General features: G+C 42.5%; 4 protein-coding genes across 38 annotated transcripts in view; 2 read left to right on the top strand and 2 right to left on the bottom strand.

Moving 5' to 3' along the window:
* Window positions 1-5581: 5581 nt before the first annotated feature.
* On the top strand, window positions 5582-100007 carry LOC110531782 (nuclear factor 1 B-type). Of its 29 annotated transcripts, none has more exons than XM_036987633.2 (12): window positions 5582-5846; window positions 19538-20069; window positions 65405-65455; window positions 67132-67200; window positions 68671-68791; window positions 69127-69245; window positions 71846-71977; window positions 72275-72453; window positions 75838-75967; window positions 76144-76226; window positions 81928-82016; window positions 93965-100007. In XM_036987633.2, exons 1-12 carry the CDS (start codon window positions 5754-5756, stop codon window positions 94098-94100), a joined length of 1734 nt encoding a protein of 577 aa, XP_036843528.1. In that variant the 5' UTR covers window positions 5582-5753; the 3' UTR covers window positions 94101-100007. The 29 variants fall into 29 exon arrangements, with proteins under 29 accessions (XP_036843528.1, XP_036843527.1, XP_036843533.1 ...); XM_036987632.2 differs by having other exon boundaries at window positions 75838-75979; XM_090183872.1 differs by lacking the exon at window positions 5582-5846 and adding an exon at window positions 14207-14541.
* A 7076-nt stretch (window positions 100008-107083) lies between these two features.
* LOC110531781 (NXPE family member 3-like) lies at window positions 107084-134560 on the bottom strand. Of its 2 annotated transcripts, XM_021615197.3 has the most exons (9): window positions 134283-134560; window positions 127803-127914; window positions 126926-127689; window positions 126697-126767; window positions 126385-126606; window positions 109138-109203; window positions 108941-109015; window positions 108659-108841; window positions 107084-107761 (listed from the first exon to the last, which is right to left on the bottom strand). In XM_021615197.3, the coding sequence occupies exons 2-9, from the start codon at window positions 127893-127895 to the stop codon at window positions 107424-107426; spliced, it is 1812 nt and encodes a 603-aa protein (XP_021470872.3). In that variant the 5' UTR covers window positions 127896-127914; window positions 134283-134560; the 3' UTR covers window positions 107084-107423. The 2 variants fall into 2 exon arrangements, with proteins under 2 accessions (XP_021470872.3, XP_021470873.3); XM_021615198.3 differs by lacking the exons at window positions 107084-107761; window positions 108659-108841; window positions 108941-109015; window positions 109138-109203 and adding an exon at window positions 120436-121333.
* A 55451-nt stretch (window positions 134561-190011) lies between these two features.
* Window positions 190012-222731, bottom strand: LOC110531780 (B cell scaffold protein with ankyrin repeats 1). 3 transcript variants are annotated; one of them, XM_021615194.3, is made up of 15 exons: window positions 222529-222731; window positions 221381-221776; window positions 212026-212189; window positions 211607-211745; window positions 209850-209992; window positions 207110-207224; window positions 204333-204529; window positions 197307-197370; window positions 196744-196968; window positions 194299-194361; window positions 193891-194072; window positions 193138-193201; window positions 191993-192022; window positions 191355-191434; window positions 190012-190231 (listed from the first exon to the last, which is right to left on the bottom strand). In XM_021615194.3, the coding sequence occupies exons 1-15, from the start codon at window positions 222536-222538 to the stop codon at window positions 190202-190204; spliced, it is 1902 nt and encodes a 633-aa protein (XP_021470869.2). In that variant the 5' UTR covers window positions 222539-222731; the 3' UTR covers window positions 190012-190201. The 3 variants fall into 3 exon arrangements, with proteins under 3 accessions (XP_021470869.2, XP_090039995.1, XP_021470871.2); XM_090183869.1 differs by lacking the exon at window positions 196744-196968; XM_021615196.3 differs by lacking the exon at window positions 221381-221776 and having other exon boundaries at window positions 222529-222635.
* A 2782-nt stretch (window positions 222732-225513) lies between these two features.
* LOC110531778 (protein phosphatase 3 catalytic subunit alpha) overlaps window positions 225514-246116 on the top strand; it is a 99436-nt gene continuing 78833 nt past the window's right edge. For all 4 annotated transcript variants that reach the window (XM_021615192.3, XM_021615190.3, XM_021615191.3 and 1 more), the window contains exon 1: window positions 225514-225922. In XM_021615192.3, the coding sequence (XP_021470867.1) occupies window positions 225856-225922 (67 nt within the window). In that variant the 5' untranslated portion in view covers window positions 225514-225855. The remainder of the gene's footprint in view (window positions 225923-246116) is intronic.

Here is a 246116-nt window from a genome sequence, read left to right as displayed (position 1 = left end):
ATCTAATCCAGTGACATTCCAATTTACCTTAAATAAGACAAATATGCTTTGTGTTACAGTGAATTCTATAACAATGCATTGTATGCATGTTATAAGTACACATGCCATGAAATAAACATGTTGCACAACACGCTCCTAGTCAGGGACTGAGCTAAGACAGATCACTTTGTCCATACTGTGATAGTCGGTAGTTTTGTGTGCAGATTAGACAATGGCAATGGATTTTTTAATTAACCAATTAAACTTGATTCAACTTAAACATGAAACATTTCCTATATGCCCATGCTCAGACATGTCCACTTACTTCATGTATGTTTGAGTGAGTTTACAAAATCAGTGATGAAGATAAAATAGGCCTAACTCTTACACATCAAGGGTGGTCATCACCAATAACATATTTCTTTCATGTCTTTAAGTAATTTGATGATAGGAAAATGTTCTACCAAGAGTCCATGTTAATGTATTTCCTTAATCTCAGGTCCTGCTTCATCAAGTGGACTAATTAAACAAGTGGCCACCTGTTACCAGCACAGGAGTGGACATCTGGCAAAACAAAGGAAACAATTAGGGACTTGACGTAAACATAATATCTAAAGCGTGGAGGAGTGTCTTTTAAGATGCAAGCCGTGTCTATATAAGGTTTTATTAGCAGTATGATGGGAGGTATTACTGTCCCAATGTGCTCTGCTCCATTTCACCAAGCCTAGACTGGGATTAAGTATGCAGTAGACATGTCAAACATTGTTGGATTTTTAATTAGTAATTAATCGCAGACAATCTTTTTTTAATTTCAGGTTTGTTTCCATATGGGTCATGTTTAATCCATGGCATATGATTGTAGCATAGAAAAGGCTGGTGATATTTGCATACAAAATGTATTCATTCTAACACAATTATTTTCAAACAAAATAAGTCATATTTGACTTATTTAAGGTTTCGCCAAAACAACCAACATGTAAACATCTCTCAAAAAAAAAAGTAGTATATTGTGCCTTCTCACATTAGAGTAACCACAAAGAACTTCCCAAGAACTTGAAATATGGCGCTGATAGAGATGGCAGCTTCGCTTCAAGTCCTTAGGAAACTGTGCAGTATTTATTTATTTATTTTAATTTTACCCCCTATTTCGTGGTATCCAATTGTTGGTAGTTACTATCTTGTCTCATCGCTACAACTCCCGTACGGGCTCGGGAGAGACGAAGGTCGAAAGCCATGCGTCCTCTGAAACACAACCCAACCAAGCCGCACTGCTTCTTAACACAGCGCGCATCCAACCTGGAAGCCAGCCGCACCAATATGTCGGAGGAAACACTGTGCACCCGGCGACCTGGTTAGCGTACACTGCGCCCGGCCCACCACAGGAGTCACTAGTGCGCGATGAGACAAGGATATCCCTACCGGCAAAGCCCTCCCTAACCTGGACAACACTAGGCCAATTGTGCGTCGCCCCATGGACCTCCCGGGTCGCGGCCGGCTGGGTTCGAGCCCAGGCTCTGGTGGCGCAGCTCTCACTGCGCCCCCTGTATTTAGTTTTTTTATGTATTATTTCTTACATTGTTAGCCCAGAAAACCTTAAGTGTTATTACATACAGCCGGGAAGAACTATTGAATATCAGAGAGAAGTCAAGTACCAGCATAACCAGCACTACAACCAGGATACCTACAACACCCGATGTCACAGGAAGGCAAAAAATATAATCAAGAACAATAACCACCCGAGCCACTATCTGTTCACGCCGCTTCCATCCAGAAGGCGAGGTCAGTACAGGTGCATCGGAAGCTGTTTTTCAATCTCTGTCCCAGCTTTATCTCAAGGCCATCAGATTGTTAAACAGCCACCAGTAGCACAGAGAGGCGGCTGCCGACCTACAGACTTGATATCGTTGGCCACTTTAATAAATGGAACACTAGTCACTTTAATAATGCCACTTTAAGAATGTTTACATATCTCGCATTACTCATCTCATATGTTTATACTTTATCCTTCACTATCTATTCTTTACTATCTATTGCATCTTAGCCGCTCGGTCACTGCTCATCCATATATAATATACTTATATATTCTCATCCCATGCCTTTACTAGATTGTGTGTATTAGGTTTTGTTGTGGAATTGTTAGATATTACCTGTTAGATACGGCTGCACTGTTGGCTCTAGAAGCATAAGCCTTTCGCTACACTCCCAATAACATCTGCTAACCATGTGTATGTGACCAATTTGATTTGAAGAGCAGCATGAATCAGAGTTTGAGGTGTATCTACACACCTGCGATCTTTAAAAGGACACGTTCCCTTGGGATTTAATCAATGGAAGAATATGTGTTTTTCATGAAGTAGACGACCGTGTGCATGTACTTGATACCAGTTGCATTGACTCACATTCATTTGAAGCGCAGTAAAAGGTTGTGTGGTTCAAAAAGGTTTTTTTTGTCCCCAATACTGTCTCTCCAGTAGCAGATGTTGGGAATATGCCTCCCCTTCTATCTCTAGCAGCTTCAGCAGAGCAACTTTCGGCACTGGTCACTGGAGGTATTGATTTGGCCTATTGATTTTCACATGAGAAGTCATTGTCGTTGAAAAAGAAGAAAGTAGAAATCCAACTAAAGCTGGATCTCCGAACAGTTAAGCCTAATCCAATCAAGACTACGAAATGTATCGATTTTTCTTTCCAAATCAATAAAGTGCGCGGTGCGCGCCGACTGTCGACCTTTCAGTGTATGTGAGTGTGGCCCTTAACTTTCTCTTCTGTATGCCTGAACACGAACAAGCCGAGGCATCTAGGCTATGCTTTTTCAATAAACTTTTAGAACTGCTGAACAGTTCATCAGTAATAAAGGGGTAATAAAAGGATACCATTTGTAGACTGGTGCCTAAATGATCTGCTGTGATTTACTCAAATGGCTACCTGGACTATTTACATTGACCCTCATTTTGTTTTGAGTTTTTTTGCACTGACCCTCTTGCACTGGCTCCATGCACACATACTGTACTACACTGACCCTCTTGCACTGGCTCCATTGACACATACTGTACTACACTGACCCTCTTGCACTGGCCCCATGCACACAAACGGTACTACACTGACCCTCTTGCACTGGCCCCATGCACACATGCTGTACTACACTGACCCTCTTGCACTGGCTCCATGCACACAAACGGTACTACACTGACCCTCTTGCACTGGCTCCATGCACACATACTGTACTACACTGACCCTCTTGCACTGGCTCCATGCACACAAACGGTACTACACTGACCCTCTTTCACTGGCTCCATGCACACATACTGTACTACACTGACCCTCTTGCACTGGCTCCATGCACACATACTGTACTACACTGACACTCCAACACACACACCAGTAGAGGCTGGCTCATAATAATGGCTGGAATGGATTTGATGGAATGGTATCAAACCGGTTTCCATGTGGTTGATAACATTCCATTCTCCATTCCAGCCATTTTGAGCCATCCTCCCCTCAGTAGCCTCCACTGACTCGCACGTTCACATGTGCTGATGCTACTCTGTTTATCTATCCTGATTGCCGAGTCACTTTTACCCCTACCTACATGTACATTGTTACGTTTCCCAGCAAGAAAACCAAATATTGTCGCTCAAACAGAAGGGGGAACTAACAAAGAGTCACTGACAACAACCAGAGAGGGGGGGGGGGGGGGATTCTGAAAGACACTCATGGGGTGTCCACAAACAGAACCAAGAAGACACCTACCATGAGCACACACTAAATTTGGCCAAGAGGCAAACAACAGAAAAACCCACGCCAAACTTAATAATAGGAAAAAGACTCAAATGTGGCTCAGTTTAGAAAGCTAAATAGGGGTCGCCAACTACAGGTGCTAACCCTTCACATTTATCAAGATAACTGGAGCACTGGACCAGCGACTCTTATTAAAGAGGCTGGGCCAACAAAGGTGAAACACCTTTCCACTAACGAGATGGCAATCAGCACAGGTGTAACACGTACTGACTAACGAGGTGACACCAATCGGTGCGCCTTATGTGCTAACGAGCTATACGTGCTAAAGTCCAATCTCAAAACATAAATGGAAAAACTAAAGCCTGTAACAACATATTACCTCAATTACCTCGTACACCTGCACATTGACTCGGTACCGGTACTCCTTATATATACCCTCGTTGTTTTATATTATTTTTTGATTTATATTTTCTTTTTAACTCTGCATTGTTGGGAAAGGGCTCCTAAGTAAGAATTTCACAAGTCTACAGCTGTTGTATTCAGCGCATGTGACAAATAAAATGTGTTTCAAGGTTTCATGTACAGTATGTCTCATGTTATTGCTGCTTGTGTAAGTGCCTCTTGTGCAACACATAAAGTTAAGAGAATCAGACCTCCAAGTATAAACGGGTATAATACCTTTGATTCTGATGAGAGGTTACAGTACTATTCAGAACAATAACAGTAATAAAAGGATACCATTTGTAGACTGGTGCCTAAATGATCTACTGTGATTTACTCAGGGCTGATTTCCCAGACACAGATTAAGCCTAGTCCAGGACTAAAAAGCATGGTTAATGGAGAATCTCATGTTTTTTTGTCCAGGACTAAACTTAAGCTGCCCCTTATTGTATTGCCATTTAATTGGTCAGATAGCTAACTTTAGGGGCATACAGTAAGTGATTCACAAGTCAAATAGTCCACAACCCCCAACTACCTTCCCTGGCATTTGGGTAAATTCATGCAAGAGGCTTTGCACAGCACTCAATGTTTTTTTTTCTGTCTAAATGCCAACGGTTCAGAACCACTGCCATTCATGTTTTACTGCTCAGTCCACCCACGGTTCACGTGGGGTAAACCAGCTGCCTGGGAGAGGACAATGTGATGAGTTGGTGGCTTGGAATGTGTCAGGAGTGAAAAAGGTCTTCTCCACTGCCCCTTTAAATAATGTTGGAATCAATCAACGTCTTTAGTTGACCAACTAAGTGAGCAGGTATTATTTAAGGTATTATTTAAGCATGTTTGAGCGTTTTGTGTTAATCTCCAGAAGCAAACCATATGAATTGTGTTGTTTTATAAAAGGGTTGAGGCATTGTAATCAGGAGGGGTAAACAGAACTGCATACAAGAGACAAAACAAGGACACTTCAGCCAGCAATGCGTCACAACTAAGCAGCTAGACACCCACTGAATGACCCTTGAGTCTTTACAAAAGAATGATGCTCCTGTTTTCAACTCTGCTTCTTCAAGATTAATCCAGACTGAAGGGGTGTGTGTGTGTGTGTGTGTGTGTGTGTGTGTGTGTGTGTGTGTGTGTGTGTGTGTGTGTGTGTGTGTGTGTGTGTGTGTGTGTGTGTGTGTGTGTGTGTGTGTGTGTTTGTGTGTGTGTGTGTGTGTGTGTGTGTGTGTGTGTGTGTGTGTGTGTGTGTGTGTGTGTGTGTGTGTGTGTGTGTGTGTGTGTGTGTGTGTGTGTGTGTGTGTGTTGTGTGTGTGTGTGTGTGTGTGTTGTGTGTGTGTACTGTACGTATGTACATGCGTGTGTGCGTGTGTATGTGAGAGAGAGACACACACACAGAGTAAGAGAAAGGCGGGGTCTATGAGAGAGCGGGGACACGGATCATGGTCCTTGTAATCATAGTGGTTTAAGACACTGGTCGTGTTGTAGCTTCCTCCCATAATGCAGTCTGTCACATAGGTTGGCCTACATGTAGCACAGCATGCCACTTGTGACTGATCTCTCCTTGATTAGGTATCTCATCCTCCATTGAGCTGTGTCCGATGAAGTTAGCAAACACAACCATGGCTGGAAATAAAGGAACAGACATTAAATGGCAGCTGTGTTACGATATGTCAGCCCGGACCTGGTGGATGGTAAGATCTGTTTAATTTCACTGTCTGTCATTCTCCCTCTTTTTTAAATCCTGTCTTATCCAGGCTCAACGTTCTTGCTGTGAGTTGTGTATTTGTTCAAAAGTTCAGCTGCGAGTATGATCTAATTTAAAGGGCACTTATGTTAGGTATGCTGCTCTTCAAATCAAATGTTGGTGTTTGACAACAATTGATGTTAGACAACTGAGTTTTGTTGTTGCTGACTTCTCAAAGGTTACTTAGCTACCTGTCATTATGTTTAAAGCCCACTCTCTTTAACCAAACATCATTTGGGTGAAGGTCTCAGTATCTCTGTTAACTGTTCCACTGTGTCTGTGAACAACCTGGTCTCAGAGCATTTTGTATTATTCTGTACGTAAATCCTATTCTGTAAGTAAATCCGAGACACTTAATTTAGTATGATATGTTACGTTTTTGTATGGTATGTATTAATCTGTGGATGTCCATAATCCATTTCGTATGATAAGCTACAAATTACAATTCAAATGTTATAAATTGGCTAAACGTACAATATGTTACGATTTCCAATTTGTTGTGGCTAACATTAGCTAGGTGGCTAACGCTAACGTTAGCTAGCTGAGTAATGTTAATTAGACTAGGGGTTAGGGTTAAAGTTAGGGTTAGTTAAGTTTAGGAGTTTGGTTAAAGGGTAAAGGTTAAGGTTAAGGGAAGCGTTAGCTAACATTCTAAGTAGTTGCAAAGTAGCAAAAATGGCTAATTAGCTAAAATGCTAAAGTTGTATGTGATGAGATTCAAGCACAGAACCTTTGGGTTGCTAGACATTCGCGAAAACACTTTTTCAGCTATGGAAATATATATTTCACAGCAGTTTAGATGATACAATGGTCCTTTACACTATACTTAAACTGATTTTGGTGAACTATTCGAAATTAAGCAACCAGGAAATGGCGGAGCAATTTCTGCATGGTGCATCTTTATGTAACCTGCCAAATACAACACATCACACTAATTCGGGTGTCCCGAATTTACAGTAATATGTTACGTCTAGTCTATGAGACCAGGCTGGAGTGACTGCCTCTCTACAGGTCAAGCCTGAGAAGCTTTTAGAAGGGCTATGTTTGCAATGGTTTGGCAATGGTTCTTTATTGTGACAGACAGGTTACAGCTACAGTTCTTCATAATCAGCATGCTCTTGTCAACCACCAGCATCTCACTTCTCTAAACGCTGTCCTTGTTTGGATGACTAAATCAAGCAATCACTGATGAAGTTACCGGAGCTTGACATTCTGAGTGGCTGCCAATGAGAACAGCTTATCTTCAACAGTGGTTGTATTTGTGTGAGTGTGTAGCCCTCTCTAGCACCTCAATGTTTTAAGTCTCTCTTTATGTAGTGTTGTGTTGTCTCTCTCTTGTCGTGATGTGTGTTTTGTCCTATATTTTTACTTAATTTATTATTATATCTATTTTTTTTTATCCCAGCCCGCAGGAGGCATTTTTCCTTTTGGTAGGCCGTCATTGTATATAAGAATTTGTTCTTATCTGACTTGCCTAGTCAAATAAAGGTTAAATAAAACATTAAAATAATAGTTTAAAAAATATATATATTTTTTTACAGTAATAAGCATCCCTGGGTTGGCTAGAATCCCTGCCAAGTCCTATCTCTCTTCCTAAACTTTGCTTCACAACTGCTAAGGTCTTTATTACTTAAATTTTATAGCCACAGGCTAGCTTTTCTTGCCTGACAACCCGTGTTTCTCCAGATGGATATAATTGTTGGATTTTCTCAGTGTGCTGGTTGCAATATACCAACGCCATATAAGGTTTTCATCCTTCCTGAAGAAGGGAGAGAAATAATAATAATAATACATAAATAAAAATTGACTGTGTATGTTAAATTAGGAGGCGACGGGAGAGATACATTTTTACAATTCATTTGATTTGGCTCTGATGACAAACGGAGGAGTTTATTTCTGTCATGAGAGCTTTCCGCTCGTTCACCTCTGCTGTGGTCATGTAGCGATCTGAGACAAAAGGCTGTTATACCCACGCGTTTCACATGGTGAAGAAATGACCGCTGGCTACCAGTCACTTATAAATATTAACTCAATTATTGCATTCCTAACTGTTTGACGTTGACACTTGAATTAGAATTCGACAGTCCTAAACCACTGTGGTGCCAAACTCAATGAATAGTTCTCACAATGAAGAACACTGGCGCCTCCTACTGGAATAGAAAATGAGATACGATCTAAATTATTTTAACCTCTCCTCAGCTCGATGCGATACTGTGTACCTTCTGCTACTACACTGTACCTACATGGGCAGTACCATGTTAGCACTATAGCATAAGGCGTATGCACTGTATACTGACTGACAAGCCGTATATCAATAATACGCAGGGGTTTTTCTACAATTTAGTGACGTCTTGAAATGGTTAGGGAAGGCTGTTAATGATATCATATCCACATTTGGTGTTTGAAGTATAACATCAATATAAAGGTAAAATGAGAGACTAAAAGAGGTACTGTTCTTTCAGGAACATCAACGAGAGATATTTTCTTGAATTTTGATTCGGTACTGTAGTAGACTGTTTTAGAATGTACAGTGCCTTGCGAAAGTATTCGGCCCCCTTGAACTTTGCGACCTTTTGCCACATTTCAGGCTTCAAACATAAAGATATAAAACTGTATTTTTTTGTGAAGAATCAACAACAAGTGGGACACAATCATGAAGTGGAACGACATTTATTGGATATTTCAAACCTTTTTAACAAATCAAAAACTGAAAAATTGGGCGTGCAAAATTATTCAGCCCCCTTAAGTTAATAGTTTGTAGCGCCACCTTTTGCTGCGATTACAGCTGTAAGTCGCTTGGGGTATGTCTCTATCAGTTTTGCACATCGAGAGACTGAAATTTTTTCCCATTCCTCCTTGCAAAACAGCTCGAGCTCAGTGAGGTTGGATGGGGAGCATTTGTGAACAGCAGTTTTCAGTTCTTTCCACAGATTCTCGATTGGATTCAGGTCTGGACTTTGACTTGGCCATTCTAACACCTGGATATGTTTATTTTTGAACCATTCCATTGTAGATTTTGCTTTATGTTTTGGATCATTGTCTTGTTGGAAGACAAATCTCCGTCCCAGTCTCAGGTCTTTTGCAGACTCCATCAGGTTTTCTTCCAGAATGGTCCTGTATTTGGCTCCATCCATCTTCCCATCAATTTTAACCATCTTCCCTGTCCCTGCTGAAGAAAAGCAGGCCCAAACCATGATGCTGCCACCACCATGTTTGACAGTGGGGATGGTGTGTTCAGCTGTGTTGCTTTTACGCCAAACATAAAGTTTTGCATTGTTGCCAAAAAGTTCAATTTTGGTTTCATCTGACCAGAGCACCTTCTTCCACATGTTTGGTGTGTCTCCCAGGTGGCTTTTGGCAAACTTTAAACAACACTTTTTATGGATATCTTTAAGAAATGGCTTTCTTCTTGCCACTCTTCCATAAAGGCCAGATTTGTGCAATATACGACTGATTGTTGTCCTATGGACAGAGTCTCCCACCTCAGCTGTAGATCTCTGCAGTTCATCCAGAGTGATCATGGGCCTCTTGGCTGCATCTCTGATCAGTCTTCTCCTTGTATGAGCTGAAAGTTTAGAGGGACGGCCAGGTCTTGGTAGATTTGCAGTGGTCTGATACTCCTTCCATTTCAATATTATCGCTTGCACAGTGCTCCTTGGGATGTTTAAAGCTTGGGAAATCTTTTTGTATCCAAATCCAGCTTTAAACTTCTTCACAACAGTATCTCGGACCTGCCTGGTGTGTTCCTTGTTCTTCATGATGCTCTCTGCGCTTTTAACGGACCTCTGAGACTATCACAGTGCAGGTGCATTTATACGGAGACTTGATTACACACAGGTGGATTGTATTTGTCATCATTAGTCATTTGGTCAACATTGGATCATTCAGAGATCCTCACTGAACTTCTGGAGAGAGTTTGCTGCACTGAAAGTAAAGGGGCTGAATAATTTTGCACGCCCAATTTTTCAGTTTTTGATTTGTTAAAAAAGTTTAAAATATCCAATAAATGTCGTTCCACTTCATGATTGTGTCCCACTTGTTGTTGATTCTTCACAAAAAAATACAGTTTTATATCTTTATGTTTGAAGCCTGAAATGTGGCAAAAGGTCGCAAAGTTCAAGGGGGCCGAATACTTTCGCAAGGCACTGTATATACACAATGCAATCCCACACAATACCACTGGGCGGCAATAGGCACAAAGCAGAAAGATTTCAGCAATCGCTTCCATGGCATAAAGATAAGGCAGATATTAGACAGGGTTGCAATCAATAACTTGTTTAACCACATCAAGCCAGTCAATCATCACTAAAATCATTGCTGAAAACAGTGGCCAATTGAATCATTTATTTAATCTAATGTTCACATAAGCATCAAAAAACGGGAGTAACATTATGGATCACTTTGTCAGATACACCCTATGACTCTTTCACAATGTTCATTCATTTGTGCTCCAAGTCAATATTGCTGCCTATCCCACTATTTGGCTCCTTGTTTAGTCTACACTTCAAGTTGGAGACCAGCAAGGCTCTCTCTCCTCTCTCGTCCAAAACAGGCAAAGTTCCCTGAATCTGATCCAAATCTCCCAGCAAGCATCAACCACAACTGCTGATCTCATTTACGCTATTGCTCTCTCTGTGCTAGGCCTACTTGCTATAGTACAAGTCTGTTTATTAATTAATTCATTCGGAAACTATTCAGATCCCTTGACATTTTCCACATTTTTGTTGTGCGACTCAATTGAGCTCAGGTGCATCCTGTTTCCACAATTTGATTAGAGTCCACCTGTGGTAAATTCAATTGGTTGGACATGATTTGGAAAGGCACACACCTGTCTCTATAAGGTCCCACAGTTGACAGTGCATGTCAGAGCAGAAACCAAGCCATTAGGTCGAAGGAATTGTCCTTAGAGCTCTGAGACAGGATTGTGTCGAGGCACAGATCTGGGTAAGGTTACCAAAACATTTCTGCAGCATTGAAGGTCCCCAAGAACAAAGTGGCCTCCATCATTCTTAAATGGAGGAGGTTTGGAACCACCAAGACTCTTACTAAACCTGGCTGCCCGGCCAAACTGAGCAATCTGGGGAGAAGGGCCACTTTGATGATCACTCTGACAGAGCTCCAGAGTTCCTCTGTGGAGAAAGGAGAACCTTCCAGAAGGACAACCATCTCTGCAGCACTCCACCAATCAGGCTTTATGGTAGAGGGGCCATACGGAAGCCACTCCTCAGTAAAAGGCACATGACAGCCCGCTTGGAGTTTGTCAAAAGGCACCTAAAGGACTCTCCGACAATGAGAAACAAGATTGTCTGGTCTGATGAAACCAAGATTGAACTCTTTGGCCTGAATGCCAAGCATCACGTCTGGAGGAAACCTGGCACCGTCCCTATGGTGAAGCATGGTGGGTGCAGCATCATGCTGCAGGGATGTTTTTCAACAGCAGGGACTGGGAAACTAGCTAGGATTGAGGGAGAGATGCACGGAGAAAAGTACAGAGAGATCCTTGATGAAAACCTGCTCCAGAGCGCTCAGGACCTCAGACTGGCACAAAGGTTCACCTTCCAACAGGACAACAACCCTAAGCACACAGCCAAGACAACGCAGGAGTGGTTTCGGGACAAGTCTCTGAATGTCCTTGAGTGGCCCAGCCAGAGCCCGGATTTGAACCCGGTTAAACATCTCTGGAGAGACTTGAAAATAGCTGTGCAGCAATGCTCCCCATCCAACCTGACAGAGCTTGAGAGGATCTGCAGGGAAGAATGGGAGAAACTCCCCAAATACAGGTGTACCAAGCCAGTAGCATCATACCCAAGAAGACTCTAGGCTGTAATCACTGCCAAATGTGCTTCAACAAAGTACTAAGTAAAGGGTCTGACTACTTATGTAAATGTGTTATTTCAGTTTTTAAAAATGAGGAATTAGCAAAAATTTCTAAAAACATGTTTTTACTTTGTCTTTATGGGGTATTGTGTAAAAACGATTTGATCAATTTTAGAATAAGGCTGTAAAAAGTCAAAGGGTCTGAATATTTTCCAAATTCACTGTATCCATATACACCACTGTCCTTCTGGTAACTATGAGGGGAAATGATTTCTGTGTCTGTTATACATTACAATTCAAAACACACAGTCTGGGTCTCAAGATGGGCAGCAATGTGTTAATGTATTGCTAGTGTAACACTGAGGGTGCTAAAATTAAGAAGGGAGAATTACAAGCTTTGGGAAGTCTTGTCTTCAAATGGACCTTTGGCTTGTTTTCTACTGCCAAATGAGTCACACACTAAGTATGAGTATGACAGTGTTTATCATAACATAATTTACAGAAAGTGTACAATACAAAGTCCCTGATAGAAGCTATCGTCTTGGATTTCAAATTGAACCATGGACATTCAGGATTTATGATTATTTTGTGAAATCGTAGTGAATAATACTTATCATAATTTGATTCAATGAAATTAAATGAATAAACTCAGCATCCAATTTTCTTATTAGGCAACATACATATCATGTCCATATTGCCAGTATATGTCCGACGGCCAATAGAACAAGGTTCAGTAACTTTGAGCACACTGAAATGTTCTTCTCGCTGTCCGCTGAAGCGTTTTGAAAAGTTGTGACCAAATAAGTGGAAAATGTATATATCATAATTTAAAATATTTGTGCAATTTGAATACAGAAAGAAGACAATGTACACAGTGCATTTCATGCAAAAATAACATTAAGTGTGGGCAGGTTGTGCGTAATGCGTGCGTAAAATGCGATCTGAAGAAGATTGCGGTTGTTTCGTCGAGGCATATAAGCATACTCGTTAGTTATTTCGTCTACGTCTAAATGTTTGTCACATCTTATTCATGCATCTATCAAAACACCTCAAAGGCAATATCGAAACGAAAATAATCACATTTTCTCTCTTGAAATAGCCTACGTTCTCAAATTTACTCTCAGCGCAGTCAGTCCACAAAATCTATCAGGCAGTCTTCGAAGTTTCGGTTGACCAACTTTTCCAACCTCTCTCCTTGGTGTCGATTTATACGCCACCTCCTTCCTTCGTAAAAAGGGAAGGACCGCTTAAAAAAAAAAAAAACTAAATTCCGAGTTTATGAGTTGAAATCAGATGAGGAGAAAGTTCTTAATTACCAGTAGCCAATTTATCGTAAAACGTGTTGGCCAGATAGGCATAAATTATGTGCACACATGCAATAACATATATCTCTTGTTTAGTTCATTTGACTGAGTTTTTGCAGAGTGCATTTTCCCCCTCCATGCACGTCAGGGACATATCTAGGACAATATCAATAAGTCACTTTATAAAGCATCCTCATTTGCTCTTATAACGGGATTTCTGAACAATCAATGTTATTTGGCAAATGGAATTTTGTTGCATTGATTGGAGGTCTGTGTCAAACGCTTAAAATTATATAGCCTATACGTGTTTTTTTCCCCGGAGTTAAACAAATGACAAAGAAGAAATAACTCACTTTCAAATCAGCTGTATTATATTAGGCTGTTAGGTTCAGTGACCTCTCTCGGCCATAATCACAATCTGCAGTTCTGTTGGACATTTGCATCCCCTGGAGCATTATTCACGTATCATTCATCAAACATGTTTAATCATAAAATATGTAACTACAATGGTAATGTATAGAACAAAATACAAAGTATTTGGACTGTATAAAACCCTGTCACTGTCCATTGTCAATTGGAGCCACCCAAGCCCGAACCTCCCTACTGTATTGGTTCAGAGAAATGTGATGCAATTGCCTCCTCATATAGAATACCAACGATTTCCATATTAATGAGGAAATAATTCACAGCGAATAGTTCATTAAACCTAATTAATTCAAATCAATAAAGGACAGTAGTCTTTACTGTTGGTAACCTATAGTACAATTTCATACTTTTTTTGGAAATTATAGTCTGTAAAAAACCCAAATTGTATACAGTTTTTGCCTATAATAATCATGATAATATGCTAATAATAATATTACTAGCAATTTCATAAGGATTAGTAGTAGTAGTATAGTAGTAGCCCAGTATAGCCTGTAATATAGGCCTGATGATAATAATAGTGTATTATGATTATATGCCTAAGTGACATAATGACTTTCTTTACATGAACTCGTATCTATAAACCCCGAATAACCACAATGTATGACAGTCCAGCAGTTTGCAGCCTATCATGTATTGACATGCAAGTAAAAGCCAAAAACACTGAGTAGCGAACGGAAGTGAAGGGCCCTACTGATGCCGCCGCCGCCCTGACCAATGAGAGGCGAGAATCCAAGTTCTAGGTGCGGAGCTCTCTTTGGCTGCGCAGAGCTGCACCGGAGGCGGGCGGCAGTCAGACAGGGAAAGTGAAGCCGTAGACCTGCCCAGTTACGAAAACTCAGCCTCTTCTGGATTGCGTTCAACAACTGAACAAACCAAAACCAATCCAAAAGTAAGACTTGAAGAGGAAGGAATAAAAAAAAGCTGAGCTGCTGGCTGACTTGATTTTACGCGCCTTTCTGCCAATAATTATTTTCCGGTGTTGATTTTTTTGCAAGCACTAGTTTACAAAGTTGAACGTGAAAAATGTGAAGGCAACCGCCTTGTTTCACCCAGGTTCCAGGATCCCCCTTTAAATCCATGCAATACAGTTCAATGGTACGTGAACGTGGATTATTATTGCTATGTGTCATTTTCAAATGTTACAACATTGTATTTTTCCCATTAATGACTTGCTCTTCACCACAACCCGGTCTGGTTGAGCGGGTATAGAATTATGACAAGTGGACAAGACTATGATCAGATGTACGATTGTTTATGTTTTTTTTTCTTTCGGTTGGCACACATCCTGCGTTACACTCCACGGCCCCTCTGTTGTCAATGAACTACATTTGGAATGTGTGGAACAATTCTATAGGAGGTTACACATGCAACGCTTTTGGCACAATATAGTTTTCTGCAACCGCATTTTGAGATAAAGAAGGTCACAACTATAGGGATAATTGTTCCCCTTTAGGCCACACCATATTTACACCACTGATACAGTCCAATAATGAGCGGTAACTTCCATGAAAAGGAAAATGTTAACATGAATTTATGAACACCATGTTCCTCTGCGCGCCTTGCATTGAAAAACAGGCATCCAGCCTACAGTAGTCCAGCCTACTTTTATGCCTCATGGTTTTTTAGTCTCTCAGTCCGGATTAAAATAAAACATTGTTTACTATTTGATTGACACGAAATTATAGTTTAGGCGAACTGAGGCATTACTGTGGAGTTGACGCGTAGCGTCAGTGCCGCTGTTCTTGTGAAATATAGGGTTGAACTCGTTGACAGGCCGCTGCTGTCCTCCGTTCCAGTAGTTCCTAAATGGTGGGTCTGGATCACTAGTCCAGACCTCATAGGTCGCAGCTATGTGTTGTCATGGTGAAAAACATTGTAGTCTCGTTTATGTGGTGGGTCATGCGTAAACTGCAATGACCTCAGGTGGGTCAAAGTTTTGGAAGCAGTCAACTGTTTAACCAACTCACATCAGAACCAGAACCATAACATACTGCACATTGAAAATGTCCTATACTGGTATAGTTTAGAAAAGTGCATATACTATATATTTGCCTTACATAGTTGACTTGGAATGTGTATTTAACATCGAAACTATAATGATCCACTGTTGCTAAAGGCTATCAGGCAATAAGAATGAGTGAGGTAACTTCAAATTCTGCACCATTTTCATTAAATGTGTGCCATCCAGGCAAATTTGCACTTTGATTTCACTTTCAAAATGTATTGTGAATAGAGGGAGACATCGTATATGTTGTGGAGTGTGAAATGCATTTTGGAAGTGTATTATAAGCCACGTCGGGCATTTCTATTAGATGTTCTGTTACATTATGCCTAGCCTATGCTGTATAGGGAAATTATCGACGCTATTAGGCTTGTTTGTAAAACAGAGAGTTCGAATAAGGCCTCTAGTCCATATCGTATCTGTAAGGGAATTTTCCATTCCATTCCTTTTCGAACCGGCACGCTGGTCCAAAGTCTTCTGTTCAAAAAAATCATAACTCAGAGAGCGAAGGGGGGGAGAGTTTAATGGTGTGTTTTCTGAGGGAGACGGGAAGGTGGGCTGGTGGCAATGGAATGCGTTTGTTGGAAGGGGAGGAGTATGACTATGTAATTAAGTGAGAAGAAAAATCTTGGCGACTGATTTGTTAGTATCGCTCAGACGGAGGGTGTACCGGTCGATATTCTAGGCTATCAAGTTTGAAGAGTGTGGGTTTCCAAAATTCTGCGCTTTCTATACTTTTCAAAATGCTTTTATGAATTGACTTCTCACGTTATAAAGCGAACGGTTCCAGAGTAGCGAGATTTATTTTCATTTGCGCCGGCTCGGATTGAAAGAGCCATATAGGCATTCAACGTGCTTATTTGTAAAAGCATAGCCTATCTGCCATATCGTCTCCATTTGAACTGAGACATGGAATTGTTTGGACTTCCACAATCTCACTGATGTTCTTGGATAAGACCTTTACACGGATAACTTCTCCACAATTTTGCATGGTGCTTTACCGGCAAGGAAGAATGGCGCGATAAAGTGATTTTCAGAGAAATCAATCGAAGTACCTATTTTGTGTACACTGTTGGCTGATGATGTACTCTCCAATTTGTCTTACTCAGGTATAGCCTAAGCAATGTTTTAAATTGATTTCTTCTTATTATCGATTATGTGCCATGCTTATTATTGCGGCGTGATTTATTTAGTAACTTTGTTATTATTATTATAAAATATTATAAAACTTTAGCTTATATAATGCATATATTTTGTAGCAGTATGAAACGTGTCTAAACCGATTTGGTTTTGTGTATATTTTGGTATTGATATGGTTTTCACCTGGTCTAATAATGTGTGTTGATTTAAAGCGCTTGAAATACTGTATATTGTATTATAGGATGACAAGTTCATTTTTGAGTAAGAAATAACGTGTTTTACCAGTGAGAGAGAAAATAAGCCAAAAGAGTCTGTGCAGTACCGCCATGTGTATTCTAAATAAGATAGCTCCAGCGTGTGCGTAAAAGTCCTCTCTTAAAATGCCGTGATCAAATGATATAGGTTATGAGATGATATTATAGAACATCTCAACGTCATTCCTTTTAACCTGTGTTTGATGTGTAAACTAAAACATATAATCGGACTACTTTTATTATTATAATATATTTTTTAGATGACCCCAAATCGGTTTTGGCCTGGTAATATTGGACAATACTTTTTTTCATAGTGCGTTTCAGGAGAAAGTTTCACTCTGTTCGAGTTGCATGGGAGCCACTTGCAGTGAATGAAGATGAAAACAATGATAAGTGGTTGGGCAGAGTATCAGGGCTTTTGGCTGACTCAATTTGACTGTTTATATTTTACTTGGCTAAAGTAAGTGATTGGCTGAGATGTGGTTTAGTTTGTGCTTAAAGAGGATTGTGCTTTTATGACCTCAACTATAGTGCACTGCACACAGGCCCTTGCCAACTCATTTGTCTTAAACCTTTTATCTTTTTAGTAATTTAGCAGACACTCCTATTCAAACAGCACCAAATGCAATCCCAAGGCTTACCTAGAAATGCAGCATAGCCAAACCTTAATTTGTAGTGCAAACTAGGCTTACTTTTTTATAGTAGAGAATAAGTTAGGAGTTTATGAGCTGGATTCGGTTGCTGTATAACTGCAATTCATTATAATGTAGCAAATAGGAAATGTAATGGCATTATGGTTATTTGTAAGTAAAGCTAATTTATATCCTATGTACCTTAACTGTTGCCGTATAAACTTTTATGGTGAGGTTATGGCGATATCATAAAAAAACTAAGTTCACTATTATTACAACTGATGTCTTGCTTAAAATGTCCTATCACTTTCACAGGTATTGACTGTTACTCAAAGCCTCAAAGAACATTGTTTTTATCTCAAAGAAACTCCCTTTCTAAAGAATAATAGCATCAGTTCATAGTTCATACTTTCCAAATTGGATGAGTTGTTATTGATGATAGATTTTGCCTTCAGTGTGTTTGTTCAGCGCCCAAAGTCAAGTTTTGTTGGCACATTACAGGGCGGATCAACAATGTGGCTTTCTCTGAACAACACCAGTGGGTAGTTTAAGAGCATAGAGATAACTGGGATTGAATCTCTGTGGTTTTCCCAGAGCCCGTCTGCTTGCTTACACAAAGAACAATATGTGATTTAACTCTTCCGAGGCCGTTTTCAAAACAACGGTCTTACAGTTATTGATTTTGACATAGTAATGACTTAAAAATTCTAATGTTCATGTTTCTCCTGTCTATTCAACACTAACAGCTACTAGAATATGAGATTATTTATGTTAAAATTGTAATAAAGCACTTTGGGTTGGCCATAGAGTTGACTAAACTTAAAATTATTTGCAATATTTAATTATAATTTGGACGTGTATTAATAAAGTCTGTTTCATAAATTAAAAGAAAAACGGTTTAATTTAAGTCATTATAACCTAATAGTTTGTCTTAGTCAAAATGACATGATCCTTGGCATTGCGCTATGCAGCCAAACAAGCTATCTACACATAGGTCTACATGTGAGAGGAAAAACAAATCTAACCTGCCTACCTAAAGTGGATTTAGAAAGGATTTAATTCCCGCTTAGCACAAGGCATTCCAATGCCGCCCTTATTAAAGGAGTAGTGAAGGTACATAGAATCTGCAGGTTGTGCCAAGATGCCATTTTTATTGTCAACCTTGGTTAGATTTTTTTGAATGACTCTGAGTAAGTGCCATGCATCTATGAAAACACATTAAGGGACTTGGCGTGGGACTGCAAACATAGATTGGGACTATGTCAATAATGGCTCTAGGTTGAGGAATACTAAATGTTATTTTCCCTACCTTCTACTCCTTGCCTTTGGAACATGGAAGGTGACTGTGTTGAAGGATAAGGGGGGGGGGTTGAGGTTTCTCCTTTCCGCCCCTTCAGTTATGCAAGCATTTTTTACTACACTCTAGTTCCCCCCCTTCCAGACTATCCTTTCTCCGTTTCCAGTGAAGGGCAAGTACATGTTGGAATGTGGACAGTTTGATAAGAGAAATGCAAGTGTGAGAGGCGCTTGCTTCTTGTGCCAACAACGCAGCAGTCCTAGTCGGAGCATGCTCGGGGGAAACAGGAACTGCATCTGACTACATTCTATTGTGGTGTTGGCGGTTGTAATAAACACGGTGGCATCCTCGTCTCTTCGTCAACCTAGATTGTTATTTCTCGGTTGTAATCCCAGCCATATTGAAGATGGTAAAACTGCTTTTTTTCTCTGAACAGATTTGTCCTATAAACTCTCAGGCCAGATAGACTTGACTGTCTTATAGGAGTCAATATGTCGTGAAATTGTGGTTTGTCTACAGTACATCATTGTTTAATTTAGTTTTTGTCATTTTACTGTATTGTAACCACAAAATGCCTCACGTCAACTTGTGTACATGAGGTATTCTGTCAGCCTTTTCCTGTAACAATGTGAATGTGTATATGGGCTATTTATCTTCTGTTCAGGAAGACTTCTGGCTCAACTTTTGCGAAAAAGGTCACTTGACATGACTGTGCCAACTAACTTCTCTGATTCTCTTTATTTTCCGTCTTCCCCTTGCCTTTCAGGATGAATTTCATCCCTTCATCGAGGCACTTCTCCCTCACGTCCGTGCCATCGCCTACACGTGGTTCAACCTCCAGGCGAGGAAACGCAAGTACTTCAAGAAGCATGAGAAACGGATGTCCAAGGACGAGGAGCGTGTGGTCAAGGACGAACTGCTCAGCGAGAAGCCCGAGATCAAGCAGAAGTGGGCCTCCAGGCTCCTCGCCAAGCTCCGCAAGGACATCCGTCAGGAGTACCGCGAGGACTTTGTGCTCAGCGTGACAGGCAAGAAGCACCCGTGCTGTGTCCTCTCCAACCCTGACCAGAAGGGCAAGATCCGGCGGATCGACTGTTTGCGGCAGGCCGACAAGGTGTGGCGCTTGGACCTGGTCATGGTCATCCTGTTCAAAGGCATCCCGTTGGAAAGTACAGACGGAGAGCGCCTCATCAAGTCGTCGCATTGCACCAACCCAACACTTTGCGTCCAGCCGCATCACATAACAGTGTCGGTCAAGGAACTGGACTTGTTTCTAGCATACTATGTCCAGGACCAAGGTAGGTTGACTTACTGTGTGAATCACTGGTTGGGTGGGTGGAGTTTAGGGTTGGCCAAGGTCAAGTGTCATATCCGCTGCCATTTTGGCAGCCTCATTGGCTGGTTGGAGTGTCTCCACTATGGTGTCTTTAGAAGGAAGCTGGCCTGTCGTCAATGTAGATGAACACTGGGCACTCTTGCAAACAGGCATGTACATAAAAAAAACAATACAATACAACCAGTCAAAGAAAACATGAAATGCACACATATTTTGCACACACAGACAATAGAAGATTGGTTTGATCGTTTTCCAAATACCGCTGCATATTTTGGATGTGCTGTGCATTCTGTATTGTTTCGGCACACACAAGTTCTCTTTACAGAGACTTAATACATTATAGTGCTGCCAATTTACAAGTATTGTCATTTAATAGTCTCTGAATAAAGAGAGAGGGTTTTGCTCATGGACACAGATACAGTATGTGCTCACAAAATGGATTGTACATTTTTGGATCAGAAAACATAATTCAAATTGAAACAAATCATTTAAGGTGACGGGTAGGAATTGATGGTTTAGAAAAAGGGATTTGGGCAAAAAGGGAAATTTGTACATTTTGATTGATGTACAGTATTTGCTATTTTTATCCTGACAAATGTTGAAGTCTTGATCTTTGATTGGATCTTTAATATAGTTGTTGTAACAAGGAGTTCCTGCACTAGATTTTCATTAATAAATGTGGTTTGTTAAATGAACAAATGTGTTCCCTAAAATTCTGCATATAGTCAATTAATCAAATTGGCAAAATTTCTAAAATAGCTCATAAATAGATAACAATGGCAAAATATTTACATTACATCATTACATGATTCTTTGAGTAAGAAATTGCAAATGTATAGGACATTTAAAATTGAATGAGAACTTGTAATACAGAAATTAATGTAATGCCTATAAACTCAAAAGTAGTCATAGTATTTCTAGATGTTACGATAGAAAGTGATCTTTATATTGTTGTAAGAAGAGGAAACTGACAAGAACCCTCATTTTCTCAGACCAATACCGCACTGCGGATATATATTCTGGCAAATAAGGTTGCTTTGTTATTCAACCTCTTATTTATTTGCCACTTAACTTTTCTTTACTCCATGAACAACTATTCCCTTAACCTTTTGTTACATGTTTTTTTTTTTACAAGTGGGAATTTTGAAGTTATTTCGAACTCCCTGGCCCACAATAAATGCTCCAACGATAATGCCAACACATGCAGTAAGGTACCCGTCCGTAATGCATTGGCTGTTGGAGAAAAAACGCAGACAGTCTAGCTAGCTCATTGTCATGAAAGGCAGAGCCTCCATTTTGTGTTTGATAAGTGCCAGGGAAAGCAGAAGGCACAGCAGAGAGACCATAATGGTTGCCACTGGCACCATGGTTGGCATCAGACCCTCTTTTGTGTCTTTTGTAGGGCGCCGCTCATTCTCATGTCTAGTTTGCATCTGCCGCAATTGAACTGTTGTTAACAAATGAACAGTATCAGACAGCACACCACAAAATGTCTCAAAAATGGTCCACTGATATCATGTAAGGAATACGAATTTACAAAGCACACTACAGGTTGTGTTAATATAATTGGTTGAACTACAATGTGTATACATGCAGTTACCAAGTTGGGGAATCCTAGTATTTGAAAATATGTTTTTCAGTTATGAATATTTGTCCCAAGTGATGAAAAAGAATCAGCTTTTCCCATATTGGCAGCTTACCATATTTATTTTTAGAGTAGCCTAGATCCCATATAGCGAGCCTTTATTTGCAATAGGACTGACATTCTGTTCGCCATTTCTTTTGAATGAGACTTTCAAAAAATATATATATATTTTTTTTATGCTGCCGAGTATAGAGCAAAGGGCAGTCTTTGGCATGCCGTTACCAATGCCCAGCTTTCTAGACAATGTAGCCACATTGTGGTAGCGTGCGGGGGCGGGCGCCATTTTGTTTGCGCTGTGCCAGGCAGGCAGGGAAAACGCCAGTAATGGTTGTTAGAGGTTCCGAGGTTGGCATCAAACCCTCTTTGTCTGCTTGCAGCGTGCCTTTGATTCGTTGGTTGGCATCCGCAATGCAGTGGGCACGCTGGAAAGTTTCTGACTGTGGCAGAATGGGGACCGCCATGCTTTTGTTCTTCTGCAACTGCATGAAACAAACAAACAAACACAAAGAAGAAACCGCCAAACTGCTGCCAAGCTTTGACAGAATATGGCATTTCCGTTAATCGTTAGGAAAATAATATGTCATATGTCCCATGGTTTCTTAGATTTTTCACCTTATTACATTTCAACTTTAGTATTCTTCCAGGTGAATTATACATTTTTGTAATATGTAGCTACATTCAAATCTGTTAAGAGTAACCCTCTTAAACTATTTGGTGCCAGCTGTTTCTTTATGGCTTCTTATGTAATGTTTATGTAATGTTGAGTTTGAGCTATACATATTTATTAACTTTGCAGGGTTGATGCCCAAGAAAGGTCGCTGGCTCGGGGAGTGAGTGGGTAATTTTAGAGAGGTTTCTCAACCCGTTGTTGTCAGGAATAGATGCGCTTAGCTGGGCAAAGTCTGCCCTAGCAGCACCCATGTGCATGCCCAGATGAATGCCAGCTGGAAGGGGGTTGGGGGTTGGGGGCAGGGTGTGGGGGTTGTGGGAGCCATTGTGCCAACCTGCCAGTCTTTTTCAATGGAAACCCACTGGCATGGGATAATACCCTTCGCCATGTGCTGGCGCTAGCTGCTGAAACTAGTAACCACCTTGTGTTCATCAAACATTTCTCGTTCGTATTGTAATTTAGATGATTTTTTTTGTTCCGTTGTGGGTGTTTCGCATATCAAATATTTCTTATAATACTATTCGATTTGCTCAAGTCAGGACACGGAGATAGGGCATCTGTTCATTCAGTTTCATCACCGTTTCACAAGCACAAGGTACCATTGTGCTTATCATATATGAACACTTGAGGATACTGTAGACTTATTTGTCCAAATATTAAAATAAGAACGCACACCATTTACTCAACCCAAAGCTCTTGATTTCCATGAGATTTCTGATAATTATCTGGGTCCCTATAGTAGCTAAACAGTGATTGTGATGACTAAGGGAACATTTTGAGGAAGGCTTTGAATTTTTTTTTATCCCAATGCCAGATCCCTCAGTGGATTTAGTAGATTCTGCAGTATTTATTTAGTATTTATCTGACTTGGAATACCCTTTTGTTACGCTTTGTGTTTGTTCTGATGTAGGCTAGGAGGAACGCTATTGTTGAAATATAATCAGAGCCTCAAAAGACCAGTTATTTAATATGAATGAAGGGCCTCTTATACATGAAGGGCCTGTCTGAGTGCTTCTCTTTTAGATAGCTGGCTGAGGTCCCCGCCGATGTTTTACCCCACTAATGAGTACTGTGAAAGAGAACTGATGTCTATAAAGCTTGTGTCCCAAAGTTGTTAATTTGTCTGATTTAGCTTTTAATTTAATTTAAGTTCGAATTTCATAATAATTGCATAATTTTTTTCCCATCCAAAATGAGTCTTGTAAAAAATTCATTCAACTTTTAAGGAGATCAGTGATCTCCGAGTTCATGTTAAAGAAGAAAACGACATAACTCGTAGCCAGTGAAAGAACAGGCTTGGTTGATCCACGGTAGGATCCCATGAGGTCAAGGGCCAAGTCCCTTCCCCATTATCCTAGTGCTGAAAGTTAACATGGTCGTAAAAACATAGTCATATTTTCACTTCTTTAAACCTTCCCCCATTTCATTCTTCAAACTTTTTTTGACAGTCCTGATAGGTCCTGGATCCGGATGGATTACCCTCTAATACGGTTTGCCATGTTAAAACAACGGCTCTGTTTTACGATAGCCAGACCATGGAATGGAACGCCTTGACCTTGGCTAAGAGATGTGGTGGGGTGTCCACTGAAGTTTTATTGCGCAAAACAGATCTGTGAAAACACATGGTTGGCCCCAAAGCGCGTGAGTGGCGTAGGGAGCTTTTGGCCTAAGGGGGTGATGGGGGACTACCTACAAAGCACCCCCCCCCCCCTTTGAACCCAACAATTGGGGTCAGCCGTCGTGCTTCCCAGACCACCAGCAGTCCCCTGACAACCATTTGTCAGTCTGCGCCCCTCCCCCTGTCCGCATGTCAGGTTTTCGAATCAGTGAGTGGGAGAGGCAGCAGAAGACGTGCTCCCTCCCAGGTTGGCAGGGTGTCAATGTTGGTTGGTTGTCTTCTCTGGTCATTGGCCGGCTGGTTGCTCTGCACTGCGTGGGGTAGCGCTTTGAGCTGTGTGCCCCTCGTTTTCCAGCTGGCTGCATTTGAGGCATGGTCAGGGGGAGTGAGTTTGACCTCTCGACCTCTGGGTCACAGCGGAGGTCTGTGGCTAAGCACTACATCCCCCCCCCTCTTTCCCTCCCTCCCTTCTTCCTCCTCCTTTCTCCTCCTCTGCCACCAAGAGTTGCGGCACACTGCCCAGCCCTCTCTGACTGACTCTCCGTCAAGTCACCCCCAGACTCCTGTGACAGCTGCTTCAGGCCCAGGGCTCATAGCCAGAGAAGGATGGCTGGGAGGATGCCAGTAGCGGGAAACTAAATCGTTGCAGGCACACAGTGTTAAGGACACCACCATTCCATGTTTAAAAAAAAAATTGTGGTTAGGATGACAAAGAGCTGTTTTGTTAGTACAGTACAGTAGTCCACTTATTGTTTGAGTTCCGTCAATAGAAGCATGGTTGACCTTTGGATGAGACTTGTTTTTATGTACAGTACAAATTCACTATATTGAACGTGTAGAGGGATGGTTTGTTCACATTTAAAATAGGTTTTTAAAGTGTAAATTATGCAACAAACAAATTCCTAGTTCCAATGTAACAGAGGAGTCTTTCGTCCTGAATTTAACTAAGACATTCTGTGAAGGCTTTGTTCAGTGTGAACCACACAAACCTGTGCTGCTCAGCTCTGGCTCGTCTCATCAGTATGCTGTTGGGCCTGCGGTGAATATCTTACTCGGAGCCATAACCTATCGAACACATTCTCCCAGTCTAATCCACTTAGAACAGGTTCCTCTCAGCGCTGCTGCCCACTTTATTGATTTCCTCTTCCTGCTAAACGTCCCTCCCCCTTCTCTCTGCTACTCTACTCTTCTACCCTGTTGCTGTGTAAATGATGTGGTCTTACTTTCAGCTACATTTAGTGTTGGTAAAGCTCTCTCTTTTTAATTCATTATTTTCTTTCTTTCTCCTCCTTTGTTTATGGTCTTTGCCCTGCACTCTCCGACGCCAACTCTGGTTCTCTGAAACCAGGTTTTTACCACGCAGTATCAGCCGCATGGCATTAGCACCAGAGTTTTGCTCTAGCAAATATCTCAAGGCTTTAAACAACCCATGTTACCTCCTTAGCCCTCTTTTGTGTGCACCGTGTACATAAATCTCCATGGAAACAAGACAACTCCATGTAGAGGTCACAGCCCTATGCGGATGCCTGCTTCTCAGCCAACTTCATCACTCATTTTCACTCTCCAAAAGGAATCCGAAAATGTGGCCCTGTAACTGATATGAGAAATGTGGAACTCCTTTAGCACCTCTAGGCTTTTTGTGGTGTTTTTGATCAATGTAACAGTGCAGGTGAAGACAGGAGTCTGATTGGAGAAAGAAGTTCAGAATTTCTTCTAGAAGTTGACACAGTTTGTAGGCTAAATCCTGATTTTTCTGTGGGTTCCAATAGTGGTCAGCTCATAGAAATAGAAATAGAACACAATTATATATATGTACTATATTATACACTGAGTGTACAAAACATTAAGAACACCTTCCTAATAACTGTTGAGCACCCCAGCAGTGTTGCAGTTCTTGACACAAACCGGTGCGCTTGACACCTATAACCATACCCCATTCAAAGGCACTTCAATCTTTTGTCTTGCCCATTCCATGTCTCAATTGTCCCATGGCTTAAAAATCCTTATTTAACCTGTCTCCTCCCCTTCATCTACACTAATTGAAGTGGCTTTAACATCAATAAGGCATCATATTCTGACCAGGATTCACATCATGGAAAGAGCAGGTGTTCATAATGATTTGTACACTCAGTGTATATAGTTTATCTTATGGTTAAGCTCCATCAGAGTTTCCCAGGCTTTGTGAGGTTAGCCGAATACATTTCAGCCCCCCCTGAGACCACTTGACAGGAGGGCTAGTGCCACCCCCTCCTCCTAGCTAGTCCCTGCCCCATCAACCAGCCCTCCCAAATGAAGACAAATGGGTACATTGACCCCCTGTCCCACACCGCAAATTGTACACTACCTCACTGTCCTGGCTTACAAAGACGCTGCTGCTGCCTCGACTATTACCATCCAACGGCTGCAGTCTGCTCTACTCTGTTCTGCTCTATTCTACTCTGTTCTACACTAATCTATTCTGCTCTACTCTACTCTATTCTACTCTACTCTGCTCTACGCTACTCTAATTTACTCTGCTCTACTCTATTCTACTCTACGCTAATCTATTCTACTCTGCTCTACGCTACTCTAATTTACTCTGCTCTACTCTATTCTACTCTACGCTAATCTATTCTACTCTGCTCTACGCTACTCTAATTTACTCTACTCTACTCTATTCTACTCTACTCTGCTCTACGCTACTCTAATTTACTCTGCTCTACTCTATTCTACTCTACGCTAATCTATTCTACTCTGCTCTACGCTACTCTAATTTACTCTGCTCTACTCTATTCTACTCTACGCTAATCTATTCTACTCTGCTCTACGCTACTCTAATTTACTCTACTCTACTCTATTCTACTCTACTCTGCTCTACGCTACTCTAATTTACTCTGCTCTACTCTATTCTACTCTACGCTAATCTATTCTACTCTGCTCTACTCTATTCTGCGCTACTCTATTCTACTCTGCTCTACTCTATTCTACTCTGCTCTAGTCTGCTCTATTCTACTCTACTCTACTGTATTCTGTGCTACTCTATTCTGCTCTGCTCTACTCTACTTTACTTTGCTCTATTCTATTCTATGCTACTTTACTCTACTTTACTCTGCTCTACTCTATTCTACTCTGCGCTACTCTATTCTGCGCTACTCTATTCTGCTCTACTCTATTCTACGCTACTTTACTCTACTCTTCTCTGCTCTGCTCTACTCTGCTCTACTCTACTCTATTCTACTCTACCTCCCTCTTCTACTCTTTCCTTCTCTCCTCTCTTCGACCTGACAGTCTGCCTGCCTACCAGGCCTTATCTGACAGCTGTGATTATGGATTTGAGCTAAAGAGAGAGCGAGAGCAATAGAGCAAAATATCAGAGGGGAAAGACGGAGGAGGATGAAAAGAGAGAAGGAGCTATGTAGACCAACATTTAGAACCAGAAAGTAAAAGTATATTATAGAATACTGGCCAGATATTCCGATACAGAGAGCGATAGAAGCATGGGAGAAGCATTCCTTCAATGTAAACTGTCTTTCAGATTGAGAGCGTGCAAAACCAATGTGCATCTTTCATCAAGCTAAAGAATAGGGGAAAAAATAAAGGGGTGAGGGTGGGGGGCAGGAAGGGCCAGACAATCGGGGGAGGTTTCCAGGGAGACGGTTACTTCCCCGTACCCCCTCCCGCTTTCCCCATCAGACTCTTTTCATTTGGGACAGGCCCGATCAGAGGTCTAGAGTGATGGTAGTCTTGTCTTTTGTCTGCATGTACAGTACCCCCGTCATTGTAGGAGTTGCCAGGTTTAGGACGGATAGAGAAAAGGGAACCCATTACAGTGTTTGTGTGTGAGTGTGTCTCTGCTTGTGAGCGAGCGTGTGCCTGGTTGTGCGTGTGTGTACACGCATGTATGCATGCATGTGTGTTTGTGTGTTGGGGCTAAGTGTATACTGCATGTTGTTTGTAGGGTGAATCCCCAGTGGAATGCTGGATAATGTCATCCCTTGGGTCAAAGAAAGGATATAGCTTCTGGGGCTTGGGAATGGGTGTTTGGTATCAGTTAGCGCCCCATTGAGTTGTCAAATTCTGTAGAGACCCTCTGCTCCTCCCTCACAGATGTCTGTGGCACTAAAACCAGTCTCCTGACATTTAAGATTGAACTAAAACCACCCTCCTGACATTAAGATTGAAATAAAACCAGTCTGATATTAGGATTTAAAAACAAATTCAACACAGCAGTGTAGCTAAGTATTTTGACTGGTGCGATTACCCAACATCCAAACGCTATTCACACCTTTAGAAGTCTAATTTAAAGCAGTAGGATCAGGCAAAACTGTTAACAAATCGTATCGTGTGTAATATGCGGCCATGACCTACGTACATTGCCACTTATTTTTCGTTGACCTTTTTCAAAATGAATCAGCAACAAATCGGGGGTAAAAAATGAATATGTTAAAGCCATGGTGATTTACTGAAGCTCAGTGCTTCTGCTGACATGACTAAAAAAGACTTGAATATTCATGATATTCAACACATTTGTTCTACATGATAGAAAAGATGAATACATAAAAATAAAAAATCTGATTTTCTATGATTGGGAAGCAGATTTCCCTGAAACGTGTTCTAGTTGCGTGTGGACATCCTGTAGGGTGGAACAAGCAGAAAATGAATCCCAAATCAGTGTAACTACAGATGTCAGAGTATGTCTGGACAGCTACTTTCCCCCTGTGATAATCATATCCTGTTTTCACACAGCGAGAGACACACATACAACCCCCCCCCCCCCTTCTACCACCCACACACACACACACACACACACACACAAGGAGAGACACAGATTTTCCAGTTGGAAGTTAAGCCTACAGGAAGAGAGAGATTGGTGCAGAGGAGGGAGATATTCAAATTTAACGAAAACGTCTATTTCAAGTATAACCAAGAATACGTACATGAAGTCAGGCATGAGAAGATATGTGAGGACCAACATTTGAGTCAAATAAACACAAGAAAAAAATAACATCTGATCTGGTCATTATCTAAATTCAGCATTAACATACACTTTTTCCTCCACCACATTAGCCAAGTATGTTTAATGCCATACTCGGCCTACTGCCATAATCAGTTTAATAATATGAAATTATTAGTGTTCATGTTGTCATGTTTCACCTTACTCTGATTATCTTAATCGTCGTAAGGTTATTATTAGAGTAAGCATACGTAAATTAAAACACCTGGATTTTTGAGCAATCTTTCAAATTAGTAGGACAAGTAAACGCCTTATTCGCCTTATTCAGTTCCAGCTGCATATTTGTTCTGCGCATGTGCTAGTGAATAGTGTCTTAATAATAAGGGAGTCTTTTTGCACCAGGTATGGTTGTTAAACATTTGCCAGATGTAAGTTTAAGCCTCCCTATTTTGCATGAGCGAAGTGAGTTTGGAGAAACTGAAAGTATGCATCATATAAATAGTTTTCACATACAAACTCTATATGTCCGAACTCAGAATAAAAAATAACATGGTCACTGTTTTTATTTTGATTGCCGATTTTCTGCATTTATCGAAGTCCCTGCTTTCAGATTTGTCCATGGAAACAGGATTATTAGGGAAATTGTTCTTCTTGCAAAGCATATAAACATTTCAATCAAACTATTATATGAATCTGAGTATTCACAAAAATTATAGTATTGTGTGCATGTAAACGTACACATTCTGTGACTGACTCTATATGCTAAATATTTGAAAGACCCTAAGAAACCACCATTATCATCACTGGTAGGTCTTGATAGATAACTGTTAGATGATAAAACGTGGTTCAACCGCTCTCTGTGTTTTGAGGAGCCAAGTGGAATGGCGTCAGGACGATGTGATTAAAGCAGCCGCTGCTATGCTAACAACTAACGGAGGTCGCTAATGAAACCCGGGATTTTACGAGGAAGAATGAGGTCTCGAAATGATACTTTGCATGGAAAGGATATACGTCCTGCCGCTGGATAACTCAAACGTTTCTCAAATGGAATTCCCTGCCTTGGCTGTCATTGGATTCCAGCAGTTTTTGGGTGAAGACTGCTGACCTGGAGAAATACCTCCACACATGCACAAAAGTGTATGCACGGAATTGTGTGTCTGGGGAAGTCTATTTAACCAATTGTGTTTGTTGAAGAGTCTGGAAACTTAATATTGCAGATAGATTGTAGCTTCCATCAATGTATTTGTCTGCATAATTTTTGTAAATATATACAGTACCAGTCAAAAGTTTGGACACCTACTCATTCCAAGGTTTTTCTTTATTTTTACTATTTTCTACATTGTAGAATATTAGTGAAGACATCAAAACTATGAAATAACACATATGGAATCATGTAGTAATCAAACAAGTGTTAAACAAATCAAAGTATATTTTATATTTGAGATTCTTCAAAGTTGCCACCCTTTGCCTTGATGACAGCTTTGCACACTCTTGGCATTCTCTCAACCAGCTTTGTGAGAAATGCTTTTCCAACAGTCTTGTTTTTAAGCTCTGGATTTATAACCCCTTGATATTATTGTTGGATCTGATTTTAACAGCTAACATTTCGATGGCAATAATAAATAGATATGCCGATAGTGGACAACCTTGTTTTACTCCTCTTGACAGTTTAAAACTTTGTGATAAGAAGCCATTATTTCCCATTTTACACCTAGGGTTACCATACAACTTTAATCCATTTTATAAGAGATTCTCAAAACTTGAAATATTCCAGGCATTTATATATAAACTCCAGTCATATTTTATAAAAACGCCTTTTCAAAGGCAGCTATGGATACCAGACCTGGTTTCCCAGATTTTTCATAGGAAAAACTATTCATTCCTCTATTGGATCAGGCATAAATAACCATGCAAAATACACTCAACTTAAATTGAAAGAGATGCTGTTTGGAAACACTGATGGAGGTCAAACAGTTAGGTTCTTATCAGGATAATTCAAGGTGCCGAACTGGCCAGTCTAATAGCATTCATAAACTCTTCAATGGCTGATAAATTATAGCGTCACAGACGAACATTGAGCTTCATGGAAGTGGATTTTCCCAATCTGATGGCTAAGTTTATCTACATCTCAAAACTGTCAGAGTGCAAATCAATCATTTTGCGATGTCATGGTAAACGGTTAGACATGGTTTGTGTTGGTATGACCTCAGGATCATATGGAAGGAGAGGGTGAGTCGAGGCAATTCCCTGCCATTTCTCCCAGGGACTATGCATGTGATGTAGCCCTCTGAACTAAAGCCTAGGCATCAACTCGGGGAACTAACGCAAGTCTTCACGTGTCAGGCACGTTTACTCATCCAACAAGTGTACAGTGCATTCGGAAAGTATTCAGAACCCTTGACTTTTTCCACATTTTGTTATGTTACAGCCTTATTCTAAAATTGATGAGGACATGTTTTTATTTAATAAATCTACACACAATATCCCATAATGACAAAGCGAAAACAGGTTTTTAGAAATGTTTGCAAATGTATTACAAATAAAAAACAGAGATAGCTTATTTACATAAGTATTCACACCCTTTGCTATGAGCCTTGAAATTTAGCTCAGGTGCATCCTGTTTCCATTGATCATCCTTGATGTTTCTACAACTTGACTGGAGTCCACCTGTGCTAAATTCTAGTGATTGGCCATAATTTGGAAAGGCACACACCTGTCTATATAAGGTCCGACAGTTGACAGTGCATGTCGGAGCAAAAACCAAGCCATGAGGTTCGAAGGAATTGTCCGTAGAGCTCCGAGACAGGATTGTGTCAAGGCACAGATCTGGGGAAGGTCACCAAAAAATGTCTGCAGCTTTGAAGGTCCCCAAGAATGCAGTGGTCTCCATCATTCTTAAATGGAAGATCTTTGTAACCACCAAGACTCTTTCTAGAGCTGGCCACCAGGCCAAACTGAGCAATCGGGGGAGAAGGGCCTTGGCCAGGGAGGTGACCAAGAACCCGATGGTCACTCTGACAGAGCTCCAGAGTTCCTCTGTGAAGATGGGAGAACCTTCCAGAAGGAAAACCATCTCTGCAGCACTCCACCAATCAGGCCTTTATGGTAGAGTGGCCAGATGGAAGCCGCTCCTCAGTAAAAGGAACAAGACAGCCTACCTGGAGTTTGCCAAAGGCACATAAAGACTCTTAGACCATGAGAAACAAGATTGTCTGGTCTGATGAAACCAAGATTGAACTCTTTGGCCTGAATGCCAAGCGTCACATTTGGAGGAAACCTGGCACCATCCATACGGTGAAGCATGGTGGTGGCAGTATCATTCTGTAGGGAGAATAGTCAGGATCGAGGGAAAGATGAACAGAGCAAAGTACAGAGATATCCTTAATGAAAACTTGCTCCAGAGTGCTCAGGACCTCAGACTGGGGTGAAGGTTCACCTTCCAACAGGACACGCCCCTAAGCACACAGCCAAGACAATGCAGGACAGGCTTCGAGACAAGCCTCCAAATGTCCTTGAGTGGCCCAGCCAGAGCCTGGACTTGAACCCGATTGAACATCTCTGGATAGACTTGAAAATAGCTGTGCAGCGGCGCTCTCCATTCAATCTGACAGAGCTTGAGAGGATCTGCAGAGAAGAATGGGAGAAACTCCCCAAATACAAATCAAAACAAATTTGATTTGTCACATGCGCTGAATACAACAGGTGTAGAGCTTACAGTGAAGTGCTTAGTTACAAGCCCTTAACCAATGATGCAGTTTTAAGAAAATAACAACAACAACAAAAATTAAGAAAAAAGTAAGAAATAAGAAAAACAAATAATTAAAGAGCAGCAGTGAATAACAATAGCGGGGCTATATACAAGGGGTACCGGTACAGAGTCAGTGTGTCAATGTGCGGGGGCACCGGTGTCGAGGTAATTGAGATAATTATGTACATGCAAGTCGTTGTTAAAGTGGCTATGCATAGATAATAACAGAGAGTAGTAGCAGCGTGGGGCGGTGGGGGGTGCAAATAATCTGGGTAGCTATTTGATTAGCTGTTCAGGAGACTTATGGCTTGGGGTAGAAGCTGTTTAGAAGCCTCTTGGACCTAGACTTGGCGCTCCGGTATCTTTTGTCGTGCGGTAGCAGAGAGAACAGTATGACAAGGGTGGCTAGAGTCTTTTACGATTTTTAGGGCCTTCCTCTGACAGCGCCTGGTATATAGGTCCTGGATGGCAGGAAGCTTGGCCCCGGTGATGTACTAGGCCGTATGCACTACCCTCTGTAGTGCCTTGCGGTCGGAGGCCGAGCAATTGCCATTCCAGGCAGTGATGCAACCCGTCAGGATGCTCTCGATGGTGCAGCTGTAAACTCTTGAGGATCTGAGGACCCATGCCAAATCTTTTCAGTGTCCTGAGGGGGTATAGGCTTTGTCGTGCCCTCTTCATGACTGTCTTGGTGTGCTTGGACCATGTTAGTTTGTTGTTGATGTGGACGCCAAGGAACTTGACGCTCTCAACCTGCTCCACTACAGACCCGTCAATGAGAATGGGGGCGTGCTCTGTCCTCTTTTTCCTGTAGTCCACAATTATCTCCTTTGTCTTGATCACATTGAGGGAGAGGTTGTTGTCCTTGCACCACATGGTCAGGTCTCTGACCTCCTCCCTATAGGCTATCTCATCGTTGTCAGTGATCAGGCCTACCACTGTTGATCAAGACACTGTTGATCATATAGGCAGCTACGAAAAAAACTGATGAAAACTCTCTGGGTAAATAGTGAGGTCTGCAGCTTATCATAAAATACTCCACCTCAGGCGAGCAAAACTTTGAGACTTCCTTAGATATCGTGCACCAACTGTTGTTTACATAAATGCATAGGCCCCTGTCCCGTGTCTTACCAGAGGCTGATGTTCTGTCTTGCCGATAGTGTATATTAATGTCGTCGTTCATCCACGACTTGGTGAAGCATAAAGTATTAGTTTTTAATGTCCAATTGGTAGGATATACGTGCTTTCAGTTCGTCCCATTTATTTTCTAGCGATTGAACGTTAGCTAGCAGAACGGGGGGCAAGGGCAGATTAGCCACTCGTCGCCTGGTCTTCACAAGGCACCCTGATCTTTGCCTCGGAATCGCTGTTTCCTTCTCCAGCGAATCAGGTGTGCCAAGCTTATAGTGTCATACCCAAGAAGACTCGAGGCTGTAATCGCTGCCAAAGGTACTTCAACAAAGTACTGAGGACAGGGTCTGAATACTTATGTAAATGTGATATTTAAACTGTTTTTGCTTTGTCATTATGGGATATTGTGTGTCGATTGGTGAGGGGAAATAAACAATTTAATCTATTTTAGAATAAGGCTGTAACGTAACGTAACAAAATGTGGAAAAGTCAAGGGGTCTGAATACTTTCCGAATGCACTGTATGTGCTCCACCAAACCAACTCTTACAATGGAATAATAAGGCAGATAAAGCCACAAAAAGGGCATTTATGACAAATGGCAGCAGCTGTTCAAACTAATCTCTCTGTAGCTTTCACAAATGGTGTCCAATTAACAATGAGCCACTGTGGGGTCCTAATCCACGCTGTAGCCATTCTGCACTGCAGCCAATCCGCACTGCAGTCTGCAGCCACCTTCTGGCCGGGGAAACTCTATGCTCCGCCTGTTGAGTTCCATGGATTGGACTGGAGGATGTGCGAGCCAACTCTGGCTTCAGAGTTGGGGGACTTTAGCCTGCTAAACTTAAGCCTAGGGATTAACGTGGGGAGCTAATGGAAGTTGGCTATGTTCTATTTCCGTGGATAGGAATGTGAATGAGTGCTCCCCTTACCGTTTTTTAGTTCTCGTGTCTTTGGGTCACATTTCCAGTAGTTCTACAGTGATAAACTGATGATTTCTCTGGAAACCTCCAACCCACTCCTGAAACTGTTAGACTATCACAATGTCCCTAGACAACACTGAGTGTTCACACACATCATGTTTCCAACAGGCTACTGGGAGTAATTGTTGTCGGAAAATATCTTGTTTGGATGGGAACTGTATTGGATTTACTCTTAACCTACAATAATAGCTCTTGTCATAACATGTATTGACCTTTCTTCATAAATATGAATCAGTCTGCATTGGTGTTGGTCAATCCTTGTTACCAGTCATACAGTTGGTGTTGGTCAATCCTTGTTACCAGTCATACAGTTGGTGTTGGTCAACCCTTGTTACCAGTCATACAGTTGGTGTTGGTCAATCCTTGTTACCAGTCATACAGTTGGTGTTGGTCAATCCTTGTTACCAGTCATACAGTTGGTGTTGGTCAATCCTTGTTACCAATCATACAGTTGGTTTTGGTCAATCCTTGTTACCAGTCATACAGATGGTGTTGGTCAATCCTTGTTACCAGTCATACAGTTGGTGTTGGTCAGTCCTTGTTACCAGTCATACAGTTGGTGTTGGTCAATCCTTGTTACCAATCATCAAGTTGGTTTTGGTCAATCCTTGTTACCAATCATACAGTTGGTTTTGGTCAATCCTTGTTACCAGTCATACAGTTGGTGTTGGTCAATCCTTGTTACCAGTCATACAGTTGGTGTTGGTCAATCCTTGTTACCAATCATACAGTTGGTTTTGGTCAATCCTTGTTACCAGTCATACAGTTGGTTTTGGTCAATCCTTGTTACCAGTCATACAGTTGCAACCTGTTTCTTTCCCAACTCAACTCCGCTTCCACCACGTTCTCCATTTATGATTCCACACCATTTTACTCTTAATTCCTACTAATCATCAGTCCATAGAATACAGAGCATCTATTTAATTATACACAGCTACGAACGCCTGCCTTGTCCCAGTTGGTGATCTCTTGGTCATCATCCAAGAGAAAGCCAACAAGCAGAAGCTTGAAAACCTGTCACTGTCGGAGGACTCGGGTAAGTGCAGACATGGCTCTCCTCCCTTCCAAATGACACAGAGTAACTGGTGGAATGTCAATGAAATGAAATGGAGAGAGCTGGAAAGAAATGAAATGAAAATGGGTTTTGGTAGTGAGGCCTGGCACTGGCAGAGGGCCTCAAGGGCAGTGCCAACTACTATGAATGGGGAAAACTACTAGAGAGAAAAAAATTGTTTGGGCTTTTTTCACTCCAAGAATAATTAACCGCGTCCATGCAGCCCTTCTGGTCATGGCGCTTAGCCCTGTTGGACAAAGCCACAAGTCACTGTAGCAGGCTAGCAGCAACAGCCCATTTCCACGTGGAGATCGATAAGGAGAGGGTGTAAAAGGAGGGGGGTGCAAGGCAGTTTCAGCTAGCTACTGAAATGATGAAAGTATGGAGGGGGGTTAGTGGCTGAATGTCATAAATCTCTGGAGATGGTATACTGTAGGTATCAAAGCATACCGGGACTGAGAGGTGTGAGATCGGGGGGAGGGGTTACATGATGGAGAGAGCACCCTGGCTGGTTAGATATATGTTTATATATAGGGAGGGACTCAACTCCGACTGAAAGTTCAGAGCAGGACACGAGAGACATACGTTTCATATCACATGCGCCCTGTCACGTACACCACACTGTAAACTCAGACACTGGTTCTTCATGCATTTTACTGTGATGCATTTCATTTTACTGTGCAACGTGGGCTTGAAAGTGCATGTCATGTCCATGGAAAGGGAACCGGTTTGATATACCTACTATCTGTATGTGTCCCGATCTGCTTTGAAGTTGCATTGATAACTCGTTGAACTTATTTGTTGAGGTGAATATAATCATAAAAAAATAAAAAAATAAAAGAGCACTTAATCTCATCTCCCTTTCATTGTCAGAACTGGCATAGGAGAAAATCCAGTAAACAATTATCATCGTAGTTGATCAGCAAATTCTCAGCCCTGAGACATGAAACAGAAGAAAGCCCCATTGACAGAGATTTGCTCACCAGTCTTTGCGCTGATCTTTAAGAAAAGACTTAGTGTTGCCGCCAGCCAATAAGCCCTCCCCCCCCCCCTCCTCTCCCTCACTTCTACCGTCTATATGTCTGTATTGTAGGGGTGCGACGGTGTGTGTGTGTGTGTGTGTATAATCGGAGGCTGCGACGGTGTATGTATCTGTGTGTGTGTATTGTCGGGGTGACTCTGTCCCATGCTCTTAGGCGGGCGGCGGGCCCTGCACGGGGCTGAAAAGAGGGAGCCGTCACCTGCCAGACAAGAGGAATGTTAATGCCGTGGCCCTGGTAATGGGATTTAGTACACACCGTCTATGAGGAGGCGATCAGGGACTCCCTCTTATTGTTCCCCATACCGGACTGGGACCTCTCAATAGAAGACGTGTCTGTGTTTATACAACCACTCACATCTCAATAAAGACTGTTTACAATGTGTGTGTTTGTGTGTGTGTGAGCGAGGGAGAGAGTGTTTGTGTTTGTGGGTGGGGGTGTCTTTGTGAATCTGTGCACATGTGTGTTTAAGACAGAGAAAGTGGGAGGGGGTGTGTGGGCTTGTCTTTATCTCTATGGGAAAAGGTCTTTATGTCAGGGTTTGATGGTAGCTAGTTAATCTCCTCTGGGTTATATACAGGTAACTGCCAAAATAAAGGAAACACTTGAGTAAATGAGGGATACAAAGTATATTGAAAGCAGGTGCTTCCACAAAGTGTGCTTCCTGAGTTAAACAATTAAAACCTCCCATCATGCTTAGGGACATGTATAAAAATGCCCAGTTGCCCATTGTTTTGGCTACCGTGTCTAGTAGAAGAGATCTCCTTGAAAAAGGGGTCTCAAAGGAGCATAGTAGGTTTATAGAGGTGTGTGTCCTAGTCACCAGATCTCAACCCAACACTTATGGGAGATCTGGAGTTTCTTGTGGAAGAATGGTGTCGCATCCCTCCAATAGAATTCCAGACACTTGTAGAACCTATGCTTATGGTGGCCCAATGGCCTATTAAGACATTATGTTGGTGTTTCCTTTATTTTGCCAGTTACCAGGTCTATTGTCTATCTAGGTCAGTGGGTTACTTTATATGTAGGTGTGTCATATTCCTTGCATGTAAGTCCCATACTCATTATTTTGCACCTAATTATGCTAATGCTAAGCTCTAGCTAAGTATTGCAATTAAGTTCAAATTGTGATTAGCTGCCTCCGGACACCAAAGAAAACTTTGTAGGCATCCAAAACGATACAGGGAATTTGTATGCTTTTTACTCAACCCTTTGAAAACTTTGTCAGAAAATTATTAGTAAAAAAACAACTCCCAGCTTAAGTTTCAGGGATTTAATGTTTGTTATAAAACATCCATGTCGTTTTGAAGGTCAGAAGTAAGATGGGGTACTGTTTTTAGGGCGGAACAAACAGTATGTTAACTGGTACCATTATGGGAGGTAATGGCTCTGTGTTTGTGTCTGGGGCAAGAAGTAGAATCAACCCTCGCCGCCCCAGACATACTTGTTCCCCTCGCTCCCCTTTTCTGGGCCTCTCTCGCTATTTCCACTAAGTGATGGCTTGAGCTGTTTAAATGTCTCTCCGCTAAAATGACCTAAATTCCTTCATATTCACCTCAGAAGACCCCTGCCTTAGCAACCAACCCTGCTGTTTCCCTCTTCCTATGTGAGCTTGGTTAGAAGCTAATGTATGGTTTGTCTGTGTGTAAAAGTTCCTTCCTGTACATGAGGAAACTAAGAAAACAACCCCACCCCCTCTCCCCTCCGACCGTTCCTCCGAACAGAGCGAGCTGCACAAACAATGACAGTCTTCTTTTTAAGGCTTTTGGCAGGGTGACTTGTTGTGGTTAGATAAATAGTTATTTAATCGTGTTTAATCTGTGTTAAAACTGAGGCGTTTGGAACAATTACCTCGTGCGGGTTTCCCCAACAGCTGTTCTGTAGCTTTTTAACACGTTTTCCCAAATAGAGAGCGCTTGTCCTTTTTAAGGGTTCTCTCTAGGTGAGTGGAAATAAAATAAAAGCCTTATGGAAACTGAAACTGCCCTTTTATCCTGATGAGGAAGTCAGTATTCACATTCCTTTTAGAACGCATGCCAGGATGACCTTTCTTCTAGTGATAGTATTCCTCATGTCTTTTTCAACCTGTTTGAACCCGTTTTCAAACTAGTATCGGCTCAAGTCAAAAATGAAAGTTAAACACCTCGCACCACTAGAGACCTTTTTTCAGCACACATCTCAAAGTTGCTGGCTTGATAATGGACACCGCCATAATTTCCCCTCTTTCCTTGCCTGCCAGCTGTGTGCTATTGCATAAACGACGGTCTGCATGGGCACCTTTGGGCTAGCAGAGCTGTCCGTGGGTTTGTACCTGCTCCAAGCAGATGTTGTTGGAACTGGCGCCCGGAGTCAAACATAGGAGCCAACCAGTGACTTCGACTTCAGGAAGAGTTCAGTAATTGGAGGAGAGCACTTTGTGAATGCTATTTTTTACCGTATAAGGGAACTCCGAAAATATATGCACGCACGTATACATAGGTTCCAGAATTCAGCACAAATACAGTCTGCGTCTGTGACAACTAGGCCAGACGTCTGCGAGTGGGGGTGTGTGTGTGTGTGTGTGCGCGTGTGTGTGTGCGCGTGTGTGTACGTATGTCCCTTTGGTTTAGTATTCATAATGAGGTGTTGCGTAACGTGGACTCTATCTCCTGCGCTCTTCTCACTTACCACCTGTGTAAACATGGGTGGCATTATGAAACGAGCGGTTCCAGGGAAAGACTCTTCCCATTCCGGGCCTGTTGTCAGAATGAGATCAGTAAATGCCTCGCTTTCGACTCTTTCTGGTTCTCTCTCTCTCTCTCCTTCCAGAGTTGAACAATGTGGCCACTTAATGAGGTCCCTATAGGAGGAGGTAGACCAACATCAGTAGTTGGTAACCTGAACCTTCTCTGTAGTTGGAGTGTACCAGTGTGTGTAGATTACACGTGTACCAGTGTGTGTAGATTACACGTGTACCAGTGTGTGTAGATTACACGTGTGTGTAGATTACACGTGTACCAGTGTGTGTAGATTACACGTGTACCAGTGTGTGTAGATTACACGTGTACCAGTGTGTGTAGATTACACGTGTGTGTAGATTACAAGTGGGGAATTGAGACGGATGCTTTCCTTTAGGTCAGGATGACTGCCAGAGTGTGACCTGTGCTAACATAATTGCAAAAGGGTTTTCTGATGATCAATTAGCCTTTTAAAATGATCAACTTGGATTAGCTAACACAACGTGCCGTTGCTGATAATGGGCCTCTGTACGCCTATGTAGATATTCCATAAAGAATCAGCCGTTTCCAGCTACAATTGTCATTTACAACATTAACAATGTCTACACTGTATTTTTGGTCATTTTGATGTTATTTTAATGGATAAAAAAAAGTATATTCTTTCAAAAACAAGGACATTTCTAAGTGACACCAAACTTTTGAACGGTGGTGTATGTGTTACTTTGTATATACTCAAAAGTGACCTGAAACAACAACCTGCCTGAATGCAAACAAAAAACGCTTTTGGCTTGAGAGGAAACAGGGTTGCTGGTCAGTAAATCACAAATACAGCGCTGAAAACACACACAAACTCAAAACAGATCAGGAGACGGAGAGAGGGAGAGGTCTGAGGGAGGAGAACACCAATGACAAGCTGCTGACATCATCCCCTACGGCTCACTACACTCCCGTCGGTGGCCCAGTAACACTGTCACTGACTGAACAGTACCACCTGAAGGACTTTCCACACTCACACACACACACACACACACACAGAGCCCAAACAGCTACCACCACCGCCGCTACTGCTGCTTTCAATTTCACCACCGTGGCCTTGGTTAATGGCTTCAGCGTTTTGCGGTCTGCCGACACATATGGTCCGTGTAGTCATGGTGTCCCCATCCCTTCAGTGAGGGAGCACGTGGGCGTGGGGGACACAGACAGCCTCCAGCCGGTGAGCCTCCATAATAGTGGCACAGTAACAGGGATGGGGAATGGCTTTCATTATGGACACTCTAAGGAACAGATTCTCGAGCCAGGCCCATCACCACCGCAGAGTGTGGAATAAATACACTCGTCCGTATCCACATCGACTTGGTTTAGAAAGACAATGTATTTTGTTTAAGTTCACTTTTCCTACCGTTCCTACGTACGAGTGACAATGGAGTAGCTGTAAATTGTAATTGAAATATTTATACAACCACTTCTACCCCATGCTTATTGAATCACAATAAGTATGGTCCTTTAATACTAGCCTCAACTGATATGACTACTCTAACAAGTTTATAATGGGTGTTACGCTCAACAAAGTTTCTCTTGAAACATTACCTGTTACCATCATCATTAATGCCATTATCACAAATGTAGTTATTTGTGATCATTTTTCTGTTACTACAGTTTCCTTCAGTCTGACCTAAAGTGAAGGTTATTTGGGGGAACTACAGTACAGCTTGTGGTTACTTAGGCTGGTCCTTGTTGGGTTCCCTTATCTGGCTTTGTCTGGGCACACATCTTGGGAGACAAAGCGGCCATTTTCTGCCTCCTCTCTGGAGATAGTGTTCCAGACACGACCCAAGCAACAGGGCCTCTGAGGTAGAGAGTGGGGCTGCGGAGCGGGGGCCGCCGCAGCGCGACAACTTATCCGCTTCCACCGTAACGATACATGTGCACTTTCCTTACTTCTCTGAGCACGCTCTGTCCCTGGGCCGGGGGTAAAACGATCGGCAAGGGCAGATGATGTCATGCCAGAAGAATTCAGATACATCAAGCCCGACGGTATAGAACGTGGTGTGAGGCAGGCCGGCCAGCGGGCCTGGACTCATAAAGCTCTCTGGTTCAACAATATTTCAGAGCTGTTTGTCGTTCCCCACAAACCATGTGTGAGCTGTACTGCAGAAATACATTCTGTCCTTTTACTAGAAAGGTGAGAGTAGCTGTGAATAGATTCAATAGTTACTCTCTTGTACAGTTAGAGACATGCTAGAGACTTGGGTAGTACTGTACTACCCAGCACTTTAAGAGTTATGTTTGATTCGCTGTTGTCCTGCCACAAACTTAATTTGAGAGAGTGACGGAGGGAGGGCTTGTTCAATACACCATTTGACCCCAACCCTACCAGAATGGGTCACTACACTCCCGTCAGTGGCCCAGTAACACTGTCACTGACTGAACAGTACCACTGTTGATGCCTCAAGTCCTCAACTGGCAGCTTCATTAAATAGTACCCGCAGAACACCAGTCTCAACGTCAACAGTGAAGAGGCGACTCCGGGAGGCTGGCCTTCTAGGCCAGAGTTTGTCTGTTCAGTGTCGGTGTTCTTTTGCCCATCTTAGGCTTTTTATTGGCCAGTCCGAGATATGGCTTTTTCTTTGCACCTCTGCCTAGAAGGCCAACATCCCGGAGTTGCCTCTTCTCTGTTGACGTTGAGACCGGTGTTTTGCGTGTAGTATTTAATGAAGCTGCCAGCTGAGGACTTGTGAGGCGTCTGTTTCTCAAACTAGACACTCTAATGTACTTGTCCTCTTGTTCAGTTGTGCACCGGGGCCTCCCACTCCTCTTTCTATTCTGGTTATAGCCAGTTTTCGCTGTTCTGTGAAGGTAGTAGTACACAGCGTTGTATGAGATCTTCAGTTTTTTGCCAATTTCTCGCATGGAATAGCCTTAATTTCTCAGAAGATGAATAAACTGACGAGTTTCCGAAGAAAGTTATTTATTTCTGGCCATTTTGAGCCTGTAATCGAACCCACAAATGCTGATGCTCCAGATACTCAACTAGTCCAAAGAAGGCCAGTGTTATTGCTTCTTTAATCAGAACAACAGTTTTCAGCTGTGCTAACATAATTGCAAAAGGGTTTCCTTTTAAAATGATAAACTTGGATTAGCTAACACAACATCCCATTGGAACACAGGAGTGATGGTTGCTGATAATGGGCCTCTTTACGCGTATGTAGATAATCCATAAAAAATCAGCAGTTTCCGGCTACAATAGTCATTTACAACATTAACAATGTCTACATTGTATTTCTAATCAATTTGATGTTATTTTAAATGGACAAATAATGCGCTTTTCTTTCAAAAACAAGGACATTTCTAAGTGACCCCAAACTTTTGAACGGTATTGTATATAAAGTGGAAATAAATACTTTCAATTGTATGAAGTTCTGGAAGCAGTAACTTGGCCTTGTTAACTACCAATTGCAACACTAAACTCCCTTTCAAAGAGCAATACTTCATTGTAATAGGTGATCTCTTACCAGTTTAGCCTCGTCCTTTTTCCAGACAATATTTGACTTGCATGTACACGTAATCAGGAAATGAGCCACCATACCAGGCCGAAAGTCACCTTCTGTTATCTTAGCTTCACCTCTCCCCTCACTGTACACAGTACATACGTGTAGTGTCAAGTTCTGCCATGGTTAACTTTTTCCTCTCATTCCTCAACCTCTGTGTGTTCGAGAGAAAGATTACATTTGATTAATACCAGCTCTGGGAATAACCAAATGACGTTATTCTTTACGGGGAACAAAGATCATGTTTAGCGCAGTTTTCTGTTTAGTCGCTCAAAGGAAAACAAGGTGTAGCTTATAAACATTGAGGGGAAAAACAAAATGGCCGTATCCTGTCAATCATTTTGATGTCATGGTTACAGCAGCAGATTTCTGGTTGTCTTTTGAGTTTGTTAAAGAGTATAGTATCTTATATTATCCATGTAGGCTGTTTTTTACTTCCTCCTTCAACTTTCCATCGAAGCCTCACTAGAATATAACCAGGGGAGAATCCCGCTGCATTGAATGTATTAGTTCAGGGTATTGTGTTACCTAAAGCATACTTCATGCATTGTGATTGTTGGCCATTTGCAGGAAGCACTCCGATGATTTGATTTAACACCAAAAACATACCAGCCGGTTCCTTTCCAAAGTCCTGGACATTTTGCTCTTGAAGAAATGCTTTGAATGCTATACTGTATTTGACGCATCTTTCTCTCAAAGCATGTTTGTCTCTATTATTTGCTAATTCCTCCAGCTGAATCAATCCAGGTGGCTTGCTGCTTACTCATCTAGCTCTATCAGGTGTTCTACTCCAAAGGAACATTTCCCGTACAACGGATAAGTTTCACTTCCTCGCCAATGACTTAGTAAATCATACACCCGCGGCAAAGCCAGATAGAGATCCTATACAGACCGAACTGTGTCTGTTACAGAAGGGAAAGCCCGGCTGTAAGGCTTATCTCTCCGGCTCCAGCGTCTATCATCTGCTGCCTACAGACAGAGTGCTCTTTCATTCACTCCCCTGAAAGAGGGCTCAGAGAGAGAGAGAGCGAGCGGGAGATTTAAGGGGCAGCATTGTTTGTGTTCTGTGATGCTTAATCACTTTTGATTGGACACCATATTAAAACTTTGGCCCTTGCTGGGAGAACTTAGTGACTGGTGGGCGAGCTCGAGCGCACGCACACACACACACACGACAGACAGCTTATGGCAGACTTGAGGGGGGAAATGGTTGGAGGTGGCTTCTGCTCCCACTGGCTTTGTGCAAGCAGGGAGGAAAGAGGGAGAGAAACAAAAGCTGAGCAGCAAAGGCTTCTGGTACAGAGTTTACTGGCTCCACTCAAAATGTAATTGTGTGTTTCTTAGTGTGTCACTATCGCTTGAAGGAGTCCTTATTGGGAGAAGCTATAGCATCAGGGAAAGTTTTCTGAAGACCTTTAAGAAATCTTTGCCTTTTGACTTTGGTGGGTCTACCTAGAATGCTTCAATGCATATTTTCATGGCTTATCAGTGAGAGAAAAGTCTTGCATTTCCATCCTCAAACTCTTGTCTTTTCCCACGAGCCAGAGGTATGACAGTCTTCCCCACCACTTTCCTTCCTTCCCACACAACCTTTCCCTCAATCTCCATTACACTGAAGGACTGATTACACATATGTTTACATATTCCATAGAGCCCTGAGAGAGGAGATAAACCACTTCTGATGCTTATCCCCGAGCCACAATGTGGAAACCGCTAACATAGAACATAAACCAAGGGTTGCAAGCAGCCCTTTCATGTCTTAAGTGGTGGGTGTTTGGCTTGTACCTCAATAGGCAGGCTTAGGGAAGGGGTGGCATGGCGTTGTTTGATATTGTAGGCTAACCTTAAGAACATGTCTGCTTAAAGCAGGGTGGCCACAAGGGTGCCCGCGCGGGCGATACTATTCAAAGGACTTTTGATTGTGAGTGTAAGGGTTGTGTCCATTGTAGAAATGCTTCATACAGTATATGTACTGTAACTAAGACATGGTCGGTGTTTTGGAATGAGCATATGCAACGGGAGAGGTTTTTGATATGAAAGTGAATTAACGACGCACAGAATGTCTCTCATAAAGCATGTGCTGGGCCTACTCAAAGGGGGACATGTATTTACTAGGGCTGTTCCTCTGGTTGGTACGGTCATGTTGTCACTTTCTGTAGCTCGGTGTGGTTTGCAGGCCATTAAGCAGTGAATGTGACCTGGCGAAATATCACCCGCCCTAAAAATACCCCCCTCACACGCGTACTTCTCATTCACATTTACCCACACCCTGTTTGGATCGGAGATTTTCTTCTTCTTAGGTCACTGCAGACCAGTTCTGCACAGCTGTGGAGGAGATTCAACTGCTAAAACCATCAAGACATCGAATGTCGAATACATTGTCTGGTCTCGAAACATCGCATCCAGGGAAAACTTGCAGTTTTGGGCGCGGCGTCAGAGTTTTTTTGTTGTTGCCGTTGTTCTTTTCTTTTTTTTACTGCATGTTTTCAACGCTTCCACGGCGATGCGATACATTCCCATACGTAGGCCTACAGCTAAGCCAGGTTTTAATTTCCCACATAGCTCGCACAGCGCACCACCCCACCCCTGCTTTAATGAAGTGCAGATTGTGAATACGTGTGACCTTCACCTAGAGCTCCGTACAAGTCGACCTGATCACGCCGCAGTTGACAAGATCAAATGAGGTAACATTGTTTATCGCGTCAACATTTCCCACCAAACTACGAGAGTTTCTAATTTAACAAACCTAATTTAACCCTGTGTGCTAAAGCTGTATTAAATTGCCATCAATGTTTGATATCAGTAGCCATTACCTCAAATTGACATATTTGGGGCTTCCTATTCAAATGTAATTTTCTTGTATCATCTCTCATTGTATACCTTCCCCAGAGCATAGGACATCTTGATGATATACAAAAATGACTTGTTTACCCTCTCTCTCCCTACACCATAGAACACCGGTCTGCTAGTGACGAGTTAGCCTAATAAATATAAACCTAATCCACTAAGTGTGTGAGCTCATCCCTCTTAATTTGTTTGCTGCTTCTTCCTCCAACGAGGATATCCTCAAGTGACGCTCTAAGCCATGGCGTCAACAACCCCAAGTGACTGTCTAATACTCTGTCAGATACTTCTCTAGCCTCTTGATGATTGTCTCTCGCCTTTCGTTGTGTTTGATGGGCTATATTTTCCTCATCTCGTTCTCCAAAGACTCCTGATAAGGCGGCCATTTTAAGTGTGCAGCAACATTAGCTGTCTGACTCGGGTTTAGTTGACTACTTATTTACCCACATGGGCAGAGCTGAGCCAAACTTTAATTATGAGTGACCCACTTCCAAATATGTTAATTTGTTAAAAAAAACTCAAATCATTTACTGTCTAGAGATGACGACAGCTGTCCTATAATGCTCCTAAGCATTTCATACTAGTTTGTGACTACTCAGCATTTAGGACGCATGCCTCTCTATACAAGTAATATGTCTATTTGCAGAACTGTGATGCCGAAGGGCTGCTTTGACTTGTCTGATGTTTGGAAACCTAATCTGTAATAAAGCATGAAAAGAGCTACTTTTATGAGGTGATAATGGACTGCTAATTCTTCTGGAAGTTAAGCAGAGTGACCAATTGTTCAGTCAACGCTTTTATGACCTATTTGACTTATGACCCTGTCCACACCAGGGTTAAACAGGGCAGCACCTTGTCTTTTCAAATTCACGTCTACTCTCTGTGGGTTTCTTGGAATGTGTGGTCTCACTTTTACGGAACAGCAAAGTACATGTTGGCTGTTTGTTTGCATTGTTTTTATCACCTGCAAAACACCAACTGAGAAATAAATCAGCTATCGTAATGTATTGTTATGCTCTAGACTGTGGTATTAAAATTATGAATAGGCGATATACTCAAACCAGATACCAAATCCTCTGTACCTAATAAATGGGTCTAATTTAGCGGTAAATAAGGTGTTTACGAGTTCTATTGGTGGCCCTTTGGCTTTGGTGACGCTCCCTTTTCCTCAAATGCATTCCAGAGGCTCTTGGCCTCGATATACTATTATACTATCTCACTACGCTTGGATCTGTTGCCTTTTCCTTCCTTCGCCGGCACACACCACAAACCGTATCGACTTCAATTACCTATTAGCCCTGTCGTCCTCTCCCTTGTTTCCAGGCCGAGGCATTTACTGGCAGTTGTTCTGTTTATGGTTTCCCCTGGCCAAAACGTGCATGAAGAGCATCGGCGGATGAAACGAGACATGATTTAGTGGCCTCATCACAATGCGGTGTGGCGGTGCTGCTCCGGCAGCCAGCTTCCTACCTTTGTGTGGACGAGGGCCCAGGGGTGCGGCTAGAGGATACATGGCCCGCGCTCCGGGCTCCCGAGGCGGGGAAGGAAGCTCGGTGTCAAAGGCGCTCGGCAGTCGCTCTCCCTATTATCTGGGCCAAAGACACTCACTCCTCCATAAGTCCAGCAACATTAGGGCTTTCCTTCGTATGGCGGAGGACTATGACCAATAGAAATGTAAAAGTTGATGCTTAAGTCATTTTATATAGTCAAGGTTTATGAAAACGTACATCTCGACAATACTTACAAAATTGAGTTTAAATTTGAACCGTGTCTTTCTGTCGAATCGTCAGGCCCTAAATGCTGGCTCCTCCTCCTACTGTTGCTTCTCCCTCCTCCTGTAACCTTGAGAGGAGAGAAGCCTGTGCAGGCCCCAAGTTCAACGAGTGCATAAGGCATATTTTCGCTTAGCGTGCCTGGGCCGCCCCCTTCCAAAGCCCCCCCCCCCCCTCCTCCCTCCCTCCTTCCATACTTTCCCCCCCTCCTAAAACCTTTCACAGTCTCCACAAAGGGAATATATTATGTGTAAAAAAAAATATATTCCATATGATCTGTGGAATTCTCTCTCAATTGATAATAAAGCCTGCCTTACCTGCACTGTTCAGTTTTCCGTGCTTAATCTATGACTTGCTGACTCGCTTGTATAGTTAAGCAATAAGGCCCGAGGCGAGAAGGTGTGGCATATGGCCAATATACCACAACTAAGGGCTGGTCTGGATACAGCCCTTAGCCGTGGTATATTGGCCAAATAACCCAAACCTCGAATGTGCCTTATTGCTATTATAAACTGGTTACCAACGTAATTAGAGCAGTACAAATACATGTTTTGTCGTACCCGTGGTATGCGGTCTGATATACCATGGCTGTCAGCCAATCAGCATTAGGGGCTCGAACCACCCAGTTTATAATAGCTTATATAACGACCTCCCCGGGAAGATTTTTTTTTCTGAACTCTGAGCTGCGCTGTCCTTTCTACTCAGCGTTGTTTGCTGTATTTGCTGTTGCTGTATGGCCTTCCGGAGTGGATTGGCTCACTGCTGGCATGTGTTTAGAGGAGTCCTGGTGTGTTCCAGGTGAGCCATGCCAAAGCTCAAGTGGCTTGGACCTGGCCCCAGCCCTGCAAATGGGAAGTGTTTCGACAGGGCTGCCGACTAGCCAGCCAGGGTGAGGATCAGGACTAGTGTACATGCCTGCCGTTGGTGTCAGTCGAGAGATGATGCTTTCACTTGCCTTTTTCAATCAACAAGAAAACATGTCCTCACTGCTTTCCAAGGGCTGATGTTTTCAGAGGGATGTTTTTGAGCTCAATAGATTTATGGTGTGGGAATCCCATTCATTTGGTCCTTGTTGACATAGTTTCCGCAAACGTATGTCCAATTCTGAATTGGAAAGTACATTCAATGCAAAGCCTACATATTTAATTCAAACGGAATGTAATGAGCATATCAGCAAACAGTATTGTTCCTACATGCCTTGACTGTTGTCATGGTGTATTATTTACATTATCTCCTATCTGTCTGTGTAGACATTTTGGTGTAGACATTTTGGTGTAGACATTTTGGTGTAGACATTTTGGTGTAGACATTTTGGTGTTGACATTTTGGTGTAGACATTTTGGTGTAGACATTTTGGTGTAGACATTTTGGTGTAGACATTTTGGTGTAGACATTTTGGTGTAGACATTTTGGTGTTGACATTTTGGTGTTGACATTTTGGTGTTGACATTTTGGTGTAGACATTTTGGTGTAGACATTTTGGTGTAGACATTTTGGTGTAGACATTTTGGTGTTGACATTTTGGTGTTGACATTTTGGTGTAGACATTTTGGTGTAGACATTTTTGGTATTTGACTGCTTTTTATTATTCATTTGGCTTTTTTCACTCTGGTTACTTTAACACAGTGCAGATATGATGGTAAAAATGATTATAACTCCAAATAAAATGGATAAACAATGAATTACCATAGATTAAATCAGCTCAGTACTACAGAGCCTACCTGCTAGTTTGTTGATAGCACAACATGTTGCCACTTTTGTTAAGCATTTGTACTTGCCGGGCGTCTGGTTTTGACATATAGTGTGGGGAGTGGGTGGGTGGGGGTTTCCCCCAAACGTTGGAATGTGTCCCGAGGCTGAAATAACAAATGCATTTGATGCTAGGTTGTTAAAAAAAGGGTTTAATGGCGCTCTGTTCTAGCCCTTTGCATTTGTCTGAAGGTGAGGAGAATGTTCTAGAATGGAAAAAATGTATGTTTGTGGTCCGAGGCACTCGCTTGTAACGTTTTCCGAGGCACACACTCGATTGCGACGGTGAGGGGTGATTAGGGTGGGAATCAGATCACACTCAGGAGAACACAGAACAACGCTAACAGTAACACACAGGGCAACTATTCCCCTTCTCTTCTCTTTTCTTCCCTTCCCTCTCTGCCCTGTTGCTTGGGACCCTGAGAGTGAAACATGTCCCCCTCGAAACAATACATGAAGGCCCCGCTTTGCCCCGCGGTGTAGACCTTCCTGAACAAACACACCCCCGCTACCCCTCCGCCCCTTCCCTACCTCATCCACCCCCACCCCCACCCCTACCCACTGAAGGTTTGGCTTCACAGATAAAGTGAAAACGACATGCTAGGATGACTGGAAAGCAGCAAGGCAGCTTTTGGAAGCTAGCTGTGAAGCCTGGTGTAAAGACCCCCATTGTCAGGCTGAGTGGACAATCCTAGCGAACTGGAGGAAGTGGAGGAAAGAGCACCGGGAGAAGGAGGGAGGGAAATGGGGGAGGAAAGAGCACCGGGGAAGGAGGGAGGGAAATGGGGGAGGAAAGAGCACCGGGGAAGGAGGGAGGGAAATGGGGGAGGAAAGAGCACCGGGGAAAGAGGGAGGGAAATGGGGGAGGAAAGGGGGAAAGTGGTGAAATTCCTGATTTTCCAAACGATGGAAAAAAATGTGGCAGTTGTGTGATATTTAGGCCTAGTTCTGCCGTTCCATGTTCCTGTAACATTGTGCCCTACTCCTGCTGTCATCCGTGTGAATATTTTAGAGAGATTATAAAGTCGGGAGCCTCGTGGGAAAGAGAGAAAAAGCTTTATGAGGACAAATCCAACCAAAAGTTAACTGTAAATCTCTCCCTCCCGCAATAGGACCTTAATAATGAACGCCTTTCAAGGCTCTGACAAAATAAAAACTTGCAGAATTAGGCCACACGACAGGTGTCTTTGTTCTTGGTACTGTATCATCCCTGTATTTTGGCAACATCCCCCAAAAATGGGCTGCAAAATAGAAGACTTTCACATTTTTAACATTCTGACTTGAGAGGGAGGAGGACTGGGCTTGCCATGCCATGCTGTCGTGATACCCACCCGGAGTACACCTCCTGTGTAATTTAGGCCTAATTTGCATACCCTTTAATTATTTCCTTTTAGATACATCAATTACGACACACCGATATCCCTGTGGCACTCATCCAGGCCCAGTTCTTAAACACTAGACTTTGTGAGGCATTGTTTACGGCTTTTCAAACAATTTAGCAGTTGGTTCCCTCTCCAACTGTTGCCCATATAAACTGGCGCTGTGCTGCAGCTCTGTACCCCAACCACGTGTTGTTACGGCTGCAGTGTGGCGCGAGGGGCTGCCCCGGAAGGAGCACCGAGACGGGAGCACTGAGACGATTTGCTTCCTATAGTCGTTGCCAAGAATGGGGAATGCCATACACTCATCAGGCACACTCTTCAGACACTGCAGCTCCACGCTGCCACACCTTGTGAGGAGGAACTTGTAGGTTGGACTTTGTGTGTTTGTAGGAATACAAGTGGGGCACTGCTAACCATATCTACAACGTGCAAGCTGGAGTTTTGGCTGTGGTAAATAAAAAAGTTATGATCGGCCCTGCATGGTGTCGAGGGAGTTGTTTTAGTTGTGTGTGGGCGCGTGAGTGTGCGCAACTTTGTGTGTTTGATTATTGATTTGGGAGATCCCCATGGCGATTGCTCCATCAGGGGTGGAGGAGTTCTTTACTGCCTCTGGAACCCTGCCAGATCTCTCTGACGTTGTGGTGGGCACACGGTTTTTGTTTCTCCTGAGTTTATGTGAGAGCATGTGCTCTTCCAACCACTCAGCTCTGCTCTGCTAAGACAGACTGCTCTGCTTGAGCCTCCGGCTAAAATGGATGAGCGAGCCCATCTCAAAATCTTGCAGTATCAGGACCACAGATTGCTTCTGTTACCCAGAAATGCCGCTGAACACCGCCGACCAACCTCATCCCAGGTGTGGGACCGTTACTTGGGCACCACCCTCCTCTATTTCCCCCGTGGCTGGCATTGATTTATCCCGGCCCTGGCATGGGTTTTAAAACGTCATTTAGCTAGCTCCGATGTTTGGGCTCATTAGCAAGAAAGGAAGGGTTTTACTGGCCATGCGGCATGCAGCCATTTTTATAACACCGACTCCATGGCCTCTCGTCCTCTTATAGCCAAGCCGGGTATTAGGAACCGTTAAGAGGTTTTAACAGTCTTTACCTGAGGACATTACAGGGTGAATGCTGGGGTGTGGAGGAGGGTGGAAACATTGGAAATCCAACTGTTGATACCTGCTAGTAGTCTGTTGCACCGCAAAGCTTCGTTCTGGACCTGTTTACATGTGTGGTGTTCAAGCACTAGAGCAGTACATGTGTGGTGTTCAAGCAATAGAGCGGTACATGTGTGGTGTTCAAGCACTAGAGCGGTACATGTGTGGTGTTCAAGCACTAGAGCGGTACATGTGTGGTGTTCAAGCACTAGAGCGGTACATGTGTGGTGTTCAAGCACTAGAGCGGTACATTTGGTTGCTTGATCACCATTGGATGCCCATCTCAGAGGAAATGTGTCATCATCAAAATATTCCTGCCTGTTAGCTTTCAGAACTCCATTGTTAGCCAATCCAATACTTCTCCATATCTCAATCACAGAAGAAGATGGAGCGTAGTTGCGTGAGGGGGGGGGGGGGGGGGGGGGGAAACGAATAAGAGAACATTCTGTCTTCATTTGCACCTGTTTTTATGTCTTCCCTATTGAAGTTACGTCATGGCAGAGAGAAAACAAGTGCTTGTCGACATCTGTTGGCAGTGTTGCTAGTCAGTTTTTATGTTTGTAAAAACACATTAAACACCACTCCGTTCCAAACATGGGTACTACTGCCAGCGAAGCTGTCTGAATGAGTGCACAGCTTTGTTCCATTGTCTGTCTTGGGCCAAGGCCTCTCCGCCTTGCCTTAGATGTGGAATTATATGATCCAATATGTCATCCAACGTCGTAATTAAGGTGTGGGAGGTCGTTGGCGTTGTGTGTCTGGGTATGTTTACTTCTGTGCCGTTGGCACAGGGTGAGGGGGGCAGAGATCCTTTGTGGCCTCCTGCCAGTGGGGATTCTGTTGGCTAAGTCAGCGGCCAAAGGCTTGCGGTTGTAAGCATTGGCTAGTGGGAGTCACTGGCATCCGTCATTGGCTGGAGTTCAGAGTTATAAAGATATGGAATCCTCCATTCACAATTAAGATTCTTCAAGTATTTTTTTCCCCCCTCATAAGCCATTTATCAGACTCTTTTTTCCAATTTACATGTATGCGTGGGTACATTTTACATATGGGTGAACCCGGGAAACAAACACACACTCCTTGCATGGCAAGGGCCATGCTCTACCAACTCAGCCATACACGACCTTGATCAGTCTCCATTGGTCAGTGTATAGACATTTGAATCAATACTAAATTGATTGCAGTTGTCACAATGTAACAGTTGATTTTTGTCTGATACTCATTCGGTTACGATGAGATTATTGGACAATTTTACCCCTGGATATTATAATAACTTTTTGTTGTTGTAAAACATGAACTTCCAGGAATATGTCATAATTCAACTTTCAAGGACCACCCCCTGGAGTTTTTCTAAAACATAGACTTCCCGGAATGTTATTGGAAGGAATGTTCACATAATACTGTTACAAAAGAGAGGTTAGAGAATGTTAGCCGGCTAACCCGCTGAAGATCTACCCGACTACCACCCGGCACTTTCCTAGAAAACACTTTACACCACCTCCTTCCCTCCCCCTTCTCTCTCTCTCTCTCCCCCCTCTCTTTACATCCACACATTTCTCTCTTTCTTCCTCTCCCTTTCCCAATCCAAACCACGTGTAGCAGGTTTGAACCCCCCTCTCCTTCCACTATTGCTCTCTCTCACTCTCTCCTTCCACCATCGCTCGCTCTCTCTCTCACCTTCCACTATCTTTCTCTCTCTCCCTCCATTTCTCTCTCTCTCCCTCCATTTCTCTCTTCTTTCTCTCTTTCGTTCTCACTCTCGCCCCCTCTCCTTCCCTCTTTCTCTTTTTCCATCCCTCCATTTCTCTCTCTTTCTTTTCTTTCCCCCTCTCTCCTTTTTCCCAGTCCAGACGGCGTGCAGCAGGTTTGAACCCGCCGCTGTGGGGCTCCCATGCCACTCATCAGCAGGGGACCCATGCATTTGTCTCATAATTATCAGGCAAGGGGTGTGGGAGGAAGGGATGATAGGATGAAAGAGCAGAATCACACAGCCCCTCCGTCAAAGGTCTGTCTGTCTGTCTGGGTGGGTTTTCTATGATGTGGCGTTGTGCTAATAGCAGCCCCTTCCCAAAACCCCAACCCCCCTGTCCCATGCAGTCCCACACTTGAGAGCTGCCTCTATTGAACCATTCCCGCCGTGAATTATCACGCATCATCACACACACACACACACACACACACACACGCACACGCACACGCACACACACACACACACACACGCATGCACACATCCCAACTCCCGCTGGTTCATTCACAAATACAAAACACCCCGGTAGCCTCTCTTTTCTCTCTCTCTCGCTCTCTCTCTCCCCTCTCCTCCTTCCTCCTCCTCTTCACTATTTGCTAAGAGTTAATGGACTGTTTTGGCTAGCCTCCAGGCGGTGAGTGTCACCTCATTAGCCCAAGCAGCCCCCAGACTGGTGAGAGAGAGGTGAGAGAGAAAGAGGGGGCTACGGCGGAATGTCATTGGTCCTCACCCCCACCCCCCTTTACCCCTCCCTTTCCCACCCCCACCACCATCATGAATGAGAAACACGCATGCATAATTAAATCTATAGTCTCACCCTTCCCTCCTTTCCCTCCTGCCTCCACCACATATAAAAGGGGAACCTTGGACATTTGCCACCGCCAAAGATGGCTCCTCCTGGTCCTGTGGACAGTGGCACCAACCTCCTCACCACGTAACCCATTATGTTACCCCAAGACTAGCAGCTTGGGCAGTGGGCAAATGCAAATGCCAGCTAGACAGTCAATTAAGCGACAACAAAGCAAATTGTGGGTCTGAGGCATACCAAAATCATTCTGTTGTTTTAACGCTCATGTGCTGATGGGTGCATTGTTTTGACATGATAGGTGTCTTAGCTAACAGCCTGGAACCAACATAGTGTAAGTGAAAACCTGATCTAGTTTAAAAATATTTATGACAGAACCTTAGTAGTGTGACTGGGACTTTGAAGTCATGTAAAGCACTCTGTCATGTCACGACCATGCTATATCTCGCATGGCTGTATGCTTTGTCGTGGAACAGGGTACAGCTGGGAGTGTGTGTGTGTGTGTGTGTGTGTGTGTGTGTGTGTGTGTGTGTGTGTGTGTGTGTGTGTGTGTGTGTGTGTGTGTGTGTGTGTGTGTGTGTGTGTGTGTGTGTGTGTGTGTGTGTGCGCGTTCGTTCATGCTTGTGTGTGTGGAAACAGTGACTGGGGCAGTGTGCAGTGAAGCCCTACCTGCATGCTTTTTTTCATAGGACAGTCAGATGAGCCTCTGTGTTGTCTGCATCCCAGGCCCTGACCACAGAGCATGTGTATGGCACGGCACAGCTCTCAACAGGAGAGTGTGTGTGTGTTAAGCTTGCAGCACTTCAGAGATCTCAATTCTCACAGACCTGAATCATTTGTGTGTTTATCTGTGTGTAATTTCAAAGTGTGTGTATGCATCTGTGTATTTGTGCATATCTCAGTCCACATGAACAGATGTCAGATCTTAGTGTGAGCCAGTTTGCTACAGCAGGAACATCTTGCAGCAGCAGGATATCTGAATTATTATGTGGATTATAATAAATGAACATTTTTGTAGGCGTTGATGCAATTTCAAAGTAGAAATTACAAACTTCAGAAGCCTTTTTTAAACCTCAAATACACTACACGTTTGAAATGTTGTGCATTGCAGGGAAGTTCTCCTGCAACAGGGGGATCAAATTAAGATCCTACATCTGCATGTGTGCGTAAATGTGAGCATGCACGTACATATGTGTATATGCCCACAGTCTCCTCTCTCTGCCCTCTCTCTCCTCTCTTCTCCTGTCTTTGTATTCCTGGCTACTTACCCTTTCCCTCTCTCTCTTTCCTGGTCTGGCCTGGCCTCATTAATGATGTGTCAGCCGATTCAGCCCTTGTTCCCGTTCCTCTCTGGAATGAATGTGGGCGATGCCACACTGTTTGTTGACCTGAATGAGAAGTCTGTTTTCTCGGGCTCGGTAAAAGCACTCGTCTTTTCACCCCCGTGAGAGTTTATGGACGAGACAGCATTGAGTCCCCTCAAAAAGTGTAAGAGAAAGGGGAACCAGTCTCCAGTATCATTAGTATGCACATCTCTTCTTCCCCAGAGGGCACACGCACACACACACGGGTTATTCTCACGAAACTGACATTTAACCAAAACATTCTCAAGTGTCATTTTTCATAAAATGTCCTCTTGGATCACCGAGATTAGGATCTGTACTTATCTATTTCATAATTATCATTATATTTTTGGTCAGATATGATGCATTTTAGCACAATTTCCACAACAACCAACACAAAACTTCTCATTACCGCAACAAGTCCAAAAAAGTCATAAACAAATGTCAAATATTATAGTTAAACACAACACTGAAAATTGAATTAACATTTATTTCATAATTTATTTCATTACCGTAACCCAACTTTTCAAAACTTTTTTTGTCATAATCATCATCACAAGTTCTTTTTTACATTTTATTTATGCACACCTATTTCGATAAAGAACAAAAATCACACTATCAGATGAATCTAAAATTACTAAAGTATATGTTTTATACTGCCTAATATTTCCTAAATATTGGTGCATTACAGTAATGATAAGCAGGTTTCAGGGATGAGACTGCATGTTTTGGTAATGAGTATAGCATAGTTTGCCAATGAAAAACTGTACTGATCTCTATCAGAGATTCAGTAAACCAAAATAATCATCAGTGTCATTTGTTAATCCCAAATAATACTAAAATCACTGCTCTTAATGCAATTTATTTCAGTGTAAGGATTGTAATTACATGCATTAATTTTCAAAAGTGGACTTAAATGTAACAAGGTGACTTAAAAAAAAAAGTTTGTTAATAGTTGTGTATTAGTACATGGATATTCGTGGTTGTAAAGTATTTTAGATGTATTTCTGGATTGGATGGGATCCTATGGGCAAACGACACAATACGCCTATATACAGTATAGGTAAGTGTAAAAGCAGGTACAAAATTGGGGATATCCTCCTCTAAGTGGTGGGGTTACTCTTCGTTGAAACACAAACTGCAGATTGGTTCTTAAAGAAAGGTAAATGGGGTTTATACACCCAATATTTCTTGACAAACCCTACTTAATCAAATAACTGTTGTTTTACAAAAAATCTGTACAATTGGTCCAAGTAAATAAAGAAAGTTTACCAGTACAGCACACCCATTGACTATACATTAGAATTAGCTTATTATCATTAATGAAATTAAGGTTCTCATTACTGAAACGGACCCAAAAGATTACGTGGTAATGAGAAATGTGTGTTTCGGTAATGAGAGGCCCTTAGCTCAATCTGCAAATAATAGGAGACAGCCGTTATGAGTCAGCAAACAATTGACCACATCACCAAAGCCCATTCATGCCTCCATGTTGGTAAGGTAATGGTTCTCTGACTTTTTCCCAATTTGAGCTTTTTAGCTGTTTCGGTAATGAGAAGGCAAAGTGGGGTTAAAGGGGTGTTTGAGAATAAGAACCTCATTCTGAAGGCATATAAGCAAATCATATAACTTAACTAGTGCTCATCGAAGGATTGCTCCTCTAAATGATGCATCATGGGAGTTTTTACAGGAACTTGAAAAGGTGTTACGGTAATGAGACATGTCCACAGACAGTGTTTTTACATAATAAATACTATAGTTTTATGTAAACTTCAACTAGTATACCATTTTTATGATTTATGGACAAACTACAGCAACATATTTAGTATTTTATTCGGATAAGTTAGATTTTTCTAAAGTAGAATTGTATAAAATGACCTGAGAATTTAATCCGGGTGCATTTTGATAATGAGAATGTGGGGTGAAAATGTACAAAATTCTGGTGAAAATGTACAATATTTTAAAAACAAGACACATTTTCAGAATTATAGTTGATTTTTGCAGCTGCATCATGATTGTGGAATTCAATTTGCTACAGACATGTTTAAAAGTGGTTTCATGAGAACCCCCCCCCCACACACACACACAGTTCCTGTAGCTGTCTGTGAATGCTTTTGCCCTGAAAGTCCTCCTCCACATCGCCCTCCTCTGTCTGACCCTGTCTGTCTGACACTTGATTCCTACGTCTCAAAACCTGACAGTCCCACTGTCTCACTGTCTCGTGGGTGTGTGCGTGTTCCATTCAAACAAATCTGTGGTGTCTCTCTGTCGAATAAAAAGAAGGCAAAATGTCATTGTTCCTTCAGTCTTTTCAACTTTACCCTCCTTGTCTCTCCCCACCTCCCCCCTAACACTCCCACAAGCCTTAAATGTGTTCCTAGACAGGCTTTTTGTATCATGTCTGCAGTCGATCTAAAGCAAATGTAGCTGAATCTAATTAACATGATAGAAGACTTTATTTTGTCGTTGATATGCTACTTAGCTTTTGAGTTGCTCAAAAGCCTTATGGGGAGGGGGGGGGGGGGCATTTCCTAGAAGAATGCTTTGCTGTCTTCATATCTGTCCATTCTGCACACACAGTAAGATTTATACGTTTCTTAACACATTTACTGCTGTCTTCTGGGTCTGCGTTTGTATGGGCTCGTTTTACCACACATGCTCTCTAGGTATTGGCAAAGGATGAGTTCTCAAAATGGCCGTCAAACTTAGCATGTCTTCCTCGTCTTCTCTCCTCGATATTGGTCTCTTGGCAGACAGGTGTCGGCCTTCAAAGAACGTTATGATACGTTAGTGCATTAGATGCCAGGGCATGAGACTGCCATTGTGCAGACTGGCACACACGCACAATGGCCTCCCTGGCATGATAAGATCCTCCCTCCTCTGGGTAGATGTCCTCGCCCTATCTTTTGTTTGGCTTGTTTGGGTTGCGGCTCTCTCCGATAAAGGCCACTTTGTTTAGTCAACAAAACGGGGGAGAGAAGGGCCGAAAAAAGAGAGGGAGAGAGAGCGACAGTAGAGGGAGAGAGAAACAGAGGGGCCACTAAGAAGAGAGAAAGAAGGGAAAGAAAGTGCGACAAAAAAAACGTGAAAATGATGGAGGATTGAGAGATACCAGGTTAGATGTAGAGGATGATTTAGATGTGGAGAGGAAAGCATATACTATACTATACTGTTCTGACTAGATAAGAAATTGATACAGCTGACACAGTTCCTGATACAGAAAGAGAGATAAATGTAGGCAGGCACAAGAGGAGACAAAAGATATGAGATACTGTTACAGACCCAGAGACGGAGATACACAAAAGTATGTGGATTTGCCTATTTCAGCTCACCAGTTGCTGACAGGTGTATAAAATGGAGCACACAGCCATGCAATCTCCTTAGACAAACATTGGCAGTAGAATGGCCTGTACTGAAGAGCTCAGTGACTTTCAACAAAATCGTGTTTAGCAGATGTTTTTGCGGATGTAGAGAAATGCTTGTGCAGTAATATCTGACAGTATAATCAAACATTTTCACAACAATATACACAAATCTAAAGTAAAGGAATGGAATGAAGAATGTATAAATATTTGGGCGAGCAATGTCAGACTAAGATATAGTAGAATAGAGTATTTCCATATGAGATGAGTAATGCAAAATATGTAAACATTATTCAAGTGACTAGTGTTCCATTAAGTGTCCAGCAATTCCAAGTCTATGTATATAGGGCACTGGCCTCTAATGTGCTAGTGATGGCTGTTTAACCGAATTTAACTTGGCACCGTCATAGGATGCCACCTTTCCAACAAGTCAAACTTCTGCCCTGCTAGTGCTGCCCGGTCAACTGTAAGTGCTGTTATTGTGAAGTGGAAATGTCTAGGAGCAACAACGGCTTAGTCGTGAAGTGGTATGCCACACAAACTCACAGAACGGGACCATAGAGTGCTGAAACGCATAACGTGTACAAATCGTCTGTCCTCGGTTGCAATACTCACTACCCAGTTCCAAACTGCCCCTCGAAGAAACTTCAGCACAACAAATGTTTGTCGGGAACTTAATGAAATGGGTTTCCACGGCTGAGCAGCCTCACACAAGCATAAAACCACATTGCTCAGTGCCAACTGTCGGCTGGAGTGGTGTAAAGCTCGCCGCCACTGGATTCTAGAGTAGTGGAAACGCTTTCTTTGGGGTGATTAATCACACTTCACCATCTGGGAGTCTGACGAAAATGAATCTGCACAAAACAAGGTCGAAACAGAAATGGTTTGTCAAGATCGGTGTGGAAGAACTTATCTGGCCTGCACAGAGTCCTAACATCAACCCCATCGCACAACTTTGGGATGAATTGGAATGCCGACTACGAGTCAGGCCTAATCGCCCGACCTCAGTAATGCTCGTGGCTGAATGGAAGCAAGTCCTTGCAGCAATATTCTGACATCTAATGGAAAGCCTTCCCAGAAGAGTGGAGGATGTTATATCAGCAAAGGGGAGGGACCAACTCCAGATAAAAGCCTATGATTTTGGAATGAGATGTTCAATGAGCAAGTGTCCATGTACTTTTGGCCATGTAGTGTAGCTGTAAAATGCAGTGATGGAGCAACATTTAAGAGAAAAATAGGATCTGGAACCAGGCCCACAATGATGAGGTCATCATGGCTAAGCCGTTAAGGATAAAAACCAGGAGCAGAGGAGGACACAGGACAAAGTCCGCACACACACACACACACACACACACACTCACACAAACTCACACACCATGACTATGTGCACCAGGATAGACCGACAGACAGATGGACAGCTTGCCTGCCCCTCTAACGGCTTGCTCCTCGGCCAAACTGGTGCAGAAGAGGGACAGAAAGTGTGGCCATATCAAATATTTACACTACACACAGCTGTATTGTTGAAACATTATGGGCCTAGCACTGCCGTAATTAGGCGATATTTCTACGTCTCTCTCTCGTTCTCTCTCTTCTCTCTATCTCTCTTCTCTCTCTTTCCCTCCCTCCCTCTCTTGGGCCGCTGAGATGCGTCTTGGCTCGGGACCCATGCTTCTGGCAGCCACAGCTATACATGTGCACAGACCCCGGGTGCAGCAGTCTAAAATGGCTGCCAGGCGGCTTCTCTCTTCCCTCCCTGAAATGTCGACGTTGGTATGCATCTGCGGCGGCGTGTGTGTATGTGAGAGTGTGTGTGTGCTGTGGGATGTGTGTGTTTGTGGGATCAGGTAGGTGTACTGCAACGAGTGAGTTTGTAAAAGTATGCGACTGGTTTAATATACACAGTGGGGTGGGGGTGGACTGAGAGTTTCTTCGGGGGAAGGTATGGGTATCATGCCAAACTAGATAAAGGAGAGTGCAAAAGACTGTTGGCGTGTTTATAATATCCAGGCAAGTGACACATTAGGGCTGAGAGAGAGAGAGAGAGAGAGAGAGAGAGAGAGAGAGAGAGAGAGAGAGAGAGAGAGGCCTTCACAATAGCAAAGAGTCCACATTGTGCCGTTATGCATAAGGTACGAAACAAACTCCGTCAATGTCGGTACTCAGTACTCCCCACAATCCCAACGTGTCACTCCTCAGTCCTCCTCACTCAAATCACAGCCAAGATCCTCAAATCCTCTGTTTTGCTTTTTTTTTTTCTCCTCCTCCTTCTTTGCGGGCCCAGTTTGTTTGTTTAAACAAGTGGCAGGGACGGAGAGGAGCCAAGAAACGTTGTTTTTGGAGTGTGGCTGTGTGTCTCTGGTATCTTGCGTTGTGATCCGGGCCTTGCCAAACTCCCAGGGCAGAGCCAGAGCTCTACCTCGCAGACCGAGACCACACTGTTTATTTACGGGTTGCTGGCGCCTGTTTGAAGACGATTGGATTGGTCTTGGATTGGTCTCCATTTGGAAGGTTTGATGCGTCTTTTGGATGGAGATTGGAGATATTTTCTGTAGAGGGAAGTCTTCACCCCTGTCAGACAGTTTATTTCTTTGTATGCAGACTTACATTTACACAGTATGCAATTGTACAACATATAGTGCCTTCAGAAAGTATTCGTACCCCGAGGCTTTTTCCACATTTTGTTGTGTTACAGCCTGAATTTAAAATCGATTAAATTGAGATACTTTTGTAAATGTAGTTAACTTATAATACATTTGCAAACATTTCTAAAAACATGTTTTCACTTCGTTGATATGGGGTATTGTGTATAGGAGGAGGAGGGAAAAACAAAATATTTAATCCATTTTGAATTCAGGTTGTAACACAACATAATGTGGAATATGTCAAGAGGTGTGAATACTTTCTGAAGGCACTGTAGGCACTTTCCATTTTTTCTAGTTAGAATAGCGGTTATTTGGAATGACTCCTTTTTTAAATGTGTTCATATGTTGATTTTATTATTCATTTAAAAAATATATCTAAGAATATTTTCAACCCTGGCCTGATCGACTGCTTCAATAACACTTGAACTGGAATTTGAACTTGAACCTGAACTTGAACTTAACTTCAAGCCCTCCATAACAACCTCCTACACCTCCCTAGCTACAGGTCAAGGGTGAAATGTATGTGAGATGTCAGGTGTTTTCCAGCTCTCAGATGTATGGTGCTCCCTCAAACCTCTGAGATGAGTTGACAGTAGATGCCATATGCCTGGATCCCACCTCAACTCTTCCAGGTGGCTCCTCTGTCGGCCTACAGTACTGTAGGGCAGCAAAGTGAAGATGCTGCTTCTGCTGCCTGGGTTCTTTAATTGCCACGACCATCTGGTCTTTTGTCAAGGCTGCCTTTTCACTCACAATGGTGTGTTCCATGTTAGACGAAACAGCTCTCCACCTGTTCTCTCACAATGGTCTGTTCCATGTTAGATGAACCAGCTCCCCACCTGTTCTCTCACAATGATCTGTTCCATGTTAGATGAACCAGCTCCCTACCTCCTCTTTCTCTCACAATGGTCTGTTCCATGTTAGATGAACCAGCTCCCTACCTCCTCTTTCTCTCACAATGGTCTGTTCCATGTTAGACGAAACATCTCCCCACCTCTCTCTCTCTCTCTGTTTCTCTGTCCCTCTTTCTCTCTCTCTGTAGCGCCCTCCCACTTTCTCTCCTCTCTCTCCCTCCTCCCCTGTCCCTCTGTCTGTCTCTCTCTTTCTTTCTCTCCTGGGAGAGGGCAATAGTTGACAGTTGTAACTAGACTGATGGATGAGTCTGAAAGTGGCATGAGGGTGGGAGGTGCCAGGGTGACTGGGTGGCAGGGGGCAAGAAAGGAGGAGAATCTCCCTGCAATCACTTACTGTATGGACGTGGTTCCACACAAACCGTTGGCACAAAAGCCCCCGACTGTGGCGTGTGAACATAGAATTCGATCTCGTTATACAGTATTTTTATGGCGTGTCAGTCGAAGAACAAATGTTCTTGCATCGATGTGCCCGAGAAGTCAATAGCGCCATACAGTTTTTCTTTTGCTGCAATAATGTGAATTTCCATCCAGCGAGTCCTTTCTTTTTCAGGTAAATGGTGGATTACAAGCTAACAAAAGAGACACGCTAACAAACTAGCCAGCTCAGTAAAACAAGTTGCACCCAAAAGAGCGCACGCTATCGACATCAGACTTCCCTAGTGTCCTCTGGATCCTGTAGAGACAACTCAACGTTGGGACTGTTCAGGGTTAACCATAAGGGCAGATATTTTTAGTTTAACGTATGGTGGTGTTGTTCCCTACCTATTTTGTCAGTGTTGAGCCGCAGCCAAGAACATTCTGTTTTTTGCAGTGCCGTTTAATGGTCATAAATCTTTTTTTTTTCTTAACTTATTTTTTTTTTCTCTCTCTCTCGCTCACTCTCTTTCGTTCTCTCTCTCTCTCTCTCTCTCTCTTCCTTTACATCTACAATTAAGCTTATGAGAGAGGGACGGCTCTCCAGCAGCAAAAGGGAGTGTTGTGTTGCAAGGCGAGGATATCTGAGTTCACTGTCTCCCGCCTCTTGTCCTCACTTCTCCGCGTTAAAGGCGTAGGGCACAGGAGGAACACGTGGAGGGCGGCTGTGGTGAATCATTATGGAACACAAGGCAAACACAGCCTGGCCATTCAGTGTTGTACTGTTGTACTTTCACCCCCTCGTGTGCTGCTTTTTCCCTGGATGGTTGGTTGAAGCGGGGAAGAGCGGGTGTGTAGTGTCGTGAGGAACTGGTGTTTATGTGAAATTTAAGCCAGCTCTTTGGAACTAATTTTCAACTGCAGACCTATGTTATATGATATGAACTAGTGTTTATGTTGTCGGTGTCCTCGCCCTCTGATATGCCTGGACTAGTTCCTCACTACTCTACACACCCGGTCTTCCATACAAAGCCTACTGTACTAGTTTTTAGGTGAAATGAAGTGAGCTCTTTGGAGCCACTTTCTATTGCTGACTGTATATGACATGGTTAAGTGTTTACGTTAAACGCCAGGCTCTTGTGGGCATCGTTTGAATATCTGTTAGTGTTGCGTGGCGGTTCGAGCCGAGAAAACGGACCTGGCGGTTGGCGGTGACTAACGAGCATGGTGGCGGCTGAGGAACGCCAGTTACCCCAGCTTATCCTCTTCCCAAAGGTGCTGTAAGGTAACATCATCAATCAGACGAAGCGCTTGGAGGCTAAGATAGGCTACCTTATGGGGAGAATTCCTGATGTGTTTCAGAGTGTATCCCCCTCCTGTTGCGTGTGCTATGTGCATGCCTCTCTCGGGCCGGGGCAGGGCAGGATGAGGCAGAGGCAGACCATGTTTTCCCTAACCCAGGCCCTGTAAAAAGTCCGACAGAATCAACCAGTCTGTATGTGAAGGTCAGGAGAACGCTTCTCCTCGTCTTTTTTAAAAATATTTATTTTACTTGTCTTATTGTTTCTTTCCACCCCTGTTGAGCACTTCTTTTGTTCTGACTAGCTTTTGACTGTAGCCCCCCCCCCCTCCCCCACGCCTCCCCCTTTTCTCTGCCTCCTCTTTTCTTCTTCTTTAAACAACAGCAAATACCATTGCACATCTGGCTTGGTCTGTCAGGACTGACACGTCTGCAGACAAATTACGATAAAAACCTCAGACACATTCTAAGGAAGCTGAGGAGTATTCATTATATAATCTGCATGACTCCAGCTGATATTATGTCTAGGTTGAAATGAAATCTGATGACCAACAGCACCTTGCTTCTTTGTTTTTGGCCACCTGTCACATTCAGGGTATTTTTGACGTGTCCTTATAGTAGTGGGTCATTGTATTGCTTTGGCAACACTGGGTGGTTACCATCCATGCCAAATAAAGCTCATTTGAATAACTTAAATTGATAGAAGAGTGCTGAACTTTGATGACCTTTGTGGTATTTAATGATCTAAGGTTCAATGAAATGACGTGGAACAGATCATGAATTGACGTTTGTGTCCAGTGGGATGGTTCTATAATACTAAGCATGGTTCTCTATCTGTGTTACAGACTCACAGCAGTCAGGAAGTCCCAGTAACAATGAGCCAGGCAAGAACCCAGGTATGTACCTGAACCTCACTGTCACGGTCCTCCAACCTCTGTCCTGTCAATCACAGCTCTATAGTTCCCAGTCCCCTCTCTGTACTTAATGTGATCTCGACCTGGTAGACGATTCCAGAATCTGTTTATGGTAGTTACTCTTTGTGTGTATGCTCTCACCTGGCATAATTATCTTTAAACAGGATGTGACCTTTCACAGTTATGCAGACCACAGCCATTGGTAAGGTTTCTATGGAATTACAGATGAATTTAATCACCCTGTTGCAGGACAACATTTTAAACTTGTCGTGTATCTGAGGTTTAAAAAGGCTTCTCAAGTTTGTGATTTCCACTTTGAAATTTGAGACTTTATTTTACAAAAAATGTATCAACCCACTACAAAAATGACCATTAATTATAATCCACATAATAATTCACAAATTAAGATCTTACATCTGTATAGACCAGTGGAGGCTGCTGAGGGGAGGACGGCTCATAATAATGGCTGGAATAGAGTGTAATGGAGTAAATGGAATGGTATTGTGTTTGATACCATTCCATTGACTCCATTCCGGACATTATTATGAGCCGTCCTCCCCTCAGCAGCCTCCACTGGTCTAGACACCAAAACAAAACCGTTGTCAATCTAAGAGACAAAAAAGTTTGGGAAACACGAAGGCTAGACAGTTATGTGCTCCTCTGTAGTTCACTAGTGGATGTCTGAGGCCATAGTTCTTGTCCTTGCCAATAAGGGTTGGATAGCTAAGCTACGTCTAGTAGCCAGTCTGCTAGCTAGCCAAACAAAATGGCCACTGTTCCAAATCATCTCCGGCAGCCTGTTGCTGCTCTCCTGGACTGACCTGGACTATGTCATCACGGGCCAGGAATGAAAATAGAGCAAGAACGAAATTAGCTCCGTACCTCAAGAGTAGGTTCTGCCTACCCTGCGTGTGCGTCTCGCTGCCAAGTCAAACACTACGTTGAGCCAACGTTGAGCCAATGACTCAGGCCCTGTGAGGGCCTCCCTAGCTGCTCCCACTACAGTGCCACAGTTCCCCTGTCATTCTCTGGGACGCCCGTTGGCTTGCATTGAGGAATTAGGAGGAAGAAAGCGCATTTAGCTGCCAATCGGAATCTAGACTCACGCCTCCCCCCTATGGTGTTGACACACCCAATGGTCCTGCTCAGAACATCAAAGGATGAAAAGTCATTTTGGGTGTCAGTGACATGTCTGTCTGAATGGCTGACAGACTGACATTAGCCTGGTCACAGTTATGTTTGTTCTGTATTGCTGACTCCTATTGTCATGACAAACATATAAACAGCACAAACTGATCTGGGACCAGGCTAGACTGATGGGTCACGATAGATATTTTTCTCACATTCTGGGCTCCATACATATTGTACTTCAAAGCCTCCATGTTTCAGTATTGTCAATATTGCCAATATTCAGACTGGAGCTGTGTTGGGTCATGTCGCTATGGTTGATGGGTAGATGATGGGATACTCTATTTTAGAAAACAATATTTGGGCAAGAATTTTTGCTCGTCCTGTGTCTCGTAAGCAGGGAGCGATTTATTACTTTAGCAACAGCTCGAATCGCTACGAATGTAACTTACTCTTAGTGACGAGAACACAAAGCATTGGGTTTAATGTTGCGTTGATATATTGTCTATCTGTGGTTTTTCTTTCTGCAGTTTACTTGGAAGACAGCTTCATCAAATCAGGAGTCTTCAGTGTTTCAGAGCTGGTGCGTGTGTCCAGAAGTAAGTATAGACTTTATCACCATCGCCCTCAATACCCCTTATCCTCATTGCCGATTCAAAACAGCAAGCTTCACAGTACAAAAACAGGAAATCCAGTCGAGCAAGTCTCCAGCATTAGAATACAACATGAGTGTGTGTACAGTGCACCGGTGTGTATGTGTGTGTGTGTGTGTGTGTGTGTGTGTGTGAGACTGTGTGACCGTGTGTGTTTGTATAGACTTGCCTGCCCTTTTTCAAAAACGATGACGGATGTTCTTTCAGGAATCGCTCTCCCCAGCTAGCTGAGGACAATGGTCCCCTCAGGCAGGATTTACCTGTATGGCTCAAGGGCTGTTGTGTTCTATCACATACCTATTGGGATGTTGTGTTCTGACCTCTAACATGCCTGGGGTACACTAAGAACTCACTGACACGGACATATAACTCGTGTTTTTACTTAATGTTTTTTTTTAACCCCTCTGTAATTTGTACTGCCATTTTGGATTTGTTGTTTTTCGGATTGCGGAGTAGACCTTTTAAGCCAATTGAAATTCAGTCAGTGCTGTGATTTTGCAGTTCTGAAAATGCACATTCAAATGAAAGCGTGAACAGGTGTTTTAGAATCATTGTTATTTTGTGCCTGGCATTGTTTGGATTCAGAAGTCAGGGTTGTGTTTTCCTTAACAGACGGGGTTAAATGACTTTGGCTGGGAGACAGAGCAAGTGGTGTCACACACAGTATGCTATGCCAAAACAAGAGATAGAGAGTGAAGGAAATAGAGAGAGAGAGAGAGGGAGAGTTTCGTTGGCAGTAAATTAAAACACAAATGCCCTTGGGTAGCCAATGCCAGGGCTGCCGTGGGTTGCCAGTTCCAAGACTGCAGTGCTGGGGTTGGAGCTCGTGCCAGTGGTAAACCTCAGACCACAACAGACCCCACCACACACTCCAGTCTCTCGTCGAGTCCAAACCAATCTACCCACCCACCCACCCACCGCCCTCACAGGGCTACACAGTGCCCTAGTTAACACTCAGCTGTCCTCCCTGAAACAATATCCCTCCCTCGCGGTTGTCAACCACAGGGTGAAAAAAAGTAGACTTTCACACAGTGGTGGACTGTGGTTTCTCAAAGCATATCACACATAAGAGTACCATGAAAGTGAACTTCAATGCACTTATTCATATGTGCTTGACCAATTACAATAGGTAATTGAGAATGATCCAGCTGAGCATAGGACCAATCAGAGAGCTGATGTGTGTGTGTGTGTGTGTGTGTTGCCTAGTTCATGAGTTTGCATTATGCTGGTGGAATGCAAAGGTTCAATGATTATCAGTCATGTGAGAGGGGATCATGTACACTGAGATCATTTCAGTGAAATTGTGGGCCATGCTCAAGGTCACATCATATCGAAATTCTAACAGAGCTTCAGCAGGCAACCAATCAGCAGGCCAGTGACCAGGAAGTAACCTCTTTTTCTCTCCCTACTCTTCAGCGCCCATTACCCAGGGGGCCGGGGTGAACTTCTCCATGGCCGACATGCCAAGTCAGCCGTACTACCATGACCTGAACTCCAGCGTGGGCCTCCATCGCTCCCTCTCCTCCCCGCCTGGCAGGTCAGTCTACTGCAGGACCCTGCCTTAACCCCACTCTCCTTCTCCCGCATCACACCTTGACCTCTGAGCTTTGAATGAGATGTAGGGGGGTGGATGCAAAACTGATTTCAGTTTTGTGTCAGAGGGGCAAATTGATAATCTTACTCCATCATGTACTTCCCATGTTTTGGCCATTTGTTCTAGTTCAACTTTATTACCGCCCACACATCGAGACAATACGTTAGCCGTAAATATATTACATTTTTACAACATCAAGGGGCAGTGACAGTAGAGAGACACAGGGATCAGAGATCACGTAGTGTTGTGACTCATCATTTCTCCGCCTTCTTCCCCAGTAAGCGGCCCAAGACCCTCAACATAGACGAGAGTATGGAGACCAGTCCCACTGGCCCTGACTTCTATTCCTCACCTAGCTCCCCAGCTAGCGGCAGCAGGACCTGGCACGAGAGAGAAGGTGAGGGGGAGGTGTGTGTGTGTGTGTGGGGGGGGGGGTCTACAATATTACTGTTGAATAAATATGATAAGATCAAACAGGCTGGGTGAGTAACAGAATTGTTGACAGGAAATATCGGGACTGAGAACATGCCCCTGTTGATAAGCTCGTTTGGAGGGATGTTGAGTTCTCTGGTAGTTTGGGAGCTTCCTCATTGCTTCCTGTTTTCTCGCCAATCTGAGGGAGTATTGGAGTGTTGAAGCAGTGTTAAAAGTTGCAATGTTGAAGCGATGTGAGTGGAATCTTCATTCTGGTAGCGATTTAATTGTGGAATGCAGGGTGGCACCAATGAAAGTGAGAAGGAAGACATGCTAGTGAGAGCTGTAGTAATTGTGGCTGTGAGCAGACTTAGCAGAGAACTTTATTAATTAACTTCTTGTGTTATTAGACTGCAAGATTGAAAAGGTCACGCTAGGGTTAACAGGTGTGTGTGTGTGTGTGCGTATCCAGGCACGTGTTTGCATGTGTGTGTGTGTGTGTCAGAGAGAGAGAGGGAGGTGGAGTGAGTGATGGGAAGGTGTGGCGGCCCTTGTTTGAAGCTAGCTAGGTCTCAGAGGAGCTGTCTGACTCAACAGGTGGCAGGCCCAGTTGGTGGGCCATCCCGTGCCTAGCCCTGCTAACGCCACTATACTGACAGGCAGCGAGAGAGAGAGAGAGAGAGAGAGAGGGTGTGTGTGTGTGTGTGTGTGTGTGTGTGTGAGAGAGTGATCCTCCAGGGAGGGGTGTATGTCTCATTACCTGGTCTCGTGGTGCAGGCCAGGGCCCGTAGCTTTTTTAATTAAGCCCTCACTGTCCCGTGTTTCCAGATTGTTCTCCTCCGACACACACACAAACACACTCCCCTTCTTCCCCCAGGGCTCAAGCCCTAGAGTGGAAGGGAGAGGGACACCTCTCATCTCACTACCCTACGACAGATAAAACACTTAGGGTACAGAATGTCCCAACATCTAACAGCATAAGGTGTTTTCCCCCCCCCCCCTCGCTTCTTTAAACGAAACTTCGATGGGATTTACTGTTTTTTCCCCCTTCCTTCTCCCGCTGTTTTGTGTTTTTACCTTTCAGTATCGGGGTGAACACATGCTGGAATGTAATGGCTATGGAGAAGAGGAGCGGAGAGATCAGGAAATTCATGGAAAAGGACTACTCTGTAAAGAGGGAATCAAATAAATAAGTGGATTGATATTAAACTGATATGAGGCTGTCCAAAGTGCCAAACGGACATTTATTTTACATGCCTAGTCCGACAAAACCCTTTTACGCATGGATCTGTTTTTTTGTCCTCAAAAGTCAGCTCACTGAAATGTCTTTCACTGTTACAGTACAGCTGACGCCATGTTGTGGAGTTATGTATATCTAGCCACTCCCCTTACATATTTTTGGGCACTGCTCTCAAATCCTCAGTCAGCAACTGGTTTGATAACGAACAGCTGTTTGCAATGAAGAAGAAGGTTTTTCATATCTATGCTCCGACGAAATGTGCAGTACTTAATCCTGGCTCGTCATATTAGCCCGGTGGTGCATTTCATAGCTGGATATCTGCTCGATAAGATTCATAGCCCTTTCGTCAGTCTGGGACACCCTGGCCTGAGCACACCCTGGTTTACTCGCTCATTTTTGGGGTGGAACGCGAAGTAACAGAGTTCATCAAGTTAAATCATTTTGACATACAGCAATGTGTTGTTATCTAGGGATTCTAAGTGAATTCTAGGATTTTACATTGATCAGTTCCCAGACCGGTGTGACTTTTTTGTTAGAGAAGTCTGTTGACGTAGACTTTTTTTTTCTTCCAATTCTAGGTCTCTCTCCATAATTGTCCATCGTGTAATTCTGTCATTTTAGGAATTGTCGAGAATATATTTGAGCGAATGTTACACCACATAAGAACAAGTAAAAAAACAACTGTCCCAGACATCAATTCAACGTCTGTTCCACGTGGGAAACGACGTTGATTCAACCATGTGTACAGTGGGGTGGTACCATAGTCTGAAACTGAAAGATCCATCCATTGTCTGAGGTATTGCTCATGTTGCTAAAAAAAAAAAAACTGAAACGACTTAAGCTACTTCCTTTTACAAAATTCTGAGTGGGGAATTCCCCTGGATTCCTGAGGTCTTTGTCCCTTTCCTGGTTTGGTATGAGTCACCTTTCCCTCTTCAGGTGGATTCTTCTCTATTGTGGGGAGGAAGAGAGGAAGAGAGAGAGGGAGGGAGAGAGAGAGGTAGGAAGGAAGGTCTTGTGACAGGCCGGGGACACTTGAGCTTGACCCACGGTCAGGGGAGAGCGGCTGCTGTCACAGAACATGAGGTCTCGGAGTCCATTCTTTTTCATGGTCAGTCCTATTGTCATACAGTACCTTGCATATAGGCATGAGAAAACATGTCAAAAGCGATCGCAAGCCTATACTATGACTGCCATCACGTCACAGCATGGGAGTATGTTTGAAAGATGTCGCAGCAAGAACAGCGATGCTACTTCTGTCAGCGTCTGTGCGCGTGGCTCTGTGGTTGCCAGGTAACCCCCCCCCCCCTTGACCAGGTGTGTATGTGTTTCCTCTCCCCCAGACATGTCGTCTCCCACCATGAAGAAGCCAGAGAAGCCCTTGTTCAGCCCCACCTCCCCGCAGGACTCCTCCTCCAGACTGAGTACTTTCCCCCAGCACCACCACCCCGGACTCCCAGGGGTCGGACACAGTGGTGAGTAGGCTAAGCACCTGCCCCACTACTAAGCCTAGACATGCTCATTCAGTGACCTACAGTGATTGAACTGAAAGTGTTTATTTGTCATGCATCCCCCTCAGCCTTCCCCCAAAAGTCCTTTGAATTAGTTGGGATTGTAATGTGTACATTTTTGTTCTCCATTAGTGTATTTTTCAATGGTTTGTTTTTCTCTCTCCCTCCCTCTCTAAATGTGTCTGTCTGTCTTGTCTGTCTGTCTCCCCCTGTTTCTCTCTGTTTCTTCCTCTGTCCGTTTCCCTCTTCCTATCCCCTTAGTTATATCGACGAGGAGCCCTCCACCCCACTCCCCCCTTCAGTTCTCGGCCATCTTGCCCCCTGCCCCGTCACCCTACTTCTCTCACCCCACCATCCGCTACCCGCCCCATCTCAACCCCCCTGACTCCCTGAAGAGCTACGTGCCCAGCTACGACCCGTCCAGCCCACAGAGCAGCCAGGTGAGTGTGAACTGCAGCACACTGGAGGGGAGTCGGGTTGGGCTACATTCCTGTTTTATTTAAGAGAACTTGACTGTGTACAGTCTCTCTCCTCAGTAGGCCTAACTGATTGACAGTGTTTGTGAACAGGGATATGATTGGATGTGAAGTTCGGGATTTTAGTGGAAAATGTGTTTTATGGCAAACGTTTGATGAAAAACAATGTATATTTAACACTACGAGTATTTAAAGGACACCGGACCAGCTTGGCTATACTGTAGTACACTTTTCAATGTGATGATTGAATCAAGTATCAGTTGAGTTTTCATTTAATTTCATAATGAATTCAATTGTTCTCTAATGAACCAACTATTAAATTGAATAATGAACTGTCTATGTCAAAAATGATACCTGCCCAATACAATTGTGCCTTGACATTTTTACAACAATTGAATGTTGATCAAATGCCACTTTCCTGTACATTATTTGAGCTCTTTCCAATTTAAGTGGCAATCTTAATAGTTATCCTTCACCTTGAGAATTATTTTGGGGGATTTGGGTGCTTTATAACATTTGACACATGAAAACGGGTGGACAATGTCTATAATCGTTAAGAAGACTAGTTCAATCATTGCACATAGTGTCTTCACAGCACTAGTCTTTCTGGGGCACATTTGTTTTGCACAGCATTGGATGGAGGGAGTTGACACAGCATTGGATGGAGGGAGTTGACACAGCATTGGATGGAGGGAGTTGACACAGCATTGGATGGAGGGAGTTGACACAGCATTGGATGGAGGGAGTTGACACAGGGTTGGATGGAGGGAGTTGACACAGGGTTGGATCGAGGGAGTTGACACAGCGTTGGATGGAGGGAGTTGACACAGGATTGGATGGAGGGAGTTGACACAGGATTGGATGGAGGGAGTTGACACAGGATTGGATGGAGGGAGTTGACACAGGATTGGATGGAGGGAGTTGACACAGGATTGGATGGAGGGAGTTGACACAGGATTGGATGGAGGGAGTTGACACAGGACTGGATGGAGGGAGTTGACACAGGATTGGATGGAGGGAGTTGACACAGGATTGGATGGAGGGAGTTGACACAGGACTGGATGGAGGGAGTTGACACAGGGTTGGATGGAGGGAGTTGACACAGGACTGGATGGAGGGAGTTGACACAGCATTGGATGGAGGGAGTTGACACAGCATTGGATGGAGGGAGTTGACACAGCATTGGATGGAGGGAGTTGACACAGCATTGGATGGAGGGAGTTGACACAGGGTTGGATGGAGGGAGTTGACACAGGGTTGGATGGAGGGAGTTGACACAGCGTTGGATGGAGGGAGTTGACACAGGATTGGATGGAGGGAGTTGACACAGGATTGGATGGAGGGAGTTGACACAGGATTGGATGGAGGGAGTTGACACAGGATTGGATGGAGGGAGTTGACACAGGATTGGATGGAGGGAGTTGACACAGGATTGGATGGAGGGAGTTGACACAGGACTGGATGGAGGGAGTTGACACAGGATTGGATGGAGGGAGTTGACACAGGATTGGATGGAGGGAGTTGACACAGGACTGGATGGAGGGAGTTGACACAGGGTTGGATGGAGGGAGTTGACACAGGACTGGATGGAGGGAGTTGACACAGGATTGGATGGAGGGAGTTGACACAGGACTGGATGGAGGGAGTTGACACAGGATTGGATGGAGGTAGTTGACACAGGATTGGATGGAGGGAGTTGACACAGGATTGGATGGAGGGAGTTGACACAGGACTGGATGGAGGGAGTTGACACAGGGTTGGATGGAGGGAGTTGACACATGGTTGGATGGAGGGAGTTGACACAGGGTTGGTTGGAGGGAGTTGACACAGGACTGGATGGAGGGAGTTGACACAGGGTTGGATGGAGGGAGTTGACACATGGTTGGATGGAGGGAGTTGACACAGGACTGGATGGAGGGAGTTGACACAGGGTTGGATGGAGGGAGTTGACACAGGGTTGAGGAATTGGCAGTGCCGGTGGACTCACCGGGTGACTTCTCAGCTAGGTTCTAGCTGAACTTTAACCCCCCTCCATTCAGAATATGCTGCTGTTGTGATCTAAACACTCTTGAAAGTGCAGAAAAATCCCTTCAAGCAATGACTGAATGCCGACCTAACTGAAATACTCTATAGGTCTATTTTGAAAAGAGCCTAAATGTAAAATATACACTGTAAAAACCACTAACTCAATATTCCAAAGAAAATCCAGGCCCTTTTTCACAAAACAAATATAATTACAGAGGGTCATAATACAGTTTTTTTTTTTTCATGAACCTCTAATAAACCTGACAGAAGACTTTATACATTAACTGGGTACACACTAAAGCCTTGTGTCACTGTGCTTGGAGTGTGTGTGTGTGTGTGTGGGGGGGGGGGGGGGGGGGCAGCCATAGAGAGATGAGAGAGCCGTGAGATATTTATGTGAGTTTTATATCCCCGCTGTTCTCACTGAAAACAATGGGCTCATAGACGAGGCTGGATCTATGCGGCCCGGGACTGTTACTTCAGACAAAACCACAGGGAACGATAAAGGCCGTAAATATTTGCCGTTGCCGGGGCCTCTGCTCTCTTTTGGCGGAATTACTGGCCCCTCTCCTCCACAGTGCTGGATGGGAGAAGGGGGAGTGTTTGTGTGTGTGTGTGTGGGTGTGCAGAGGAGGGCGTCTCGGCAAATAAAACAGCTCTTATAATCCCATGGACTGCAGCCAGAATGTTTTTATGCTTGCTTTAACTCAGATTATATTACACTCTAATTAAACATTCTATTCACATTTTTAAGGAACCCTGTGGACACAATTCTTTTTCATAAAGGCCTATTTGAGGTTTGAACTTGGGGCGCCGAAGAGCCCAATACACCACAGGCCGTCTCCCGCAGTCTGAAAGAGTAGCTCCCACTAGCTCCTTTTCTCTCTTAAAACACTAGAGATGATCTACACAGGCTATTTGGGCGGGGCTGTTCTCCCTTCCTCCATACTCCTTTCTCCTTGGACCCCCTCCCTTCATCATCCTCGCCCCTACTATCAGCCCCCTTTCTCTCTCTCTCTCTGTCTCTCTGTCTCTCTCTCTCTCTCTCTCTCTCTCTCTCTCTCTCTCTCTCTCTCTCTCTCTCTCTGTGTGTCAAGTGAGGGCGACATTTTCCCACACAAAACAGCACTAAACTGACTGTGCAAACAATACTGTAAAACACACTTTACTGTTGTTTCTTTTCTTTAACGATTCCAAGTAATTTCAATGAAATTGACGTCTGTGCCCAGTGGGATTTGTCAAGTGGCCACAGTTTAAATAGTAGAGGATTTGTCACTAACTGCCCCCTCTATTTTGTTTCCCTGTCTTTGCCCCCCCTCCCAGCCTAACAGCAGTGGCCAGGTGGGGAAGGTTCCAGGCCACTTCACCCCAGTCCTGGCCCCCTCTCCGCACCATGGCACAGTGCGACCCGTCTCTCTCTCCATGCCCGACACCAAGCCCATCACATCAGAAGGTGAGTACAACGGTGAGCTCCCTTTCCTTCTCTCTTCCTGGCACTGCAAAACCCTTCTGTGCCCCATTACTGTAGTAGTTTCCATTTTGCGCACTTTATAAAGAATCGATCAATGTAATATTTTCTCATTGTGTCTCTGTGTCTCTCTGTCTGTGTTTGTGTGTTTGCTCCTCCAGGATACTCAGCACCGGGCACCCCCACAGCCAATCGTTTTGTAGGACTGAGCCCTAGAGATCCGGCCTTCCTTCACCAGCAACAGGTGAGAAACATTACCACTACTCTTCTTTCACATCCTCTCCTCCCCTCTTCCTTCCCTTCCTTCCTCTCAGCCTCTCCAGAAGGGATCTGAGACCACGGAGATATTTCATTCTATCTGAGAGTGAGACCTTATTGTCGGTTCTCGCACAGATGCACGCGGAGTCTGAGAAGTGAAACGATCACAGAAATGAACTGTTTCTCAAAATGCTCGCTCCAGTAAGTGACAGTAAATGCACTGTAATGGTATAGTTGAAGACATTTACTCCCCTACGTATCTATTTGGACAGTGAAGCTAAAACTAATTTGGCACAATACTCCAGCGTTTTGGATTTGAGATCAATTGTTTCATATAAGGCGGTAGTACAGAATGTCACCTTTTATTTGAGGGTATTTTCATACATATCTGTTTTCCCTTATCTGATTTATTAGTGGCAACATACTTCGGAACAGCCAAAACAAACTACAAATGCATCCAACAGTCACAAACTTCATGTAGTCGTAGCGTGCAAGGAATATGGGACCAAATACAACATTTTTGACGACTTCAATAAAAATAAATGAATTTGTTCAAAAATACTTAGGGACATTCTGTACTGTCACCTCACATAAAACATTTGATCCCAAATGCAAATGCTGGAGTATCGAGACACATTGAAATGTTTTAGCTTCCCTGTCCTAATGGAGTGCTTTCAGAAAGCATTCACACCCCTGGACCTTTTCCACATGTTGTTGTGTTATAGCCTGCATTTAAAATGGATTCAACTGTGATGTTGTGTCCCTGTCCTACACACAATACCCTACAATGTCAATGGAATTATGTTCTTAGAAGTGTTTAGATATTAATAACAAATTAAAAGGTGAACTGTGAATAAGTATTCAACCCCTTTGTCGTGGCAAGCCTAAATAAGTCAAAATGTGCTTAATAAGTCACATAATAAGTTGCATGGACTCTGCGTGCAATAATAGTGTTTATCATGATTTGTGAATGACTACCACATCTCTGTACCCCCAAACATACAATTATCTGTTAGTTCCGACAGTGAATTTCAAACACAGATTCAACCACAAAGACCAGGAAGGTTTTCCAATGCCTCACAAAGAAGGGCACCTATTGGTAGGTGGGGGGCAGGTCTTGAATATCCCATTGAGCATGGTGAAGTTATTCATTTGGATTGTGTATCAATACACCCACTAGCTGGAGAGGCAGGAAACCCTTCAGGGATTTCACCAAGAGGCCAACAGAGACTTTAAAACAGTTTCAGAGTTTAATGGCTGTGATAGGAAACTGAACATGGATCAATATGTTTTATTTATTTAACTAGGCAGAACAAATTCTTCTTTTCAGTGATGGCCTAGGAACAGTGGGTTAACTGCCTTGTTCAGGGGCAGAACGACAGATTTTTACCTTGTCAGCCTGGGCAAGTTGTCAGCTCATGCATCATGTTTGCAATAAGGCACTAAAGTAAAACTGCAAAAAAGGTGACAAAGAAATTCACTTTATGTTCTGAATACAAAGCGTTATATTGGGGCAAATTCAACACAACACATCACTGATTACCACTGTTCATATTTTCAAGCATGGTGGTGGCTGCATCATGTTATGGGTATGCTTGTCATCAGCAAGGACGAGGGATTATTTTAGGATAAAAAGAAACAGAATAGAAAAGAAAAAGAAACTAATCTTAGAAAACCTTGTTCGGTCTGCCTTCCAACAGACACTGGGAGACAAGTTCACCTTTCAGCAGGAAAATAACCTAAAACACAAGGCCAAATATGCACTGGAGTTGCTTACCAAGACGACATTTGAATGTTCTTGAGTGGCCTACAGTAGTTATAGTTTGGGCTTAAATTGACTTGAAAATCTATAGCAAGACTTGAAAATGTCTATCTAGCAATGATCAACAACCGACTTGACAGAGGCTTTAAGAATTGTTAAAAGAATAATGTGCAAATATTGTACAATCCAGGTGTGCAAAATTCTTAGACTCACCTAGAAAGACAGCTGTAATTTCTGCCAGAGGGGATTCTAACGTGTATTGACTCAGGGGTGTGAATACTTACGTAAATAAGATATTTCTGTATTTCATTTTCAATAAATGTTCAAATATTTGTAAAAACATGTTTTCACTTTGTCAATACCGGGTATTGTGTGTAGACGAGTGAGCAGAAATGATCAAATGTAATTAATTTAGAATTCAGGCTGTAACACAACAAAATGTGGAATAAGTCAAGGGGTATGAATACTTTCTGAAGGCACTGTAAATACGTAGGGGAGTGTTTGGGCACCTTTTTTTTTAACCATTCCACATACTGTATATAATTCATATTTAGAAATATCTTTTTACCTAATTATTTTCGGTATGGGGCAGGAAGTAAATAGAAGTACAGTAATATGATGAGGGTGTAATGTGCTCTACAGTTTTCTACAAATATTTTGCTGTATGCCAATAAGGCATCACAGGCATAAATAAAAGAGACCAGCATTCCCTTAAATGCAATTTGTTTAGCTTCATTCCGTAGTCCATTGAAGAACAACATAACGGTTTCAAAAGCAAGTACAAAAGTAAGAATGTGCACACAAAGACAGACAAATATGTCAATTACTCCTCCGTCGTGGTTCAGTACCTATTCAAAAATGTGTGCTGTTCTGCTGTTCTGAAAGCCACAATATTCAGCCTGAGACACGTGAACAGACAGTGTACGATACAGGCCAGGGCCAGACTGTTTGGTGTTGTTGGCGTCGAGCGGTCGTCCCGGCGGCCAGACCAGGCAGATGTGGCCGCTGAATTGTGTGTGAGGTTAGGAGCATTGTGGTTGGCGAGGGTGGAAAAATGAGGCTTGGAGCGCTAGCCCCTCCTCATGAACCCCCCCCCCCCCCCCCCCCCACACACACACACACAGACACACACACTCACACACGCTGGTCTGAGGCCAAGTGTTTTCAACCATGCTTCATTTAATGCATCTGCACGCAGCTACATAATAATCAGTGGTTTTTCTTCTACTCTGTTCCTGTTGAGCGTAATGACAAAGCCCGGCCTGTATTTCCCTGCAGCTTGGTAGAGCAGGCAGAAAATGTGCTGTTTTGTTAACGATGCTATGCTTTTCTGTAGCTGGGAGGACTCTTTTGGACAGTGTGTGTGTCCATGCGTGTGTGGAGTTTATGTGCCACATTTTTTAGTAGCCTTGCTGCTTCTGTCAGTGAACTCACTAAACAGCAGCTGAACCCAATCCTGTCTCATCGGCCTCATCGGCCTAAATAAGACCCCTTTTTTTATTTGATAGATTTCTTTCATTTATTTAACATGTATTTAACCAGGTAGGTTAATTAAGAACAATAGTTTGTAATATTCTATTTTTAGTATAGTTTACATAGTATTCTTTACCCTAACACGGCCACTGAATACTGAATGAACAGAAATAGACCTGGAGGAAATACAATGCAATAGCCATTCATCATGCTAATCTTATATTAGTCAGGCTTTGTGTGTGTGTGTGTTCTGTGGTTCAGGATGATTTAAAACGACGAAGCTAGGTCTTTTAACCTGTGGTCTATGACACTGGGCCACTGTTCCCCGTGGAGTAAACAATGTCATAGATACTCTCCCTTTGTTGTTATTGTCAGTCACCCCGGCTCTGGGTAATTATTTGGTGGAGTTATGAGATGCATTGACACTTTTCTCCGGTGTGTTTTAAGGCAGACCTTTGTTCTGAGGCTGGTTGGGTGGAGAGAGGAGACGTACGAGGTGGATTAGTTTCACCGACTGAAGGTGTCGTGTTTCCGATGCGGTCACAGGCGATATTCCAGAGATAAAGTGTAGTCAGAAACCCCAATGTCCCCAGGGCCTATTCTACAACCCCCCCCAAAACACACACCTTCCACACCCCTCCTCCTTCCAAACAACAATTCCTTAGTGGAAAATCGGTGAGGAGAAAGAAGAAGAAGAAAAACCCTCTGATTCATGTCTTCTCCTTGGTTAACCCTTAAAGGGACTGTTCCTCCGCCATGGGCTCCAGAGGGAACGTTCGGTGATCAGATGACATTTGGTATTATCTAAGGCAGCCTGCTAATCCCCATTCTGCCTGCATCTGTTTTGCTAACGTTCCCCTAACGTTCCCCGGCGACGTCTTCCCTGTCCCTCTTACCCCTGCCGCTGTGATCTGGCAGTGCCGGCAGACAGATGGCGAGCCCCCCTAGAGGAGTGCTGGCAGGCCTGGCACAGAGCGTGTGGAGGAGGAGGAGTGGGTGGGGGTGGGGGGGGTTTGGTAGAGCGTCTGGACAGCCAGTGCGTTCTCTATGCTCAAAGCTTTGTCAGAGCAGAGCAGCAGACTGCTGGGTAGTGTAGAGGAAGTGTTGGTGTGCTGTGTGGTGTGTACAGCATCCTGGTCTCTGTTACTAGTAGAAGGATAAGGCTGGAGACTTAACCATTCACTGCTGGTAGTAGAGCCTTGGTGTTGGAAGAATTAGTCTATATGATTTTTAAGAGATTGAGTGACGGCCTCTGTTCATATCCTCCTTTGTGTGTGTGTGTGTGTGCGTACGTTTTTTTTTTTAGTTTGTTTTTACCATTGGCTAGTTAATTCGGCAGATGCTTCCACATTTTCGATACGCACAAGATAAACACAAGAACTAGAGGAAATCAGTCGTTCACCTCCAGATGTAGTGCAGCAGTGGAAAACCGTTCAGCGCGGCTGTGTGTACAGGTGGCTAATGTTATCGACCATCCCTAAGTGGGTTTTGAATATTCAGTGTGTGAGGATATACTGTATGATTAAACCATCTTAAGAGCTCTTCAGTTTGCCACAGCGGCGGGGAGATTGCTCACGAGGCACTTTTTCACAATGCATTACCAAACGGATGTGTTGATTGTGTTGACTAAAGGTGCAAGGTTAGCTGGGTATTGGCTGAGATGGCTCTCCACTGGATCGTGGATACGTGCGTGTGAATAATGCATGGGATAGGAGAATGTGGGATTCATGTGTGGTGGTTTTGTGTAAGTTTACATTAAGGTGTGTGTGTGTGTGTGTATTATTTTTGTAGAACAGTAGAGACAAGCCAGCAGCCCTTATCTTACCTTCTACAATCTCATCAACCTACCTGAGTTTCACCATAATACTGCTACTTCCATATGGCGATAGTTACACTAGAATATGTCTGCTATAAAAGACAGAATAGGCCTCAATGAGGCTTTATGCAGAGCAGCAATGGATAGCACATAGTAGCCAGTAACAACACGCATGCAACCTGTGGAATGCATGGCCCCATAGGCTAACCATAGGGCACTACTGCCTTACACAGTAGCTGAATGACTGCCATTTTGACATGACTCACATCCTGTAAACTAACCCCTTCTTTGCTTCCAGGTCAGATTAGAAACGTAGTACTTATTGTGACGGAATTCTCCCATGCTCTTTCCCTATATTCTAACTGTAGAACGATGATCTAATGTTACTGAATGATAATGACTGTCGTATCATATGTGTTTATGTTTAGGTACAACCAGATCTGTCATAGTTTGGGCGCAGGCCTATTTTGGGCGTAGGCCAGTTTGCTCTAAGTTCTCTGCTTTAGGCTTTGTTTGCATGCATGACTTTGTTTCCCTAGTCACATTGTATAGTAACTTTGTGTAAGTGATGTCAAAGTGAGTTGTGAGAGTTTGTGCTACTGGCTCCGTGTCTGACTGCCAGGTTTTAATTGACAGCTGAGGATATGTGACTGGACCATGAATCAAAACAGCAGGCATTATGGCCCCAGTGGCACTGAGGATACTTTGGGGATTGCTTGGCAAAGGTAACGTTTCCATTATTTCAAACAATCTCTCTATCACTTGTCTGCAAACTGTCTGATGAAGCACGCACGCACGCGCACATACACACACACACACACACACACACAATATATATATACCGTGTAAGTATTACCAAGTTCATTCATACCTTGATTAAAATCTACCCTTTCAGATGTTCAGACAAAGGGTTCAACCCTCACCTTTCTGCATTCCCTTCATTGCTGCCACCACAACATACCCATAAAGAATGTGCACAATCTGTTGAACATCACTCACTATCCCAGTCGGCTCTAACCCTCCGCTCATTTGTTGTAGATACAGTGTAGTCATTATGATCATTCATAGACTGCCAGAGGAATGTCAACCAAGCAATAACAGTGCCAAATAAGACCTTCAAGGTATTTGGAGTGTGTTAGGTCCTTGATACGGTAGGATTAACATGACCTGTTCACTTGTGTGTGTTACTGGACATTATCAAGGGGTATTCTGCTATCGTCTAGCATGCCTGTGTATACTACACTCTGTGACAGGGTGCTGCAGACTTTTTTTTTTATTTGTCTGACTGGGTCTTAGATTTATGGGAAATTATTTCTCCGTCCACAGAATAGCAGGTCACAAATGGTTAACCAGTGATCCCTGTCTTTCTTTCTTTCTTTCTTTCTGTCTTTATCTTTCTTTCTCTCTCTCCCCAACGCAACACATATTTATCTTTCATTTTTGCTCCGAGCCTTAGAAAGTCCTTGGGTTGGATGGGCTTGTGTGTCACGGAAAGTTAAGCACACATAAAACATCTGTTGGAGGCCTCGGCGGTGTGACAGCTCACATAAATAGTATATCTGCATCCTAAATGGCACCCTCTTCTCTATGTAGTGCACTACCTTTGACCAGGGCCCATAGCGGAGTAACTTATTTGTTTGGTTGTACTTGTGTCTCAAACTGCTTTTAGGAGACAGTTAGCCCTTCTCTTCCACCTCCACGTGTGTCCAGCTCTCCGGCTTTGTCCTCGATCCCCACTCCTCTTCCTACTTAAAGAGACACGTACCTCTCTCGTTTTCTCTCTCTCGTTTTCTCTCTCTCGTTCTCTCGTTCTATCGTTCTCTCTCTCTCTCCCCCTCTCTCTCGTTCTCTCTCCCCCTCTCTCTCCCCCCTCTCTCTCTTTCTCTCTCTCTCTCTCTCTCATTTTCTCTCTCTCCCCCTCTCTCTCGTTTTCTCAATCTCTCCCCCTCTCTCGCCCCCTCTCTCTCGTTCTCTCTCTCTCGTTCTCTCTCTCTCCCTCTCTCTCTCTCTCTCTCTCTCGATCTCGTTCTCTCTCTCTCTCTCCCCCTCTCTCTCGTTCTCTCTCTCTCCCCTCTCTCTCGTTCTCTCTCTCGCCCCCCTCTCGCTCTCTCTCCCTCCCGTTTTCTCTCTCTCTCTCCCTCTCCCTCTCATTTTCTCTCTCTCTCCCCCTCTCTATCTTTCTCTCTCTCTCTCCCCTCTCTCTCGTTCTCTCTCTCTCTCTCCCCCTCTCTCTCTCTCGTTTTCTCTCTCTCTCCCCCTCTCTCTCCCCCTCTCTATCGTTCTCTCTCTCTCTCCCCCTCTCTCTCGTTCTCTCTCTCGTTCTCTCTCTCTCTCCCCCTCTCTCTCCCCCCTCTCTCTCTCTCTCTCTCTCTCTCCTCTCTCTCTCTCTCTCTCTCTCTCTCTCTCTCTCTCGTTTTCTCTCTCTCTCCCCGTCTCTCTGTTTTCTCAATCTCTCCCCCTCTCTCGCCCCTCTCTCTCGTTCTCTCTCTCTCGTTCTCTCTCTCTCTCTCTCTCTCTCTCTCTCTCTCTCTCTCTCTCTCCCCCTCTCTCTCGTTCTCTCTCTCCCCTCTCTCTTCTCTCTCTCCCCCTCTCTCTCTCCCTCCGTTTTCTCTCTCTCTCTCTCTCCCTCTCCCTCTCATTTTCTCTCTCTCTCCCCCTCTATATTTCTCTCTCTCTCTCCCCTCTCTCTCGTTCTCTCTCTCTCTCTCCCCCTCTCTCTCTCTCGTTCTCTCCCTCTCTCCCCCTCTCTCTCTCTCTCCCCCCTCTCTCTCATTCTCTCTCTCTCTCCCCCTCCCTCTCTCCCCCTCTCTCCCTCCCGCTCTCTCTCTCCCCCTCTCTCTCTCTCGTTTTCTCTCTCACTACCCCTCTCTCTCCCCCTCTCTATCGTTCTCTCTATCTCTCCCCCTCTCTCTCCCCCCTCTCTCTCTTTCTCTCTCTCTCTCTCTCTCTCTCTCTCGTTTTCTCTCTCTCCCCCTCTCTCTCGTTTTCTCAATCTATCCCCCTCTCTCGCCCCCTCTCTCTCGTTCTCTCTCTCTCGTTCTCTCTCTCTCTCTCCCCCTCTCTCTCGTTCTCTCTCTCTCCCCCTCTCTCTCGTTCTCTCTCCCCCCTCTCTCTCTCTCCCTCCTGTTTTCTCTCTCTCTCTCTCTCCCTCTCACCCTCATTTTCTCTCTCTCTCCCCCTCTCTATCTTTCTCTCTCTCTCTCCCCTCTCTCTCTCTCTCTCATTCTCTCCCTCTCTCCCCCCTCTCTCTCTCTCCCCCTCTCTCTCTCTCTCTCCCTCCCCCTCCTTTTCCCTCTCTCTCTCTCTCTCTCTCTCTTCTCTCTCTCTCTCTCTCTCTCTCTCTCTCTCTCTCTCTCTCTAGTTCCCTCCCTCTCATTTTCTCTCCCCCTCCTTCCCTCCCTCCCTCCCTCCCTCCCTCACTCTCTCTCTCTCTCTCTCTCCCTCCCTCTAGTTCCCTCCCTCCCTCTCTTTTCTCTCACCCTCCCTCCCTCCCTCTCTCTCTCTCTCTCTCTCTCTCTCTCTCTCTCTCTCTCTCTCTCTCTCTCCTTGGAAAACGTGTTAACTTCAATTTAAACAGGGCTGTGTCTACCAGAGAATGTGTGCGTGTGTGCTCTTAAAGCCTCCTTCCGGCCTACTCTGCCCTCTGTGAGGTTACAGTTTTTTTTTGAGAGCCCCTTCTCTAGGCCTCCTAATAGACCAGTAAGAGGTAAGAGGAATATGTGCCCGAGCTGCATGGAGGCCTCTCTCTCTCTCTCTTTCTCTTGCTGCTCTCTCTCGCTGCTCAGACAAGACTAACAGAGGCTCGACTCCTGATCGTACAGTATATAGGTTCGATGAGAGCTGCAGGGAAAGAATGACAGATTTCTTGACATACATGATTGATTGATTCACGAGCACCGTCAGGATACCAGAATTCAGATTCATTGCCGTATACATTTGCAGTGAAGTGTGGTTCCAAAACGGTTCCATCATGTATGTAAGAGAGCTCATAAAATCATCAGTATTGCCTCTTGAAAGATAAAGACCGCAAGAGAGAATAGCTCAGGTTTATTGTCTTCTGTTGATTTTTCCAGAAACTAAAGCATAACGAGCTGGGTGAGCTTCAGTGTCTGTCCGACAGAAACAGAATTCAAATGTTCCCGAAGAGTGCCAGGATAGATTGCTAACTGGATCTGTAGAACACTTTAGTTGACAATAGGGCACTTGGCACTATATTGACCCTGACATGAAAGTTCATGTCACCTGCAACATTTACTTACACCTCAGACTGAGAGATGTCTTGGTCATCTGAATCTCGGGGGGTAGATGAGGTATTCCGTATTCTTCTCAGCAAAGTATTGACAGTCTAAATAATCTGGTGCACCCCCCCCCCCCCCCCCCCCCCCACCCCTCGTGGACAATTGAGACTTTGCATTGATTTTCTGTTTCTGTCTGTCTGAACCTAATGCATTCACTGCTCCTTCGCACTAGCAATCTCAGAGAAAGAGGACGTATGCCATAATTTCCCTAGCGAAGGTTTGTTCATTGGATTGAGAATCTGAATGCACTGTTTTTTTAAGTGGCATTGTATTCAGATTACATGTGTTTTGTATTGTCTTGCTCTCACTTCTGCGTCTTATATAGTCCCTCACGCTAGGACCCAAAATAAAACACTCCCACACTTGCATGATGCCGTTCGGGCAGGAAATGGGTCAGCAATCCATTAAGATGCCATTAGATAATCTAATTCCGATGGCTTAATCCTTAAATGAAGCCCACTGGACACTGGAGCTCCGCTTGTGTGGAGGAGAATTAGTGTGATTTGGGGCTGTGGAGCTCTTAAGATAGGGCTTAAGGAGTCCATGGGTAAAGGTAGGGGGCGACCATGAGGAAAGTTGTTTTTCTCATTAGTGATTGTGTGAAGCCACGTGCAGACCTGTGTTGGGGAAGGGAACTTGGGCTTAATGAATAACATCCCCCAACTCAAACATAGACGTCATCTTTTTAGTACAGAAAGAGTCATTTGGAGAAATAGAATAGTAATATGGGTTGACTAAAGAGATCCTGTGATTCTATATGTAATTGTATGGGATTGACAGTGTGATGGACTGTATAGTACCTTTTCATGTGTCTACTCTGTCTTCACCTGAGAAGGCCTTTAGAGTTGGACACGGAGGGGGAGAGAAAGAGAGGGGGTGTGTGTGTGTGCTAGGGAGAGAGGAGGGAAGAAGAGAATGCTGCAGGGAACTAGCCTGCTCTGAGCTTTCTTTGTTCAGCAAGGTAGGAAAAAACGTAATCTCTCATTTCCTGTCAGATGATTTTTTTGGCAGGAGAGAAAGAGAGTGAGGGGGAGAAAGAGAGAGTTAGAGGCAGAGAGAAAGAGTGAGTTAGAGACAGAGAGAGAGAGTGAGTTAGAGACAGAGAGAGAGAGTTAGAGACAGAGAGAGTGAGTTAGAGGCAGAGAGAGAGAGTGAGTTAGAGACAGAGAGAGAGGGTGAGTTAGAGACAGAGAGAGAGGGTGAGTTAGAGACAGAGAGAGAGTGAGTTAGAGACAGAGAGAGTGAGTTAGAGGCAGAGAGAGTGAGTTAGAGACAGAGAGAGTGAGTTAGAGGCAGAGAGTGAGTTAGAGGCATAGAGTGAGTCAGAGGCAGAGAGTGAGTCAGAGGCAGAGAGTGAGTCAGAGTGAGAGTGAGTTAGAGACAGAGAGAGAGGGTGAGTTAGAGACAGAGAGAGAGTGAGTTAGAGGCAGAGAGTGAGTTAGAGACAGAGAGTGAGTTAGAGGCAGAGAGTGAGTCAGAGGCAGAGAGTGAGTCAGAGGCAGAGAGTGAGTCAGAGGCAGAGAGTGAGTCAGAGGCAAAGAGAGAGAGAGTTAGAGGCAAAAAGAGAGCGAGAATGAGAGCGTTAGCGGCAAAGAGCGAGAGAGAGAGAGAGTTAGAGGCAAAGAGCGAGAGAGAGTGAGAGAGTTAGAGGCTAAGAGAGAGAGAGAGAGAGTTATATGCAAAGAGCGAGAGTTAGAGTTAGAGAGGGAGAGTTAGAGGCAAAGAGAGGGAGAGAGTGAGAGTTAGCGGCAAAAGAGGGAGCGAGTGAGAGAGTTAGAGGTGAAGAGAGAGAGAGAGTTGGAGGTGAAGAGAGAGAGGCAAAGAGAGAGAGGGAGTTAGAGGCAGAGAGTGAGGCAGAGGCAAAGAGAGAGAGTGGCAGAGAGAGACAGTGGCTGAGAGAGTGAGAGGCAGAGTGAGTGTTAGAGGCAAAGAGCGAGAGTTAGAGTTAGAGGCAAAGATCCAGAGAGAGTGAGAGAGTTAGAGGAGACGAGAGTTTGAGGCAAAGAGAGAGAGTTAGAGACAAAGGGAGAGAGAGAGTTAGAAGCGAAGAGAGAGAGGTGAGAGAGTTAGTGGCAAAGAGAGAGAGAGTTAGCTGCAAAGAGAGACAGTGAGAGAGTTAGAGGCGACCAGAGTTAGAGGCAAAGAGAGAGAGTTAGAGGCGAAGAGAGAGAGAGAGTTTGAGGCAAAGAGAGGGAGAGAGTGAGAGTTAGCAGCAAAGAGAGAGAGAGAATGAGAGAGTTAGAGGCAAAGATAGAGAGAGAGAGTTGGAGGCAAAGAGAGTGAGAGAGAGTTGGAGGCAAAGAGAGTGAGAGAGTTTGAGGCAGAGAGAGCGAGTTAGAGGCAAAGAGAGAGAGAGCGAGTTAGAGGCAAAGAGTGGGAGTTAGAGGCAAAGAGTGGGAGTTAGAGGCAAATAGTGGGAGTTAGAGGCAAAGAGTGGGAGTTAGAGGCAAAGAGTGGGAGTTAGAGGCAAAGAGTGGGAGTTAGAGGCAAAGAGAGAGAGAGAGTTGGAGACAAAGAGAGAGAGAGAGTTGGAGGCAAAGAGAGAGAGAGACAGTTGGAGGCAAAGAGAGAGAGAGCGAGTTAAAGGCAAAGAGAGAGAGAGTTAGAGGCAAAGAGAGAGATAGCGAGTTAGAGGTAAAGAGAGAGAATTAGAGGCAAAGCGATAGAGAGTTAGAGGCAAAGAGATGGAGAGAGAGTTGGAGGCAAAGAGATGGAGAGACAGAGAGAGGGAGTTAGAGGCAAAGAGATGGAGAGACAGAGAGAGAGAGTTAGAGGCAAAGAGATGGAGAGACAGAGAGAGGGAGTTAGAGGCAAAGAGATGGAGAGAGAGTTGGAGGCAAAGAGATGGAGAGACAGAGAGAGCGAGTTAGAGGCAAAGAGATGGAGAGACAGAGAGAGGGAGTTAGAGGCAAAGAGATGGAGAGAGAGTTGGAGGCAAAGAGATGGAGAGACAGAGAGAGGGAGTTAGAGGCAAAGAGATGGAGAGACACAGAGAGAGAGAGTTAGAGGCAAAGAGATGGAGAGACAGAGGGCGTTAGAGGCAAAGAGATGGGGAGACAGAGAGAGGGAGTTAGAGGCAAAGAGATGGAGAGACAGAGAGAGAGTTAGAGGCAAAGAGATGGAGAGACAGAGAGAGGGAGTTAGAGGCAAAGAGATGGAGAGAGAGTTGGAGGCAAAGAGATGGAGAGACAGAGAGAGGGAGTTAGAGGCAAAGAGATGGAGAGACAGAGAGAGAGAGTTAGAGGCAAAGAGATGGAGACAGAGAGAGGGAGTTAGAGGCAAAGAGATGGAGAGACAGAGAGAGAGAGTTAGAGGCAAAGAGATGGAGAGAGAGTTGGAGGCAAAGAGATGGAGAGACAGAGAGAGAGAGTTAGAGGCAAAGAGATGGAGAGACAGAGAGAGGGAGTTAGAGGCAAAGAGATGGAGAGAGAGTTGGAGGCAAAGAGATGGAGAGACAGAGAGAGGGAGTTAGAGGCAAAGAGATGGAGAGACAGAGAGAGAGAGTTAGAGGCAAAGAGATGGAGACAGAGAGAGGGAGTTAGAGGCAAAGAGATGGAGAGACAGAGAGAGAGAGTTAGAGGCAAAGAGATGGAGAGACAGAGAGTGGGAGTTAGAGGCAAAGAGATGGAGAGAGAGTTGGAGGCAAAGAGATGGAGAGACAGAGAGAGGGAGTTAGAGGCAAAGAGATGGAGACAGAGAGAGGGAGTTAGAGGCAAAGAGATGGAGACAGAGAGAGAGAGTTAGAGGCAAAGAGATGGAGAGAGAGTTGGAGGCAAAGAGATGGAGAGACAGAGAGAGAGAGTTAGAGGCAAAGAGATGGAGAGACAGAGAGAGGGAGTTAGAGGCAAAGAGATGGAGAGACAGAGAGAGAGAGTTAGAGGCAAAGAGATGGAGACAGAGAGAGGGAGTTAGAGGCAAAGAGATGGAGACAGAGAGAGAGAGTTAGAGGCAAAGAGATGGAGAGAGAGTTGGAGGCAAAGAGATGGAGAGACAGAGAGAGAGAGTTAGAGGCAAAGAGATGGAGAGACAGAGAGAGGGAGTTAGAGGCAAAGAGATGGAGAGAGAGTTGGAGGCAAAGAGATGGAGAGACAGAGAGAGGGAGTTAGAGGCAAAGAGATGGAGAGACAGAGAGAGAGAGTTAGAGGCAAAGAGATGGAGACAGAGAGAGGGAGTTAGAGGCAAAGAGATGGAGAGACAGAGAGAGAGAGTTAGAGGCAAAGAGATGGAGAGACAGAGAGTGGGAGTTAGAGGCAAAGAGATGGAGAGAGAGTTGGAGGCAAAGAGATGGAGAGACAGAGAGATGGAGTTAGAGGCAAAGAGATGGAGAGACACAGAGAGAGAGAGTTAGAGGCAAAGAGATGGAGAGACAGAGAGAGGGAGTTAGAGGCAAAGAGATGGAGAGACAGAGAGAGAGAGTTAGAGGCAAAGAGATGGAGAGACAGAGAGAGGGAGTTAGAGGCAAAGAGATGGAGAGAGAGTTGGAGGCAAAGAGATGGAGAGACAGAGAGAGGGAGTTAGAGGCAAAGAGATGGAGAGACAGAGAGAGAGAGTTAGAGGCAAAGAGATGGAGACAGAGAGAGGGAGTTAGAGGCAAAGAGATGGAGACAGAGAGAGAGAGTTAGAGGCAAAGAGATGGAGAGAGAGTTGGAGGCAAAGAGATGGAGAGACAGAGAGAGAGAGTTAGAGGCAAAGAGATGGAGAGACAGAGAGAGGGAGTTAGAGGCAAAGAGATGGAGAGAGAGTTGGAGGCAAAGAGATGGAGAGACAGAGAGAGGGAGTTAGAGGCAAAGAGATGGAGAGACAGAGAGAGAGAGTTAGAGGCAAAGAGATGGAGACAGAGAGAGGGAGTTAGAGGCAAAGAGATGGAGAGACAGAGAGAGAGAGTTAGAGGCAAAGAGATGGAGAGAGAGTTGGAGGCAAAGAGATGGAGAGATAGAGAGAGAGAGTTAGAGGCAAAGAGATGGAGAGACAGAGAGTGGGAGTTAGAGGCAAAGAGATGGAGAGAGAGTTGGAGGCAAAGAGATGGAGAGACAGAGAGAGGGAGTTAGAGGCAAAGAGATGGAGAGACAGAGAGAGAGAGTTAGAGGCAAAGAGATGGAGAGACAGAGAGTGGGAGTTAGAGGCAAAGAGATGGAGAGAGAGTTGGAGGCAAAGAGATGGAGAGACAGAGAGAGGGAGTTAGAGGCAAAGAGATGGAGAGACAGAGAGAGAGAGTTAGAGGCAAAGAGATGGAGACAGAGAGAGGGAGTTAGAGGCAAAGAGATGGAGAGACAGAGAGAGAGAGTTAGAGGCAAAGAGATGGAGAGACAGAGAGTGGGAGTTAGAGGCAAAGAGATGGAGAGAGAGTTGGAGGCAAAGAGATGGAGAGACAGAGAGATGGAGTTAGAGGCAAAGAGATGGAGAGACACAGAGAGAGAGAGTTAGAGGCAAAGAGATGGAGAGACAGAGAGAGGGAGTTAGAGGCAAAGAGATGGAGAGACAGAGAGAGAGAGTTAGAGGCAAAGAGATGGAGAGACAGAGAGAGGGAGTTAGAGGCAAAGAGATGGAGAGAGAGTTGGAGGCAAAGAGATGGAGAGACAGAGAGAGGGAGTTAGAGGCAAAGAGATGGAGAGACAGAGAGAGAGAGTTAGAGGCAAAGAGATGGAGACAGAGAGAGGGAGTTAGAGGCAAAGAGATGGAGACAGAGAGAGAGAGTTAGAGGCAAAGAGATGGAGAGAGAGTTGGAGGCAAAGAGATGGAGAGACAGAGAGAGAGAGTTAGAGGCAAAGAGATGGAGAGACAGAGAGAGGGAGTTAGAGGCAAAGAGATGGAGAGAGAGTTGGAGGCAAAGAGATGGAGAGACAGAGAGAGGGAGTTAGAGGCAAAGAGATGGAGAGACAGAGAGAGAGAGTTAGAGGCAAAGAGATGGAGACAGAGAGAGGGAGTTAGAGGCAAAGAGATGGAGAGACAGAGAGAGAGAGTTAGAGGCAAAGAGATGGAGACAGAGAGAGGGAGTTAGAGGCAAAGAGATGGAGAGACAGAGAGAGAGAGTTAGAGGCAAAGAGATGGAGAGAGAGTTGGAGGCAAAGAGATGGAGAGACAGAGAGAGAGAGTTAGAGGCAAAGAGATGGAGAGACAGAGAGAGGGAGTTAGAGGCAAAGAGATGGAGAGAGAGTTGGAGGCAAAGAGATGGAGAGACAGAGAGAGGGAGTTAGAGGCAAAGAGATGGAGAGACAGAGAGAGAGAGTTAGAGGCAAAGAGATGGAGACAGAGAGAGGGAGTTAGAGGCAAAGAGATGGAGAGACAGAGAGAGAGAGTTAGAGGCAAAGAGATGGAGAGAGAGTTGGAGGCAAAGAGATGGAGAGACAGAGAGAGGGAGTTAGAGGCAAAGAGATGGAGAGACAGAGAGAGAGAGTTAGAGGCAAAGAGATGGAGAGACAGAGAGAGGGAGTTAGAGGCAAAGAGATGGAGAGAGAGAGAGGGAGTTAGAGGCAAAGAGATGGAGAGAGAGTTGGAGGCAAAGAGAGAGAGAGAGAGAGAGAGAGAGAGAGAGAGTTGGAGGCAAAGAGAGCGAGCGAGAGAGCGAGAGTTGGAGGCAAAGAGAGAGAGCGAGAGTTGGAGACAAAGACAGAGAGAGAGCGAGACTTGGAGTCAAAGAGAGAGAGAGCGAGAGGCAAAGAGAGCGAGGGAGAGAGCAAGAGTTAGAAGCAAAGAGAGTGAGCGAGAGAAATTAAGAGTGAGAATGATGAAGGGAAGGGGTCCAAAGAGAACGGAGTAAGGAGGAGGAGAAAAAAGCCCTGCCCAAATAGCCTCTGTCTGGTGTTTTAACCCTTTATAGGACTGGATCTGGCTTCTAACATTTTCTACTTAAAAATGTAGTCAAATTTTCTGTTTCTCTCGCGCTCTTTCTTTCATTCTTAGTCTCTTTCTCTCTCCTTCCCTCTTCTCCTTCACTCTTTCCTTTCTTGTTTTATTTTCTGAGTCTGATCTCCTTAGAAACATGTGTTGAATATGTGGTTCCCATTGGTTTTAGTCGAGGCTGAGCCACTCGGAGAAGTGTCTTGTATGAAATGCAGACCAGATCATTGGACACCATTCATGGACGGTGACAGACAGTCGTGTCAGATGGGACAGCCTCGGGGGGGGGGGGGGGGGCACTCCTCTCCTCTTCCCCCCTTAGGTCGTCTTCCTATCCCACTGACAACAATAATCAACTTTCTTTCTTCTCTCTCTTCTTTATCGAGGAAGTCTTACATCTGCATGGAAACAGTGGAGGGCCTTGGTTAACCTACATTACCTTTCCAACATATCCCTCATTCTTTGCACCCCAAAAACGCTATATCCTCCTCCTGTCTAGTGTCTGTGTACTTGGCTCTGTATATAGTGTTAGCCTATAATGTAGCAATTGTGCAAGACAGGTATTGCAGATGTAGTGGGCGGTGGGGGTAATTGATTAATTATTCAACATGTACGTGTCATTGAGCCCCTTGAGAACAACACACTGTTTGTTTCGCAGGCAGACCGCGTTTTCAGTTTGCGCCTCCCTGCGAACAATCGCTGTGTTGTGTTGCATTAGCGTGCGTTGAATGGGGATTGGGCGGATTTGTAAAGACCCCTACCCCCCCTTCTGTAGCACCATTGATCAACACGGAGAGGGTCTGTTGATATGGAATTAGGTGTGATCCTCGCTTGACATCCTTCTCAGAGGAATCGGTGGAAAACACCGGAAGCACTTTGTCTGACTGTGTCCCCCTCGAACCATAGACTGATTAGACTAGACATAAGGCCTTTACATCATTCCTCCTGGGTAAAGCAAACGCACTGGGCACACACTGGTTGAATCAACGTCGTTTCCACGTCATTTCAAGGGATTTACTTTGAACCAACGTGGAATCGACGTTGAATTGATGTCTGTGCCCGGTGGGAAGTGATTGGGTGAGAGGGATGAGTCGATAGTGGACTTGGGACATGCCGTTGTCAAATGGTCTGCATGAACATTTTGTTGAAATAGTTTTAGGGGATATTCATTAAACATTGCCATAGAATCTGATTCGTAGAAATGTGATTGGCGGTACATAATAATGGCGGATGTTAACAGCACATAATGCTAATTACTCAGAATTGTGTTCTGCCTAACAAAATAATTGGGTAGTTGAATTTGGTTTTTAACACTATGAATAAACCCTTTTGTCCCCCCCCCACTATCCCTCTAAAGTGTAACGGTTCATTTAATAGTGATGTGTTACAGTATGCAGCAAATGTAATGACTTGCTGCAGAGCACTTCATCATTGTGCGTGTAGAGCATCTGATTGGTGCTGTTGTCTTCCGATGCTCAGTGCAGGCGACTCAAAACCCTCTTCTGTTCTCTCCTTCTCTCTCTGTTGTGTTTCCACAGTCCTGGTACCTGGGCGAGCTTAGTTCCATTCCAAGTCACGAACGGGACTCCGATTCTGCCAACAAATGTCCACCAGAACTACAGCATAAACATCATTGGTGAGCCCCCCCTCCTCCACACAGAGGCAGAGAACTGAAGACCCGTCGGGGGGGGAGAAGTGTCGGCAACGGGGGAAATAATCAGCAAGCAGCACTTAAAACAATTGCGTTTGTCCTTTGTCCCCCCCTCCCCCCTGCCCTCCACCCTTTCCTCCCCAAACCCCCCCTCCCATCGGGACATTGGCCAAGAAGACTTGAGTTGGTTTGGAGTGAATCTGAGCCGGTCCGCTCTAGCTTAACCCTATGCCATGCCAGGCAGTCATTGTGTGAGAAGAGCCTTTCCATTCAAAATGCTGTGACGTATTCTGTACAAAAACATTTAGATGCCTTAATATTTAGCATGACAACTCTTAGTCTGACGGTGGTGGTCTTCTTCTTCATTCTGTTGTTGGGAGTTTTTAACCTTGGTTTACAAACAGGGGAAGTGATCTGAAACACACAAAGGCTGGCTGGTAGTAGATTACCCGACTGTAAGTTATTCAACTCTGACCTTTACCCCTTCTGCAGAAGAGGCTCCCATGTCAAACTATTGACTATGTAACCATAGGAACAAATTGTGAATTCAGTGTTTTTTCTTCTTCTTTGATTTCAATTTACTGTGATACAATTTTTATTTTGTCTGAAACTCGTTATCCTGTTGATTCTGTACTGCTATCCACTTAAAAGTTAGTTATACTCCTTAGAGTTGTGAACTCTTACTATGGTAAAAAAAAAGAAGAGAAAGACACTATATTTTTAGGTTAGAGATTTGACCCGTTTTTTAAGAATTCGTATCTCCTTTAGAAAAGGATTTTAAAAAAAAGACAAAAAAATTATCTAAAAATCTCGAAAGAGGCAAGTGCAATTGAATTTTTGAAGGGAAGCTATGTCTGTCAGCCCTAAGACTCTAAAGGAAGGGAGGGTAAATATGAAATTTTGTTGTTTTAAATACATAAACGTAAAAAGGTTTAAAAAACAAAACAAACATTTGATTTGATTTCAGTCGCATTTCTGTGTATCTAAATATGGAAAGTACAGAATACTAAGCCTGTAATGCAGTGATGTGTTTGAAGGTGCGCATTAAAGCTACCTGTGCAGAACTGAATATGAACAAGACAGCACTTCTATTAAGCCCTACTCAGTCTCATGGGGAGCTTTTTATTTATTGTGAGAGAAGAAAAAAAAGACATTTAAAAATGCTTTTTTTTTATTGAAACACACGTAGTGTATAAAATGGCATCTGAAATCAAGAACGTATGCATTTGGCCATCATCTTATGAAGCTTGTGTTTATAATATGACTTGACGAGGGGGAAAAAGAAGAAGAATGCAGGCTGTTGAAGTCATTCATAAAAAATGTGTGTGTATGTCACAAAAAAAAAATCTACACTTTTGTGCAACCCTGAACCTTCAAGGTTGCAGAGGGTTGCACATTTTGCTTCTTGAACACTCACGTCCCAGATACAGTGGTGTCAGTCCCTGAAATCTAGGATTGTGCACGGCAAATCTATTGCCTTGGCCTCTCTCCAAGTCCAGATATATTTCTATGACAAATCTCTCCAATACTCTTAATTTGCACGATGACATACTAGTCCACATTACGTGCCTTGCCTTTTGAACATAGAGACATCACTACACTTGTTTTATTGCTGCATTTATTACCATTATAGAAAAGAAATTAACATTTTTATGATAAGATAATTGTTTTGTACTCTGAATGACAATTGTGACATTGTTGATTTGTAACTTTTTCATTTACTACTTTATCTCACAGTTACGTTGCATATCAAGGCTGTGTATCGTCGCCGTTTTAAAGTTTATAATCAACCATCATTATTTTTCAGTATTTTCGGTGGTTTTTTAATAACCTTTAATTTTTGTTGTTGTTTTTGTCATTTCGTTTTTTTGTTTTTCATCTTCCAGTTACTATCGGGGAGGGAGGAATTCAGACGTATGAAAATTATGCAATACCAACTTTTGCCTATGTAGGTAGTGCTTATAGATGCGTCAACTATTAGAGGCTAGTTTGGAGACTATTGTAATGCATCTATTTTGTTGATATTGTTGATTTTGTTGTTGTTGTTGTTGTTGTTGTTGTTGTCCTTTTTTAATTGACCAAAGTGGGGACTGCTTTCGATGCAGTGTATGACAAGGTCTTTGTTAGTGTACTGAGAGATGGAGAGACATGTTTCAGTGTGTTTTGAATTCTTGGTGGGGGAGGGAGGGGGTATTTTTTCGAACCTTACAGTTTGTCTGCAAAGAATGCACCCGTTGGTCTCATATGGCTGCAAAGTCACTGATCTGTCTACGGTGACAAAATGTACTCTTTTTCTTTCAACTTCCCATCTGGGGTGCTAGCATGTGAGATTGACTAAGCTCATTCTCACAGGAGAGACGGCTTGACTTGAGTGTGACAATCATTTCACAAAAAAAAAAAAATCATAATATTCACATGAACCTTAATCAGGCCCGCAATTTCAAACTGAAATCATACCGCGTACTTGTGAAAAGCCAACACTTTGCTCATACCACTTGTACGCAGGAAGCTATATTAGCGTTAACCCTTAACAATCATCTGTGCCATTCTGTCAGTCGCTGTGTGCAATTCCCAAGTAGATGCCTTAAACTATATATAAAGTTACCTGTTACACATGTGCTACAATCAACAAACCGACAAATGCTTGTGAGACCGGTCAAATCAGAATACAGGAAGTATTTGGAAGTAGTCAAATTTATGCACTAGATCTGTATAAATCCCAGGGATAACTCTACCCATTTGGGGGGAGTTATTTTATCGCTATAGGGAGCCTTGTATTTTATCATGTAATAAGCTATGGACTACAGAGGAAGGACTATCTACTATTTTCCTTGTACTCTGTAGGGCCAGAAGAAGAAGAACAAAAATGGAGCCCTTGCATAGCACATAGGCATTGGTTAATCGTCTTCCCCAAGTGTGTTGTGTCAAATATATAACTCGTTCATAATAAATAATATAATAAATAATAATAAAATATATAAAGTCGTACACATAAGAAACAAAAACAAAATCTCAGGCGTTACGGGGCATTAAGAATTCCAATGATTACTCTCCCACTTTGTATTATGATAAACTACTTTTAGAACTCAAATAGACACTATCCACATTGATGTTTTGTTACCTGTTTTGTTACCTGCCAGAAAGTATATAAAACGTATTAAACTCAAGTCAAGCTTATTCTCTCCTCCTTCACCCAAGACACTTATTCTGATTTTGTGAAGAAAAAACAAAAAGCCCCCCCCCCCCCCCGTTCTATGTGCACTGTTCTGCCTTTTTTTTTTGAGTGAAAACGTAAGTGCTTTGCAGCCTCTGGCCACTGGAGACCCCACTGAAGGACATTTTCCCCTGAGTCAAGTGTGATAGAAACGTGTCAGATGCGGTGTTGAAAATTTGGGTAGAAGACTGTGTGTATATAAAGGTGAATACTGTGGTGGCGTCGATAGCAGTAGTCCTTTGGGGTCCGTTTGTGGGTAATGTGTGTTTTGAGAATGTGTGAGTATGTGTGTGTGTGTGTGTGTGTATGTGTGTGCTTGTAAGAGAGAATGTATGAGGGATAGAGAGGTTGAAACTACACAATGAGCGAAGATGAGGGTATTTCTATTGAGAAGCCTGCCTTATAGGCAGGAGTTTGTACACTGTAGTCTTTTTCAAGATTTTTTCTTTGACGCCCTTGTTTGTAAATGTTTTCAAACATCTTGGGGAATATGAGTCAATTCCATTTTATGAAAAAAAGAAAAAACAATAAATTGGTTGCGGAGGCAGGACTTGAGTTACAACTCTCCAGCTTTCCCCAAATAATCGAAAATAAAAGTATTTTATCAATTTTCCATATTCCTGTATTTAGGGGAAGTATCCTATACAGAACCCTAAAATGTAAAAAAATATATATGTTTTTTTTAAATTGTGTTTAGTGCTTATAAACTTTCCATTTTGGAAACATTTCAGTAATATTTTAAATTCTTGTTTTTGTTAGTGTGGCCATAGTACAGAGTGTGATGTGATTATGTGGTTTTGAATCCATGTCGGAGAGCGAGAGAAATAGAGGTTTGATTGGGGTTCTATGTTTAACGGTAGGGGATATCTATTCATGTCACTTTACAATAAAGTCACCTGATTTGAGCCTACCACCAGTGAATACCAGGGTAACGTCTTAAGTGACATCATAGGTTGTTCTACTGTGCTAAAGTGTGTTGTGTCAATCGTACGTAAGTCCTCCTTTAGAAATGTGCCGTATAGCGTTTCGCTCAGAAAAATCGTAATTACAGGATGATGCAACAATCCGTGAGAAGTTTGGCGCTAGCATTTGACAATGTTTTGATATGTCTATTAGGGTTTTGGAACAGGCATGTGTATGGAACATCAAGCAAGTAGTTCCGCTGTGAGGATTGGTTGATGTAAGTCCTTTGTGGCCCCCAGGCATCACACATTTTTTGCACTTTCCATAATTTAACCTACATTTGATTCAAGCCCTTCAAGTACTCGTATAGAAATTGCCCTTAGATTCTCCAGACCTTTTATATCAGTGTTTCACTCATGGTATATCTTTCATAGATGTACAGGTATTGGCAGTTTTTTTTTGGTTGCACACATTTTTTAAAGGTAATATTTATTTTCAAAGGGCTACTTTAATTTGATCATCTCTGGACAGTATGTACACAGGTGAAACCATTTTCACAGAATGACATGTAGGCCTACAGATAAGGAAGGTTTGGTAGAGATGAGTAATATTCAGTTATGATTGTTGAACGCTATCCACGGTCAACCGTTCAGTTAGTACCTTATGCAAGGAGGACCAGTGGCAATCATGCAATATCTGTGTAGTTCTAGTTACTGAATGTTTAGTGCTCTAGGGTCTAAGAGGACAGATGGATGGCCGAAAACGCTTTCAGGAGGTGTGTTTTTACGCAAGCAATAGACGTGTTCCATGTATTGATTATTAACATCAGGTTGTTGTTGTAAGCAGGAAACATAAAAACCAGCATTTTATGTATTATTAATCACCAAACAAAATATATGATTAATTCAGTGCCTGTTCAAGCTCACCGTGTCAGTGGAGTGTCCATTGTTAATAAATCTGAAATCTGAAAAAGTTCAACAACTTAAAATGAAGCGGTATGTTTGGGGCGCCTTGGCGTGTTCTCCCAAATCTTTTGTTGTTTTGGTTTGAGATGTGGCTTCACAAGAGCGTTTTTTTTTTTTGTGCTTCATTCATTTGAAGGTCTTGGTCAACTGGGTGCACACGTCTCATGCTTGCTCTTTGAGGGGGAAAAACTATGTGTACATGTCATTTGGACAGTGTATTTATTTAGATTGTCAATTGCTACATTATGTAAACTAATGTCATTTAGAAACGAATGCTTGCAAACTTCTCCGCAGGGTTGACTTCTTATGGGTCTTGTGGCACTTTTACTCCCTCTGCGCACACATTATTACGATGGCGAATCACTTCAAGGTGAATTAAAAAAACACAACAACAACAACAACACCAACGAAATAATGTAACAGTCTCCAGTAGTGAATTGTAGTAACACTGCAGGTGTGTGCAAAAGGTCTATGTATGTATTGAATGTATGTTTTAGAGAACTTTTGAAATCTTTTTGTTTATATCTTGTTATTTTACAGTTTAGGAACCACAGGTATCCGTTGTGAACTGTATAGCGAAGGCCTTGATATCCCTTCTTTTTTTTAATTGATTTTAGAACACTAAAGCAGTAGGCAATGCCTTTTGAGATGGTTACATTTGGTGCAGGGGCTAAAATTGCCACAAGATTAAAATCAATGTAAATAAGGCTCAACATTTTTTTTGTGATTGTTACTGTAATATCCAGCCTATACTGCTAGCAGCTGTTTTTACTGCAGTCAATTACTGGACGTGGATATATTTCCTATGCAAAACTGTTTAAACAATAAAATGAGCTATGCTACAAAAATGTCTGTTGTATTATGTCTTCTCTGTGTCAGTTAAACATCCCAGGACTACATACTTCCATACAACTGTACCTTTTTCATTTTGGAATAGTTACTTTGTTTTAAGTCAACTGTTGGAGACACTCACTTGGCTAAATGACAACACTCTAAATGTATTATCTGTTCTGTGGTTGAGACATCAATCACAATGAACGAGATAACATGCCTAGAGCATCAACGGACTTCATCACTGCATTCAAAAGGGTTGCAGGCATTTTTATTTTATCAAACCGATTGAGAGCAAGGAAAGGGGGAAGATTGGTATGGAGAAGTTGTGTGGTTATATTTCAAGCTAATTGGTTTCTTTGTGGGTGTCTACACATTGGGCCTTTTAACTTGGAATATTCTGATATTTGTTGAGTTGGGAGCTGACTGCAGACAGAGGAGCTAGGGATGTATTTCCCCATGTGGGTCACTATGACACGACCAGTCGTTACTCAAAAAAAGTAATATTACTTGTTACTTCTTTCAACAATAACAAATTACTTGACTTATTACTCACTGGGGAAAATAATTAGTTACACTAATCGTTATATAACTTTTACGTTACACCCAAAATGCTGCGTATCCTCACTCAGAATAATGTCAATGTTATGTAGGCCTATACACCAACACAAGTAACCTAATAATGACAGACACAAAATCTACTATACACCCAGCTACAAGCTTGTTCAGCTTTCTCTGGGTTACAGCCTTGGTTGTTTGGATGAGGTAGGCCTACAGTTATCTTCAGCAGCAGTGATCAAGGGGTCTTTCGCTAAGAGTTTTGTCTTGGCGTGTTACTTTTGCAGGTGCTTCAAGAGATTGGAAGGTGTTTCTAGCAGTGGGGAGGTGTTTCTCACCTGGGCACAGTAGACGGTTAACAGTTATATTCAATTTGTCTTTCTTAACCAATCAAAGTAATGGGAGTACTTCCAAGCGGAGAAAACGTTTCAGACACAATTTTTCATCTCCCTTGGCGAGAGGACGTCAGACGTAGGACGAAAACAATTAGAATCTGGGGCGGGGGGATTTTAAATATTGCACCAACAGGGAATAATAATCATCACAAATATGTATTTGGATCAATAACTGTAATTTGAAGGGAATGATAACAAAAGTAACAAAGTAACTACATTACGACCTATATTTGATCAGTAACTGTAATAGGAAGGGAATGATAACAAAAGTAACAAAGTAACTACATCACGACCTATATTTGATCAGTAACTGTAATATTATTACTCAAACTGAAACAGTACTCTGTTATATTATTTTTTTACAGCAAAAAGTAATATATTTACTGTGACGCATTACCCCCAACACTGGTCATGACTATGAAACATTGAACTCCTAAGCCCTTCACACAGACCTAATGGGATTCTGGACATTGCATAAGGCACAAAGCAGGCAAACACTCCTATTAAAGCCAACCAAAACCCCATTGCTATGCTCTACAATATATCCGGCCATCAAAACCCCCACCGCCGTGCCCACAAGATAAGCCACTGCAAAAACAAAAATGGCTGCCGCCGCATTTGCTCTAGGACAGGACGCTGTGGAGACACACATGCCATGGTTCTGATCAAGGTGAAACTAGCACCTGGCCTTGAGCACCGAGCTGAGTTCATTTGGTCTATAAAAGAAGAACAACATTGTGCCGGACTGATAGAAAATTACCCCGATGTATAATAGTAATCATTATGCCATTTATCAAAATTGGCCAGTTAAAGTCAACATCTGGCTTCAATAGAGGAGCTACAGTCTGTAGGGTTTTGGCGGTTCTCGTATCGTACATATTTTCCATTCTTTTTTTATCAAAGCCTGCTGTCAGTGATTTGAAGAAACTAAATAGATGGCGATTCGCTCTTATTAGGTTTCTCGGGCCTCAAGTAAAGGGGATTTCATGATTGCCTTTGTTTTTGGGCTTTTTTCTTCCGGGGTGGACCTTTTGTGGAGGCTCGTGAAACATGAAGCTCTTCCCTGAGCGCTCTCAGTAAACTACTGCAGTGTAAAGAGAGAGTGAGGGAAGGAGGGGAGGACGGAGTTACTTCAGCAAGACAGGAACAACCAGTTCTCTAACACAAACATGTGAGTACCTACAGGAACTAAACCCTGGGTGCAGTCAAACAGAGAAATGTCAAATAATATGTTTACAGTTCATTTTGAAAGATCATACTTTTATCATGATCTTCTTGAAAATGAGACGCTACACATCAGGAGATTATTCTGCCTAAATATCTAAACAGAAAGGTACAGTTGATAGTGAAAGTGTACACACTGTTTCTACTGATCTACACAACCTCAAATATGTATTTTTTTTCATTACAACTGTGAATAATTTTGAATAAGATTCTACTAAACTTGCACAACTCTTAGGGGAACATATGTCCATTGCTTTTGACAAAATTGCTCAAGCTCAGTAAATCCATTTAGGAATCATTGATGGACAGCAATATTCAAACCTTGTCTCTGATTTTCAAGTCAGGATTCAAGACTGGACCATTCAGGAACACTGCAACTTTTTTCCATGGATAGGTTTTCAGAAGACCACGGCGGGTTTTCCTTTAATTTTTTACCAGGGCTTTTCTCCTTCTATATTTATTTTGATCCTGACAAACACCCAGTCCCTGCTGTTGACAAGCATACCCATAACATGATTTTGCCACCACAATACTTGAAAATACAGAGGATCAACAACATTGCATTCACTCCACATTACTGGCCTGTGTGACAAAGTGAAAAGAAGAAAGCCAGTGTTAAACAATCCACTCCAAATCATCCATTCTGTTTACAAGGCCGTTAAGTAATACTGCAAGTCAACACAGCAAATAAATAAAAAATTGGGCCTAAATGAAAAACTATAGGTTTTGGTCAAATCCAATACAACACAGAGTGAAACCCTCTCTATTGTCAAGAATTGAGGTGGCAGCATCATGTTATGGGTATGCTTGTCAACAGCAGGGATGGAGAGTTTGTCAGGATCAAAAGAAATTTGAAAAGAGCAAAGCCCAAGTAAAAAGTTGGGATAGAGTTGTATTTTTCAGCAGAGCGATTACACAAATTGTAAAGACAAAGACACACCAGAATGGCTTTCCAAGAGATGTTGAGTGTTCCTGTCCATTCTCAGTCCTGGCTTAAATCTGCTTAAAAATCAGAGACACGGTTTGAAAATTGCTGTCCATCAATGATTCCCAACCGAAGTTAGCACTTGAGCAATTTTGACTAAATTAATGGATATATGCTTCCCTAAGTTATAAAATGTAGGTAGAATCTTATTAAAAAGTATTCACAGCTGTAATGGCTGCCAAAGGTGCTCTCACTAAGTATTAACTCTCGGGTGTGAAGACAAACACAATCAAGACATCTTGTTTTTTACATCTTATTCATTTGGAAAATGCTTAATAATTGTATTCACTATGAAAATGTTGAGGGGTTGTGTAGATCTGTAGGAAACAAATGACATAGCTAACATTTTACAGCAGCAAAATGTATAGACGGAGCAAGGGGTGTGTATAGTTAATTAACTAGGCACTGTACGTATTTTTTTATATCAATAAAACCAATCATAGCTTAATTATTTGAAAAAAAAAACGCTGACAATTCCCATACAAATTGTCTTCCTTTTCCTAATCAAATGTTTTTCCTTGTGGTATGACATCCACAATCAACACACTGAGGCCAATTAGTGTGGGACATATAGGTTTGGATGTTCTTCAGACCGTGGGATTTACACACATATTGAGGTGTGGAATAGAAACAGGTGTTCGGCTGTGCGTGTTTTTGTGTGCGCTTGTGTGTGTTAGGAGGGGGTTAAATGGGGGGGGGGGGGGGGGGGTTGTATTGAAAAGTCCTCCTCTCCTAGACTCTTCAACGTGGTGGATTAGCTCCACCAGTTTCCCATGGATCCTCTTGCGCAGCCCCCTGCCTATTTGCATAAGGCACAGACAAGAGAGATATGACAAACAAACCTGGCACAGAGTACCGGCTGGCTTTTTCATTAACTCCCTCCTCTCTGAAGAACCGTGCCCAACACCACACAAACACATGGTCTCTCTCAAACTGTCACACCATCGTGCATTCAGACAACAGGGGGCGCTTTAACTCAGGAGACGACAGAAGATACTGCCGGTCTGCTATAATGGGATCGGGGCATAGCTGTACAGCATGTGCCAAATGACAAAGTCCGACCACAGTAGAGACATGTAGGCCTATTCTTCATTCGATCATAGTGATTTGCTAGTGAAGGAATGTCAACAGCAGGATCCCCAGGAGAAGGTGAGACAGGTTGGTTTTCGTTGTTCTGCCATTTCCCCCAATTCCTTCTTTGTAGGAGACCTTGTCCTTATACCCCTGTACATTACATCCTCCTTCACGGTGGTAATGTTCACCTTAAAAATTTTTTTACCATACAGTGTACATCACATAGCTGTGCTGCACTGCTGTCGGGCAGCCAAGTTCCTATCAAGGCCCAGATTTATGGCATGAGATGCATTCCTTGGCTGCGGTGGGGAACGTTTCGTTGAAATATGAGAGGAGATGCAGGGAACACAGTCGGAACACAAATGACAAGCTTCACTTCGACTTACCCCTTGTCCTGTTACTGTAAGCTATGTACAGTATATTTTGCTATAACTGGGGCAGGTGAAAAGTAAAATGTTATAGTGAGTGGAGTCAAACATGTAATATATTATAATACAGTAGTTGAATGTGTTTGGGTGAAAAACTATAGCATTTTTCTATGTTATCGAACAATCATCTTCAGAGGAGGAACTATTCCAGCTATGTGCCGTCTGTCCACCTCATCAGCACGGCTTGTCAGATGATAACCAAAAACAAAGAGTAACTGTAACCCAGCTGTCATGAAAACCTTTCAAGCGACCACAAAACCCTCTTTTGTTACTGCTGACATGCAGCTTTCACCCTCCTAAATTACATTGGGATTAAATATGTTAACCAAGACTCCTTCCCTCTCCCTCTCTACTCATGTCCAGTCAAATTGGATGCAGGTGTAGGCTGCAGGAGGAGAAAAGGAAAACCAAACTTTTTTGTATTATTCTGGGGCATATGGCTGGCAGATATTTGATTTATTTCACCTTTATTTAACCAGGTAGGCAAGTTGAGAACAAGTTCTCATTTACAAGCGTACAGTCAATAATACAATAGAAAAAAAAAGAAAGTCTATATACAGTGTGTGCAAATGGCGTGAGGAGGTAAGGTAATAAATAGGCCATAGGAGCGAGGTAATTACAATTTAGCAAATTAACACTGGAGTGATAGATGTGCAGATGATGATGATGTGCAAGTAGAAATACTGGTGTGCAAAAGAGCAGAAAAGTAAATAAAAACAATATGGGGATGAGGTAGGTAGATTGGATGGGCTATTTACAGACGGCTATATAAATCAAATCAAATTCAATTTATATAGCCCTTCTTACATCAGCTGATATATCAAAGTGCTGTACAGAAACCCAGCCTAAAACCCCAAACAGCAAGCAATGCAGGTGTAGAAGCACGGTGGCTAGGAAAGACTCCCAAAAAAGGCCAAAACCTAGAAAGAAACCTAGAGAGGAACCAGGCTATGAGGGGTGGCCAGTCCTCTTCTGGCTGTGCCGGGTGAAGATTATAACAGAACATGGCCAAGATGTTCAAATGTCCATAAATGACCAGCATGGTCAAATAATAGTAAGCACAGTGAACAGGTCAGGGTTACATAGCCGCAGGCAGAACAGTTGAAACTGGAGCAGCAGCACGGCCAGGTGGACTGGGGACAACAAGGAGTGTGTACAGCTGCAGCGATCAGTTAGCTGCTCAGATATCTGATGTTTAAAGTTAGTGAGGGAAATATAAGTCTCCAGCTTCAGCAATTTTTGCAATTCGTTCCAGTCATTGGCAGCAGAGAACTGGAAGGAAAGGTGGTCAAAGGAGGTGTTGGCTTTGGGGATCACCAGTGAGCTGAGATAAGGCAGAGCTTTACCTAGCATAGATTTATAGATGACCTGGCGACAAGTATGTAGCGAGGGCCAGCCGACTAGAGCATACAGGAGGCAGTGGTGGATGGTAGATGGGGTTTTGGTGACAAAACGGATGGCACTGTAATAGACTGCATCCAGTTTGCTGAGTAGAGTGTTGGAGGCTATTTTGTAAATTACATCGTCGAAGTTCGGTAGGATAGTCAGTTTTACGAGGGTATGTTTGGCGGCGTGAGTAAAGGAGGCTTTGTTGCGAAATAAGAAGCCGATTTGAGATGTTATTTTGGATTGGAGATGTTTAATATGAGTCTGGAAGGAGAGTTTACAGTCCAGCCAGACACCTAGGTATTTGTAGTTGTTCACATATTCTAAGTCAGAACCATCCAGAGTAGTGATGCTAGTTGGGCGGGGGCGGGCAGCAAACGGTTCAAAAGCATGCATTTAGTTTTACTAGCGTTTAGGAGCAGTTGGAGGCCATGGAAGGAGTGTTGTATGGCATTGAAGCTCGTTTGGAGGTTTGTTAACACAGTGTCCAAAGAAGGGCCAGATACAGAATGGTGTCGTCTGCATAGAGGTGGGTCAGTGAATCACCCGCAGCAAGAGCGACATCGTTGAAATATACAGAGAAAAGAGTCGGCCTGAGAATTGAACCCTGTGGTACCCCCATAGAGACTGACAACAGGCCCTCCGATTTGACACACTGAACTCTGTCTGAGAAGTAGTTGGTGAACCAAGCGAGGCAGTCATTTGAGAAACCAAGGCTGTTGAGTCTGCCGATAAGAATACGGTGATTGACCGATTCGAAAGCCTTGGCCAGGTCGATGAAGATGGCTGCACAGTACTGTCTTCTATCGATGGCGGTTATGATATCGTTTTGTACCTTGAGGGTGGCTGAGGTGCACCCGTGACCAGCTCGGAAACTGGATTGCACAGCGGAGAAGGTACAGTGGGATTCGAAATGGTCAGTGATCTGTTGGTCAGATATCAAGCGCATAGATTGAAAGTGGTGGTGTAGTTGGTTGTCCCTTTTTGTGATAAAGTATGTCAATCTGCATGACCCATTCACTTTACACACTATCAAACAATTTCTCTAACAGGCTATATTTTGAATCAAAAAGGTAGAGTACAAAGAATGAAAGCACAACTGTAAATAAACACTTTTTCCTCTAATCGTTTTGAAGCAGGCATAATCAACCAGGCATGCCTTGAAAAGACGATTAAAGACAAAAGGAGTACTCCAAGATTAAATGATTTAAAAAGGTATACAGGTCCATTAATACTTTCTATCCACTTTTAATTGGTCAAGTTCTCTGAAGATGTTCTCATCCTCCAAAAATGTAACCCAAAGATTTAAAAAACAATCAATCAACTAAAGCACCTGTGGGCTGCCTTTCATAATAGCCTCCATATGAGTATGACTACTGTTTCTTATTGTATAGTGGACTCTCCGAAACACAAATAAATAGGGTCATGACCTAACAACCACAACCCCAAGCTCTTTAAGATCATCTCAATTCTGACGCAGCCATAGAACTTGAGGCCAACCGTTAACAGAACAACCATAAGGATCCATATCAGAGAGGTAGAGAATGCAAACAGGTATAGAGTTTTGTTGCAGTACTCTGGGTTGGTGATGGACTGGTTGTTGCTCCCACTGCAGAAGGTATGGTTGTAGCTCTCGTTGGCAATGGTCTGGTTGGAGCTCCCGTCGCTGAGGGTCGGGTTGTAGCTTGTTGTTTGAAATACAGAGAAAACAACCCCACTACCTATAGTAGATAAAGTGGTAGGGAAATAAATGTATAAATATAATATATTTGTATTTATAATATTATAATTGACAGAGTCCAAGCCGGTGCCATACTACCACCATCAGTTGAAATTGGACTCACAGCTCTTGGATCATGGTGGATCCCTGAAACAAATTTCTTCCTTGTAAGGAGAGGAACCTATGTATCAAATTTGGAGACTAGGAGTCTAGTGGGGTGTTTACATGCTGTTGAAGTTATCGGAAGTTTGAATGACCCTCCAAGTTGTAATTACAAATGGGAAACTGAGAAAACTGACCTTTCACCACAGACCTTTCACCTTTTCAACTATATGGATAATGTAGCTAGCTGTACCCGATTTTCAATGTTAAGCAAGATAGCTAACTTTATTATTAGCAATGTAAGCTAGCTAAAATATACTGAACAAAAATATAAAGGCAACATGTCGGATGTGGAGGTCCTGGACTGGTGTGGTTACACGTGGTCTGCGGTTGTGAAGCCGGTTGGACGTACAGCCAAATTCTTTAAAACAATGTTGGAGGCGGCTTATGATAGAGAAATTAACATTACATTCTCTGGCATTTAATGTTAACAGCTCTGGTGGAAATGACTGAAAGTCCTGTTGTGTGACAAAATATGCCACACCTGTCAGGTGGATAGATTATCTTGACAAAGTATAAAATGCTCACTAACAGGGATGTTAAATTTGTGCACAACATTTGAGAGAAATAAGCTTTTTGTGCGTATGGAACATTTCTGGGATCTTTGATTTCAGCTCATGAAAGATGGGACCAACAATTTTTGTGTGCCATGATTGTTCCTTGAAGGGACAAAGGATGCATTTTCAAAATAAGTTCAAACAGTGCTGCATGTGTCTGGATTGGGAATCTCGCTCACCAGCAAAGAGGCAGAACATCAGAATGAGCAGACTGATCCATATGACCCATGAGCAGAACCTTTGACAGTCTTTGATGGCCATAAACAGAGACAGTAACACCAGGACCACATAAAAACATCCCAATCCTATCAGGTAGATAGGGATGAAGAACATAACAGGGCAGTCATTGAAGCACTCAGCACCTAAAGATAGAGAGGTAAAGGAATTTTAGTAGGGTAGCTTTTGCATAATGGTTATGCAATAATGTTTTTGCGAAATGGTATTTCTTCACTACTACTTACCTATGACAAAGTGGACCAATGGGATAATTGAAACAAGGATTGTAACAACGCAGCGAATGATGAGAGAGATCAACGCTGGGGGAATAAAGAACAAGGTGTATCATCATTTTTTCCATGATGGAGATGCATTCACTATTTGTTTTTCATTGTCATTACTTGAACAAAGTGTATTTCATTTCAAAGTAACTTCTACTTACCTATAAAAATGTGGGTGTAGGGGATAATTGAACCGATACTGGTATTGATAATGACACTGATCAATTCTGGGGGAATACATGACAAGACTAATTAGCATTTTCATTAGCATTATCAGCATTTTATATAACAATACAAGATAGGTTCAAAAGAAATCCCAAGTTCAAGAAATATTGGGAAATGTGATAATGCCTTCGAACCCGGTGTTGATGATATATTGGTGAACTCCAAAAAGTTACAAATAAAAATAAAATAAAAAAGGATGACACCTCATTTCACCAATATATCCTGAAAACACTGGCTTCGAAGGCATTATCACTTTCATACAGCGGGTTACCAACATATTCAAATAACGATGCACTTGTATTTGTTTAAGTGACATTTTCTAGTGACATTTGTTTGGACACATCCATAACAATGAGCTATTGATGCGCGATTTTACCTGGCATAGAAAAAATGTGCTCTCTCGTCGGGACACTGTTGTTCAGAGGTTGTCTAGACAACAACACAGCTAACACAATCACTTCCAACTGAAGCTGGACAGACTTCAAACTAGCTGCACTTTGTTTTGTTTTATGTTTTCTATTGATAGTTCTTTGTGTATATCCATTAAATGATGCCGATTCATGATTTCACCTGGCTAAGAAAAGCTGCCTACCTGTCTGTCTCATCCCGACACTTTCATTACTATGGGACAGCTGGAGATCGAATTTGAATATTGAAACAATGTTGCACATGCCAGAGAGACAGACAGCAAGGTTTATACGAATATCCGTGTTTGAAAACTAAATGTTACAGTCGTTTAAAAGAAATTAGACAATGTCTAGATGCTTTTTATAGTGGAGATCGAGTTTCTAAATTGCCTGGCTGAGCTGATGAGACAGTGGATTGTGCAGTCAGATGGAACAGAGTAAATAGGCATTTTAACGCCATAGATTTAGCCTGTGGTAACTTGTGGAATAGACAACGTCTGGAATGTGGTTTTAACCAATCAGCATTCAGTATTAGACGAACCCGTTGTTTAATTAGGCTGGTCGCGAAGGGCTGGGGAAACAACCCTTAGGAGGATGCTATTCACAGTAATTACCATGTTTAAGGGCTTTTATAAAACGGTTGCCAACATGTAAAAAAAAAGATTAACAACATGATTTGATTAAAAACTTTATTTTAAAATCAGTAAATATATTTTTATTCATATGATAACACCATATGATATAGTCATGGAAAATGTCTGTCGTTAGTTCTCAGATTCTGAAGTTGCTCGCCAAACATGCTGCTTGCTATCCCCAAAAAATGTATAATATGGTTAATGATTTTGATTGGCGATTTTTGCCATTTTTCTAAGTCCCATCTAATGCCGGCTCCCTCCCTCTCCCGTCACTCAGTAAAATGTACACACCATAAGTTCCAAACAGTCCCACACGGTTACCAGATTCAATACGCTGGCAATTAGAGCCTGGGGACAATGTTACTAGCTAGCCAACTAAAGCTAACACACAATCACATCAAGCTGCTGAAATGACAGCAAACTGTGCCTTTTCATTTGCCATTTCCTGGATCCTGATAAATGAATTCGCCTAGCTCAGACATATTCATTCTCTAAGGCATGATGGAGATCGCAGAAAAATAAACTGCAACATTGCAGCGCAGGTCAGAGAATCTGAGCAGCAAGGTTTGGACAAACCCCAACTGTTGCTAAACAAATGCTAGCCTAGTAGCATGGGGAAATACATTTGACATTTTCCAGGGAAGATTAAGTTTATGAATTGACTGGCTGGGTTGTGGGACAGTGAAGGCACATGATAGTTTGAATGGAACTTTTAACAGCCATTACCTGGGGATTGTGGTGAATAACTCCCTGCTATCAACCAATTAGCATCCAGGATCCAAACAACTCATTTTATAATATTGCATACAAATTTCTTAGCAGTGGCGAACCGTAATTATATGACCTTCAGAGGGACAAAAAAATCTTCTAATATGAAATATATATTAAAAAAATAAATCTAGATCATAACATCACTTAATGCGCCCAACATTATATCTTCTGTAGTCTGGACCATTCTAGTTCGTGAAGGAGGAGCAATTATTTATGATGACATTATGAATGAATCAGACAGGCTTGGCGGCGCTTCGGGCTGGCACACGCAGAGAGACAGAAACAGCATGGACACATCATGACCCACAGCATAAAATAATGCACTGTTTACACAACATATGGTAGCCAACACCACAGTCAATAGCATCAACAACAGTGTCACATCAATGGTGACAGGCTCATGGTGTTGAAAGGACAGTGACCATAATACCTGTGTACTCCATGGCGCTGAAGGAGAGACCATTTTGGTCAAACACATAGACACGGCTGATAGACGACAGGAGACAGCAGTCACACACAACATCAAATAATGTTAAAGTGTAAGCAGCCCATTCACTCCAGTAGGCCCCATCTAGTCAGAACAATACAAGAGCACCACCATTCCATGTTCAAAATTAAATTGACAAACCAGCGAGTACATTTGCAAATATATTTGATCACTTTCATCACACTAACCGTTCATCTAAAGTTGAAATGATGAAATGTTTCAGTCATTATTTTCAAAGAGATAGCGAACTGCAACAAAAAAACAGTGCAACTCACCAGATTATGATCATTTGTAAACAACATTTGAAAGAAGTGATGCTAAAAAATGTGCAACAACATCCACCTTGAAGTTGATAACAGCTGCTTCAACTGCTGTCGCCATTGTCACACTACTAATACACAAGCTAGTGAACGTTGTTAGCGTGGGAAAACTACTGCTTGAAACACAAATTATTTTATATTGTGCTCGCTTCTTCTTTGAGGTTTTATGGCAGACTACAACCTATTAGTGCAGTGGTTCTCAATCCTGGTCCTGGTGACCCAAAGGGGTGTACATTTTTGTTTTTGCCCTAGCACTACACACCTGATTCAAATCATCAAAGCCTTTGTGATTTACTGTATTGCCACCACCTACTCTATTGGCTGTTATTAGCCTGCTATTCTGTATTATGAATTCATTACCTCTTGCGCTCTTAGTAGTGAGTTATCTAGGCCTTCGTAGACACGTCTCTTTAAAAAAAAAGAAAATCCACATCCATTGCAATTCAAAATGTGATTGGTTCATTCCACTGTCAGTCCAAAATTCTGCTCTAACACAGAAGCTGGACAGTGGCCTTCTGTCCAGCTTCTGAAGACCTAGCCAATGGCTGGCTGAGCTAGCTATAGTTTTCCACCCAGAAAATGCAGACTGGAGAATTTTTCCTTTTCAGTATTAACCCTTCTCTTTCCAACACAAACTGAAGAGATGAAATCTGAAAATTATTACAATTACTGTGAAGATTAAATGGAAATTAAAACTAAATGTATGTAAGACATATACATTTTAAGAAATCCTTTGGCCTTTTCTGAAGGCCTAGAAGGCCCTGACGGTTCGCCACTTACCGTATAGACCCCTCAAACTCAACAAGTTCCACTGTGTTTTTTCATTGTTACCCTCTAAATCAATCAGGGACTGATTTAGACCTGGGACACCAGGTGGGTGGAATTAATTATCAGGTAGAACAGAAAACAAGCAGGCTCTGGACCTACGAGGGTAAGAGGTGAATACCCTTGGTATAGGCCCTTGCTATCTATATCTTAGCCATGCCCCCCGGTGGGAGACCTCTGACATTAAAAAGATAGTACTGTACCTAGCTACAGTGCCTTCAGAAAGTATTCACACAAAGACCTTTGTCAAGACCTTGACCTTTATCAACAACGTTGTTTTGTTCCAGCCTGAATTTAAAATGGATTAAATCAAGATTTTTATTCACTGGCCTAAGAGGATTTATGTTTTTAAAAATGTGTACAAATTAATTAAAAAAGAAAAGCTAAAGTGAGTGAATACGTATGCAACCCCTTTGTTTAGGCAAGCCTAAATAAGTCCAGGAGTAAACAGTAACATAATCATATATAATAATATGTTGCATGGATTGTGCAATAGTGTTTAACATGGTTTTTCAATGACTACCTAAACTCTATACCCCACACATACAATTATCTGTAAGGTCCCTCAGTTGAGCAGTACATTTCAAACACCGATTCAACCACAAAGATCACAAAGACCAAATATTCCAAAACATGCATCTTGTTTGCAACAAGGCACTAAAGTAATACTGCAAATTGGCAAAGCAATTAACTTTTTGTCCTGAAAACAAAGTGTTACAGTAAGTTTGGGGCAAATCCAATACGACACATTACTGACTAACAATCTCCATATTTTCAAGGATAGTGGTGGCTGCATCATGTTATGGGTATGCTTGTAATCGTTAAGGACTGGGGAGTTTTTCAGGATAAAAAAATAAACGGAATGGAGTTAAGCACAGGAAAAATCCTAGAGGAAAACCCAGTTCTGTCTGCTTCCCACCAGCCACTGGAAGATTAATTCACCTTTCAGCAGGACAATAACCTAAAACACAAGGCCCAAATATACACTGGGGTTGCTTACCAAGAAGACAGTGAATGTTCCTGAGTTGCCAAGTTACAGTTTTGACTTAAATCTACTTGAAAATCTATGGAAAGACCTGAAAATGGTCGTCTAGCAATGATCAACAACACATTTGACAGAGCTTGAAGGATTTTGAAGAGAATAATGGGCAAATGTTTGCTGTGATGACAGCTTTGCACACTCTTGGCATTCTCTAAATCAGCTTCATGAGGTAGTCTAGTCACCTGTAATTCATTTCAATTAACAGGTGTGCCTTGTTAAAAGGTAATTTGTGGAATGTCTTTCCTTCTTAATGTGTTTGAGCCAATCAGTTGTGTTGTGACATGGTAGGAGTGGTATACATAAAATAGCCCTATTTGGTAAAAGGCCAAGTCCATATGATGGCAACAACAGCTCAAACAAGCAAAGAGAACCGACAGTCCATCATTACTTGAAAACATGAAGGTCAGTCAATCCGGATTTCAAGCACTTTGAAAGTTTCTTCAAGTGCAGTTTCAAAAACCATCAAGCCACATGGCAAGGGTCTAGAACACAGGTACGCACCTTTAAAGTCCATTGTGAGAGAAGCACACAGACCTGAAAGAAGACACAAGCAATGTAAAATACCCATCATAGCGTACTACATACTTAAACTGCATACAGTTTACTCATCGTCTATTCATTTTAACACGTACTGTTAAGTACAAAGTTAGTTGTACGCCAAAGAGGCAACGCAGAAGTACCTCTTGATTGGCTTAGGTGAGGCGGGGCCGAGTGCAGGTGGATTTTTCTTCACATTGACCCGCATTAACCACCCTGGTTGATTAATTGATTAATTTCTCTAAACTTTGAATAGAATAGGAATTTAGTTATAGGCCTACTCAGGCTGGTTATAGGCGGACTATCACATTTGACCTATACCGTAGTAGACCATATAGCCCATCTATCCTATTTTAAAATGACAGAAGACAGAAACAGATACGGTACTTTGGTTCCAGTTCAAAATATATATATTTTTTATTATTTTACCCCAATTTCATGGTATCCATAGCTGCAACTCCCGTACGGCCTCGGGAGAGGTGAAGGTCAAGAGCCTCCGAAACACAACCCAACCAAGCCGCACTGCTTCTTGACACAATACCCATCCAACCCGGAAGCCAGCCACACCAATGTGTCGGAGGAAACACCGTACACCTGGCAACAGTGTCAGCGTGCACTGCGCTAAGCCCGCCACAGGAGTCGCTAGTGCGCGATGAGACAAGGATATCCCTGCCAGCCAAACCCTCCCGACACTGGACCAATTGTGCGCCGACGCATGGGCCTCCCGGTCGTGGCCGGCTGCAACAAATCCTGGGCTCGAACCCAGAATCTCTAGTGGCACAGCTAGCACTGCGATGCAGTGCCTTAGACCACTGTGCCACTCGGGAGGCCGCAGTTGAACATATTTATTAGTGAAACCAAAGTGCTGTAACATACAGTACCATTCAAAAGTTTGGACCCACCTACTCATTCAAGGGTTTTTCTTTATTTTTAATATTTGCTAAACTGTAGAATAGTGAGGACACTTGTTGGCTGCTTTTCCTTCACTCTGCAGTCCAACTCATCCCAAACCATCGCAATTGGGTTGAGGCCAGGTCATCTGATGCAGCACTCCATCACTCTCCTTCTTGGTCAAATAGCCCTTACACAGCCTGGAGGTGTTTTGGGCCATTGTCCTGTTGAAAAACAAATTATAGTCCCGCTAAACACAAACCAGATGGGATGGCGTATTGCTGCAGAATGCTGTGGTAGCCATGCTGGTTAAGTGTGCCTTGAATTCTAAATAAATAATTGACAGTGTCATCAGCAAAGCAGCCGCACATCTCCTCCATGGTTCACTGTGGGAACCACACATGCAGAGATCATCCGTTCATCTACTCTGAGTCTCACAAAGACACGGCGGTTGGAACCAAAAATCTCAAATTTGGACCAAAGAACAGATTTCCACTGGTCTAATGTCCATTGCTTGTGTTTCTTGGCCCAAGCAAGTCTCTTCTTATTATTAGTGTCCTTTAGTATTGGTTTCTTTGCAGCAATTCGACCATGAAGGCCTGATTCACGCAGTCTCCTCTGAACAGTTGATGTTGGGATGTGTCTGTTACTTGAACTCTGTGAAGCATTTATTTGGGCTGCAATTTCTGAGGCTGGTAACTCTAATGAACTTGTCCTCTGCAGCAGAGGGCCATCATAGCGCTGGATGTTTCTTGGTAGCACTGTCTATAGATCTTTCTATTTGAGAGTGGTTACATTTTTCCAGCCCTATCCCTCAGCTGTTAACCAAAACAGTGGCGGGGTTCCTGGTTTGTAATTGTTTGAACTACAGATTGCCCCTTTATTGCTCCAAGTCATAAAAGTAACACTCACAGTAATAATGAATGATAGTTACAAAGTCCTCCCAGTGTTGGTGCCATAGTTTCCATGTAATAAATCTGTGCGGCTCTCCTTTGAATTTCAAAATCCCGATGTGGCCCTCGAGACAAAAAGTTTGCCCACCCTTGGACTAGATGCTTCACAAATGATTCATTATGTTAGTGCATTATAAATGCTTCAGGGTTTAATGCATTTTTATTCACTCTTTTAATTGACTGAATAGACTAAATAAGCTGTCTCAGAAAAAGGTCAGTTCTATCAATATGCCTAAAGAGGCTTTTCTGCCCATATCAGATATGTCTATGTCCTGGGATTTTTTTTGTTTCTTACAACCTCATGCTAATCACATTAGCCTAAGTTAGTTAAACCGTCCCGTGGACGGGGCACCGATCTTGAAGTAGTTTTAATTAAAGAGGCTATACATAACTTTCCCGAGATAGGCTTGCTTTTTAACCTTCCATATTTATCTTAAAATGAAATTATATTGTTCATCGAATCATAGTATATGCCTAATGTGGGATAGACTGTATTTCATTCAAGTGTTACGGTAATTCAACATTCTAGAGCGCAGAAATTACTTGGTAGGTTCGGCGCTACCGTAGCTTGGGACATACAATTTAAATTCTGCATAACGGCACCGCATTTCATACTTCACTGTGGGAAAGGGGAATAAATACCTGTCGTGTTGACATGCTTTTTTAGTTTGTTTCCATGACTGGTTTCACATTTCTTTCCAGCAATCATAAGGTAAAATAGATATAAAACAAGTGTCATTCATATTTACAAACCCCTTATCCAAACGGATTACTAATTTACCTACTGTGCCTTTGGAACGTATTCAGACTCTTTGACCTTTTCCATATTATGATACGTTACAGTCTTATTCTAAAATGTATTAAATTATATGTTTTCCTCATCAATCTATACTCAATATCCTATAATGACAAAATAAAAACAGGTTTTAAGAAATCTGTGCAAATTTATAAAAAAATAAAATAAATTGAGCTCAGGTGCATCCTGTTTCCATTGATCATCCTTGAGATGTTTCTACAACTTGATTGAAGTTCACCTGTGGTAAATTTCATTGATTGGACATGATTTTGAAAGGCTATATGAAGTTATATACTGTATAAGGTCCCACAGTTGACAGTAAATACCTGAGCAAAAACCAAGCCATGAGGTTGAAGGAAGAACACAGTGGATTATTCTTAAATGGAAGATGTTTGGAACCACCAAGGCTCTTCCTGATGCTCAATCTTGGAGCTCAAATTTATCAAATGGGGGAGAAGGGTCTTGGTCAGGGAGGTGACCGAGAACCCAATATTCATTCTAACAGAGCTCCAGATTTATCAAATGGGGGAGAAGGGCCTTGGTCAGGGAGGTGACCGAGAACCCAATGTTCACTCTAACAGAGCTCCAGATTTCCTCTGTGGAGATGGGAGAACCTTCCAGAAGGACAACCATCTCTGCAGCACTCCACCAATCAGGCTTTTATGGGAGTGGCCAGACGGAAGCCACTCCTCAGTAAAAGGCACATGACAGCCCACTTGGAGTTTGCCAAAAGGCACCTAAAGACTCTCAGACCATGAGAAACAAGATTGTCTGGTCTGATGAAACCAAGATTGAACTCTTCGGCCTGAATTCCAAGCGTCACGTGTGGAGGAAACCTGGCCCCATCCCTACGGTGAAGCATGGTGGTGGCAGCATCATGCTGTGGTGATGTTTTTCAGCTGCAGGGACTGGGAGACTAGTCAGGCTTGAGGAAAAGATTAACGGAGCAAAGTACAGAGAGATCCTTGATGAAAACCTGCTCCAGAACCCTCAGGATCTCAGCCCGGGGCAAACGTACACCTTCCAACAGTACAATGTCCCTAAGCACACAGCCAAGACAATGCAGGAGTGGCTTTGGGACAAGTCTCTGAATGTCCTTGAGTGGCCCAGCCAGAGGCCGGACTTGACCCTGATCGAACATCTCTGGAGAGACCTGAAAATAGCTGTGCAGCGACGCTCCCCATCCAACCTGATAGCGCCTGAGAGGATCTGCAGAGAAGAATGGGAGAAACTCCCCAAATAAAGGTGTGCCAAGCTTGTAATGTCATACCCAAGAAGACTTGAGGCTATAATCGCTGCAACATGAGCTTCAACAAAGTATTGAGTAAAAGGACTGAATACTTATGTAAATATGATATTTATATATAACATTTATAAAAACCTGTTTCATTATGGGGTATTTGGTGTAGATTGATGAGAGAAAAAAGGCTATAAGGTAACTAAATATGGATAAAGTCAAGGGGTCAGAATACTTTCCCAATGCTCTATAGTTCTTATCAATAGCAATTGTCAATTTATACATTTCTGTGCATGGAGAATGGTGTTATTTCGATCTGGAGAAAAATAAATGCACTTGGAACTGACAGGTTGCTTGACCTTACTCATGGCTTCCTCACCTGTAAAGTCAAATTTAGATTACGGTATATCTGTAGACACATCCGCCACACCTTCATTGATTCGATCTCCACTGCCAACAAATAGCTAGTGAATAGTATGCTATTCTCATGCTTAAGTTCAAGGTCCAGAGAGAGAAAAGTGCATAAAAAGGGAATTCCATTCCATTTACTAGTTCTTAACTCAGGTCAGAATTCCCCCCATGATACATTAATCAGTTCTATTCCTCAATAATTCATGTTTATATATAATTCATTTGTAAGTCCAAAAATGGATAAAGAGGCTACACAACTTTCCTAAGATATGCTTTCTTATTTTAACTCTCCGTTTATATTTCTTGAAATCAACTTTGATTGTTGATACATCCATAAACATCATCTGTAGTCCTCTCTTACCTGATAAAGCAACAGAATCCTTTAGGTGAAGACAGACCAAAATAACTGCTACTGAGTGCCTGACTGGATTGTCTGTCACGCCCTAGCACTCCGATTGGCTTATTTGTCTCAAAGACTTGAACTATGACTAGCCCTATCTGATTTGATGATATTTTGCCAGAGTCTGACCAGGCAATAAAGGAACGTTAGAAAAACAACCGCACCAGAAAATGTTGATGAGCAGGCAGGACAAAAACCCAAACATATATATAAATAAATTGGTAGTACTTGTCACACACACGAAGCCATACACACCGTCTGCCATCTGCCCAGTACAGCTGAAACCGGGTTTCATCCATGAAGAGCACAGCTTCGGCTGAGACGGTTCCTGGCAGTTTGTGCAGAAATTCTTCAGTTGTGCAAACTCACAGTTTCATCAGCTGTCCAGGTGGTTGGTCTCAGATGATCCCGCGGGTGAAGAAGCTGGATGTGGAGGTCCTGGGCTGCTGTGGTTACATGTGGTCTGCGGTTGTTAGGCCAGTTGGACGTACTGCCAAATTCTCTAAAATGACGTCGGAGGGGGCTTATGGTAGAGAAATGAACAATAGATTCTCTGGCAACAGCTCAGGTGGACATTCCTGCAGTCAGCATGCCAATTGCGCGCTCCATCAAAACTTGATACATCTGTGGCATTGTGTTGTGTGACAAAACTGCACATTTTAGAGTGGCCATTTATTGTCCCCAGCACAATGATCATGCTGTTTAATTCGTTTCTTGATATGCCACACCTGTCAGGTGGATGGATTATCTTGGGAAAGGAGAAATTCTCACCAATAGGTATGTAAACCAATGTGTACACAACATTTGAGAGAAACAAGCTTTTTGTGCATATGGAACATTCCTTAGATCTTATATTTCAGCTCATGAAACATGAGACCAACACTTCACATGTTGGGTATATATTTTTGTTCAGCATACATTGAAAATTGTACACCGTCTCCTTAAAAATGTCAGGTTTGTAATGATGACATACAAGAGACCTGTCATGCATTCATTGCTATGATCATTGATCTCCTGAAGAAGCCATCCTGTTTCCTTTCTTTCTGTGCCCTGAAATGTTTGGATATACTTGTAACTTTACAAGATTGTTAGCTAGCTAGCCAATGATGTAACATGACTGAACAAAGTGTAAACAAATGGTCAACGACACATGAGTAGTTTTTAGAACAGCCCACGACATGATTTATGAATGTAAAATGCGGTCCTGGAGATTCGCTAGAGGAAGAAAAATGATCTGACCCATGTTACCAGAGAAACATTGTTGACCTGGTTGGGTGAGAAGCAGGCCGTTTCTGCTGTAGTCGTGGTGCAACCATGACGCCAACAAATCTGCACACCCTTGTTTCTGTAGGGCACTTGGACACAACCTTATCATTAAAACGAAACCTTATCATTAAAACTTTTGAGCCCCGTGGGCAGGTGTCCCTTGGGTTGGTGTCTTTCCGTCAAACACTTCTCCAAAACCAAAGTGGGCACAAAAAGACTGACATCACCAGTTTCACACACACCTTTGAAAAAATTCCATAAATGGCTTTTTTTTTTATTGAAAAGTGAATTCCTTTCTTTTTTAAAGCAGAGGTACAGTACAAAGAATAAAACCAAAACCGCAATTTATTGTACAATCTTTGGAATTTGGAGAGCGCAGCCTGGACAAAAGCTACATGTTGATTTGAGGCGATCTTTCTGTCACTAGATATGCTAGTAGGATGCCATTGTCATTTAGACTCTTAATGGTGTTGAGACATACTTTTTGCTCGTAGATGTTAAAATTTTGCAGGCTCAAGTGATGAATCATGTAACCTAGTCGGACAACGCTCCACCCATGCTAGTTATTTTGTAAATTGTGCCAGAAATAATGCAATTTCTCTGCTACTTCTTCACTGGGCAGACGTGAGAGAGGATAGTGTTTATCATGTTCTTAATGATCGGAGGGTGCGGGTGGATATTGTGTGGGAGGTGGTGGGCAAGGGTCATCTCCCAGGCATCCACTAACTTGATATTCAGGCCCCTGAACATGGCCTTGATCACCCCATCCAACTGAACCGAAAACCAGTCACTGACGATGAGGCTCTCTTTTAGGCTTTGGGCCCGGAGGTTTGCCGAGCGCACCACTACCACAGTCCCCGGAGCCCGGTTCAGAAGCCGCACAACCGCTCTTCGAATGTGGCGAAGTCGACGAATGTAAACCTGCACAGGGAAGGTACAGAAATGGGCCCAAACACTGATGACTACAACAGTGTCTGAGCCCCCGGCCAGGCCATCCAGCTCATTAGCTACATAGCGCAGCTGACTGATGCTGAGAGGGGTCCAGGTGATGGGGGGGCCATGGCTGCGGTACTTCAGCAGAATATTGTGGGGGATGTCCACCGCCATGAAGGGCCCTGCCCTCACCGGACTTCGAAGGTTGAAATCCTTCAACTCTGTGACAGAGAGAGAGGGAGATGAATGTTGCGATATATATATATATATATATGTATATGTGACAGAAGCCATGATTACACCTTGCATAAACATGGTTGTCGCCATCAAGATTTGATCACTATCTGATCGAGATTTGTTGTCTACACTTAATTAAATATGTCTCTTCTCTGCCCACTTCGTCCGTATTTGGACCAGATTTCCTGGTCCCTACCTGTATGCAAATTAATCGAAACTGCCTTGGACCTCCCGTTATGACCCAAGCTGTGTAAATCGACAGAAAACAGCACACTTTTATAGACAATAGTTTTATACTCTCATCATTACAGCCTACTTTTGTTATCCAACGATTTAAGACTGGGCGCAATAGGCTACTGTCCCGATAACCTCAACCTGTCCAAGGCCATTCAAATAAATATTCAGTGAATCTCCCCCATCCCTAAAAAGGTCACCACATCTGGATATGTGTATAAAATACAATTATTGCACAGTATAAATAAAAAGGACACTTGGGTCCTAATGTACACGGTAAAAACATAAACAGGTTAAGTTAAAGAGTAGGATACAAATTGCATCTCTGAATGGCGCAACATATTATCCAAACATGTCTGGACAGGGTTGTTCTTTACACATGGATGTTTACATACGTTGTCTTTATATTATTGGAATCATGTATTCTAAATAACCTTTAGCATAGGACAAATCATTGATCATTGATCATTCGCTAATGGAACCTCAATAATTCTGATAAGCAAGACGAGTGGTCAAATTCTGAAAATGCATGGATAAAAGCAGCAATTGATGCAAAGAAGCATGCATGTCAGTCAAGTGGCTTTATAAAGGGATAAAGTATAAATAGAAAGGTATCTTAAAGAGGCCTTCATATTGAAGCCTGCAATATATTGGATAAGGGCCTCGCTCATGCTTGCAGAAAGCTATGCGCCTTTACGCATCAGTTTGGACATCTGCTGCACTTGATTGACAGCTGGAAAATGCTCAAATATTCACAGAATATTAAAGAATAAAATCAAATCGAAAAGGATTGCAATGCTAATGTATCATTTTCATATCTGATACAACCGAAATAGACTAATCACCACCCATCCACCTTTCATTCTGGCTAGATCTAAAGGTAGCCTACAGGTGGAAAATTAGGCCATACACTTGTCATGCTTTTCTTCTGCAACTCCATTGTGACAAGAGATGAAAAGAATCTGCCCACTCCATCAAGCAATGGGGACAACACAGGGCATTCACGGGACCTCATGGAACCATGGACCGCACCTGCGGAAACTGGACAACAGGGAGAAGCAGAGGAGATACCTATCATAGACTTCTCCCAGCTGACACTTGACATACCACCTACGCCACCTCCAGTGGTAGAAACAACCAGCTGGTATGATTGAGTAGAATCAGCCAACAGTAACACGGAAGCAGCAATGTGGGAGTCAGTAGTGCATGACCTTAAATGGTAATAATAGGAATCTTCCGTTTAACACACAGGCCTAAGGTTACGTAGGTCTACAGCACCAGTGGGAACTTCCCCTGTAAAAAGGTATATAAAGAGAACAGAGATCATAAGACAGTATGATCCTCACTAACATATGAAACAGACTTCATATGGAGAATCATCATAGGTAAATTTACTATTGCACTATACGCTTTTTGATAGAGTAAAACAATATTTTGAGAACCGGATAATTGTGCTTAAGTACTTATTGGGTCACAATCTGAAGAAGCTGGTTGAATCTTGTGAACCCGACTGAGTCTCCAAAAAACAGAGGTCTAACCACCTCTTGATCACATAGACAAAGCGGGCGTTCGCATTTTTGACACCAGAAACCAGAGGTGATTAGCAATTCAAGGAAAAACAGCCAAGTACCAGTTACCATATATATTGAGTCTATGCACAGAGTTGGAAGTGAATAGTATTAGGATATACACTTTTTTGTTGGACTAGAACAATATTTTGAGAATTGGATATTTTTGCTTAAGTACTTATTGGGTCATTATCTGAAGAAGCTGGTTGAATCTTGTGAACCCGACTGAGTCTCCGAAAAACAGAGGTCTAACCACCTCTTGATCACACAGGCAAAGCGGGCGTTCGCATTTTTGACACCAGAAACCAGATGTGATTAGCAATTCAAGGAAAAATAGCCAAGTACCAGTTACAATATATTGAGTCCATACACAGAGTTGGAAGTGTATAGAGATATTGGAATTCGGAATCTAGCGTCATAGCTGTAAGAATACCGATTACGGGAAAGTGACCAAGGGGCTCAGCATTTAAGGTAATTGAACTATTTTTGCTATTTAGTCAATATTGTTAGAAGTGTTAACGCATTTAAAGTTTTGCAATATTATCTGGCATAGCTTAAAGCATTAAGGATTGATTGAGCATTATTGTTGTATTGAGAAACTGTGTAACCATTGAATTGTAATGATGTGTATAAGACAAAAAACAGAGTGACTTAATAAAAGCTTGAATCTTTGACAACTAGGCCAGATTAACGATCTGGAGAGCAAAGGCCTTTGACACTCTCACTGAACAGAAAGTGACCCTGGTTATAGGTTAAAGTGATTGCACTAAATAATATTTCATTGTGTGGACAATAATATATTTTTAAGAGAGTCAAAACATATACCAATTCTAGTTTCCAAGTGACTACTAGCTGACGAGCATAAGAACTACTAGGAGTTGTTATTAGGTATTATATACATAGGTAAAGATAACTTGAAAGTAAGGAAATATAGGAGGAATCCATACCGCTTAAAAATATTTAAATAGGAGTATATCTATCCAAGGCCTCATACTAGACCGGAAAATAAGGAAGTGACAACGTGAAAGAAGGAACAAACCCAACTTACGCGAAGGGCCATTACGAATACATAGGAAGGTTGTAACTAAAATCCTAAAGTACTTTGCCTAGCCAGAGGACGGGGTAGAGGCTTTTGCTGCAGGTATTGGGCAAAAGTCTTCCCACAATAAGTTGGGTAAATTTTGGCCCATTCCTCCTGACAGAGCTGGTGTAACTGAGTCAGGTTTGTAGGCCTCCTTGCTCGCACATGCTTTTTCAGTTCTGCCCACAAATATTCTATAGGTTTGAGGTCAGGGCTTTGTGATACCTTGACTTTGCCAATACCTTGACTTTGCTGTCCTTAAGCCATTTTGCCACAATATTGGAAGTATGCTTGGGGTCATTGTTCATTTGGACAACCCATTTGCGACCAAGCTGACTGATGTCTTGAGATGTTGCTTCAATATATCCAGATAATTTTCTTTCCTCATGATGCCATCTATTTTGTGAAGTGCATCAGTCCCTCCTGCAGCAAAGCACCCCCACAACATGATGCTGCCACCCCCGTGCTTCATGGCTGGGATGTTATTCTTCGGCTTGTAAGCCTCCCCATTTTACCTCCAGATATAACGAGGGGCATTATGGCCAAACAGTTCTATTTTGTTTCATCAGACCAGAGGACATTGCTCCAAAAAGTACAAGCTTTGTCCCCATGTGCAGTTGCAAACCATAGTCTGGCTTTTTTATGGCAGTTTTGGAGCAGTGGATTCTTCCTTGCTGAGCAGCCTTTCAGGTTATGTCGATATAGGATATAGATACTGTGTATATAGATACTTTGTACCTGTTTCCTCTAGCATCTTCACAGGGTCCTTTGGTTTTGTTCTGGGATTGATTTGCACTTTTTGCACCAAAGTGCATTCATCTCTAGGAGACAGAAAGCGTCTCCTTCCTGAGCGGTATGACAGCTGCGTGCTCCCATTGTGTTTATACTTGCATACTATTGTCTGTACAGATGAACGTGGTACCTTCAGGCATTTGGAAATTGCTCCCAAGGATGAACCATACATCTACACATTTTGTTCTGAGGTCTTGGCTGATTTCTTTTGATTTTCCCATGATGTCAAGTAAAGAGGCACTGAGTTTGAAGGTAGGCCTTGAAATACATCCACAAGTTCATCTCCAAATGACTCAAATTTTGTCAATTAGCCTATCTGAAGCTTCTAAAGCCCCCCCCCCCAGTTAACTTAGTGTATGTAAACTTCTGAACCACTGGAATTGTGATACAGTGAATTATAAGTGATATAATCTGTCTGTAAACAAACTATAGTTTGTTAACAAGAAATTTGTGAAGTGGTTGAAAAACAGGTTTTAATGACTCCAACCTAAGTGTATGTAAACTTCCGACTTCAACTGTATATACATGAAGGCAGGGTAAAGTGACTAGTCATCAGGATAGATAATAATATGAGTAAAATAAAGAACAGAGCAGCGGCAGCAAAGGACGATTATGGAAAGTGTGTGTGAGAGTGTGTAATGTGTTATGTCGGTCTGCGTGTGTGTGTTATGTGTGTATGTGCGCATGTAGTGCATGTGAATATGTGTTGGTTTTGTTTAGGAGTGTCAATGTAGTGTGTGTGTGTATATATAGTCTAGTGAGTGTGTATATGGTTTGCACATATAGTCTAGTGCGTGTGCATAGGGTTAGTGCAAAATAGAGTCAGTGCAGATAGCTAGGGCACCATTAATTGAATATTTAGCAGTCTGGGAATTTAGCAGTCTGATGACTTGGGGGTAGAAGCTGTCTCAGAGTCTGTTGGTCCAAGAGTCGATGCTCCGGTACCGTAGCAGAGTGAACAGTCTATGGCTTGAGTGGTTGGAGTCTGATAGAGAGGTCTTGGATGGCAGGAAGCTTGGCCACAGTCATGTACTGGGCTGTCCACATTTGCCATAACATGTGGTGTTGCAGCCAGTCGAGATGCTCTCGATGGTGCAGTTGTACAACTTTTTGAGGATCCGAGGGCCCATGCCAAATCTTTTCAACCTCCCGAGGGGGATGAGGTGCTGCCGTGCCCTCTTCATGACTGTGTGGGTGTGTGTGGACCATGTTAGGTAATTAGTGATGTGGTCACCAAGGAACTTGAAGCTCTCAACCTGCTCCACAACAGCCCTGTATAAACGGATCTATAGAAAGAGAATTTGAACACACCTGAAACAGCTGAGTGTGAGATGTAATAGGTTTGGCAAACAGCACTCACCTGGCAAGAAGTTGGTGAGGAACTCATAGTACTGTCTAACGGTGGAGTCTCCGTACATGTACACCACCTTGCCCTTCAAACACTGAGTAATGGCAGTTGGATCATTAAACTGGCGCATCACGACATCACCCAGGGACTGCCATGACCCTTGGAAGTAATACCCAGAGGGAGTGGTCCTGACAGGCGCTGGCTTTGCAAGGCTGCTTTCCACCTCTGGTTTGTCTGAAATAAGAGAGGAAACATGATGCACCAGCTACCATCACTTTACATACACTCTCCGATTTGTCTTCACACTGCAACAATTGTTCCTACCTTTCTTCTTAGGCAGCACAGTGACACTGTCAGACCCCTTAGCCCGAATACGTGTTTTGAGGTTTACGCCACTTAAAAAAGTAAAATAATAATTTGAAATGTTTAAAACGCAAGCAATAACAATCACCTGAACAACATTCTGTAATTGTATATTGGAGAAAAGGCTGCATAGGTCTAAGGTAAAACATACGCTCATTGCCACACACACTATTTTTTACCCCACTCTAACCTCTGGAAGAGCAGTGCTTCTTTGTCGGTTATCAGATCTTTCTGGTAGCCTGCCTTGAAGTGGTTGATCCGTGTGTCACAGCTCAGCAGCTGCTTAGGCTTGTAACAGTACCAGGGTTCACCCGTGTGGGGGTCTGTGTAATTGCACAGCGGCTCCTGGTTGGTCGGCAGACAAAGGTTACACATTGTGGTCTCAGACAGTAATCCACATTTGAACAGGCTCTTGTAAAGCACCCGGTTGGGCCGTTCTTCACGTAAGTTTCGTAGAACAGCAACTGCCTCACTAGGATGAACTAGTGTCACCTCCACTTGTACGGACCCCTCCCACAGTAACAGAAAAATGGCAGAGTAGGTCCCATTCTGGTGGTCCAACACCTGTCCTGCAACGCCCGCCCCCAGCTCTGGGGAGTGCAGCCTAGCCAGCAAGAAGTCCCCACCATGGCTCTTGGGATGTCCCTGGAAATCTTTCATAAGGACCAGAGACTCCAGCTGGTCCCCCACGTGCCACTCTCTCCCACCCACTGCTGGCAGCACTGCAAAATGGCTGTGCGCAGGGTCACTGGTCTGTTCCAGGGGTATAGACGTGGGCCGGGGCGGAGGCTCTGGCCAGGCAATGGACTCCAGGAGGTAATGCTCCTCCAGAGCTTCCTCAGGTGTGCGCTCCTGGCCCTGGCTCAGGTGGTTACAGCTTTGATTGTGGTCCAGGGGAGTAGGGCCCTCTGCGTGGTTGCTGCATAGTTCCCAGATGCATAGGTCTAACTTCCACTGTGGATGAGAGTAGAGGTCACTGAGGGGAAGAAGGTCGTAGAGTAACACAGGTAGATTGTGATGGAAGTAAGCTTGGACTTGTACTGGGGGAAGATCACTTTCCTCCTCACCTCTAGAATGCTGATGTTGCGGAACAGGAAGAAGACGCCTGACAGGGTCAGCAGGAGGAAGATGCAGACATATTTGGACAGGCACTTCCACATGGCCCCAGTCTCCAGTACCCTTTATATGGACACATAGAAGCTGGTAACTGTTAACATGCTTCTCCAATGACCTTATCTGTATTTGATATCCCAAAACACGGTGTGCGTTTATCAGACCTAGACTAGACCCCATACAAATTCATGTTGATCTGGGCAAGGCACACCAGATTAAGAATGTCATCTTAATTTCATATTTTCCCACGTGACTATTGCTTTGCCCATTTCGAAAGAAAGCGAGCACGAAAAAAAGTTGATCTTCTTGTAAAAAATACTATAACAACCTAGCCTCACCAGAAAAATAACATTTATTGACTAATAAACCATGAAAATAAATCATGACTGTCCATGATTACGATATTTATTTAAAGCTCCCATTAGGCTAATGTCTCCTCTATTCAACTTGATTGCAGATCCTGCAGCAATGACAGCTATGGATCAGGTGACAAAAGCATTTGTTTTGATTGACTGTTGCTTACAACTAGTTTCACAAAGTAGACGTTTTTGCAACTGGATGCCACCAAGTTTCAGAGTAATTACTTATCAGTTGCTTGGGGTGAAACATGAAGCAATCCGAATACAACATAGTTGCAAGCAACTCAATTTGCAGGAAAGCTGTGACAAATCAGATCATACACCGGTTAAACTAGCTGATTAAACCTTTTTTTTTCTCCTACAATATTATCTTGTGATTTCACAAGCCTCTGGCTGCTGGTGGGGGAGGCGGGAGGTGTCCCAGGAAAATAATACTTGTGACGCCACATGGCAAGAGTCGAGAACACAGGTAAGCACCTTTTACAGTTCATTGTGAAAGAAGCACATAGACCTGGAAGATGACACAGATTACATGGACATAGCCTTTAGCCATGAAGTGCTTTGAAAGGCTGGTCATGGCTAACATCAACACCATCATCCCAGAAACCCTAGACCCACTCCAATTCACATACCGCCCCAACATATCCACAGATGACGCAATCTCTATTGCACTCCACACTGCCCTTTCCCACCTGGACAAAAGGAACACCTACGTGAGAATGCTGTTCATTGACTACAGCTCAGCGTTTAACACCATAGTGCCCTCAAAGCTCATCACTAAGCTAAAGACCCTGGGACTAAGCACCTCCCTCTGCAACTGGATCCTGGATTTCCTGACGGGCCGTCCCAGGTGGTAAGGGTAGGCAACAACACATCTGACCCGCTGATCCTCAAAACAGAGGCCCCTCAGGGTTGCATGCTTAGTCCCCTCGTGTACTCCCTGTTCACCCACGACTATGAGGCCAAGCACGACTCCAACACCTTCATTAAGATAGCAGACGACACAACGGTGGTAGGCCTGAACAACAACAACGATGAGACAGCCTATAGGGTGGAGGTCAGAGACCTGGCAGTGTGGTGCCAGAACAACAACCTCTCCCTCAACGTGATCAAAACAAAGGAGATGATCGTGGACTACAGGAAAAGGAGGGCCGAGCACACCCCTATTCACATGCATTAGTGCAGCAGCACAGGGGCTTCAAGTTCCTTGGTGTCCACATCACCAAACTATCACCAACCAAGACAGTTGTGAAGAGGGCACGACAATGCCTATTGCCCCTCAGGACACCTGAAAAGATTTGGCATGGGTCCTCAGATCCTCAAAAACCTCTACAGCTGCACCATCGAGAGCATCCTGACTGGATGCATCACCACCTGGTATGGCAACAGCTCAACCTCCGACCGCAAGGCGCTACAGAGGGAAGTGCATATGGCCAAGTACATCACTGGGGCATCGCTTCCTGCCACCCAGGACCTCTATACAAAGTGGTGTCAGAGGAAGGACCTACAAATTGTCAAAGACTCCAGCCACCCTTGTCATAGACTGTTCTCTCTGCTACCGCACGGAAAGCAGTATCAGAGTGCCAAGTCTAGGTCCAAAAGGCTCCTTAATAGCTTGTACCCCCTGCTGAACAGTTAATAAAATTTGGTACAAATCATGCCTTAAGTTCTAGACCTCAGCTGAATCTGGTAATGAACGGTGTGGCTGTTGAACAAGTTGAGGAGACACTTGGCGTTACCTTAGATTGAAACTGTCATGGTAAAAACATATAGATTCAATAGTTGTGACACCACACTCCAAAAAGCAAGTTCTGCAGGCTCTAGTTTAGTCTCATCTTGATTATTGTCCAGTCGTGTGGTCCAGTGCTGCAACGAATGACCTAGTTAATCTGTAGCTGGCCCAGAACAGAGCGACACATTTAGCTCTTCCTTGTAATCAGAGGGCTGATATAAATACTATACATGCCAGTCTCTCTTGGCTAAGAGTTGAGGAGAGACTGACTGCATCACTTCTTTGTTTCTTATAAAAATATGTGTTGAAAATCCCAAATGGTTTTCGTAGTCAACTTACACACAGCTCTGACACACACTTACCCCACCAGGGGTCTTTTCACAGTTCCAAAGTCCAGAACAAATTCAAGAAAGCGTACAGTATTACATAGAGCCCTTACTGCATGGAACTTTCTTCCATCTCACGTTACTCAAATAAACAGCAAACCTGGTTTCAAATGTCACCTCACGGCACAATGCCTCTCCCCTATTTGTCCTAGATAGTTTGTGTGTATGCATTGATATGTAGGCTACGTGTGCCTTTTGAAAAAATGTATGTAGTTCTGTCCTTGAGCTGTTCTTGTCTATTGATGTTCTGTATTATGTCATGTTTCATGTTTTGTGTGGACCCCAGGAAGAGTAGCTGCTGCTTTTGCAACAGCTAATGGGAATCCTAATAAAATACCAAAATACCTGGCTTATTTGCATTGACCCCCCGTTTTTTTACACTGCTGTGACTCACTGTTCATTACCTATGCATAGTCACTTTACCCCTACCTACATGTACATATAACCTCAATTTATTTGACTAACCTGTACCCCTTCACATTGACTCGGTGCCGGTACCCCCTGTATATAGCCTTGCTATTGCTATTTTATTGTGTTACTTTCTTACTTTAGTTATATTTACTAAATATTTTCTTAACTGCGTTCTTGGTAAAATCAAATCAAATTTTATTTGTCACGTGCGCCGAATTCAACAGGTGTAGACATTACAGTGAAATGCTTACTTACAGGGCAAAATCCAATAGGGCAAAAAAGGTATTTGGTGAACAATAGGTTAGTAAAGAAATAAAACAACAGTAAAAAGACAGGCTATATACAGTAGCGAGGCTATAAAAGTAGTGAGGCTACATACAGACACCGGTTAGTCAGGCTGATTAAGGTAGTATGTACATGTAGATATGATTAAAGTGACTATGCATATATGATGAACAGAGAGTAGCAGTAGCGTAAAAGAAGGGTTGGCGGGTGGCGGGACACAATGCAGATAGCCCGGTTAGCCAATGTGCGGGAGCAGTGGTTGGTCGGCCCAATTGTGGTAGTATGTACATGAATGTATAGTTAAAGTGACTATACATATATGATAAACAGATAGAAGCAGCAGCAGACTTGTAAGTAAGCATTTCATGGTATTCATTGCATTCGGTGCATGTGACAAATAATATTTGATTTGATTTATTCTCTCTTGAAATAGGAGTTACCTCATTCCTTGAGTTTTTAGTCTAGGCCAGTGGTTCCCAAACTTTATAGCCCCGTACGTACCCCTTCAAACATTCAACCTACAACTGCGTACCCCTCTAGCACCAGGGTCAAAACACTCTCAAATGTTTTTTTGCCATCATTGTAAGCCTGCCACACACACACACACATATTATACGATACATTTATTTAACATAAGAATGAGTGTGAGTTGTTGTCACAACCCGGCTCGTGGGAAGTGACAAAGAGCTGTTATAGGACCAGGGCACAAATAATAATATAAAAATAATCAATAATTTTGCTCTTTATTTTAGCCATCAAAAATGGTGAATAACTCACCACAGGTTAATGAGGCAGGTGTGCTTGAAAGGATGCACATAACTCTGAAATGTTGGGTTGTCTTGGAGAGTCTTAAATCATTTCCCACACACAGTCTGCGCATGTATTTCGTTTTCATGCTAGTGATGGCTGAGAATCCACTCTCACATAGGTACTTGGTTGCAAAGGGCATCAGTGTCTTAACAGTGCGATTTGCCAAGGCAGGATACTCTGAGCGCAGCCATATCCAGAAATCTGGCAGTGGCTTCTGATTAAATCAAATTTTCACAACCGCTTGTTGCAATTTCGATGAGGCTCTCTTGTTCAGATATCGGTAAGTGGACTGGAGGCAGGGCATGAAAGAGATAACGAATCCAGTTGTTTGTGTCGTCCATTTCGGGAAAGTACTTGCGTAATTGCACACCCAGCTCACTCAGGTGCTTCGCTATATCACATTTAACATTGTCTGTAAGCTTGAGTTCATTTGCGCACAAAAAATCATACAATGATGGAAAGACCTGTGAGTTGTCCTTGTTAATGCAGACAGAGAAGAGCTCCAACTTCTTAATCATAGTCTCAATGTTGTCCCACACATTGAATATAGTTGCAGAGTCCCAGTAAACCTAGATTTAGATAATTCAGGCGAGAAAAAACATCACCCAGATAGGCCAGTTGTGTAAGAAACTCGTCATCATGCAAGAGGTTCGACAAGTGAAAATTATGGTCAGTAAATAAAACTTTAAGCTTGTCTCTCAATTTTTAAAAACGTGTCAAAACTTTGCCCCTTGATAACCAGCACACTTCTGAATGTTGTAAAAGTCCGTTTGATGTCACAAAGCTGTCCAGTACTTTAAAAATAGCCGCTCCAGTTGTCCTGGTTTCCAGTGGTTTGCAGAAGAGAATGTCTTCCTTAATTGACCTCCCATAAATGTAACGGACATATACCAGGAGCTGTGCCAGGCCCGCCACGCCTGTTGACTCATCCAGCTGTAATGCATAGAATTCGCTGGCTTGTATGCGAAGCAGTAATTGTCTCAAAACATCTCCTGCCATGTCACTGATGCATCGTGAAGCAGTGCTGTTTGATGAAGGCATTGTCTGTGTAGTTTTATTTGCCTTTTCCCCCAGCATTGTCCCAGCCAATCTGGGGCAGCAGAAAGAATTAAGTCCTCCACAATAGTATGGGGCTTGCCTGTCCTAGCCACTCGGTAGCTCACCATAAGATGCTTCTAGCCCCTTCTTATTAATGGTATCTGTTGCATTTATACATACGTCTTACTACTCGAAAGTCGTCTTAATTCTCGCCCCAAAAAACTCCTGTTCTTTTTTTTCAAATTGGCATGTTTTGTTTCTCAATGTCAGCGCAAGAGTGAAAGTTTCCCGTGAGAAAGTAACAGATAATGTGATTGGTCCCTTCCCTAACCAAGGCCCTTGATTGGCCCTCCTCCGATTGCTCAGTTTGGCCGGGCAGCCAGCTCTCGGAAGGGTGTTGGTGGTTCCAAACTTCTTCCATTTAAGAATGATGGAGGCCGCTGTGTTCTTGGGGACCTTCAATGCTGCAGAAATGTTTTGGTGCCCTTCTCCAGATCTTTGCCGCAGACAGAATCCTGTCTCGGAGCTCTACAGACAATTCCTTCGACCTGATGGCTTGGTTTTTGCTCTGACATGCACTGTCAACTCTGCGACCTTATATAGATAGATAAGATAGATAAGCTGTGTGCCTTTCCAAATCATGTCCAATAAATTGAATTTACCATTGGTGGACTCTAATCAAGTTGTAGAAACATCAATGATGGTCAATGGAAACAGGATGCACCTGAGCTCAATTTCAAATCTCATAGCAAAGGGTCTGAATACTTACGTAAATGAGGCATTTCTGCTTTTTTATTTCTGAAACCTGTTTTTGCTTTATCATTATGGGGTATTGTGTGTAGATTGATTCGTCTTTTTTTGTATTTAATGCATTTTAGAATATGGCTGTAATGTATGTGGAAAAAAAGTCAAGGGGTCTGAATACTTTCCAAATGCACTATACATTAGGTAGGATAGGCAGCTAGGGTAAATTTGAGCCCAACCCTTCATGTTTCATGTTGAAATCATCTCACAATTAACATTATTGAGCAACACAATCCATTTTTAGAAATGTTGGTATAATTTGGACACGAAACATGCTAATTTGAGGGATACGGATTTACATTGAATTTTGGGCACACACAGATAATAAGAAGTTAACATTTGGAGATAGTGGTTTGTTTGTAATTTGGGTGACATTTTCCCTTTAAAGAGGCTATACATACAGTTACTCTATACATCATTTTTGGTTATTGAACAGATATTTCACAGCCGTTTAAATTGCACAATGATTCTCTACACTATACTTGTTTTGTGACAAACTGAATCCACGCAAACCGTTAACAATCCATACAACCGGGAAATGGCTGAGCAACCTTCCATTTATATTTCTTGAAATCAACTTGTAATGTACCATGTGTAGTCCTCTGTTACCTGATTTAGCCAAAGAATCCTTATAGCGAAGACGGACCAAAAGAACGCTACCGACTAACTGGGTTGTCTGCTGCAATCTTTTACTTGTTGAATTTAAATACTAATGCGGAAATGTAATAGTAGAACAACCGAACGGTGTTGATTGGAAGGTGGAAAGGCGCAATCATATCCAATGAGGGTACTAGTTAAAAGTGTGAGAGCAGGTCTCTAAACTTGAATGTAAAGATTAAACTACCTGTTGATTTGGCTGTCGCCAGACTGGGCAAAGCACACACTACGGTTTTATTGTACCTGCGATCAAATTCAATTTCATTGGTCACGTGCACATATTTAGCAGATGTTATTGTGGGTGTAGCGAAACGCTTGCCTTCCGATCACTTCTAGGTAATGACATCACTGTCTTGTTTTTACATCCTACACGCCTCTAAGGCCAGTGTTTACAGAACATTTGGTGCTGTGTGATTAGAATATAAGGGTCTGATCTAGAGAAGACGAATTAGACATTTCTCTCTGCTTCTGTGCTGAATAATATTCTCCCTGTTTGCAAAAAAACTTGTAAAGAAGATTGAATGAATTGACTTTATGAACGACTGCTCTCCTTTTTGGTTCACCTGGAAATTCCTGTTACACTCATGGATTTCAGTTAGTACTGACTGCCATATGAGTGTAATTAAAACAAACTTGTTGGCTTTTATTGAGGTAGTGACTGTATGGGCATTTTCTGAACCAATCTGGAAGATTTTCTGCTATTAAATGTTCATTTAAATCTAGTGATATACAGCTAACCCATTTATTATTGAAGAATAACTTGTAATGCACCGTGAGCTTAACCCAAAATACGGTTCTGTCATGAGAACATCTATTCGGTTGCCATCACATTTCATTGAACATAACATGTGAATGATAATTTAGTATTGTCGTTTAGGCTCTGCTCCTGGAGGTGGTCCCAACATTAGGAAGATGCTCAGCTAATCAAACTCAGCTTGCCAAATTCTAACAGGGTTTTTTTTCTGGATAAAAAAATGTGTTTAGGCGGCAGGATTTTTGAGAACATAGAGTGTCGTCGGTGTAGATACATTTTAGAATTTTAAAGCTAATTTCCTGCAATTCTACACATTTTGACATGGAGCTGAGAGAAAATGTTGAAGTTTTAAAGCAAATTTCTTGCAGTTATGTACATTTTGCCATGGTTAATGCTGTGTTCTTTTGCTCGAACATATATACATTTCAAAACCAATACTGCTCAATTCATTGTTTTGGGGAATTTTCAATTCGCCCTGTCTGTCTTTTATTTTGGTGATTGTTAGTCCTCAAAGATTATTTATTTAAACATATTGGTCCATTATAGTTTGTACTATCCTATATCTAGTTTAGGTCGTTTGAGTTTACAGTGAAAGTGTATTTCCATCTCGGCCAGAAAAAAATGCTTAGGTGGCCCACCCAAGGATTACAAGTGCAGAACTATCCCTGTACAGCTAGGGAGCAGAGCTTCCTGCTATCCCCGGATAGGCAGAGGAGTAGACAAAAGCAGATGGAGACTACTGTGGTGGGCAGCAATGCAAAGGATAATATTTGCTGAACATCATTCCTGGTCCAACTGAATGAAGAACCATTATGTGTGTTGTTCTATGTTGTTCTGTACAGTGCCTAGTTTCTTCTTGAGGGCAACCAGTGTCAGTGAAATCCCCACAATCCACAGCACACAGGTAGTGAAAGCAAACAGGTATAGAGTTTTGTTTAAGTCGTTTGCGTTGGTGATTGTCTGGTTGTAGCTCCCGTTGGTGATGGTTTGGTTTGTAGCTTGTTTTGGGAAATGAATTGAGCTTTGTCGTGAATTTCCATGAAAAACAAAAGCTGAACAGTCCTTTTAGCCAATTATCACAGGAATGTAGTAGTCAGTGTTTGGAATAAAAATAAATGTATAATCAGATACATGTTGTGAATGTTATGACACAAGTAGGAGAAAGACGTGGCCCTTTTCCGTCACATTAGAAATGCTTCATTCCTTCCTTGTTGATATTTCCAATCACATACAAATCTGTGATTATCATAACAAAAACACACATTTAAAAAGTAGATCAAAAAGGTCCACGTGTGTCTTAATTAGGGATCTCACACACCAGTTATGATCCAGCAGGTCAGAACGATCACACACACCCCCATGAAGCAGCAGTTTTGGTCCTCTGCAGGAAGCCAATCAGAACCAGTAATATCAGGACCAGAGGCAAACATCACTAATCGGTAGCTACTGTAGGGATAAAGGGCTGGACGGGGCTGTCATCGAAATACAAACCACCAAGAGATAGAGAGGTGAAGGAAGTTTAGGAGAGTCGCTGTTGCATTATGGCGATGCTTATTGTTTTTTGTGTATTTAATTTGGAAGTAACTTATCTATGATAATGTGGATCAAGGGGATAATTACATACACTGATACTAATAATGATAACATGTCTAATCATTATGATGATCATTTCTGGGGGAAAACATGACAAGGCTTATGTTACAGGCTTTTCTATTTCTAGTTTTTTTTTTCTTATTGTTTTTCTATTTCGAGGTTGGACTTCAGCACGTTGGATGCACAGATTGGTGTCACCTCGTTAGTCAGTGTGTGTTACACCTGTGCTGGCTTGTCATCTTGTTAGTCAGAAAGTGTATCACCTGTGCTGGCACAGGTAATGTTTAAGAGCAGCTGACCCAGTGGGCTTGGGAGATGTGGAGGGCTAACACTTTTAGTTGGCACAACCTAATTTTTTTTTTTAAGTCTTCCTGCCTTAAGTTTTATATGGGTTTTATTTAGTTGGCCTCTTCTTGGGCGCTTATGGTGGGTGTCTTAGGGCCCAGTTATTGCTAGGCATCTTTCAGTGAGTGTTTTCTTTCCCCATGAGTGTTTTACAGAACCCCACCAGTTTTGTTTTGATTTAACTGTTTGTTAGTTCCCCCTTGGCGTTCACGTGCCACTTCTGGGCAAGATGATAGGCCCAGTATCTCAAATTGTCGTTCCAGTTACACTTCGACAAGAGATACTGAGGTTGACTCAACAAGACATATGTTCGTATTTTGCGTAACTAATTTTGTCCTAGTCTGAAACAATGTTGAAAGGAAGCTTTTGAGACGACAAAGACCCTTTTAGTCTCTGCAGGAGATGTTGAGCAACCTGTGGGGTACTTTTCAAAGGAACTGTACTTGACTATCGAAGGAAACGATCGCTTTGTACTGGCTCTTCAGCACTGAGGTTCATGCATCGGCCTCTACCCCTCTGGTGGTCTATATCGATCATAACCCTCTCGTTTTCCTGCAAAGGACGAGCTCCAATAATTGCTGACTCCTTCGTTGGAGTCTCATATTGCAGGAGTTTCCCTTTGAAATCAGACATGTCCTTGGTAGGGACAACTTGGTTGATGATTGTCTTTCAAGGGTGGGCTTTGTTGAGTCAGAGTGTAGCCCTGGCACACATTTTGTTTGACTGCATGTTTTGCCCTATGTGAGATTAGTTGGCACTCCCTATTTTGATTTGTAAGAAAAACGTTCTGATCTTCTCTTTTTTTGTTTTGGTTTGCTTCCTGTCTTAAGTTTGGTGTGGGTTTTGTTTGCCTCTTGGGCAATTTTAGTGTGTGCTCATTCTGGGTGTCTTTTAGGGCCCAGTTGTTGCTAGTCAAATTTCAGTGGACATCCCCATGAGTGTCTTTCAAAACCACTCTTAGAACACCACCTGTTTTGTTTTAGTGACTATTTTTTAGTTCCCCCTTCTGTTTGGAGGACAATTTTGAGTTTCTTGCTGGGGAACGTAACAGCTTATTAGCATTTTGGTAACACTTTTTACAGCATCCAAGTATGTTTTTATACTGTCCTCCGTATGTGTTAGTGTGCATATTGACAAGAAATTCCTTCCCAAAAATATCCTCAAATCATGATCTCCATGTTCACAAGATTCATTGAGTTGAAATAGTGTGAAACTGAAAAAGGCAATAATGTCTGCATAAGACAATGTAATCTGTCCTAAAATACAAACTAGATATGAACGTAACCTGATATTTTACTCACTGACAACAAGCAAAAGCTAGGCTAACATACTGTAGCAATTAAGCTAGTGCTGTCCATCTAGTCCATGAAGTAAACATACACATCCAAATTCCACAAATAATGCTCTGAAACGAAAGACGCATGCAAAAGGAATGAAAATACTCACTGACAAAGCTTCCTATGGCATACAACATAAAGGATGGATGATTATTGTTGGCAGACAACTGAAACAGAGCACTCTACATGAGGCAACAATAACAAACTTCCTCCTAACAGGTCACACGATGGGTCATTTTCTAGCTTTACATACGTATTCAGACCATTTGCTATGATACTTGAAATTGAGCTCGAGTGCATCCCCAGGTGCATCCTGTTTCCATTGATCATCCTCATGTTTCTACAACTTGATTGGAGTCCACCTGTCTTAAATACAATTGATTGGACATGATTTGGAAAGGCACACACCGGTCTTTATAAGGTCCCACAGTTGGGGGTCTCCCGAGTAGTGCAGTGGTCTAAGCAGGGATATCCTTTTCCCATCGCGCACTAGCGACTCCTGTGGCGGGCGGGGCGCAGTGCACGCTGACACGGTCGCCAGGTGTACAGTGTTTCCTCCTACACATTGGCCTCCATCATTCTTAAACGGAAGAAGTTTGGAACCACCAAGACTTTTCCTAGAGCTAGCCAAACTGAGCAATCGGGGGAGAAGGGCCTTAGTCAGGGAGGTGACCAAGAACCCGATGGTCACTTTAACAGAGCTCCAGAGTTTCTCTGTGGAAATGGGAGAAACTTCTAAAATGACAGTGCCTTCAGAAAGTATTCACAGCTCAACATTTTGTTGTGTTACAGCCTGAATTTAAAACAAATTAAATGTAGATGTTTTGTCACTGGCGTATACACAGTACCCCATATTGTCAAGGGGGAATTCTTACAAATTACATATGAAAAGCTGAAATGTCTTGAGTCAATAAGTGTTCAACATATTTGTTACGGCAAGCCTAAAAATGTAAAAAAATTAAATGTGCTTAACAAGTCACATAATACATTGCATGGACTCTGTGTGCATGACTACCTCATCTCTGTACCCCACACATACAAATATCTGTAAGGTCCTTCAGTCGAGCAGTGAATTTCAAACACAGATTCAACAACAACGACAAGGGAGATTTTCCAATGCCTCACAAAGAAGCGCACCTATTGGTAGATGGCCAAACATTTAAAAAGCAGACATTGAATATCCCTTTGAGCATGGTGAAGATATTAATTAAACTTTGGATGGTGTACGTCACGACAAAGATAGTCGCCCTTCCTAACACAGTTGCCGGAGAGGAAGGAAACCCCTCAGGGATTTCCCCATTAGGTCAATGGTGATTTTAAAACAGAGTTTAATGGCTGTGATAATAGAAAACTGAAGATGGTTCAACAACATTGTGGTTACTCCACAATACTAACCTAGTTGACAGAGTGCAATAAGGCCCTAAAATAATACTGCAAAAAAAACATTTGACTAAACAAATTACTTTTTTTTCCTGAATACAAAGTGTTATTTGGGTCAAATTCAATACAACCCATTACTCAGTATCACTCTATATTTTCAAATATAGTTGTGGCTGCATCATGTTATGGGTATTCTTGTAATCATTAAGGGCTGGGGAGTTTTTCACGATAAAGAATACATTTAATGAAGCTAAGCACAGCCAAAATCCTAGGGGTGGAAATACTTATGTAAATTATATATTTCTGTATTTCATTTTCAATACATTTGTTTCCTTACCTTAAATACACTCTATGGACAAGGAGAAAGTGCAATCGGTACTTTGGTTTTGTTAAACTAAGCCGTGCCACCAATAGCTAACAAGATCAGTTACCCTTATCTAGTAGATTATGTGGTTTGACAAATGGGGACGAAGTCCAAATAAATATGGGTATAATTAGCAAAGACGAAGTACCTTAAACATGCATTCCAAAATGTTCTCACATGCATAATTGCCAATATGCATCTAATCTGTGGTCAGACATGTTTTAAGGAAAGCCATGGTTTATGTTTCAGCCCGACTGCATGTGGCAAGTTTGTCCCGCAACTCTAATGTTAACCTCTCTGGGTTCTTGCTTAACCCTTAACCAAAGGCTCTATTCAATATGTAACACTAAACAGATTCTGCGATATAAATGTAATGGTAATTTCCGATTTAGCTGACATAGGTCGCGTTTACTGTGAATGCAGTCGCCGCGAAAGCGGGAACATAGTCTTTAAATTTCAATCAGCGGTCTAAGGAACTGCATCGCAGTGCTTGAGGCGTCACTACAGACCCGGACTCCTGATTGACATGTGTACTATGGTGCATTGAGTTGGTTTAGTGGTTAATACTCTGTTTGATTTAGAAGTGTGGGGTCTTTTTATTTGGTTTTAGTGAGTATTTCACGGGTTAGAAATGATGCTGTACACCAATGAAAGTTTATATTGTCAGAGTTTTGGTGGCACATATGGCCCTCTCCGGCCTCTAGGTCACCAGGCCGTTTGTTATGGCACTGTCACCATCATTACGCGCCTCATGACACTCACCTGGACTCCATCACCTCCTTGATTACCTGCCCTATATACACGTGTCATACACGTGTCAATACACATGAACCCTTTGGTTCCTTCCCTAGGCATCATTGTTTCTGTTCCAGTGTCATGTCTGTGTGTTGTTTGTGTTTCTTGTTTTGTATTTAGTTCATTTATTTATTAAAACACTCAGTCCCTGAACTTGCTTCCCGACTCTCAGCACACACGTTACACATATGTCAATTCTGTTGATTAGAAGACATGTACTGAAAAACCCAATGTAAACCTGATACACAACATTTTGAAATATCTTTAAATGATGTCTGAGCTCCAGGAAAACAAACACTCACTTAATAGGGCTGACTGACCTCTGATTTGACTTCCTAGTGAGGCCAGATCACCCTTACTAGGAAGACAAAATACATAGCCCATAAAAAACGATCTAAAAACAACTAATTAAAAAGTTTATAATTTATCAATAATGTGATCCAGACCACGAAAAGGACAGAGAGACCTGTCTCTAGTCTATTTTACCATTACCTTATTGGATACAAGTATTTCCTTATGGCGTTATCAAGAGATAATTTGATTAGATTTATTCTAATTTGTTTGTTTTTGTCCTGCTTCAATAATACATCTCATTAAATTGGGTCTGTTCGATGGTTGGGATTTCTCCCTAAGGATTAGCCCTCTGACTCCCTGACCTGTAAAGCCGCAGTGAGATCGTCAAGATGTTAGGGGAGTATAAGCCAATTTGAGGGGGGGTTTCAACTGTGTGTTGTTATTCTCTAAGACATTTGCCTTAGAAGTCCGGATTTCCTGAAATTACAAGTGTCCTAACTAAACTGTATGGTCTGTCCTCTCTCGAGGTTATAGCGAGGTGACCACAGATGGTATCTAGATGCATGGAAGATCATTCGGCAGATGAACAGTGTGAACCTCAACACCCCCTCTATCCGGCTGAAAATGGTGTTCAGTATCCTTCACCACTTCTACCGTGAGACCTGAGTCTGAGCCAGCAACCTGTACACAGCAGTCGAAGCGTTCAACTGCCTTTTCTCTCATGTTTTTTTTCTCTCAGGAGTACACGTGGAGTGAGCATGGAGAGAGATCCAGTCCAAATATCTATCATGCTGCTGGAGTACTGGTAGGAAAATGGACAAAGACATAATGACCGTAAAGGAAATGTGAGAGACATTATCAAGGGCCATCCACTTTGAACATGTGCCATTAAAAGGACAAACTTAAACACTATCTGAAGAAAAACATGAAGAAATACCAGGAAGGATGAGTGCTGGGGACCGAGGGGGGTGGTCACCCGTGCCATAATTGATTTAGGCTGGTCCAAAATTGTTTATTTGGGGTATCTGGTTGATTGTGGAGATCTGCACACTGCATAATGTATAGTAATTTAGACTAAGAATCCATTGAAATACCAATCTGTCATTACCACAAGGGATGAGAAAAGTGAGGGTCTTAAATTAAAGCGATAGAACCAACGTGAAGCACTAAGGACTGTCATTCTAAATTTGGGTTGGATAATATTTCAATAATTCTGATTTGAAAAGGCAAGGCTTCTAGAGTCAGAGCTGTGCCCTAAAAATGTGAGGAGAGACACTAGATTGTACCTTGGGCTAACCTTGCCCCAATCTCATTCTTAGCAAGGTTGGTGTGAAACTGTTATAACATGTATTCTCTTTCTCTTCCCTGTGAAATGTTATTAACAAGCTGTAAGGAGATCTGTGCCTCTCTGGCTGATAAGATTTCAGCAGCTATCTTGTTGTTTTCTCCTCCTCCAGAGGATGGTGAAACAGTTAGATGCCAACTCTGGATGAGCTCCCATTTCCCCTTGAAGATATGGACGATGAGTAATGATTGACAGCTATTGTTTTTTTGTTTTTTTTACAATTTGAGATTAAGGTCATCTAAACCCTTAACCTGTTTGCATTATGTGGAACACTGAGCTGATGAGCAAGTTAAACAACTGGGTTTTGTATTTTGACTAGGTTGATGTCCCAAAGACAGTTTGTCACGTTGGTAAAAATGATTCGGGAGACAGGAGCAGGAATGCGTAATCGTTTTTCTTTATTACGTCCCAAATTACGGCGTGCCGTGAAGAGGCATGGGGACGAAGACCAAATTAACACTTAACAAAATGTTGTATTTGCTGCTTTTATCCATGCATTTTCAGAAATTGACCACTCGTCTTGCTTATCAGAATTATTGAGGTTCCATTAGCGAATGATCAATGATCAATGATTTGTCCTATACTAAAGGTTATTTAGAATACATGATTCCAATAATATAAAGACAACGTATGTAAACATCCATGTGTAAAGAACAACCCTGTCCAGACATGTTTGGATAATATGTTGCGCCATTCAGAGATGCAATTTGTATCCTACTCTTTAACTTAACCTGTTTATGTTTTTACCGTGTACATTAGGACCCAAGTGTCCTTTTTATTTATAATGTGCAATAATTGTATTTTATACACATATCCAGATGTGGTGACCTTTTTAGGGATGGGAGAGATTCACTGAATATTTATTTGAATGGCTGTGGACAGGTTCAGGTTATCGGGACAGTAGCCTATTGCGCCCAGTCTTAAATCGTTGGATAACAAAAGTAGGCTGTAATGATGAGAGTATAAAACTATTGTCTATAAAAGTGTGCTGTTTTCTGTCGATTTACACAGCTTGGGTCATAATGGGAGGTCCAAGGCAGTTTCGATTAATTTGCATACAGGTAGGGACCAGGAAATCTGGTCCAAATACGGACGAAGTGGGCAGAGAATATTTAATTAAGTGTAGACAACAAATCTCGATCAGATAGTGATCAAATCTTGATCGTGATGGCGACAACAATGTTTATGCAAGGTGTAATCATGGCTTCTGTAACATACGTATATATCTCTCAACATTTCCTCACATGTAAAGTCAAATTCAGATTAATGTATATCTGTAGACACACATCCTCCACACCTTCACTGGTCACGATGGCAACACCCACCCGTAGCACGCGCTCCAGCAGGTGTTTCTCACTGATCATCCCTAAAGCCAACACCTCATTTGGCCGCCTTTCCTTCCAGTTCTCTGCTGCCTGTGACTGGAACAAATTGCAAAAATCGGTCCATCGGTAAATAGCCCACCCAATTTCCCTACCTCATCCCCATACTGTTTTTATTTATTTACTTTTCTGCTCTTTTTCACACCAGTACACACCAATAATTAATGTTTATATATAATTAATTTGTAAGTCCAAAAATGGAAAAATGGATAAAGAGGCTACATAACTTTCCTAAGATATGCTTTCTTGAAATCAACTTTGATTGTTGATACATGCATAAACACCATCTGTAGTCCTCTCTTACCTGATAAAGCAACAGAAGTGAAGGTGAAGACAGACCAAAATAACTGCTACTGAGTGCCTCTGACTGGATTGTCTGTCACGGTCTTGTACTTTTTTTCTTCTTTAAAAAAAAAACTTTACCCCCTTTTCGTGGTATCCATTTGTTAGTAGTTACTATCTTGAACTCATCGCTACAGCTCCCGTACGGGCTCGGGAGAGACAAAGGTCGAAAGCCATGGGTACTTTGAAAATAAATTATCCGGCAACAGCTCTGGTGGACATTGCTGCAGTCAGCATGCCAATTTCACGCTCCCTCAAAACTTGATACATCTGTGGCATTGTGTTGTGTGACAAAACTGCACATTTTTAGAGTGGCCATTTATTGTCCCCAGCACAATGATCATGCTGTTTAATTTGTTTCTTGATATGCCACACCTGTCAGGTGGATGGATTATCTTGGGAAAGGAGAAATTGACACTAATAGGTATCGTAAACAAATGTCTGCACAAAATTTGAGAGAAATAAGCTTTTTGTGCGTATGGAACATTCCTGGGGTCTTATGTTTCATGAGCAGATTTATGAGTCCAACACTTTACATGTTGGGTATATATTTTTGTTCAGCATACATTGAAAATTGTACACTGTCTCCTTAAAAATGTCAGGTTTGTAATGATGACATACAAGAGATCTGTCATGCATTCATTGCTATGATCATTGATCTCCTGAAGAAGCCATCCCGTTTCCTTTCTTTCTGTGCCCTGAAATGTTTGGATATACACTGCTCAAAAAAATAAAGGGAACACTAAAATAACACATCCTAGATCTGAATGAATGAAATATTCTTATTAAATACTTTTTGCTTTACATAGTTGAATGTGCTGACAACAAAATCACACAAAAATTATCAATGGAAATCAAATTTATCAACCCATGGAGGTCTGGATTTGGAGTCACACTCAAAATTAAAGTGGAAAACCACACTACAGGCTGATCCAACTTGATGTAATGTCCTTAAAACAAGTCAAAATGAGGCTCAGTAGTGTGTGTGGCCTCCTCGTGCCTGTATGACCTCCCTACAATGCCTGGGCATGCTCCTAATGAGGTGGCGGATGGTCTCCTGAGGGATCTCCTCCCAGACCTGGACTAAAGCATCCGCCAACTCCTGGACAGTCTGTGGTGCAACATGGCGTTGGTGGATGGACCGAGACATGATGTCCCAGATGTGCTCAATTGGATTCAGGTATGGGGAACGGGCGGGCCAGTCCATAGCATCAATGCCTTCCTCTTGCAGGAACTGCTGACACACTCCAGCCACATGAGGTCTAGCATTGTCTTGCATTAGGAGGAACCCAGGGCCAACCGCACCAGCATATGGTCTCACAAGGGGTCTGAGGATCTCATCTCGGTACCTAATGGCAGTCAGGCTACCTCTGGCGAGCACATGGAGGGCTGTGCGGCCCCCCAAAGAAAATGACACCACACACCATAACTGAGCCACCGCCAAACCGGTCATGCTAGAGGATGTTGCAGGCAGCAGAACGTTCTCCACGGCGTCTCCAGACTGTCACGTCTGTCACATGTGCTCAGTGTGAACCTGCTTTCATCTGTGAAGGGCACAGGGCGCCAGTGGCGAATTTGCCAATCTTGGTGTTCTCTGGCAAATGCCAAACGTCCTGGAGCCACCCTCATGGAGTCTGTTTCTGACCGTTTGAGCAGACACATGCATATTTGTGGCCTGTTGGAGGTCATTTTGCAGGGCTCTGACAGTGCTCCTCCTGCTCCTCCTTGCACAAAGGCAGAGGTAGCGGTCCTGCTGCTGGGTTGTTGCCCTCCCACGGCCTCCTCCACGTCTCCTGATGTACTGGCCTGTCTCCTGGTAGCGCCTCCATGCCCTGGACACTACGTTGATAGACACAGCAAACCTTCTTGCCACATCCCGCATTGATGTGCCATCCTGGATGAGCTGCACTACCTGAGCCACTTGTGTGGGTTGTAGACTCCGTCTCATGCTACCACTAGAGTGAAAGCACCGCCAGCATTCAAAATTGACCAAAACATCAGCCAGGTAGCATAGGAACTGAGAAGTGGTCTGTGGTTATCACCTGCAGAACCACTCCTTTATTGGGGGTGTCTTGCTAATTTCCTATAATTTCCACCTGTTGTCTATTCCATTTGTACAACAGCATGTGAAATGTATTGTCAATCAGTGTTGCTTCCTAAGTGGACAGTTTCATTTCACAGAAGTGTGATTGACTTGGAGTTACATTGTGTTGTTTAAGTGTTCCCTTTATTTTTTTGAGCAGTTACAAGGTTGTTAGCTAGCTAGCCAATGATGTAACATGACTGAACAAAGTGTAAACAAATGGTCAACGACACATGAGTAGTTTTTAGAACAGCCCACGACATGATTTATGAATGTAAAATGCGGTCCTGGAGATTCGCTAGAGGAAGAAAAATGATCTGACCCATATTACCAGAGAAACATTGTTGACCTGGTTGGGTGAGAAGCAGGCCGTTTCTGCTGTAGTCGTGGTGCAACCATGACGCCAACAAATCTGCACACCCTTGTTTCTGTAGGGCACTTGGACACAACCTTATCATTAAAACGAAACCTTATCATTAAAACTTTTGAGCCCCGTGGGCAGGTGTCCCTTGGGTTGGTGTCTTTCCGTCAAACACTTCTCCAAAACCAAAGTGGGCACAAAAAGACTGACATCACCAGTTTCACACACCTTTGAAAAAATTCCATAAATGTTTTTTTTTTTAATTGAAAAGTGAATTCCTTTCTTTTTTAAAGCAAAGGTACAGTACAAGGAATAAAACCACAACTGTAAGAAAAAAAACGATTTCATTGTACAATAAATTGCAATCTTTGGAATTTGGAGAGCGCAGCCTGGACAAAAGCTACATGTTGATTTGAGGCGATCTTTCTGTCACTAGATATGCTAGTAGGATGTCATTGTCATTTAGACTCTTAATGGTGTTGAGACATACTTTTTGCTCGTAGATGTTAAAATTTTGCAGGCTCAAGTGATGAATCATGTAACCTAGTCGGACAATGCTCCACCCATGCTAGTTATTTTGTAAATTGTGCCAGAAAAAATGTAACTTTCTCTGCTACTTCTTCACTGGGCAGACGTGAGAGAGGATAGTGTTTATCATGTTCTTAATGATCGGAGGGTGCGGGTGGATATTGTGTGGGAGGTGGTGGGCAAGGGTCATCTCCCAGGCATCCACTAACTTGATATTCAGGCCCCTGAACATGGCCTTGATCACCCCGTCCAACTGAACCGAAAACCAGTCACTGACGATGAGGCTCTCTTTTAGGCTTTGGGCCCGGAGGTTTGCCGAGCGCACCACTACCAGTCCCCGGAGCCCGGTTCAGAAGCCGCACAACCGCCCTTCGAATGTGGCGGAGTCGACGAATGTAAACCTGCACAGGGAAGGTACAGAAATGGGCCCAAACACTGATGACTACAACAGTGTCTGAGCCGCCGGCCAGGCCATCCAGCTTATTAGCTACATAGCGCAGCTGACTGATGCTGAGAGGGGTCCAGGTGATGGGGGGGCCATGGCTGCGGTACTTCAGCAGAATATTGTGGGGGATGTCCACCGCCATGAAGGGCCCTGCCTTCACCGGATTTCGAAGGTTGAAATCCTTCAACTCTGTGACAGAGAGAGAGGGAGATTAAGGCCAGGTGTGCGCAATGAAAGTTCCAGAGGGATCTGTGACACAGTTAGTGAAAACATAGGTCAATGCAACCGGATTGTGGTAAGAAATGTGGAAATAATGGTTAAGATTGAGAGATTTATTCACCTCTGAATCTACATATGGTGTATTTGTGTGCATTTTTGATTCACACTCCCATTTATAAAGTATAACCTTTATTATGATTAAAGTATTACCATATTATGTGGATTGTACAACCCAGAATGAAGGGTTTGAAATTATGAAGTGTCTGTTTTTTTTCTGTGTTGATTTCCCTTACTTTAATAGAGTATATCATATTTTGATATATAAGCTAAAATGTAAATGCTTACATTAAAATGTAATGAGTATCACACGAGTGAAAAGAGGATGGACTGTAAGGGATATTTTAATGTTTGTACTGTTCTATAAATTTCTGTGTTCATGCAAGTGGTTGACTGAACAAATTCTTCTCAGTAGCTGCAATTTTGCAGAATGCCCAGACCTTGTTTTGAGAACAAACAAAAGACATCTCAGTTTCAAGGTCTCAGCTTAGAGGAGAAGCTTCGTGAGGTGTTGGTCTGTCACATGTTATGAAACGGTATTGGTCGGTCACATGAATGAAACAAAACGGCATTGATTAATTAATTATTCTAAATCATGCAAATATATCTTGTCTGTGTATAGCCATATATAAGACAACTGCTGGTTTTGCCCATGCAGAGCTCCTGATTGACATGTGTACTATGGTGCATTTAGTTGGTTGGAACCTCTCCAGCGCGCTGACAAATAAACAATGAGAGTGTCCCTGTGTAAGAATTTTCACGACAACACGCTTAAATGTCTTACTCACGTTGGCCACAGAGAACGAGAGCCCACAGTCTTCGGGAGTGGGTCGCGTTGTTGGCACTGTGTTATCCTCAAAGTAGGCGAAGGAGGTGTTTAGCTTGTCTGGGAGCAAGACATCAGTGTCCGCGACGTAGCTGGTTTTCCCTTTGCAATCCGTGATTGTCTGGAGTCCCTGCCACATTCGTTTCATGTCTGAGCCGCTGAATTGCGACTCCACTTTGTCTCACAGACAGTGGGGTGAGGAAGGTGCAACAGCGCCTCTTCAACCTCTGGAGGCTGAAGAAATTCAGCTTGGCCCCTAATACCCTCATAAACTTTTACAGATGCACCATTGATAGCATCCTGTATGGCTGTATCACCGCCTGGTATGGCAACTGCACTGCCCACAACCTCAGGGCTCTCCAGAGGGTGGTGCCGTCTGCCCAACACATCACTGCCTGCCCTCCAGGACACCTACAGCACCCAAGGTCACAGGAAGGCCAAAACAGTCATCAAGGACATCGACCACCCGAGCCACGGCCTGTTCATCCTGCTATCTTCCAGAAGGCGAGGTCAGTATAGGTACATCAAAGCTGGGACCTAGAGACGGAAAAACAGGCTATCTCAAGGCCATCCGACTGTTAAATAGCCATCACTAGCCGGCCTCCACCCAGGACCTTGTCCTGAACTTAGTCACTATCACTAGCCGGCTACCACCCGGTTACTCAACCCTGAACCTTAGAGGCTGTTGCCATATGTACAGTACCAGTCAAAAGTTTGGACACACCTACTCATTCAAGGGTTTTTCTTTATTTTTTACTATTTTCTACATTGTAGAGTAGTAGTGAACACATCAAAACTATGAAATAACACATGGAATCATGTAGTAACCAAAAAACAAATCAAAATATATTTTATATTTGAGATTGTTCAAAGTAGCCACCTTTTGCCTTGAGGATGGCTTTACACACTCTTGGCATTCTCTCAGCCAGCTTCATGAGGTAGTCATGGTGTGCCTTCTTAAAAGTTAATATGTGGAATTTCTTTCCTTCCTAATATGTTTGAGCCAATCTGTTTTGTTGTGACAAGATAGGGGTAGTATACATAATATATCCCTATTTGGTAAAAGGCCAAGTTCATTTTATGGCAAGAACAGCTCAAATAAGCAATGAGAAACGACAGTCCATCATTACTTTAAGACATGAACGTCAATCAATCCGGAAAATGTCAAGAACTTTGAATGTTTCTTCAAGTGCAGTTGCAAAAACCATAAAGCGCTATTATGAAACTGTCTCTCATGAGGACCATCACAGGGAAGGAAGACCCAGAGTTACCTAGAGTTAACTGCACCTCAGATTGCAGTCCAAGTAAATGCTTCACAGAGTTCAAGTAACAGAGACATCTCAACATCAACTGTTCAGCTGAGATTGCGTGAATCAGGCCTTCATGGACAAATTGCTGCAAATAAACTACTACTAAAGGACACTAATAATAAGAACTAATGTGTTGGAGGAAACATTGTTCACCTGGTGACCGAGGTCAGCCTGCAGGCGCCTGGCCCGCCACAAGGAGTTGCTAGAGCGCGATGAGCCTAGTAAAGCCCCCCAGGCCAAACCCTCCCCTAACCCGGATGACGCTGGACCAATTGTGCTCCGCCCTATGGGACTCCCGATCACGGCCGGTTGTGATACAGCCTGGGATCAAACCTGGGTCTTTAGTGACGCCTCTAGCACTGCGATGCAGTACCTTAGACCACTGCACCACTCGGGAGATCCCCGGTTTTTCAAGTAGATTTAAGTCGAAACTGTCACTTGGCCAACATTCAGTGTTGTCTTGGTAAGCAACTGCAGTGTATATTTGGCCTTGTGTTTTAGGTTATAGTCCTGCTGAAAGGTGAATTTGTCTCCCAGTGTCTGGTGGAAAGCAGACTGAACTAGGTTTTCCTCTAGGATTTTGCCTGTGCTTAGCTCTATTCCTTTTATCATAAAAAAATGTCCTTGTCCGTGCCAATGACAAGCATAAACATAACATGATGCAACCACCACCATGCTTTAAAATTATGAAGAGTGGTACTCAGTGATGTGTGTTGGATTTGTCCCAAACATAAAGCTTTGTATTCAGGGCATTGAGGTTATTTCTCAAAGATCCCAGAAATATTCCAAATGCACAAAAATCTTATTTCTCTCTGTTAGTGAGCATTTCTCCATTGCCAAGATAATCCATCCACCTGACAGGTGTGGCATGTCAAGAAGCTGATTAAACAGCATTATCATTACACAGGTGCACCTTGTGCTGGGGACAATAAAAGGCCACTCTAAAATGTGCAATTTTGTCACAACACAATGCCACAGATGTCTAAAGTTTTGAGAGAGCGTGCAATTGGCATACTGACTGCAGGAATGTCCACCAGAGCTTTTGCCAGATCATTTAATGTTAATTTCTCTACCATAAGCCGCCACGTTGTTTTAGGGAATTTGGCAGTACGTCCAAACAGCCTCACAACCGCAGACCACACCAGCCCAGGACCACCTCCACCTGTGGGATCGTCTGAGACCAGCCACCCGGACAGCTGATGAAACTGTGGGTTTGAACAACCAAATAAATGCTGCACAAAATGGGAAGCTCATCTGTGTGCTCGTCGTCCTAACCAGGATCTTGACCTGACTGTAGTTCAGTGGGAAAATGCTCACCTTCGATGACCACTGGCATGCTGGAGAAGTGTGCTCTTCATAGATGAATCGCAGTTTCAAATGTACTGGGCAGATGGCAGACGACATGTATGGCATTGTGTGGGCGAGTGGTTTGCTGATGTTGACTTTGTGAACAGAGTGCTCCATGGTGACGGTGGGGTTATGGTATTGGCAGGCATAAGCTACGGACAACAAACACAATTCCATTTTATCAATGGACATTTGAATGCACAGAGATACCGTGACAAGACCCTGTGGCCAATTGTCGTGCCATTCATTTGCCGCCATCACCTCATGTTTCAGCATGAAAATGCACGGCCCCATGTCGCAAGGATCGGTACACAATTCCCGGAAGCTAAAACTATCATGATTCTTCTATGCCCTGCATAGTCACCAGATATGTCCCCCATTGAGCAGGTTTGGGATGCTCTAGATCAGGGGTGTCAAAGTCAAATGGACGGAGGGCCAAATAAAAAAATCAGCTACAAGACGAGGGCCGGACTGTTCGAATGTTCATTGAAAAATTTTTAAATGACGCATATAGTCTAGTGAACCTAATTGAACCTACTGAAAACCTAACAAATATATTACAATATGATCAGATAAATAAAGCAATATTTTCTTATGGCTCTGTCAGTAATCTTTAATTTTCAACAGACACAAAAGACAAATTTCCTTTATATAAATATCCCCATAACATGAACATTAAATGAAAGAAACCGGTATTCAAGGCACCATCAGTAGACTATATTTTCTATTTTAGCAAAAGTGGGCTAAATTTACTTCAAAGAAAAAACAATAATAGCAATTTTCTATCATCCACTCAACTGAAATATTTTTAAAATATAATTGGATTGAAATACAAAAAAATAAAGTGCAAAAATCTATTAATCAAAAACAACACTTTGTTTAAGGAGAAGTAACATGCAGTGAAAACAAATATTAAATTTTAACTTTTAAACTTGAACTGAGTAAAAACTCTAAATATGTGATTGCACAGTAATGTTCACTTGTTTGAGGTTGAGGGTGATACTTGGTGGTGTCCCATCTTTTCCACAAGTTCATCAATGTTCGGGGTAAGGCTCTGAGCTGAAGAAATCCTCAGAATTGAGTGGAGGTGTTCAGCAGTAAGTCGACTTCTGTGTGATGTTTTGTTCAGGTTCATCAAAGAAAACAGTTGTTCACACAGGTATGTGCTGCCAAACATAGACAACGTTTGAGCAGCCTGGATGCGCAGCTGGGGCATTGTGCCGGGGAGGAAACGGGCGAACTCCGCAGCACCCACTGCCGCATATTTTGCCCTCAGTGCATCATTGCATTGGAGGTCAATCAACTCCATTTGGAGGTTTGGTGGTGAGCTTTCCACGTCAACAGCAAATGGGTTACCGAGCAGTTCCAACCTGCTTTTTTGTGCTTCAAAGTCAGCAAATCGGCGTCGAAAGTCAGCGGCAAGCATACCTATTTTATCAGCCAACTGTGTGCTCGGGAACGCACTGGTAGAGAGCTTCTCTTTCATGGTCTGGCAGCTGGGAAAGTGGCTCAAATTTTCTTTCCGCATCTGCGTCTCCCACAGAGTCAGTTTGGTTTTAAATGCCTTCACTGTACTGTACATATCAGAGATGACACGATCCCGACCCTGCAGCTGCAAGTTTATTGCATTCAGATGACTCGTAATGTCACACAGAAAAGCCATTTCACACAGAAACATTTCGTCTCGGAGTTGTGTTGTGTCTTTCCCTTTGCTGTCCAAGAACAGACAAATCTCCTCACGAAGCTCGAAACATCTTTGAAGCACCTTTCCCTGGCTTAGCCATCGCACCTCTGTGTGATAAGGCAAATCACCATGCTCCGTTTCTAACTCCGTCAGAAATGCCTTGAACTGGCGGTGATTCAAACCTTTGGCTCTGATAAAGTTAACTGTGCGCGTGATGATGCTCATTACATGCTCCATTTTCAAGGCTTTACCGCACAACGCTTCCTGGTGTATGATACAATGATAAGCTGTCAGCTCACCTGTCGCGTTTTCCTCTTGCATCTTTTCCCGTATCTTCGCCACCAGTCCGCTCCTGTGTCCACACATCGCAGGTGCTCCGTCGGTTGTCAAACCCACGAGTTTTTCCCAAGGCAGCTCCATCTCATTTACACATCTTGACACCTCTTCATACAAATCATGCCCCGTAGTTGTGCCATGCATAGGACGTAAAGCCAAAAACTCCTCTGTCACGCTTAGGTTGGAGTCCACTCCGCGGATGAAAATTGACAACTGGGCAATGTCAGAAATGTCGGTGCTCTCATCCACAGCCAAGGAATATGCAATAAAATCTTTTCCCTTTTTCACAAGCTGCTCTTTTAGATTGATGGACAACTGGTCTACTCTCTCGGCAATGGTGTTTCTGCTCAGACTCACATTTAAAAAGAGTTGCCTTTTTTCTGGGCAAACTTCGTCACAAACTTTAATCATGCAGTTTTTGATGAAATCCCCCTCCGTAAATGGCCGGGCTGATTTAGCGATCTCTTCTGCCAAAATAAAACTGGCCTTGACAGCAGCCTGGCCTTGTGATTTGGCTTTTTTGAACAGAGCCTGTCGAGATTTGAGGCCTCGTTTTAATTCCTCTGCCTTTTGTAGCCTTTGTTCCATGTCCATATTCTTGTTTTTGTCCGCGTGTTTCGTTTCATAATGTCGTCTCAGATTATACTCTTTCAGTACCGCCACACTTTCTCCACACAGAAGACACACAGGTTTTCCAGCTACCTTCGTGAACATATACTCCGACTCCCACCTTGTTTGAAACCCCCGGTTCTCAGTATCCACCTTCCGTTTTGCCATTTTTGATGGGTATCTGAAAGTTAATTTTACTGTGATGCTGACGACTGCTGTGCCAATAAATATTGAAATGAAGCAGCCTACTGCTCGGTGCGTCACCTTTGCATTGTGGGAAATGTAGTATTGGTGCGTGTAAAAGATCTGCGGGCTGCCGGCTTGCTGCGGGCCGGTTCTAATAATAAATCAAGATCATCCCAGGGGCCGTAAAAAACCTTCTTGCGGGCCGGATGTGGCCCGCGGGCCTTGACTCTGACATATGTGCTCTAGATCGACGTGTACGACAGGAGATGTGTCGCGCTTCATGAGGCAAACGGTTGTCACACCAGATACTGACTGGTTTCCTGATCCTTTTTTTTTTAAAGGTGTCTGTGACCAACTGATGCATATATGTATCCCAGTCATGTGAAATCCATAGATTATGGCCTAATTTATTTATTTAACAAGACTGCAAACATTCAATCATATTTGATGATAACAAAATTAGATCAGTCCTTACCTGTTTTCTAGGAGATGCTGGTGGTTGAACAATGTGGGCAACAGTTCAAATACAGGGCCTTGCGAAAGTATTCGGCCCCCTTGAACTTTGCGACCTTTTGCCACATTTCAGGCTTCAAACATAAAGATATAAAACTGTATTTTTTTGTGAAGAATCAACAACAAGTGGGACACAATCATGAAGTGGAACGACATTTATTGGATATTTCAAACTTTTTTAACAAATCAAAAACTGAAAAATTGGGCGTGCAAAATTATTCAGCCCCTTTACTTTCAGTGCAGCAAACTCTCTCCAGAAGTTCAGTGAGGATCTCTGAATGATCCAATGTTGACCTAAATGACTAATGATGATAAATACAATCCACCTGTGTGTAATCAAGTCTCTGTATAAATGCACCTGCACTGTGATAGTCTCAGAGGTCCGTTAAAAGTGCAGAGAGCATCATGAAGAACAAGGAACACACCAGGCAGGTCCGAGATACTGTTGTGAAGAAGTTTAAAGCCGGATTTGGATACAAAAAGATTTCCCAAGCTTTAAACATCCCAAGGAGCACTGTGCAAGCGATAATATTGAAATGGAAGGAGTATCAGACCACTGCAAATCTACCAAGACCTGGCCGTCCCTCTAAACTTTCAGCTCATACAAGGAGAAGACTGATCAGAGATGCAGCCAAGAGGCCCATGATCACTCTGGATGAACTGCAGAGATCTACAGCTGAGGTGGGAGACTCTGTCCATAGGACAACAATCAGTCGTATATTGCACAAATCTGGCCTTTATGGAAGAGTGGCAAGAAGAAAGCCATTTCTTAAAGATATCCATAAAAAGTGTAATTTAAAGTTTGCCACAAGCCACCTGGGAGACACACCAAACATGTGGAAGAAGGTGCTCTGGTCAGATGAAACCAAAATTGAACTTTTTGGCAACAATGCAAAACGTTATGTTTGGCGTAAAAGCAACACAGCTGAACACACCATCCCCACTGTCAAACATGGTGGTGGCAGCATCATGGTTTGGGCCTGCTTTTCTTCAGCAGGGACAGGGAAGATGGTTAAAATTGATGGGAAGATGGATGGAGCCAAATACAGGACCATTCTGGAAGAAAACCTGATGGAGTCTGCAAAAGACCTGAGACTGGGACGGAGATTTGTCTTCCAACAAGACAGTGATCCAAAACATAAAGCAAAATCTACAATGGAATGGTTCAATAATAAACATATCCAGGTGTTAGAATGGCCAAGTCAAAGTCCAGACCTGAATCCAATCGAGAATCTGTGGAAAGAACTGAAAACTGCTGTTCACAAATGCTCTCCATCCAACCTCACTGAGCTCGAGCTGTTTTGCAAGGAGGAATGGGAAAAAATGTCAGTCTCTCGATGTGCAAAACTGATAGAGACATACCCCAAGCGACTTACAGCTGTAATCGCAGCAAAAGGTGGCGCTACAAAGTTTTAACTTAAAGGGGCTGAATAATTTTGCATGCCCAATTTTTCACTTTTTGATTTGTTAAAAAAGTTTGAAATATCCAATAAATGTCGTTCCACTTCATGATTGTGTCCCACTTGTTGTTGATTCTTCACAAAAAAATACAGTTTTATATCTTTATGTTTGAAGCCTGAAATGCTGCAAAAGGTCGCAAAGTTCAAGGGGGCCAAATACTTTCGCAAGGCACTGTACATGTTTGAAAAGAGGAAATTGCCTAAACATTTGCCAGGAAGACATGGGAGTTGGCTTGTCAGGGATGTGGGAGGCCTTTTGTAAATAAGATTTGCTCCACTCCTGCATCCTCTTAAACGTGTGCATGTTTTTCTCCTCTGACAAAACAAAAGCTGATTCAGAGTGGTTGTAGCAGATTTAAAAACTCTTCCGAGGTAGGATACAAATGAGAATCCTTGATGAGAAGGTGGCTGTCAAGGACAGGAGGACACTCTTCCACCTGCCTACTAACCAATTGACACACTCCTCAACCGCTCGATCTGGTCATGGAGAAGAGGATTAACTTTTGCCCAAACAAGAAAATCCCTACAGCAGAGGTCTCCAAACTTCTCTTGCACGAGAGCTACTTAAAAAACAAACATGGTGCAAGGTTGTCATTTCTTTCCAGGTAAAAAAAATGGGCACTTTCTTTTCTTCTCCTCTAGCCTGCAACTCCTCTTTGGGTCCTTAGTTTACAAGAGAAAGTAGTGCACTGTTTTCTGTCAATATACATGGTAAAATAAAGGTTCATAAATAACTAAGGGGGGCCCTATAAAATCTGACATTTTTCCCCCCAAACTCTGTTTTATTTTTTCTGGTTTTGTATTGTTTTGTTTTTGACTCTCAAAATTACAATTGTTTATAGAGAAACAACAAAATAGCATGTTCTGAGTCCATGTCAATGCATACATCACATCAGATTAACTTTTGTGGGGGGTTCTGGAAGAAAACAAACATTAAAGAAAACATTCCCCTTCAATTGCACACCTAGCCCTTTAATTGAGCATCTAGCGCAATGGTACTCAATGCTGGCGAGCCCTTAATTTGCAGCTCGTGGTATTTTCCTATTTTCCATTCATAATACATAAAAATTATACCATTTCAATTCAATGTGTTTAATGCAGGCCTGAATTACTTAATTTAATATATATGGTTCTCTGGAAGGCAGATAAATGGCAGTAGAGCGCAGCTGTTGAACAGAAAGGCCGAAATAGAATGTTTGCCGAAATACAACGCTGCTCAGCTACAGCGACCGCCACATATCAGTTTGCATCTATCTAATTTTGCAGTCTGGTAGACATGGATCGATTAATTGTCAAAATAAATATAAATCTATTCTTCAATGAAAATGAGGGGGAAGAGCTGGAGAACAACGTGACAGCTATGAATGAACAACCACTGGAGAACCAGGAAAATCAGGGAGATGGTGGGGGGAAATGCAGTTAGTTAATGTAGCTAACGTGGCTCCGGTGACTAAGAGAAGGAAACGATCGATTCAAGAAGAACACAGAAGGTTTCAAGAGAAATGGACAGACAATTTTTTTGTACTGCGTAATGGGGCTAGCTCACTTTGATTTGCCAGAAGACAGTCAATTGTATTAAACAAACAAATTTAGAGCAACATTTCCAGTCACACCATGCCAACTTTGACAAAACATATCCGCCACAAAGCAACCTCAGAAACAGCAAAATAGCACAACTCAAACGACAACAAGTGAACAGATCTAGCATTTCTTGCAGAGAATACAGTGGCAACATATGGGATTTCTTGGATACTCACGAGAAACAAGAAGGCCTTCGCAGATGCGGAGATTGTCAAAGAATGTTTTTGGCCTCAGTCGAAATATTGTATGCTGATTTCACAATCAAGGAAGCTAATTTAAAGCAAATGAAGGGACTGCAACTCTCAGACTCGAACATAACAATACACAACTTGGATTAGTTAACACAATGTGCCATTGAAACACAGGAGTGATGTTTGCTGATAATGGGCCTCTGTACGCCTATGTAGATATTTCATAAAAGATTTGCCGTTTCCAGCTACAATAGTCATTTACAACATTAACAATGTCTACACTGTATTTCTGAACATTTAATTGAGAAGGTTTTGGGGAAAGTATTTCTGTTAACCCACAAGACAGTTATCACATCAACTGAGTGATTGACAAACACGCGCACCACTCAGACAGGCAGGGGCAATGTTGCTGGAAATTCATTGGCAGATATTGTGTTAGGTTTGGCTAGTTACTTACCAGGGATGGGATAATGTCAACGTTGCGTTGATTAGGTTGTACCTGAGAGTTTGCGGTGTCTGATTCTTGTAAGCTTGTTTATGACAGTTTGCGGGGCAACACGTGAAAAATGTATGTACTTTCAGAAGAGCTACTCATAGGTGGGCTGCGAGCTGGTAGCTCACGATCGACCTGTTGGAGATGCCTGCCCTAAAGTGTATGTCTGCGTATTCCTAATTTTCACAGTGGCAATATTAAACACTAGTGGTTGGTTTCCCAGACAGAGATTAAAGCTGCAATATGTAACTTTTTTGTAAGGGTTTTCCTGTGGTGAAGGAGAGGCAGACCAAAATGCAGCGTGGTGGTTATTCATGTTCTTTAATAAAGGAACTAGACATGAACTAACAAAACAATAAATGTGCGAAAACCTAAACAGTCCTATCTGGTGCAAACACAGAGACAGGAACAATCACACACAAACACAGTGAAACCCAGGCTACCTAAGTATGATTCTTAATCAGAGACAACTAATGACACCTGCCTCTGATTGAGAACCATACTAGGCCGAAACATAGAAATACCCCAAAACATAGAAAATCAAACATAGACTGCCCACCCAACTCACGCCCTGACCATACTAAATAAATACAAAACAAAGGAAATAAAGGTCAGAATGTGACATTTTTGGGCAACCCACGAAATTCACATAGAACTGTATGTTATAGATCTGTCATTGTCGTTGAAAGCTGGTCTGTTCAATGTGCGCTATTTCTATGCTTCCCACTCTGAAGTTTCATTTTTGCATCTTTCGTTTTTTTTTTCTACACCAGCTTCAAACGGCTGAAAAAACTATATTTGGTTATGGAAAATATAATTCACAGCAGTTTAGATGGTACAATGATTCTCTGCACCAGTGGTTCCCAACCTTTTTCGGTTACTGTACCACCAACTGAATTTTGCTCTGTCCCAAGTACCCCTGAAGTACCCCCTAATGTGCATTTTACCAGTAGGTCTATGGTCTCATGAGTCTTCTCAAGTATCCCCTGTTGATAGGCCAAGTACCTCCAGTGGTCCTAGTACCCCTGGTTGGGAACCACTGCGCTACACTATACTTGCCCTATTTTGTCACACACTGTTATTAGGTGAACTACTAGAATTTTAGCAACCAGGAAATGGCGGAACAATTTCTGTATAGTGCATCTTTAAGCCTAGTTCTGGACTAAAAGAGAGGATGCTCAATGGATATTCTCCTTTGATGTACATTTTAAGTCGAACCAGTCGGTTCGCTGCTTTCACCATTTTTTTTTTAAACTTCATGTATCGTGCAGTAGAAAACAAGATGTAAATTGCATACAATGGGCTCAACAATCACGTCCAACAAATTGGCCGTCACCCTATGAGTAGAGCGCACACACTCTACCGCTTACTTAATAAAAGTTTGGACACAGAAGTGGTTGCTCAAGAGCAGAAACGCTGATATAAAAAGCACCACATGTAGGAATATTCTCGTTGAATCTAGTGGCACCATTTTGTTTCCCAATGAGGTGAAACATAACAAGGATGAGTGTATGTTGATGTGCTTGACGCAGCAGACTCATAATTCCGTGGAGCTGTATCATTAATACTTAAGTATGTGTGCATTTTGTATGTTTATAGACAGATTTGGTTCTCTGGCACGCTGGCACCTGCACTATATTACACACAGAAGCTTGGCTAATAAGCTGCAGGTGCGAAGCTTGGCAAATGGAGAAAGGGGACGGTCATCTGCTGTTTTTTTGTTGGCGGCGGCAGTAGCAGCTATGTGATGCCACCCTGGCTGGCCCAAGCGAGCTGGCAATAGACTCCATATCTACTTTGCTCCAAAACAAAAAATTGCCTCATTTTGTCACAGGAAGTGGGCTTAAAGGACTCTATCGATAAACGCTTTTCCCTGAAACCCAATTGTTTTCTTTCTCTCTCTGGCACTGTCTCTGGTTATTAGTGTCAATCATCGTAGAATCTTTGTTGCGGTATTGGCAGGAATCGCAAAGAAATGATGGGGCGTGATAAAATAACTAAAAGAGGGGGAATGGCGTCTAAACCAGGCTTTCATTTGCTGACAGCCGTGAGTTAGTGACAGTTGTTGAGGAACTTGACTTCGTCAAAATGTGATAAACGGCCCAACGTATAGCTTCTGCCGCACTCATATTGCTTTGCCACTTGGGAGAAGTGTGGGGAGTCGTATCTTTGGCACATTAAAGGGTTACTCCCAACCCCAATTTCAGCCTTTGCCCAACCACTTCACATTTAAAAAAAAAAATGCATTCAGGTGAGAAGTTGTAGGTGGGGGGAATTGCTCATAAATATTCATTTTGGGGGTGGGTAAACCTAGTTGTACCTTGTCCCAACACTTTCTCACTAAAGCATACTTACCAGAAGCCCACTGGAACACTCTGATAATAAAGGTATGTGCATCGCAAGCAAATCTGTCTCTGGATAGTTAACTCACAGTGGTAAGACGCCATGTTCCTGACATCTATTGTCACTTGCGGTGTATATTAGAATACCCCATCACATTTATTGCATTAATGTGTTGACAGGAAGAGTGCAATCATCGCCTTGAAAATGAAGATTAGGGGCTCAATTCAATCCAACCCGCATTGCAGTATTTATGCAGTAGCTCTTTTTCCAACGGTCAAATTAACTCATAGATTGGTTTTAGGTACTGTATAAAAACCTACAACTACTACCAGGGTGATCCCTCTTACAGGTTTACTTTCACTTTTCAGAATAAGAAGTGTGTGGGCACGGGATGAATATTGTAAAGAAAGGATTCGAAAAAAGAAGGTATGTGCCCCATGTGGGATTAGATGTCACAATCGTTGAACTATGAGCCAACTGTCTTAGCAAACTGCACCACTAATCAGTCATAGTGGTTGGGGAAAAATACAACAACTTCACATGACCACCTTTTCCATCTATTTCTTGTTAGGATGGATGTAGCTACGAATATATGCGTATAATCCTCATACTGTAGAGTAACTCTTGAGATGATACAACACAGCACATCTACAAGGGAGTGTATTTTATACCAAAACCCTCCCTTGAGATGGCGTAGAGGATTTCAATGGTAGAGTTGAACAGCTAGGGGCAAAAAGAGCTAACTAATAGACCAATATACAGTGCCTTGCAAAAGTATTCATCCCCCTTGGCATTTTTCCTATTTTGTTGCATTACAACCTGTAATTTGAATGGATTTTATTTGGATTTCATGTAATGGACGTAAACAATATAGTCCAATTGGTGAAGTGAAAAAAAAAAACTTGTTACAAAAAAGTATAAAAAAATAAAAAACGGAAAAGTGGTGTGTGCATATGTATTCACCCCCTTTGCTATGAAGCCCCTAAATAAGATCTGGTGCAACCAATTACCTTCAGGAGTCACATAATTAGTTAAATAAAGTCCACCTGTGTGCATTCTAAGTGTCACATGATCTGTCACATGATCTCAGTCTATACACCTGTTCTGAAAGGCCCCAGAGTCTGCAACACCACTACGCAAGGGGCACCCCCAAGCAAGCGGCACCATGAAGACCAAGGAGCTCTCCGAACAGGTCAAGGACAAAGTTGTGGAGAAGTACAGATCAGGGTTGGGTTATTAAAAAATTGTCTGAAAATGTGAACATCCCACGGAGCACCATTAAATCTGTTATTTAAAAAAAGGAAAGAATATGACACCACAGCAATCCTGCCAAGAGAGGGTCGCCCACCAAAACCCACAGACCAGGCAAGGAGGGTATTAATCAGAGAGGCCAAAGATAACCCTGAAGGACCTGCAAAGCTCCACAGCGAAGATTGGAGTATCTGTTCATAGGACCACTTTAAGCCATGCACTCCACAGAGCTCTGCTTTACGGAAGAGTGTCCAGAAAAAAGCCATTGCTTAAAAAATAAGCAAACACGTTTGGTGTTCGCCAAAAGGCATGTGGGAGATTCCCCAAACATATGGAAGAATGTACTCTGGTCAGATGAGACTAAAATTGAGATGTTTGGCCTTCAAGGAAAACGCCATGTCTGGCGCAAACCCAGCACCTCTCATCACCCCGAGAACACCATACCCACAGTGAAGCATGGTGATGGCAGCAACATGCTGTGGGGATGTTTTTCATCGGCAGGGACTGGGAAACTGGTCAGAATTGAAGGAATGATGGATGGTGCTAAATACAGGGAAATTCTTGAGGGAAACCTGTTTTAGTCTTCCAGAGATTTGAGACTGGGACAGAGGTTCACTTTCCAGCAGGACAATGACACTAAGCATACTGCTAAAGCAACACTCGGGTGGTTTAAGGAGAAACATTTAAATGTCTTGGAATGGCCTAGTCAAAGCCCAGACCTCAATCCAATTGAGAATCTGTGGTATGACTTAAAGATTGCTGTACACCAGCGGAACCCATCCAACTTGAAGAAGCTGAAGCAGTTTTTCCTTGAATAATGGGCAGAAATCCCAGTGACTAGATGTGCCAAGCTTATAGAGACATACCCCAAGAGACTTCCAGCTGTAATTGCTGCAGAAGGTGGCTCGAAAAAGGGTTGGCTCGAAAAAGGGTTGGCTCGAAAAAGGGGGGGGGGGGAATAGTTATGCATGCTCAAGTTTTCCGTTTTTTGTCTTATTTCTTGTTTGTTTCACAATATAAAATATTTTGCATCTTCAAAGTGGTAGGCATGTTGTGTAAATGATATATACCCCTCAAAAAAATATTTTAATTCCAGGTTGTAAGGCAACAAAATAGGAAAAATTCCAAAGGGGGTGAATACTTTCGCAAGCCACTGTGTATCACTTTTGCAACAAACTGTCAAAATGAAGACCAGAATTGATGTGTTTCACAATAACAAAGCCAAAAACATCTGGTTTTCGAGTACTTTTTTTTTCATTAAAGAAAGTTACTCCTTAACAAGCTTAACTGGTGGGAGGGGGTCTGTTTTGAAAACATTTAGATTCACCCTATGCATTATTTATGTTTGCTCACATCTGTTAAATTCCATTGAACTTTATACCACTTCCCATCCTAAGGTGCTGGAACTACCCCTGGGCTGTGTTCAGGAGAAAGCAACTTGATGCCAAAAGAAACAGGAAGGTACTACCACATAGTTTCTAAACCCTCAGGCACAACATCGTGAGACCTCCGGGAACGCTTACGAAACAGACCAAACAGACCAGGCCTGGGGTTTGTGTTTTGGGAAGTCATTGAGAGAAGTGAAAAATGATTCCTTAAGTTGTATATTTTTCTCGAAATCTTAAGGCACAACCTAGATTCTAACCAATGTCTTAAGTAGTTGAACATGTTATTACTCCATCCTCGTGAAAGTGACAAACTGACACGTTTTTCATTTTCGTCAAAAACAACTTCATATCAAAGGAGTGCCTTTGATTTGACGGTGTAACGATCATCGTTGGTGGAATTAGACCAAGAAGCAGCGTGGGGTAGGTTTAATCATATTCTTTAATGATAACCAGAAAAGCAAGACCGCGAGCACCAACGAAACGTGCAGCCTTGTAGGGCTCAACAGCAACAATACAAGGACAAGATCCCACAACATACAGTGGGGCAAAAAAGTATTTAGTCAGCCAGCAATTGTGCAAGTTCTCCCACTTAAAAAGATGAGAGAGGCCTGTAATTTTCATCATAGGTACACTTCAACTATGACAGACAAAAATTTTTTTTATTTTACCTTTATTTAACCAGGCAAGTCAGTTAAGAACAAATTCTTATTTTCAATGACGGCCTGGGAACAGTGGGTTAACTGCCTGTTCAGGGGCAGAACGACAGATTTGTACCTTGTCAGCTCGTGGGTTTGAACTCACAACCTTCCGGTTACTAGTCCAACGCTCTAACCACTAGGCTACCCTAATGAGGAAAAGAAATCCAGAAAATCACATTGTAGGATTTCAAATTAATTTATTTTAAAATTATGGTGGAAAATAAGTATTTGGTTACCTACAAACAAGCAAGATTTCTGGCTCTCACAGACCTGTATCTTCTTCTTTAAGAGGCTCCTCTGTCCTTCACTCGTTACCTGTATTTATGGCACCTGTTTGAACTTATTATCAGTATAAAAGACACCTGTCCACAAGCTCAAACAGTCACACTCCAAACTCCACTATGGCCAAGAGGGAGGAAAAGTGGGGGAAAAAGGCTACCTAAGTATGATTCCCAATCAGAGACAATGATAGACAGCTAGCTGCCTCTGATTGGGAACCACATTCGGCCAAACACAAAGAAATACAACACATAGAATGCCCACCCAATTCACACCCTGACCAAACCAAAGAGAGACATAAAAAGGCTCTCTAAGGTCAGGGCATGACAGTCGGCCTGCGCAAAAATTCATTTCATTTGTAAATCGCTTTTCTCAGACCCAAGCCGCAAAAAAAATGAAATACTTCAACTAATAATCATGACATCCAGAACATAGAACACAGACAACAATCAAAGCTATGTACATTTATTTTTGCTATCTCTAGAGTTGATAAGAAGTAACCTAAACTTTTACAATATCCCTAACCACGATAAATAATGTTTTCGAGCAGCTATTTGTGTAGAAGTATTTTTTTTTCTCATATCCTCAGCAGCATTATAATAATACTCACACCATGCCTCCCAGCCTTAGAGTTCCTCACCTGCTGAACATTTACTGTACCTTCTGCTGAAGGCCGAACTCTAATGGCTTCCAGAGCTCTAGCTTGGTTCTGACTAGAGCGAGTGCAGCTACGAACAGAAGTGACTTTTAGTAGTTGGTTAGGAGAATTTACTCAGCAGATTAAGATCATTAACGTGGCAGGTTAGGAGACTTGGGTTAGGGTTGGGAAAAGGGTTAGGATTGGCTAAAATGCTCTCCGAACCTGCTATGAAAAGTCACTTCCTGTCGTAGCTGTACTTTCTCTAGTCACAACCCTCTAGCCTGGCTGGAGCACATCATTATGAGTGAGTGAGAATTAGCCCCTTGGCACTTTCCAATTTTATCTCTAACCCATGTCTATGAAATTGGGTTTAGGGGATGGTTACTGTGGCTGTATATATAAGTAAAATGGCATCCTGGTTGTGTGCAAAATTGGTTGAAAAGACTGATGTTTTGTGACATCCTGGTCAGGTCGTATGCTGGGGTAGTGCTGTAATATTTATCATATGTATGTTATACATTGCCAGAAAGTATTCATACCCCTTGACTTACTCCACATGTTGTTATTTTACAGCCTGAATTCAAAATGGATTAAATACATCTAAAATAAATCACCCATCTACACACGATACCCCATAAGGACAAAGTGAAAACATGTTTTTAGACATTTTTGCAAATGTATTGAAAAGGAAATATCTCATTTACTGAGTCAATACTTTGTAGAAGCACCTTTGGCAGCGATTACAGCTGTGTATTCTGGGTAAATCTCTAAGAGCTTTCCACACCTGGATTGTACAACATTTGCCTATTATTCTATTCAGAATTCTTCAAGCTCTGTCAAATGGGTTGTTGATCATTGATAGACAACCATTTTCAGGTCTTGCCGTAGATTTTCAAGTGGATTTAAGTCAAAACTGTAACTCGGCCACTCAGGAACATTCACTGTCTTTTTGGTAAGCAACTCCAGTGTAGATTTGGCCTTATGTTTTAGGTTATTGTCCTGCTGAAAGGTGAATTCATCTCCCAGTGTCTGGTGGAAAGCAGACTGAAAAAGGGTTTCCTCTAGGATTTGTTTAGCTCCATTCCATTACATTTTTTCCCCTGAAAACCTCCCCTGTCATTCACGGTTACAAGCATACCCATAACATGGTGCAACCACCACTATACTTGAAATATGGAGCGTAGTAAACTAAACCAAGATCGACCACAGCCTCTAGTTTCAAATGGGAACAAATTAGTCATACTGGGCAAAACACGCAAGGAGGGGTGGGTAGAGCCAAGCACAAGCTAGCAAGATCCTATTGGTGTGTTCTAAGCATGCATTTGCATATTTCCGTTATGGATTGCCTACTCTGTGAAGTGCGCATGTGCAGTAACTCAATTAGCCTTCGCACTCCTTCCAAACAACACATTTCTTTTTAACTTTGGCTAAGGTTAAAGCCTACAAAATATAGTCCTCTCTGTTCATAAGAGATTTTAGTTTTGGGAACAAAAAACTGGATTGAGATCAAATATTTCATTAATGAGAAAATTAGCAGAATGTGGGTCAAAATCATCACGTTTCATCTTCTCCATATTTGGTAGTGAGTGGAAACGCCTAGCAGATGCTTCACATTTATACATCCGGTGAAACATCTGTCTCATTGTTCTATCTGTTTTATTACTATAGTGGCTTGTTGCAAACAGGATGCATGTTTTGTGATATATTTTATTCTGTACAGGCTTCCTTCTTTTCACTCGGTTAAATCAGGTTGAATTGTGGAGTAACTACAATGTTGTTGATCCATCCTCAGTTTTCTCCTATCACAGCCATTAAACTGTAACTTTTAAAGTCACCATTGGCCTCGGGGTGAAATCCTTGAGCGGTTTCCTTCCTCTCCAGCAACTAAGTTATGAAAGACGCCTGTATCTTTGTAGTGACTGGGTGTATTGATACACCATCCAAAGTGTAATTACTAACTTCAACATAATCAAAGGGATATTCAATGCCTTTTTTATTTATTTATTTTATTTTTACCCATCTACCAATAGGTGCACTTTTTTGCGAGGCATTGGAAAACCTCCCTGGTCTGTGTTTTGAAATTCACTGCTCGACTGAGGGGCCTTACAATTATCGGTATGTGTCGGGTAAAGAGAAGAGGTAGTCATTCCAAAAAGATGATGTTAAACACTATCTTTGCACACTGTGAGTCCATGCAACGTATTATGTGATTTGTTAAGCAAGTGTTCACTCCTGAACTTATTTAGGCTTGCCATAACAAAGGTGTTGAATAAATATTGACGCAAGACATTACAGCCGTTCATTTTTTTATTAATTCGAAAACAAATCTTAAAACATAATTCTACTTTGACATTATGGGGTATTGTGTGTAGGCCAGTGACAAATCTCAATTGAATCCATTTTACATTCCGGCTGTAACACAACAAAATGTGGGAAAAGTCAAGGTGTGTGACTACTGTCTGAAGGCACTGCATATATACCTCACATGCGACCCGTGACAAGACTATGCAATTTCTTCATTAACAAAGTCTATTAAATGAATTATCTGACTCCAAGATGATTCAAATATGCAAGCATTAGGCAATAAGTTGACGTTGACTAGCAACAATTGGCCTGAGAGTGGAATACTAAAGTCAAATCGATTTATTTACGTTGTAAAATTACATACAAGGCACACAGCTTAACTTACAAGGCAATACTGACACTAACATAGCATTCACAATCTAGGCGTACAGATCTGACGGTTACATGGCAGAACATTAACAAAGAGATGCCTGTTAGGCCAGAGGCCTAGTAGCCTCGGAAATGAGAATTTCTCATACAACATTTCCGTAGAGTGCGTAGCAGGACAAAAGAGAAAAGAAAATACTTTCATTCCATTTATACCAGATCTAACTTGTTTATATTCAAAAGCAATTGTTGACCAATCCACAGACCAAACCACAGGTAATAAAACGAAGGTATCCAATCAGATCGAACCAGCCAACGTCCTCTGGGAAGGCGGTCACATCTATGTGTGATGAGCTGAGGGGGTGGGCTGGGAGCAGTAGAGAGACAACAGCATTCCTGAGAGGACAAAAGAGATCCTTGCATACAGTGTCGTCAGGGTTCATTCTGAACAACTACAAGTAACCACAGAGGTCATAGATGACATCTAAGTTCTCTTCAGAGGACAAGTTTCAGATAGGTACCGAACATGGATGCGATAGCATCACTCACGAACATTGCAATAGTCAGTCTGCTGGATACTGTGTGAGAGAGATACATTTTGGCCCAACAACAGGGAGAGGGTTAACTAGCCCCTAAAAGTCTTGTGCCATTTGCCATGCAGCCAGAGACGACAGTGAGCACCTAGTTTAGGGCCAAGCCTACACAGATTTTTTTATTGGCAATAATTGTTTTTCTTTTCTTGTGGTTGTAAACTGGAATCTCTTCAACCCGAAAACAGCTTTCAACCAGAAAATGACATCATTATGACATCCCATGCCAAATGTTGCTCACTGGGGTGTGTGCAGCCTGTATTGGACTGTATAACCTGTTCAAATGCAAAAACATGCATTATTTTATGGCGCAATTGTCTAATTTTCAATGTTCCCTGACCCTCACCCTCTTTCAGTACCCTGGCAGATCCAGTCAAGGCAAACTAAAGCAAATGCACTAACAAGACTCTTCAAGCAGATGTTGAACGTGACCTTCACTTATACGAGCCCTAGAGAGCGAGCTAGAGACGAGAGAAGACATGATTTCTTCAGCTGCGTTTGGGAATGAGACTGAATATCCATTAGGTGCTGCTTCCCTCCTCTCACTCTTCTCATCCACTCCCATATGGCAGGCGCATGGATCTGGGCATAGGGAGAGAGTGATAAAGAGGTCCCATATGGCAGGCGCATGGATCTGGGCACAGGGAGAGAGTGATAAAGAGGTCCCATATGGCAGGCGCATGGATCTGGGCATAGGGAGAGAGTGATAAAGAGGTCCCATATGGCAGGCGCATGGATCTGGGCATAGGGAGAGAGTGATAAAGAGGTCCCATATGGCAGGCGCATGGATCTGGGCATAGGGAGAGAGTGATAAAGAGGTCCCATATGGCAGGCGCATGGATCTGGGCATAGGGAGAGAGTGATAAAGAGGTCCCATATGGCAGGCGCATGGATCTGGGCATAGGGAGAGAGTGATAAAGAGGTCCCATGTGTGTGTCTGTTTCTCTTTGTTAGTTCCCAAGCAAACAGAAGCCCTCTTCAGCAGATTGAGTGAAATGAATGTTGTTTTAGATGTCCAGATATGTGGCCCTCATTTGCATAAGGAGCTCACATCACAAGCGGTAGAAATATGAAGTTAGACTCTCATATTGAGTAGTGTGCTTTAAAGGGACTTCCTGAATGCCACAACGAAAGTTCTCTCTGGCAAAATTCTTCATTTAAAAAAAAAATGAAAATAAGATTTACTTGTTCAAATACACCATTTTAATTTGAAAATGTATATCCAGGCTTTCATACAGTATATTTCAGCACATTATCTATATATTCTATTTTATTTGTCCTTTTTTTATTACACAATGTTAAGATTTACTTTTCAAATACACTACATTTAAATTTGAATATTTACATACAGGCTTTCATACAGCACACTATCTATAAAGACACAATATAATCTGTACATTGCATCACAACAACATTTCAATGACAAACATTACCATTCCATGTCAAATAAATAAATGGTAAAAATGACAAAATATCAGTCTCAATATGAAGTTAACATGATAAACCCCCCTTTAAACACAAACTGAAAAAAACAATTATACAAAGACAATCAAAATACACATCTGTTAGTTCAATGCATTCTAGAATACAGGACATGTACGCATAGGCTACCAATATGCAGCATGATTCTTCATAGGGACTGAATAGGTGTATAACTACTGCATCTACTGTTTACTAGGTGTAAATGTTCAGTTTCATTTGAGAGGCCCAGAGGCTCAAATTTCTTGGTTGACCAATGTTATTAGTTGATAGCCAAATGTCCCAGTAAGAGTTCACTTGTTGTTTCTCCAGTACTTTCATCAGATAAAGAGTTGATCAGATGCAAAGCAAAGTCTGATATTTTGTCCCAATCTTTTTTAATGTTGACCACCACATTTTGTTTCGTCTCATCTTCATATGTTACTTCAGAAATGGACTCTAGATCACTTATTGCGCCTTGAACCACATACGCCTTAGCTATTCTCTCTAGTTTATCCTCCATATGAATCTCCGCCTGTTCCAAAACATTCTTCTCAAACTGAGCCCTGTGAGAAGACTTTCGACAGCAGAACTCATTCCAAGGCAATACAGACAGGGTCAACAGCCCTACAATTCCGAGCACCACCAGCAAGCCAAATACCTCTGAATCATTTTTTAGGTCAGCTATAGTTGCTTTTTCTGTCAAATTGAGCTCACTGCTTTTCTTGCAGGTAAGTGCTCTAGAGCTGTAATTTAGGCAGCACGTGTACCAGAACCCATTGATGAGAACAGAGGCAACCCAGAGTAACCCTGTTGCAGCCGCCTTGAAGAGGAATTTGAACAGTGCCGCGCAGAAATGACCTCTGAGTTTACACTCACGCTGGCATTTGCATGTAAATCGAAGGATTCTTCTGAAATGTTTATCGACAAAGAGAATCATGAAAAAAATGATCAAAGTTGGTAACGCTAAGTAGGTACCACAATGCCAAGAGCTTCTATCAGGTGAACAGGAGCATTGCAGGTGAATCTGAAATTCAAAATAGTATACTACGAGAAAAATGATGACCACATAAACACCTGCCGATGCTGTCAGGTGTTTGAAGATCACTTTTTGTCCAGTTTTATAGCCCAGCATGTCCCACATGTTGACCGAACAGCCTGTTAGCAGATTTCTCAGGGTTTTTACAGTGTCCACGTCTGTCAATCGGTCTCTGTCCAGATGTTTGGAGTTCTGTCTGTTTCGGATACACAGGCCTCTTCTAGTCTCAGGTTGGTGGATAATTCCCGAGGGTGATGCAGAGTCACAGATGCTGCCAGTCCACTTGAGTAATACAGTTTTGTAGTATCAGTTAGAGGAGGTTCACAGCCCTACAAATGTTCTTGGTTCTGACTATTGTTTTATAATAACCCACCCTATCCCATGACTCTACTGTGCTCGTGCTGGGAGGTGACAGACAGATTATTGGAATCTCCAAACATATACCACAATGTTAGTCACTTCCCCGTTGCCAGTGGCTCTGAGGAAGTTTGTAGGTGCAAATGGTTGTGTGTTTTGGAGGAACAACTGAAAAATTGTCCTGAAACTGAAAGCCCTAATATTGCAACCAAATGTCATGAGATCTTATACACATGATAAATTCTCACTTAGCCTATACAAATACAATTCGGCTTTATTAATGAAATATCAATCTCACAGGAAAACAGTGGTTTCTATAGCGTAAACAACACCCAGTGTAAACGACACCCAAAGAGACCAGGGGATGTTGTGTGCTTTTAGGCCTATGACTGGCAAAGTTCAATCAGTTGATGCCATACGACAACCCCACCACCATGCAGCCTCCCTCCCTCCACTAGCCTGTCTAGACAAAGTGTCCATTGTCCCTTTGCCCCACAACCACCAACACTCCTAAAAGAATTTCAACATGCCGCCTCACCAACTCTAACCTTACAGCAAAACAGTAGCGTGCGTGTGTAACAGATGTATATGTACTCTCCATGCGTTGTGTTTTCTCAAAATAAATCACTTTAGGCCAGTGGTCCCAGTTGAGCATCATTTATTTCTGTTGTTAAATGGGAAACAGCACGTTAGTTGTGCAGGGCTGAACGGTATTGATGGCTGTCGATGGCAAAATCCCTTGCATCACATTTTCATACTGGGCGAACAAAATACAAAAATACAATACAAAATATAACGTGTGTAAATACCTGTTGTTAAATGGGAAACAGCATGTTAGTTGTGCAGGGCTTAACGGTATTAATGGCTGTAGATGGCAAAATCTGTAGCATGAAGACAACTGTGTTAGCAGTGGCTTATGTGACCATTACATCGGTGTATGCTAGCTAACACACTTATTTACAGCAATCATATGCCAAAGCACATCCCGGAAATCCCCTCAATCCCTAACAGGTACCATATACCCACACATGTATAAATCAGTAACGTACAGCAAACTTGTACACATTGACCTACCACTTGCATCACATTTTCATACTGGGAAGACCTGACGTTCGAGATCTCCCCCATCTGCAAGCGGGGCCAATCACAACACACCTTATTGTCATCAGAGTTGAACTAACCAATAAGAATGCTTGAACATTAAATACACATTTCTTCAGAGGCAAGTGGAAACATAGCCAACCCTGTTACATGTGGGTAAAATTACAGAGGAAAATAATACATATTATAACCTACGTTGTGATAATTACGTTGTTTTCTCTATATCCCATTAGTTCTTACGCCACAGTGATATACAATAAGGCCGTGAGAACAAAAAGACAACAGTCACACAGTGGAATAAATTAAAGTACACATATGTTTGTTTCATCACAAAACCAGAGACCACCATCTGCCCAATCACAGAGTTACTGCAAGTCAGCACAAAGACAACAGGAACACTGCCTCCACTATTCCAGCACCATTTCAACTTAAACATTTAAACATCATCAAATCAACAAGGCTGTATGCTTCATGTAGTACACTGAAAACTAACTTAAAGATACCAAAAACGATTTAGTCCAATCATTGTTGCTAAATATCATGTTTCTGTCCATAGTACTGATTTGTGTGTGTGTGTGTGTGTGTGTGTATGTGTGTGCAAGTAAAACCAGACTGTTGATTCAGCCTACTTGTAGACTAGTTGAAAGCCAATGCCATCCTCCTCTCTTCATGTTGGTAAAATGGTCCATGGCTCTGTCATACAAAGTATCACGTTTATTTTTTGTTGTCATAGGCTATCTAGCTAAAATGTTTGCTAGACTAACTTCCTGGCATGGGCAACAATGAACCAGCTAAGTTAGCTAGTTAACGTTAGCTAGTTAACGTGAGCCTACTAGGTGACATCTAGGCTAAATATTGAACTTAAATCGTCTCAGGCCAGTGGCACATATTCTTTTATGGTTAGATCAGAATCGGCATCATAATCATTGGCCATAATCATTGGCCTGTACAGCGAATTAAGTCAAAACCACAAATCCAAATCCCCATCTTTATCCATGGCTTAGGAAAGGGACGATTTAGCAAGCTAGCTGCTGCAGGACCGGCCAGAAACAGACACATATTTCTGAAAATAATGTTTTGCTTAGGAAGTGATTTGATTGGTCTGAAGCCAAATCCAAACTGGCCTCCCTTGCGGGGTGTTTTGCTGCACTAGAACAACTGACAGTTGAGCTCAGCTCAACGCTGATTGGCTAATTATTTAATCATTTTTTTATCAAGCGAGGCCAAATGCTTGCTGGCATTAATCAATCAAAAGCTACTGCGGCAACATGTTATACTCTTTTGGTCCAGACAGAATCAGATACATGGGCTGCACATTCTGAGGCAGAGGGGCGCTGTTTCACTTGCTCTAATGGTTCCTCCAGTGACATTCAACCAATTGTGCGATCAATTATTTTATCATTTGTATTTTTTTATTGGCAAATATTTGGGAAGCCTGGCTTCCCTTGGCATCTATTGATACACACCAGTGCAGCACAACCCTCTCTGGTATATGAAGCACACACAGGTTAAAGAACTGACACGGACTACTTTAGGTATAAACCAACATGTTTTATCTTCAAATGGAATACAGTTAATACAATTCTTCCACAAGTTCTAATAAACACAAGAGACATCCCATTACTCAAATTTGAGCCTCCTTACATTAGCTTGCCTGTGGTATTTAGAATTGATTTCAAAGTGACCATTAGTCAACCAAACATAATACACTATGCACTAAATCAGAGGTACTGTACAATAGTGGCTAAACCTGCATGATACCACTATACAGTATTTCCTCCCTTCCCTGGGAAGGCATCTCAGGTGTTACCCAATGCCTCAGCAGGGGTTGTTGACTGTGCCCAGCCTTGACAAATCTGATCATCTCTTAAACTCATAGAGTCTGTGATCTGGTTATAAGGGGGGGGGGGGGGGAAAGGCATCATGACGAGCACAGACTCCTGCTTGTCACTCATACTGCACCTGTTGACCCAAGACTGAGCAGTCCAGACTGAGCAGACCGACATTCCTACAGCATACATACACTGAGTATACCAAACATTAAGAACACCTTCCTAATATTGAGTTTTGCTCTCAGAACAGCCTCAATTATTCGGGGCATGGACACTACAAGGCGTCGAAAGCGTTCCACAGGGATGCTGGCACATGTTGACTCCAATGCTTCCCACAGCTGTGCTAAGTTGGCTGGATGTCCTTTGGGTGGTGGACCATTCTTGATACACACAGGAAACTGTTGAGCGTGAAAAAAACAGCAGCATTGCAGTTCTTGACACAAACAGGTGCACCACCTGGCACCTACAACCATACCCCGTTCAAAGGCACTTCAATATTTTGTCTTGCCCATTCACCCTCTGAATGGCACACATACACAATCCATGTCTCAATTGTCTCAAGGCTTAAAAATCCTTCTTTAACCTGTCTCCTCCCTTTCGTCTACACTGATTGTCGGTAGAACATGGCACTTGCAACGCCAGGGTTCCCATGCAGGACCTGTACAAAAATGTATGAACTCATTACTGTAAGTGTACTCGGTACTGTAAGAGCACTCATTAGTGTAAGAGAACTCAGTACTGTAAGAGTACTCATTACTGTAAGAGTACTCAGTACTGTAAGAGTACTCAGTACTGGAAGAGTACTCAGCACTGTAAGAGTACTCATTACTGTAAGAGTACTCCGCACTGTACGATTACTCATTACTGTAAGAGTACTCAGTACTGCAAGAGCACTCAGTACTGTAAGAGCACTCATTGCGGTAAAAGTACTCAGTACTGTAAGAGCACTCAGTACTGTAAGAGAGCTCAGTACTGTAAGAGTACTCATTACTGGAAGAGTACTCATTACTGGAAAAGTACGCATTACTGTAAGAGTACTCAGTACTGTAAGATTACTCATTACTGTAAGAGTACTCAGTACTGTAAGAGCACTCATTACGGTAAGAGTACTCAGTACTGTAAGAGCACTCATTACGGTAAGAGCACTCAGTACTGTAAGAGAGCTCAGTACTGTAAGAGTACTCAGTACTGTAAGAGCACTCATTACGGTAAGAGTACTCAGTACTGTAAGAGAGCTCAGTACTGTAAGAGTACTCAGTACTGTAAGAGCACTCAGTACTGTAAGAGAGCTGAGTGTCTGCTAAAGGACAAATGTAAAAAGAAATGACATGTAAAGTAGATTTAATGGTGTTCTTAATGTTTTGTATACTCAGTGAACATCCTATCTGGGTTAACCATGCAGAGCCAAGAGTCTCTCACATGTTCCTTTCCCTGGCCTGCACTTCTACAACCACTTTCACAACCACCACTGTTACCCTCCCATCACCACTACCATCACACTTCAGCCACCACCACAGAACGGAATAGTGCATCAGACAGAGAGTGATAGTAGCAGTAACCTCCCCCAACCCCCAAGTCATCTGATGTGAGGTAACATGTAAGGGCGAGCCTCCATCTGCCATCGACGCTAGCAGAAGGTACAGCTAATGAGGCTTGATTTGCTGCGGCACCTGCCTCCAATCTGGGGCTCTCTACCCCCTTTCTCCTTCCAGCCCAGTCCTCTTCCTCACCCTCAAGGTGTAATCATTGGTTAGTGTGCAACGGGAGAGCCCAGTCAGCCCACAGGACCTCAACCAGGGGGATTCATTAGTGGAAAGGCAAGGCTGCAAGGAAAGAAACTCTTGACCTGCCATCCACCAAACCACCAAAAGCGCCTATAGCCTCTCCTTCAGAAAAGGGGGGGGGGGGGGGGGGGGGGGGGGTGAGATGGAGCACGGTGAGATGCAGAAAGGCTTTTGTTTGGTAGAAAATGTCTTCAGGGTGAAATTTGGCATCAGTGATCAGAAGTACCCTTCCCTATTACAACCAATGATATGAGGATGTGTAACAATCGATGTTTCAACGCGACAAGCATTTTGTGTCACTTTCAAGGGGGAAGCTGAAGAACATTTTAAAATGATAGTTGGGGAAAGCCCCTGACCTCTGGTGAGCAATCCATTTCACTTGACTGCTTAATGCAGCATGAATCGTAGCAAAGGAAGCTCATGCAAGTATTCTGCTTTGACTTTAAAGCTGACTTTAACCAATCACTGTTTGGGAAAAAAGTATAATGTGTGCTGTTATTTCTCAGTAACATCCTCACCAGATAAATCATAATACTGGGAAAGGTCTGAAGCCTCTGGTAAATTTATGAGCCAGTTCCGTTGGAAAGGCTTTATGATATAAAACGAATCTTTCCATTGAAATACATTTGTTTACTTTTAAATGCCCTCTTTTTTTGGTTTTGAACAGTTTTTAGACTTTAGCCAGAGGCAGGCTGACGTTGTGTGGCAATTTAGTGATGTGCGCTGCCCTCTTCTGGTGAAAAAGGGCGCAGGGATGCTACTGCAAAACCTCAACTGTGACGTGGTAACAGGGTCGGGGTCAATTCCAGGGAAAGAATTCAAATACGTTTTTCAAATCAGAAAAATCTGCTAAATAAATGTCACTTCTGACATTTTTTCATGGAATTTCAATAAAATTGTCTGAAATGAATGGAATTGACCCCAACCCTGCCCAATAACAAGTGCATTTTCCATCTTCATTAAAACAAGAGACAAATTCAGGTAATGCAACTGAAGGCTGATTTTCAATGTTAGATAAGACTGGCGGGATTATTCCCTCGCTCATTAACTTACTCATACTGATTACTTCCGCCTTGTTTGGGAAATGTGAGATATCAACTGTTACTCAGTGACGAATTACTCAGAATGACTTAAACGAGTTAAGGCTTAACAAAGTAATTAATAAAAAATGCTTCAACCACCATTGCGAATCCTTCATTACCAAACTGGATGTTACCCATATGTCTTTTCCTTCGATAGAATGGAGCGACATCCCTGTGGTTAACGTGGGTCAGATCTTCAGGCAGCTGGTTGGAAACCAATGCAGATGGGCAGAGCATGGAAGCTCTGGATTTGTGAGCTCCTCTTCCACGTCGAACTGCACCAAGGGCCCTTGAATTATTACAGGGCCCCCATTCATAATTAGCAGAAGCTTGGTGGGGCCTAAGCCCCTTCTAACGATGCCTTTGTTGGTGGCTGATCTATTCACAATAAATGAGAGAACTTCTGACTGTGAGAAGCGCTCCTGCATTCAGGGCTAACGTGCCTTTAGGCAAGCTCTCAAGGAACAATCACGTATTATTTCAATAGTCCCCTCGTTACGTCGAGCGTTCACACAGAGGGGTGGTTGTGTGTGTGTGTGTGTGAGAAGCTTGCACTATTTCGAAAGTCTCAATTCCCACAGGACTGAATCATTTTCTGCACAGACACGTCACTACAGCAATAATGTGAAACAACAACAACCACTATTAGAGACAAGTGGTGGACCAGCCCATATCAAATAGGCCCACAAAGCCATTTCATAGATCATTACATTTAAAATAATGTGATTAATATATACAGAAAATATTGCTCTGTACAAATCATTGAACAAGTTGCAGCAGCAGGCTAAACTGTGCGGACAACTTGCAAGTACACATTTTCAAATGTATAAACTTTACAAATCCACAGAAACATACAAAGATCCCTCCGTTGCATACCAAAACAAGTGGTGGGTCTACCACTTTGCTGAAAAACTCATCCCAGATGGTAGCTTGAAAGTAAGTTACTGCCTCTCTGACTATACCACAAAGAAAGTGATCCCACGAATTGGCATGGTGGGCCATCTCTTCCTGCCCTATCGTGCCCACGTGTATGCTGGGAATGCGGCCACAGATGGCCCATGGTACGCAACCGTACAGCACAGCTGTGGAAGCTACCTGAATTTGATTCCGTCGACTGTAGCCTAGCAACAGCAAGCACCAAACCATCACACACAGTGCTGGATGTTTCTAGTGTGGTGCCAGCAGCGGGATGGGCCCAATGGGCGCCTGGTTGCAGCTCACTGGCCGGTGACATTGAGTGAACGCTGGCGTGCTGCGATTAGAGTATCAGAGTCTCACTGCTTCTCCAGGAGGAAGTCGGACCAAATGTAAAATCCAAGTAAGGAGGAGCTGGCATGTTCCTCTAACACAAGTGGATCTGAATATCCTTAGTGCCTCAGTTTTATCTTGTTTCACAGATATCAAATGCACATAATGCATACAGTATGCTTCATGAACACACGCTGAATGTACCTATTAGTGATATACAGTATGCTTCATGAACACACGCTGAATGTACCTATTAGTGATATACAGTATGCTTCATGAACACACGCTGAATGTACCTATTAGTGATATACAGTATGCTTCATGAACACACGCTGAATGTACCTATTAGTGATATACAGTATGCTTCATGAACACACGCTGAATGTACCTATTAGTGATATACAGTATGCTTCATGAACACACGCTGAATGTACCTATTAGTGATATACAGTATGCTTCATGAACACACGCTGAATGTACCTATTAGTGATATACAGTATGCTTCATGAACACACGCTGAATGTACCTATTAGTGATATACAGTATGCTTCATGAACACACACTGAATGTACCTATTAGTGATATACAGTACATTAAACAAAAGATCATCAAAAACCGTGACAAAATAGTATTGCTAAAAATGACATTATTTATGGCACATTATATGATTATATGACCCACCTGATCAACACACTTCTGTTCATATTTCAATCTGTTTATTTTTAGGCTACTTACAGTCGTGATCTACCCTGCATCCCCCAACATCTCTCCTCTTAGGCCCAACAGAAGCCTATCTTCAACAGCGTCTGTTCAACTAAAACACCAGACGCCTCCCGCCACATGCCCCAGCCACTTTGATTTCTTCCCCGTGCAGTTGTTCATCAGATCCGATCTGGTGTTGTTTGGCGCAACCTGTCTCCCCATGGCCGTACCTTTCATCTTCCCCTGGCTCTGGGGTGGGGGGGGGGGGTGGCTGTCTGGAGATGTCACTCGGTGACGGGTTTGTGTTGCGCTGGGGGCTGGATGAATGGCAGGCCACCACTTCCCATGCTTTTGATTCTCAGCCATTCTCAGTGGCGGCTCTGTTCACTTTTACTCCCGGATTATTAAGGAGTCATCTGCCCAGCTGAGTTGGAGAAGAGGAGAGAAAGAAGAAGAAGGGGAGAGAGACAAAGGAAGACATATCAGTCACAAGACATATGACTGATTACATTACAGTGTATTAGAGTTTTCCCACTTACAAACATACGCCAAAACGTTCATATACAATGTTGTCAGGAAGAGATTTTGATCAGTCAAATGATAAGGTGGGTGACCCGAGGCCACACAACTGAGGATATTCCTCAGCGGTGGATCCTTCATCTCAATAACTGTATGTGGTTTCCTCAACACTCCAAAGGTCTCCTACTGGATATCAATCAGTAAGCGATTAGACAAAGGGCAACTGGGATCGCTTAGCGAGCGAGCTCCCCTGCTTGAGTTTACACACAAACACACACATGTATGTTTTACTATCCTTGTGGGGACCAAACAATTGATTCCCGTTCAAGATCCTATTGTCCATGAACCTAATGCCTAACAATTTGGTCATTTAGTAGATGATCTTGTCCAGAGTGATTTACCGGAGCAACTAGGGTTAAGTTCCTTGCTCAAGGGCTGGGGGATTCAAACCAGCGATCTTTCAGTTACTGACATAACACTTAACCGCTAGGCTACCTGCCACCCACCCTAAGTCCTAACCCTTAAATCTAACCCAGGGGTTCCCAAACTTTTTTGGCCCGTGACCCCATTTTGATAACGAATTTTGTTTTGTGACCCCACCATGTCAAGAAGGTATGTATAAATCAACAGTCAGTGTTTACTTTTTTTTACAATTGGGGCTATGACAGACTGTTACAAATCAGTCTGGCAGGACTTTTGACAGTATTTCAGTCTGAGGAAGGTATGGTTTGAAGTGACAGAAATGCATCAGAAAGGTATTGGGAAGTTCAGAAGATCATCAGGAAATAATTTTGTGTGATCTGCGTAGAAAAGAGCATCGTCATTGATGATCTTTTTCCCCTAATCTGATTTAGTGCCGATCTGTTAGCGGCTTGTGGGCATTGTAGAGGGAAACAGAAGATATGCAGTGCATTCGGAAAGTATTCAGACCCCTTTAATTTTCCCACATTTTGTTACACAGCCTTATTCTAAAATGGATTAAATGATTATGTTTCCTCATCAATCTACACACAATACCTCACAATCACAAAACAAAAACAGGTTTTTCGAAATTTTGTCAAATGTATTAAAAATAAAAAACAGATATACCTTATTTACATAAGTATTCAGACCCTTTGCTATGAGACTCAAAATTGAGCTCAGGTGCATCCTGTTTCCTTTGATCACCCTTGAGATGTTTCTACAACTTGATTGGAGTCCACCTGTGGTAAATTCAATTGATTGGACATGATTTGGAAAGGCACACGCCTGTCTTAATAAGGTCCCACAGTTGACTGTGCATGTCAGAGCAAAAACACAACGCATCACCGGGGGCAAACTACCTGCCCTCCAGGACACATACAACACCTGATGTCACAGGAAGGCCAAAATGATCATCAAGGACAACAACCACCCGAGCCACTGCCTGTTCACCCTGCTACCATCCAGAAGGCGAGGTCATTACAGGTGCATCAAAGCTGGGACCCGAGAGACTGAAAAACAGCTTCTAGCTCAAGGCCATCGGACTGTTAAACAGCCATCACTAGCACAGAGAGGCTACTGCCTACATACATACTCGAATCATTGGCCACTTTAAGCAATGGATCACTAGACCCTTTAAATAATGCCACTTTAAATAATGTTTACATATCTCACATTACTCGTCTCATACTGTATGTACATACGGTATTTTATACCATCTACTGCATTTTGCCTATGCCGCTCGGCAATCGCTCATCCTTATATTTATGTGTAGATATTCTTATTCCATCCCTTTATATTTGTGTGTATAAGGTAGTTGTTGTGGAATTATTAGATTACTTGTTAGATATTACTGCACTGCCGGAACTGGAAGCACTAGCATTTCACTACACTCGCATTAACATCTGCTAACCATGTGCATGTGACCAATACATTTTGGTTGGATTTGATTTGAAAACCCAAGCTACGAGGTCGAAGGAATTGCCTGTAGAGCTCCGAAACAGGGTTGTGTCGAGGCACAGATCTGGGGAAGGGTACCAAAAAAATGTCTGTATTGAAAGGACACAGTGGACTCCATCATTCCTAAATAGTAGAATTTTGGAATCACCCAGATTCCTAGAGCTGGCCACCCAGCCAAACTGAGAAATCAGGGGAAAAGGGGTTTGGTCAGGGAGGTGACCTAGAACCCGATGGTTACTCTGACAGAGGTCCAGAGTTCCTCTGTGGAGATGGGAGAATCTTCCAGAAGGACAACCATCTCTGCAACACTCCACCAGTCAGGCATTTATGGTAGAGTGGCCAGACGGAAGCCACTCCTCAGTAAAAGGCACATGACAGAACACTTGGAGTTAAAAAAAAGACTCTCAGACCATGAGAAACAAGATTCTCTGGTCTGATGAAACCAAGATTTAACTCTTTGGCCTGAATGCCAAGTGTCACGTCTGGAGGAAACCTGGCACCATCCCTACGGTGAAGCATGGTGGTGGCAGCATCATGCTGTGGGGATGGTTTTCAGCAGCAGGGACTGCGAGACTAGTCAGGATCGAGGGAAAGATGAACAGAGCAAAGAACAGAGAGGTCCTTGATGCAAACCTGGTTCAGACCACCCAGGACCTCAGACTGGGGCGAAGGTTCACCTTCCCGGATTTGAATCCGATCGAACATCTCTGGAGAGACCTGAAAATAGCTGTGCAGCGACGCTCCCCATCCAATCTGACAGAGCTTGACAGGATCTGCAGAGAAGAATGGGAGAAACTCCCCAAATACACGGGTGCCAAGCTTGTAACGTCATACCCTAAAAGACTCAAGGCTGTAATCGCTGCAAAAGGTGCTTCAACAAAGTACTGAGTAAAGGGTCTGAAAACCTACGTGATTGTGATATTTCAACCTGATTTTCTTTGTCTTTATGGGGTATTCTAATGAAGAAAAAAAATCTAATCCATTTTAGAATATGTGGAGAAATTCTGAATTCTTTCCGAATGTACTGTACATGTTCCTGGGAGTCTTATACTTAAACGGTTCAGAAGATAGAACTACATTTGTCAGAAGAAAACAGAAACCGCTCTGTTTATTACAACCACATCTAGCGGCTACTGGAGCTTATGGACCTAACCCTGGTTCTATAAACCAAGATTAGGAGGACTTCAGGTCCCCACAAGGATAATAAAACCAAACACACACACACACACACACACACACACACACACACACACACACACACACACACACACACACACACACACACACACACACACACACACACACACACACACACACACACACACTAAGGCATAGAGACAGCTTGAAGAGAGAGATAGCTGGAGGACGGTGTGTGTGTATGCCTGTGTGTTTGAGGGGGGTGGGTAGTTAGGATTCCCAATATGTGTTCTGGGAATCAGAAAAGGAGGGCCAGATGGCACAGGCCTGCCAGTCTTTGAGAACCACAGCATACGGCGGCAGGGACGCACGGCAGAAGGTAGTGGGGGAAATGGAGCCACGGATCTGGGGTCATCCGCTTGAAGTTCCTCCCTCCCTGGTGCTGTTCCATCCAATCCCTTTGAACAAGAGAGAAGGCATCTTTACATCACAACTGTGTTTGTTTCTGTTTAATGTGGCATTCACTTCAAAAGTCCTAAAGATCCCCTCCCCAACAGCCTCCTGAGTTCCTAGCATATGTTATCCGACCTGATGAAACACAGCCTGCCAATAACACTGAGCTCTCCATACATGGACATACAGGATGTGTCTGGTTTATCATCACCTTTCATCAAGTGGGATTTCATTTCATTTCTGAAATGTACATGTGAATACTACCTCATATTGCACAGCAAGAAGCAGCCCAGTTTCTTTACATTGTCTTTGCAAAAATAGTTATGCCATAAATCACACCTGTATATTACCAATTGTATCATTCATGTCCATATGCCAGCTGTCAAGCAAATCCTGTTTAAATGTTTATATATGAATCTTTAACCATGAAATCCTGTTTCACAGACCAGTATGATGCTATGAGTAACACATGGGGTCAAAGGGGGCTGAAGTATAACAGAGCTGGAGTACTAACGCGATGAGTAACCTTGCCTGAGACCCGAAGACTTGCGTTAGCTCCCGCAAGCAAATGATTAGGCTTTAGCTCAGCGGGCTAAAACAGTTCCAGGAGACACATATACCTACACATCCATGATAAGACCTTATCAGCTGAGTGTTCCGCTGTTATCATCTCTTTCCACTGCGAGTGAGTCTGTTCCAATATAGGCCTTTTACAATACTATCCCTCACTACACATCTTCTCATTTTAATAGACTTATTGAAATAGACTGTGGCTCCCAGTAGATCGGACCTCTGCCCATCATTATAATGCCTTCATGGGCCGTATAGATCTGGCAACGTTCACAGGTTCGCCAAGACATCTGCCATCCAATATGGCAACGTGAATGGGAGGCGTTGGCTTGAGAGAGAGAGAGAGAGAAAGAGGGGGTCCCGTGCCTTTTGTTAGTGAGCCACCTATTATTGGTGTGTGTGTGTGTGTGTGTTGGATGGGATGTAAAGATTGTGGTTATGGTTGCCACTGCCTCTATGGAAACTGCATAGATGATGAGATGCAGTTGTTATGGTTGTGAGCTGGACGTCACAACGTGGAGACACCTCTCCGATCCTTCTGGAAGGTGTTTGTTAGGAATAGTATTCACATTGGGCCACATGTAAAAAATAAATTAAAAATTAAAAAATTATACTGTCCAGTACTGAAAACACCCATAGGCTAGCTAAACCTACAGATATTCCCTGCGGTGGTTACACTTTACTCGAAGGGTACCTACCAAAGGACTTGATAACATAGTCATAATTATATCTTAATTGATTTGTTTCAAATCCAGTCGTGAGTGAGTTGTGAAATTCTGATAAGTGCAAAGAAACAGCATTTCGCTTTGAAGGATATCCAGCAATTACATGTAGCATTACTTGACACACACACCAATAGAATCTGGGGGCCAACGGTGATCCATTTATCAGCTAACGAAGCTAACCAAAGCCCCTGCCCAGCAGGTCTGGAGAAGGCTTAAACATAGACAGGAATCAGGACGGTTGCCATGTCTTCTACTATTGGCTATTGGGCTTTAATTAACCTACATAGGGCCTGACTAGAGCTGACTGCTCCAATGTGCAGTGGTAGATAAGGCCCCTTGGATGATTGATTTATTTGCTGCACGTGGTTGTGATTTCCATAACATTACCGCCCCCCAATTACAAGCCATGGGAAGTCGCATTATGCAGCTCTCAATATATGCCCACACATACAACTCTCTAAAGAGCTGCGGTGAAATGTAATAAGATGTTACAGTGTGCATATGCATAACTAGGTAAGGTGGAGCCGTTTTCACTTTGTTACATGTAAAGTACTCCATGATAGGTCACTTTGGCCCCTTTGAAAATGCACCACTAGGGACTATAGGGAGCATGACAACAGGGTCTCAATGGATTCAAACAACCAGGAATCAAACCTTGGAATATGTTGCACTAGGGACATCACGAACTGTAGGAACTGTGACAGCCACCAGGAAATGAAAACAGCATGAGAAACGTCCAAATCCACATCCATCCACAAATCCAGGAACATTAAAAAAACAACGAAAATAGCAGGTCTCCATCTTGGCATATTGAAGCGGGTCCTGGCAGCCATAACAGCATGCAGAAGCTAGGCCCTGGCTTTGTGATTGCAGTGCCACGTTTCCATCAGGAGATCACTAAGGTAACGGTGGGATTAAAAACGGGCACTGCTGGCACATCCAGGCAGGCAAGTTTTTTGGGGGAGGGGGGAGGTGGTAGGCATGGGGGGGAAGGGCACTGTTCCATATGCGCTCCACCTGCACCACTCTGAGGCACGCGCCAAACACACAGCCTGGCAGGCTCTGCCAATCCTTCACTGATTGGAAGTTGCCATGGCAATGACTGGGAAACTGGTAGATGAGGGAGAGGGGGGCTGTGGTTGTGATGTAGAAATTCTCAACAGTATTTTTTTAATTTAGGAAATTGGCAAAGGAAGTGTATTAAATTAATCACCATTAATAATAATTCACATATGGGACAGAACATAATTACACTGGTTTTTGGCGCTACGGGTGATAGGAGTGAGCGTAGAGCTCCCCCCTCCGAAAAGCTGATCTCATCAAAGGTACTTAAGCTTTCTCGGTAGTCAGAGTGAAGATACGCGTCAATCTGATAGGCATTTTATGAACATATCTCTGAAGTTCATCGCTGAACATAGAAAGCGCTGATGAGAAGTATCCCTTGAGCCATTGTTCATCAGATCTAGATCTGTATCCATCCGCCAGTCTGTTGATTATCAACCGAACCGCCACTAGTGGATGGCAACAACAAGAAATAGGCATTGTCTGCTTGACAATCAGCGGTATACCATCTTGCCGACAATGCAGACGGACTGTTCTACAAATAACCTTGCATCATAAATACCGACTCTACTATTTGTAGATCAGTCAGTCAGTCACAATTTACCAATGATACATTACTGTTTTGATGCTCTCAAACATGGCCTCTGTCTCCAATACTCATGTTTATTCACAACCACAGCCACTTTCCTCTTTGGATAGCCCTTCTCCTCCATTTGTTTATCGTGTTTTAGTTCAATTTAGTTAGATATTCCACCTTTCGGGAGAGGAGCAGGAAATGTCATGGTCCGTGCTATGCGGGATCCTTGGGACGTCCCTACCCCATTGAAGTTGACATTTTAAATGAAGGGTTAAGGTTAAGCTTATGGATAGGGCTCAGTGTAGGGACGTCCTAAGGATTCCGCATAGCACTGACCGAAATCTTACCAGTAGCTTTTGATTACAAAATGGCCTCCGTGCAACTCCAGGCAAAGACTGCGATTGGATGATTTCCTCACACGCTGGCACTTGGAACTTCCAGGGGGCGCCGGAGCAAGTGATTCAGCTGGAATCCAATGATAATCGGAATGAAGAAAGTCATTAAAATAGTTTTCCAAGCAGAAAGTCCCCTGGATAGAAATACCCAGCCCCCTTTTTTTGTTATGTTAGAAGTTCCCTTTGGATGGATTCCTGGCTTGATTCTGTAATTGGGGGATGAGTGTGTCGAGTGCTATGTGTGTGTGTGTGTGTGTGTGTGTGTGTGTGTGTGTGTGTGGGGGGGGATTCTGTAATTGGGGGATGAGTGTGTCGAGTGCTATGTGTGGGGGGGGGGTTGATAGATTGCTTCAGGCCACAAGTTTATATACAACTGATGCTTCAGAGACCGACCACAATAATAATTGCTCACCTTGGTGATGAGTTTGTGGGAACACAGTGCTCCCCCTGATTAAAATGCAGTCTGCATAGGCCTATGGGCAAATTTCATTCTACAGATAGGCCTATGAGAAAATCGCCAGAATGTTGTTAGTCATATAAGTGACCCTTTAATCCTGATTGCGATGCTGGCAAACATCATTGTGTGTGTGTGTGCTTGCGTTTGTGGTGGCTTATCTATTTGATTGTTCAGCTGTGGTCTGGTGTGTGCAAATAACACCCAAGTCCAAACCAGGGCTCTGGGCAGAAATCCGGGCATCCAAAGATAAACCTAAACAAACAACACACATTCAAAATGATCCATATAAAGTCCATTGCATTTGAAGTTGTTTTTCTACCACATAATTCCCACCCTCAATGTGATTGAGAAATCACCATAATCACCACATGGGCCACCATCTTGCACACAATTAGTTGAACATTGAGTCAATGCATTATTGTACGTGTGGAAGAATAAATAACGTAGTTCTTATAGAGAACCCTGCTAATGCTTGTGAGAAGCACATATGAGACGTCAATGCATTTCTTCCTTGCGATGGCAGAATTACTAACCTAATTATCCTGTCAATGCAACATTTTGAGCTCTTCCTCCCCAGTGTCAGGCAGTGCGGATGTGACCTTTCCACTTCATTGAAAATGCAGAGCCGGCCGCCTCAGATGAGCTGACCTGTGGTGGAATTAGCCAACCCGTCTCGTCACCAGGCCCGTCCCATCCACCCCTGGCCTCCCCACTACTCCAACAGCTTGAACACGCCTGGGCGCTGCTTCACAAAAGGCCTCAGCAGAGGAGGAACTATTAATCTCTCCAAAGCCTCAAAAGAGAGAGCCGCTGGTGGGGCTGGTGTGAGACCCCTGGGGCCACTTACGGAGCGTCGAGCCTAGAGGCCCCTGATCAAGCAGACGGTGGCAGGACAATGGCACATGACTATGTACCTGTGCCCTTTGGCAGATGGATGTCACTGTGTCTGCCAGGGATGAACCATGCCCTAGAGACAAGGGAGAGTTGGCATAATACAGAGGGCTGCTTGGTGGTGGGGATTCAGAAAGGCAGGGATCTAGCCGTTGACCCCCAGCAAGGTAGTGTAGCTCAAAAGATCATTCCAAATTGTCAATGTGGTTGAAAAAAAAACACATTCTAAAGCCAGATAAGTCTCTGCAGCTGTCATGAAACCCAATACGATTCACATCCAACCTAATTACAGTAGTCTACACCTGGTCCGGACAGCGACATAGACACACGACTCTTCCGTTGTACACATCTGGGGCCCGGACACCTACTATTTCAAGACGCCCAAATAAACAGCACACCTCCTGACTTAAGTCTCTTCAATTTACGGTGGCTGGGGGTTGCTCCACGGCTCTATCCCAAATCAAAGGCGTCACCCCGAACCGGAGATGCCGCTCAGAGCAGCTTGTTCTCTTCCTGGTAAGGGGTTCATGTATGCCGTATGTGCTGTGTGGATTAGGGGATGAAAGAATGCCACTGACTGTGAAATTGCAAGATTTTTATCAGGGTTGCAGCTGTGCTCAATCCTCAGCTTTAATCCTGCCATGGCCCAGAGAAACAACCCCAAGGGGGAGTAACAGTCACAGGAAAGTGTGTGTGCGCTAAAAGTCTCACCCTGTTCAGGCTAAAGTTTACGGGTAAAAATGAGGTGCTACAACATTTTGTATTATTAGAGATCAAAACACTGTCACATAAACCAAATGAAAGACATTGACAGAGCACAAGCTAGCCTGCTCCTGGAAGAAGCTTCCAATTTCCGCAGGAAGAAGTTTCCTCTTTCCTAGCTGTGCAGCATGAAACATTTATGCATGATGAACCATGGCCATCTCCACCACCGTGCCCTGACAGGGAAGACCGAATGAACTATGCTCAGCAGGTGACAGACAAACATATGCCTCCGATTCCACGGGGTTCTGCAGCCTGAGCCGGATTATCTCCAAAGGGCTAACTGGCAGGACCAAGAAGGAATGATGGGCTTTAATACATATTATTCACAAAGAGCATGGTTGATCAGGAGAATGGCACCCAGCGTGTACCCAGCTGCTTGGTTGGCAAAACAGCTCTGACTGATGCCAGGGTTTCTAGACAAGGGAATCTAATTCAGCAGACAACCGTTGTGGAACGTTGTAATGGAAATGCAATGACTGGAGCATACGCGACTCCTTATTCTACATGTCAGCGGGACATGTTTGTTCTATATATTACATTTCTGTCTGAACGTTACACCTTGTTCCCTGATAAATTCGGCCCAAGCCTGAGGTTTGTGTTTTGCCCTGTATTAGTCAAATTCCCAACAAAGACATTTTTTCTTAGACCCATTCTGGCTGCTGTATTGTGTGGCAGTGATAATGAACCAGTGCTTTGGTACAACAACGTCCGTTGTTTTCTGTCAATAGTCACCATCACATACAATAATAAAATCCTAAAAATCTTATATGGCTCCGAGGTTGATCAGATTACCCGCCCCAAACATCTACAACTAACATGAATCATATTCAATCATTGTCTTGGACCAGTGATAAACCTGTACATCACTGCTTTGTGATGCTGCCCTCTGAAGGCAGATTCCTGTACTGCAAGCAGCTGAACGGAGGCGTTTATCTCCTTGCATGGATGAATGACTTTGGGGTGACGTTTCCCCTAGGTACAGATCTTAGATCAGCTTCCCCTCCCCCAAAACCTTAACCATTATTTGGAGAAATGGAAAACTGACCCAAGATCAGCATCTTGGGGCAACTTCACCCTGCTGCAAATGAATGACTACATGTTTTATGTGATCGTTACTGTTGCCTATTTCTGCATTAATCAACTTGTGTTCAACCTGCACAAGAATATGAGAGTAGAGGAACCAGATCACATGAGCATATAGACTCACTTTGTGATATGTACTGTCATACTAATGATACACATTGAACCTTGAAGAATATCTCTTAGAAATGCCTCAGGAGTTGAGGTCAACAGTCTTAAGGTGTAGGGTTTTTCCTTGTCCACTAGAGGGCAGAGTAGGACTTCTAATGAACTATTATGCCCTGCAGACCGAGCACAACCCATTCAACTGATCCCAACCATGGAACGAGAAGATTCGATTAATCAGGTACAAATCCTGAGCAAACTGTATAGTACTGTATATTATGTAGGTGAGTTGTGTTCATTTAGTATGCATGTAACACAGACAGAATGAGGAAATTACTTACCCCATACCCCTACAGTATAACCCCATAGACTGTATGAGTTATATACCCCAGATACAATTGCATGACGTTGTGAAATAAAATGATTTAATTAAAAAAAATAACTTAATGAACATAGTCATATAATGGATATGGCCATCTTTATCACGTTACATTTACCATGTATTGATATCTTATAGGGATGCGGGACACAGACATTCATTTCTATCTAGAAGTGCTTGGTTCTTCCGAATGGATGAGATCAAGACAAATAACTTAAATGTCTTGTTTCTTGTTTGATGGCACCTATAAGAGTATGGAAAATTGTTAAAATAAAATCATATGAATAAATTAATGAAGTCATTATTTTGAAATTGTATTACTACTAGGTGTCACTACAGTCCCTGGTTCGAATCCAGGCTGTATCACATTTGGCTGTGATTGGGAGTCCCATATGGCTGCGAACAATTGGCCCAGCGTCGTCCGGGTTTGGCCGGGGTAGGCCATCATTGTAAATAAGAATTTGTTCTTAACTGACTTGCCTAGTTAAATAAAGGTGACACACTGCAACAGCTTTAGTCATTCATATGCTTACTTAACTTCACCGTTTGTCTGCTTTCCAGATGAAATTTGACAGAAAAGCAAATGTACAACACTTGGACCTTAGTTAAATCAGCCATTTTTTAAAAGTTGAAAGGCATGGCTAACCATATTTCTGGAGGTCCAAGTGTTGTACATTTGCTTTTCAGTCAAATTTCTTCTGGAAAGCAGACAAACGGTGATGGAAAGTAAGCATATTAATTACTAATGCTGTTTTAGTTATTGTTGATAGTTAAATCAGTCATTTTTTAAAGATGACTAACCATGGCTAACCAGATTTCTATCAACAAGAACTCAAAATATATAATCAAATGTCATGGTGACGTGTTTAAATTGTATCTATGTTTTATATATGCCTTTGTAATTTCACCCTCTTTTTCTCCCCAATTTCGTGATATCCAATTGGTAGTTACGATCTTGTCTCATCGCCGCAACTCCCAACGGGCTTGGGAGGCCGCGCTGCTTCTTAACACCTGCTCACTTAACCAGGAAGCCAGCCGTACCAATCTGTCGGAGTAAAAACAGTTCAACTGACGACGGAAGACAGCGTACAGACACCCGGCTCGCCACAAGGAGTCGCTAGAGCGCGGTGAGCCAAGGGAATCCCTCCGGTCAAACCCTCCCCTAACCAGGGCGACGCTGGGCCAATTGTGAGCCGCCCTATGGGACTCCAGGTCATGGATGGCTGTGGCACAGCCTGAGATCGGACATGTTGGATTTTCAACACAGACGTAAACACATGGACTGTATGGACTCCCAAATGACATCCTATTTCCTACATAGTGGACTACTTTTGTCCAGAGCCTATACAAACACATGATATACTTACATGTTGTCCTTTAAGTGGTTTGCTGTAAAAGTCTGTCTCCACCGGCTGGCTTCCTCTGCGACATTCATTCACAGTCACATCTAACCAAGGGAAAGAAGTCAACAGGGACATCATATTAAGTCCACTGTCAGACTTTCAAAACACCAGGGTCACGTTCAATCGGGCACAATGTAGAAAACAAATGATGGTAGTGTGGTGAAGTGCATCCCCCGTTTCACTCAGTTTCAAAAAGTTTTCTCCCATTTTGTGCCCACTGAACATTACCCAGCCTTCTCACAAGCTGATCAGTTTATATTTGCACTCACGGTGATCACAGAACATGGAGGGCATCAGATGGCAATTAAAAACCACATGTTATAAATTAGCTTTTAAGACTGAACACCTTACTAGTGGTGGTATACTTAGACAGACCATAGCAACCACAGCAGATAAATAGATCTCAAGCCATATGGAACCTAGAACATCAAAGCCACAGCCTTGGGGACTTCACAGTCTTCTGAGCAAATGGTTCAGAAGAGTTTATCTAGCCAACTGTTCCTTTGGGACAAACATTTCACGACTGGAGAAACTGAGGCAGGGAATGAAAAGACAAACAGTCTCTCGCGCTCTCTGAATACGAAGGATCTTCAAGGACTTACTGGGTGTGTGATGGATGATGTTGATTTTATCTGGAGAAGAGAAGAGAAAGGGTTGTTAAGCCTGTGTTACTGTACTGCATGTGGCTCACTACTCTCTTTCAGCAATGTCACCTTTATCAAGAGATGTAAAAATGAACTCTGCCAAGACTCTCATTTGGAGACGAAACACCATCATCAAGATGAGCTGTGGGAATTACAACTACAAACTCTTTCCATTACAAAGGGTGGCGTCATTTGATGTGTACCCAATGGGACTTCAATTAGAAGTGTGAGGACTGCCCAATCTTCTGCAGGACTTGCAGAGACATCTCTAACGCAGGTGGCCTTCATAGCTCTTGCATAATATTGTAACTCAGGCCACAAACAGTTAACTAGCTAGCTTGCCAACTAGCTTAACTAAGCAACTGTTTGTGTCAAAATTATGTCAGATCCCTTGATATATGTTGTTCCAACGGCTTATGTAAACTGTAAGCTCATTGCTAGAAGTCAAGGTAATGATCCCATACCGTATCTATCCCCCAAGTGGGGATTGCTTTGGCAATCTTTGCTCTTCTCATCCAAAAAGGAAATCCACTTGGAACGGTACAGTCAGAATTATGTCTACACTGAATACACCAAACATTAGGAACATCTTCTTAATTATGCGTAAACCCCCCCTCTTTTTTTTAAACCAAAGAACAGCCTCAATTCGTTGGGGTATGGACCTTACAAGGTCTCAAAACTGTTCCACAGAGATGCTGGCGCATGTTGACTCCGATGCTTCCCAGTTGTGGCTGGATGTCCTTTGGGTGGCGGATCCTTCTTGAGACACACGGGAAGCTGTTGCGCGTGAAAAATCCAGTTCTTGACACAAACCGGTGCGCCTGGCACCTACTACCATACCCCGTTTAAAAGGCACTTCAATCTTTGTCTTGTCCATTCCCAGTCTGAATGACAGACACACACAATCCATGTCTCAGTTGTCTCAAGGCTTAAAAATCATTATTTAACCTGCCTCCTCCCCTTCATCTACACTGATTAAAGTGGATTTAACAAGTGACATCAATAAGGGATCATAGCTTCTACAGGATTCTCCTGGTCAGTCTATGTCATGGAAAGAGCAGGTGTTCTTAATGTTTTGTATACTCAGTGTAGAAAACGGTTACCATAGACACTTTCATCGTCCTCTCGGTTGTTGATGATACTCGCCCTCAGCTGGCGTAGTTTCTCCTGTGGAGTTACAATACATTAGACACAGCAGCCATGTAATAATACACCAAGGCATAATTAAGCAATAAGGCACCTCAGGGGTTTGTGGTATATGGCCAATATACAATGGCTAAGGGCTGTATCCAGGCACTCCGCTTCGTGTCGTGTGTAAGAACAGCCCTTAGCCGTGGTATACTGGCCATATACCGCAAACCCAAGGTGCCCTATTACTATTATAAACTGGTTACCAACATAAATAGAACAGTAAACAAGTAGTTTAACCATGGTATATTGTCTGATATACACACGGCTGAAATGCTGTCTCAGCCAATAAGCATCCAGTACCCAAACTACCCGGGTTTATAATGCACAACATAACACATGCCATATACTCATTCATGAGTAGTGTTCAAAGCCTATGTCACCAGTCATGTTCACAGTTCACAATTTGCGCATGCTAGCTTGGTGTATTATAGCACAAACAGACTGACTTTCAGGCTAAGGCATGCCCACTTTGGAAAGAGCCAATAGTTGCAGTCCTGTATTCTCCCGTTGTTGACGTCTGTAAGCGGGGATGTTGGCCCGCTGTGTATGACTTTGTCACACTGTGTATAATGATGTCATATTACTGAGTCTACCTTTAAGGTTGATGGCACTGCGTCTAGTGAGCAGGGTCTTGAAACAGCAGACTCATTTCCCCGCATTATTACCTGTTGAATGGCGTCCATTCCCTTCTGGACCCTCTGCCAGTCACTGAACCTCTCCAGAGCCTCGTCCATACTGAGAGAGCCTCTCTTCACCTTCTCCTGCAGCTCAATCAGCTGCTCCAGCCCAGGCAGCTGGTTGGGCACAAATGTGTCGTACGTGGAGGAGATGCTGTCTCGCCCGCGTGCTACAGAATAACAGAATGACAAGGAGACAAAAATCGGTACAGTAACAAATCAGTAACAAATAATTTTCCAGTTTGACAGAAATTGTCAATGGATTATACTTATGGAATGACAATTCTATCATTTTAATGGCACTAACATTGCTCCATATACTTAGCATCACTGACCTATTCAACCGTCAATGCAGACCTACAGAAATATGCTCTTTTGACTGTTGCCTGGCCTTACCTTGCTTAGTGGGTAGAGAATACAGGGTTTCAGTATCGCTCTGTGACATCTTCTTCTGGAACACTGCAAACACACACTGCCATCAGAGACAATACAGACGTGAGGAACTGACACTACGAACACTAACGCTGTGTTTTTCCTCCACTACCTTTAGCGAGTCTACTATTTCACGCCATTCCACAAGATGGCTCCATTTACAAACAAACAGCACAGAGTCAGTGGACACAAATAGGCTGCACAACTGCATAAAAAGTGATACGTTCTAATATTTACTCTAAAGTGAATGACAGTAAAATACGTACTAGTATGTACATTTTATTTGAGATAAAATATCCTTCCAAGGTTTGGTAAAAGACATACAGATGCATGAAACTGCATTGAATCAGACTAAAATATACACTCAACGGTATCGATTTGGCAAGTAAGTACTTAGAATGATATGTTGCTTTATTTTGCTGAGGGAGTTACTTCTCTGCACTTATGGTGTTGACAGGGGTGATGGGTAATGGAGCCTCTTTAGGGTTCTGGCCCAGTCATCTCCTCAGATTTCAAAGCTTCATTTCCTTCCTGAAGATATACCCATCCACTTGTACACACAAACATACCAACATGTACTCTACCCACTAACACACTCATAGGTTGCAACTGAAATGGTAACCTATTTCCTATATTGTGCACTTCTTCAGGAAATAGGTTGCCATTTTAAATACCGACACTCCCTCATACACTAATTATCCTTCCTCCACACATGGACTACGTCAGAACGGCAGGTAAAAAATCGAATCTTTGTCTATTATTTCTAGCTGTGCAGTGCACTGACGCAATAGGCAAAAGTCCCAACCCTCCTCCAGTTTCTTTACTTGGTCTACTTTTTTTGTTGTATACAGTAGTTCTGAAAGTAAGCACTCGCGTGCCAAAAGTGGTCCCCGAAAATTGCGTACACTATCACATCACACCACGTCACCTGTCTCTTTCACTCAATGCGATGGGCTGAAGCTAGAACTCAAAAATTGCCAGGGGGCTGGCCCACGTGGGAGGAAATGTAAGGGAAATGGCACAGCACAGCTTCAAGAAAAAAAGACACTTTCAAACTAGAGATGTCGTGGCTAATTGAGGTAAGGCAGTAATTCTGCTCATAGATTATGCATGCATGACACATCCAGCCAAAAGCCGGAGGTTTAAACAAATACTTTCTTAGTCGCCAAAGTACCGGAACATGTCTTTAAGTCACTGTGTGTGATGCATTCATTAGTGGAGGGAGGCAATATGATCAGTGCATGGTTGAAAGATTCCACTGTATTAATGTGTGGAAATCTCTTGATCCCCCTACGCGTTCTCTCCCATCCTGTGTTGTCTCATGTCGGGGGACACGAACGATGGAAAACACGTGTAATGACCGATGCTGCTGGCTTGGCCCGAGACTGGCCCAGATTGGTTGCAGATGGCGGCCCAGGCCCAGTAGTTGGGCTTCTGTTATTGAGGCGTTTGTGATGCAGTGTAATCTGCTTTTGCTAGGCTTCAGGATCTATGGGTAGGGCTGAAAGATCGGGGAGAAGTGGTGGTTCACACAATAACATCACATTTCGTTAACAAGAGAAATACTTTTGGGCCTGTTCTACTGCAGATTGGCGGTTAGTGTTGCTTATGGAACCACATGTTTTCAAGAGTCTTCAAGTAGGACAGATAACCCTTATAGTTGATTGGAGGACCAGCCACCGCCTGACTCCCTTACAGTGCACAACAAAGACTAATGACCAAGACATAACATTTCCTCCTGTCCAACCCCAACCAAGTTATCACCTTTCCCACAAAGCACAGACTTTAGGATCCAGTCCACAGTTCAAAGAGGGTAAAGGCAACTGGAAAGAAAGGCAATGTCTTTTTGGCAGACAAGAAAGAAAGAAATCAAGAACACATCAATTATTTATAAACCCTTAAGATCAGTAGCTTCATCCTCTTGTATTATTTACACAGCTCAAATTGAACATTTAAGAATCCCATGCCAGCGAATTTGGATCTGTGTATTTGTAACAGTCAGTTCTGTCTTTGTCTTAGCTGCCTTCACATGCTAGTTTCACATCTGCTACATATTCCCCTCTTGGTTGAGGAAATCTCCAGACTTCTTTGAAATATTTAGTACATATCAGACCCAATTGTCTGGAACTAGCAACCAACTTCCCTTGAAGTTTACAAAAATACTGTGTAGCATTGCACTAGCTGAGATCTTCTATCGCTCAAGCGCAATACTCGCTAGTCACAGAATAAGCATACCAGCAACCCAAGGTCAAGTTCAGTAGGGCACCATGTAGTTCAAAGTTTTGAAACGGAAAAAGACAATGACCATTCTCATTGGACAAGATAATGTCGGATCTTCTCCATCTCAATCCGTTTTCTCCTGTTTCGTGCCTATTGAACACAACCCAGTGTTCATCGGTCTAGTCCTACCTTGAGCTATAAAGGGGGTGCTGTCCTCTTTGACGGAGGTAGTTTCGGGCCGGGGTGTGGGCGCCGGTGGTCTGTTAGCAATAACGACGGCGCTGCTGGAGGTGAAGATGGTGTCATACTCTTCATCATTTACACCTAGCGGGGCGTACAGGTCCTCCTCATCCTCCCCCACCTCATCCCCCTCTCCCTGCTTCTCTCTCTGAGTGTCTGAAGCACTGGGATTCCCTGTAAGATATTTATAAACGATATTCATACATAATATGGGGTTGAATACTACTGCTAGAGAAGCAATAGCTGCATGAGTCAGGGTCAAGCTCAAACCATCCAGTATGGTGCATCCCATTTTCATCAAATTACATCCACTGAATGTAGCTGTGGATTCCCGCTTTCCAGTGTGGCAATCGTGATGTCATACTAAATCAGAAACCGCATTATGGTTCGTCACCGACCCCCTGCTAGGATGACAATCTATTGAATGAACAATATGAAAACAAAGATGGCATGCCACACATTGAGCTGGTTAAACAATCCAATCCAATGTTCACCATCGTTCCTCCACTCACCTGCTGTGCACATCATCTCATAGATACTGCTGTCATCACTGTCCTTGCCCACGGTGAACATGTTCTGTAACGACAGACCACGGAGACTGATTACTACACTCTGCCAGCAACGCATGACATTAATACAACACAGGTTTCAATGTCATGGAAATCCTTGTGCAAAGACGCCTTGTTATGGAAAAACACGATTTAAAATAGTCAAATGTCCCTCCCGTTCCTCTGTAAGCACCTCCAGAATCTACTCTACTGCCTACGTTGACAGTAATGCGGAGTACAATATGTGTTTCCCCTCTGTTACTTTGTGTGCCCTGATACATTATGAAATGCTATGCTGGTTCGATGAGAGACCCAAAACAAACATCCCCTAGAAGATTCAATACAGTAAACAGTGCTAGGAATACCAGGTTGTTGTTTGTGGCCCTCTGCCCAATAACATACTCAGTGCCAGAGGGGTAATCAGACTAATCAAACGATCACAGACAATCTACCCCTATCCATTCAAACATATCATTCAGTGGCGATTCAAGGCTCAGCGTTTGATAGGGGCTGACTGTTTTGCCTGTGGTAACCAGTAGAGATGCTGTTGACGAAATGCACTTCAGACAAGATGCTTATTTTCCCAGCTCGCAAGTCATCGTTTTATTTTCTTAAGGTCGAACAGGGAAAAGAGTGGGACTAGATAACAACTACGACAGGGAAAAGGTTTGCTAATTCGGTCTTTCTTGACCTGAAATCGATGCACATCTTCCAAAGACCTACTGTAACACACCTGATTCAAACGGTCAATGTCAATCCTGACGACCATGATTGGTTCCTCTTTTCAACAGGTGTGTTTGTGTTGGGATGGAAGTCAAATCGGCACAACCGTTATTGTAGCTCACCAAGACCAGAGACTCGTGTTGTGGGAATGTTCTGAATCATACTAGTACCGATACAGAATTAGATATTTTTATGATTAACATGGAAAGCAATAACAAACAAAAAAATGTTGCACTCAACTCCAAGCATTTTCCATGTGCTGTTCCTAAGCAACACAGCCACTCCATTGCAATATTACACTTCTTGATATTGCATATTATGTATTTTCTGTTATGAATATATTAATTCAAGAATGACAGGAAGCTCAACAGATAGTTGACAAAACAAGCTCATTAAACATGGACAATCTACAGAGAATTAAAAAAAAAATGATGCTTTGATGTTGTACAGTAGCGAAACATGTTCCCAGTTGAAGACTTTAGTATTGAGGAATTATTATCTTATTCAGATATGTGTTTTTGGACTAAGCGCTTGAGCCAGCTGTTTGATATCATGCCATCATTGCTTGCTGACTTGTGAAACGTCACTCGAACACTGAGCACTTTGTATCAGATGTAGAAAATGTCCTTCACTGTCCTGGCTATACACATCATGTATAATATTAACTTTAATAGGTCATGTTTTAGCAGCGCTGGACCTGTCGCCTGTTGAACAAAAGCTGAAAGAACCACAGTCACTCCCTGACGAAGACAGGGTGACCGTTTCATTCAAATGCTATGCAAATCCTGTACAAATCCTGCAGTCTGACAGTTCGCTTATGCAAATCAAGTTGGCATGCAAAGGGCATCACAGACCCAACGAAGGGGAAACACAAGACTTCTACTGCAATTTGACCGTCAACATGGTACACATCAGTGGAGTCCCTGGAGGATTTAAACGTTTTTAAAAGAAGGAGGGGGAAAAAAAATCATTACTGCTTTGCTCTGTAGGACAAGTCAATACAATCAGTGTGTCATTTCTCTCTCGTCTTTATAGAACGTTATTGACTTCACATTAACGTATAATAGGAGTGCATGTGCCAAATAACTAACAATTGTGGATGCACAGCTTTAATGAATCGTTTTAAAAAGTTCCATTAAGCCAGCTAAATGCCTCTCACTGTAGCCTACCACTAAGATGTGCCTCCCCCCTCCCTAGTGTTACCTTGTTATTGATTATTGCATTGTTGGGTTTGGAGTTTGCAAGAAAAGACATTTCACTGTATGTGTGCATGTGACATTACAAATGGAAAGACAAATACAATGACTGGAGAACAAAATCTCTATGTTCAGTAGACCTGGGCCATATTGGCCTCCTAAAGTAGCCCCCTTTCTTGTGCATGTGTAACCAACTGGGTTTCACACCCAGGTCTCCTGCACGCCACGATTCTCTGTTAGCCCGCCGGAGTTCAATACGTTTGCTCATCACGTAAGCATGGTTACCGGAACCACCTCAGTTACACTTGGGCAATTCCATCTGAGAAATAACATAATCTAGCATGCTGTGCAACTATAAACACTTAGGTATAAATACATTGTTTCATTTAGGAAGGGAGGCCCCAAAAGGATAGCATTAAACAGTGATTATATTATAATATTACAATTAGAAAGCCGTTACAGTTGGAGCTACTAACAATCTCTGTGGTAATGTTTGTTTCTCATCTCCCTAACCGACAGTTCACAGCTCATTACCGCTGGAGAAGTGTGGTGCCTTGGAGACCGGCAGTCCCAGATCAACAGTGATCGTTAACCATGTGAGTGTTATGGCCGTATTCAGGGGTAGAGGGGCCAGTCGTCTTGACTGCATTGACAGACAGCCTCTTGTCCCCCCCCCCAAAGCACTAATACATCATAGCTTGATTCATTGGCAGAGGGAGGGGCTGACACATGGCTAGGGGTAATAAAACCACTATGCTAACTGAGCTTGGTCAACCCAATAACAGCCCTTGGTCAGCTGAAATACACTGACCTTTTTACATAAATGACCTGAAAGGTTTCATTGTACAGCACATCAAAGAGGTTACCACAGCAACCAAGATTAACCCATAGAATTGAATTTGAATCAAATGATGTATTACTCAAAACAACTGTATGTAAGAGATAATCAACGAGGGGGCTATGCATTCTATGGAAACAAACTATTGACGTGGAAGGTGTGTTCCACGACATGCTAGAGGAGTGGAACTAACCTTCCACGAGTTGATTAACCCTTTTATACCATGGCTATAATTGTATGTATTTGCAGCTAGAAATGTGTTAATTTGCAGGTAGAAATGCTTTGGCTTAAAGGGCATTCTAGAGCGTGCGTTATTTCCCTATAACTCACGGCATATCAGTAGAATTCAATGAATATAGTTCATTCTGACAAGTTCTATGTTTGAGCTGCTTTTGAAAGCAAAAGTCTAATTGAAACCATTATTGGCATTGTTGAATTTGATTTTCATAACAGCAAGCTAGGACTGATGGTTTGGTCAACTACATTAGCAAGTCTGTTCTGTTTGGTTACCAAGGCAACTACTGTAGCTTGTACCTAGCTACTGTACATCAGTGGATGTTGAACACATTTCTACCTGCAAATGAACACATTTCTAGCAGCAATTTATAGCCATGTTAAAAGGGATAATCAACTCCGGAAAATAATGTACTGTAACTCAGTGGAAGGTCACCTTCCACGTTGTTCATTATTTTCCGTAGAACGCATAGCCCCTCGTTGATTATCCCTTACATAACTTTCGCCCTCAGAACAGCCTCAATTCATCAAGGCATGGACTCTACAAGGTGTCGAAAGCGTTCCCTAGGGATGCTGGCCCATGTTGATCCCAACGCTTCCCACAGTTGTGGCAAGTTGGCTGGATGCCCTTTGGGTGGTGGACCATTCTTCATTTACATGGGAAACTGTTGAGCGTGAAAAACCAGCAGCGTTGCAATTCTTGACAGAAACCGGTGTGCCTGGCATCTACTACCATACCCCGTTCAAAGGCACTTAAATTGTTTGTCTTGCCCATTCACACTCATTGGCACATATACACAATCCATGTCTGAATTGTCTCAAGGCTGAAAACGCTTATTTAACCTGTCTCCTCCCTTTCATCTACACTGACTGAAGTTGATTTAACAAGTGACATCAATAAGGGATCATAACTTTCACCTTGATTCACCTGGTCAGTCTGTCATGGAAAGAGCAGATGTTCTTAATGTTTTGTATACTCAATGTATGGTATGTTATGATTTACTATTTACTAGGGCCCGGTTGTAGAATTCGTCAGGGGGAACATGATGGTTTGACAGCTTTTTAAACACACCTGTAGGTTACCTCATGGATTATACTGGCATTTATGAGTGGATTTCAGTTCATTTGAATTTATTCTGTGGAAAAAGACCAAGGAAACATGCATTATTGCCGGTGCGTAACGATTCGGCAAAAAACATGGCCGCCAGCTGCTTACGGAATTATGTGTATTCCCAAGGGAGTGACCTCTGTGGGACACCCATGCCCTCCTCTTCCTCCGTCCCACCGTCAGTTTTCCCAAAACACAGAGACAGTGAGTTTTTCAATGAGCTGGAGCAATCCGATCAAGGCGATCAGCCTTGGCTCCATCTGCAATCTCTCGCAATTAGCAGCATTGCCAGAGGATAATACACATTCCTCAGCTGTTGTAGTGTCTAAGTCTCCCATTGGGGAATCCGCTGCTCTGTTTGGAGACACGGGGAGAAGCAGCTACGCTCCTGAAAGGAATCCGGTCTTAACTAGACTAGTTGTGGTAGACAAGGATAAGGTTGGGGTAAGCATAAGGCAAGGCTGTTTTCTAGTACCGTTTAAGTTCAGGAGAGGGTGGCAATTTACAGTTTCAATCAACTCTAACTATAACGGTGTACATTTAACTATTATTGTTATACTCTTGTTTTTTTTTTAAAGGATATATCCCGGGCAGGCACAGTTGATGTGGATACAGTTGAGCCTAGATTGGGTCTCTGTTTGCTACTCACGAGCCTGTAAACACAGGCCCATCTCTACATCTCTTTTCTGTTTTTCTGTTTGCCTCTTGGTATTACTGACAAGGAATTCCTTATTCTGCAAAATGCTGACAATTTGAGAGTGAATGAATATTACAATTTGATCACCATCAGTCATGGAATTGGTGTATAAATACTGTAGAACCAAATAGACCTTTTGAGGATAGGCTCTGCTGAAAATGCTGCATCTCTTTAGTGTTGAAGATGTTGCACCATTGGGGTGCCTACTCCAGAATCATTTGCTATCTTCACTGGCTACTGTGATTTCCATTGTGGAGAGCACGCATCATAAAAAGGCAAGCTCCTCTGGGTTTAGCTAACGGATATACAGACGCATAGCCTACCGATTACATTTGGATCGCTCGTCATTAGTGAGTAAACGGCGCACCCCCCTCTCCGTTCATATCGCAGGGAGTTGGGGGTTGAGTCGGGCGAGGCTCTCACCATATTATGAGAAGAAGAAGAAGAAAAAACATGCCATTACGCAAGAAGTTTCTGCGTTAGGCATCACGTAATTGTTCCAATGTATGCCGACAACGCACACTACTCTCTCCCCTACACCCCATTGTGACTTCATGAACAAGCACAGGCCTTGGAATCCTCCACCGGGGTGTTGCGACCAGAAAACGTATATAAGGCGCAGGAGTGACAGATTAGAAAAGAGGAGAGAGGGAGGATAAGGGGGAGCAGAAGGACGCAAATGAGCATGCTTTTCCATTACCCATCAGGGGGAAATTGGTAAAAGGTGGCGTGGTTGGGGGATGAAGGCATGGAGATAGTGGCTCATCCCTGGAGGATGAGGTGACCCAGTACTCCTAAGGCTTCCACCAGCCTCCTTCCACCTCTACTGCCATGTTTATTATTTATGGAATGTCTCTGTACCACCCCTGGTTAAGTGCATTCCTGAGTACGCTGCTGTCTTTGTTGTTCACCTTCTTGACATGCAGGTTTTCAGCAGTTCTTCCAGTTACAGTAGCTTTGACGAATAGCCATCTCAGAGAATAATTTGATGTTTTTTCTGTTATGAAAACGGCTGTCACTAGGAAGAGAAACCCAAAGCTTGGGCTGCTGACACAGAGCCATTAGCTACTTTCAAAGTGAATAAATCGTTGTAGCGATGTCGTTTTGTCATATGTTAAGCAATGTTGAACATGATACTGTATTGTCTATAATGCTGGACTATTACAGCTTAAATTGACTTCTCCAAGGACCCTCTCTCTGGGTAACAAAAGTTTTTCCCTCACTCTTCTTTCCTGGACCTCTTATCCTGGACCTCTCTGCCCTGCTCTGGGCTCAGCAGCTCCTCAAGGAGGGCAAATAACCTCAATTTCTGCAGGCCTATCAAAGACTTAAGACTCAAAGAGTTAGTGTAGCCTGAACGGTACACTTAAGGTAACGTTCTTCAAGGACACAAGGAGAAGACAATCAGGGCACAGTCTCTGCAACTCAAGGAAAGAGCCAATAAACAGAGCAACAAGGGACACAACCCAGAGGAGCAGCCCAAGGAACCACCCAACTCAGAGGAGAGAAAAAGGAGCAACAAGAAAAGAGACAGCCATCTTCCCTTTTGCTCTTTCCATGCGGCCTGAACAACGGAGGCAACAGACTTTTCTCACAGACGGAGTATAACATCCTTAATATTCAGGTCTTCTCATCTTTCATTCCACTTCCCACCTTTACATGATCATTCCCATTATGTTTTGTAAATACCTTGACTGTAATTAAATCAAGTAGTTGTGTTGTCTTGTTGTTCTGGCAAGGAACTCCAATTGATTCTTAAAATAATTCATACCTTCAGATTCATCAATTATTACTACACTAATTTTAGTCTGATGAGTTATTTTAGCAATAATGTATTTTTTCACAAGTTTTTTTTTTCTCTTCAATACTGGACTGGTGCCCTGATGTACTAATATATAGTAATAAATCATACATCATTAAATAATTTTGTAATTTGAGAGAATGAGAATGTTATGAATCCTGGTAATGGGAATGCAGGGTACCCGTTGAACTAGGCTGCCTGAGCAGGACAATAACAGCACATCACAGTACAAACATGTTCCAACCGCGTGTTTTTAGGAAAGCTGAGCCAATATTCACAAAGCTTCTCAGAGTATGTTTCGCCTTTTAGAGCGCAACAGATAAGGTTACACGGACAGGCGGGGAACCTGATCCTAGATCAGCACTCCTACTCAGACCTGAGGCATGTACTTACCAGGGTCTGCTGCAGCACTACATGGAGCTCATCGTGGCCATTATGTTGGGCGATCTCAGCGGGTGTCTGACCTTGGCGGTTAGTTGTGCACAAAGCTCTTTTCGACCCAGGACATTGTAGCAACACACCGGCGACGTCTTTAAACCCGTTCTGGGCTGCAAAGTGGAGAAGTGACGGCACGTCCTCTGGGAGCGTCTCTGGTTATGGTAGGAGATATTTAAGTGGGTTAGGGTTAGGTGCAGACAGAAACCACCCTAAAATGTAGTCAGATAGATATTCTAGTTTGAGATGTGTATGCATATTACAGTTTTATTTAACCATTATTTTATCAGGGAGTCATACTGAGATCAATGTCTCTTTTACAGATGAGCCCTGAATTACGTAAATTACAGAAAATACACACATCAAAATAAATACAAAATGCTAGCAGAAAGAAAAACACAGTCATAAAAACACATTAATCAGTAATAAGGTCCTCAATTACCATCGAGGCACCAGAACTGAACATCACATGTAAGAACATGTTGAAGATTGTTCTAACTCAGTAGAGACCAAAGCCCTATTACAAAAGAGGGCCAACCAGCTTTCTGGTAGAGAATGCAGTGATGAGTACTAAAATTGTCACCCATAATAAAGTTCAGTGCACTACGATAAACTGCATCTATCGGCATTAATGAAGTGACAGCTGCATTCATATACATTAAATACATTAAATAGTACCTGCAAAACGCCAGTCTCAACATCAACAGTGAAGAGGCAACTCCGGGATGCTGGCCTTCTAGGCAGAGTTCCTCTGTCCAGTGTCTGTGTTCTTTTGCCCATCTTAATCTTTTTATTAGCCAGTCTGAGATATGGCTTTTTCTCTGCCTAGAAGGCCAGCATCCCGGAGTCGCCTCTTCACTGTTGACGTTGAGACTGGTGTTTTGCGGGTACTATTTAATGAAGCTGCCAGTTGAGGACTTGTGAGGCGTCTGTTTTTTCAAACTAAACACTGATGTTCTTGCTCAGTTGTGCACCGGGGCCTCCCACTCCTCTTTCTACTCTGGTTAGAGCCAGTTTGCACTGTTCTGTGAAGGGAGTAGTACACAGCCTTGTACGAGATTTCTCGCATGGAATAGCCTTAATTTCTCAGAACAAGAATAGACTGATGAGTTTCAGAAGAAAGTTATTTGTTTCTGGCCATTTTGAGCCTGTAATCGAACCCACAAATGCTGATGCCAGTTTTATTGCTTCTTTAATCAGAACAGTTTTCAGCTGTGCTTTAAATAATTGCAAAAGGGTTTTCTAATGATCAATTAGCCTTTTAAATGATAAACTTGGATTAGGTCACGCCCTGACCATAGAGAGCCATTGTTTCTCTATGGTGAAGTAGGTCAGGGCGTGACTGGGGGGGTATTCTAGTTTATTATTTCTATGTGGGGTTCTAGGTTATTATTTCTATGTTGGTGATTTGTATGATTCTCAATTAGAGGCAGCTGGTAATCGTTATCTCTAATTGGGGATCATATTTAAGTAGCTGTTTTTCCCTCCTGTGTTTGTGGGATATTGTGTTTTGAGTTAGTGCACGTAGCACCTCTGTAGTCATGGTTTGTTGTTAGTTAATTTTGTAAAATGTTTTTGTTGTCTTTGTTAAGTTCCACTTTATCATCAAAATTATGTGGAATTCAACATCCGCTGCGCCATGGTCCGTTTCTACAAACGATTGTGACATCGTGCCATTGGAACACAGGAGTGATGGTTGTTGATAACGAGCCTCTGTACGCCTATCTAGATATTCCATTAAAAAATCAGCCATTTCCAGCTACAATAGTCATTTACAACATTAACAATGTCTACACTGTATTTCTGATCAATTTGATGTTATTTTAAATGGACAAAAAATGTGCTTTTCTTTCAAAAACAAGGACATTTGTAAGTGACCTCAAACTTTTGAACGGTAATGTACAGTATGTGAGAGTGGATTCTCGGCCATCACTAGCATGAAAACTAAATACAGGCACAGACTGTGTGTGGAAAAATGATTTAAGACTGAGACTCTCTCCAATACAACCCAACATTGCAGAGTTATGAGCATCCTTTCACGCACACCCTTCTCATTAACCTGTGGTGAGTTATTCACAATTTTTCGATGAACAAATAAGGTTTTATATGTGAGATGGCTAAATAAACAGCAAAATGATTGATTATTATTATTTGTGCCCTGGTCCTATAATAGGTCTTTGTCACTTCCCACAAGCCAGGTTGTGACAAAAACTCACTCATTCTTATGTTTAATAAATGTATCGTATAGTGTGTGTGTGTGGAAGGCTTACACTGACGGCAACAAAAACAACATTTGAGAGTACGCTGACCCTGGTGCTAGAGGGGGTACGCAGCTGCAGGTTGAATGTTTGAAGGGGTACGGGACTATAAAAGTTTGAGAACCACTGCTCTAGAGAACATATACTTCGTTTTACCGGCATTCAATACTAATTGCAGGTCAATTAAGTTTTTCTGTAATACATTTAAGGCAGACTGTAGTTCAGATAGAGCCTGGTCAACAGCCTATACAACAGTATTTATCACAAAGTTACTGCACAGATTCAGGATTACTTACAAACTACAGTTCAACTACAACATTTGGTCGTGTCAGATTCAAATTGGGGAATACATAGATGTATTATAGACGTATTTACTCATATATTGACATTTAAATATCATATAACATAAAATATGAATGTCAGCAGATCATTCAATTGACTGGATTGTCGAGGGGGTACAGACAACAGAACACTTACCGCCTTCGGGTGGGTCATATCCCTGCAGTCCCTGGAAGCCTGTGGAGGGCATGGCTTCCAACAGCATGGAGGACAGCCTTTGGTCCAGCTTCTCTACCGAGGACACCTGAAGAGACTGAGATCACAGGATAGGATGCATGAGAAAAGGGTTGCAGAATTCTGGTCACTTTCACCAAAAGGTTTTTCTGCTAAATCCTCTTGATTCTGGGAATCTTCCCACCTAAATTCCTGAGGAAGTTTGGGAAAGTTTCCAGAATTTTGTAACGCTGGCACACTGTCATAGTCAAGTCATTTCAGCTATGTCAAGTTCTAGACATGTGAATTAATATTAGGAATGTGTTCCTAATGCTTGGTATACTCAGTGTTTTCTGTTTTGAAGTGTCTAATGTTGATGCCTTCCTGATCCTATGATTTTTTATACATTTTAATTCATTCATTTTTTTCTCAAAAAAGAAAACCCAATTTTGGCAGCGTGAACAGGACTGATTCAAAGGGGTGAAACTTCAGCAAATTAGGTCTAATCAACATAAGTGTTCATGTGCATAATCAATTGGCTTTTTAAACTGAGTTGCAGTCAGCTGGCTTTCAAAGAGAGGAAGTAAACAACATCAACGTCAGCAGGAATATGCTGATTCATTCCATTAATTAGTCTCTCAAATGGGTTTTAAATGAATGCATGTTGTTTACCTTGCATGCTTTATGTTCCTCTCTAAACCCTTTCTCCAAATCCTCCAATGAAACGTTGGTTCAGTCATAAATTGATATATAATTTGAGTACTATAGTGTGCTCTCCTGTACATTTACATTTGAGTTACTTGTATTCATCCCCACACATTTAAAAGCATTGAATTGGTGTACGCCTGGGATTTAAAATCAGTGGCGGTCGGTGCCGTTTAAGATGAGGGAGAATGATTGAAAAAAATGATGAGCATGGCCTTATTTCTTTTAAGGCATATTGGATGACTATCATTCATATTCCATTCGCCCAGCTCAATGTAACATCGATAGGTTTAGGCTACTACATTATACCTAAATTTCCCATTACCAATCATGAATGAAAGTTTACAACGTAGGTGCACAGGTCAAGATAATTTTGAGTAATCAAGGTGACAGACATTGACACATTCAGATACAGGTACAGTTGAAGTCGAAAGTTTACATACACTTAGGTTGGAGTCATTAAAACTACTTTTTCAACAAATCCACAAATACCTTGTTAACCAACTATAGTTTTGGCAAGTCGGTTAGGACATCTACTTTGTGCATGACAAGTCATTTTTCCAACAATTGTTTACAGACAGATTTCACTTAATCACAATTCCAGTGGGTCAGAAGTTTACATACACTAAGTTGACTGTGCCTTTAAACAGCTTGGAAAATTCCAGAAAATGATGGAATGTCTTTAGAAGCTTCTAATAGGTTAATTGACATCATTTGAGTCAATTGGAGGTTTACCTGTGGATGTATTTCAAGGCCTACCTTCAAACTCAGTGCCTCTTTGCTTGACATCATGGGAAAATCAAGTCCTCAGAAAAAAATTGTAGACCTCCACAAGTCTGGTTTATCCTTGGGAGCAATTACCAAACGCCTGAAGGTACAACATTCATCTGTACAAACAGTAGTATGCAAGTATAAACACAATGGGAGCACGCAGCTGTCATACCGCTCAGGAAGGAGACACGTTCTGTCTCCTAGAGATGAACGTACTTTGTTGAGAAAAGTGCAAATCAATCCCAGAACAACAGCAAAGGACCTTGTGAAGATGCTGGAGGAAACAGGTACAAAAGTATCGATATCCACAGTAAAACAAGTACTATATCGACATAACCTGAAAGGCCGCTCAGCAAGGAAGAAGCCACTGCTCCAAAACCGTCATAAAAAAGCCAGACTACAGCTTGCAAATGCACAGGGGGACAAAGATTGTACATTTTGGAGAAATGTCCTCTGGTCTGATGAAACAAAACTAGAACTGTTTGGCCATAATAACCATCGTTATGTTTGGAGGGAAAAGGGGGAGGCTTGCAAGCCGAAGAACACCATCCCAACCGTGAAGCACGAGGGTGGCAGCATCATGTTGTTGAGGGTGCTTTGCTACAGGAGGGAGTGGTGCACTTCACAAAATAGATGGCATCATGAGGGAAGAAAATTACGTGGATATATTGAAGCAACATCTCAAGACATCAGTCAGGAAGTTAAAGCTTGGTCCCAAATGGGTCTTCCAAATGGACAATGACCCCAAGCATACATCCTAAGTTGTGGCACAATGGCTTAAGGACAACAATGTCAAGGTATTGGAGTGGCCATCTCAAAGCCCTGACTTCAATCCTATAGAACATTTGTGAGCAGAACTGAAAAAGCGTGTGCAAGCAAGGAGCCCTACAAACCTGACTCAGTTACACCAGCTCTGTCAGGAGGGATGGGCCAAAATTCACCCAACTTATTGTGGGAAGCTTGTGTTAGACTACCGAAACGTTTGACCCAAGTTAAACAATTTAAAGGCAAATACTAATTGAGTGTATGTAAACTTCTGACCCACTGGGAATGTGATGAAAGAAATAAAGACTGAAATAAATCCTTCACTCTACTATTATTCTGACATTTCACATCCTTAAAATAAAGTGGTGATCCTAACTGACCTAAGACAGGGAATTTCTACGAGGATTAAATGTCAGGAATTGTGAAAAACTGAGTTTAAATGTATTTGGCTAAGGTGTATGTAAACTTCCGACTTCAACTGTACCTGGCACATGAAGTCCACAGGGTCTGCCACCCTGGTCAGAAGGCGAGCCATCTCCTCCATGCTGCTGTAGTACTGCAGATGGGCCTTTCCCATCGCCACCCCACTGCAATACAGTGTTACGCCCACACTTCCTGCTTGTAAGTCTGCAACAGGAAAACAAATTCTATAAACTTGTCTCATAAGCATTGGGCATTATCATTTTAGAAACCATGGTGTTTTGTTGTGTGCTCTTTGACAAAGTCATCAAGTCACTCTAGGGTCATTACATGTAATTTCAGCACTCATGACATCTACCCTCTCAGATTGTTCTGAAATTATTTGTTGCTGGAAACAGATAAGATTAGCATTCCTGGGACATTATTTTGTTGACATTTTATTTGCTCTCCTTGTAATTAAGCTAATTGATTGCACCCAAATTGGCCCATTTAATTTCTTAGATTCAGATAATATTCAACATAAATAGTACCCAACATCCGATTTGGACCAAACTTCTTCCTTCCATTGAGTAAGACATGAGGAATCCCAAACAATTGTCAAAAGCCACCCACGGATCACCCAAACCAATCCCACCCCAACAACCAGTATACAGTATCGTCGGTTCTTTATGTCTGACAAGTAGTATGGAGCTGCGGCTTGGAGTATTGCTTCTTCATACTTTGTAATGTATTTCCTGTGAATCTGGTGATGTTTTTCCCCCCATTCAGAGAAATTAGCTACAAGTCCAAAACTTTGATTGAGAAATGGGCCAGTGACTAAAATGTTGTGACAACCCTAATAAAATAATAGAATTATAAATCATTGCATGGCAGACACATGTTTTTCAATAAAGTTCTTAGAAAAACATCTTTACATGAAGTGTGATTGGTGAAATGTACTATTAAATTCAAACCAATACCTTCGCAAAACCCTATACAGTGTGTGTTTGGGACTTTTACCATTAAAGACCATTAGAGAACATAACATTGAAACCATTAGGACTGCTGTAGTCTAATGGTTTGCTTGTACGCCAGCAATGGTCTATCTAATCCATACCTTTTTTGAAGGGAATAAACCACACACATAGGGGATGTTTTCTGGACACAAAGAGAAGGACAAACTCAATTGCTTTCATGGAGGACTAGATTGAATTACGAGGATGACCACACAATTTATTTTCATCATGAGCAAAACCTATTGGTTTTCTACCCATTTTTGCAAAGAAAATGTGATCCATTTAATAAACACACGAAACCAGGAAATGGACACAAGGGTGTGGTGGCATTAGCAGGAACAGCAGCATCTAGTAGGAAAAACGTGGTACTTTCCCACTCATTTATGGTAAATAATGCAATCGACTTCAAATGGCTAATTTCTCTAAACAGGGGGGAAAAACAATCACCAGAGTCACAAGGAATATATTACAAAGGATGAAGAAGAAATACTCCAAGCAGCAGCTCCACACTACTTGTCAGACAGAGAACTGATACTCTATACTGGTTGTTGGAGTGGGGTGAGGGGGGTCCATGGGTGGCCTTTGATAATATTCAAGGATTCCTAATGTCTTCCTCATTGTTAGGAAGAATTATGTTCCAAATTAGATGTTAGGTACTCTATTTATTTAATATTATGTGAATCCTGTTCATCTTATCTGTTTCTAATTATAGAAACGATTTTCCAACAATCTGAAACGGTGAGGGTCGAGAATCCTATTTCTTGTGCTTTTTGGAGGTGGAATGACTCTCTACAATAAGCAAGAATGCAAGTGAATTTTCACATACCTGCTGCGTTCACACAGAGGGTGTGTTTGTTCCAGTGGACAGGTTTCACTCTCACCCTCTGTTTACTCCTACTGAACTCAACCTCAGCATCTTTACTGGCCACAGAATCTTTTAGAAGAATGAACACCTCGCCTGGTGTCTACAGGAGGGAGAACACAAAACATAAACGTACTGTAACAATAGAAAAAGTACATTGGTTGACATGCTGACCATCTCAAAAGCAGCTATATTAAATGTTTAAAAAATAAATAAAAAAACCTAAACAACCAAAAACTCAAAACCAATTTGATATGTAAAAGTAAAGTGACTGCATTTTGGATCTATATACATCTTGTTACAGTACATTTTATGTACGACTGGCTGAATAAGTAATGTCACTGAATGCTTTGATGTTGCCTCCTGACATGTTAGTGCCTCACCCCACAGAGAACTCTGGACGGGACCAGCACCATGTTGTTGGGTTTGGTACTGGAGGGTCCGGTAGACTGCCTGCACTCCAACTTTAGGTTTAACTCCAGCTTTAGATCCGGTCCCGTCAACTTCCCAGGAACAGCACTGACATTCCCTGCTGCAGCCTGGTGCCCTGTGGAAGGTCCACCGACAGTCAAGCCAACATTAAATACTTAGTGTTTCCCCTACCATTGTATTTGGTGCCAGATTGCCTTACATTTAGGTCATTTAGCAGACACTCTTTTCCAGAGCAACTTTTTTCTTTACCTTTATTTAACTAGGCAAGCCAGTTAAGAACAAATTCTTATTTACATTTTTTTTATTTTACCTTTATCTATACAGGTTTTTTCTCATTGATATAACAACTCTTTTCCAAGAGAGACCTGGTCCAATAGCATTTCAGACAAAACAACTTACATACACTAACACAACATTAAACAAAACTAGAAACACACATACAGTACAACAAAAACATTGTACATTTAAAAACACAAACGTCTTGACTAAAAAACAGCTGGTCTAAAAACAATGGCACTCTTCTATGAAATATACATCGATCAAGTGTTTAAACTCCACCAACGAAACTAGATCATCACATTTTAAAACGTTCAGGAGAGAATTCCAGAACCACGGAGCTAAGTAACTAAAACTTTTTCTACCATGTCCTGTTCTAATTTTTGGTACTGTTAGAAGCAAATCAGAATGGGACCGTAATTGATATTAATATACTGACCTGACTAAAAAAGAACAGAGATAAAATGGCATTTTACCCAATATGGCCTTATAAACCAGTGTATACCAGTGTTTAAGCCTACGCAAGGTCAATGACGACCAGCCAACAGCGCTGTAGAGATCACAATAATGAGTTAGATGTTTCTGATTTGAAATTAACCTGAGGGCTGCATGATACACTGAATCAAGTGCTCTCAGGGTAGTGGCTGAGGCCTGCATATGTATAACATCACTAAAATCTAAAACCGACAGTAATGTACATCGTACCAGTTCCTTCCTGGCCTCAAAAGAAAAACAAGCCTTATGCCGGTAATAAAATCCTATTTTCAGCTTGAGCTTCCTTATCAAGTTCTCTACATGCACAGTGAAGCTGAGCTTATCATCAACCCACACACCCAAATATTTGTACACTTTAACTTGCTCTATAGTATGTCCAGCAAATGTAGCAATGACATGATTTGTAACATGCCTGGCATTTGAAAATAACATGCATTTTTTTAACCCGAATTTAGAATCAGCTTTAAATCATACAGATTCTGTTGTATGATGTTAAATGCTCTTTGTGCATTTTCAAAAGCTAAAGATAAACTACTATCACTTGAATAAAGAACAGTATCATCTGCATAAAAATGAACATCCGCTGTTTCAATAAGATCCCCAATGTTGTTGATATACAAAATGAACAACAGTGGGCCCAAAATAGAACCTTGCGGAACACCTGAGCACACCTCTATGGACTCAACCATCCGTCATTACACATTGTGTACGATTTTAACCTTTGCACTAACACAGCATGTTCCATGGTATCAAAAGCCTTAGACAAATCAATAAAAACAGACACACAATGTAACGTCTTATCAAGAGCACAGTGGATGTCATTTAAAACCTTCAATGTTGCTGAAACAGTGCTGTGGCCAGACCTAAAACCTGTTTGCATTCCATTTAAGATGTTGTTTTCTTGGAAGTAGTCCTTTAGCTGCCTACTAACTAAGGACTCCAGTACCTTTGACAGTACAGACAATTTTGATATGGGTCGATAGCTGTCAAGTAGCGAGGGATCTCCACATTTCAGGAGAGGCAGTATAAAAGCAGATTTCCATAACTTGGGGATTTCCTTAATATCAAGCGTGAGGTTAAAAATACATGTTAAGGGGGAGCAATGATGTCTGGTGTAGGAGGTTCATCAGGGCCAGGGGATTTTTTAAAATCAATTTCTTTCAGGACTTTACACACTTCTGAAACAGAGGACGAAAAGGAGAACCTGATGAAGGAGTGCACAGGGGTGTCAGGTAAATTCATAGGGGGCTCAATTATACCTTTGACCTTTTCAAATAAACTGCCTGCATCTAAAAAACGCATATTCAAGGCTTTCAGAATGGAGGTTCTCTCAGTTACAATCTGTGGATCGACCAATAATTGTTTGGGAAGCTGTGTATCTTTTTTGCACTCCAAACCCTTCACTACCTGCCAAAATGTGGATGGATTATTTACATTTTGTGAAGTAGATTTCAGGTAGTAGTCTTCTTTCAATTTACGGATCATAGCCACACCCATGTTTAAAAGCCTTCCAATCACGACAGCCTACAGGGGAGCAGTGGATTAACTGCCATGTTTAGGGGCAGAACGACAGATTTTTCCCTAGTCAGCTCTGGAATTTTTAAAATGTATTTTTTATTGAATATCCGAAACATACAGCATACCTACAGTGAAGCCGCTCAACAACTACATCATACCAGTCATCCAACAGACTCCCATTCAGAGCAACACACAGAAGCATCCAGGGTCAATGCCCTGCTCAAGGGCACGTTGACATATCCCGAACCCGAACCCTCCAAGACCCCCCCCCCCACAGTTACCCAATAGCTATCCCTCAACCATTCAAGACCCCTCTCACAGCCCCCCCCCCCAAGAAGTAAAATAAAATATGCAATTTATTCCCTTTCCCTTCTCAAGACCCCCCCCCCCCCAATGCACCAACAACCAAGATAATGAACTAAAGAGAAAAGACAGAAGAAAACAGCAAACAACGCAAAATTACTATAAAAAAATAAATAAAAAATAAAAAACATTTTAATAAAATCATAACAGAATCATAACAGCAATGCCAACTGCCGACCTTGGTGTTGCTTTTGGCCTTTGTCCCCCACCTGTAAAATTATTTTTGGCTCAAGTGTTTCACTTTTGTCCGTATATCATGAGATTCAAATATCCCAAGCAACAGTGAACATCTACATTTCTGGGTCGCTTTAAAATCTACTTTTGAGTTTTACAGTGGTTTACAAAGATTATCCAGAACTGGCTGTGCGTGTCACAGCAGGATGAGACTAAGTAGGGTATATTTGGATTTGCATAAAGAGAGATAATGGCCACTGGTGATGAAAGAGGAAAGGGAGAATTTGAATGATGAGACACACCGGCAGACAAACATACCTTTTGGACCTCCCGTCCATTTTAGATCACTTAAGCAATGAGGGGGGGGGGGGAAACAATATGGATGGTAGCAGATGGTTTTGAAATTCTCAGAAAACTCTTACTGGGGAGCAGAGAGTAGAGAGTGACTCAGGAAATAATTACTGTCAAATTCCTCAGAATATGTAGTGTTCTCATGGAAACCGAGGTCAAACTGAACCCAGGGTACTGTCTAACATAGGCAGCACTTAACTAGAATCAGAGACATTGTGTTCCTACACTTTGTGTCCACATCTGATGCCCCGGGGCAACTACCTCATTTTTGTTGTATTTTTGGGAAACAGGATTTTGAGGGGGGAAAATAGCTAACTTCTTGAAATTCTACACATTTGCCATGGTGCAAAGAGAAAAATGTGCAGATTTATAGCTACTCTCATGCTGGCCTATCAAAATAAAGTGTGACTTACATATTTTGCCATGAGGCTGAGAGAAAAATGTACCGATTTAAAGTTAGGGGGAGCTAGAGGTCTGACCTCCCATTCTTTGCTACTTTACTAACTTGAGTGTTGACTTGAGCTACAGGTATAGCTATCTATGATTTGACAATGCCTAGTTGTATGGAAATTGCTGTGTGGACGTAGCCTGGGCGGCAAGTCCACTAATTAGTTTCTGAGGCAATTGCTTGAAAAATCATCAAATTCAACAGATATACAGTTGAAGTCGGAGGTTTACATACACCTTAGCCAAACACATTTAAACTCAGTTTCATAATTCCTGACATATAGTCCTTGTAAAAATTCCCTGTCTTAGGTCAGTTAGGATCACCACTTTATTTTAAGAATGTGAAATGTGAGAATAATAGTAGACAGAATGATTTAGTTCAGCTTTGACTTCTATCATCACATTCCCGGTGGGTCAGAAGTTTACATACACTCACTTACTATTTGGTAGCATTGCCTTTAAATTGTTTAACTTCAGTCAAACGTTTCATGTAGCCTTCCACAAGCTTCCCACAATAAGTTGGATGAATTTTGCCCCATCCCTCCTGACAGAGCTGGTGTAACTGAGTCAGGTTTGTAGGCCTCCTTGCTCGCACACGCGTTTTCAGTTCTGCCCACACATTTTCTATAGGATTCAGGTCAAGGTTTTGTGATGGCCACTCCAATACCTTGACATTGTTGTCCTTAAGCCATTGTGCCACAACTTTGGAAGTATGCTTGGGGTCATTGTCCATTTTAGACCAAGCTTTAACTGATGTCTTGAGATGAACCAGACTTGTGGAAGTCTACCATTTTTGGGGGCTGATTTCTTTTGATTTTCCCATGATGTCAAGCAGAGGCACTGAGTTTGAAGGTAGGCCTTGAAAACATCCACAAGTACATCTCCAATTGACTCAAATGATGGCAATTAGCCTATCAGAAACTTCTAAAGTCATGACATCATTTTCTGGAATTTTCCAAGCTGTTTAAAGGCACAGTCAACTTAGTGTATGTAAACTTCTGACCCACTGGAATTGTGATACAGTGAATTATAAGTGAAATAATCTGTCTGTAAACAATTGTTGGAAAAATGACTTGTGTCATGCACAAAGTAGATGTTCTAACCGACTTGCCAAAACTGTAGTTTGTTAACAAGACATTTATGGAGTGGTTGAAAAATGAGTTTTAATGACTCCAACCTAAGTGTATGTAAACTTCAGACTTCAACTGTAGGTAGCCACAACTTTTCACCTCGCAGCCATGTCCGGAAGCAGTCAAGTCCACTAGTAGGCAACGGGAATGATCATAAAATGCTTCTCTATTTGGTTCATTTCAGTTATAACGTTACAGAGCTATGACTTTTACATTCAATTGTATATCATGATCATGTGTTGGAATTAAAATCAAATCAAAGTGTATTTGTCACGTCCGCCGAATACAACATGTGTAGACCTTACAGTGAAATGCTTACTCACAGGCCATAACCAACAGTGTAATTTTTAAGCAAAAAATAGGTATTAGGTCAACAATAGATAAGAAATAAAAGCAACAGTAAAAAGACAGTGAACAATAACAAGGCAGTAGCGAAGGGGGGGTTCACACACACAATGCAAATAGTCTGGGTAGCCATTTGATTACCTGTTCAAGAGACTTATGGCTTGGGGGTATCAGCTGTCGAGAAGCCTTTTGATCCTACACTCTGGTACCGCTTGCCATGCGGTAATAGAGAGAACAGTCTATGACTAGGGTGGCTGAGTTCTTTGACAATTTTTAGGGCCTTCCTCTGACACCGCATGTTGTGGAGGTCCTGGATTGCAGGCAGCTTAGCCCCAGTGATGTACTAGGCCATACGCACTACCTTCTGTGGTGCCTTGCAGTCGGAGGCCGAGCAGTTTCCGTCCCAGGCAGGGATGCAACCAATACTCTCGATGTTGCAGCTGTAGAACCTTTTGAGGATCTGAGGACACATGCCAAATCTTTTTAGTTTCCTGAGGGATAATAGGCTTTGTCGTGCCCTCTTCACGACGGTCTTGGATTGTTTGGAAAATTCTAGTTTGTTGGTGATGTGGACACCAAGGAACTTGAAGCTCACAATCTGCTCCACTACAGCCCCGTCAATGAAAATGGGGGTGTGCTCGGTCCTCCTTTTTCTGTAGTCCACAATCTCCTCCTTAGTCTTGGTTACGTTGAGGGAGAGGTTGTTATTCTGGCACCACCCGGCCAGGTCTTTGACCTCCTCCCTATAGGCTGTCTCGTCATTCTCGGTGATCAGGCCTACCACTGTTGTGTCGTCTGCAAACTTAATGATGGTGTTGGAGTCGTGCCTGGCCATGTAGTCGTGGGTGAACAGGGAGTACAAGAGGGGACTGAGCACGCACCCGTGAGGGGCTCCAGTGTTGAGGATCAGCGTATCAGATGTGTTGCTACCTACCCTCACAACCTGGGGGTGGCCCGTCCTGTTTAGTCCCAGGATCCTTATCTTAGTGATGAGCTTTGAGGGTACTGTGGTGTTGAACGCTGAGCTCTAGTCAATGAATAGCATTCTCACGTAGGTGTTCCTTTTGTCCAGGTGGGAAAGGGCAGTGTGGAGTGCAATAGAGATTGCATCATCTATGGATCTGTTTGGGCGGTATGCAAATTGGAGTGGGTCTAGGGTTTCTGGGGTAATGGTGTAAATGTGAGCCATTTACCAGCCTTTCAAAGCACTTCATGGCTACGGACGTGAGTGTACGGGTCTGTAGTCATTTAGGCAGGTTGCCTTAGTGTTTTTGGGCATAGGGACTATGGTGGTCTGCTTGAAACATGTTCTTATTACGGACTCAATCAGGGACATATTGAACATTTCCATGAAGACACCTGCCAGTTGGTCAGCACATACCCGGAGCACACGTCCTGGTAATCCGTCTGGCCCCGCGGCCTTGTGAATGTTGACCTGTTTAAAGGTCTTACTCACGTCGGCTACGGAGAGGGTGATCACACAGTCGTCCGGAACAGCTGATGCTCTCATATGCATGCCGCAGTGTTGCTTGCCTCGAAGCGAGCATAGAAGTGATTTAGCTCGTATGGTAGGCTTGTGTCACTGGGCAGCTTTCCTTTGTAGTCTATAATAGTTTGTATGCCCTGTCACATAACACGAGCGTCGGAGCCTGTGTAGTACGATTCAATCTTAGCCCTGTATTGGCGCTTTGCCTGTTTGATGATTTTTTTTGTAGGGCATAGCAGGATTTCTTATAAGCTTCCGGGTTAGAGTCCTGCACCTTGAAAGTGGCAGCTCTATCCTTTAGCTCAGTGTGAATGTTGCCTGTAATCCATGGCTTCTGGTTGGGGTTATGTACGTACAGTCACTGTGGGGATGATGTTCTCGATGCACTTATTGATAAAGCCATTGACTGATGTGGTGTACTCATCAATGCCATTGAAAGAATCCCGGAACATATTCCAGTCTGTGATAGCAAAACAGTCCTGTAGTTTAGCATCTGCTTCATCTGACCACTTTTTTATAGACCGAGTCACTGGTGCTTCCTGCTTTAATTTTTGCTCGTAAGCAGGAATCAGGAAGATAGAATTGGGGTCAGCTTTACCAAATGGAGGGTGAGGGAGAGCTTCGTACGCGTCTCTGTGTGTGGAATACAGGTGATCTAGAATTGTTTTCCCTCTGGTTGCGCATTTAATATGCTGATAGAAATGAGGTAAACCTGATTTAAGTTTCCCTCCATTAAAGTCCCCGCTCACTAGGAGCGCCGCCGCTGGGTGAGCGGTTTCCTGTTTGCTAATTTCCTGACTGAGTGCGATCTTCTTGCCAGCATCCATCTGTGGTGGTAAATAAACAGCCACGAAAAGTATAGATGAAAACTCTTGGCAAAGTGTGGTCTACAGTTTATCATAAGATACTCTACTTCAGGCGAGCAAAATCTAGAGACTTCGTTCGATTTTGTGCACCAGCCGTTGTTTACAAATATCCACAGACCATCCTCCTTCATCTTACCCGAGTGTGCTGTTCTATCTAGCCAGTGCAGTGTATATCCCGCTAGCTGAATAGCCATGTCATCATTCAGCCAAACTGTAAGATGTTACAGTTTTTGATTGGCAGGATATTCATGATTGTACCTCATTAAATTTATTGTCAAATGATTGTACGTTGGCAAGTAATATTGATGGGAATGGCAGCTATCCCTGTCGCCTTCTGCGGATCCTTACGAAGCACCCCGCTCTGTGTCCTCTGTACCTGCGTCTCTTTCTCTTGCCAATAACTGGGATGTTGGCTTGTCGGGTGTCTGAAGTACGTCCTGTGCGACTTGCTTGTTGAAGAAAAGATCTGTCTAATCCGAGGTGAGTGATCGCTGTCCTGATATCCAGAAGCTCCTTTTTGCCATAAGATACGGTGGCAGAAACATTATGTACAAAATAAGTTACAAATAATGCAACAAAAAAAACACATAATAGAACAATTTGTTAGGCGTCTGTAAAACTGCTGCCACTTCTTCCAGCGCCATTTTAGTCAAATTATCACAGATTTACTGTGATAATTGTGAATTCAACAATTCCAACTATGTAGCCAAAACACCCACCATGTATACAGTATACACACACACACACACACACACACACACACACACTGAACAAAAACAGAAAACGCAACAGGTAAAGTGTTGTACCCATGTTTCATGAGCTGAAATTAAATATCCCATAAATGTTGCATAAGCACAAAAAGCTTCTCTAAACTTGTGTACAAATTTGTTTAGATCCTTATGAATGAGCATTTCCCCTTTACCTGACAGACGTGGCATATCAAGAATCTGATTAAACATCATGATCATGACATGACAGTTGGGGACAATAAAAGGCCATTCTAAAATTTGCAGTTTTGTCACACAACATAAGCAATTGGAATGCTGACTACAGGAATGTCCACCAGAGCTGTTGCCAGAGAATTGAATGTTATTTTCTCTACCATAACCTGCCTCCAACATCGTTTTAGAGAATTTGGCAGTACATCTGACCCTGCCTCACAACCGCAGACCACGTGTATGGCATCATGTGGGCGAGAAGTTTTCTGATCTCAACATTGTGTACAGAGTGCCCCATGGTGGCGCTGGAGTTATGGTATGGGCAGGCATAAATTATGGACAACAAACACAATTGCTTTTTAGTGATGGCAATTTGAATGCACAGATATACAGTGATGAGATCCTGAGGCCCATTGTCATGCCATTCATCCGCCGCCATCACCTAAATGTTTCAGCATGATAATGCACGGCCCCATGTCGCAAGGTTCTGTACACAATTCCTAAAAAATGTCCCAGTTCTTCCATGGTCTGCATACTCACCAGAAATGTCACCTATTGAGCATGTGTGGGATGCTCTGGATCGACGTGTACGCTCCAGAGCCCGCCAATATTCAGCAACTTCGCACAGCCAGTGAAGACGAGTGGGACAACATTCCACAGACTACAATCAACAGCCTGATCAACTTCATACATAGGAGATGTGTCGCGCTGCATGAGGCAAACAGTGGTAACACCAGATACGGACTGACTGGTTTTCTGATCCACACACCTACCTGCCACTTGTTGCCTCAGGAATGAATACAATCATCATTGTATAATTCATTATTGAATAAGCATAATGTAACTATTACTGCTGACCCTATACACTGCACCCGACCTCCCATGATGCCTCTCTCTGCCCTCCCCTTCCCCTGTACCTCTCTGCACAATATCGGTCACCGCCGACAGGTACTCATGGGCGTCTTGCTCGCTGGATACCTGCAGACACTCGTCCCCCTTGAGGGGCACCACCTCCAGGAGGGGCGCCAGGCTGTCTACCCCACACAGAAGCACTACCACGTGGGCCGCGGGGCTCAGCACCCGGGCCAGGAAGAAGCGGCGGAGCTGGCACAGGCCCTCTAGCATTCCCCTGGACAGGATTAACAGCTTGACCTTGTACTGGCCCAGTCGCAGAAAGTCCTCCCGCCGGCTGGTCACTGTGGCGATGTCGTAGCAACAGATCCCTCCCTCCCAGATGGGCCCGGCGAAGATAGAGCGCAGGTATACAGCCCACTGCTCTGCCTCCACCTCATAGATGATGAGCAGGTCCTCGGCTAAAAGAGGATGGATGATGGAAATATGGAGATTTGTACAGGTGCAATGCCACTAATAAATGCCTCGTATGCAAGTCAAACCAATATGTAATATGTTGTAAATGTGTTTTATCCATCCATGTTAAAATCAGTGTCTCTGTGAAAAACATGACCTTATGCTTTACGGGGCTCCATCTCCCTTGATACATAAAAGTTATTTGACTAAATGTTTCTGATAAATAATATGACTAAAATATTACTAACACATTTCGCATGAAACTAATCAGGTAAGTAAGAGTCATGATATTGTTGAACTTATTGAATGTAGCATCTGGTAGACTTGACTACGAAATTGCTAACTTTTAATGATGTATATGAAAGGATAGTTTGATATTTTGATATGAACATTGGAATGGTTGAATATACTTTGAATTGAGTCATCATAGTTATTCTTAAACATTTACTTGGTTTTACTTGGTCATAAGAGAATACAATAATAATACAGTAATAATAATAAGTGTACCAGAATCTTCAACATCATAATGCTAACAGTGTACCAGATTCTTCAACATCATAATGCTAACAGTGTAGCAGATTCTTCAACATCATAATGCTAACAGTGTACCAGATTCTTCAACGTCATAATGTACAATTACAGCTGTGAAGTATCAAATAGCAATATCACAAAAAAATGAAATGTAATTGCATAGCAGCACAAGAGACACAAAAGTCTATGAATTTATCAAAAAGTTCAGAAGGTCTAGGCTACTCACCTGAGCTCATTTTTCACCTCTGTCCGCCTCTCTCCACTTTGACAAAGAAAAACAACTCGCCACACACTGGCTCTATTGTATGCAATTGGTCTGATAAGGGCTGTGAGCTTCCTGCTTGTCAAGATCAGACAGAGAGATGGGGCAGTACATGGTGGCTGGAATTCCAGATGAGCGTAAGGACAAGTGTCTAGCCTTTACCTGGTCTACGGAGGAAGGAGCATAATATAAAATAAAATAAACTGTACCCTTGATAAGAATATACAAATAATAAGAATAATTAACAAGCAAAGACAAAAAAAAAATACTAAATGTAACTTATAGGCCCATTTATAGAGACACTTCAGAGGCAGAAATAAAAAAAAAGATAGCAAAGTTTTTAAAGGCCCCAGGTTTAGATTTGCTAGTTTTAAACAGATTAACTTGGACCACAAAGCCATCAAAGCCTCTAAACACAAGAGACCAACTGCAAAACATCATTACAGTGGCATTACTAATCTAACAATTAACATAATGAACATTGTCAAACTTTAACAAATACTGATAAGTACAATCGGCCATGGCGCAAACCTTTCTTCCCAAACAGACTGCATGGTTATCAAAAATGATGAGAACTTGACCTCAACTAGCCTACCTGGTTAAATAAAGGTGAATGGTTTCCTTCAAAGAAATACTGGCAAAACAACAGTGCAGCATAACCTCTACACAATGCGACTAAGCTCTCACCTGCACAGGTTTAGGGGGTTTTGACTAGATTGCGTACAACTACGACCAGAAGTAACTTTTTATAGCAGGTTAGGAGATAATTTTAGCTAACCCTAAACCTTTTCCTAACCTGCTACATAAACTTTCCTAACCTGCTGCAAAAAGTCACTTCTGGTCACAGCTGGTCTAAGGGATGCTTTTAGACCTTTTCACATGTTCACCACTAATTAGAGTTCCCTGGGAAACACAGACCAAAACTACGGTTCCTACATTGTCACATTAACATGAATTGGGTGATTCATAGGGTTCACAGGGGCACGTGCCCCCTCAGATTTGTGCTGTTTATAAATATATTTATCTCAAAGTCATAACTAGCTACCAGTTGCCATGGTGCTGTGAGGTCGCCTAGGCAGAGAGCTCCTTTTAAATGTGTAAATATTTTATTCTTTTATGTGGGAGTTTTTATATAAAAATGTTTTTATCAACATTTTATTTTGTTAGTTTAGGACCAGCAAGTTAGTTATTTTTGTCAAGATAGCTGTTACGGTTTTCTTCATTTTGGAGGACCAAAATGCAGCGTGGTTATTTATAAACATCGTTAATGAAAGATGAAAACATTAACATTATACAAAATAAGAAAACGCGGAAAGACCGAAACAGTTCTAACTGGTGCAAAACACAGAAACAGGAACAATCACCCACAAGATACCTAAAGAATATGGCTGCCTAAATATGGTTCCCAATCAGAGACAACGATAAACACCTGCCTCTGATTGAGAACCACTCCAGGCAACCATAGACTTACCTAGAACACTCAACCGAACACAACCCCATAGACTACAAAACCCCTAGACTACAAAACCCCTAGACAAAACAAGACACATAAATCACCCATGTCACACCCTGGCCTAAACAACATAAATAAGAAAACACAGAATACTAAGGCCAGGGCGTGACAATAGCTCAGAGGGTAGTGAGCCAGCCTTGGTTTTTATTTGAAACCGAAGATGACACAGGCTTGGACATCACAGAGGCTCGTTGTAGTTTTGACTGGATCTCTCACTCCAAGGTGTATTATCTCAATAATTGGTGTGTAGTGAGCCTCTAGCGCCAGAGTGAGATCTAGTGGACGCCGTGGTTGGAATGATGATCCGGGCCTGTCTTAGTGATTTTAGCAGAGATGCAGAGAAGCGTATTTTTTTTAAAAAGTGATCACCAGCCAGGAGGATACATACAGCTCAAGAGGTATGCTTAAATACGCAGACAAATAAACACATTTTTAAGATAGAATTGTGATTATGGCTCTAGGTTGCAGGAAAAAGCTGTTTCGGGTGTTTGAAAAATGCTACACTCTCCAAAACCCCACCAGCCATCCTCACAGTATTTTGTGCCCGCTCAGATTTTTGGGATGCATGACATCCCTGGGTGGATTGATAATTTCTATTCCACATAGAGAATAAAAACTGTCGCTATAGGGATCCAATGCTGGAACCCTATTGTAATTGGTGGGATTACTATGTTTCTGCTTTTAAAGTGGATACAATTTTAACATGGTATAACCAGATCAATCTCTAATTGACCGCAAATGGACTGCTATTCAATTATGGAGATCACTTGATTGGTATAAGCAATTGGTATCCACTGTTAAATCATTCCAGACTTCCACAAGTGAGTAGGGCAAAGATGGGACCTGTATGTCGATTTGGGATTGAGCAGTCACCAAACTGTAAACTGGTTGGGGTAAGTGTACTTTACCTCTATTAGAATGTCTTTAAATGTCCACATGGTGGTGCTGTAATAACAACCGAATTGAACTGTCTCTAAACTAGTTTAGTTATAAATCCAAAAAGCTGAACTCTCTATTAACCACTTACAACCCTTTACAACCTCACTAACAGTGTTATGAAGCGGTTATGCTGAATACATGCACCAACGTGAAGCTAAAGAATATATAGGCCAGTTGATTCACCCTGTGCATCATGATGTGAAATCGAATTCAACTACTCTCTAGCCTGGTGGTGCTCACTCAAAACAGTGAATATTTGGCCATCTAAATTGCATGACATTTTGCATGATGACAACTCTAAACCCTTCAAGAGAGATTGAATGAAGTTTAGAGACTGAGATTAAGCAGAAATGGTAGGATACAGTGCACGACTCTGGAGTTGCAGGCCAACGCTACCCATGGTTGATGTTACAATGTTGCAACATACAGAAGAGGGAACTGATGTGTTACAACACTGCACATATAACCTATAAAAACATGTTAGACATACACAGACTGAAACAAAACGAGTCCGTGGGCAAAGGGGAATATGAACACAGAGGGTCTAGTCTCTGCCACCAATAGAAGAGCGATATATATGGGGGCGTGTCTTACCAACTGCAGGCTAGGTTGCGCGCACAGCGCTGGGAGAGAGAACTTGATACAGAGTAACAGTAAATCACACGGACCTACAGTATACCAGTGTTGAAATTTGTAATCCTATTGCATGTATTTTTGGCTAGTGAAAGGAGCAAGTGAGATCACTGCGATCTCCCATTTGGATAGAGTTGATTTGTTGGGTAAGGACAACAACGGATCTTTTTCAGGCACAGTTCAAATATATTTGAATTTCTAGCACCATGGAAATGTCCGAAAACAAGCCGAATGATGATCCGAAGTTATCTACGACTGACAGGATGGTCAAATGTAAGTGTACAATTAATTGATGTTGATCATAAACAGTTGCCGCGTTGCTTTTTATTTTGGTCATGAAGTCACACACTGCTGCCATAGACGAATGTCTCTCCCTCTCAACACATTGCAATCCTAGTCGTATTGTACCCGAATGGTCTGCTCAATTGGAAATCTGGTTATGGAGAAAAAGGGTGTTAGCCGTGAGATACGACACCGGCTAGGCAATCTGTAAAAGTAGGAAGTAAGGGTGTTATTACAAGAGTTGCAGGCATTCAATGTTTGCATTTAATGTCGGGCAACATGCTTGTTGGATATGGTCCTATATTGTTAAACATCCGCACATACAATAGTATATATGTTTTTTTCTTATTTTAAATGACCATAAAATACATGACTTGTAGCCACACACATCTCTTCTGTATGAACATGGACGAATCATGTAGGGCAGGCTATCCAGTGATTGTTAAAACTATTATTCCATGGTTAAAAGTTAGACGTTTCACCCCTATTTTCGAGTCCATACATAATAGAGTGACACATGTATCTGTTTTTGGCTAGCCCCCATGTTTGATGTTTGCCCCCATGGTAGGTTACTGTAGTCTATGGTGTCTAGAAACCACATGGGGGCTGGACTATAATGACACATTTCTTTTAATCTATTATTCATGAAATCACTATTGATTTAAACATTGAGTTAGGTTTGACTCTATACTCTACACAGTGTGAAAATAGTGTGTAAATAGTTTTACATTTGCTATGAAGGCTAGTAATCATCCCCTGCCACATCAAATCAAATTTTCTGTCACATGCGCCTAATACAAGAGGTGTAAGGTGTTTCACCTTACCGTGAAATGCTTACTTACTTACAAGCCCTTAACCAACAATGTAGTTCAAGAAATAGAGTTAAGAAAAGATTTACTAAATAACTAAAGTAATTAAAAAATATATAAAGTAACACAATAAAATAACAATAACGAGGCTATATACAGGGGGTACTGGTACTGAGTCTATGTGCGGTGGTAGAGATTAGTTGAGGTAAAGTGACTATGCATAGATAATAAACAGCGAGTAGCACCAGTGTAAAAACAAAGGGGTGGGGGGGTCAATGTAAATAGTCCGGGCGGCCATTTTGATTAATTGTTCAGCATTCTAATGGCTTGGGGGTAGAAGCTGTAAGGAGCCTTTTGGACCTAGACTTTGCGCTCCGGTACCGCTTGCCATGCGGTAGCAGAGAGAACAGTCTGGAGTTTTTGACAATTTTTTGGGCTTTCCTCTGACACCACCTAGTAGTATATAGGTCCTGGATATCAGGAAGCTTGGCCCCAGTGATGTACTGGGCCGTACGCATTATCCTCTGTAGCGCCTTACGGTAGGATGCTGAGCAGTTGTCATACCAGGCAGTGATGCAACTGGTCAGGATGCTCTCGAGGGTGCAGCTGTAGAACTTTTAGAGGATCTGGGGACCCATGCCAAATCTTTTCAGTCTCCTGAAGGGGAAAAGGTGTTGATGACTGTCTTGGTGTGTTTGGACCATGATAGTTTGTTGGTGATGTGGACACCAAGGAACTTGAAACTCTCGACCCGCTCCACTACAGTCCTGTCAATGTTATTGGGGGCCTGTTCGACCCTCCTTTTCCTGTAGTACATGACCAGCTCCTTTGCTCACATTGAGGGAGAGGTTGTTGTCCTGGCTCCACACTGCCAGGTATCTGACCTCCTTCCTATAGGCTGTCTCATCATTGTCATGATCAGGCCTACCACCATTGTGTCGTCAGCAAACTTAATGATGGTGTTTGAGTTGTGCTTGGCCACGCAGTCGTGGTTGAACAGTGAGTACAAGAGGGGACTAAGCACGCACCCCTGAGGAGCCCCAGTGTTGAGGAGCAGTGTGTCAAATGTGCTGTTTCCTACCTTACCACCTGGGGGCGGCCCGTCAGGAAGTCTGGGATCAAGATGCAGAGGGAGGTGTTTAGTCCCAGGGTCCTTAGCTTGGTGATGAGCTTTGTGGGCACTATGGTGTTGAATGCTGAGCTGTAGTCGATGAACAGCATTCTCAACATAGGTGTTCCTTTTGTCCAGATGGGAAAGGGCAGTGTGGAGTGCGATTGAGATTATGTCATCTGTAGATCTGTTGGGGCGGTATGCGAATTGGAGTTGGTCTAGGGTTTTCGGGATGATGGTGTTGATTTGAGCCATGACCAGCCTTTCAAAGCACTTCATGGCTACCAACGTGAGTGCTAAGGGGCAGTAGTCATTTAGGCAGGTTATCTTCTCTTTCTTGGGCACAGGGACTATGGTGATCTGCTTGAAACATGTAGGTGTTACAGACTCGGTCAGGGAGAGTTTCAAAATGTGAGTGAAGACACTTGCCAGTTGTCCGCGCATGCTCTGAGTACACATCCTGGTAATCTGTCTGGCCCCACGGCCTTGTGAATGTTGCTGACATCAGTTACAGAGAGCGTGATCACACAGTCGTTCGGAACAGCTGGTGCTCTCATGCATGCTTCAGTGTTGCTTGCCTCAAAGTGAGCATAAAAGGTATTTAGCTCATCTGGTAGGCTTGCGTCACTGGGCAGCTTGCGGCTAGGATCCCTTTGTAGTCTGTAATAGTTTGCAAGCCCTGCCACATCCAACGAGCGTCAGGCAATACCTCGAGACTTCTTTAATATTAACATGGAGCACCAGCTGTTATTGACAAATAGACACACACCCCCGCCCCTCATCTTACCAGGTGTAGCTGCTCTGTCCTGCCGATGCATGGAAACCCCAGCCAGCTCTATTTTATCCATGTCGTCGTTCAGCCACAACTCGGTGAAACATAAGATATTTTGCAGATTTTAATGTCCCATTGGTAGGATAGTCTTGATCGTAGCTCATCCAGTTTATTTTCCAGTGATTGCACGTTGACCAATAGGACGGATGGTAGTGGCGGTTTATCCACTCACTGACAAATTCTCACAAAGCATGTCAAGTCTTTGTTGTTGAAATTAAAGCATAAATCAAAGCCTTTGCTTATTCCTAGTTTTTAGGATGGAAAACATTTAGATACATTTTTCAACCATTTCTAACCTAAGAACTAGGAATAAGCAAAGGCTTTGATTTCTGTTCAAACAGATGGAAAAGGGGTCTTAGACAACATCTACCAGGTATTAGAAATACATCAAAACACAAGTAAAGATCCCTGCCAACTAATATCAACACTTATATTTAGTTTTGGAGACATTATTTGCCTTTTGGAAGTTTAAGAAGCATTGCTTTGTAATAACATTACCAAAAACCCACATATCTTTAAGTTATTTTCAGATTTCTCTCCCTCATGAGGGAAAACAATAAAAGTTGACAGAATTAATAAGTAAAGGTAGACCTACAAATTAGTGATTGTGTTTTTATTAATAACAATGTGGCTTATGATTTTTAAGTGGTTGAAATATGTCATTCTGTCACCAAATCGGTAACGGAGTGACGAAAACATCTGTAACAGAATGACTGCAACTGAATTGGCTACAATGGGAATTCATAATAGTGACAAACCACAGTTGTGTCAACTGCTACTGTCCTCCCTTCTACTGGCATACTGTTATGTTCAGCTCATTACTGTTTTCTTTCTCTTTCTGTCAAGTGGTGGTCAGACTGAGAGTGTGAAAACAGTCTGGACAACCCCTTCCTTTCTCTCTCCCTGTCTCTCTCCTCTCTCTTTCCAGTTAATTTCACCTCTCCCGGCTCTTCCTGACACCTACCCATGAGTCCTTTCTCTTTCCATTTACTATAACCAGCCCTCTCACCCACTGAACACCGATTGACACAGGACATCCATGGACATTGACATTTGGTCAGTCCAAATCTGAACCAACCATAGATGTCTGTTTCACAAGTTTGGACTGCACTGCACAGTACCGTAGAGTAGAGTTTAGGTCCGTCAGTACAATATACAGCACAATAGTAAGTGGTCCCATGTGGCTCAGTTGGTAGAGGATGACGCTCTCAACGCCAGTGTTGTAGGTTCGATTCCCAGTATAAAAAAGCAAGACAGTCGCTCTGAACAAGAGTGTCTGGAAATGTTTTAAATAAAGTACTGTAAAGTTCAGTAGAGTGAAGTTTAGTTCAGAAAGTTTAGTACAGTGAAGTTTAGTTCAGTTGAGTGAAGTTTAGTTTAGTTTAGTTCAGTACAGTAAAGTTTAGTTTAGTACAGTAAAGTTCAGTAGAGTGAAGTTTAGTACAGTAAAGTTTAGTTCAGTAGAGTACACTAGAGTTGATTAAGGCTGGGAATTGCCAGGGTCCTCACGGTACGATGTTATCACGATATTTAGGTGCCGATATGATACAGTATGTATTGCAATTCTCTCGTTTCTATGTGTTGTGAATCAATACTGTGATTTTTTTGCGATTCTATGTTCCAAACTGCTGCAGAGGGACAAGAGAGAGTTTTGACAGTCATGGAATAAGTGTTGAAAACAAATTGGCTTCATATTTAAAAAGAAGATTGAGGCCTCCCGGGTGGCGCAGTGGTTAAGGGCGCTGTACTGCAGCGCTAGCTGTGCCATCAGAGTCCCTGGGTTTCCCTGCGACGCACAATTGGCCTAGCGTCGCCCGGGTTAGGGAGGGCTTGGTCGGTAGGGGTGTCCTTGTCTCATCGCGCACCAGCGACTCCTGTGGCGGGCTGGGCGCAGTGTACGCTAACCAAGGTGGCCAGGTGCACAGTGTTTCCTCCGGCGCATTGGTGCGGCTGGCTTCCGGGTTGGATGTGCGCTGTGTTAAGAAGCAGTGCGGCTTGGTTGGGTTGTGTATCGGAGGACGCATGACTTTCAACCTTCGTCTCTCCCGAGCCCGTACGGGAGTTGTAGCGATGAGACAAGATAGTAGCTACTACAACAATTGGATACCATGAAAAAGGGGGTAAAAATAAAATAAAAAAAATGTAAAAAAAGAAGATTGAGAAGTTTTGATGCAGGTACAGCAAACAAGCGCAATAATTATATTGCAATATTGTCAATATGATATATCGTTAAAAATAATATCCCAATATGTAACTGTATCTAATTTTTTTTTTTATCACTAGAGTTGAGTACACTATAATTGATTGTATTGTACTCTGCTGTTTATTTATTAGTTTATTAGGACCCCCATTAGCTTTTGCAGAAGCATCAGCTTCTCTTCCTGGGGCCCACAAAAAAACACAAAACATGACAAGTAACAAAACACTGATAGACAAGGACAGCCACACAAATTGAAACTACTAAGATAGACAAACAATACATCAAAAGAACAATTCAAACAATACAAATAAAAAGTGATGAATGGAACCGTTCTGTATTTTATCGAACGGATGGCAACCCTAAGTCTAAATATTGCTGTTACATTGCACAACCTTCAATGTTATGTCAGAATTATTTAAAATTCTGGCAAATTAATTACGGTCTTTGTTAGGAAGAAATGGTCTTCACACAACGAGCCAGGCTACCCAAACTGCTGCATATACCCTGACTCTGCTTGCACAGAACGCAAGAGAAGTGACACAATTTCCCTAGTTAATATTGCCTGCTAACATGAATTTAGAGAGAGAGAAATAGTCCTATAATTCCTATAATAACCACAACCTAAAACTTCTTAACTGGGAATATTGAAGACTCATGTTAAAATGAACCACCAGCTTTCATATGTTCTCATGTTCTGAGCAAGGAACTTAAACGTTAGCTTTCTTACATGGCACATCATGCACTTTTACTTTCTTCTCCAAGACAGTGTTTTTGCATTATTTAAACCAAATTGAACATGTTTAATTATTTATTTGAGACTAAATTGATTTTATTTATGTATTATATTAAGTTAAAATAAAAGTGTTCATTGTTCATTCAGTATTGTTGTAATTGTCATTTATTACAAATATATATATATATATATATAAAAATCGTCCGATTAATCGGAATTGGCTTTTTTTGGTCCTTCAATAATCGGTAACAGGGTTGATAAATCATAATCGGTTCGACCTCTATCTTATGGGCTGAAGGGAGTTGTAGTTTTCATTTAGTAAACATTCAACCTAGGTCAGCGCAGAAATGTGGTAATTAACTACAATGACTATAATGCATTGTGCCTGTTCTTTTCCATCTTGGACAGAGATGGATACACTTTTATGCCTGCTATGTTAGGTAAGATACAGACAGACCACATACACCCCAAATGAGAGAGGAATGTACACAACAACGAGCGAAGAGAGAAAGGGATAAAGACAGTTCGTAAAAGTATGCCGTATCTACTTTAAAAACAAGTAAAATGATTGTCAGACAACTCTGCAGCATGCTTATGGAGGCTAGCTTTGCTAAATAGGATGACTAAAGACAATACAGCATGGGGAGAACAGAGATAATGTTCGATGGTTGTCTGTCTGACTGGCTGCTACTGCCTAAGCAGAGAGGAGATGATGACTTTAAGGAATGAAAAATCATCAAATTATCAAATTAAAAAGTAATATACACTGTAATATTTTATTATTTCATGGTAATGTCCTATTTTACTATGTGAATATTACAGAGACAATGGAATATTTTCAATGTTTTGGCAATTGAATGTTCACTATATTTGGCTCTGGAATTTCCATTAAAAAGCTCAAATAATTGTTATGTCATTATTTCATAAAAGCACTAATCTCTCAACACTAGAAGGTGGCACGTCTTGTGGGGTATGTATGGGTGTCTGAGTTGAATGTTATTTGATTACGCAGACAATCTGGAATTTTTCATTTTCTCATAAAAACTAGAATAGAAGCAGTTGATCTCTGGTCAACCATCAAACAGGAAAGACTGGCCTTAATAACTAGTACAGTAGATTTTTTTTAAACATATTTTTTATAACAGACCACCTTCACAACAACTTTGTTAATGTGACTTGACCATGATAACTGACCATCAAATGTTATATCTAGGAGTTGAGCTTCTTCAACTTGCTCAGTGGTCACAACCTTTATCTACAACTCCAGTCGAGGTTTAGGTCTTAGAGAATGTTTTGAACCAAATACAATGCTTTTAGATGTAGATGTATTTAAGACCAGTTTATCATTAGTCACCCATGCTGATACTGACTGTAACTCCTTATTTATTATTTCAGTCAGCTCACTGGTTTTCGGTGCTGACATGTAGAGAGTGTAATCATCCGCACGCACAGTCATTCTAGCTTTGCGTAAGACCAGTGGCAAATCCTTTGTACAAATAGAGAAGAGTAACGGCCCAAGAGAACTGCACTGAGGGACACCGCACTGTACATATCTGATGTTGGAGAAGCATTCATTGAAGAACACTCTCTGGGTTCTATTGTTTAAATAACTCTTAAAACATGCGATGGCAGGTGATGTGAAGCCATAGCAAGTGAGTTTCTTCAATAACAATTTATGATCAATAGCATCAAAAGGTTTCACTGAAATCTAATAATACGGCTCCAGCTATCGTCTTATTGTTAATTTCTTTCAACCAATCACCTGTCCCCTGAGTCAGTACAGTACAAGTTGAGTGCCCTTCTCTATATGCATGCTGAAAGTCAGTAGTTAACTTGTTATCTGAAAATTGTCATTTTATTTGGTCAAACACAATTCTCGCCATCAGTTTACTAAGAACAGGCAGCAAACTGATTGGGTGGCTGTTAGAGCCAGCAAAGGGTGCTTTACTATTTACTCTACTGTACTGAACTCTACTGTACTTTACTGTACTAAACTGTACTGTGCTGTGCTCCACTGTTCAAAATTCTGAAACATAGACATCTATGATTGGTACAGATTTGGTCCAATCCGGACCAACCAAATTTGGTCTTGTTTGAAGGCGGAGCTCATTAGAATAATAGCCAGTGTGTAGAATAATACCCAAACATGCAAAAGAGGATAGTACACTTTCTACCTTTGTGTACCTATTCAGGATACATCACCATGAACAGAAGGACATTTATAGTTATGCATTTCTGTATTGTACAGATAAGGGACTCATGATGTAATTATTTTACCATCATTCTGTTACCGGATGTTAATCCCCTTCACTTACTGTAGTTTAATAAACAAAATCGATTTTGTTCAAACTCAAGGTGGGTTTGGAAATAACCGGATGAATCCAGTTTTCAGGGGAAATATAAAGAGCCTGACTCCCGCTTTTGGACATTAACACAAAAACAACTAATGGAACTGTGAGGGGACACACGCAGACACACACACACTCTTAACACACACGTCATTTTTTGTTGTTGTATTATTTGTATAATTTTTTTTTTTTTTTGCATTTGTTGTGTAATGTTGTATTTGTAACTTGTGTGACTTTCCTTGTCTATCAATGTATCAGGGTTTTGTTACTTGTCATGTTTTTTTGTTGTTGTGAACATCAGGGCGAGTAGCTTCTGCAAAAGCTAATGGGGATCCTAATAAACTAATAAACAATGTGACACTCCCATCTTAAATCCTCCTCCACATTTACTGGATTGGTTAAACAGTGCAGAAGACAACCTCCCCCAACAGTAATTGTTTTCTTGTCAGGAACGGAAAGAAAGAAATGCCTCAGGCGTTCATTCTTATGCCTGCTACGTTACTTTATATCATAGCTGACAGTGACACCCCATTCTTTCTGCAGACATCTTTGAATCTTAATTTAGAGGAAATATTTAACAGAGTTTTTGGAAAAAGTGGTCACATAACAAACTGAGGGAGATTTTACCGTCATTCTGATACCAAAATTTACATCTGCACTGTTCTTCGAGTAAATGTGTTTTTGTACGATTTTCAGATAGTCTACTCTCTGTTATTATCTATGCATAAGTCACTTTAATAACTCTACCCACATGTACATGGGCCACTTTCCTGTGGATTTCTGAACATAACGCGCCAAACAAACGGGAGGTATTTTGGATATAAAAATAATCTTTATGGAACAAAAGGAACATTTATTGTGTAACTGGGTGTCTCGTGAGTGAAAACATCCGAAGATCATCAAAGGTAAACGATTAATTTGATTGCTTTTCTGATTTTCGTGACCAAGCTACTTGATGCTAGGTGTTCATAATGTTTTGTCGAGCGATCGATAAACTTACACAAACTCTTGGATTGCTTTCACTGTAAAGCATATTTTCAAATCTGACATGACAGGTGGATTAACAAAAGGCTAAGCTGTGTTTTGCTATATTGCACTTGTGATTTCATGAATATAAATATTTTTAGTAATATAAAATGAATGTGGCGCTATGCAATTCAGTGGTTGTTGATGAAAATTATCCCCATCTCAGCGCATTCTGTTACTGTGGAATTGCCCTCATGCTAATGTTAAACTACTCACAACCCACATCAGACAAAATCACAATTATTCTTGTCCTGAAATCGTAAAGAGGAGGATTTTAACTTAACAATAAAGGGTGATTGTGGTGATGCTGTTAGGTTGTTGAAAGCTACCACACATACACACAAACACACACACACACACACGTCTATGAAACATTTATAACAGTTGATTGACTTTTCATTATTTTCCATGAACTATTTGTCCTCAAACAGCTGCTATGATATCAGACATAGAGTAGTCATTATTTCAGCTTTGTGTCAATATTATGACTGTACTCTATACAAAGCACCCCTCCAAATATCTTGAGGCAAAATGTTTGTAGTAATCTGTTGCCAATCCTCCTATTTCACCCTATGGGCTGTTTCTCATCTTCAATAGAACATGCATCGCACCTTTCCACCTGTTTTTGAAAACAACGCCTGTATAAAACTGATGTGGTGGCAACCGACTGTTTCAGTAAATACCCAGGTTTGTCTTGTAAAAAGAGTAACTATATTGCCCTTAAGTTTGTGGAAGAGCTGTAGCTTTCGATGGATACGTGACTACTGCTTCCGGCTCAATAGCATGCATGGCAAGTTGGCGACCATGTTAATATAACGTGAAGAGTATCCGTTGTTGTCTATTTTATTTGACTCCAGTTAGAAGGGAAAGCCTCCATAGTAGAGGGTGTGTTTGCAGAGGCCTTTCTTTTGACTTGGATGGCTAATATTTGACTTTTGAGGATAGGCCTGGGCCCCTTGTTTAGACTTGTGTGGGTCGGCCACTACGGCCACTGATCCCAGCTGGATAGCTGAGTCATTTTCAGAACCTTAAGTAACGCCACATACTCACCGTGGATTTATGTAATCTCCTGCCCAGAGACGCAGCTTCCCCCTGCTTTCAGGTTGGTGTGTGTGTGTGTGTGTGTGTGTGTGTGTGTGTGTGTGTGTGTGTGTGTGTGTGCACGCTTTTATTTGGCCCTCAACGTTCTCTGAGAAATAAAAATAAATACATTTATATATTTTACATGTTTTAAATTTTCATTGTCTTTCAATACACACATACAGTACAGTATTTTAATTGTTAACAAAAGTGGTTAATTCGCTAATCACCATTTTACTAGGTCGAGAGTTTAGGACTACAGTATAAAGTTCTATCTTCAAAAAGATGATTCTGAGATAATTGCTTTTAAAGTTCCGAACCCTCTTTGGTTTGAATGGTGTCAGCGATTTTTATTGTGTATTCTTTTGAACTTAACAACATGAATTTGGGGTATTTAGAGTACTATATATAGGTAGAGAACATTGAACAGAACAAGGCCATGTCTAACTTAATTTTGACAAAAATGCAGATAAATGAAGGAATATCTGATGTCTCGCAAGTGGATATAATAATGGTTTGCAAATAAACAGTCTTTGAAGGTATCAGCTGGGAAATAGCATATAAATGTGTTTTGTAGAGATGTCCAGATTTCCTTATCCTTACTTTTCCTATGTCCGACAAAAGCGGCACTAGAGGGTGGTAATTGGGAAGACGAGGATAGACAGGGGGTATGAAGAGCACCATTTGTGACTGATAGTGGCGGCAGCAGAGAACATAATGGTATTATCATACATCATCGATTGTCAGCTGTTAATGTAATATGGATTGGATAGAGTACAAAAATGAGTGTTTCTTATGGGACTTATGGGCCCTTCCCAACCATGCAGAGAGAAAAATAACAAAAAATATTTAATAGAAAGGTTGTTGAATCTGTATCTGTTTTGATCCAAAGAGCTGCTTGCTGCCATAGCTTCTTGGATGATTGACACACATTTCCCCCTGGTTGGTTGTTGTTGGCTGCTGTACTCCATTGGAGCATTTTAGTGTCTCTCTTTTAAGTGTAACCCCAATGAAAAGAGTAGGTAAACACATGAGAGAGAGTGTCAACATTTACTGGGTGGTTACAAGGACAGAGGAACATGCTGAACAAATAAAGATGGAAGAAGGCATATGCTGACAGATTGGCTAGCGAACCTGTTCTCTCTTTACTTTGTCATTTGAATCAGACCCAAAATCAAATCAATTGATTGATCATTTGTTCAATTCATCGTGGATGTATGCCCGGCACAAGACTTAACAAGTCTTTTAAATCGTCCTTTGGAACCTGCCTGTTTCTTAAGACTTGTTCACAATGCAGACCCCCTAGAAATCCCCATCAAAATCCATCTAAGATAGAGATATTTCTATGCATGCTGCATTTCAATCCACCGCATCCACCAATGGCAGTGGAAGGTGGCTGAGCTACAGTGGCGTTTGTCAGATCTTGAGACATCCCGAAAATCAGTCATCAAACTAATATGAATCGCTCAATGGTGTTTTTCCATTTCTATGACCCCCACAAGCGTCACGGGACTTGTCCGAAGTCGGTACTGCTGATCCGCTAACTTCTGTCTGTAGTGTCTGAACAGTTTGGGCTACACACCCTCTAAGGAAAGGTACGACTCTCACGAACATGTACATGTCGATTGTTTTTGCTCTACAAGACCCGGTAGCCCGGTTCCACAATATTTTTAAATGGAAGTAGTTTAGTGCCCCCCCCCCCCCCCCCAAAAAAAATCTGATCTTTCTTATATCGCTCAGATATAGGACAGACGATGTCAAACAAACTTCCTTTTCATTTATTTTTTGACTATCTGTTTTTCCATGTATGAATCTGTTATTCAGTTTTGCCGGGGGATACCTTAAGTGGTCCTAAAATTACAAATCAAATAGATAGTCATACCAACGATAATTTATCTTTAAAAAAAATGCATATGTTAGCTTAGTGGACAAATAATAGTCTAAAAACCACTTAGGGCAACTAAGTTGCATGGCCAGGAATCTGACTTCAAACCTCTTACAAAGGTGGTTTGAAATGTGGCTTGAAATATCAGACGCCATGTGTTTTTTGGCTGTTCAGACTGCAGTAAAAAGAACAGATTTGAATCGAACATGCAACAAAAATTGGATTAGCGTGACTTCAAACTGCCAATGTGAACAAGGCTTTAGTCCTCCAATGTCCCTTTTGGCATGCAGATAGGTCCCAGAATGCCTATGGTGTGTGTGTGACTAATGACTCCGGTTAATTGGGATTGCAGGAATTGTTGAAGGTACTGTAGGATACATTATTATCAGCAATGAGATCAGAACTTTGCCTTTCGTATTTGAAAAACATCTCATGCAGCTGTTGACTGTCTTGATGACTGTCTTGATGACTGTCTTGATGACTGTCTTGATGACTGTCTTGATGACTGTCTTGATGACATGAAACTGCAAAGACTGCAATGATAGCCTCTTCATGTTGTACAGTATTGATATATACATTCTGGCATCGGATGACATTGGTTTTTAAGGGGATGTCCCAAATATCCATGACGTTGCGACACACACGCGGAGACTCACTACCGTTGTACACCTGAGGGACTACTGCACCTTGGTCGCTCATTAGATTACAGAGGAATTAGTCTCTGTTGTGGATTTAGGACACAGCAAAGGGGTGGATTTGGCCAGATTCATCTCTTTATAAAGGCAGATCTGCTCAGGGGGTGTAATCTGACTCCATGCATTAGCCTGTGATCTTGCTAATACAGGCCGAACAAATGTAGCGAGCCTAGCGTAGATCTGGAAACCGCAATAATATAATTTGTTTGTGTGCAAGTCAATGGCTTTTGAATTTCTATTGATCACATGATTTTTTTATGTGACATTTTACATTTACATTTTAGTCAGCAGATGTTCTTATTTAGAGCGACTTAACAATTAGTGCATTCCTCTTAAGATAGCTGGGGCTGGGTGTAACAACCACATATCACATTAGTAGGAAGTATATTTTCCCTCGGTAAAGTAGTTCTCAGCAATGTCAGTGCTAGTAGGAAGATTAAATACTATTTTTTTATTTTATTTGGGGGGGGGATTTAAGATATACTCTATACAAGGCCATTTATTATTCAATAATGATTAAAATAGGGTGGGGGGGGGGGGTCTTTCAATCTTGACTGACTTGGCATCTCATGCGGTGTTATTACATTTCTCATTTTGAAGCAAGGCACCAGGTGCTATGTTCTCATAATGTAAAGGTCATGGGTGCCTTCTCACCTCACTGAGGCATTTCCTTGTTCCTGAGTTGACAAACTCATCTCCGTCAAACTCCACATTAAAGAATGACATACAGGGCATTCGGAAAGTATTCAGACCCCTTGACTTTTTCCACATTTTGTTACATTACAGCCTTATTCTAAATTAAATTGTTCTCATTCCTAAATTGATTAAATTGTTTCCCTCCCCTTATCAATGTAAACACAATCCCCTGTAATGACAAAGCAAAAACAGGTTTGTAGAAAATGTTGCACATTTATTAAAAAAATGGAAATATTACATTTACATAAGTATTCACACCCTTTACTCAGTACTTTGTTGAAGCACCTTTAGTAGCGATTACAGCCTCGAATCTTCTTGGGTATGACGCTACAAGCTTGGCACACCTGTGTTTGGGGAGTTTCTCCCATTCTTCTCTGCAGATCCTCTCAAACTCTGTCAGGTTGAATGAGGAGCATCGCTACACAGCTATTTTCAGGTCTCTCCAGTGATCTTCAATCGGGTTCAAGTCCGGGCTCTGGCTGGGCCACTCAAGGACATTCAGAGACTTGTCCCAAAGCCACTCCTGCGTTGTCTTGGCTGTGTGTTTAGGTTCGTTGTCCTGTTGGAAGGTTAATCTTCGCCTCAGTCTGAGGTCCTGAGCGCTCTGGAGAAGGTTGTCATCAAAGATCTTTCTGTACTTTGCTCCGTTCATCTTTCCCTCGATCCTGACTAGTCTCCCAGTCCCTGCCTCTGAAAAACATCCCCACAGCATGATGCTGCCACCACGTTTCACCGTAGGGACGTTCTTCCAGACGTGATGCTTGGCATTCAGGCCAAAGAGTTCAATCTTGGTTTCATAAGACCAGAGAATCTTGTTTCTCATGATCCGAGAGTCGTTTAGGTGCCTTTTGGCAAACTCCAAGCAGCTGTCATGTGCCATTTACTGAGGAGTGGCTTCCGTCTGGCCACTCTCCCATAAAGGCCTGATTGGTGGAGTGCTGCAGAGATGGTTGTCCTTCTGGAAGGTCTCCCATCTCCACAGAGAAACTCTGAAGCTCCCGCGATTGCTCAGTTTGGCTGGGCGGCCAACTCTAGGAAGAGTCTTGATGGTTCCAAACTTCTTCCATTAAAGAATGATGGAGGCCGGCCTAACGAGTGGCGCTGCGATCTAAGGCACTGTTTCACAGTGTTTGAGGCATCGTTTTTTTTGATCCCAGGCTGTGTCACAACCGGCCGTGACTGGGAGTCCCATAGGACCGCGCACAATTGGCCCAGCGTCATCCGGGTTAGGGGAGGGTTTGGCCTGGGGGACTTTACTTGGCTCATTGCGCTCTAGCAACTCCTTGTGGCGGGCCAGGTGCCTGCAGGTGTTTCCTCCGACACATTAGTACGGCTGGCTTCCGGGTTAAGCGGGCGGGTGTTAAGGAGCTCGGTTTGGTGGGTCATGTTTCAGAGGACGCATGACTCGACCGTCGCCTCTCACGAGCCCGTTGGGGAGTTGCAGCGATGAGACAAGTTTGTAATTGGATTGCAATTGGATATCACGAAATTGGGGTATCCTTCAATGCCGCAGAAATGTTTTGGTACCCTTGCCCAGATCTGTGCCTCGACACAATCCGGTCTCGGACGACATTTCCTTCAACCTCATGACTTGGTTTTTGTTTTTTGCTCTGACATGCACTGTCAACTGTGGGACCTTACAGTGCCTTGCGAAAGTATTCGGCCCCCTTGAACTTTGCGACCTTTTGCCACATTTCAGGCTTCAAACATAAAGATATAAAACTGTATTTTTTTGTGAAGAATCAACAACAAGTGGGACACAATCATGAAGTGGAACGACATTTATTGGATATTTCAAACTTTTTTAACAAATCAAAAACTGAAAAATTGGCCGTGCAAAATTATTCAGCCCCCTTAAGTTAATACTTTGTAGCGCCACCTTTTGCTGCGATTACAGCTGTAAGTCGCTTGGGGTATGTCTCTATCAGTTTTGCACATCGAGAGACTGACATTTTTTCCCATTCCTCCTTGCAAAACAGCTCGAGCTCAGTGAGGTTGGATGGAGAGCATTTGTGAACAGCAGTTTTCAGTTCTTTCCACAGATTCTTGATTGGATTCAGGTCTGGACTTTGACTTGGCCATTCTAACACCTGGATATGTTTATTTTTGAACCATTCCATTGTAGATTTTGCTTTATGTTTTGGATCATTGTCTTGTTGGAAGACAAATCTCCGTCCCAGTCTCAGGTCTTTTGCAGACTCCATCAGGTTTTCTTCCAGAATGGTCCTGTATTTGGCTCCATCCATCTTCCCATCAATTTTAACCATCTTCCCTGTCCCTGCTGAAGAAAAGCAAGCCCAAACCATGATGCTGCCACCACCATGTTTGACAGTGGGGATGGTGTGTTCAGCTGTGTTGCTTTTACGCCAAACATAACGTTTTGCATTGTTGCCAAAAAGTTCAATTTTGGTTTCATCTGACCAGAGCACCTTCTTCCACATGTTTGGTGTGTCTCCCAGGTGGCTTGTGGCAAACTTTAAACGACACTTTTTATGGATATCTTTAAGAAATGTCTTTCTTCTTGCCACTCTTCCATAAAGGCCAGATTTGTGCAATATACAACTGATTGTTGTCCTATGGACAGAGTCTCCCACCTCAGCTGTAGATCTCTGCAGTTCATCCAGAGTGATCATGGGCCTCTTGGCTGCATCTCTGATCAGTCTTCTCCTTGTATGAGCTGAAAGTTTAGAGGGACGGCCAGGTCTTGGTAGATTTGCAGTGGTCTGATACTCCTTCCATTTCAATATTATCGCTTGCACAGTGCTCCTTGGGATGTTTAAAGCTTGGGAAATCTTTTTGTATCCAAATCCGGCTTTAAACTTCTTCACAACAGTATCTCGGACCTGCCTGGTGTGTTCCTTGTTCTTCATGATGCTCTCTGCGCTTTTAACGGACCTCTGAGACTATCACAGTGCAGGTGCATTTATACGGAGACTTGATTACACACAGGTGGATTGTATTTATCATCATTAGTCATTTAGGTCAACATTGGATCATTCAGAGATCCTCACTGAACTTCTGGAGAGAGTTTGCTGCACTGAAAGTAAAGGGGCTGAATAATTTTGCACGCCCAATTTTTCAGTTTTTGATTTGTTAAAAAAGTTTGAAATATCCAATAAATGTCGTTCCACTTCATGATTGTGTCCCACTTGTTGTTGATTCTTCACAAAAAAATACAGTTTTATATCTTTATGTTTGAAGCCTGAAATGTGGCAAAAGGTTGCAAAGGTCAAGGGGGCCGAATACTTTCGCAAGGCACTGTACACGTTTGTACAACTTAACAGTTTAGGTCAGTGGGGTTAACACATTTTTTCTTGTTGTAGTTAAAACACTACGCTTTAGCGCTGTAGATCGACATAGAAATTGAGCCCCGCAAAAGTTGTCTCTGAAATTGGTACCACTCAACCAGTCGCCTGTGATAATATGCCTGTGTTCTTGGGCACAGATGCAACACTGAGGTTTTCATGCTGATAATATTTTGTTGATAACTCTACTCTGCCACCAAACTCCATGTAGTCGGTGACATTGGGAAATCCCTACTGTTATGTGGGCCACATCGATTAGTTTTTTTTTAGCTCATGTGGCTTGCCTTGCTCGTCATACCCAACAGCAGTTATCTCCCTTGCCCTGTACTTTATGCTATTGTGATGGGGGGTAAAGTCGACAAGAGTTACGTATCACTATGTTGCTTTTGATAATATCGCAATATTGTTTTTGCACTAGTCGGCTGTACCTGCACCAAAACTCCCAAGTATTTTTCCTTTTTTAAATAGGGAACCAATTTGTTTTCAGCACTTTTATATCCATGACTGATCTAAACTCATTTTCCTCATGCTCTCTGTCACTCTGCAGCAGACATATGGTGAGCAATATATTTGGAACATCGAATCGCAATAAAATTGCAGCATCGAATCACAATACATATTGAATCGTTAGAATCGCAGTACCTATTGTATCGGCACCTAAGTATCGTGATAATCTCGTGTCATGAGTTCCCTGGCAATTCCCAGCCCTAGTACGCTTGATGTGGTAAAGTGGCTGTCCTCTTTCTCAAACGTGCATTTAATGTCTCCAGCTACTCTGGCTGGCAGGGCTTCATGCACTCCCTTTGTTAGCCATGGGGCTAACCGCAGCAGTCAGTTTGGAGCAGCGACAGTTGCGTGTTATTAGATTTCCCTCTAGGACCGGCAGCAGCAGAGTCCCAGATCAATCAATAGGATGTCTACTACAAGTGTAAATACACAGTGGGAATGCACACACAGAAGCCTTATTGGAGTCGGAAGGGATTGAAGCATAGGCCCCTGATGCGGCAGAGAAAAGCTGCTTTCTGTACGAGCCACCTTTCACACTCCAACACATATAGCAAGGGCAGAAAGGATAAGGACGTGCATGCAGTCGTAGAAGGCTGACGGACACACACACACACACACACACACACACACAAACACTGCATAAATACACACACAGAAACACACACACACACACACACACACACACACACACACACACACACACATAGATAGATACTGTATCTGTGCGAGTCCACATGAAAACATGCATCCCCTCTCTGCCTTATCTGGCTGGCTCAGACTGTACACACTGGACAGCATGCACACAGTACACACACACACAGCAAGCCTATTCAATGCCAGCTAATGTTGTGTGCTAACCTGTGTTATTTATTAACATGTGGAAAGGCAGGGTTAACCCATTCCCCTCAGAGATACGTTTGAGTGAGCCCTGAGAATGCCTGACACAATACGAGGTATTTGTTCAACTTCCCTCTCAACACATAAGACACGTCTCTGGAGTTGGCACCATGTCCCTTTTTTCATTTTCAGGGAAAATCTAATGTGCTCTGAGGCCTAGGAGAACATGAGTCGTCAGTTGGCATCATGTCAGTTTGCAAAACACGCGTTTTGGCAGCAAGAGCCCCCACAGACCCCAAAAAAACAAAACAATACTATTTTGGTTTCAAGGGGAATGGGGGATTCCAGACCATCTGGTGCTGCAAGCCAAGGTCTACCTCTAGGCTAACACTGCAGTGTTATCATACTCACTGTTTCTGAAGTGGGGGAATGTGTTATGTGGTAACAACATACCACTAGGTTAGACCCTGACGGATGGGACAAGCTCCTGCAGCGTAAGCGAGCATGCTTCAGCTTGTCTCACACACACACATACTTTAACTCACTCACTTATACACACAGACTGTACACACACACACACACACACACACACACACACACACACACACACACACACACACACACAGGGGTCTGCTCTGAAAAGCCAGCTGTACGCTGCCTGTTAACAGCAGAGTAGCAGAGAAAGGGAAAGCTCGACATCAGAGAGGGATGTTGCAGGGCTTCCAGCACCATGTCGACACGGCTGTGGAATGTTAGACACAGAAGGGAGTATTCTACCTCTCATACCATATATCAATCATCAAGCCTTCCAGTAGTGTGAAGCAGAAGGTGTTGGCCTGGGAAAAAAAAATGTGTCTGCTAGTAACTGAGGCTTCAGGACCTGAAGAGATTGAAAACTCCCTAGTAACTAAGGCTTCAGGACCCGAAGAGATTGAAAACTCCCTTGGCCTAGAGGATTATGTAAGGAGTTTCCAAGGGAGTTTTCTTCTGACACTTTGGAGGTGAAGTTCAAAATGGAGGGAAAGTGTTGCATTTAATAACCTTTTACTGCAGTGGGCTAAATTAGGGTCACACAGAATGTTTTCCTGGTAGTCTTAAACAAATCTTTGAAACCAAAGTGTACACCTCACACACATGGTTATGGGCTTAAAAAAATAAGACACCTGTACCATATCAGATATAGTTGAAATGTATTAAATGTCGAGTTTGCATCCCAATATTACACTCTATACACCTCAGAAGACTGAAATATAACAAAACTGTTTGACATAGAAACACCAGATCTTCTTTTTTCAGTTTAAAAAATAAATAATGTTGATTAATTATGAAATTATGAAAATAACATTCCACCCATGAGGCCACTAGAGGGAGATTTGGTCATTTGATTGCAGGAAAGGCTACCTACAGTAGAACACTAATTTCAAAGTGGAATTTGTTGCCATGTCTCTCCTTTTAAAACGGATCCTTTTAAGTCATAGGGAAAGAGGCCGATGTTTAGGCTCCATGTCAGTATGCTTCCCAACTGGAAGAGGGTTGGGTTTGGCGCGTCGTTAAGGCCTAGTTTTGGCACAAGAGCATTTCAAGATGGCGTCACACTCGCGCTCTACACTCTCCTGGGGTTGCCAGGTCTTCAGGCTTTAACTGGGATTGAGTTTGATGTTCTTTTACTATGTGTTTTATTTCTCCCGCGGTCACGTTCAGGTTTCCATTATGAAATAGGAGCCCTTCGAAGGCCCTGTGGGTATTTAGGCAAAGGGGAATATACCTCTGCTAGAACTTGGTTGTCTATGGGTATAGTCATTTACTTTAGGAAATGCCTTAGTACATGCCGGATGAGTTTGGATAGAGTCTGATAAATAGCACAATATCCACATAAATTTAAATCACAGTTCAGTTAACTTTTTCGGTAGAAAGCAATCGATAGTATCGACACAGCAACTATTCACTTTTCCGTGCTCATACAAAGAGGTATTAAAGTAGTCATGGCAACGTGACTCAATACACTCTAACCCTTATTTAAACTTTATAACCTTTCTATAAAGCATAAAACAAAGAGTTCTAGCTACATGAGTGTTTACCAAAGCTAACTGGCCAACTTATCGATCCTGCAGTGAAACTACA

The sequence above is a fragment of the Oncorhynchus mykiss genome, chromosome 9 (genome assembly GCF_057628025.1).
Source record: "Oncorhynchus mykiss isolate SJ-2025 chromosome 9, ASM5762802v1, whole genome shotgun sequence".
Lineage (NCBI taxonomy): Eukaryota > Metazoa > Chordata > Actinopteri > Salmoniformes > Salmonidae > Oncorhynchus > Oncorhynchus mykiss.
Note: the sequence above shows the minus strand (reverse complement) of the source record. Positions and strands in the feature narration are given on the sequence as shown.

What these genes read in the sequence shown, in the direction of transcription:
- LOC110531780 (XM_021615194.3), bottom strand. An exon ending in CTGTGGACTTCATGTGCCAG is followed by an intron (nt 207,225 to 209,849) that starts GTACAGTTGAAG and finishes CTGTGATCTCAG; the next exon opens with TCTCTTCAGGTGTCCTCGGT. An exon ending in TGAGATGATGTGCACAGCAG is followed by an intron (nt 196,969 to 197,306) that starts GTGAGTGGAGGA and finishes AATATCTTACAG; the next exon opens with GGAATCCCAGTGCTTCAGAC.
- LOC110531782 (XM_036987632.2), top strand. Translation starts at nt 5,754, where the DNA reads ATGAAGTTAGCAAACACAACCATGGCTGGAAATAAAGGAACAGACATT. An exon ending in TGAGCCAGGCAAGAACCCAG is followed by an intron (nt 65,456 to 67,131) that starts GTATGTACCTGA and finishes TTCTTTCTGCAG; the next exon opens with TTTACTTGGAAGACAGCTTC. An exon ending in GACCTGGCACGAGAGAGAAG is followed by an intron (nt 69,246 to 71,845) that starts GTGAGGGGGAGG and finishes CCTCTCCCCCAG; the next exon opens with ACATGTCGTCTCCCACCATG.
- LOC110531781 (XM_021615197.3), bottom strand. Translation starts at nt 127,895, where the DNA reads ATGTGGAAGTGCCTGTCCAAATATGTCTGCATCTTCCTCCTGCTGACC. An exon ending in GCAACATCAGCATTCTAGAG is followed by an intron (nt 127,690 to 127,802) that starts GTGAGGAGGAAA and finishes TCTCATCCACAG; the next exon opens with TGGAAGTTAGACCTATGCAT. An exon ending in TGTGCTGCCTAAGAAGAAAG is followed by an intron (nt 126,607 to 126,696) that starts GTAGGAACAATT and finishes CTCTTATTTCAG; the next exon opens with ACAAACCAGAGGTGGAAAGC.